The sequence below is a fragment of the Schistocerca gregaria genome, chromosome 2 (assembly GCF_023897955.1).
Source record: "Schistocerca gregaria isolate iqSchGreg1 chromosome 2, iqSchGreg1.2, whole genome shotgun sequence".
Lineage (NCBI taxonomy): Eukaryota > Metazoa > Arthropoda > Insecta > Orthoptera > Acrididae > Schistocerca > Schistocerca gregaria.
The window spans coordinates 409,449,216-409,737,573 of NC_064921.1; the positions used below are offsets into that span (position 1 = coordinate 409,449,216).

The 288,358-nt window shown below is 42.7% G+C and overlaps 4 protein-coding genes across 5 annotated transcripts in view; all 4 read left to right on the top strand.

Moving 5' to 3' along the window:
* Positions 1-16,394: 16,394 nt before the first annotated feature.
* LOC126322885 (uncharacterized) lies at positions 16,395-138,077 on the top strand. Its single transcript, XM_049994592.1, has 5 exons — positions 16,395-16,715; positions 111,010-111,200; positions 116,770-117,159; positions 127,789-128,163; positions 137,736-138,077. The coding sequence occupies exons 2-5, from the start codon at positions 111,024-111,026 to the stop codon at positions 137,913-137,915; spliced, it is 1,122 nt and encodes a 373-aa protein (XP_049850549.1). The 5' UTR covers positions 16,395-16,715; positions 111,010-111,023; the 3' UTR covers positions 137,916-138,077.
* Positions 138,078-189,170: 51,093 nt separating this feature from the next.
* Positions 189,171-221,837, top strand: LOC126322901 (uncharacterized). Its single transcript, XM_049994593.1, has 2 exons — positions 189,171-189,231; positions 217,901-221,837. The coding sequence occupies exon 2, from the start codon at positions 217,901-217,903 to the stop codon at positions 218,900-218,902; it is 1,002 nt and encodes a 333-aa protein (XP_049850550.1). The 5' UTR covers positions 189,171-189,231; the 3' UTR covers positions 218,903-221,837.
* A 2,802-nt stretch (positions 221,838-224,639) lies between these two features.
* Positions 224,640-225,667, top strand: LOC126322917 (uncharacterized). The gene has a single exon (XM_049994594.1). It carries the CDS (start codon positions 224,640-224,642, stop codon positions 225,621-225,623), a length of 984 nt encoding a protein of 327 aa, XP_049850551.1. The 3' UTR covers positions 225,624-225,667.
* Positions 225,668-275,973: 50,306 nt separating this feature from the next.
* Positions 275,974-288,358, top strand: part of LOC126322933 (uncharacterized) — a 13,379-nt gene continuing 994 nt past the window's right edge. Inside the window, exons 1-2 of one of the 2 annotated variants that reach the window (XM_049994596.1) lie at positions 275,974-276,270; positions 288,302-288,358. The exon at positions 288,302-288,358 is cut by the window's right edge and continues 994 nt beyond it. In XM_049994596.1, the coding sequence (XP_049850553.1) occupies positions 288,311-288,358 (48 nt within the window). In that variant the 5' untranslated portion in view covers positions 275,974-276,270; positions 288,302-288,310. Of the gene's footprint in view, positions 276,271-276,666; positions 276,768-288,301 lie in introns of those variants that run through there. The other variant, XM_049994595.1, reaches the window with a different exon arrangement.

The window sequence follows — 288,358 nt, forward strand, 5'->3', positions numbered from 1 at the left end:
CTTATGGTAACGCAGGACCAATAGCGGCTCAGGAACACAGGGTCGCCAATCCCGTACCCAGCAACCAAGTGCTGAGCTCCTGGGGGCGAAATTGCGTGACATGAGGTGCAATGTCTAAGTTGAAATATCCCTAAAAATAAAATAACGCTCTACTCAGAGGAAAAAATGACTCTCTGAGATTGCTTGCGCTATTCACTGTAAATTAATCTGCTTGCTTAACACAACACCTGATAATTGACTATGAACAGCTTCTTCGTAAGAATGCAAAGTGAGATCTGCCCTGAAATAAAAATAACTTACCTCAAGTTCGGAATGTTGTCTTGTGTCTGGTGTGCTTCTCGAAAGCAAATAGAAATTTGCAGACGCAGCAGCTAAAGACAGATAAACTACCGGCTACAATTTTTTTTTTCGCTTGCCAGAAACAATCTGTGACTTTGCGTGGAGTAAGGGCCAGTGCATATGTGGCAAAATATTCAGAAGTTTACTAAGATTGATGGAGGAGAGTTTTACTTTAAAGAAAGTCGTTCTTGAAAAATTGAACTCTGAATGTTGTCCAAAAAGACTGTACAATGTAAGAAGACACTAACAACTACAAAATTCTCTCAATACAAAACTTACAGATATTCCAAAAAGTTGCGTTTTGTGACTTAAGGAAAACAAAGAGATCAAATTAAGACTCATCGTGAATATTATTAGCTATCTGAGGGACAAAGATTTCCTTCAATTGACAGTTATGACAAGCAAACATTTCATTCTTGCGCTTGCATTGGTTACCTTGAAAAATTTCTCCAAAAACTCTTCTCCTCAATATACTCAATGACATATGTTTACAAGCAAGTTTTCATTTCTATAGTAAAGTATTCTAGATAATTTCTCTCATATTCACAAATATCAAATCACCTTCTCTAAACACTCATCTGTTCGCTGCTCTACGTCAAATTAGTGTTCCCCAAGCACTGCACAACCGACTGGCGACCAAGCGCACCGCAGATTACGTCCAGCATATAGTCAATGATATTATTCACTACTTGTGCAGCGCGCTCGTTCAGCTTCGTCCCAGTACAGTAAATGGGAATTATTTACAATGGCAGAAAAATATGAAAACCTTACAAACCAAATGTGGACATGTTTATTTCCGTGGCAGGGCGAAAAAGTCTGCCATAAAGTGACGGCGACAAAGAACTGCGGCACTGAGTATGTACTGAGGATCACAAGAGGAGTGCTGTTACAGGGTACACGTCTTGGTCACGCGTGTTCAGATGGCGGCTTACGACGCGAGCAGATAGTGGCTTGCAGCGCTAACTGTGCGTTGTCTTTGGAGTCATGGCCAGATGTTAAATCTGGCGTAGCCTTGATCGCAACGAAGGCCACTTACAGCGCTGTGATATAATGTTTTCTCTTTTTATCTTAATGCGACGTTATGACGAAACACTTCTCATAGATTTCTATAAAAAATTTCCTCAAACTTAATTTATCCAATTCACAAGCTTCCAACCATTACTACGCCCAGGTTTGAAAATATAGACCTGCGTATCCAGCTTTCTTTCTACAGTGGGCAATCTGGCTTAAAGCATATCCGGAATTTAGTTCTACCCTTATTGTGAAGCAAGTTTTAGTTGTAGCTTTGGTACGTCATTTACAATGATGTTTTTATGATTACTACTTAATGACCCGAAAACTTACAAATAAGAGAGAAACACACCTTCTTACAACTTATCAACTCATCTGTTTATGTCTAATAGAAAACGAAACATACTGCTTTAAATTATTAATTTCTTTGAGTTAATGCTCGTCTTTGACAACCTACCTAAAATTTATTAGTATAACGAGGAAGTAATGTTGGCGCAATAGAACCCTTCCTGCTTCAACCACCGCTCTCCCATGGTTATAGTCGGCGCACGAGCGATGGGTCACAGCATCTCCGAGGCAATGATGGAGTGGGGATTTTCCCGTACGACTATTTTTACGAGTGGGCTGTGCATATCAGGAATCCGGTAAAACATCAAATCTCCGAAATCTCTGCTGCCGGAGAAAGGTCCTGCAAGATCAACGACGACTGAAGAGAATCGTTCAACGTGAGAGAAGCGCAACCGTTCCCAAGCTGCTGCAGATTTCAATGCTGGGTCATCAACAAGTGAGCGTGCGCATCATTCAATGAAACATAATCGATATGGGATTATGGAGCCGGAGGCTCACTCGTGTACCCTTGATGACCGATCGACACAAAGCCTTACGCTTCGTCTGGGCCCGTCAGCACCGACACTGGACTGTTGATGACTGGAAACATGTTGCATGGTCAGACGAGTCTAGTTTCAAAGTGTATCGAGCGGATGGGCGTGTACGGGTATGGCAACAACCTCATGAATCCATGGACACTGCATGTTAGCAGGGGAATGTTCAAGCTTTACAATGGTGTGGTGCGTGTGTAGTTGGAGTGATATGCGACACCTGACACGTGACAGGTGACACGAACGTGAGCATCCTGTATGACCACCTGCATCCATTCATGTCCATTGTGCATTCCGACGGATTTGCGCAATTCCAGCAAGACAAGGCGACACCATACAAGTCCAAAATTACTACAGTCTGCCTCCAAGGAGACTCTTCTGAGTTTAAACACTTCCTCTGGCTACCAAACTCCCCAGACATGAACATTATTGAGCATATGTGGGATGCCTTGCAACGTGCTCTTCAGAAGAGATCTCCACCCCATCGTACTCTTACGGATTTATTGACAAACCTGCAGGATTCATGGTGTCAGTTCCCTCCAGCACTACGTCAGACATTAGTAGAGTCCATGGCACGTTGTGTTGCAGCACTTCTGCGTGATCACGGGGGCCCTACACGATATTAGGCACGTGTACCAGTTTCTTGGCTCTTCATTGTATAATTTCTGCAGAATATGATGGTCAGATCTCCAGAATTTGCAGTAGTATGTGTAGATTTTTTCTTGGACGACGTCATTATTCAATCACTTAGTGAATTTATTTTATGCTAGATCACTCTCATGGTTTTGTAATGTGATAACAGTCAAGGGAAATCATCACAATTACCGTGCTGAGCTGCAAGCTGAGCATATTACACTTCGTAGTTTTGAGAGGCTTTTGAGAGTCTTTTACAGAGTTTGATAAGTTGTACAAGCTACGCATATCAATTTTTCGTTGCGTAGAATTGCTGTTAAGTGTGTGCTACTGTGTTCACTTCTTTTGGCTAATTCGCAGTTAGGTAGTGCTCCAAAGTTGGTTATTGGGTCATGAATATTGATATAACAGAGGATACCTTCAATCAGCCACGGCTTAATCTAACCAGTCATGGATAGCAGACTAATCACAGCATAGTTCACAACATAGTAGTGCACTTTTATAAAATATGTGTAGGTAGATATATGCATTTAGATTGATTTAGATAACAATAGTAAGTAATAGTTGAGGCACCGAAAGAAATTGATTACTTATGAACTACATCTATGTTTAATCGAAGAAGCATTACGGAATTTTTGTCCAAAAATTAAAAAGCAGTGTCAAGAAAAGGTAAAGGTAAAAGCGCCATAGTAGGGGAAAGGATGAAACGTGCGCTCTGTGTGTGTTCTGGGAGATACTGTCCGCCAGGTGGCACAGACCATCACGACAGAAATCTAAAGCGCCCATGACCACTAGGCGCAGGTCTTTCTCCCCTCCCCTGGCTTCTGAAACTGCTCCTGGTTCTTTCCGGAGATTGGTAGAAGCGGCGGAAGCAGCCGGCCTCTTCATCGTGTCGGAGTGGCTGTCGATTTGCAACACCGTCCTACGACAGGTCGTTGTTACTTAGTCTGGAGCCGAGTAGTGTGTCTAGAGTCTGTGGCGGTTCGGCTGTAAGATCCTCAACATACTTTGCAAAGTTGGAGAGTCACCCTGGATAGACCAGGCGAGCACTTTACAGAGTCTGTATTTGCCTCGGTGCAGTGTACATAGGTTCTCTAATTTCGTCCCAGCCCTCTGATATGATGATGGTATTTTGCCACAGATACTGGAAATTGTTTTTCTGTTTATGCAGTTAAGACGGAAAAAATAAAATGTTCAAAGAACTGTTCTAGAATAGTGTCGGAAGTTAAGAGTAATCAGGGTAAAAGGAAAAGAAAAAAAATGCAGAAGTGAAGAACAAACCTGAGTTATGCTTTACGTGTATCATAGGAATACTCCGAAAAGGCGTGTAAGTCAAAGATAATGAAAAGGAATGTATTATCGCCTAATGGACAAGAGTCTCTTGGTGAATACAACACCAAGTGTCATTTCAAAGTATTGAATGGATTGATGGATGGATGGATTTAAAGTTTCTGACTGTTAAACAGCGAGATCATCAGCGCCGTTTCTCAAGATCGTGATACCGTTACATGAGTTATGTGATCGTTAAAACGAAAAGCGAAGGTCATAATATAACTACAGCCACAGCAAAAAAAAAAGGTCATACACATCTTCCAATATATCTCTTCATACTCATATCGTCAATCCCGCGTCCGGCCATCCTGATTTACGTTTTCCGTGATTTACCTGAATCGCTCCAGGCAAATTCCGAGATGGTTCCTTTGAAAGGGCACGGCCGACTTGCTTCCCCGTCGTTCCCTAATCCGATGAGACCGATGACCTCGCTGTTTGGTCTCTTCCCCCAAACAACCCAACCCCAACCCATACTCATATCATAAACTGATACTAGTATCAGGTTGGCACATGGGTTGGTAGTGGTTTTCCGTAAGTTTAATAACAACAGATACGTATAACAGAGACTTTAGTCATGAATAATACATTCTCCTTCACTGATTACAACAGTCTGCCAACGCTGGGATAACTTTTAGATTCCGCGACTGTAGAAATCACATGGTTTTTGAGACGAAGAACTCCTCGATCCATGCTCGGAGCGCATTTTCATCCGGAAAGGAAGTTCCTTGAAGATTGTTCGATAGAGAGCCGAAAAGGTGAAAGTCTGAGCGCGCAATATCAGACGAATGGTGAGAGTGCCGAATGACTTCCCAACACAACACCTATACAATGTTTTCTGTCTGTCTAACAGAAACAGGGCGCTCGTTATCGTAAAGTAGCATCACTTCACGCAGTCTTCCTGGTCATCGCTGTTGGATTGCGTCTCCAAGACATCTCAGTTACTGACAAAAAATGTTATACACCACACCAGCCTGTACTACCAGATGCATAACACTATCTTTTATGGATGCGTGCGGGTCTTGCTACGGGGAGTTGCTGCTTTGTTTGGGCTGAATATATATATATATATATATATATATATATATATATATATATATATATATATATATATATATATCAGTCTACTGACTGGTTTGATGCGGCCCGCCACGAATTCCTTTCCTGTGCTAACCTCTTCATCTCAGAGTAGCACTTACAACCTAAGTCCTCAATTATTTGCTAGACGTACTCCAATCTCTGTCTTCCTCTACAGTTTTTGCCCTCTACAGCTCCCTCTAGTACCGTGGAAGTCATTCCCTCATGTCTTAGCAGATGTCCTATCATCCTGTCCCTTCTCCTTATCAGTGTTTTCCACATATTCCTTTCCTCTCCGATTCTGCGTAGAACCTCCTCATTCCTTACCTTATCAGTCCACCTAATTTTCAACATTCGTCTATAGCACCACATCTCAAATGCTTCGATTCTCTTCTGTTCCGGTTTTCCCACAGTCCATGTTTCACTACCATACAATGCTGTACTCCAGACGTACATCCTCAGAAATTTCTTCCTCAAATGAAGGCCGGTATTTGATATTAGTAGACTTCTCTTGGCCAGAAATGCCTTTTTTGCCATAGCGAGCCTGCTTTTGATGTCCTCCTAGCTCCGTCCGTCATTGGTTATTTTACTGCCTAGGTAGCACAATTCCTTAACTTCATTGACTTCGTGACCATCAATCCTGATGTTAAGTTTCTCGCTGTTCTCATTTCTACTACTTCTCATTACCTTCGTCTTTCTCCGATTTACTCTGAAACCATACTGTGTACTCATTAGACTGTTAATTCCGTTCAGCAGATCATTTAATTCTTCTTCACTTTCACTCAGGATACCAATGTCATCAGCGAATCGTATCATTGATATCCTTGTATTATAATTCCACTCCTGAACCTTTCTTTTATTTCCATCATTGCTTTCTCGATGTACAGATTGAAGAGTAGGGACGAAAGGCTACAGTCTTGTCTTACACCCTTCTTAATACAAGCACTTCGTTCTTGATCGTCCACTCTTATTATTCCCTCTTGGTTGTTGTACATATTGTATATGACCTGTCTCTCTCTATAGCTTACCCCAACTTTTAACAGTATCTCGAACAGCTTGCACCATTTTATATTGTCGAACGCTTTTTCGAGGTCGACAAATCCTATGAACGTATCTTGATTTTTCTTTAGCCTTGCTTCCATTATTAGCCGCAACGTCAGAATTGCCTCTCTCTTGCCTTTACTTTTCCTAAAGCCAAACTGATCGTCACCTAGCGCATTCTCAATTTTCTTTTCCATTCTTATTCTTGTAAGCAGCTTCGATGCATGAGCTGTTAAGCTGATTGTGCGATAATTCTCGCACTTGTCAGCTCTTGCCGTCTTCGGAATTGTGTGGATGATGCTTTTCCGAAAGTCAGATGGTATGTCGCCAGACTCATATATTCTATACACCAACGTGAATAGTCGTTTTGTTGCCAAAATTCTGATGGAATGTTATCTATCCCTTCTGCCTTATTTGACCGTAAGTCCTCCAAAGCTCTTTTAAATTCCGATTCTAATACTGGATCCCCTATCTCTTCTAAATCGACTCCTGTTTCTTCTCCTATCACAGCAGACAAATCTTCACCCTCATAGAGGCTTTCAATGTATTCTTTCCACCTATCTGCTCTCTCCTCTGCATTTAACAGTGGAATTCCCGTTGCACTCTTAATGTTACCACCGTTGCTTTTAATGTCACCAAATGTTATTTTGACTTTCCTGTATGCTGAGTCTGTTCTTCTGACAATCATATCTTTTTCGATGTCTTCACATTTTTCCTGCAGCCATTTAGTCTTAGCTTCCCTAGACTTCCTATTTATTTCATTCCTCAGCGACTTATATTTCTGTATTCCTGATTTTCCCGGAACATGTTTGTACTTCCTCCTTTCATCAATCAACTGAAGTATTTCTTCTGTTACCCATGGTTTCTTCGCAGCTTCCTTCTTTGTACCTATGTTTTCCTTCCCAACTTCTGTGATGGCCCTTTTTAGAGATGTCCATTCCTCTTCAACTGTACTGCCTACTGCGCTATTCCTTAGTGCTGTATCTATAGAGTTAGAGAACTTCAAACGTATCTCGTCATTCCTTAGAACTTCCGTATCCCATTTCTTTGCGTATTGATTCTTCCTGACTAATGTCTTGAACTTCAGCCTACTCTTCATTAATACTATATTGTGATCTGAGTCTATATCTGCTCCTGGGTACGCCTTACAATCCAATATCTGATTTCGGAATCTCTGTATGACCATGATGTAATCTAATTGAAATCTTCACGTATCTCACGGCCTTTTCCAAGTACACCTCCTCCTCTTGTGATTCTTGAACAGGGTATTCGCTATTACTAGCTGAAACTTGTTACAGAACTCAATTAGTCTTTCTCCTCTTTCATTCCTTGTCCCAAGCCCATATTCTTCTGTAACGTTTTCTTCTACTCCTTCCTCTACAACTGCATTCCAGTCGCCCATGACTATTAGATTTTTGTCCCCCTTTACATACTGCATTACCCTTTCAATATCCTCATACACTTTCTCTATGTGTTCATCTTCAGCTTGCGACGTCGGCATGTATACCTGAACTATAGTTGTCGGTGTTGGTCTGCTGTCGATTCTGATTAGAACAACCCGGTCACTGAACTGTTCACAGTAACACACCCTCTGCCCTACCTTCCTATTCATAACGAATCCTACACCTGTTATACCATTTTCTGCTACTGTTGATACTCATCTGACCAGAAATCCTTGTCTTCCTTCCACTTCACTTCACTGACCCCTACTATATCTAGTTGAGCCTTTGCATTTCCCTGATCAGATTTTCTAGTTTCCCTACCACGTTCAAGCTTCTGACATTTCACGCCCCGACTCGTAGAACATTATCCTTTCGTTTATTATTCAATATTTTTCTCATGGTAACCTCCCCCTTGGCAGTCCCCTCCCGGAGATCCGAATGGGGGACTATTCCGGAATCTTTTGGCAACGGAGAGATCATCATGACACTTCTTCAATTACAGGCCACATGTCCTGTGGATACACGTTACGTGTCTTTAATGCAGTGGTTTCCATTGCCTTCTGCATCCTCATGTCGTTGATCATTGCTGATTCTTCCGACGTTAGGGGCAATTTCCCACCCCTAAGACAAGAGAGTGCCCTGAACTTATATCCGCTCCTTCGCCCTCTTTGACAAGGCCGTTGGCAGAATGAGGCTAACTTCTTATGCCGGAAGTCGTCGGTCGCCAATGTTAACTATTTATCAAAATTTAGGAAGTGGCAGGGATCGGACCTGGGACCGAAGACGCTTGTGATCATGAATCAAAGACGCTACCCCTAGACCACGGGTGCATCTTTTTCTTATGTTGTCACAAAGACATCATTTCCCGTCGCCAGTAAAGATACAGAATGGGTATGGTCGCTGTTATTCACGTGCTAATTGACGACGAGCAACCAGAGCTGCACATATGGCCACCCACTGACCTTTGTGATTTTGGCTTAGAGCTACGATGCCCACATACCCTTTCCCATCGCATGCAAATATTGCACGATAGTGGAATGATCAGAGTTCATCACAACTGCCAGCTCTCGAGTGCGCTGACAGGGATCATTGTGGATTAATGCTTTTAAGCGATCTTCATAAAACTCCGAAGAGTCACTAATCTGCCAGGAAGTTTCCTATCACCAAACACTCCGCTGCAGAGAAAAAATTTCACTATGGTAACACCCCCCCAGGCTATGGCTAAGCCATGTCTCCGCAATATCATTTCTTCCAGGAGTGCTAGTCTTGCAAATTTCGCGGGACAGTTGGATAGTCCTCTGAAGCTTGGGTGGGACACGGGGTGCTGGCGGAAGTAAAGCTGTGACAACGGGTTGTGAGTCGTTCATAGGTATCTCACTCGGCAGAGCACTTTTCCGCAAAAAGCAAACGGCCCGAGTTCGAGTCTCGGCCTGGCACACAGTTTTAATTTACCAGGAAGTTTCACCTATGTTAGATCATGGAGATATTAATCTCCGGTCAAAGATGAGGCCCAAGAATCGCACTGAGTTCTTAAAATGCAAGCTGTTGCCCCCCCCCGGAATTCTGGTAATTTGACTCGAAAAACTAAAATACACACAAACACTAATTTTCTGCAGAGAAATACTGGTCCAATACTCCAGTCTCTTAAGGGTCAGCTGTAGACACTACTACTCGTGAGACTGGAAGAAGAACGGAATACTACAAATTCATCCACAAGTAAGGAATGTTTGACTAGGTTCTATATCGTGGAAGAGATACTATAGACTGCTGTGGAAAAGAGGGTGACACACGAAACGCTACCCTAAGTAACACCATTGTTTTACGGGATTGGTCTGAGAATGTAGCGCCAAGTCGATACCTGAAGTATTGTTCAGCGAAGAAGAACCCCAGCAACAAGGGGATATGCCCAAGACATCGCTATTCATGCATGTGCTATCATATTTTTCCTCCAGATCCAAGATTCCGTTTCCGTAGGAATGACTTTAGTATAGCACTTTTGAGTTGGAGGAGGTTGTCAAGCATGGACTGGTCAGAATGGAAACGGTTGATTAATTTTCTGATTTCGATAGTCCACAAGAGGCGCCGGTTTCTCATCCGCTGAAGAATCATTCCTATATAGCTAGTGAGCACAACATTCCTGTAGCTATCCAGAGTTAACCTGGAAGGGACAACTGCTACGACATCCAGGTATAATTAACTTGGAAGAAGAAGTGTAGGAGAAACGTTGCAGAGGTATAGGAAGATTTGAATGTGCTAAATACATTATCAGCGATGTAGAAATTACGTAGATATGTAAAGACGATGATGATGATAATGATGATGGTCATGATATTGATAGGATTGTGGGGACGAACGATGACGAAACTTTAGTGCCAGTACTATAATATTATGAGACGAATGTGACTGAACAGGAAGAAAAAAGAAGAAACTATTCTGAAATAAATTACAGAGTTTCTAGAAACTCCTTTGGTTCAGATTTACGCACACGCAAGCACACACACACACACACACACATATATATATATATATATATATATATATATATATATATATATATATATATATATATATAGGGTGATTCAAAAAGAATACCACAACTTCAGGAATTTAAAACTCTGCAACGACAAAAGGCAGAGCTAAGCACTGTCGGCGAATTAAGGGAGCTATAAAGTTTCATTTAGTTGTACATTTGTTCGCTTGAGGCGCTGTTGACTAGGCGTTAGCGTCAGTTGATGCTAAGATGGCGACCGCTCAACAGAAAGCTTTTTGTGTTATTGAGTACTGCAGAAGTGAATCGACGACAGTTGTTCAGCGTGCATTTCGAACGAAGTATGGTGTTAAACCTCCTGATAGGTGGTGTATTAAACGTTGGTATAAACAGTTTACAGAGAATGGGTGTTTGTGCAAAGGGAAAAGTTCTGGGCGGCCGAGAACGAGTGATGAAAATGTAGCACGCATCCAGCAAGCATTTGTTTGCAGCCCAGGAAAATCGACTCGCAGAGCTAGCAGAGAGCTGCAAATTCCACAATCAACTGTATGGAGAGCCCTACGAAAAAGGTTAGTTATGAAACCTTATCGTCTTAAATTGGTTCAAGCTCTGTCTGCAGTTGATAAGATTAAAGGAATCGATTTCTGTGATTTTATCCTTGCTCAAATGGAAACAGATGAATCTTTCGTTTCAAAGATTGTGTTTAATGATGAAGCAACTTTCCACACTAACGGAAAAGCCAACCGTCACAATGTCTGTATATGGGGCACTGAGAATCCGCGGGAAACAACTCAGTATGAACGTTACTCGCCTAAGGTGAACGTTTTCTGTGCCATTTCAGCCAATAAAGTTTTTGGTCCCTTTTTCTTCGAAGGTGCTACTGTAACTGGACTACAGTATCTGGAGATGTTAGAGAATTGGCTGTTCCCTCAGCCCGAACAAGAAGCACAACAATTCATATTTCAGCAGGATGGAGCGCCACCACATTGGCACTTATCTCTCCGTAACTACGTGAACGTCAACTACCCGAGGCGATGGATCGGCCGCCAGGCAGCCCATGACAGAGCACTTCATCAGTGGCCTCCAAGAAGCCCTGATCTTACCCCCTGCGATTTTTTCTTATGGGGGTATGTTAAGGATATGGTGTTTCGGCCACCTCTCCCAGCCACCATTGATGATTTTAAACGAGAAATAACAGCAGCTTTCCAAACTGTTACGCCTGATATGCTACAGAGAGTGTGAAACGAGTTGGATTATCGGGTTGATATTGCTCGAGTGTCTGGAGGGGGCCATATTGAACATCTCTGAACTTGTTTTTGAGTGAAAGAAACCTTTTCAAATACTCTTTGTAATTATGTATAACAGAAGGTTATATTATGTTTCTTTCATTAAATACACATTTTTAAAGTTGTGGTATTCTTTTTGAATCACCCTCTTTCATCTCTGCCAGTTTCGAAAACGTTAGCTGAAAACAGAGGGATATAATAAAAAAGCACATAAAAGATTATGTATATGATACGACTGCTATCGGCCTTGACATGTTCCATATACCTGTTCTCCTTGATCACCAAAGATAAGGAACCTCGGCCCCAGTTATTACTTGGATGGATGACCGCCTAGAAACAATGGGTGCCCGTTGGCTCAGGGTCACTATCATGAGGTTGGCTAACTCATAAAAAATAAAAAGCACTGGAATCGCCGGTTAAGACCCATTGTTGTAGTCTAGACAGTGCACAAAACTTTATAAGCTTTGTAACACCCACCTCATCAGCTAAACAGATGGAAAGGTTAGAATAAGATAGGAAAGATGTGGTAGATAAACGATCACAAATTTTTCCGACATTTTAATTGTGGCCAAACAAGTTGAATACAATGGTCCATTGCAGAAGCATTATCTCTGTCTTTGGAGGGCAAGACTCAATTCAGATATTAGCCTTAGAACCGAGGTAATCTCTTGAAAACATTGGTCGGAACCAGAAAATCCGATTTATTCTAATTTATTGCTGCATTAATATGCATATCTACGTATCTATTTGTGTGTCGAGTTTTTGAAGCACGGACAACTTTTCTGTCGGTGCAAAAAGAGATTCTGCGACACCTGATCTTGTGAAGCTCTGCTTGGATAATTCTTTCAAGAGATCGAGAGTGCTGTAGGAATCAGAGCTCAGTTTCATGATAATTTCTGGGAACACTTGGATGTAAAAAAAGATTAAGGTTTAAAGTCCCGTTGACGACTGATACTAAGAAACAGAGAAGAATCTCGGAATGGAGAAAGTTCTCGGCTGTGGCCTTTCGAAGGAACCATCTCAGCTCCTGCATTGACACTAAATCTGGATGAGCACACGGATGTTTGAGCAGCCGACATCCCGGAAGCGTGTCCAGTGTTTCACCTCGCTCGCTTCTTCGATCTACTTCTGTGCCGTAACCTAATAAACAAAATATGTTTTTACCAAATTTCATAGATGGTATACGACTGGACCAAAGACTTTGTAGCAAACAGAAGACAACAGGAACACCGACAACGGTTCTCAGTGTTCCTCAAGGAAATGTGATATAGCAGTTGCTGTTCGCAATGCACACAGCTGGAAGAAATGCAGCATCCTCAAGGACTGTGTTCAGTGGCAGTGGGTTATAATATGTGCGTACTGAAAGACTGTAGTTTTACTGATTCGTTTGTCACAGTTATCGGTGATCAGATGACGCTCAGGAGACCTGCCTGTGCTCCCTCTGTTTTGACTCCGCAAGCAATAACTGTCCTGAGTTTAGAAGTGAACAGTGGTAACAACATGCGTTCTAGGCTACAACCATGCCTCGTCAACAAGTACATAGTCATTTGGAACAGCTTCAGCCATTTTAACACTATCGTATTTTGGGCCTGCAGGAAGCTGGATGGCTGTATTGAAGGACTACTGCACGTGTCCAGCGCAGTGTGTCGGTGGTTTGCTGCTGGATTCAGCAGTCGTCTGTGGAACATTTCCACACCCATAAACCAGGTCCTGGACGTCCCTGTAGTACATCACGTACGTCAAGATCGACGCGTTGTGTGAGCAGCGGTGCCCGATCGAACACCATCCACAGACGAAATCTGTCACCTACCGTGTCACAAAGGAGCACTGGGGAGCGCCTGCTTGCAGTAGAACTGAGATCACGTGTGCGCTGGCCAGGCTACCACTGATACCTCCAAGCACGACTAGTCTGATTTCATGAAAGACTCAACTGGGGAGTGGAATAACACTCTGTTGGTTTCAGTGATGAATATGAGCTTCGATACACATTCTTCAGAAATCGCATGAAAGTCACAGAAAACCTGAAGTTCTTGAACTTTTAAAGGTCGCAAATCTCAGTGTGCCTTAAACGTTAGTTTGACGAGCTATGAATACTGCCAGCGTCAACTTACAGAAATGGAACACAGGCATTAGGTATACAAACGGTTCAAACATCGAGGGCTGTCCAAGGGGCAGTAGAAAGATTCCTTTTGAGCATAAAATAAGTGACAGGAGACCAAATGGATGGTAAAGAGATTAGAAAGGACGTAGAGATTCTATATAATTATTATTTTTCCATAAGGGACAGTCAAATGAAAGCGAGGCAGCTGGTTCATTATGTCAAAAATATTCGCCATAACTGTTAAACATTTATCTCAGTGTGAGAAAGATTGCTAACTGCCTTCACGCAAAAATGTTTTCCGATGCCTACGAGACCGTGACTGTATCCAGGCGTGCACCTCTTTGTCGGAACAAAATCAACAGCCACGAATGTCGTTCTTCAAAGCCACCAAAAATATGAACTCGTCCTCATGTTGCCAATGTTGTAACGATAACGATCAGAAGTTTCGCTGGGAAGCCCTTACACAGCCTCCGCACAGATGCGATCTCTCCCCATGCAACTTGGAGCCCCGAAGAAAGACATTCGTGACTGACACAGAGCTTTATGCCTCGCTTGGGCCAGTCAACACTAACATTGGGTTGATGACCGGAAATATGTTGCCTGGTTGGGAGAGTGTCTTTTCGAAGTGTATGGGCGTGTACAGATATGGAGTCAACCTCACGAATCCATGAAGCCTTCATGTCAGCAGCGGACTAATCAAGCTGATGGAGGCTCTGTAATGGTGTGGGGCGTCTGCAGCTGGAGTGATATGGAACCCCTGATACGCCCAGATACGACTCAGACACGTGACACGTACGAAATCATCCTGTCCGATCACCTGCATCCATTCTTGTCCATTGTGCATTCCGACTGAATTGGGCAATTCCAGGAGGATGATGTGACACCCCACAGGTCCAGAATTGCTATAGAGTGGCTTCAGGAACACTCTTCTGTGGCCGGCCAGAGTGGCCGTGCGGTTCTGGGCGCTACAGTCTGGAACCGAGCGACCGCTACGGTCGCACGTTCGAATACTGCCTCGGGCATGGATGTGTGTGATGTCCTTAGGTTAGTTAGGTTTAATTAGTTCAAAGTTCTAGGCAACTGATGACCTCAGAAGTTAAGTCGCATAGTGCTCAGAGCAATTTGAACCAACTCTTCTGTGTTTCAACACTTCTAGTGGCCACTAAACTCCCAAGACAAGAACATTATTGAGCATATGTGGGGTATCTTGCAACGTGCTGTTCAGAACAGATCTCCACCCCGTCGCACTCTTATGGATTTATGGACAGGCCTGGAGGATTCATGGTGGAAATCCCCTAGTCCACTACTTCAGACGCCGGCCGCTGTGGCCGAGCAGCTCTAGGGGCTTCAGTCCGGAACTGCCCTCCTGCTACAGTCGCAGTTTCGAATACTGCCTCGGGCATGGATGTGTGTGACATTCTTAGGTTAGCTAGGTGTAAGTAATTCTAAGTCTAGGGACCTGATGACCTCAGATGATAAGTCCCATGGTGCTTAGAGTCATTTGAACCATTTGAACGAGTTTGTGCAAGCAAAAAAAGGTTCGAATGGCTCTGAGAACTATGGGACTTAGCTGCTGTGGTCATTAGTCCCCTAGAACTTAGAACTACTTAAACCTAAGTAACCTAAGGACATCACACACATCCGTGCCCGAGGCAGGGTTCGAACCTGCGACCGTTCCAGACTGTAGCACCTAGAACCGCTCGGCCACTCCGGCCGGCAACCATTTGAATGTGAACTGCTTCAGACATTAGTCGAGTGCATGCCACGTTGTGTTGCGGCACTTCTGCGTCCTCGTGGGAGCCGCGAGATTAGGCAGGTGTACCAGTTTCCTTGGATCTTCTGTGTAGATCAACAATTTATAAAATGGTTTGACCCGTTTGTATTTTACTAGCAATCTTCTTCAGAGGATTAAATATCATCACAGAGTGTGCGGCGTTACATGTTGTTGGTATGAGATGATTAGTACAACATATGACATTTACAACTGCCCTGGCCAGCAGGATCACGAGATTTTTCGCTAATTGATAACGTATGGGATATGATAAAGTGGAAATTTAATCGTTCTCCAAGGCCTGCAATGACCATTGTCGAATTGTGATAAGAGGCGCACGATAGTTGGGACAGTCTATCGCAGAATGACATTCGATGCCTTTACGATCGTTTTCATGCGACTTGATGCCTGTGTTGCGCCAGAAGGGGATACATTGCTTATTGACACGTCTGTTTGGGCAGTTATTAATGTAGTGCGTAAATCTGAATTTGTTATCGTATACTCCTACAGTGGTGAATTCAAATGGTTCAAATGGCTCTTAGTACTATGGGACTTAACTGCTGAGGTCATCAGTCCCCTAGAACTTAGAACTGCTTAAACCTAAATAACCTAAGGACGTCACACACATCCATGCCCGAGGCAGGATTGAACCTGCGACCGTAGTGGTCGCGGAGACCTCGAACTGCTCGGCCATTCGGGCCGGCTACAGTGGTGAATTACCTGTCACCTCACGTAACAGTATAATGACCTCGTCCTGGAATGTGTTGCATTTTTTTTTTCGGCATTGTATATTAAGACAATGCAGCCAATGTCTTACCCTACGTGTAGTATAGTTATCTCAGTCGTTCCATTGTGAAACAGATTGAAAGAGAGGCTTAGAAAAACGAAAACTCTCATCTGCAAGGACTTCCAATAGGAGAAAGCCGTTGCAGATGCACTCCCTGCCGGTCGCAATGTCTCGGCGGCGGAGAAAGCTGAGCGAAGCCTTGCTGTGGCCCCTGTGTCTGGAGACCAGCGCGCATGCGCGGAGCCGCCCGGGGCGTCGGCCGGCGCCGCTCCTGACAGCGCACCGTGTCGGCACTCCGCGCAAAGTAGTGTGGGGGAGCGCGCGCCGGCTCCACTCTTTATCTCGCCCCTACCCGACGGCGGCTGGCCAGCTTCCTGCCGCTTCCCGCCACCAGGAAGCCACGCCGCAGCACACCACAACACAACACAGCACAGCACGACACGGCACGGACCGCAGACAGTCGCAGCAGCTCCGTCCACACCACACCACGCTGTCTAGAGTGACAGCAGCATCACTCCAGCACCTCCAACAGGTACAAACCAGCGCCATTTCTCTCGTAGTAAACATGTCGGCAGCAAGCGTCGACAAACAATATACAGGTAATATACCTGCAGGAGCTGGTGCCCCACAGCTCCTGGATATTTGAAAAATGTCAAAAATGTCATCCACCGCCTTGAGCTGCTCGTAAATACTTTATTTATACAACCAGTTTCAGTCGCCTGACCGTCATCAGGCTCGTAAAGGTACTCACAGCATCATGCTGTCCGAAAAATAAAATTGTTACCGTCAAGTGATAAAATCATGAACGATATACTGTCATCATATCGTGTTCACGGCGTTAACGCCGATTACAGTGTTAACATAAATGTGTACACTCCACAGCGTAATTTATACTACCGTATGATGACAGTGTATTGTTCATGGTTTTACCACTTGATGATAACGATTTCATATTTCACCTGACATGATGCTGTGAGTACCTTTATGTACCTGATGACGGTCAGATGACTGAAACTGCTTGTACAAATAAAGTATTTTACCAACGGCCCAAGACGCTAGTACAACTTTTTCAATACAAAGTTTCTTCCTAATTACAGAATGTGTTGTATAAGTAAAGCAGCAACCAGCCGCAATGCCGTTTTAGTTTACTTTGTTGAAAGAGCACCGTCACTGGTTCCGGATTTACACGTTCGCCGTCTGACGCCATCCATGTCTTTATTGCAGCATTTAAATGTACGTATACATGTTGTATCATAATTACCTCTTATAATCCTCAGTATTGACTGGAAAACCATTGAAATTCTGAATTTATCAGGCATAAAATACAGAGAGTGAAGTGTTGTCTATAGCTTGTACGGAAACCAGGAAACCAGACTGTGGTTATGAAAGTCAGAAATGAGCGGTAGACACCAAATGAGACAAACTGAAAGAAGGTTGTAGCCTATCCGCAGTGTAATACGATCTGTACACAGAACAAGATGTGAAGGAAACCAAGGGGTGGTCTGGAAAAGAAATTGACGGACAACAAACACATAATCTAAGGTTTGTTGATGACACTGTAATTCTTCCTGAGAAAAGTCCGCAGTGTTGCTCAGTCCGAATACAGAGAACGATGTTAAGGAAATCCAAGGGGAAATTTGGGAAAGGAATTCTGGGAGAATAAATAATTACTTCAGGGTTTGTCGATGACTCTATTTCTGCCAGAGACGACAAGTGATCTGTAAAGTCAGTAAGTATACTGTATTAAAAAGAGGTTATAAGAAGCGTGAAACATGTACAAGAAAGATGATGGGGCCTAACAACTTCCAAGATGTTATTTTCATGGTTATCACATGTAAGAAATGGCCAGTCCACAAGCCTGTGGCCGGTCTATTGGCAACACTGTTTACAACCTTTCTTCGGCGCAGCACTTGGAGGTGAAGGATGGCTGGCACTCCAGCCGCCGTTAACCTCCGTGAAAGGTCTGTCGTACTCGTTTGATAGCAGGCTGAGTGGTCCCGGCGTCTTACTGGAAGGACTGAGACGAGGAAAATTCCCCGATGGCATCAGGGAATGAAGCTTCGTGGCCATAACCACTCACTAGATAAGCACGGCCACTGTCAGATTGCCAAAGCAAGAAAAGAGTAATGGACTGTAGTCGAACTAAATCGGATGATGCTTAGAGTCTTTAGTTACTAAACGAAATTCTGTAAGTAGAAGACGACTTCTGCTATTTTTCCAGCGAAATAACTAATTATGACCCATGGAATGAGGATATTAAATGAGGACTTGCAACAGCAAGTAAAGCTTTTCTGAAAATGAAAAATAAGTTAGCGTATATGTTAAGTATTAGGTAAACTTTCCATCAATATTTACTGTGAGTACAGCGTTATATGAAATTGGAACGACAAGGAGAGAATTTTCTAAAGTGAGGTATTGGAGAATGCGTAGATCGGACAATTATTGAAGATATGATAAATCTAATGTCACCAATTGACTAAAAGAAGCGATAAGTTGATACAACAAATTCCGAGATGTCAATCAGTAATTAACTGGCAGTGGTGGAAAGTATTGAGGGTAAAATGAATGATCATAACAACCAACCTCAACGCAAGAGAAAATATCAGTCATATGACATCCACTTCTGGATAAATACCCCTACACTTTTCACGCATTATCGTCTTAAGCGAAACACATCCAAGTTTACTGCTGTCATCTACCAGACTTCGGGCCTTTTCTTCTCTTAGAATCCAGGATACAATTCCATGCTCCCTCTACCATCCATTCGTATGGATACGTGTTCCTTCCATTTGACTTAATTATCGTTGCTTTTTCAGAACGTCTTATGTCCACCATAGGCTGCTTAATTTTTTGAACAAACTGTTTTAATTCAACATTTGTTTTACATTACATGTGTAGCGCAGTATATGCTCATACGTATTCTGATGGTCATCGTGTTTGTGTTCAAGGAAATCTTACATGTAAGTGGTAACAAATTCTTGTCCACATACGATAAAAATTGCTTTTAAATATAGTACACACACACACATATATATATATATTGTGTGTGCTATATTTAAAAGCATATCATGTGTGAACAAGAATTTGTTACCATTTACAAGTAAGATTTCCTTAAATACAAACACGATGACCATCAGAATACGTATGAGCATATATATATATATATATATATATATATATATATATATATATATATATATATATATATATATATAATGAGCGTGCTACCTCAGATCGTTTTTATCGAGATTGGTGACAAATAGAGACCTCTAACCAAGCCTAGAGAAAACTTCAATACCTTAGCAACATATTATGTAATACACACCAAACTCAAAATTATAGGGACCCCTATTTTTCATTGCAAACTTTTCGAATTTCGCGTAGTGTCTTACTTAAATGCAAATATCACAGTAACTATAACCATTAACCAAATGGTGGGAACGTCATCATGAAGCTAACATGTAAAGCTATAAGCAGCACCAAATTCAAATTTTGCTATCCAATATTTTCTGTAAAATCGTTTATGAAAGAGTGCAAGGGGTGCGCCTTGATTCTGTCATCGCAGTGTGTCAATGACCGGGTGAAAGCGGGCAACGTGAGCCTCCCCTACACAACAAGCGAATGAACTCGCCCAGCACTTTGGACGAAAAGTGGTCACTGCGGATCAGCCACCGTATCCCAAACACTGATGTGCATCTCCGAAACATAAGAAGAATACGACCTCTCCCAAGGTCACTGCAATACTCGCCGATGATCATTTGGGGTACTATAGAACTGCAGTTCATGAAGGGGCACAATATGAAATTTTTAGTCTGCATTCCGTGGTTCAGCGGTTCTAAGCGCTACAGTCTGGAACCGCGCGACCGCTGCGGTCGCAGGTTCGAATCCTGCCTCGGGCATGGATGTGTGTGATGTCCTTAGATTAGTTAGGTTTAAGTAGTTCTAAGTTCTAGGGGATTGATGACCTTAGAAGTTAAGTCCCAAAGTGCTCAGAGCCATTTGAACCATGCCGTGGTTCCTATCACAGCACCACTCCAAACGCAGACGTTTGTGCTCTAATGTTAACGGCAACCTAAGCATGAGACGGTAATTCCCCTCTCTGGCTGCAGCTAACGTCCGACCAATGGTAGAGGATGACAGAGGATGTTGCAGATCGTTCTCGGGTGGCGGGCGCAAATGTATGAGTCACAATATGCAAGGTCCACACTACAGCGATCGTCACTTGTGATGGAAAGACCTGGTACGCGGGTCGAATAGACTTGCCGTCATATTCCCATGCAGTCCAGCATCAGGCCGCTGTCAGTTCCGAATGCCCCACAAAACTGGAAATTGCATGAATCGGTCAGCCACCCAAACCGAGTCCCAGAGTGAGGTCCCTTTCAAAGTCTGTCAGATGCTGATAACGTTGTCTCACAGGAGTACGCAGTACTCCGTGTCATTCATAGTGATTACTCAACATCTAACTCTATTCGTGACATTTATGCACGCTACCAGATCTGGTAACAACACTAATCACGAAAAACACTAAGGCACTGTGCTACTGTTCTATCGGTCACAGAGAACTGCAACTCTAATCTTTAACATACTCGCCGAAGCTTCGTACGTTTACTCAGTTACACTGCATTCTTCTGGACGTTTCACTTGTTCATGTCACGTGTTATATGACAAACAGTTTATTTTTTCTTGTGGCTAGAACATTTCTCATTTACCACTTGATTTTGTACTTGATTTTGTAGTTCATACAAAAATAACATTAATTCCTATTATTTCTTTCATTGTAAATAAATTTATAAATAAAATCATAAAATTACATATAAAAACAATCAATAAGTTTTTTTCATATCTTTCGTAAAGGCCTCGTCGCTACTGCTGTGGAGGCCGAGTTGCCACGTCACGGTAAGCCGAGTTTGTGAGTTTGTGAAACGGTTTCTGGTGCAGTACACTGCTAAGACAATTTCTCCCTGCCGCAATCTACATCTGTGCCCCAAGGTCAGAAAACAGGATATGAGAACGAAAGTTCTACAACACTCCAACAAATTAGTAACGAAGTCAAAGAAATGAGTTGAAAGGTTTACTTCTCTTTGTGACTCGTTGAATGTTGAAGTCTGCAGCACTGCATGCACTATAACACAAAAAGGACACTCAGTGGCTAAGTGCAAATAATTGTAGGTAAACATCACAGTACATTTCCAATGCAATTTGCAACAACTGTCTGTTCACTTCCAAGAGTTCGCTGTCTAAGGTAGCTCTGGACGACGACCTCTAACCAAGTGGGCGAGAGATGCTCTTCTGTCTTCCGAGGAGGCTTCTGTTCGTTGTCGTCCGGTCATTGACGTATTGTACTCAGCTGGCAATTGGCCGAGGCGAAGTCCATATCTTCATCCTCAGCGCCGGCCGTGATTCTGGTGGAACTCACGCAAGTGGCGAGTCTCTATGGCACTGTCAACCAGCTCGCATCTTTGCGTCTGTCGTGCTTTTGCTCTGAATGTGTCTTGTTCGGACGACACAGCAGTATCACGTGCCACAACCGCAGACACAAATTTACTAAAGAAAAATGGCTCCGAGCACTATGCGATTTAACTTCTGAGGTCATCAGTCGCCTAGAACTTAGAACTACTTAAACCTTACTAACCTAAGGACATCACATACATCCATGCCCGAGGCAAAATTCGAACCTGCGACCGTAGCGGTCCCTCGGCTCCAGACTGTAGCGCCTAGAACCGCACGGCCACTCCGGCCGGCTATTAAAGAAATCAATACCTTATTATACTACATGAAATGTATTCGTGGCTGCGAAAACGAACAGTCATCAGCTGGATAATGGAATAACGACAATGAAAAGTTGTGCCTGACCAGGTCTCGAACCTACTTTGGCTTTCCGGACACGACTCACGGTTAGATCCAACTTCTACATGTCATCGTTCCTGAACCGCAGCCTGTGTTCGTTCACACATTGTGTAATTCCCGTACAGGGGAGGACATTTCAATTGAAAGTCGTTGCCTGTATAGGCGAATAAATACGATACTGCAGTGGCTGTGTTTTAAAAAGAACGATGCAATGGTCCATCGGACATACATGCTTGTCCGAAGGTTCATTGCAATATCGTACATTCTATATCGTACCTTATGATCTTCTCGGTACTAATATTATCGATGTATCCATTTAGTTTTTTGTATCGGTATCGATACCAAATATCGAACCCAGTCAGATTAGGGAACATCCCAAATTCCTTGATGCAGCTGTTTTGTTTCCTGTTTGGCCGAGCAATTTCTGACTTGTTTCTGTGAAAGGTCCTTGCTTGTTCGTGCTCGCTATGTGTCTCGTTCTGTGCTTAGCACTTGCGACAAACTGTCATTTTGATGCCTTAGGGGACTTTAATTACATGTATCACACGCTCTATGTATTTGTATTATAGGGTGCACAACGGATAACACGAATTTGTGAGCCGGCAGATGTCGCCGAGCGGTTCTAGTTGCTTCAGTCCGGAACCACGCTGCTGCTAAGGTCGCAGTTCCGAATCCTGCCTCGGGCATGGATGTGTGTGATGTCCTTAGGTTAGTTAGGTTTAGGTAGTTCTAAGTTCAAGGGGACTCATGACCTCAGATGTTAAGTCCCATAGTGCTTAGACTCATTTGAATCTTTTCAACGAATTTGTGCAAGCATGAATTTCGAATATCATGCTACAGACAGAAGTAGATATTTAGAGAATAGGGCTTACTGTTAATTAACATTCTTTTCTCACTACCAGAGTCTTCTTAGACTGTTACTTACAAGTGAGCATAAATGCCATGGAACGGATTAGAAGCTGGTGTGGCATTGCAATTCAAAAAAGGGTTTCTGTAATTATGGCCCTATTACAACGATTTTGTAACATATTCACACAGAAACACACAAATAATATGTTATTAAAAACACAAAGAAAAATGTGACCAATCAAGTGATCCCATCTCGTGAGAAATATTTATGCGAATGATCCATAAATACAAAAGAATTAACACACACTAATTTGCTTTGGCGCTTGCGACTAGGAATAGCATAGCAAGGCGAGAGAATGGTTGGAGGACAAGTGAAACAGTAAAAGGGCGGACACAAAAGAATGCACACTCCGCTGCCGAGTGAGAATCTCATTCTGGAAACAAAAGAATGACTCACGCACTTACTCATCCTCACAATAAGAGAAAATCAATCTTCTCCGCTACCCTGAGCAACTACTTGTCTTTAATGAACTGAGCACAGATAGTGAAACCTCATTTCCTGGACAGGCACGAAATGATATAGGCATTCACTCGGCTTGGAGAGCCGCGTACTGTTCACTAATTTAACTGATTCACTCACTAGCAACATGGGAACACGTGCACACTCTCATGTCGATTCCATACATTGAATAGACTAATCAATATTTAGCACAAATACTCGTTAACTCTATATAGATTTCGTACTACGGAATGTGAACATTCCAGATCACAGTGTCAAATTAAAAACGAGTTTGAAGACTCCTCGTTGTAGACATGAGGATGAAACAAAGTTCGTCAATTACAGTATATCTTCAACAAATTCACGCGTTGTTGGATAAGTGCTGAAGGGGCTAGCATCTCACATTTATTGGAAAAGCGAAAAAAATGACACACTACCCAACACGTGCGAATTTTATGAACAAAGTCATAAGTCTCTAAGATGTCACAAATCGGTTCACACTGTATGAAGGCAAAACGCATTTAATATCGCGTAAATCACTGCAAATCGCGATTAATTTAGCTATCCACAAGTTCATGAAAGGAATGGTGACATTGCTTTACCAATTCACATGACGGTAGTTCAAACCAGAACAAAGCGTCTTCATGGAAACCGAAATTATTTTCAAACGAGGGAACAATTACAGGAAAAGCGACTACTCTTAAAATTACGATCACAGGGCTATAAGGAAAGTGTCAAGCACTGTGACAATGCAAAGATGAGACCCTCGAATACCGGAACCCTTTACCAAGGTGGATCATTCAAGAGAACCCAACCGTCTACAATAAACTCTGACGACAGAGGGGCAATTACTCGATCGCCCCAGAGCGATCTACATTCATAACGGTAGCTGGTAATGACAAAGAGAAACCGCATGACCTCCGGTCCAGCTAACCCTCAGAATGTAAAAACAAGCATTCCTATCGATGTCACAAACTCTCTGACCAGTTCCAGCCCCTCGCAAGTTGACAGAACTACCATACCGGTCTAGAGGTCCTAGTTAGCCGCGAAAGTTCCCATTTCAACTCAAACACACAACTATCCACTCTGGATCTCATTCACAGGTACACCAAAACACAAGCACAACTGGTCGTTTCTCTTCCAGGGGCTTAGTATCATCTCTGACAGGAATCTTGTGGCATCGATCTCTGACAATACTTACATCGAGAGCTTTACCAAACGGGACCGATCTGATTGACCCATTTCATGTGTCCACAGCCCGTTGAGCAGCCGTCAGCTTTCGAATCGTTTCGCACTGTACGTTAATGTGTCATTTCCATCTGCTAATACCCACGATTGTAAGCTATCCTTTTCAGACGCAATGTAAGTTTTTTTTTTTTTTATGATCAGTCTGCTGACTGGTTTGTGGTTTGATGCGGCCCGCCACGAACACGAATTCCTTTCCTGTGCTAACCTCTTCATCTCAGAGTAGCACTTGCAACCTACGTCCTCAATTATTTACTTGACGTATTCCAATCTCTGTCTTCCTCTACAGTTTTTGCCCTCTACAGCTCCCTCTAGTACCATGGAAGTCATTCCCTCATGTCTTAGCAGATGTCCTATCATCCTGTCCCTTCTCCTTATCAATGTTTTCCACATATTCCTTTCCTCTCCGATTCTGCGTAGAACCTCCTCATTCCTTACCTTATCAGTCCACCTAATTTTCAACATTCGTCTATAGCACCACATCTCAAATTCTTTGATTCTCTTCTGTTCCGGCTTTCCCACAGCCCATGTTTCACTACCATACAATGCTGTACTCCAGACGTACATCCTCAGAAATTTCTTCCTCAAATTAAGGCCGGTATTTGATATTAGTAGACTTCTCTTGGCCAGAAATGCCTTTTTTGCCATAGCGTGTCTGCTTTTGATGTCTTCCTTGCTCCGTCCGTCATTGGTTATTTTACTGCCTAGGTAGCAGAATTCCTTAACTTCATTCACTTCGTGACCATCAATCCTGATTTTAAGTTTCTCGCTATTCTCATTTCTACTACTTCTCATTACCTTCGTCTTTCTCCGATTTACTCTCAAACCATACTGTGTACTCATTAGACTGTTCATTCCGTTCAGCAGATCATTTAATTCTTCTTCACTTTCACTCAAGATAGCAATGTCATCAGCGAATCGTATCATTGATATCCTTTCACCTTGTATTTTAATTCCACTCCTGAACCTTTCTTTTATTTCCATCATTGCTTCCTCGATGTACAGATTGAAGAGTAGGGGCGAAAGGCTACAGCCTTTTCTTACTCCCTTCTTAATACGAGCACTTCGTTCTTTTTCGTCCACTCTTATTATTCCCTCTTGGTTGTTGTACATATTGTATATGACCCGTCTCTCCCTATAGCTTACCCCTACTTTTTTTCAGAATCTTGATCAGCTTGCACCATTTTATATTGTCGAACGCTTTTTCGAGGTCGACAAATCCTGTGAACGTGTCTTGATTTTTCTTTAGCCTTGCTTCCATTATTAGCCGTAACGTCAGAATTGCCTCTCTCGTGCCTTTACTTTTCCTAAAGCCAACTGATCGTCACCCAGCGCATTCTCAATTTTCTTTTCCATTCTTCTGTATATTATTCTTGTAAGCAGCTTCGATGCATGAGCTGTTAGGCTGATTGTGCGATAATTCTCTCAGTTGTCAGCTCTTGCCGTCTTCGGAATTGTGTAGATGTTGCTTTTCCGAAAGTCAGATGGTATGTCGCCAGACTCATATATTCTACACACCAACGTGAATAGTTGCACTCTTAATGTTACCACCGTTGCTTTTAATGTCACCAAATGTTGTTTTGACTTTTCTGTATGCTGAATCTGTCCTTCCGACAATAATATCTTTTCGATGTCTTCACATTTAAATTTGAAAACCATATTCAGTAAAATGAAAAAATTAATGAATATATCAAGCCATTCCTTCTGCTGCCTGCATGTATTAGGCATTTGTCTATTACGCCCTCTTGGTTAAAATAATCGATCTTTCCACCTTTTCACGATATTCCTAGAGATCATCTGCCGACTGGATTCTTACGGAATTCTGCAGGCTTTCATTTTTGTCACGTGGTCCTTCCAGTCATTCCTGTGATCCTTAATCAGGTCATTTAAGCTTTCCACTCCCAGTACTTCTCTGATTTTAGACTGCTGCTCCTGTCGGGTGTTGTGTAACCAGCTTTTTAGGACTGGTATCTCTTATAGATTTTTCGTTCATTACGTTTTGTAACAGTCCGCGACTCACTTCCATATTTCATGGTTCGTAGCGGTACAGTGTTCGATCTGAAGAATTAAAGAGAGTATCCTTTCTTACTTTAGTGGTGCGGGTTCTGGAGATTGATTTCTTCGGTTACTTCACGCATTTTTGCTTGTATATTGGCACTGACAACTCTATGCAAACGCCGCTGCTCTCGGTCGTTAAGCGAAGGCCGTCAGCCACTGCGCTAACCGTGGCGAAAGGTAATGCCTGAAATGTGGTATTCTCGGCATACTCTTGGCACTGTGGGTCTCTTCGAATATTCAATTTGCTAACAATTTCCGAGAAGGAATGTCCCATGTGTCTAGCTGCAACTATTATTCACCGTTAATTCCCGTCGTGCGGCCATCATCACGTCGGAAACCGCTTCACATGAGTCACCTGAGTCCAAATGACAACTCCGCCAATGCACTACTCTTTTATACCTTGCGTACGCGATACTACCAGCATATGTATATGTGCATATCGCTATCTCATGAATACTACCTACAGATTCTAAATTTGCAATAACAATAAACAAGGCTCAAGGTCAGAGAGGGGGAGGAAGAGGAGATGGAGGGGGCGGGGGACACGTGCGTCAAATAAAGCGGAAATAAGGACACAGACGAAGGGAGGGGCACGAGGAGATGGAGACAGAGGGTGAGAGAGAGGGAACAGGACGAGGTGGAGAGAAGGGCGAGGAGAAAGTGGACAGAGACAGGGGGGAGAAGAAGGACGTTCAGCCTCTTTCCATAAGTATTAAAAAGTGTTCTTTTTCTTTTTTTCTTTTCCATTAATCCACATAACTATAGCAAAGCGCGGCTGGGAATAGCTGGTGTTTAAATATATTTATTAGCCAACTTCAGCAATACCAGGAGATGCGCAATATGAGACAAAGAAGGTATTGAGCATTCAACCAAACGCAGAATGTAATATCTAACACAACTGATCTGCCGCTCTGAATTTCACTAAATTTACAATAAAGCTGGTAAGAAGTAGTCACCAAAAATAATTTCACAAGCGAAAAAGGGAAACAAAACACACATAATAATCAGTCTTAATCCAAAATACCAAACCCTAAAATATATCCAACCAGAACCGACATTAACACTAAGCAAGCAATCAATTCGATAACGAAAGTCAGTGATGGAACATACCAGCCCAAGTTACTCTTTGCGGGGCGCAATAAACAGTAAACAGAGATCAAATTACTAAGCCTGTACTAACTTTAGAGAATTATGCGTTTCTTTGGACATAGCAACTGATACATTCCGTTACGGAGGTAGGAAGAGCAGATAAATGCGAGAACTATCGCACAATCAGTTTTGTAGCTCATGCATGTGTAAAAACTGTAGAGAAAGACAAAGATTGGAATACATCCAAGAAAAATTGGAGACGTAGCGTGGATGTGCCACTCTGAGATGAGGAGGTTGGCACAGGAGAGGAATTCGTGGCGGGTCGCACCATGCCAGTCAAAAAATTGAAGACTGTAGATGAAAAGCAGGCGAGAGAGATACAAAAGCGACGAACATCAAGCATACAGTTGGGACAGCGTGATGATTACTCTCTGTTAGTAATTCCGCAATAGTTACCAAGTCAGAGGGAGTGCCTGTTACGTCAGTTAGTTGGAATAATTAAAGTATGAAGGGAGCAGACGCCGACTGGTATGGCGAGGATTAGTCGGAAAACCCGCCAGCTACTTTATGCAGGGGCCTTATGAGCGTCCAAATAATTTATTACTTGCTCTGAAGGGAGTAAGACTGAGCACCACTGTACGAATCACCGTTTTCAAACACACAGGCTTACCGGAGAGAGCCACGCCGTGTTTGTCACACAAGGAACACCCTTCCCTGCATCCCCGAAAACGGGAGCTAATAGCGAAATGCATTCGAACGATCCAAGCACGAGATCTCCGTGCGAATCAGTGAGTACAGTTGTCGAAGTCTGAACGAACCAGGCACAACTAGAGTGGACGCTGGTATTACCCTGTAGAAGAAGGAAGGAAGAGAAGGTTTTAACGTTCTGTCGCTATCGAGGACGCAGGAAACAAAGCACAAGATAGGAATATTTCAAGGATGCGGATGGAAATCGGCAGTGCCGTGCAAAAGAACCATCTCGACATTTGGCTCGAGCGATTCACGGAAATCACGGATAACCTAAACGGCTGGACGCGGATTTGTACCGTTGTCCTGCCAAATGCGAGTCCAACGTGCTAACCAATGAGCCACCCTTCCTGGTCGACCTCGTACCGGCACAAGAGCATCCCAGTCTCGCTCGCTTTGTGTAGAACCAACGAAGGGAGCAGACATTTGCAAGTTCTCACCGGTGCTATAGTAAGCGGTTTGTAAGATGTGAGACAGGATTGTTGTAGAGTCTAATTGATTGCTAGCTCACTGCTTGCAGTCAGGAAAACAGTGATTCCATCAGTTCACCGTAGACCAGCGGTAGTCAACGGGGTCTCTGCCGGCCACTACTTGGCGTTTCAGCTTTCATGGTGGACCGTAGACTGCAAGGGTTTTAAAAACATTTCCTCTGGGTTTACATAAAATTTTGACTTACTGTTTTTGGTACCTATTATATGTGTTAACTCGCTATAACCCTGTTTCATAATATTTGTGTTTTCTTACTACATAAATCACCATTACTGAGAAAGCTTTGGGCGGTTAGAAAATGTTGCTGCTAACAAACATGCAAATATTGGTGGGAGGTAAAAAAGATTAATTTTGTAAACTCTCGTCGCCAGTTTTGTAAAGGCTCCTTCGCTATTGCTGGGGATGCCGAATTGCCACTGTTGTTACAATAGGCGGAGTTTGTTAGTTCGTGAAACGGATTCTAGTGCAGTACACCACTGAGACAATTTTTCCCTGCCATTATCCACAGCTGTGTCCCAGGGACATGTAAGAGGATAAGAGAACGAACGTTCTAAAACACTCCAACAAATTAGTAACAAAGCCACACAAGTGAGTTAAAAGGTTTACCTATCTTCGTGACTAGATGCATATTAAAGTCAGCAACCCTGCATATAATATAACACAAAAAAGATACTAAGTGCAAATAATCGTAAGTAAACTTCACAGTATATAGCTAATGCAATTTACAATGACTGTCTGCTCACTTCCAAGAGTTCGCTGTCTAAGGTAGCTCTGGACGACGACCTCTAACCAAGTGGGCGAGAGCTGCTCTTCTGTCTTCCGAGTAGGCTTCAGTCCGTTGTCGTCCGGTCATTGACGTATTGTACTCGGCTGGCAATTGGCCGAGGCGAAGTCCATATCTGCATCCTTAGCGCCGCTCGTGGCGCTAGTGAAACTCGCCCGAGTGGCGAGTCTCTAAGGCACTGCACCACCTCGCATCTTTGGGCTTGTGGTGCTTTTGCCCTGGCTGTGTCTTGTTCGGACGACACAGCAGTTAATTGCCCGAGACTTCGGCTAATTGAACTTGGTTTGTTTTGGATGTATCGCATGCTTGGAATGATGCCTGTTATTTCTTAGCCTGATGGAATAAACCCACAGTTGAAATCATAAATTTTCGGTCTACGCTTTTGATGGTCTCTATCTACCGGTCAATATCAGTTACAACAATGTCGACGATCCTCTACAGTTCACAAGTTTTAATGTGTTTGGTTTTCAGAAACTTGCTTTCGGCTCAGTCCGTTGCGCCACAGAAAAAAGGAAAAAAAACTGATGGGTTCTACGAGCAAGTACATGAGGTGGCACACCTGGTGCCACATTCGCCAAAACGTGAACGAATCTCCCCAACCGTGATCATACTGGTATGAGATTTAAATGTTGTTATCAGTGTGGCTGATGAGAGATATACAACAAATCAGAAGTGCGAATCCTGCTGTAATTATAATGAGGTTCACGTAAATATTTGGAGGAGTCTACATGTTGGCAGCTGTAGATTTATGGCGAGGACTTTTCAGGCGCCAGTCTCCGGCGCAGCGTACTGCAGTGGGATAAAGTGGAGAGATGCGCTGGGCCGCTGGTAGGAGCCGGCCTGTGACCCGGACAATGCGGGAGCAAGTGTCTGAGTGGGCTGCCGCCTACCGAGGCTCCGACACGCCGCTCCCTGACCTTGCCCGCGACCGGAAGTCTGCTTATACAGCCGGCCAGATGTACAGCGGCGGTGCGTGATAACAGGCCGCCACGGCTCCACAGGCAGCGGGGCGCCTGCACGTCCCACAGCGTCACTAATGTTCCACTCACAGCTCAAAACGAAGAAGTGGAATGGTTCAAATGGCTCTGAGCACTATCGGACTTAACTTATGAGGTCATCAGTCCTTTAGAACTTACAACTACTTAAACCTAACTAACCTAAGGACATCACACACATCCATGCCCGAGGAAGAATTCGAACCTGCGACAGTAGCGGGCACACGGTTCCAGACTGAAGCACGTAGAACCACTCGGCCACTCTGGCCGGCGTAAATCAAAGTACCTTAGTTCTCTGATGGCGGATTCAGATCTTACTCCAGTCACTCTCATAGAGATTCTTCGCAGCTCCCGTAACGCAGCATTTAGATGTTGCCATTCGCACGCAGTCCATTATATGGCTCCTTTACAGATATGGCATTGTAAAGTAAAATTGATGACCTCAGAAGTTAAGTCCCATAGTGCTCAGAGCCATTTGAACCCTTTTTTTTTTTTTTTTTTTGTAGCGCCTAGAACCGCACGGCCACTCAGGCCGCCAGGAAAAAGTCCATAGAGCCTGTGAGGGATCCACTTCTATGTGAAGCACGATTTTCTAATATATTTCACGAAAAATGACATGAAATAATTATCACATTTAGAAAAGATCGTATCTTTGCCACCAGTGAACCAAAGACGTTGCCTGAGTGACAGAATCGATTGTAAGTAGGGGCGCGCAGAGCACAGTAGCACCTGCACTCTGTTAAAGGTAGAATGAAAGACTTAAAGCTAAGTGGCTAGCTGTGAGAATTTAGCTGTTGGCCTATGGACGCAGCATAGTACAGATTTCTAAGCTAATGAAATTTTGTATATTTAGTTTTAAGTATGTAGCAGCGCAATGTAGATTTGCTAATTCTAGCAGGCCACTGTGGCCGAGCGCTTCTAGGCGCTTCAGTCCGGAACCGCGCAACTGCTACGGGTCCAGGTTCGAATCCTGCCTCGGGCATGGATTTGTGTGATGTCCTTAGGTTAGCTAGGTTTAGGTAGTTCTAAGTTCTAAAGGACTGATGACCTCAGATGTTATGTCCCATAGTGCTGAGAGCCATTTTGCTAATTCTAAAAGTGTCGTCCCTTGAATGTAGGAACCAGGTATTTGCCATCACGTTTAATATATGGGTTGATCAGGTGTACCCGGTTTGTAATTTTGTGTTATTTTTTAATCCTGACACAGACAAGTTAAATTTTGGAATCTTTGGTCAAACTATGTCATGCAACAATCCAAGTGTCTTTAATTACGTCAATAAGTAAGAACTGTAAACCAATTAAGAAGTTCACTGACTTTTAAGTTAACTTAAAGTGTTTCGTATCAGATTTTGTGACGGACAAACTTTATTTTGAATACAATTTTTGAACTAAAGGCCGGCCGGAGTGGCCGAGCAGTTCTAGGCGCTACTGTCTGGAACCGCGCGACCGCTACGGTCGCACGTTCGAATCCTGCCTCGGGAATGGATGTGTGTGAAGTCCTTAGGTTAGTTAGGTTTAAGTAGTTCTAGGGGACTGATGACCTCAGCAATTAAGTCCCATAGTGCTCAGAGCCATTTGAGCCATTTTGAACTAAAGAATTCGATCTTGGCATATCCCCTTAACAGTACCCCATTCTCTTCCACATCGTGTTCATTTAAATCCAATGAATATTTTTTAAAAGAAATGATTTTTCAATCAGAGTAAAAAAGATTAATGTGCAAGAACCAGAAAAGTATTAATGTTTGCAATAGTTTCAATGCGGGCAGCATTACACAGCGCTGAGCCTATATCCAAAATTATCACTGAACATTTGCAAGGTTATTAATTTTTCAACTAATCTACTGACATTATTTGTATGAAGCTATTTTACGGCCGATATTGCATTTCGCTGAACCAAGACTGAATATTTTGTATGCCTACTGTGGAGAGGACAGAATACCAAGGTTACATCCGTTGTGACTCCAGAGCTAATGAAAATGTATTTCACTGTTTATTTGTATAGGGAATTTTATCAGTTTCCTGCACAGGGCCATAGAACTCGGTGCTCACGAGAGTGAGTAAACTTCAGAGGGACTGATTTCATTACGGGCGTTACATATTCGTTTTCCAGATTAAAGGGTTTAATTTTCCTTTGGATTACAATAAAACCGGTTAAGCACAGCATTTGCAGAACAACACATCGCGCAGTATATCTGGATAACACAAAGTCACATATTTTTAAAGGAAGTTATACGCCAGTGAGAAATTGTTGAGTGTAGAAATGTTCGTCGACAGAAATAATATTGCCAAAGAAACTTACTGGCACATCAAAACGCTGTGTCGGACTACGACGCGAGCACGAAATGCCTTTACCCGCTAACCTAATATCAACACGTTTATTATGAGAAATATAAACGGGTTTCTATAGAGGAAGATCGACAGTAGAGGCAATATTTGTAATGAAAGAGATTTTAAAAAAAGCAATCCACAGAGTTAATACAGAACAATTGGTGCATAATGAAAAAGGGGGTTTCCATTCCATCCAACGAACTCCCTAGAAACATATAAGAATACACAGAATGACAGGACATGTGTTAACACACCAGGAAATAGCTTCCATGGCACCAGAGAGAACAGTAGAATGTAAAAACTGCTGGCGATGAGAGAGATTGGAATACATTCGACAGTTTACTGAGGATCAAGGATGCAAGTACAACTCTGAGATGAAGCTGGCACAGGAGAAGAGTTCGTAGCGGGGCGCATTAAAACAATCACAAGACAGATAACTCAAGAAACAATCACTTTTGATACGAGTATAAATGGAGAGGAGGTCAGACAAGCGTGAAGCGTTTCGTCAGCTCTTTTTTTAGTGTACTGCGTTCTATATGCAGGCGATCTCAATTTTTTAAAAAGAAAAAAAAGTTACCTGCAAAAATGAATGTGCGTTTTAAGCAAAACAGCCCAAAATGTGACTATATCCACAAAGAAAACCGAAAGAATGGCTTTTCTAGGATGTGATCCCAAAAGTACAAAAATAATGGTGTACAATACAGTAGTAGCGCAGGTCAGTTACTTTGATACTAGTATGACAGACATAGACAAGAAAGCAAAATTTGGAAAACATATGAGGAACAGTAAATAGGTAGGAAAAAACACACAGAAAAACACGAATATAGTTTTATGAAGTAAGTGTGTCTCAAGCACAAGAGGAGATAAAGTATATCAGGATACTGAGCGGGTAATTCAGTTTGTAAAGGAAAATGAAAATCTAATAATAATGGGGGATTGAAAAGCGGTTGTAGGAGAAAGTATAAATGAATGGGTTACGCGAGTATATAGACTTGGCAGTAGGAATGAAGAGGAAAACAACTAATTCAGTTCTGCAATAAATTTCAGACGGTAATAGCGAGTAGGCTTTTCAGGAATCACAAGAGTAGGAAGTATACTTGAAAACGACCTGGAGATATTGGAGATTCCAGCCGGATTACATCATAGTCAGACAGAGATTCCGATGTCAGATATTGCGTTGTAAGCCGTATCCAGGTACAGGCACTGATTCACGCAAAACTTTAGTAACGATTAAGAGTAGGCTGAAGTTTAAGAGAACCGTCAGGAAGAATCATTGTGGGAGGAAATGGTATACTCAAGTACTGAGGAATGATGAAAGGCGTTCGCTAAGGATTTGGATATTGCGATACAGAATTCCAGATTAGAGAGGAGTGTGAGAGGAGTGAACGTCTCCAAAAAGGGCAACCAGGGATGTGGGATGGACAAACACAGGTACAAGGAAGGTAACTGCGCGGAAGCCTTACGTAACAGAAGAAATATTTCAATTGCTCGACGAATGAAAGAACAAAATGTTCAGGGCAAGACAGGAATACAGCAGTGAAATAAATGGGAAGTGCAGGACAGCCAAGACGATATCGCTACAGAAAATATGAGGAGAAATCGAAGAAAAAATGACCCGCCGGGAGGACCGATTTCGTTTGCCCACATCTCGTGGTCGTGCGGTAGCGTTCTCGCTTCCCACGCACGGGTTCCCGGGTTCGATTCCCGGAGAAGTCAGGGATTTTCTCTGCCTCGTGATGGCTGGGTGTTGTGTGATGTCCTTAGGTTAGTTAGGTTTAAGTAGTTCTGAGTTCTAGGGGACTGATGACCATAGATGTTAAGTCCCATAGTGCTCAGAGCCATTTGAACCGATTTCGTATACGGAAAACACAAAGCAACTTTCGATGAAATTTAAAGCGAGTTTGGTGATATTAACAGAACAATGGGAAACAGCACTCAAAAGCAGAGGAGGGAGCGGATGGGTCGAAAGAGTAAAGAAGGCCTCTATAAGGGAAAGCCCTTGTTCGATGACGTGACAGAAGAAGAAACTGGAGTCGGTTGGAAGACGTACGGGATCCAGTACTAGAGTCAGAATTTAAAAGAGCTCTGGAAGACTTGAGATTAAATGAGGCAGAACGGACAGATAACTTTCCATCAAAATTTCTAAAACCATGGGGAAAGTTATTTAATATTTTAGTCGTTCCTACACTTGATGGATTCTGATACATTAGAGCTGCGGTCTATTTTCTGGAATAAAAAACAGCTTGTCGAGAAGGTCCTGTATAATCTGCGAGAGTGGTGACGTACATCGCACATTCAGGTTAACAGCTCATGCATCGAAGCCACTTACAATGTATAGAAGAATGGAAAAGACAATTTTGCATCTGTTAGACGACGATCAATTCGGCTTTAGAAAAGCTAAAGGCACGAGAGAGGCATTTCTGACGTTGCGCTTGATGCTGGAAGCAAAACTGAAGAAGTAATAAGACAAGTCTATGGGATTTGTCGACCTAGAAAGAACGTTCGACAGTGTAAAATGGTGCAATATGATTAAATTTCTGAGAAGAATAGCAGTAAACTACAGGAAAGTAAGGGTAATAAAGTATGTGTACAAGAACAAAGAGGGAAGTGTTCAGACTAAAAAGGATGCAAGTAGTCTGAGAGGGGAAGATATTAGTGAAGAAGACGTACAGGGCTGCCCGCAGACGATGGAATTATGTTCAAGGGGTTGGCACTGAAACTTGTTACGAAAAGCAGAGAGACGTTCAGATGATCATTATCTGGTACAAAAGATTGACATTCACTATTAAGTTAGTAAACACTGTTGACATGTTAGGGCGAAGCTGATGAGGAAAGTGAATTGAGGACAATTACGAAAGTGAATTTCAACGAAGTGGTATTTTTAAGCCCGTACCAGGCTGAATGGTCCTACGAATAACTGCTCGAAGAGTTTGAATGTAGCGCCAGTTGCTTATCAATTGCGCGTAGCGACTGCAGCACAAATTAGGAATACATTGCATCCAGAGAGTCAGTTCGGGACATCCGAAACCACTTGCTAGTAGCACGGCTACCATTTAGCTTCTTCTCACATCAGTCTGCAACTCGCCTCCTATGATGTAGTCACTGGAGGGATGAAGCGAACAACTTTGTACTTACCGGTTTTCAAAGATTCCGTGTCGTCTGCAACTCGGAAATTTGTTTATTTTCTGTACCGTACCATTTTCAAGTACCTCCAAACATTCAATGACTGCGTGGCGTGTCAGAAATCTAGGATGCCAAATATGGCCACACTGTTGTATTTAATGATGAGCCGGCCGCGGTGGTCTCGCGGTTCTAGGCGCGCAGTCCGGAACCGTGCGACTGCTACGGTCGCAGGTTCGAATCCTGCCTCGGGCATGGATGTGTGTGATGTCCTTAGGTTAGTTAGGTTTAAGTAGTTCTAAGTTCTAGGGGACTAATGACCACAGCAGTTGAGTCCCATAGTGCTCAGAGCCATTTGAACCATTTAATGATGAGAACAGATTTTGACAGCGGTGGTAGTCATGTGCAGCATTTGTGCCGATCTACAGGATCGACACGGGATTTAATCCTTGTTAACTAGAAATAAAGCGGAACACGTCATGGGAATTGATTTCTACCTGCTTATGAAAGCCACATAATCTTGTTCTATTTCTTTTCTTATCGAAAATATAAGATTCCTAAGGGACCAAACTGCTGAGGTCATCTGTCCCTAGACTCACACACTACTTAAACTGACTTATGCTAAGAACTACACAGACACCCATGCCCGAGGGAGGACTCGAACCTCCGGCGGGAGGGGCCGAGCAATCCGTGACATGGAGCCTCAAACAGCACAGCCACTGCGCTCGGCTTTTCTTATCCAAAATATATTTCGGCACATACGTTCCATCATCAGTGGAGTCTAATTTTATTGAGATCTTAATTACGAACAGGTTATGTGTTGCAGGATCTTCGTTATGTGGTCGGTTAGATTAGCACATGTTTCAAGCGGTCATGGTCTTCCCCTGCGCTTCCATCTACAAGAGAAGAACATGTGCCTCATTACGAAGATAACGATATAAAACGTGACAAGTTATGTGACCAGCTAATGAAGGTTCTGCAAAACGCAGCCAATTAGTAATTAAGGCTTCAGTAAAATACGACCCTACTGATGTTGGCACAAATGTGACAATACATGTGTGGCAAGAAAAGTAATAAATGACTTTTTGATTTACGTAAACAGGCGAACCCAAATCTCACGTGTTCTGCAAACATAGCTGCTTTTACGGCATCGAAAACCCAAGGATGATTATAACAAAGAATAGTTTCTCAAGACGAGAATTGATATTCTGATTGTACCTGTGCGCACAACTGCAGGACTCCTTTAACTAGAAGAGACTTCATAAAAGCTACGGGAATTTGTACGACCGTGATTTATTCAGTTATGCAGTGTACAAATTGTATAATATTCGCGTTGGACAGTTGCCTCAGCAATTTTTAATTTTGTACTCATGCATTTGTCATGATGCGCTAAAGTGCTATTGTCTTGGATGTGGCCATTTAATTAAATAAATACAAATTAATGCATCACAATATAATTGATTAACTTGTTAGTCAGAAGGGTAAAAACACATAAACCTTGGGCGATGAGAACGGTTACATTCAGATACAGAAGCGAAGGATGGTAACATATGGCAAATGAAATTATCCATAAAACTGCGTTTCAGAATGATGAGTTAACAAGACTGTCTTTATCGACACAATATTTGTCGTGTCCTGGACGTTATTCGAAGCATTCTATTTCGGTATCTAGAATACGATATGTCTTTAGTGGTGCGTAAGATACGGTTGTATATTTTCGAACACGACGGACGGTAGTTGCGCGATTACTGGAGAATTTGTTTACAGAGTTTGCCATGTTGTTCTGAGTGTCTAGAAGGAGAAACCACAAACGCGTTGAGGCTTCCGTGTACCAAAGTAAGACGATACACCAATGTAAGACGGCACAACCGAAGTGAGTAAGTGATCGTCACCCCAAATTTGTCAACTAGGAAACGAGTAGTAGAACTACAGCGTCCTAGATCCACCTCTTGTGGGGAAACACGATCTTACTTCAACGTTTTTGTAACTGGTACGATCATGTAGAAAACGTCGGACGGCTTAAAAGATGGTGCTGTAATTTTTTTGTTAGCACTACTGGTATTAGAGAAAAATAAAGTGCTCTAGTCAGTCATTTGCCATAATACGTACAGCAGTAGAGTTACTTCACATACACGGAACGTCTAGAGAAGCTAGTTCTCCGAATTGTATAACTTTGTTATATTTACAAAAGACCCATTTGTGTTGATTTTTTTACTCTTTTGTCTTGGTTGTATATAGGAACATCACTTTTATAAAAAGCTATTTTTTATTCAAGAAAATAGAACGTAGCCCCAATGTATTAGAATCCATCAAGTTTGGGAACCACTAGAATACTGAAGGAACCACAGGTCGTTTTATAAACTATCCATCTTGTTCAGTGTAACAGAGCGAGAGAATATTACATTATACTGCTGACGAAGTGTCGTGTAACGGTGTTTTGTGCACGCTTTGTATGCACATCCTTAGCCACGTGTTCGCCCAGCTGCGGGAACGAATGCTCCATACAAACACAAGTTTATTTTATTTCCATTCGGAGTGTTTGCAGCGCAGCAGCCACGCGTGGCGTGTGTCGTAACAGGAGCAAGCAGTGAGCAGTGCAGATCAAAGTCCAGAGACGCGCCTCGCGCGCTTCAGATGTTTGCAAGTTGAAGGCCGTCCACACGCGGCCCCTGTTTATGGACACTTGCTAACAAGCATGTGCGCCATCCAGTTAGCTTTTTTTCTGGTTTCTCCGTGGATAGTGAGAGCCATGGGCCCTACGATGAAAGCATCTAATTGCAAGCTTCAGTGTTTTTGCAGTTCTTATCCAAGATTTCATTACAAAGAAAAGGGGGCCAAAATGAACCCCAAGTAATAAATACAACTTCTTGGAGCTGTTATTTGCCGTTCTATTAGTTCTCAAACCTCTTTGGAACAAGAAACTTGCGCAATGGTTACGTCTGTCACAGCAAGCATGTCGTATGGGGTAAATTTTGATACGTCTCGATGAATATTCAAAAAAATGTATTGTCTTCTAGAAAATGTCATGTGCACTTTTTGCTTATGTTTCCACTGAAATTTTGAAATTTCACCTCTGTTAGAAAGTCACCCAAACAACAATTTTTCCCATGTGCCATGCAGCGTCAAGTGTCAACAGAAAAACCTCTTTCTGTTCTCATAAATAAATGTTGCTTAATACGTTATTTGGTATTCGTAGACGCGTCAATTTGTTCTTACTGTGAAGATCAGATCCCATTCAGTTGCTGTTGAAGGAGCTAATCTTTTTTGTTCTTTGCAATCATTTCATTAAATATGTTTGTTTTGTATATCGCACTAAACGACTTGTGATAGTACTGTCGATTGAGCGCAAAGAATTCCGCTGTAAACATTTTATTAGCTCTGAAAAACAATAAAATATTTTCCGTTATTGCTGGAAGTCGCGTGAAACAACGGATGGGCAACTTTTGCACGGCTTGACTCCATCCACACATAACAAAAACGAAACGAAAAGGATCTTCAGATATAGCAGAAAATGGCGACTGACGACTATAAGAAATTGCAACGATGCTCTCTGCCGACAACGGTTATTTTTAACATAGTCATTTATGCTTACTGTTTTACACATTTATTCTATATTTTATTTATATTCATATTCGTATTATATAATTAAAAAATAAAATAATTTTTGTCATGTATAAGCAGAAGCGACCATGTTTAGGCCCATTACGAGATGATCGTGCTGCCATCTTACCAAATTACTGGTGGCTATTTTCTTCAGACTAAGGAAACTGCTTTCATCATCCCTCTAAAAGGAAAACAGATGTCTTCTCGAGGCACTTCTCGACACTCCATAGAATTTGCTTCTCCCTGCATTTCACTCGTTCACTCAGTAGGAGGGTGGGGGGTGGGGTGGGGGGAAATCTCTTGCCTGTCTTCTGCTACAATAGCTAACTTACATCCTCAACATCGGTTTTCTGCAGAAATCTTGAACATATTCTGAGTTCAAATTTAAGAAACTTGCTTGAGGCAGAAAAGTTTCTATCCACAGATCATCATGGGTATAGAAAGCATTGCTCGTTCGAAACATAGCTTGTTTTGTTCTCACTTATTATTCTGCGAACCACAGATGAAGGGAAACAGACAGATTTAATATTCCTAGATTTCCAAAAAGCATTTGAGACGGTATCCTACTGCAGACTTTTAATCATGGTCTGAGTATACGGATTAGCTTCTCAAATATATGACTGGCTCGAATACTTCTCAAGCGATAGGACGCAGCACGTCTTCCTCGACGTCTAGTGTTCATCAGAGATGGGCATTATCTAGTATTCTCCAGGGAAGTCTGGTAGGATTGCTCATTTCTGTCCCTGTATAAATGATCTGACTAATAGTGTAAAGATCAATCTGCGATTGTTCGCTGATGACGCTGTATTTTATGGTAAAGTGTTGTCGTCGAGTGGCTGTAGAAGTGTAGAGGCTGCCTTGGACAGAATTTCTATTTGGCGTGATGAATGACAGCTTGCTATAATGCAGAGAAGTAGAAAAAAGTGTCCTGTAATGCTCAGATACAGTACTATAGGGCTTAGGAAGTCTTTGCAAGAGTATTCCTTCTAGCCTTTCCGGCCCGTTGGTTGTGTAGCAGGTGGCTTCGCCCCGTGAAGCGAAAGCTTGGTGGATTGTTACACAGCTGGAGGAGGAGACGGCGATGCTACCATGGCACTGGACGATTTCACGACCATAATGCTGAATTTGAGGTCTCATATCTGCGTGGCTACATCTTTCGTGGAACGACATGTAACAAGAACAATACTGTAAGTGCCAGATGGTAGAATGCAGGGTTTCCCACTAGCCAACAACTTATGAGCGACCAGGTAAGTCACTTTTTCCTGCAGTGGATCTCCTGGACAGCTCGCTCATCGAGATACATGGGACAAGCTCGGGAGGAGGCGGCATGGTCCCCATTGCAGTTGGTACAGCGGGGAGGAGGAGATGTAGAGCAATCTCTCTTGTGAGCATCCCTAAGACAGGTTACATATTTGGCCGGATGTCGACAGGACATTCGAGTGTGGTAGCAGCAGTCTTTCGGGTTTGGAATGTACGGTCAGGCTGTTATAACTTCATAGCCTGCTTTGATCTTTGACGGAAGGACCACTCTATCAAAAGTGAAAAAAGGTTATTTGTGTACAATAAGGAGGAATCTACCTTTTTCACCACCCAGTGGACTGCAATGTCACCCTGATCAGAGAGGTACGTTTGGACTTCTGCCTCAGTCAGACCATAAAGCAGCCTAGTGTAAATAACACCACGTGAAGAATTCAGCGTTCGATGAACCTCGACACAAACAGGGTAGTTGTGGAGAAGCGAAGCTGCAAGCAGTTGTTGTGCTTAAGAATCAGAAGTAGACTCCAAAAGCAAAGTGCCGTTTCGTAAAGGAGATGAGAATTTCAAAGGCCAGCAGTTGGCTCAAATGGTTCAGATGGCTCTAAGTACTATGGAACTTAACTTCTGAGGTCATCAGTCCCCTTGACTTAGGATTACTTAAACCTAACTAACCTAAGGACATCACAGACTTCCATGCCCGAGGCAGGATTCGAACCTGCGTCCGTAGTAGCAGCGTTGTTCCGGACTGAAGCATCAAGAACCGCTCGGCCACAGCGCCTGGCGAGCCAGCAATTGCATCAACATCTTTTTGAATAATAAACGGATTTACGTAGCAAACGACTGACCGTGTTCAGAACGTAAAACCATGAGGACTCGTGGTGCAGCTGGGAGGAGCTTTGATATTTTAGCCTCATTCTGTTTACGTTTTGTAGACGTTGACTGTGAAGATGATAATTGGCTCATTGCGAGAAAATCCGCCATGATTGCCAGTGTCTCCGATGGCGCGCTCATTCCAACAGGACCCCCCCCCCCCCCCTCGGAAGGGGGCACACACGCCTTAGGTGACTGTTCCCACTTCAGGTCACACGTCCCGAAAACCTGACAGAGGGACCAATCGGCAATTTGGGAAGATAGCTCAGGCAATCACCCATTCCTGGGCCTGGCCAGTACCAGGGGTACGTGCGAACACTACTTGTCAACCCAGTCACCTGTTCTGCGTCAGGGGCTTGGGCTGGCCTTTAGGAACACACAGGGAGGAAGAAGAAGAAGAAGAAGAGGAATCTCAAACGCCGAAGGGGAGGAAGGATAGGAGAAGGGGAACGAAGGAAGAAAAAAGGAACGAAAAAACAGTGGGGAGACTGTGCTGATATCAGCAACTGAATACGCAGAACGCATTTCCACAACATCCCAGACATGTTCTCCAAAGAACAGCAAGAGGATGGAGATACAGCACGGAAGGGAAACGATGCTGCAAAGGCTGGGGGCACCGCGTTAGCCAAGCAAGAACCCGTCAAAGAGCAGCGAGCCCTCTGGGGAGAAATCGTTTAGTATTCTCATTTTCAAATACTGGATAAATATACTCTGAGTAATTTACGCGCCGCAAGTTACGCTGACTCACAGTTTCTAACTTCAGTTTTTATCTTATTGTGTTACATCTTTCACGTAAAATTACACCGCTCAATGAGCAGATTACGACACCATTTTATATTTCTAAATTCAATATACAATTATGTGGAAAGCTTAAAATCAAATTTATGATGTCCTCTTTGTTTTTCGGCATCTTTTTTTCCGCAGTTGCACGTACTCAATCTGTACAGGTTGACTTAGCAACTATAATAAAAATCTTATTTACACCACACACGTATTGCTTTATTTTAAAGCGTCTTCAATGGTCAGTGAATCAACATGTTTTTTCTTTTACAATTGTGTTTGTTATGATTATCAACAGTTCGCATACTTTACTTATTACTATAGACAGATTTTTAGTCCTTTCTTTAATCATGGCTCAAGGTTTTTTTTTAAAAAAAATTGCATTCTTCTTCGTCTTCCACGTATTGAGTTCTTAGTCACAGCACTTTCACTGCACTATATGTACTCCCATTTCTGCCTTGGGAATTGTCACTGTCCTCGCGTCATTTAGCGCGTTTTGCTTTGTTATTGCGGGATGTGTTCATCTATCGCTCTTTGAATGTTTATATTTTTCGACTAGAGAGTGAGAGAGTGAGTGAGAGAGAGAGAGAGAGAGAGAATGGTACAGTGGAATGATATTATTTTGCGGTGTCTGTTGTTTTTTCTCAACAAATTGCTTTATTAATTTAAATAGCATTTCGTTGCTAATGTTTGTCTTGTCCTGATTATTTTCATGTTTTTTGCTATTGTGGTAAGAGGCTAGTTTTCTTACCGGAGGTGTTCTGCAAATATTTAATGACTGGTTCCATATTTCCATGCCCTAGGTACAGACTATCACAGCTGTTACACTGCAGTTGGTAAATACCAGATTTTTGGTAGATGTCAGATTCATCCTTCTTTTGTATACTTTTGTATAACGTTGCTGCTCTGGTATTCTTCTTTTTTTTTTCTTTTAAGGTGTTCCGATTCCTGTGTCAGTTTGTTCCAGTACGCGAGCGTGTACCAGCTTGCCTGTTGAGTTTCTGTGATGTTCGATTGTTGTGTAGTGGTGAGGATATTGGTGTGTGTGTGTTTTATTTTTATGTTTTTCTGGAGTTTTTGTTCAGTTTTATTACCAGGGATAATTGGTATCCATTATTTATTGCTGTCTGAATAATTCCGTCCAACTCCTTACTATCGTTACGTTTGTCACTTGGTACAGTGTTTAATCTGTGAGTCAAATCTGTGAGGGAAAATTCTGTTTCGCAGTGAGTGGATAAATGATTAATGTACTACTGTGTCTGTTGTGTTTTTCCTGCGAATGCTTAGTGGATGATGGTTATCACTAGTAAATTTATTTGGCCTGTTTGTTGTGCTTCTATCGTGGACTTTATGTTTTTGGGTAATGTGTTTATCTCTGCACATAGTTGTTCTATTTAATTTTCTGGTTCATCTATCAAGCAGAGGATGTCATCCATGTATGTCCACAATACAGTGTATTGTATTTTCTTGGTACTATTTTCGGGAAAAATCATTCTTCTGTTTTGTTCATGTGGATATTTGCTAACTTTCCTGAGATTGGGATTCCCATTGGTAATCCTTCTTCTTGTAGGTAGAATTCTTTGTTGAATTCAATTTTGGTCAGTAATGAGATGTAGAAGTGTGCTTATCCCTGTAATCTGTCCTTGTAGTAATTGATTGTAAGTATCTAGGTTCTGTTCTATTATCTTGATTATTTCTGTGACTGGGATTGTGGAGTAGATGCTCTCCACATCAAATGAGACGATAATAGCTGTATCTGGAATATATAAATCTTATATGTGGTTTATTAGTTATTCTGTGTTTTTCACTATTCTATCATTTTGGGTTTTGTACTCTTGTGTATGTTTAGCATATGTCTGTCGAGTGTATACGAGAGTGCTTTTGTGTAGACTAGTTTGTGATAGTCCTCACAGGAGTATTTTCTTTATGAAGCTTTGATTGGCTCTAAAATTTTGAGGCATTAAGTTTCATATGTGTGACATGAGCTTTTTATCTGTCATACAGCATGTGTTCAGTTGTCGTCATTACATTTTTGATTTTTGTGTGGAACCTGTTTGTTGGTTCTGTCTTCAATTTTGTGATTTTATTCTATGAAATCAATTCTTGTTGTGGCATTCTTTTTTATCCATGACGAGAACCGTATTCTCTGTGTCTGCTTTCATTATGATTATAGTGCCTCTGTGTAGCTTTTCTCTGAAAGTTTTCAGAGTTTTAGCTTCTCTCGTTATCGCTTGTTGTAAGAGAAATAAATCATGTTGTTACAGGGACCACTGAAGGCGCTTTAAAATGAAGCGAGCCGGCCGCGGTGGTCTAGCGGTTCTAGGCGCTCAGTCCGGAATTGCGCGACTGCTACGGTCGCAGGTTCGAATCCTGCCTCGGGCAAAGATGTGTGTAATGTCCTTAGGTTAGTTAGGTTTAAGTAGTTCTAAGTTCTAGGGGACTGATGACCACAGATGTTAAGTCCCATAGTGCTCAGAGCCATTTGAAACATTTGAAAATGAAGCGAAACGCATTTAGTCTTACCGTTGCTAAAGACGGTAATTAACGTGTGCAACTTTTAAATGTGCAGCTGCAGGAAAAATAGGCCGAAAAACAAAGAAGGCAACAAGTGTATGATGCCCAGTCAAACGTTTTCTGGAGGCCTTCGCTTGAAGTACCAAAATATCCATCACAAGCTTAACCAGACAATTCAACATACCACTTTTAACTCGTAAATATTGTAAATTTAATAGCCTTATACCTAAGAATGTTGATGTAACGATCAGAAACAGTTCCCATGAAGCTAGAGATCAAAGTCATTTGCCCAAAAAAGTTGTCTTTTCACTGAAATTAGAGCTAGATACATACAAAAAAAGAAAGAAAAAACGCGAACGGTATCATAAATTGTATAAAGCAAACTTACACGTAGCTTACACTGAAATTAAGAACACCCGTTCTGCTGTATATTGGACGAAGTTGAGGAACACAACTGTAATGCCATAGAACAGCTAAAGCGAAGACAGAATAAGTAAGTAAATACACCTATCCACAACCAAACGTTCCAAACAGACAAGGACACATACGTTCATTCTACCCACGTCTCATGAACCTCACGGGCACTAACTTAAAGATGAAAACACACAGTTAATACATAAATGTTTCAAACACAATGTAAAAACAAAAATAAATGAACTTTCATAGAAAATCTGATCATAGAGTCGGGGAACATACTGTCTCAAGAACAGAGGAAAGACACAAGCACCATGAACAAAGGCCTAACAAGACAATTAATAGGCAAAGAAATTAGGCAGAGAAATGAAATTGATATGACCATCAAACAAACAAAAGACGAACGCATCCCGCAGCAGCAAAATGAAACACACGAAATGGTGAGAGGGCAATGATACTTCCCAACACAGAAGTGGGAATATGTTAAGTGCAACTAAAGCGCTTTGTGCAAAAACTCAACACATACGTGTGGAAGATGAAGACTGCATTAAAAAGAAAGAAAAAAGAAACGTGAGTAACTAAAAGAATAAAAACTGTTTATAGTGATAAGTGGAGAATGCGAACTGCTGATGAAGATAAAACAAAAGTGTATCACGAAAAGCAGTGTTGTTACAGTTACCAATGAAGATGCATTAAAATAAAGCAAACGTGTCCCCGTCTGGGGAAGTTGTCCACCGAGTTGCAAGTCTTTTCAGTTGACGCCACATTGGGCGACTTGCGTGTCGATTATGATGAAATCTTTATGTGCTGTAACTGTTGGTATGCACAGTTATGACAAGTTTTTAAAATTTTCGGAAATACCATTTTGATTATGTTACGATGATTTGAAATTGGGTCCCGGCCCCAAATACAAAAGTGAAATTTGCAACATCGCCTGGTTTTTCGTGGTAGTGAGTTACGATTGCAGAGGCACGGGACAATCGGGATTCGACAGTCGATCAATGGAAACGTGTCGGCTCTTCGGGTGAATCACATTTTGGCTATACCAGATCTATAGTCGTATCCACAAACGCCGTCGTCAATGTGAACGGGAGCTCGAAACGAACAGCGTACCATGGGCACGGGCTGATGTGCGTACTATTATTCTATGGGATACATTCTCCTGTGCTTGCATGGGACATGTGGCAGCAATCGAAAACACGCTGACAGCTTGATGCCTTCCTCAACGACGATGTCACCTTTCAGCAATACAGTTGTCCGTATCTCGGAGCCACAGCCATGAGGAGCATTATATTAAACTCACTTTGATGTCTCGGCGACCAGATACTCTTGATGTAAATCGTATGGGATCCACGTGGGTCCCTATCGGACCAAAAAAAAAAAAAAAAATGTTTCAAATGGCTCTAAGCGCTATGGGACTTAACTTCTGAGGTCATCAATCCCCTAGAACTTAGAACTACTTAAACCTAACTAACCTAAGGACATCACACACATCCATGCCCGAGGCAGGATTCGAACCTGCAACCGTAGCGGTCGCGCGGTTCCAGACTGTAGCGCCTGGAACCGCTCGGTTACTCCGGCCGGCAGTCCCTATCGGACACCGTCACTGCGTGTGCAAATCAGCGGCCCGTTATTTACACGAATTACGTGACGTGTGCGTAGAAATCTAACGCCACATATCTCCACAAACCCACCAACGAACTGTCGGATACATAATTCGCAGAGTGATGTATTTCGTTCCGAAGACGGACAAACAAGCTATTAAGCAGGCAGTCATAATTTTTGGGCCACAGTGGTGAAACAACAACCCACCTGCATCTCTCACGATGACGATGATCATTATTATTATTATAATTATTATTGTAATATGAGAGAAATTTCAACCTACCTGGAAACGTACCGGCTGTTTTTCGTCACATTTATCGTTCATGAATCAACTAGAAAAGAGGCGATTTATACTGACGCACTATGTACTCTCCAAGAAACAAAGGGCGGTGGCTCATGGTTTGCAAGTGTAGTTCAAGGAAACAAGTTCGCAATAGGCTGTCCACACTGCCGTATGAGATCTGTTCGTTGTGATACTGTATTGCAGCTACTTATTTCAAACACAGTAAATGGTACGAGCCCTGAAAACTGAGCCCCATGAACGACTCAGGTGTGCAGCCATTTGCGATTTCTATCTGAACTGTAATCTGTTGTCCACTATATTGTGTTCTTTAAGTCAAATTTTCAAAATGAGCAGTACCTACTGGTATTTATGTGGAACGCGACACACACACACACACACACACACACACACACACACGCACCACCACCACCACCACCATCACCATTAACAGGGTGGGAAATCTCCGCAGCAGATAAGATAGCACTATCGACTACAAGAAACGGTATCTCTACTGAAATTCACAGGCGAAACTCTCCATACGTACACCGCCGTCGTAAATGATTGTGACTCTGGCTATGGCTCGAACCTCAGCAGGAAAGCCGTCTTTGATCACCCTGTCGATCTAAGTGCTCTTTAAATGCGTTATTTCGACACTCATTAAATATCAAAATCATGTAAATGAACAAATTTGAGTGAAAATACAGTTAATGAGACTACAGAAAGGCAGTAATAAATCGCCTGGAAAGGAATGTAGCATTCCTGTGACAGTGTTCTCGTTCATCATCTGTTAAAAAGCTTTATTAGTTCATATAGATTAATTTTTGTATTTAAATTAGTTACCCACAGTATAGAGGTTATTACGGGTCGTGTTTCGCAGAAAGTTCGTACAATATGATCACATAATTTTCTCTGATTAAGTGAAATGCACTTTTGATGTCTATCAATAACTATTGCTACCATTGCAACTAAATTCTTCTACTATAACTTAACTTTTTTTTAAATCAGAGACAGAGAGAGAGAATGAGGATATAATTATATCTGCATATGTTATTTCAATTACTCTCTAAATCTATTTGCACCTATTCCTATCATTAGGATTACTATCTTTTAAGGTAAGCATATTTTTGTAAAAAAATAGATGGGAGGAAAATTAATAGTAACATCACAGATTTTGTCACAGCATGATTTTTATCTAAATCTACACTCTCGTGACCGTTTCCACATTGCATTGTGTTCCTTACTCGGTCTTAGATTTAAGTTTTATTATAAGTCAGTGAAGGATTACTAGTCATTTTAATACGGACGCAAGTTCGAGTTTCCAAGTGTTTTGTACATATTCATACCTAAATTTTTGCACTTTAGTTTGAGTCTAGTGCCTTGTTCCCTACACTCACACCGAGCGAGGTGGCGCAGTGGCTAGCACACTGGACTCGCATTCGGGAGGACGACGGTTCAATCCCGCGTCCGGCCGCCCTGATTTAGGTTTTCCGTGATTTCCCTAAATCGCTCCAGGCAAATGCCGGGATGGTTCCTATGAAAGGGCACTGCTGACTTCCTTTCCCATCCTTCCCGAATCCATTGAGATCGATGACCTCGCTGTCTGGTCTTCTCCCCTAAGCAAACCAACCCCCCTACACTCACATGTTGCGTGTTCAGTAATCTGTATGAAATCACAGTGATCCTTCTCTTGTTTTGGTTTAAATCTTTGTAGGTACGTAAAGGGGATAAGATCCGTAGAAAGCTGTTCCTGCCATTAATGATGTTAATGTGTCGGTAGGTATTCTGACCTCCTTTCTACAGATTTCCTGTAAAATGAACTGTATTCTGCACAAATTACCACTTCGAAGACGAGAACGTAGTCTTACGTAATAGCTTATGGTACGGCAACTTAACAGCAAAAATAGTCTCAATTTATCACGCTGCTCACTATCTCGTAAGGAGACTGCCAGCATTACTCATTGATAATGCTGCGCGAACTCATGCTTATTGGCGTGATCATAGCTTGCTGTGTCAACTGTAGGATCACTATGTATATCAGATAGAATATTATTGTATTCATTTGATTTTGCTCTTAGTCAATGTAATGAGGATTTACGAAGGAAACGAAAGCATTGAAGATTCCAGTACCAGTAACCAAAAACTCGTACACCTAGATAAGGGTACGTACATACCAGCAATGGTACGAAGTGGAATTCTATACAATTTCATTCCATACGTAGCCAAGTGCAGTGCTTAGTAACATCAGGAACGACGCAGAGAAGAGTACTGTTCCCACCCTAGTGAGCTAACCGAGCCGAAATACTCCAGCAATATTCGGATCGAGTGATGTTAGAAGGGAAATGGTCCGAATAGTATTATAAACTTTCACAACACACTGACACTTAGTATTGTTGTACTGGCATCTTGAAATACTGTCTCATTGTGTGGAACAATACCTTTACATGCACTGTGGTTGTATTAATCGTTGTGAACATACAAATGTTCTATTGGGACATCTGCTAAAACTGGACTTCCCTCTGTAGTCTTCAATCAAATCGTTATTGTCAGAGAAGAACTAGAAGTAAATGTTTCTACATGATTTTTCTCATAACATTCAATATGAATCTACTAGTGAAGCGTATAAAACATTATGTGAAGCTGGTAACTACTATTTACTTAACTTGTGTAATTAATTATCAGTGTAATAGCGCTGGCTCTAAGAGACTTCCACAACTGCTTGAAAAAAGGTCAGACTGAAAACTGTAGATCCACATCTTCAGATCACGCTCAGACTCCAGTCTCGTGTTACAGAAAGCACACAGAAACATTGTTCACAGGAAATTTCTCTGTCTGTCTGTCTGTGTCCCTTCCCAAACTGCTGTGACCTAAACGAAAATTAATTGATTCGCATGTAACATTCCGATAACTGTCTTACACATCGATTTCACTACCGAACATGAATGTCAAAGCCCCAAAAACACTGCGACGAATGGATACGATGGTCGTGTGTTGTTCATAGGAATAAGAGAACGCGTGTACTACACTCCTGGAAATGGAAAAAAGAACACATTGACACCGGTGTGTCAGATCCACCATACTTGCTCCGGACACTGCGAGAGGGCTGTGCAAGCAATGATCACACGCACGGCACAGCGGACACACCAGGAACCGCGGTGTTGGCCGTCGAATGGCGCTAGCTGCGCAGCGTTTGTGCACCGCCGCCGTCAGTGTCAGCCAGTTTGCCGTGGCATACGGAGCTCCATCGCAGTCTTTAACACTGGTAGCATGCCGCGACAGCGTGGACGTGAACTGTATGTGCAGTTGACGGACTTTGAGCGAGGGCGTATAGTGGGCATGCGGGAGGCCGGGTGGACGTACCGCCGAATTGCTCAACACGTGGGGCGTGAGGTCTCCGCAGTATATCGATGTTGTCGCCAGTGGTCGGCGGAAGGTGCACGTGCCCGTCGACCTGGGACCGGACCGCAGCGACGCACGGATGCACGCCAAGACCGTAGGATCCTACGCAGTGCCGTAGGGGACCGCACCGCCACTTCCCAGCAAATTAGGGACACTGTTGCTCCTGGGGTATCGGCGAGGACCATTCGCAACCGTCTCCATGAAGCTGGGCTACGGTCCCGCACACCGTTAGGCCGTCTTCCGCTCACGCCGCAACATCGTGCAGCCCGCCTCCAGTGGTGTCGCGACAGGCGTGAATGGAGGGACGAATGGAGACGTGTTGTCTTCAGCGATGAGAGTCGCTTCTGCCTTGGTGCCAATGATGGTCGTATGCGTGTTTGGCGCCGTGCAGGTGAGCGCCACAATCAGGACTGCATACGACCGAGGCACACAGGGCCAACACCCGGCATCATGGTGTGGGGAGCGATCTCCTATGCTGGCCGTACACCTCTGGTGATCGTCGAGGGGACACTGAATAGTGCACGGTACATCCATACCGTCATCGAACCCATCGTTCTACCATTCCTAGACCGGTAAGGAAACTTGCTGTTCCAACAGGACAATGCACATCCGCATGTATCCCGTGCCACCCAACGTGCTCGAGAAGGTGTAAGTCAACTACCCTGGCCAGCAAAATCTCCGGATCTGTCCCCCATTGAGCATGTTTGGGACTGGATGAAGCGTCGTCTCACGCGGTCTGCACGTCCAGCACGAACGCTGGTCCAACTGAGGCGCCAGGTGGAAATGGCATGGCAAGCCGTTCCACAGGACTACATCCAGCATCTCTACGATCGTCTCCATGGGAGAATAGCAGCCTGCATTGCTGCGAAAGGTGGATATACACTGTACTAGTGCCGACATTGTGCATGCTCTGTTGCCTGTGTCTTTGTGCCTGTGGTTCTGTCAGTGTGATCATGTGATGTATCTGACCCCAGGAATGTGTCAATAAAGTTTCCCCTTCCTGGGACAATGAATTCACGGTGTTCTTATTTCAATTTCCCGGAGTGTATATACACATTCCAGTACTGAATACCATCATCAGAAAATGGTGCTTGAGTAGGAAGTAACACAAGCAATTGAGCTGCTGACCCCTGTGATCTCTTCCTGCATTTTCGTGCCTAAAGAATCCTTGTTTACCACTACTACATGTACAGTTGTAGCGGGAGTAATTTGGAAACATTTGGTAAGTTCCTATGGGACCAAACTACTGAGGCCATCGGTCCCTAGGCTTACGCACTACTTAATCCAACTTAAACTAACTTACGCTAAGGACAACACACACACCCATGCCCACGGGAGGACTCGAACCTCCGACGGAGGAAAGCCGCGCGAGCCGTGGCAAGGTGCCAGGACCGCGCGGCTACACCGCACGGCTAAAGGAAGTTAATGGTCACTTTCGAAGACAGGTCTTGAGACAAATTTTTCATAAACGGACGGTTCTTTATCATTTGTGTGAATATGGACGCAATTATAATGAGAAAGTAAATTGTGTTTATAGCGAGTGCTAGAACGAATCAACTATTAGTTCGACAGTGGGGAACCGAAATCACAAAACGTTAATTAGTTATTCGTTAAACATTTTGCTTTTATAGTATTTCTGTGTGGTTTAATTGTCCGTTATACCAAAAAGCATTATTTATTTCCTTCATGCCCAACAGACAACTAAAGATATTCTTAGTTAGTCTTTTGTGTATGAGCTACACGTACATGTGACTAAAATTTGTGTATGGCCGCCCGCAACATTCACCGATATGTAGCTGAAGCATACTGCTTGTTAAAAGGAGAAATCAGCATTCATCAGATATTTTTCACTGACACCCCCCCCCCCCCCCGCCCCTCAATCTCTCTCTCTCCTCCACTTATCCAGTCATCAAATCTCTCTCTCTCTCTCTCTCTCTCTCTCTCTCGCTCTCTCTCTCTCTCTCTCTCTCGCGCGCGCGCGCTTGCACTCAACTACGCGACTGTAAGATAATAAAAGAGCTTCCACAAACCTGTGTTGACAGACATAGCTCACCACATTATCTCTTTATTGATGTGCGTAATCGGAGCTTGACTCATAAAGTAAACTTTCTGCAAGTGGCTGACACATTTCTTGTGTGAGTCATGACACAGTCTGGCGTTGCTCGGCGCTCATGGCCGATGCTCTACGCAGATTACGCTTTAGTTTTCGGCCTCTGATGTAATCCTTACTCTCATATCTAATCGCACTTTGCAGATCGTGTATGTACATCTCTCTTATTATCACCCCGACAGTGCCCTGCTCAACTACGAACAGTACGCGTCTGTCTGTATTGTTTCTTGTTCGCGTGCTGCAAGACAAGGTAAACTACAGTTCGTCACTGTATATTTGTAGACTTGTTTAACAAAGGATTTAAATCCTAAAACTATCCAATATGGATTAATCAGTCTGAAAGCATTTACGGTACAATGGAAAAAGTTTGTAGATGATTTCGTTGGATAGTTCTCAATAGACATGCTTTGTGTAAGCAGTTCGGAAAGTAAGTTCCCTTGATGAACCCCGTTTACAATACAGTGTGTCTGCGTCATCTATAAGGTTGGTATGCGGCTGTTTTATTCAGTTGCGTCAGGAACGAATGGAGAGGGGTACTTATATTCGCTATCAACACCAGGAACAAAAAATATCAATGAAATACGTTTTATTTTAGAATTTAAATACTTAATAACATGGAGCTTATTACCATTACGAAACAGGGCACAATCTGTGATCTTAAGAATTCAAAATGATTTCAAACAATAAAAAGTGGACCTGCATATAATCCTGGGTATCTCTCTGAACGTAGTTTGTATTAGAGCTCGCAATGAAAGAAAGACCATCTACGTAACCTTTTTATTCTGTTTTGTGTTCATACTTTCGTTATATCATCCTCATAGCATACGCTGCAAGAGATACGTGTTCTAAGAAGAGCTAGAGAACATATTACTTTCTCCGACATACGTCTCGGTGTGATGACGATGTACGATCAGACGAATTAGACCTCGTACGTAGGCTTACCGGCTGTCATCCTATCCGAAGTCGTTCGTCAATGGTACAGGAAAGGAGACAAAAGCATATTGTTACCAGAAGCGCCCTCCATCACACACCGTGACCGTAAGCGGGCGCCAGGCCTAGTGATATAGTCGTAAAATGCGTGACTGGAAACTGAAACGTAAACGAACCATTTCCCCAACGGGATTACTAATGTATGTTATTGACACGCAAGTCGCCATCTGAGGGAATCATTCCCCTAGACTACTTAAACCTAACTAACCTAAGGACATCACACACATCCATATGTGGAATTCTGCCTCGGGCATCGATGTGTGTGATGTGCTTAGGTTAGTTAGGTTTAAGTAGTTCTAAGTTCTAGGGGAGTGATGACCTGAGAAGTTAAGTCCCATAGTGCTCAGAGCCATTTGAACCATTTTGGTTAGTTGTATGAAAACATAAAATTATAATTTTTTCATTTCGTTGGGTCTCGAAGGGTTAAGCAGATGGTCATGTTCTTTTGGCTCATCATGTCTATCTACTATGGAAACGTGAGAAAAGTTTAAAGAAACAGCAATCTTGATCATGTTGAGTACCTCAGCTGACACTAATTTTAATGATGAATAAAAACCACCTCAGCTATATTATTAAACAATATGAAGATCTTAGAAGAACTAAATCGCTCGTAGCATATTAAATGTGTAATAATACAACTGAGATGGTTTTCATTAACCATTAAAAACAGTGTTATTATAAAAATTAAGTTTTTGAAATTAGAAAATTGTGAGTTGCTTGCTTTACGACCAATGAAAAACTTCCATTCCTATTACCGCCAGAATTATAGATTCAAATACTGACGGAGAGATAGGGATATTGATTCTATTTTAGATTCATGCGGGTGTAAAGCTGTCCTCCTCACTCGGAACTAGCTTCGTTGTTTTTGTGATTTTTACTTTTTTCTCTTACTCGATAATATAGGACAGGAGGTGGGCTTATCCCCCGTCCCATTTGGGCCGGCAGTTGAGGCGATGCGGAAATAGCGCCGTTGATTACGGCTTCAGGGGGGCATCGGAAGGCTAAGCGGAGATAGCATTACAGGAGATTAGGGCGACGGCTGCGCGAGTGCGCGTCGCGATAGGCGCCGACCTGTGCCCATTGCTGTACAAACACGGGAAGCCGTACCGTGCCTAGAAACAGGACACCTGCGCTGGACTGACTGCCTGACTGCCGGGCACCGAAGCTGCACAAACGGCTGCAGAGGCACGTGCCCATTCTGATACCGCCTCTGTATATCTGCGCACTGTGACCGGTACAGACAAATTTCATTCACATCAACACAGAGAATAGTAACAAGGATGGCCTGGCACGTGTGCAGGGCAAAATAACGTACAAATCTCGTCTGGCCCTAAAAAGAAAACACAAAAATGAGATACACCTGTGCGCAAGTAAGATCAATTGACCTGAAATTTTAAGAAGTACCACAGAAAAAATTATTACTTGCTGTCGTGGTCAGAGCGTAACTGAAGACAATGTAACAAACCTTCTCACGAATGCTGCCACTTCAAGTAGCGGACGGAGTTACAGTTCACAATTCGGCAGGCTAGGAGACACCTAAAAATCGTAAATAGTTCCTAATCAGGAGTGTGTGCACGATGTAGTAGCTGGAACCCCAGAATAAGACTAAGTTCTAATGACGAACCAAGAAAATAACATATTCAACTTTTCGTCAGGTGAGGGAGTTCTGCATGCCGATGGCCGTGGTGATTTTCAAGAGGAATGAGGCATGCTTTTGTACTGGGCGATGACCATTACGGAAAAAATAAAAATACAAAGTTTAACGTACATTTTTCTAAGCGTTGGAGACTGGTTGTCGGGCGAGTAACCACCAGAGATCAGAAACCGGTTCTGTATACTCGTTTTAAGCCGGCCGTTGTGGCCTAGCAGTTTTGGCGATTCAGTCTGGAACCACGCGACCGCTACGGTCGCAGGTTCGAATCCTGCCTCGGGCATGGATGTGTGTGATGTCCTTAGGTTAGTTAGGTTCCAAGGGACTGATGACCTCAGATGTTAAGCCCAATAGTGATCAGAGGCATTTGAACCATACTCGCTTTAAACTCGCCGGCTGGTCCTATGACCTCATCTCCGAACTCACTGTCTCCGCGTACTTGAAGACTCGCCTCGCGAGACTGAACCGCTGCTCATTTACCAGAATAATCATCACTTGAGTCTGTTATCGGCTATAAGTGGACTGTACAAGCATAGAAAGGAGAGACAGTACACGAGTTAGCAAGTACAATAGAGAACTCGCGGCTTACGCATCCGTTAGGAATAACGATTATATCAGTATTTATGGGTTACCGGTGAATACACTTCTGTTTGCACACACACACACACACACACACACACACACACACACACACACACAAATACACACGCTTGTGCGCACACACACCCATGTACACAAAGAAACTGGTACACGTGCCTTGTATCGTGTAGGCCCCTGCGAGCACGTGGAAGTGCCGCAGAACGACGTGACATGGACTTGACTAATGTCTGATGTGGTGTTGGAGGGAACTGACACCACGAATCCTTCAGAACTGCCCATAAATCCGTAACAGTATGAGGTGGTGGAGATCTCTTCTGAACAGCACGTTGCAAGGCACCCAAGATATGCTCAACAATGTTTATGTCAGGGGTGTTTGGTGGCCAGCGGAAGTGTTAAAACTTAGAGGAGTGTTCTTGGAGCCACTATATAGCACTTCTGGAGTGTGGGGTGTCGCATTGTCCTGCTAGAATTGCCCAAATCCGTCGGAATGCACAATGGACATGAACCGATGCAGGTGATCAGTCAGCATGCAAACTTACGTGTCACCAGCCAGAGTCTTATCTAGATGTATCAAGGGTCCTATATCACTCCAACTGTATACGCCCCACACCACTATAGAGCCTTCACGAGCTTTATTAATCCCCTGCTAACATGCAGAGTCCTTGGATTCAAGAGGTTGTCTCCATAGCCGTACACGTTCATCCGCTCGATACAATTTGAAACCAGACTCCTCAGAACAGTCAACGCGTTTCCCGTCATCAACAGTCGAATGTCGGTGTTGACGGGCCCAGGCCAGGCGTAATGCTTTGTATCGCGCAGTCATTAAGGGTACATGAGTGGGCCTTCGGCTCCGAAAGCCCATATCGATTAGGTTTCTTTGAACGGTTCGCACGTTCACACTTGTTGACGGCCCATCATTGAAATCTGGATCAATGTGAGGAAGGGTTACACTCCTGTCACATTGAGCGCTTCTCTTCAGTCGTCGTTGGTCCCGTTCTTGCAGCATCTTCTTCGGCCCCAGAGATGTCGGAGATTTGATGATTTACCGGTTCCTGATATTCACGGTACACTCGTGAAGTGGTCGTATGGGAAAATCCCAATTTATCGCTAACTAGGAGATTCTGTGCCCCATCGCTCATGCGCCGACTATAAGCGCAATTGACACTTGTTGACGGCCCATCATTGAAATCTGGATCAATGTGAGGAAGGGTTACACTCCTGTCACATTGAGCGCTTCTCTTCAGTCGTCGTTGGTCCCGTTCTTGCAGCATCTTCTTCGGCCCCAGAGATGTCGGAGATTTGATGATTTACCGGTTCCTGATATTCACGGTACACTCGTGAAGTGGTCGTACGGGAAAATCCCAATTTATCGCTAACTATGAGATTCTGTGCCCCATCGCTCATGCGCCGACTATAAGCGCAATTGACACTTGTTGACGGCCCATCATTGAAATCTGGATCAATGTGAGGAAGGGTTACACTCCTGTCACATTGAGCGCTTCTCTTCAGTCGTCGTTGGTCCCGTTCTTGCAGCATCTTCTTCGGCCCCAGAGATGTCGGAGATTTGATGATTTACCGGTTCCTGATATTCACGGTACACTCGTGAAGTGGTCGTACGGGAAAATCCCAATTTATCGCTAACTAGGAGATTCTGTGCCCCATCGCTCATGCGCCGACTATAAGCGCAATTGACACTTGTTGACGGCCCATCATTGAAATCTGGATCAATGTGAGGAAGGGTTACACTCCTGTCACATTGAGCGCTTCTCTTCAGTCGTCGTTGGTCCCGTTCTTGCAGCATCTTCTTCGGCCCCAGAGATGTCGGAGATTTGATGATTTACCGGTTCCTGATATTCACGGTACACTCGTGAAGTGGTCGTACGGGAAAATCCCAATTTATCGCTAACTATGAGATTCTGTGCCCCATCGCTCATGCGCCGACTATAAGCGCAATTGACACTTGTTGACGGCCCATCATTGAAATCTGGATCAATGTGAGGAAGGTTTACACTCCTGTCACATTGAGCGCTTCTCTTCAGTCGTCGTTGGTCCCGTTCTTGCAGCATCTTCTTCGGCCCCAGAGATGTCGGAGATTTGATGATTTACAGGTTCCTGATATTCACGGTACACTCGTGAAGTGGTCGTACGGGAAAATCCCAATTTATCGCTAACTAGGAGATTCTGTGCCCCATCGCTCATGCGCCGACTATAAGCGCAATTGACACTTGTTGACGGCCCATCATTGAAATCTGCATCAATGTGAGGAAGGGTTACACTCCTGTCACATTGAGCGCTTCTCTTCAGTCGTCGTTGGTCCCGTTCTTGCAGCATCTTCTTCGGCCCCAGAGATGTCGGAGATTTGATGATTTACCGGTTCCTGATATTCACGGTACACTCGTGAAGTGGTCGTACGGGAAAATCCCAATTTATCGCTAACTATGAGATTCTGTGCCCCATCGCTCATGCGCCGACTATAAGCGCAATTGACACTTGTTGACGGCCCATCATTGAAATCTGGATCAATGTGAGGAAGGGTTACACTCCTGTCACATTGAGCGCTTCTCTTCAGTCGTCGTTGGTCCCGTTCTTGCAGCATCTTCTTCGGCCCCAGAGATGTCGGAGATTTGATGATTTACCGGTTCCTGATATTCACGGTACACTCGTGAAGTGGTCGTACGGGAAAATCCCAATTTATCGCTAACTATGAGATTCTGTGCCCCATCGCTCATGCGCCGACTATAAGCGCAATTGACACTTGTTGACGGCCCATCATTGAAATCTGGATCAATGTGAGGAAGGGTTACACTCCTGTCACATTGAGCGCTTCTCTTCAGTCGTCGTTGGTCCCGTTCTTGCAGCATCTTCTTCGGCCCCAGAGATGTCGGAGATTTGATGATTTACCGGTTCCTGATATTCACGGTACACTCGTGAAGTGGTCGTACGGGAAAATCCCAATTTATCGCTAACTAGGAGATTCTGTGCCCCATCGCTCATGCGCCGACTATAAGCGCAATTGACACTTGTTGACGGCCCATCATTGAAATCTGCATCAATGTGAGGAAGGGTTACACTAGTGTCACATTGAGCGCTTCTCTTCAGTCGTCGTTGGTCCCGTTCTTGCAGCATCTTCTTCGGCCCCAGAGATGTCGGAGATTTGGTGATTTACCGGTTCCTGATATTCACGGTACACTCGTGAAGTGGTCGTACGGGAAAATCCCAATTTATCGCTAACTAGGAGATTCTGTGCCCCATCGCTCATGCGCCGACTATAAGCGCAATTGACACTTGTTGACGGCCCATCATTGAAATCTGGATCAATGTGAGGAAGGGTTACACTCCTGTCACATTGAGCGCTTCTCTTCAGTCGTCGTTGGTCCCGTTCTTGCAGCATCTTCTTCGGCCCCAGAGATGTCGGAGATTTGATGATTTACCGGTTCCTGATATTCACGGTACACTCGTGAAGTGGTCGTACGGGAAAATCCCAATTTATCGCTAACTAGGAGATTCTGTGCCCCATCGCTCATGCGCCGACTATAAGCGCAATTGACACTTGTTGACGGCCCATCATTGAAATCTGCATCAATGTGAGGAAGGGTTACACTCCTGTCACATTGAGCGCTTCTCTTCAGTCGTCGTTGGTCCCGTTCTTGCAGCATCTTCTTCGGCCCCAGAGATGTCGGAGATTTGATGATTTACCGGTTCCTGATATTCACGGTACACTCGTGAAGTGGTCGTACGGGAAAATCCCAATTTATCGCTAACTAGGAGATTCTGTGCCCCATCGCTCATGCGCCGACTATAAGCGCAATTGACACTTGTTGACGGCCCATCATTGAAATCTGCATCAATGTGAGGAAGGGTTACACTCCTGTCACATTGAGCGCTTCTCTTCAGTCGTCGTTGGTCCCGTTCTTGCAGCATCTTCTTCGGCCCCAGAGATGTCGGAGATTTGATGATTTACCGGTTCCTGATATTCACGGTATACTCGTGAAGTGGTCGTACGGGAAAATCCCAATTTATCGCTAACTAGGAGATTCTGTGCCCCATCGCTCATGCGCCGACTATAAGCGCAATTGACACTTGTTGACGGCCCATCATTGAAATCTGGATCAATGTGAGGAAGGGTTACACTCCTGTCACATTGAGCGCTTCTCTTCAGTCGTCGTTGGTCCCGTTCTTGCAGCATCTTCTTCGGCCCCAGAGATGTCGGAGATTTGATGATTTACCGGTTCCTGATATTCACGGTACACTCGTGAAGTGGTCGTACGGGAAAATCCCAATTTATCGCTAACTAGGAGATTCTGTGCCCCATCGCTCATGCGCCGACTATAAGCGAAATTGACACTTGTTGACGGCCCATCATTGAAATCTGCATCAATGTGAGGAAGGGTTACACTCCTGTCACATTGAGCGCTTCTCTTCAGTCGTCGTTGGTCCCGTTCTTGCAGCATCTTCTTCGGCCCCAGAGATGTCGGAGATTTGATGATTTACAGGTTCCTGATATTCACGGTACACTCGTGAAGTGGTCGTACGGGAAAATCCCAATTTATCGCTAACTAGGAGATTCTGTGCCCCATCGCTCATGCGCCGACTATAAGCGCAATTGACACTTGTTGACGGCCCATCATTGAAATCTGCATCAATGTGAGGAAGGGTTACACTCCTGTCACATTGAGCGCTTCTCTTCAGTCGTCGTTGGTCCCGTTCTTGCAGCATCTTCTTCGGCCCCAGAGATGTCGGAGATTTGATGATTTACCGGTTCCTGATATTCACGGTACACTCGTGAAGTGGTCGTACGGGAAAATCCCAATTTATCGCTAACTAGGAGATTCTGTGCCCCATCGCTCATGCGCCGACTATAAGCGCAATTGACACTTGTTGACAGCCCATCATTGAAATCTGGATCAATGTGAGGAAGGTTTACACTCCTGTCACATTGAGCGCTTCTCTTCAGTCGTCGTTGGTCCCGTTCTTGCAGCATCTTCTTCGGCCCCAGAGATGTCGGAGATTTGATGATTTACCGGTTCCTGATATTCACGGTACACTCGTGAAGTGGTCGTACGGGAAAATCCCAATTTATCGCTAACTAGGAGATTCTGTGCCCCATCGCTCATGCGCCGACTATAAGCGCAATTGACACTTGTTGACGGCCCATCATTGAAATCTGGATCAATGTGAGGAAGGGTTACACTCCTGTCACATTGAGCGCTTCTCTTCAGTCGTCGTTGGTCCCGTTCTTGCAGCATCTTCTTCGGCCCCAGAGATGTCGGAGATTTGATGATTTACCGGTTCCTGATATTCACGGTACACTCGTGAAGTGGTCGTACGGGAAAATCCCAATTTATCGCTAACTAGGAGATTCTGTGCCCCATCGCTCATGCGCCGACTATAAGCGCAATTGACACTTGTTGACGGCCCATCATTGAAATCTGCATCAATGTGAGGAAGGGTTACACTCCTGTCACATTGAGCGCTTCTCTTCAGTCGTCGTTGGTCCCGTTCTTGCAGCATCTTCTTCGGCCCCAGAGATGTCGGAGATTTGATGATTTACAGGTTCCTGATATTCACGGTACACTCGTGAAGTGGTCGTACGGGAAAATCCCAATGTATCGCTAACTAGGAGATTCTGTGCCCCATCGCTCATGCGCCGACTATAAGCGCAATTGACACTTGTTGACGGCCCATCATTGAAATCTGGATCAATGTGAGGAAGGTTTACACTCCTGTCACATTGAGCGCTTCTCTTCAGTCGTCGTTGGTCCCGTTCTTGCAGCATCTTCTTCGGCCCCAGAGATGTCGGAGATTTGATGATTTACCGGTTCCTGATATTCACGGTACACTCGTGAAGTGGTAGTACGGGAAAATCCCAATTTATCGCTAACTAGGAGATTCTGTGCCCCATCGCTCGTGCGCTGACTATAAGCGCAATTGACACTTGTTGACGGCCCATCATTGAAATCTGCATCAATGTGAGGAAGGGTTACACTCCTGTCACATTGAGCGCTTCTCTTCAGTCGTCGTTGGTCCCGTTCTTGCAGCATCTTCTTCGGCCCCAGAGATGTCGGAGATTTGATGATTTACCGGTTCCTGATATTCACGGTACACTCGTGAAGTGGTCGTACGGGAAAATCCCAATTTATCGCTAACTAGGAGATTCTGTGCCCCATCGCTCATGCGCCGACTATAAGCGCAATTGACACTTGTTGACGGCCCATCATTGAAATCTGCATCAATGTGAGGAAGGGTTACACTCCTGTCACATTGAGCGCTTCTCTTCAGTCGTCGTTGGTCCCGTTCTTGCAGCATCTTCTTCGGCCCCAGAGATGTCGGAGATTTGATGATTTACCGGTTCCTGATATTCACGGTACACTCGTGAAGTGGTCGTACGGGAAAATCCCAATTTATCGCTAACTAGGAGATTCTGTGCCCCATCGCTCATGAGCCGACTATAAGCGCAATTGACACTTGTTGACGGCCCATCATTGAAATCTGGATCAATGTGAGGAAGGGTTACACTCCTGTCACATTGAGCGCTTCTCTTCAGTCGTCGTTGGTCCCGTTCTTGCAGCATCTTCTTCGGCCCCAGAGATGTCGGAGATTTGATGATTTACCGGTTCCTGATATTCACGGTACACTCGTGATGTGGTCGTACGGGAAAATCCCAATTTATCGCTAACTAGGAGATTCTGTGCCCCATCGCTCATGCGCCGACTATAAGCGCAATTGACACTTGTTGACGGCCCATCATTGAAATCTGCATCAATGTGAGGAAGGGTTACACTCCTGTCACATTGAGCGCTTCTCTTCAGTCGTCGTTGGTCCCGTTCTTGCAGCATCTTCTTCGGCCCCAGAGATGTCGGAGATTTGATGATTTACCGGTTCCTGATATTCACGGTACACTCGTGAAGTGGTCGTACGGGAAAATCCCAATTTATCGCTAACTAGGAGATTCTGTGCCCCATCGCTCATGCGCCGACTATAAGCGCAATTGACACTTGTTGACGGCCCATCATTGAAATCTGCATCAATGTGAGGAAGGGTTACACTCCTGTCACATTGAGCGCTTCTCTTCAGTCGTCGTTGGTCCCGTTCTTGCAGCATCTTCTTCGGCCCCAGAGATGTCGGAGATTTGGTGATTTACCGGTTCCTGATATTCACGGTACACTCGTGAAGTGGTCGTACGGGAAAATCCCAATTTATCGCTAACTAGGAGATTCTGTGCCCCATCGCTCATACGCCGACTATAAGCGCAATTGACACTTGTTGACGGCCCATCATTGAAATCTGGATCAATGTAAGGAAGGGTTACACTCCTGTCACATTGAGCGCTTCTCTTCAGTCGTCGTTGGTCCCGTTCTTGCAGCATCTTCTTCGGCCCCAGAGATGTCGGAGATTTGATGATTTACAGGTTCCTGATATTCACGGTACACTCGTGAAGTGGTCGTACGGGAAAATCCCAATTTATCGCTAACTAGGAGATTCTGTGCCCCATCGCTCATGCGCCGACTATAAGCGCAATTGACACTTGTTGATGGCCCATCATTGAAATCTGCATCAATGTGAGGAAGGGTTACACTCCTGTCACATTGAGCGCTTCTCTTCAGTCGTCGTTGGTCCCGTTCTTGCAGCATCTTCTTCGGCCCCAGAGATGTTGAAGATTTGATGATTTACCGGTTCCTGATATTCACGGTACACTCGTGAAGTGGTCGTACGGGAAAATCCCAATTTATCGCTAACTAGGAGATTCTGTGCCCCATCGCTCATGCGCCGACTATAAGCGCAATTGACACTTGTTGACGGCCCATCATTGAAATCTGCATCAATGTGAGGAAGGGTTACACTCCTGTCACATTGAGCGCTTCTCTTCAGTCGTCGTTGGTCCCGTTCTAGCAGCATCTTCTTCGGCCCCAGAGATGTCGGAGATTTGATGATTTACCGGTTCCTGATATTCACGGTACACTCGTGAAGTGGTCGTACGGGAAAATCCCAATTTATCGCTAACTAGGAGATTCTGTGCCCCATCGCTCATGCGCCGACTATAAGCGCAATTGACACTTGTTGACGGCCCATCATTGAAATCTGGATCAATGTGAGGAAGGGTTACACTCCTGTCACATTGAGCGCTTCTCTTCAGTCGTCGTTGGTCCCGTTCTTGCAGCATCTTCTTCGGCCCCAGAGATGTCGGAGATTTGGTGATTTACCGGTTCCTGATATTCACGGTACACTCGTGAAGTGGTCGTACGGGAAAATCCCAATTTATCGCTAACTAGGAGATTCTGTGCCCCATCGCTCATGCGCCGACTATAAGCGCAATTGACACTTGTTGACGGCCCATCATTGAAATCTGCATCAATGTGAGGAAGGGTTACACTCCTGTCACATTGAGCGCTTCTCTTCAGTCGTCGTTGGTCCCGTTCTTGCAGCATCTTCTTCGGCCCCAGAGATGTCGGAGATTTGATGATTTACCGGTTCCTGATATTCACGGTACACTCGTGAAGTGGTCGTATGGGAAAATCCCAATTTATCGCTAACTAGGAGATTCTGTGCCCCATCGCTCATGCGCCGACTATAAGCGCAATTGACACTTGTTGACGGCCCATCATTGAAATCTGGATCAATGTGAGGAAGGGTTACACTCCTGTCACATTGAGCGCTTCTCTTCAGTCGTCGTTGGTCCCGTTCTTGCAGCATCTTCTTCGGCCCCAGAGATGTCGGAGATTTGATGATTTACCGGTTCCTGATATTCACGGTACACTCGTGAAGTGGTCGTACGGGAAAATCCCAATTTATCGCTAACTATGAGATTCTGTGCCCCATCGCTCATGCGCCGACTATAAGCGCAATTGACACTTGTTGACGGCCCATCATTGAAATCTGGATCAATGTGAGGAAGGGTTACACTCCTGTCACATTGAGCGCTTCTCTTCAGTCGTCGTTGGTCCCGTTCTTGCAGCATCTTCTTCGGCCCCAGAGATGTCGGAGATTTGATGATTTACCGGTTCCTGATATTCACGGTACACTCGTGAAGTGGTCGTACGGGAAAATCCCAATTTATCGCTAACTAGGAGATTCTGTGCCCCATCGCTCATGCGCCGACTATAAGCGCAATTGACACTTGTTGACGGCCCATCATTGAAATCTGGATCAATGTGAGGAAGGGTTACACTCCTGTCACATTGAGCGCTTCTCTTCAGTCGTCGTTGGTCCCGTTCTTGCAGCATCTTCTTCGGCCCCAGAGATGTCGGAGATTTGATGATTTACCGGTTCCTGATATTCACGGTACACTCGTGAAGTGGTCGTACGGGAAAATCCCAATTTATCGCTAACTATGAGATTCTGTGCCCCATCGCTCATGCGCCGACTATAAGCGCAATTGACACTTGTTGACGGCCCATCATTGAAATCTGGATCAATGTGAGGAAGGTTTACACTCCTGTCACATTGAGCGCTTCTCTTCAGTCGTCGTTGGTCCCGTTCTTGCAGCATCTTCTTCGGCCCCAGAGATGTCGGAGATTTGATGATTTACAGGTTCCTGATATTCACGGTACACTCGTGAAGTGGTCGTACGGGAAAATCCCAATTTATCGCTAACTAGGAGATTCTGTGCCCCATCGCTCATGCGCCGACTATAAGCGCAATTGACACTTGTTGACGGCCCATCATTGAAATCTGCATCAATGTGAGGAAGGGTTACACTCCTGTCACATTGAGCGCTTCTCTTCAGTCGTCGTTGGTCCCGTTCTTGCAGCATCTTCTTCGGCCCCAGAGATGTCGGAGATTTGATGATTTACCGGTTCCTGATATTCACGGTACACTCGTGAAGTGGTCGTACGGGAAAATCCCAATTTATCGCTAACTATGAGATTCTGTGCCCCATCGCTCATGCGCCGACTATAAGCGCAATTGACACTTGTTGACGGCCCATCATTGAAATCTGGATCAATGTGAGGAAGGGTTACACTCCTGTCACATTGAGCGCTTCTCTTCAGTCGTCGTTGGTCCCGTTCTTGCAGCATCTTCTTCGGCCCCAGAGATGTCGGAGATTTGATGATTTACCGGTTCCTGATATTCACGGTACACTCGTGAAGTGGTCGTACGGGAAAATCCCAATTTATCGCTAACTATGAGATTCTGTGCCCCATCGCTCATGCGCCGACTATAAGCGCAATTGACACTTGTTGACGGCCCATCATTGAAATCTGGATCAATGTGAGGAAGGGTTACACTCCTGTCACATTGAGCGCTTCTCTTCAGTCGTCGTTGGTCCCGTTCTTGCAGCATCTTCTTCGGCCCCAGAGATGTCGGAGATTTGATGATTTACCGGTTCCTGATATTCACGGTACACTCGTGAAGTGGTCGTACGGGAAAATCCCAATTTATCGCTAACTAGGAGATTCTGTGCCCCATCGCTCATGCGCCGACTATAAGCGCAATTGACACTTGTTGACGGCCCATCATTGAAATCTGCATCAATGTGAGGAAGGGTTACACTAGTGTCACATTGAGCGCTTCTCTTCAGTCGTCGTTGGTCCCGTTCTTGCAGCATCTTCTTCGGCCCCAGAGATGTCGGAGATTTGGTGATTTACCGGTTCCTGATATTCACGGTACACTCGTGAAGTGGTCGTACGGGAAAATCCCAATTTATCGCTAACTAGGAGATTCTGTGCCCCATCGCTCATGCGCCGACTATAAGCGCAATTGACACTTGTTGACGGCCCATCATTGAAATCTGGATCAATGTGAGGAAGGGTTACACTCCTGTCACATTGAGCGCTTCTCTTCAGTCGTCGTTGGTCCCGTTCTTGCAGCATCTTCTTCGGCCCCAGAGATGTCGGAGATTTGATGATTTACCGGTTCCTGATATTCACGGTACACTCGTGAAGTGGTCGTACGGGAAAATCCCAATTTATCGCTAACTAGGAGATTCTGTGCCCCATCGCTCATGCGCCGACTATAAGCGCAATTGACACTTGTTGACGGCCCATCATTGAAATCTGCATCAATGTGAGGAAGGGTTACACTCCTGTCACATTGAGCGCTTCTCTTCAGTCGTCGTTGGTCCCGTTCTTGCAGCATCTTCTTCGGCCCCAGAGATGTCGGAGATTTGATGATTTACCGGTTCCTGATATTCACGGTACACTCGTGAAGTGGTCGTACGGGAAAATCCCAATTTATCGCTAACTAGGAGATTCTGTGCCCCATCGCTCATGCGCCGACTATAAGCGCAATTGACACTTGTTGACGGCCCATCATTGAAATCTGCATCAATGTGAGGAAGGGTTACACTCCTGTCACATTGAGCGCTTCTCTTCAGTCGTCGTTGGTCCCGTTCTTGCAGCATCTTCTTCGGCCCCAGAGATGTCGGAGATTTGATGATTTACCGGTTCCTGATATTCACGGTATACTCGTGAAGTGGTCGTACGGGAAAATCCCAATTTATCGCTAACTAGGAGATTCTGTGCCCCATCGCTCATGCGCCGACTATAAGCGCAATTGACACTTGTTGACGGCCCATCATTGAAATCTGGATCAATGTGAGGAAGGGTTACACTCCTGTCACATTGAGCGCTTCTCTTCAGTCGTCGTTGGTCCCGTTCTTGCAGCATCTTCTTCGGCCCCAGAGATGTCGGAGATTTGATGATTTACCGGTTCCTGATATTCACGGTACACTCGTGAAGTGGTCGTACGGGAAAATCCCAATTTATCGCTAACTAGGAGATTCTGTGCCCCATCGCTCATGCGCCGACTATAAGCGAAATTGACACTTGTTGACGGCCCATCATTGAAATCTGCATCAATGTGAGGAAGGGTTACACTCCTGTCACATTGAGCGCTTCTCTTCAGTCGTCGTTGGTCCCGTTCTTGCAGCATCTTCTTCGGCCCCAGAGATGTCGGAGATTTGATGATTTACAGGTTCCTGATATTCACGGTACACTCGTGAAGTGGTCGTACGGGAAAATCCCAATTTATCGCTAACTAGGAGATTCTGTGCCCCATCGCTCATGCGCCGACTATAAGCGCAATTGACACTTGTTGACGGCCCATCATTGAAATCTGCATCAATGTGAGGAAGGGTTACACTCCTGTCACATTGAGCGCTTCTCTTCAGTCGTCGTTGGTCCCGTTCTTGCAGCATCTTCTTCGGCCCCAGAGATGTCGGAGATTTGATGATTTACCGGTTCCTGATATTCACGGTACACTCGTGAAGTGGTCGTACGGGAAAATCCCAATTTATCGCTAACTAGGAGATTCTGTGCCCCATCGCTCATGCGCCGACTATAAGCGCAATTGACACTTGTTGACGGCCCATCATTGAAATCTGGATCAATGTGAGGAAGGTTTACACTCCTGTCACATTGAGCGCTTCTCTTCAGTCGTCGTTGGTCCCGTTCTTGCAGCATCTTCTTCGGCCCCAGAGATGTCGGAGATTTGATGATTTACCGGTTCCTGATATTCACGGTACACTCGTGAAGTGGTCGTACGGGAAAATCCCAATTTATCGCTAACTAGGAGATTCTGTGCCCCATCGCTCATGCGCCGACTATAAGCGCAATTGACACTTGTTGACGGCCCATCATTGAAATCTGGATCAATGTGAGGAAGGGTTACACTCCTGTCACATTGAGCGCTTCTCTTCAGTCGTCGTTGGTCCCGTTCTTGCAGCATCTTCTTCGGCCCCAGAGATGTCGGAGATTTGATGATTTACCGGTTCCTGATATTCACGGTACACTCGTGAAGTGGTCGTACGGGAAAATCCCAATTTATCGCTAACTAGGAGATTCTGTGCCCCATCGCTCATGCGCCGACTATAAGCGCAATTGACACTTGTTGACGGCCCATCATTGAAATCTGCATCAATGTGAGGAAGGGTTACACTCCTGTCACATTGAGCGCTTCTCTTCAGTCGTCGTTGGTCCCGTTCTTGCAGCATCTTCTTCGGCCCCAGAGATGTCGGAGATTTGATGATTTACAGGTTCCTGATATTCACGGTACACTCGTGAAGTGGTCGTACGGGAAAATCCCAATTTATCGCTAACTAGGAGATTCTGTGCCCCATCGCTCATGCGCCGACTATAAGCGCAATTGACACTTGTTGACGGCCCATCATTGAAATCTGGATCAATGTGAGGAAGGTTTACACTCCTGTCACATTGAGCGCTTCTCTTCAGTCGTCGTTGGTCCCGTTCTTGCAGCATCTTCTTCGGCCCCAGAGATGTCGGAGATTTGATGATTTACCGGTTCCTGATATTCACGGTACACTCGTGAAGTGGTAGTACGGGAAAATCCCAATTTATCGCTAACTAGGAGATTCTGTGCCCCATCGCTCGTGCGCTGACTATAAGCGCAATTGACACTTGTTGACGGCCCATCATTGAAATCTGCATCAATGTGAGGAAGGGTTACACTCCTGTCACATTGAGCGCTTCTCTTCAGTCGTCGTTGGTCCCGTTCTTGCAGCATCTTCTTCGGCCCCAGAGATGTCGGAGATTTGATGATTTACCGGTTCCTGATATTCACGGTACACTCGTGAAGTGGTCGTACGGGAAAATCCCAATTTATCGCTAACTAGGAGATTCTGTGCCCCATCGCTCATGCGCCGACTATAAGCGCAATTGACACTTGTTGACGGCCCATCATTGAAATCTGCATCAATGTGAGGAAGGGTTACACTCCTGTCACATTGAGCGCTTCTCTTCAGTCGTCGTTGGTCCCGTTCTTGCAGCATCTTCTTCGGCCCCAGAGATGTCGGAGATTTGATGATTTACCGGTTCCTGATATTCACGGTACACTCGTGAAGTGGTCGTACGGGAAAATCCCAATTTATCGCTAACTAGGAGATTCTGTGCCCCATCGCTCATGAGCCGACTATAAGCGCAATTGACACTTGTTGACGGCCCATCATTGAAATCTGGATCAATGTGAGGAAGGGTTACACTCCTGTCACATTGAGCGCTTCTCTTCAGTCGTCGTTGGTCCCGTTCTTGCAGCATCTTCTTCGGCCCCAGAGATGTCGGAGATTTGATGATTTACCGGTTCCTGATATTCACGGTACACTCGTGATGTGGTCGTACGGGAAAATCCCAATTTATCGCTAACTAGGAGATTCTGTGCCCCATCGCTCATGCGCCGACTATAAGCGCAATTGACACTTGTTGACGGCCCATCATTGAAATCTGCATCAATGTGAGGAAGGGTTACACTCCTGTCACATTGAGCGCTTCTCTTCAGTCGTCGTTGGTCCCGTTCTTGCAGCATCTTCTTCGGCCCCAGAGATGTCGGAGATTTGATGATTTACCGGTTCCTGATATTCACGGTACACTCGTGAAGTGGTCGTACGGGAAAATCCCAATTTATCGCTAACTAGGAGATTCTGTGCCCCATCGCTCATGCGCCGACTATAAGCGCAATTGACACTTGTTGACGGCCCATCATTGAAATCTGCATCAATGTGAGGAAGGGTTACACTCCTGTCACATTGAGCGCTTCTCTTCAGTCGTCGTTGGTCCCGTTCTTGCAGCATCTTCTTCGGCCCCAGAGATGTCGGAGATTTGGTGATTTACCGGTTCCTGATATTCACGGTACACTCGTGAAGTGGTCGTACGGGAAAATCCCAATTTATCGCTAACTAGGAGATTCTGTGCCCCATCGCTCATACGCCGACTATAAGCGCAATTGACACTTGTTGACGGCCCATCATTGAAATCTGGATCAATGTAAGGAAGGGTTACACTCCTGTCACATTGAGCGCTTCTCTTCAGTCGTCGTTGGTCCCGTTCTTGCAGCATCTTCTTCGGCCCCAGAGATGTCGGAGATTTGATGATTTACAGGTTCCTGATATTCACGGTACACTCGTGAAGTGGTCGTACGGGAAAATCCCAATTTATCGCTAACTAGGAGATTCTGTGCCCCATCGCTCATGCGCCGACTATAAGCGCAATTGACACTTGTTGATGGCCCATCATTGAAATCTGCATCAATGTGAGGAAGGGTTACACTCCTGTCACATTGAGCGCTTCTCTTCAGTCGTCGTTGGTCCCGTTCTTGCAGCATCTTCTTCGGCCCCAGAGATGTTGAAGATTTGATGATTTACCGGTTCCTGATATTCACGGTACACTCGTGAAGTGGTCGTACGGGAAAATCCCAATTTATCGCTAACTAGGAGATTCTGTGCCCCATCGCTCATGCGCCGACTATAAGCGCAATTGACACTTGTTGACGGCCCATCATTGAAATCTGCATCAATGTGAGGAAGGGTTACACTCCTGTCACATTGAGCGCTTCTCTTCAGTCGTCGTTGGTCCCGTTCTAGCAGCATCTTCTTCGGCCCCAGAGATGTCGGAGATTTGATGATTTACCGGTTCCTGATATTCACGGTACACTCGTGAAGTGGTCGTACGGGAAAATCCCAATTTATCGCTAACTAGGAGATTCTGTGCCCCATCGCTCATGCGCCGACTATAAGCGCAATTGACACTTGTTGACGGCCCATCATTGAAATCTGGATCAATGTGAGGAAGGGTTACACTCCTGTCACATTGAGCGCTTCTCTTCAGTCGTCGTTGGTCCCGTTCTTGCAGCATCTTCTTCGGCCCCAGAGATGTCGGAGATTTGGTGATTTACCGGTTCCTGATATTCACGGTACACTCGTGAAGTGGTCGTACGGGAAAATCCCAATTTATCGCTAACTAGGAGATTCTGTGCCCCATCGCTCATGCGCCGACTATAAGCGCAATTGACACTTGTTGACGGCCCATCATTGAAATCTGCATCAATGTGAGGAAGGGTTACACTCCTGTCACATTGAGCGCTTCTCTTCAGTCGTCGTTGGTCCCGTTCTTGCAGCATCTTCTTCGGCCCCAGAGATGTCGGAGATTTGATGATTTACCGGTTCCTGATATTCACGGTACACTCGTGAAGTGGTCGTACGGGAAAATCCCAATTTATCGCTAACTAGGAGATTCTGTGCCCCATCGCTCATGCGCCGACTATAAGCGCAATTGACACTTGTTGACGGCCCATCATTGAAATCTGCATCAATGTGAGGAAGGGTTACACTCCTGTCACATTGAGCGCTTCTCTTCAGTCGTCGTTGGTCCCGTTCTTGCAGCATCTTCTTCGGCCCCAGAGATGTCGGAGATTTGATGATTTACCGGTTCCTGATATTCACGGTACACTCGTGAAGTGGTCGTACGGGAAAATCCCAATTTATCGCTAACTAGGAGATTCTGTGCCCCATCGCTCATGCGCCGACTATAAGCGCAATTGACACTTGTTGACGGCCCATCATTGAAATCTGCATCAATGTGAGGAAGGGTTACACTCCTGTCACATTGAGCGCTTCTCTTCAGTCGTCGTTGGTCCCGTTCTTGCAGCATCTTCTTCGGCCCCAGAGATGTCGGAGATTTGATGATTTACCGGTTCCTGATATTCACGGTACACTCGTGAAGTGGTCGTACGGGAAAATCCCAATTTATCGCTAACTAGGAGATTCTGTGCCCCATCGCTCATGCGCCGACTATAAGCGCAATTGACACTTGTTGACGGCCCATCATTGAAATCTGCATCAATGTGAGGAAGGGTTACACTCCTGTCACATTGAGCGCTTCTCTTCAGTCGTCGTTGGTCCCGTTCTTGCAGCATCTTCTTCGGCCCCAGAGATGTCGGAGATTTGATGATTTACCGGTTCCTGATATTCACGGTACACTCGTGAAGTGGTCGTACGGGAAAATCCCAATTTATCGCTAACTAGGAGATTCTGTGCCCCATCGCTCATGCGCCGACTATAAGCGCAATTGACACTTGTTGACGGCCCATCATTGAAATCTGCATCAATGTGAGGAAGGGTTACACTCCTGTCACATTGAGCGCTTCTCTTCAGTCGTCGTTGGTCCCGTTCTTGCAGCATCTTCTTCGGCCCCAGAGATGTCGGAGATTTGATGATTTACAGGTTCCTGATATTCACGGTACACTCGTGAAGTGGTCGTACGGGAAAATCCCAATTTATCGCTAACTAGGAGATTCTGTGCCCCATCGCTCATGCGCCGACTATAAGCGCAATTGACACTTGTTGACGGCCCATCATTGAAATCTGGATCAATGTGAGGAAGGGTTACACTCCTGTCACATTGAGCGCTTCTCTTCAGTCGTCGTTGGTCCCGTTCTTGCAGCATCTTCTTCGGCCCCAGAGATGTCGGAGATTTGATGATTTACCGGTTCCTGATATTCACGGTACACTCGTGAAGTGGTCGTACGGGAAAATCCCAATTTATCGCTAACTAGGAGATTCTGTGCCCCATCGCTCATGCGCCGACTATAAGCGCAATTGACACTTGTTGACGGCCCATCATTGAAATCTGCATCAATGTGAGGAAGGGTTACACTCCTGTCACATTGAGCGCTTCTCTTCAGTCGTCGTTGGTCCCGTTCTTGCAGCATCTTCTTCGGCCCCAGAGATGTCGGAGATTTGATGATTTACAGGTTCCTGATATTCACGGTACACTCGTGAAGTGGTCGTACGGGAAAATCCCAATTTATCGCTAACTAGGAGATTCTGTGCCCCATCCCTCATGCACCGACTATAAGCGCAATTGACACTTGTTGACGGCCCATCATTGAAATCTGCATCAATGTGAGGAAGGGTTACACTCCTGTCACATTGAGCGCTTCTCTTCAGTCGTCGTTGGTCCCGTTCTTGCAGCATCTTCTTCGGCCCCAGAGATGTCGGAGATTTGATGATTTACCGGTTCCTGATATTCACGGTACACTCGTGAAGTGGTCGTACGGGAAAATCCCAATTTATCGCTAACTAGGAGATTCTGTGCCCCATCGCTCATGCGCCGACTATAAGCGCAATTGACACTTGTTGACGGACCATCATTGAAATCTGCATCAATGTGAGGAAGGGTTACACTCCTGTCACATTGAGCGCTTCTCTTCAGTCGTCGTTGGTCCCGTTCTTGCAGCATCTTCTTCGGCCCCAGAGATGTCGGAGATTTGATGATTTACCGGTTCCTGATATTCACGGTACACTCGTGAAGTGGTCGTACGGGAAAATCCCAATTTATCGCTAACTAGGAGATTCTGTGCCCCATCGCTCATGCGCCGACTATAAGCGCAATTGACACTTGTTGACGGCCCATCATTGAAATCTGGATCAATGTGAGGAAGGTTTACACTCCTGTCACATTGAGCGCTTCTCTTCAGTCGTCGTTGGTCCCGTTCTTGCAGCATCTTCTTCGGCCCCAGAGATGTCGGAGATTTGATGATTTACCGGTTCCTGATATTCACGGTACACTCGTGAAGTGGTCGTACGGGAAAATCCCAATTTATCGCTAACTAGGAGATTCTGTGCCCCATCGCTCATGCGCCGACTATAAGCGCAATTGACACTTGTTAACGGCCCATCATTGAAATCTGGATCAATGTGAGGAAGGTTTACACTCCTGTCACATTGAGCGCTTCTCTTCAGTCGTCGTTGGTCCCGTTCTTGCAGCATCTTCTTCGGCCCCAGAGATGTCGGAGATTTGATGATTTACCGGTTCCTGATATTCACGGTACACTCGTGAAGTGGTCGTACGGGAAAATCCCAATTTATCGCTAACTAGGAGATTCTGTGCCCCATCGCTCATGCGCCGACTATAAGCGCAATTGACACTTGTTGACGGCCCATCATTGAAATCTGCATCAATGTGAGGAAGGGTTACACTCCTGTCACATTGAGCGCTTCTCTTCAGTCGTCGTTGGTCCCGTTCTTGCAGCATCTTCTTCGGCCCCAGAGATGTCGGAGATTTGATGATTTACAGGTTCCTGATATTCACGGTACACTCGTGAAGTGGTCGTACGGGAAAATCCCAATTTATCGCTAACTAGGAGATTCTATGCCCCATCGCTCATGCGCCGACTATAAGCGCAATTGACACTTGTTGACGGCCCATCATTGAAATCTGGATCAATGTGAGGAAGGTTTACACTCCTGTCACATTGAGCGCTTCTCTTCAGTCGTCGTTGGTCCCGTTCTTGCAGCATCTTCTTCGGCCCCAGAGATGTCGGAGATTTGATGATTTACCGGTTCCTGATATTCACGGTACACTCGTGAAGTGGTCGTACGGGAAAATCCCAATTTATCGCTAACTAGGAGATTCTGTGCCCCATCGCTCATGCGCCGACTATAAGCGCAATTGACACTTGTTGACGGCCCATCATTGAAATCTGCAGCAATGTGAGGAAGGGTTACACTCCTGTCACATTGAGCGCTTCTCTTCAGTCGTCGTTGGTCCCGTTCTTGCAGCATCTTCTTCGGCCCCAGAGATGTCGGAGATTTGATGATTTCCCGGTTCCTGATATTCACGGTACACTCGTGAAGTGGTCGTACGGGAAAATCCCAATTTATCGCTAACTAGGAGATTCTGTGCCCCATCGCTCATGCGCCGACTATAAGCGCAATTGACACTTGTTGACGGCCCATCATTGAAATCTGCATCAATGTGAGGAAGGGTTACACTCCTGTCACATTGAGCGCTTCTCTTCAGTCGTCGTTGGTCCCGTTCTTGCAGCATCTTCTTCGGCCCCAGAGATGTCGGAGATTTGATGATTTACCGGTTCCTGATATTCACGGTACACTCGTGAAGTGGTCGTACGGGAAAATCCCAATTTATCGCTAACTAGGAGATTCTGTGCCCCATCGCTCATGCGCCGACTATAAGCGCAATTGACACTTGTTGACGGCCCATCATTGAAATCTGCATCAATGTGAGGAAGGGTTACACTCCTGTCACATTGAGCGCTTCTCTTCAGTCGTCGTTGGTCCCGTTCTTGCAGCATCTTCTTCGGCCCCAGAGATGTCGGAGATTTGATGATTTACCGGTTCCTGATATTCACGGTACACTCGTGAAGTGGTCGTACGGGAAAATCCCAATTTATCGCTAACTAGGAGATTCTGTGCCCCATCGCTCATGCGCCGACTATAAGCGCAATTGACACTTGTTGACGGCCCATCATTGAAATCTGCATCAATGTGAGGAAGGGTTACACTCCTGTCACATTGAGCGCTTCTCTTCAGTCGTCGTTGGTCCCGTTCTTGCAGCATCTTCTTCGGCCCCAGAGATGTCGGAGATTTGGTGATTTACCGGTTCCTGATATTCACGGTACACTCGTGAAGTGGTCGTACGGGAAAATCCCAATTTATCGCTAACTAGGAGATTCTGTGCCCCATCGCTCATGCGCCGACTATAAGCGCAATTGACACTTGTTGACAGCCCATCATTGAAATCTGCATCAATGTGAGGAAGGGTTACACTCCTGTCACATTGAGCGCTTCTCTTCAGTCGTCGTTGGTCCCGTTCTTGCAGCATCTTCTTCGGCCCCAGAGATGTCGGAGATTTGATGATTTACCGGTTCCTGATATTCACGGTACACTCGTGAAGTGGTCGTACGGGAAAATCCCAATTTATCGCTAACTAGGAGATTCTGTGCCCCATCGCTCATGCGCCGACTATAAGCGCAATTGACACTTGTTGACGGTTCATCATTGAAATCTGCATCAATGTGAGGAAGGGTTACACTCCTGTCACATTGAGCGCTTCTCTTCAGTCGTCGTTGGTCCCGTTCTTGCAGCATCTTCTTCGGCCCCAGAGATGTCGGAGATTTGATGATTTACCGGTTCCTGATATTCACGGTACACTCGTGAAGTGGTCGTACGGGAAAATCCCAATTTATCGCTAACTAGGAGATTCTGTGCCCCATCGCTCATGCGCCGACTATAAGCGCAATTGACACTTGTTGACGGCCCATCATTGAAATCTGCATCAATGTGAGGAAGGGTTACACTCCTGTCACATTGAGCGCTTCTCTTCAGTCGTCGTTGGTCCCGTTCTTGCAGCATCTTCTTCGGCCCCAGAGATGTCGGAGATTTGATGATTTACCGGTTCCTGATATTCACGGTACACTCGTGAAGTGGTCGTACGGGAAAATCCCAATTTATCGCTAACTAGGAGATTCTGTGCCCCATCGCTCATGCGCCGACTATAAGCGCAATTGACACTTGTTGACGGCCCATCATTGAAATCTGCATCAATGTGAGGAAGGGTTACACTCCTGTCACATTGAGCGCTTCTCTTCAGTCGTCGTTGGTCCCGTTCTTGCAGCATCTTCTTCGGCCCCAGAGATGTCGGAGATTTGATGATTTACCGGTTCCTGATATTCACGGTACACTCGTGAAGTGGTCGTACGGGAAAATCCCAATTTATCGCTAACTAGGAGATTCTGTGCCCCATCGCTCATGCGCCGACTATAAGCGCAATTGACACTTGTTGACGGCCCATCATTGAAATCTGCATCAATGTGAGGAAGGGTTACACTCCTGTCACATTGAGCGCTTCTCTTCAGTCGTCGTTGGTCCCGTTCTTGCAGCATCTTCTTCGGCCCCAGAGATGTCGGAGATTTGATGATTTACCGGTTCCTGATATTCACGGTACACTCGTGAAGTGGTCGTACGGGAAATTCCCAATTTATCGCTAACTAGGAGATTCTGTGCCCCATCGTTCATGCGCCGACTATAAGCGCAATTGACACTTGTTGACGGCCCATCATTGAAATCTGGATCAATGTGAGGAAGGTTTACACTCCTGTCACATTGAGCGCTTCTCTTCAGTCGTCGTTGGTCCCGTTCTTGCAGCATCTTCTTCGGCCCCAGAGATGTCGGAGATTTGATGATTTACCGGTTCCTGATATTCACGGTACACTCGTGAAGTGGTCGTACGGGAAAATCCCAATTTATCGCTAACTAGGAGATTCTGTGCCCCATCGCTCATGCGCCGACTATAAGCGCAATTGACACTTGTTAACGGCCCATCATTGAAATCTGGATCAATGTGAGGAAGGTTTACACTCCTGTCACATTGAGCGCTTCTCTTCAGTCGTCGTTGGTCCCGTTCTTGCAGCATCTTCTTCGGCCCCAGAGATGTCGGAGATTTGATGATTTACCGGTTCCTGATATTCACGGTACACTCGTGAAGTGGTCGTACGGGAAAATCCCAATTTATCGCTAACTAGGAGATTCTGTGCCCCATCGCTCATGCGCCGACTATAAGCGCAATTGACACTTGTTGACGGCCCATCATTGAAATCTGCATCAATGTGAGGAAGGGTTACACTCCTGTCACATTGAGCGCTTCTCTTCAGTCGTCGTTGGTCCCGTTCTTGCAGCATCTTCTTCGGCCCCAGAGATGTCGGAGATTTGATGATTTACCGGTTCCTGATATTCACGGTACACTCGTGAAGTGGTCGTACGGGAAAATCCCAATTTATCGCTAACTAGGAGATTCTATGCCCCATCGCTCATGCGCCGACTATAAGCGCAATTGACACTTGTTGACGGCCCATCATTGAAATCTGGATCAATGTGAGGAAGGGTTACACTCCTGTCACATTGAGCGCTTCTCTTCAGTCGTCGTTGGTCCCGTTCTTGCAGCATCTTCTTCGGCCCCAGAGATGTCGGAGATTTCATGATTTACCGGTTCCTGATATTCACGGTACACTCGTGAAGTGGTCGTACGGGAAAATCCCAATTTATCGCTAACTAGGAGATTCTGTGCCCCATCGCTCATGCGCCGACTATAAGCGCAATTGACACTTGTTGACGGCCCATCATTGAAATCTGCAGCAATGTGAGGAAGGGTTACACTCCTGTCACATTAGGCGCTTCTCTTCAGTCGTCGTTGGTCCCGTTCTTGCAGCATCTTCTTCGGCCCCAGAGATGTCGGAGATTTGATGATTTCCCGGTTCCTGATATTCACGGTACACTCGTGAAGTGGTCGTACGGGAAAATCCCAATTTATCGCTAACTAGGAGATTCTGTGCCCCATCGCTCATGCGCCGACTATAAGCGCAATTGACACTTGTTGACGGCCCATCATTGAAATCTGCATCAATGTGAGGAAGGGTTACACTCCTGTCACATTGAGCGCTTCTCTTCAGTCGTCGTTGGTCCCGTTCTTGCAGCATCTTCTTCGGCCCCAGAGATGTCGGAGATTTGATGATTTACCGGTTCCTGATATTCACGGTACACTCGTGAAGTGGTCGTACGGGAAAATCCCAATTTATCGCTAACTAGGAGATTCTGTGCCCCATCGCTCATGCGCCGACTATAAGCGCAATTGACACTTGTTGACGGCCCATCATTGAAATCTGCATCAATGTGAGGAAGGGTTACACTCCTGTCACATTGAGCGCTTCTCTTCAGTCGTCGTTGGTCCCGTTCTTGCAGCATCTTCTTCGGCCCCAGAGATGTCGGAGATTTGATGATTTACCGGTTCCTGATATTCACGGTACACTCGTGAAGTGGTCGTACGGGAAAATCCCAATTTATCGCTAACTAGGAGATTCTGTGCCCCATCGCTCATGCGCCGACTATAAGCGCAATTGACACTTGTTGACGGCCCATCATTGAAATCTGCATCAATGTGAGGAAGGGTTACACTCCTGTCACATTGAGCGCTTCTCTTCAGTCGTCGTTGGTCCCGTTCTTGCAGCATCTTCTTCGGCCCCAGAGATGTCGGAGATTTGGTGATTTACCGGTTCCTGATATTCACGGTACACTCGTGAAGTGGTCGTACGGGAAAATCCCAATTTATCGCTAACTAGGAGATTCTGTGCCCCATCGCTCATGCGCCGACTATAAGCGCAATTGACACTTGTTGACAGCCCATCATTGAAATCTGCATCAATGTGAGGAAGGGTTACACTCCTGTCACATTGAGCGCTTCTCTTCAGTCGTCGTTGGTCCCGTTCTTGCAGCATCTTCTTCGGCCCCAGAGATGTCGGAGATTTGATGATTTACCGGTTCCTGATATTCACGGTACACTCGTGAAGTGGTCGTACGGGAAAATCCCAATTTATCGCTAACTAGGAGATTCTGTGCCCCATCGCTCATGCGCCGACTATAAGCGCAATTGACACTTGTTGACGGTTCATCATTGAAATCTGCATCAATGTGAGGAAGGGTTACACTCCTGTCACATTGAGCGCTTCTCTTCAGTCGTCGTTGGTCCCGTTCTTGCAGCATCTTCTTCGGCCCCAGAGATGTCGGAGATTTGATGATTTACCGGTTCCTGATATTCACGGTACACTCGTGAAGTGGTCGTACGGGAAAATCCCAATTTATCGCTAACTAGGAGATTCTGTGCCCCATCGCTCATGCGCCGACTATAAGCGCAATTGACACTTGTTGACGGCCCATCATTGAAATCTGCATCAATGTGAGGAAGGGTTACACTCCTGTCACATTGAGCGCTTCTCTTCAGTCGTCGTTGGTCCCGTTCTTGCAGCATCTTCTTCGGCCCCAGAGATGTCGGAGATTTGATGATTTACCGGTTCCTGATATTCACGGTACACTCGTGAAGTGGTCGTACGGGAAAATCCCAATTTATCGCTAACTAGGAGATTCTGTGCCCCATCGCTCATGCGCCGACTATAAGCGCAATTGACACTTGTTGACGGCCCATCATTGAAATCTGCATCAATGTGAGGAAGGGTTACACTCCTGTCACATTGAGCGCTTCTCTTCAGTCGTCGTTGGTCCCGTTCTTGCAGCATCTTCTTCGGCCCCAGAGATGTCGGAGATTTGATGATTTACCGGTTCCTGATATTCACGGTACACTCGTGAAGTGGTCGTACGGGAAAATCCCAATTTATCGCTAACTAGGAGATTCTGTGCCCCATCGCTCATGCGCCGACTATAAGCGCAATTGACACTTGTTGACGGCCCATCATTGAAATCTGCATCAATGTGAGGAAGGGTTACACTCCTGTCACATTGAGCGCTTCTCTTCAGTCGTCGTTGGTCCCGTTCTTGCAGCATCTTCTTCGGCCCCAGAGATGTCGGAGATTTGATGATTTACCGGTTCCTGATATTCACGGTACACTCGTGAAGTGGTCGTACGGGAAAATCCCAATTTATCGCTAACTAGGAGATTCTGTGCCCCATCGTTCATGCGCCGACTATAAGCGCAATTGACACTTGTTGACGGCCCATCATTGAAATCTGGATCAATGTGAGGAAGGTTTACACTCCTGTCACATTGAGCGCTTCTCTTCAGTCGTCGTTGGTCCCGTTCTTGCAGCATCTTCTTCGGCCCCAGAGATGTCGGAGATTTGATGATTTACCGGTTCCTGATATTCACGGTACACTCGTGAAGTGGTCGTACGGGAAAATCCCAATTTATCGCTAACTAGGAGATTCTGTGCCCCATCGCTCATGCGCCGACTATAAGCGCAATTGACACTTGTTAACGGCCCATCATTGAAATCTGGATCAATGTGAGGAAGGTTTACACTCCTGTCACATTGAGCGCTTCTCTTCAGTCGTCGTTGGTCCCGTTCTTGCAGCATCTTCTTCGGCCCCAGAGATGTCGGAGATTTGATGATTTACCGGTTCCTGATATTCACGGTACACTCGTGAAGTGGTCGTACGGGAAAATCCCAATTTATCGCTAACTAGGAGATTCTGTGCCCCATCGCTCATGCGCCGACTATAAGCGCAATTGACACTTGTTGACGGCCCATCATTGAAATCTGCATCAATGTGAGGAAGGGTTACACTCCTGTCACATTGAGCGCTTCTCTTCAGTCGTCGTTGGTCCCGTTCTTGCAGCATCTTCTTCGGCCCCAGAGATGTCGGAGATTTGATGATTTACAGGTTCCTGATATTCACGGTACACTCGTGAAGTGGTCGTACGGGAAAATCCCAATTTATCGCTAACTAGGAGATTCTATGCCCCATCGCTCATGCGCCGACTATAAGCGCAATTGACACTTGTTGACGGACCATCATTGAAATCTGGATCAATGTGAGGAAGGGTTACACTCCTGTCACATTGAGCGCTTCTCTTCAGTCGTCGTTGGTCCCGTTCTTGCAGCATCTTCTTCGGCCCCAGAGATGTCGGAGATTTCATGATTTACCGGTTCCTGATATTCACGGTACACTCGTGAAGTGGTCGTACGGGAAAATCCCAATTTATCGCTAACTAGGAGATTCTGTGCCCCATCGCTCATGCGCCGACTATAAGCGCAATTGACACTTGTTGACGGCCCATCATTGAAATCTGCAGCAATGTGAGGAAGGGTTACACTCCTGTCACATTAGGCGCTTCTCTTCAGTCGTCGTTGGTCCCGTTCTTGCAGCATCTTCTTCGGCCCCAGAGATGTCGGAGATTTGATGATTTCCCGGTTCCTGATATTCACGGTACACTCGTGAAGTGGTCGTACGGGAAAATCCCAATTTATCGCTAACTAGGAGATTCTGTGCCCCATCGCTCATGCGCCGACTATAAGCGCAATTGACACTTGTTGACGGCCCATCATTGAAATCTGCATCAATGTGAGGAAGGGTTACACTCCTGTCACATTGAGCGCTTCTCTTCAGTCGTCGTTGGTCCCGTTCTTGCAGCATCTTCTTCGGCCCCAGAGATGTCGGAGATTTGATGATTTACCGGTTCCTGATATTCACGGTACACTCGTGAAGTGGTCGTACGGGAAAATCCCAATTTATCGCTAACTAGGAGATTCTGTGCCCCATCGCTCATGCGCCGACTATAAGCGCAATTGACACTTGTTGACGGCCCATCATTGAAATCTGCATCAATGTGAGGAAGGGTTACACTCCTGTCACATTGAGCGCTTCTCTTCAGTCGTCGTTGGTCCCGTTCTTGCAGCATCTTCTTCGGCCCCAGAGATGTCGGAGATTTGATGATTTACCGGTTCCTGATATTCACGGTACACTCGTGAAGTGGTCGTACGGGAAAATCCCAATTTATCGCTAACTAGGAGATTCTGTGCCCCATCGCTCATGCGCCGACTATAAGCGCAATTGACACTTGTTGACGGCCCATCATTGAAATCTGCATCAATGTGAGGAAGGGTTACACTCCTGTCACATTGAGCGCTTCTCTTCAGTCGTCGTTGGTCCCGTTCTTGCAGCATCTTCTTCGGCCCCAGAGATGTCGGAGATTTGGTGATTTACCGGTTCCTGATATTCACGGTACACTCGTGAAGTGGTCGTACGGGAAAATCCCAATTTATCGCTAACTAGGAGATTCTGTGCCCCATCGCTCATGCGCCGACTATAAGCGCAATTGACACTTGTTGACAGCCCATCATTGAAATCTGCATCAATGTGAGGAAGGGTTACACTCCTGTCACATTGAGCGCTTCTCTTCAGTCGTCGTTGGTCCCGTTCTTGCAGCATCTTCTTAGGCCCCAGAGATGTCGGAGATTTGATGATTTACCGGTTCCTGATATTCACGGTACACTCGTGAAGTGGTCGTACGGGAAAATCCCAATTTATCGCTAACTAGGAGATTCTGTGCCCCATCGCTCATGCGCCGACTATAAGCGCAATTGACACTTGTTGACGGTTCATCATTGAAATCTGCATCAATGTGAGGAAGGGTTACACTCCTGTCACATTGAGCGCTTCTCTTCAGTCGTCGTTGGTCCCGTTCTTGCAGCATCTTCTTCGGCCCCAGAGATGTCGGAGATTTGATGATTTACCGGTTCCTGATATTCACGGTACACTCGTGAAGTGGTCGTACGGGAAAATCCCAATTTATCGCTAACTAGGAGATTCTGTGCCCCATCGCTCATGCGCCGACTATAAGCGCAATTGACACTTGTTGACGGCCCATCATTGAAATCTGCATCAATGTGAGGAAGGGTTACACTCCTGTCACATTGAGCGCTTCTCTTCAGTCGTCGTTGGTCCCGTTCTTGCAGCATCTTCTTCGGCCCCAGAGATGTCGGAGATTTGATGATTTACCGGTTCCTGATATTCACGGTACACTCGTGAAGTGGTCGTACGGGAAAATCCCAATTTATCGCTAACTAGGAGATTCTGTGCCCCATCGCTCATGCGCCGACTATAAGCGCAATTGACACTTGTTGACGGCCCATCATTGAAATCTGGATCAATGTGAGGAAGGTTTACACTCCTGTCACATTGAGCGCTTCTCTTCAGTCGTCGTTGGTCCCGTTCTTGCAGCATCTTCTTCGGCCCCAGAGATGTCGGAGATTTGATGATTTACCGGTTCCTGATATTCACGGTACACTCGTGAAGTGGTCGTACGGGAAAATCCCAATTTATCGCTAACTAGGAGATTCTGTGCCCCATCGCTCATGCGCCGACTATAAGCGCAATTGACACTTGTTGACGGCCCATCATTGAAATCTGGATCAATGTGAGGAAGGTTTACACTCCTGTCACATTGAGCGCTTCTCTTCAGTCGTCGTTGGTCCCGTTCTTGCAGCATCTTCTTCGGCCCCAGAGATGTCGGAGATTTGATGATTTACCGGTTCCTGATATTCACGGTACACTCGTGAAGTGGTCGTACGGGAAAATCACAATTTATCGCTAACTAGGAGATTCTGTGCCCCATCGCTCATGCGCCGACTATAAGCGCAATTGACACTTGTTGACGGCCCATCATTGAAATCTGGATCAATGTGAGGAAGGTTTACACTCCTGTCACATTGAGCGCTTCTCTTCAGTCGTCGTTGGTCCCGTTCTTGCAGCATCTTCTTCGGCCCCAGAGATGTCGGAGATTTGATGTTTTACCGGTTCCTGATATTCACGGTACACTCGTGAAGTGGTCGTACGGGAAAATCCCAATTTATCGCTAACTAGGAGATTCTGTGCCCCATCGCTCATGCGCCGACTATAAGCGCAATTGACACTTGTTGACGGCCCATCATTGAAATCTGCATCAATGTGAGGAAGGGTTACACTCCTGTTACATTGAGCGCTTCTCTTCAGTCGTCGTTGGTCCCGTTCTTGCAGCATCTTCTTCGGCCCCAGAGATGTCGGAGATTTGATGATTTACAGGTTCCTGATATTCACGGTACACTCGTGAAGTGGTCGTACGGGAAAATCCCAATTTATCGCTAACTAGGAGATTCTGTGCCCCATCGCTCATGCGCCGACTATAAGCGCAATTGACACTTGTTGACGGCCCATCATTGAAATCTGGATCAATGTGAGGAAGGTTTACACTCCTGTCACATTGAGCGCTTCTCTTCAGTCGTCGTTGGTCCCGTTCTTGCAGCATCTTCTTCGGCCCCAGAGATGTCGGAGATTTGATGATTTACCGGTTCCTGATATTCACGGTACACTCGTGAAGTGGTCGTACGGGAAAATCCCAATTTATCGCTAAGTAGGAGATTCTGTGCCCCATCGCTCATGCGCCGACTATAAGCGCAATTGACACTTGTTGACGGCCCATCATTGAAATCTGCATCAATGTGAGGAAGGGTTACACTCCTGTCACATTGAGCGCTTCTCTTCAGTCGTCGTTGGTCCCGTTCTTGCAGCATCTTCTTCGGCCCCAGAGATGTCGGAGATTTGATGATATACCGGTTCCTGATATTCACGGTACACTCGTGAAGTGGTCGTACGGGAAAATCCCAATTTATCGCTAACTAGGAGATTCTGTGCCCCATCGCTCATGCGCCGACTATAAGCGCAATTGACACTTGTTGACGGCCCATCATTGAAATCTGCAGCAATGTGAGGAAGGGTTACACTCCTGTCACATTAGGCGCTTCTCTTCAGTCGTCGTTGGTCCCGTTCTTGCAGCATCTTCTTCGGCCCCAGAGATGTCGGAGATTTGATGATTTCCCGGTTCCTGATATTCACGGTACACTCGTGAAGTGGTCGTACGGGAAAATCCCAATTTATCGCTAACTAGGAGATTCTGTGCCCCATCGCTCATGCGCCGACTATAAGCGCAATTGACACTTGTTGACGGCCCATCATTGAAATCTGCATCAATGTGAGGAAGGGTTACACTCCTGTCACATTGAGCGCTTCTCTTCAGTCGTCGTTGGTCCCGTTCTTGCAGCATCTTCTTCGGCCCCAGAGATGTCGGAGATTTGATGATTTACCGGTTCCTGATATTCACGGTACACTCGTGAAGTGGTCGTACGGGAAAATCCCAATTTATCGCTAACTAGGAGATTCTGTGCCCCATCGCTCATGCGCCGACTATAAGCGCAATTGACACTTGTTGACGGCCCATCATTGAAATCTGCATCAATGTGAGGAAGGGTTACACTCCTGTCACATTGAGCGCTTCTCTTCAGTCGTCGTTGGTCCCGTTCTTGCAGCATCTTCTTCGGCCCCAGAGATGTCGGAGATTTGATGATTTACCGGTTCCTGATATTCACGGTACACTCGTGAAGTGGTCGTACGGGAAAATCCCAATTTATCGCTAACTAGGAGATTCTGTGCCCCATCGCTCATGCGCCGACTATAAGCGCAATTGACACTTGTTGACGGCCCATCATTGAAATCTGCATCAATGTGAGGAAGGGTTACACTCCTGTCACATTGAGCGCTTCTCTTCAGTCGTCGTTGGTCCCGTTCTTGCAGCATCTTCTTCGGCCCCAGAGATGTCGGAGATTTGGTGATTTACCGGTTCCTGATATTCACGGTACACTCGTGAAGTGGTCGTACGGGAAAATCCCAATTTATCGCTAACTAGGAGATTCTGTGCCCCATCGCTCATGCGCCGACTATAAGCGCAATTGACACTTGTTGACAGCCCATCATTGAAATCTGCATCAATGTGAGGAAGGGTTACACTCCTGTCACATTGAGCGCTTCTCTTCAGTCGTCGTTGGTCCCGTTCTTGCAGCATCTTCTTCGGCCCCAGAGATGTCGGAGATTTGATGATTTACCGGTTCCTGATATTCACGGTACACTCGTGAAGTGGTCGTACGGGAAAATCCCAATTTATCGCTAACTAGGAGATTCTGTGCCCCATCGCTCATGCGCCGACTATAAGCGCAATTGACACTTGTTGACGGTTCATCATTGAAATCTGCATCAATGTGAGGAAGGGTTACACTCCTGTCACATTGAGCGCTTCTCTTCAGTCGTCGTTGGTCCCGTTCTTGCAGCATCTTCTTCGGCCCCAGAGATGTCGGAGATTTGATGATTTACCGGTTCCTGATATTCACGGTACACTCGTGAAGTGGTCGTACGGGAAAATCCCAATTTATCGCTAACTAGGAGATTCTGTGCCCCATCGCTCATGCGCCGACTATAAGCGCAATTGACACTTGTTGACGGCCCATCATTGAAATCTGCATCAATGTGAGGAAGGGTTACACTCCTGTCACATTGAGCGCTTCTCTTCAGTCGTCGTTGGTCCCGTTCTTGCAGCATCTTCTTCGGCCCCAGAGATGTCGGAGATTTGATGATTTACCGGTTCCTGATATTCACGGTACACTCGTGAAGTGGTCGTACGGGAAAATCCCAATTTATCGCTAACTAGGAGATTCTGTGCCCCATCGCTCATGCGCCGACTATAAGCGCAATTGACACTTGTTGACGGCCCATCATTGAAATCTGGATCAATGTGAGGAAGGTTTACACTCCTGTCACATTGAGCGCTTCTCTTCAGTCGTCGTTGGTCCCGTTCTTGCAGCATCTTCTTCGGCCCCAGAGATGTCGGAGATTTGATGATTTACCGGTTCCTGATATTCACGGTACACTCGTGAAGTGGTCGTACGGGAAAATCCCAATTTATCGCTAACTAGGAGATTCTGTGCCCCATCGCTCATGCGCCGACTATAAGCGCAATTGACACTTGTTGACGGCCCATCATTGAAATCTGGATCAATGTGAGGAAGGTTTACACTCCTGTCACATTGAGCGCTTCTCTTCAGTCGTCGTTGGTCCCGTTCTTGCAGCATCTTCTTCGGCCCCAGAGATGTCGGAGATTTGATGATTTACCGGTTCCTGATATTCACGGTACACTCGTGAAGTGGTCGTACGGGAAAATCCCAATTTATCGCTAACTAGGAGATTCTGTGCCCCATCGCTCATGCGCCGACTATAAGCGCAATTGACACTTGTTGACGGCCCATCATTGAAATCTGGATCAATGTGAGGAAGGTTTACACTCCTGTCACATTGAGCGCTTCTCTTCAGTCGTCGTTGGTCCCGTTCTTGCAGCATCTTCTTCGGCCCCAGAGATGTCGGAGATTTGATGTTTTACCGGTTCCTGATATTCACGGTACACTCGTGAAGTGGTCGTACGGGAAAATCCCAATTTATCGCTAACTAGGAGATTCTGTGCCCCATCGCTCATGCGCCGACTATAAGCGCAATTGACACTTGTTGACGGCCCATCATTGAAATCTGCATCAATGTGAGGAAGGGTTACACTCCTGTTACATTGAGCGCTTCTCTTCAGTCGTCGTTGGTCCCGTTCTTGCAGCATCTTCTTCGGCCCCAGAGATGTCGGAGATTTGATGATTTACAGGTTCCTGATATTCACGGTACACTCGTGAAGTGGTCGTACGGGAAAATCCCAATTTATCGCTAACTAGGAGATTCTGTGCCCCATCGCTCATGCGCCGACTATAAGCGCAATTGACACTTGTTGACGGCCCATCATTGAAATCTGGATCAATGTGAGGAAGGTTTACACTCCTGTCACATTGAGCGCTTCTCTTCAGTCGTCGTTGGTCCCGTTCTTGCAGCATCTTCTTCGGCCCCAGAGATGTCGGAGATTTGATGATTTACCGGTTCCTGATATTCACGGTACACTCGTGAAGTGGTCGTACGGGAAAATCCCAATTTATCGCTAACTAGGAGATTCTGTGCCCCATCGCTCATGCGCCGACTATAAGCGCAATTGACACTTGTTGACGGCCCATCATTGAAATCTGCATCAATGTGAGGAAGGGTTACACTCCTGTCACATTGAGCGCTTCTCTTCAGTCGTCGTTGGTCCCGTTCTTGCAGCATCTTCTTCGGCCCCAGAGATGTCGGAGATTTGATGATATACCGGTTCCTGATATTCACGGTACACTCGTGAAGTGGTCGTACGGGAAAATCCCAATTTATCGCTAACTAGGAGATTCTGTGCCCCATCGCTCATGCGCCGACTATAAGCGCAATTGACACTTGTTGACGGCCCATCATTGAAATCTGCATCAATATGAGGAAGGGTTACACTCCTGTCACATTGAGCGTTTCTCTTCAGTCGTCGTTGGTCCCGTTCTTGCAGCATCTTCTTCGGCCCCAGAGATGTCGGAGATTTGATGATTTACAGGTTCCTGATATTCACGGTACACTCGTGAAGTGGTCGTACGGGAAAATCCCAATTTATCGCTAACTAGGAGATTCTGTGCCCCATCGCTCATGCGCCGACTATAAGCGCAATTGACACTTGTTGACGGCCCATCATTGAAATCTGCATCAATGTGAGGAAGGGTTACACTCCTGTCACATTGAGCGCTTCTCTTCAGTCGTCGTTGGTCCCGTTCTTGCAGCATCTTCTTCGGCCCCAGAGATGTCGGAGATTTGATGATTTACCGGTTCCTGATATTCACGGTACACTCGTGAAGTGGTCGTACGGGAAAATCCCAATTTATCGCTAACTAGGAGATTCTGTGCCCCATCGCTCATGCGCCGACTATAAGCGCAATTGACACTTGTTGACGGCCCATCATTGAAATCTGCATCAATGTGAGGAAGGGTTACACTCCTGTCACATTGAGCGCTTCTCTTCAGTCGTCGTTGGTCCCGTTCTTGCAGCATCTTCTTCGGCCCCAGAGATGTCAGAGATTTGATGATTTACCGGTTCCTGATATTCACGGTACACTCATGAAGTGGTCGTACGGGAAAATCCCAATTTATCGCTAACTAGGAGATTCTGTGCCCCATCGCTCATGCGCCGACTATAAGCGCAATTGACACTTGTTGACGGCCCATCATTGAAATCTGGATCAATGTGAGGAAGGGTTACACTCCTGTCACATTGAGCGCTTCTCTTCAGTCGTCGTTGGTCCCGTTCTTGCAGCATCTTCTTCGGCCCCAGAGATGTCGGAGATTTGATGATTTACCGGTTCCTGATATTCACGGTACACTCGTGAAGTGGTCGTACGGGAAAATCCCAATTTATCGCTAACTAGGAGATTCTGTGCCCCATCGCTCATGCGCCGACTATAAGCGCAATTGACACTTGTTGACGGCCCATCATTGAAATCTGCATCAATGTGAGGAAGGGTTACACTCCTGTCACATTGAGCGCTTCTCTTCAGTCGTCGTTGGTCCCGTTCTTGCAGCATCTTCTTCGGCCCCAGAGATGTCGGAGATTTGATGATTTACCGGTTCCTGATATTCACGGTACACTCGTGAAGTGGTCGTACGGGAAAATCCCAATTTATCGCTAACTAGGAGATTCTGTGCCCCATCGCTCATGCGCCGACTATAAGCGCAATTGGCACTTGTTGACGGCCCATCATTGAAATCTGGATCAATGTGAGGAAGGTTTACACTCCTGTCACCTTGAGCGCTTCTCTTCAGTCGTCGTTGGTCCCGTTCTTGCAGCATCTTCTTCGGCCCCAGAGATGTCGGAGATTTGATGATTTACCGGTTCCTGATATTCACGGTACACTCGTGAAGTGGTCGTACGGGAAAATCCCAATTTATCGCTAACTAGGAGATTCTGTGCCCCATCGCTCATGCGCCGACTATAAGCGCAATTGACACTTGTTGACGGCCCACCATTGAAATCTGCATCAATGTGAGGAAGGGTTACACTCCTGTCACATTGAGCGCTTCTCTTCAGTCGTCGTTGGTCCCGTTCTTGCAGCATCTTCTTCGGCCCCAGAGATGTCGGAGATTTGATGATTTACAGGTTCCTGATATTCACGGTACACTCGTGAAGTGGTCGTACGGGAAAATCCCAATTTATCGCTAACTAGGAGATTCTGTGCCCCATCGCTCATGCGCCGACTATAAGCGCAATTGACACTTGTTGACGGCCCATCATTGAAATCTGCATCAATGTGAGGAAGGGTTACACTCCTGTCACATTGAGCGCTTCTCTTCAGTCGTCGTTGGTCCCGTTCTTGCAGCATCTTCTTCGGCCCCAGAGATGTCGGAGATTTGATGATTTACCGGTTCCTGATATTCACGGTACACTCGTGAAGTGGTCGTACGGGAAAATCCCAATTTATCGCTAACTAGGAGATTCTGTGCCCCATCGCTCATGCGCCGACTATAAGCGCAATTGACACTTGTTGACGGCCCATCATTGAAATCTGCATCAATGTGAGGAAGGGTTACACTCCTGTCACATTGAGCGCTTCTCTTCAGTCGTCGTTGGTCCCGTTCTTGCAGCATCTTCTTCGGCCCCAGAGATGTCGGAGATTTGATGATTTACCGGTTCCTGATATTCACGGTACACTCGTGAAGTGGTCGTACGGGAAAATCCCAATTTATCGCTAACTAGGAGATTCTGTGCCCCATCGCTCATGCGCCGACTATAAGCGCAATTGACACGTGTTGACGGCCCATCATTGAAATCTGCATCAATGTGAGGAAGGGTTACACTCCTGTCACATTGAGCGCTTCTCTTCAGTCGTCGTTGGTCCCGTTCTTGCAGCATCTTCTTCGGCCCCAGAGATGTCGGAGATTTGATGATTTACCGGTTCCTGATATTCACGGTACACTCGTGAAGTGGTCGTACGGGAAAATCCCAATTTATCGCTAACTAGGAGATTCTGTGCCCCATCGCTCATGCGCCGACTATAAGCGCAATTGACACTTGTTGACGGCCCATCATTGAAATCTGCATCAATGTGAGGAAGGGTTACACTCCTGTCACATTGAGCGCTTCTCTTCAGTCGTCGTTGGTCCCGTTCTTGCAGCATCTTCTTCGGCCCCAGAGATGTCGGAGATTTGATGATTTACCGGTTCCTGATATTCACGGTACACTCGTGAAGTGGTCGTACGGGAAAATCCCAATTTATCGCTAACTAGGAGATTCTGTGCCCCATCGCTCATGCGCCGACTATAAGCGCAATTGGCACTTGTTGACGGCCCATCATTGAAATCTGGATCAATGTGAGGAAGGGTTACACTCCTGTCACATTGAGCGCTTCTCTTCAGTCGTCGTTGGTCCCGTTCTTGCAGCATCTTCTTCGGCCCCAGAGATGTCGGAGATTTGATGATTTACCGGTTCCTGATATTCACGGTACACTCGTGAAGTGGTCGTACGGGAAAATCCCAATTTATCGCTAACTAGGAGATTCTGTGCCCCATCGCTCATGCGCCGACTATAAGCGCAATTGACACTTGTTGACGGCCCATCATTGAAATCTGCATCAATGTGAGGAAGGGTTACACTCCTGTCACATTGAGCGCTTCTCTTCAGTCGTCGTTGGTCCCGTTCTTGCAGCATCTTCTTCGGCCCCAGAGATGTCGGAGATTTGATGATTTACCGGTTCCTGATATTCACGGTATACTCGTGAAGTGGTCGTACGGGAAAATCCCAATTTATCGCTAACTAGGAGATTCTGTGCCCCATCGCTCATGCGCCGACTATAAGCGCAATTGACACTTGTTGACGGCCCATCATTGAAATCTGCATCAATGTGAGGAAGGGTTACACTCCTGTCACATTGAGCGCTTCTCTTCAGTCGTCGTTGGTCCCGTTCTTGCAGCATCTTCTTCGGCCCCAGAGATGTCGGAGATTTGATGATTTACAGGTTCCTGATATTCACGGTACACTCGTGAAGTGGTCGTACGGGAAAATCCCAATTTATCGCTAACTAGGAGATTCTGTGCCCCATCGCTCATGCGCCGACTATAAGCGCAATTGACACTTGTTGACGGCCCATCATTGAAATCTGCATCAATGTGAGGAAGGGTTACACTCCTGTCACATTGAGCGCTTCTCTTCAGTCGTCGTTGGTCCCGTTCTTGCAGCATCTTCTTCGGCCCCAGAGATGTCGGAGATTTGATGATTTACCGGTTCCTGATATTCACGGTACACTCGTGAAGTGGTCGTACGGGAAAATCCCAATTTATCGCTAACTAGGAGATTCTGTGCCCCATCGCTCATGCGCCGACTATAAGCGCAATTGACACTTGTTGACGGCCCATCATTGAAATCTGCATCAATGTGAGGAAGGGTTACACTCCTGTCACATTGAGCGCTTCTCTTCAGTCGTCGTTGGTCCCGTTCTTGCAGCATCTTCTTCGGCCCCAGAGATGTCGGAGATTTGATGATTTACCGGTTCCTGATATTCACGGTACACTCGTGAAGTGGTCGTACGGGAAAATCCCAATTTATCGCTAACTAGGAGATTCTGTGCCCCATCGCTCATGCGCCGACTATAAGCGCAATTGACACTTGTTGACGGCCCATCATTGAAATCTGCATCAATGTGAGGAAGGGTTACACTCCTGTCACATTGAGCGCTTCTCTTCAGTCGTCGTTGGTCCCGTTCTTGCAACATCTTCTTCGGCCCCAGAGATGTCGGAGATTTGATGATTTACCGGTTCCTGATATTCACGGTACACTCGTGAAGTGGTCGTACGGGAAAATCCCAATTTATCGCTAACTAGGAGATTCTGTGCCCCATCGCTCATGCGCCGACTATAAGCGCAATTGACACTTGTTGACGGCCCATCATTGAAATCTGGATCAATGTGAGGAAGGTTTACACTCCTGTCACATTGAGCGCTTCTCTTCAGTCGTCGTTGGTCCCGTTCTTGCAGCATCTTCTTCGGCCCCAGAGATGTCGGAGATTTGATGATTTACAGGTTCCTGGTATTCACGGTACACTCGTGAAGTGGTCGTACGGGAAAATCCCAATTTATCGCTAACTAGGAGATTCTGTGCCCCATCGCTCATGCGCCGACTATAAGCGCAATTGACACTTGTTGACGGCCCATCATTGAAATCTGCATCAATGTGAGGAAGGGTTACACTCCTGTCACATTGAGCGCTTCTCTTCAGTCGTCGTTGGTCCCGTTCTTGCAGCATCTTCTTCGGCCCCAGAGATGTCGGAGATTTGATGATTTACCGGTTCCTGATATTCACGGTACACTCGTGAAGTGGTCGTACGGGAAAATCCCAATTTATCGCTAACTAGGAGATTCTGTGCCCCATCGCTCATGCGCCGACTATAAGCGCAATTGACACTTGTTGACGGCCCATCATTGAAATCTGGATCAATGTGAGGAAGGTTTACACTCCTGTCACATTGAGCGCTTCTCTTCAGTCGTCGTTGGTCCCGTTCTTGCAGCATCTTCTTCGGCCCCAGAGATGTCGGAGATTTGATGATTTACCGGTTCCTGATATTCACGGTACACTCGTGAAGTGGTCGTACGGGAAAATCCCAATTTATCGCTAACTAGGAGATTCTGTGCCCCATCGCTCATGCGCCGACTATAAGCGCAATTGACACTTGTTGACGGCCCATCATTGAAATCTGGATCAATGTGAGGAAGGGTTACACTCCTGTCACATTGAGCGCTTCTCTTCAGTCGTCGTTGGTCCCGTTCTTGCAGCATCTTCTTCGGCCCCAGAGATGTCGGAGATTTGATGATTTACCGGTTCCTGATATTCACGGTACACTCGTGAAGTGGTCGTACGGGAAAATCCCAATTTATCGCTAACTAGGAGATTCTGTGCCCCATCGCTCATGCGCCGACTATAAGCGCAATTGGAACTCATTTTGAGAGATTCGTCCAGTAAAACTAATGCTTTGATCTACACTGAAGAGCCAGAGAAACTGGTACACCTGTTTAATATCGTGTAGAGCCCCCGCGAGCACCCAGGAGCGCTGCAACACGACGTGACGTGGACTCGACTAATATCTGAAGTAGCGCTAGAGCGAACTGACACCATGAATCCCGCAGGGCTGTCCGTAAATCCGTAAGAGTACTTGGCGGTGGAGATCTCTTCTGAAAAGCACGTCCCATGGCATCCCAGATATGCTCAATAATGTTCATGTCATGGGAGTTTGGTGGCCAGCGGAATTGTTCCTGGAGTCACTTTGTGGCAATCCTGGACGTGTGGGATATCTCATTGTCCTACTGAATTTGCCCAAGTTCGTCGCAATGCTAACAGGACATGAATGGATGCAGGTGATCAGACAGGATGCTTACGTACGTGTCACCGGTCAGAGACATATCTAGGCGTATCAGGGGTCCAACATCACTCCAAATGCACACGCCCCACACCATTACAGAGCCTCCACATAGCTTGCCCTTGCCGACATGCAGGGTTCGTGGATTCATGAGGCTGTCTCCATACCCGTACACCGCAACATCTTTCCAGTCATCAACAGTCCCGTGTCGGTGTTCACATGCTCAGGCGATGCGCGAAGTCATCGAGGGCACAAAAGTGGGCCTTCGGCTCCGAAAGCCCATATCGATGATGTTTCGTTGAACAGTTCACACGCTGACACTTGCCGATGGTCCATCAAAGACATCTGCACCAATTTACGGAAGGGTTGCATTCTGTCACTTTGAACGATTCTCTTCATTCGTCGTTAGTCCCGTTCTTGCAGGATTTTTTTCCGGCTTCAGCGATGTCGGAGATTTGATGTTTTACCGGATTCCTGATATTCACGGCACGTTAGCGAAATGGTCATACGGGAAAAATCTCCACTTCATCACTAACTAGGAAATGCTTTGTCCCAGCGCTCGTGCGCCGACTGTAACACCACGTTCAAACTCACTTAAATCTTGATAACCTGTCATTGTAGGAGCAGTAACTGATCTAATAAGTTCACCAGACACTCGTTGTATATAGGTGTTGCAGACTATAGCGGCGTATTCTACCTGTATCTTTGGTGCTTCAGTATATCTAGTGGCGTATTCTACCCGTATCTTTGGTGCTTCAATATATCTAGCCGATAACAGACTCGGTTCCGAGTGACGCAAGTGACGACCATTTGAGTAAATGAGCAGCGGTTCAGCGGTTCAGTCTCGTGAAGTTAGTCTTCGTGCACACGGAGGCAGTTAGTTCGGAGATGACGTCATAGGACTGGCTGGCAAGTTTAAAACGAGTATACAGAACCGGTTTCTGATATATATATATATATATATATATATATATATATATATATATATATAGAGAGAGAGAGAGAGAGAGAGAGAGAGGTCAAAAACATTCTGAACATAAGGGTGTTGCAGGATGGCTTGAGCTGAACGTAGCATCCTTACGATTTACTTAGCATTGAAGTCAGCCGATTAGGCCGAGGTGCTCGCAAATTCAAGTAGCCCACACAGATATAATTAGTGGTAGTTGCTGTCACAGCCTTTGGCACGGGTTCGACGTTTGATATCGTCCTAATTTTTGTACCTCTCTCATGTTCGGGTTCAAGAAACGGAAGAATATGTTTAGCGGCACCGTCTGTAGAGGGCCGCTTACTTTGCTCGCCTAACGGCCTGATTGCCTAACTTCAGTGCTAATTAATGTGCAAGAGTACAGCGTATCGAATTTTTCTCTCAACAATGATTTGTCAGCACAACCTACCCGGCAACACCCTTACAAGCTTTTCAGACCGTTTCCGACCACCCTTCGTAAATATACGCAGGGTGTTCGTCCTAAGATTCATCTGGTGCAGTTTCTCGGACTCTTCGTCAGATATTTGTAATTCCATTTACGGAAAGTGAAGCTAGAATCAGCGTAAGCAAATACTGCTTATCTTTCATGCGACGCCCAGGGCTAAAGCGTCGGTTTGTTTCCCCTTATAAATAAAATAATTTTTAAAGTGAAATTTTATGTACACATTCGACAGAGCAGCCCCAGATTAGACTAGTATGATATTTGGTTTATCGATATGTATCAATTCATCACTGAACGTGAAGGTCGGAAGCTGTAAAGCACGACAGGTGACGATCTGTGGCAGATCTGACGACAGAGTACAATGCTGATGCAGGTACAACTGTCTCGCAGCAAACTGTGTCACGAATGTTACTGAAAATGAGGCTCCGCAACAGACAATCCCTACGTGTTCTTACGTTCACTCAACGTCATCATCAATGACGGTTGCAGTGGGCTCGGGATCTTCGATATTTGAGTGTGGATCATTGGAAATGTGTCGTCTGGTATGATGAATTATTACGTCAAGTCGAGAGTCGTGTTCATACACGCCGCCATCGGCTGCTCCAAGTATGCACTATGACTTGGGGGTGGACCAATGGCGGGCAGTATTATGTTAAGGGGTGCATTCGGTTGGACTTTCGTGGGCCCCGTGACACTGACAGCGACAGATGTGGACTACGTGAACGTTATTGTGGCCTACTCGCATTGCTTCCACATCTACATAATTAGTCTGCAATTCACAATTAAGTGAATGGCAGAGGGTTCATTTTAACCACCTTGAAGCTATTTCTCTACTGTTCCATTCTCCAACAGCGCACGGGAAGACAAACACACAGGGCCCTCCGTGCGAGCTATGATTTATTTTATTGTGACCACCATTTCTCTCTATGCAGGTGGGCTCCAACAAAATATTTTCGCCCTCTTAGGAGAAAGTTGGTGATTGAAACTTCATAAGGAGTTTCTGCTGCAGCGAAAAACGCTTTTGTATTAATCACTGCCATCCCAATTTGTGTACCATATCCGTTGAATTCTCTCTACTATTTCGCGATATTTGAACTTTTTCGATGTCCTCCGTCAATCCTGTCTGATGCAGATCCCAAAAGCACAACAGTACTCTAGAACAGGGAGGACAAGCGTAGTAGCAGTCTCTTTAGTACACCTGTTATATTTTCCAAGTGTTCTACCAAAAAATCGCAACCTTTGGTTTACTGCTTTCCAATGTGAGTTATTCGTAGCTGTAATCCCTAAGGATTTAGCTGAGCTTACAGCCTTTGGATATTTGTGATTTATCAAGTAAACGAAATTTAGCGGATTCCTTTTATTACCCGTGTGGATGACTTCATACCTTACATTACCTAGTCAACTGCCACTTGCCCAAATCATGTGACAATTCGTTTTGATCGTCTGAGGATAGCATCATCTCCAAACAATCTAAGAGGGCTGCTCAGATTGTCTCCTACATCGTTTATGTAGATCACGAACAACAGAGGGACTGTGCAACGCCAAACAGTACTTATGGTTTACTCGATGACTTTCCGTCAGTCATCACGGTGAGTTTTCTGACAGGAAATCACGAATACAGTCACATAACTGAGGCGATTCTTCATAGGCACGAAATTTGATTAGAAGTCGCTTGTCAGGAACGGTGTCAAAAGCCTTTTGGAAATCTAAAAATGTGGAACCAATTTGACGTTCGCCGTCGACAGCACCCATTACTTCGCGAGAATAAAGAGTTAGTTGTATTTCGAACGATATTTTCTGAATCCACTTTGGATATTCGTCAATAAAAAATCTTCTTCGAGGTAATTCATGATGTTCGAACACAGAATATCTTCCAAACTCCTACTGCATATCGACGTTAGTGAGGCGATTCATCATGTGGTGTGACTTGTGCTGCTTTCGAGTTTTGGGCGTGGATATTCCTACGAGCGAGCCGTTTTATATGATTGCTAAGTATGGAGCTACTGTTTCAACATATTCCAAAAGGAACTTTCTGGTACACTATCTGGACTGGTGGCCTTGCTTTCATTAGTTTTTTTAAGCTCCTTCACTACAGGGAGGATATCTGCTTCTAAGTTTCTCATATTGGTACTTGTTCTTGATTCGAATTCAACGCTATTTACTTCGCCTTCCTGTAAATTTCGAAAACCAATGGTTAGTAACTCTGCTTTAGTGGCACTGACGTCAACAACATTACCATTGTTATCGTGCAGTGAAGGATTGATTGCATCTTTCCGCTGGTGTACTTTACATACGGCTAGAATCTCTTTAGGCTTTCTGCCAGATTTCAAGAGAGTTTCAATATGGAAACTATCAAAATCATCTCGCGCTGAAGTTGGTGCTAAAATTCGAGCTTCTGTGAAACTTTGCCAATTTTGAGGATTTTGCTTGTTTAACATTTGGCATGCGTTTTTCGTTGCTTCAGTAACAATGTTCTGACCTGTTTTGGGTACTATGAGAGACCAGTGCCATCTCTTATTAAATTATTTGGTACATACTTCTAAATTGCCGTCGATACTGTTTCTGTGAATTTGCACTACATCTGGTCTACGCTTACACAGGTAGACTAGAAGAAGTGGAGATTGTCTCTTAGGAAGGCGTCAAGTGAACGTTTACTGCCTGTTTTAAATAGATGTATTTTTCGTTTATTTTTGGTGGGTTTTGATTTTATAGTATTTAGTATAGATAAACAACATTGTAAACACTAATACCTATATCTGTCATGATGCTCCCTATTTGGTCAGGATTATTTGTTGCTAAGAGGTAAAACAATGTTTCCGCAGCCATTTACACCCCGACTTGGCTTCTGAACTCGCTGTTGAAGATAATTTTCTGAGAAAGCATTCAGTACTATTTCGGAAAATGTTTTATGCCTACTACCGACTTTAAACATGTATTTTCGCCAACGTATCGGGGGTAGAGTTTAGTCACCACCAACTATCACTGTTTCAGTGGATTACTTATTTGAAATGAGACTCAAGTTTCCTTTAAACTGTTCAGGGAACTGTATCACCTGAGTGAACCAGTTGTCAAGTTTGACCTTTGCCCATACTAACTCGTAGGAACTATCTACATCAATTTCATTAGAAGGTAAACTATTTGTGACAGCAATAAACACTCCACCACCAACTGCATTTAATCCATCTTTTCTGAACACGGTCAGTTCCTTTGAAACAAATTTTGGCTGTACTTATTTCTGACTTAAGCCACATTTCCTTGCCTATAACAATTTCAGATTCAGTGCTTTCTATTAGCGCTTGGAGCTCTGCTTCTTTCCCAACACAGCTATGACAAAATGAAATTCATGTCTCTGCAATATCCTTTCTTCCAGAAGTGCTAGTTCTGCAAGTTTTGCAGGAGAGCTTCTGTGATGTTTGGGAGGTAGGACACGAGGTACTGGTGGAATTGAAGCTGTGAGGAATGGTCATGAGTCATGCTTGGGTAGCTCAGTTGGTAGAGACCTTGCCCGCGAAAGGCAAAGGTCCCGAGTTCGAGTCTCGGTCCTGGGCCAGTTTTAATCTGCCGGGGTCCGCAGCTCGTGGTTGTGCGGAAGCGTTCTCGCTTCCCACGCCCGGGTTCCCGGGTTCGATTCCCGGCGGGGTCAGGGATTTTCTCTGGCTAGTGATGACTGGGTGTTGTATGCTGTCCTTAGGTTAGTTAGGTTTAAATAATTCTAAGTTCTATGGGACTGATGACCATAGATGTTAAGTACCATAGTGCTCAGAGCCATTTTAATCTGCCGGGAAATTTCATAACAGCTATGGCAGTTTACAGCTACAAAATTATGTGGCGATACTGATGGACCAGTGTAGAGATAAGAATTAATCTACTTTGCTTATTTTCTTTCAGTTATGTAGTATGGTATAATATTTTGGGGTAACTCTACCCACTTTAGAAGGATATTTTTGCTTCAGAAACGGGCTCTTCGGGAAATAAGTTCTCGAACCTCTTGTAGACTCCTGTTCAAAAAAGTGTTTCGAATGGCTCTAAGCACTATGGGACTAAACATCTGAGGCCATCAGTCCCCTAGACTTAGAACTACTTAAACCTAACTAATCTAAGGACATCACACACATCCATGCCCGAGGCAGGATTCGAACCTGCGACCGTAGCAGCAGCGGGGTTCCGGGCTGAAGCGCCTAGAACCGCTTGGTCACAGCGGCCGGGTCCCTGTTCACAAGTCTGGGTATTTTGACCCTGGCCTCTCAATATGTATATTCTTTATGTTAATAGTATCAGGTTATTCCCTAGCATAAGCAGCTTTCACTCAGTTAATACTCGGCAGATGTCCAAAATTCATTTGACCCGGACTTACTTAACTTTACTGCAGAAAGGTGTGCAGTATAAGGCTGCATCCATTTTCAATAAGCTACTACAAGAATTCAGAAATCTTAGCAGTAATCCACGCGGTTTCAAATCGAAACTGAAGAGTTTCCTCATGGGTCACTCCTTCTATTCTCTTGAGAAGTTCTTGATTCTTATGCTATTTTGTTCACTGCGTTTACTTAAACTCATGGCTTGACTTTTTGGATACATAAACTTTTATTTTTATGTGTTATTACTTTTATGTTGTAATTTCATGTACTGGCACGTTTCATGACCTTGGAGAATTACTCCTCAATTTGGTCCTACGGAACTTGATGTATAAATAAATAAATAAATAAATATTGTAGATTGACATCCTCTCGACAACGAGTTCATTATTTAGGAGAGACAACGTCGAAATGACCAAGGATAGGCCTGGAAATCGATCATGTTCTTCTAAAAGAATCATCTCGGCGTCCGTTTCAAATAATTTAGGAAACCACATAAAACATAAAAATTTGAGTGACGAAATGGGGAGTCGAATTCTACTCCTTCTGAATGCGAGTGCAGCGTCTTAACCTCCGTGGCGTCTAGCTCAATGTAGTTGTAATGTCATTGGAGGACACTGTCTCAGTCACGGGCGTCAGCGCTTAGGTGAACCTGTGATTTCTTCAATAAGCTTGCTGTCGTTCAAAGATCCGGTCCAAAGGGAATTAAAACTACATTTCATATTGCTAACCTCTCAAACAACAAAAAGAAGTTTGCTGGTAATGTATCAGTGAAAAAGAATGGAAATTCATAAAACGACTGATGTTGGGATATCGATCCTTCTTTTCGTTCTCTTACTTTTCCTTACCCTTATCTTCCTCTCTTACTAGCATATTGCCTTTCCTTCCATCTTATATGTTTGTGCTACTACAAATAGTACATAATAGCCTTAATTGCTCCCTAAACTGAAAAATTGATGACAAGCTTAAGAAAGGGTTAGGATGGATAACAGGACAATTTTTTGATTACATATGCGGAGATGAATTAATCCGGAAAAAGATGAAGCCAGAGCGACTGCACTAGGACTTTGCACGAAATAATGAACAGACGCATCTATATGCCTTTTGTATGCTCGGATATCGGCTGACCGACCTTATTTTTTAAAATTTTCTTTGTGCTATTAACAAAAGTCCTACTAAACGTTTGGAAGGAGTGAGCTGCTAATTAATTTATTTCTTTGCTATTCCAATTAACTGACAATCGATGGATGGGAAATGTTGCTTCCCCTCCTCTTTTTTAAAATTTGTTAACAGTACTCTGTCTCACATATATCGTCATTATGCAAGTATAAAAATCAATCCTGCTTTTACTTTAGTCTTTCCCTGTTTACAGCCTTGCTTTCGGACTATTGCGGACGAGATTTAATGAAAGTACTGTCTGACACTGCACTTACCACGAGTCGGTACATATGGTTAACAGCTCAATTTAACTATAATAATTATGTGTTTCATGATCTAGGAACGAAATGAAACTCATCAGCAATCTGTCAGTACATTCTGTGCACTTACTGAGCCCGGTCCATAATAATAGCGTGATATTCAGAAATGTTTCGCCAACGCAGCTCAGAACAATGCATTTCGCCAGTCGCACGCATAATGAAATATAATGGATGTTCACAAAAAAAATTGTGTTCGCATTCTCTTTCACCACATTAGTACTGAACAGGAAATAAATAAATAAGAATAAACAAAAACGCTTGTATGATTAATAGAAGACTCGATTCTGAATTTCTTTATCAAGAAGAAGAAGAAGAAGTAGTAGTAGTAAAAGGAACACGCTGCCTTGTGGAATGCAACTGGATATATCATAGACATTTTGACCGAACCAAGATAATAGAGACCATGTAAATTACTCTATTACATACTCTTTGAACGTTATCAACATGACTCCTTTCAGTAACTGCCCCACTAGAGGAACGTATGTGGCGGAAAACCGTGGCTTACTTTGCAGTAGGGATACACACACAGTATATCAACTGAATTAAATTCTTTGAACCGATATGAATGGAATCAATGCCCTTCCGCCATTTCCGTTCCTGTGTAGGCGCCATTCCTGCATGAGAAAGTCTTTTATTTGTTCGAAACAAATATGAGAAAAGTGTAAGTGACCCCGAATTTTGGGTCGGTACTGCAGGCGAACTCGGATGCACAGATTATTCAAGACGACTGCTAACGATAAGCAGATCCGGATTTGAGTCACGGTCTGGCACACATACTCATTTTCCATGAAATACTGTCATGTACAGTTCGTAAAAAAGAGGCATTTACATCAGCAGCGTCGTCAATAAGAACTCCCACTTCACAATTGAAGCACCTTCATTGAGGTCACAAGAAGAAACTGCCAACCTCAGCAGCGTGTGTTACAGTTTATACATACATAGAATGTTCTAGAAAATTAAACTGTACGACAAATAAGTTCCAGAACTTTCCATAAATTGCATATCTTAAATGATAAATGATAAATAACTGTAAGATACAGGAATCGAGAACATGACCCCAATGTTGCTACCGAGCGACTATAAGCGCTACAACAATTTATTCCTGTGTCATTTTATTTGCTTCGCCTAGACCACTATTTCCTACTCTTCTTCTTCCTCTCTTTTTCTTTGTCATAGTTATTTTCTTCCTCTTACTACTAAAATTCTTTTTCGAAAAACTGCAACTCAAATTAGAAACAATTACAACTCTTTTTAGAAAAATTATAGCTCTTCGTGAAAACCAAGGCTCTTCTTAGAAGTAATTGAAACAGTTTTTCAGAAAAGTAACCTTCTTCCGTAAAAGCTAAACTGTTCCTCAGATGCAACGAAAACCGTTCTGTCGAAAAAAAAGTCTTCTTTGGGAACAAATAATATCTCTTCTTTGGGAAAAACAAAAATTCTTCATCGGAAAAAGTAAAAAAATTAGAGATACTAATACTGCTCTTCGAAAAGCACTATTAGCTCTTCTCTAAACGAAGAAATCCTTGAAAGCGTTCCCTAAAAATGTCGCCTGCCTATTGTACACTAACCATTGTTAGCAAGAGAGAGTTATTCTTTCCATTTTCTGCGTATTGCATTTTCTGCTTGTAAAGCGTAACCTACGAGGTGTCCAGGAATCGGAGGGTATGCATTAGTTTTCCTCCGTGGGAAGAACTTCCAACTCTACGTAAGAAATGTTTCGAGCTTCATATACCCGCATTTTTGCCTCGTAGAATTCCAAATGCGATATTGCTCATCACAAACGAATAAATGCTGCATCTAAGTATCAGCTTCTTTTATTTTAAAACATTTTTCCTAAGTGCTTATTGCGTCTGTTACCAACTCATACCATATGCTTCGTACGTTCATGAGAAAAATGGATCTTCAATTTTCCGCAAACAGTTGACACCCTACAACACCCACCAATAGTCATTACTCTACCACTCTAAGCCACGGAATTAGAAAAGACACAAATGATGTTTATCATAATAGCGAAAATACAAAAGAATAATAGTGTATATAGCACATATGATATTATTACATCACATAATTATAGAACATGAGTTCACTCAGTCACGAGAAAAATACATGTACCGTCATAAGATTTAAAAAAGAAAAAAATAAAAACAATTCTCATGAATTCCCATTCAAGTTCTCGAATGAAGAAGTCGACTGAAATAAAATTAACAAACTGGCACACACATGTGAATCGTGGATCTGATTCAAAGTGGAATCTCACCTAGCTCTTTTACTACTATTGTTTTTAAATTACAATACATGGCATGCTCCCCTGGTTTGTAACAGAAAAACAAAAAATATTATTTAGATATTTATGTCGTATGTGATGACCGAAGTTGTCATCAGACAGTACCACGCGAACGACACACCTTTCACTGAATGTACATCAACTTGTACGAGAATATGCCACCACCAAGAGGACATACACATGATAGATCTGTGTAAGAAGGGAAAAATATTCGTTTTACGAGTAAAAGTTTACGGTAGGCAACAAATTGTTACTTGTACAAATTCAGCCAATAATTACTGAGGCAGAATTATTCGGCAGATGCTTTCAGTACATACCATGGATGGTAAAGTTTTTAGCGCAATGATATCCATATCCAAAAAATTCAGTTTTTTTCTAATAAGATTGTTATCAAATCTATCACGTAGCTATTGCTAGCATTATACACACCGTATGTGCTTTGTGAGCTTTTTTCCTTTTGATTTGCTATTACTAGCTTAGTCTCAAAGGTTGCAACATACAGGTTGGGAAAATGGAACTGGCCCGGAAAATATTTCATACGCCTTAAGATAAGGATCTCAACTGAGGTCATATGCCCCTGATGTTCGTGATGTAAGTTAGGTTGCGTATCTTAACCTGCATTAAAGACTTTCCGGGTCAATTTCATTTTGCCCACGATGTACTTATTTCCTCACAGTAGCCAAGGAAAGAAAAAGAAAACAGCCCGTTGCGTCAACATCTCGGATTTTTTTCTGGAACTGCTCATGACCAACTAAGATGTCGATAAAAGAAATCAGTAAGATACAACAAATCTCTAAGCATACACAGATAGCTGAGCACAGTCAAGAGGATGAACGGTTTACAAGTCTGAGTTTCCTGATAAAACGATATTTGTTTCACGTTGGTACACATTCCCTCCCTTTAAGTTACGTGGCCTGTGTCTTCATCAACATGGCTTAATATACACTCCTGGAAATGGAAAAAAGAACACATTGACACCGGTTTGTCAGACCCACCATACTTGCTCCGGACACTGCAAGAGGGCTGTACAAGCAATGATCACACGCACGGCACAGCGGACACACCAGGAACCGCGGTGTTGGCCGTCGAATGGCGCTAGCTGCGCAGCATTTGTGCACCGCCGCCGTCAGTATCAGCCAGTTTGCCGTGGCATACGGAGCTCCATCGCAGTCTTTAACACTGGTAGCATGCCGCGACAGCGTGGACGTGAACCGTATGTGCAGTTGACGGACTTTGAGCGAGGGCGTATAGTGGGCATGCGGGAGGCCGGGTGGACGTACCGCCGAATTGCTCAACACGTGGGGCGTGAGGTCTCAACAGTACATCGATGTTGTCGCCAGTGGTCGGCGGAAGGTGTACGTGCCCGTCGACCTGGGACCGGACCGCAGCGACGCACGGATGCACGCCAAGACCGTAGGATCCTACGCAGTGCTGTAGGGGACCGCACCGCCACTTCCCAGCAAATTAGGGACACTGTTGCTCCTGGGGTATCGGCGAGGACCATTCGCAACCGTCTCCATGAAGCTGGGCTACGGTCCCGCACACCGTTAGGCCGTCTTCCGCTCACGCCCCATCATCGTGCAGCCCGCCTCCAGTGGTGTCGCGACAGCCGTCAATGGAGGGACGAATGGAGACGTGTCGTCTTCAGCGATGAGAGTCGCTTCTGCCTTGGTGCCAATGATGGTCGTATGCGTGTTTGGCGCCGTGCAGGTAAGCGCCACAATCAGGACTGCATACGACCGAGGCACACAGGGCCAACACCCGGCATCATGGTGTGGGGAGCGATCTCCTACACTGGCCGTACACCTCTGGTGATCGTCAAGGGGACACTGAATAGTGCACGGTACATCCAAACCGTCATCGAACCCATCGTTCTACCATTCCTAGACCGGCAAGGGAACTTGCTGTTCCAACAGGACAATGCACGTCCGCATGTATCCCGTGCCACCCAACGTGCTCTAGAAGGTGTAAGTCAACTACCCTGGCCAGCAAGATCTCCGGATCTGTCCCCCATTGAGCATGTTTGGGACTGGATGGAGCGTCGTCTCACGCGGTCTGCACGTCCAGCACGAACGCTGGTCCAACTGAGGCGCCAGGTGGAAATGGCATGGCAAGCCGTTCTACAGGACTACATCCAGCATCTCTACGATAGTCTCCATGAGAGAATAGCAGCCTGCATTGCTGCGAAAGGTGGATATACACTGTACTAGTGCCGACATTGTGCATGCTCTGTTGCCTGTATCTATGTGCCTGTGGTTCTGTCAGTGTGATCATGTGATGTATCTGACCCCAGGAATGAGTCAATAAAGTTTCCCCTTCCTGGGACAATGAATTCACGGTGTTCTTATTTCAATTTCCAGGAGTGTATTTGAAATCTAGTAAGATAAGGCAGCTGTTTCCAAAAAAAAGCCATAACACGCAACCTGCGAGAAAATTTGTGTGAACATGTTCATTTTAGAAAAATCAGACTATCCTAGGTACCACATGGAACGTGGAGTCCAGTATACTTGAGTGTTTCACTAGGGTCTTTTGAATTCCGCCCCCTAAGACGAACCTGTGATGCGTATGGGGATTTTAACTGACCGTACTTCATATAATTAGGAGAGATAGAGGCTCTTCTGTTATAGGAGGACCTGCCCACCATATTTTGCAATAATAAAAGTAATTGGAACGCTTGCATTCTGTGAGCCCACATTCGTAAAACAATAGAATGAAAAACTATCGAATTTAGGAAGAAATGGAAATCGGAATATACAGCAGAGGAATGTTGCGGGTTCAGATTATATCTACCTACCTCTCAAGAACAAATTGAATTAAATTTTATCCGAAACAATATGATTTTGACGATCGAAATGTCCAACCAAAAGATAGAAAAACATTTTAAATCTCTGACGTAATGGGAAGTGATAGGGTTGGGTTGAGCTATGCGCGATCGCAATTTTTAAAGTTTGCCAAATAACATACCAAGATATTTAAAATTACAATCAACCTCAAAACTTAGAGAAAAAAATACCAATACCGTATAAAAATCCAATATTAAATGGAAGGCTAACAAAAAGCTAGAAAGGTTGGACTGCATTACAGTTTTCCGCGGTGTAACAATTTCGGATAATAGAATTCGGTATTTTAGCTTTCTCTCTGTTCTCTTTCGTTTCGGTGCCTATATGGTCACTGAGTGACTGAACAGATGATTTCGACCAGCTTGCCGTTTTTGTGTAAGATCTCTTATCGTTCTTTAGTCAGATCAGGTAACAAAATTTTTAACTTTCAAAGTCATTGAACGCGTTTCTCATTTACCTCCTTATACTTATTTTCGGTTCGTTCAGTTGTGTTTGTCTGTTACGTTTTGACTTTTCTCGAATCTGTGATGAAGCTCTCTTTGTTTATGTAGCAGTTCTCAAACACGGTTATTAAACCACGGTAGTGAGACGTAGCGCCGTATACCGATCCTGCCTTGGAGGCGGTTAAGTGGGAGATGTGTCTCAGAGCTGGATAGTGACAGATGGTGACGCGAGACTGGACGCGCACGAAGTTTATGTATCAGCCGATAGAAGACAATCTTGGATAGGGGAACTGTGACTTTAGTTTCGATTGCGCCCATTAGAGTGCACTAAAGTAATAGAATGTTTTTCATAAACTGTTCTAGTATGTTCATAAAGTGGTATTATGTCTTTTTGTGTAGGTAAAGAGCTATAAATGTGTTTTAGCAGTATGAATGATGCGTGAGTGTGGTTTAAGGTTAATATGAAGTTAATTGTTTAACGAGTTATGTAGTGGGATTTAGTGTGGGAACATTTCGAAGAAGTATGGATGTGGACAAAGGGGATTATTGTAGAACAGATTTGTAACGTAAGTTTATGGTAAAGGAAAAGTTAATTCAGATATAAATAACAATAGAAAATAACTTTATGCATAAACAAAACTTCAACATATTAGATAATTACATAGGTAAAAAAAAGTGCAGTAATTAGGTTTACTATTTTGCGATTGGTTATTGATGAAAAGCGCGGACTGACGCGGGAGAATGTTGTTTTGCTCTAGGCTGTTGAGTAAACTGACCAGTGGTAAAGCAGTATTCTTCACGCGCCTTTCTCTGCTGGTAGAGAAGACTTAGAGTATTCTATAGAAGAGTGGGAGCCTAGCCATGAAACAGTTCGGACGTGTGTAGTAGTAGTTCGATGGAAACAATAAGTTGCCCGATCTAGCAGTGTTTCATACATCAAAAGTGTGGTAAAGTGACGGCATAATTATTCCGATGAGCGTGTAGAAATTTCGGAATTTTTAAGTGAATTTTGTGACGAGAAAAGACATATATTCCGCGTGGCATATTGAGCAGGTTGGTGGCTAAAACCTTTGACTTCATTTGATGCCGACAGACTTAATATTTCGCGAGCATTCTTAATCAAAAACAATCAGTATTTTTGTAGCTTTTACGTTTTCGGGAAATGCAACACCATAAACTTGCTAACGTGAGGGAAAGGGATTGTGAGTGACTGTGTTAAGACTAGCACGGGCTTGGCAGTGATACTTGTTCACCTAAGTTTCAGAATATATTAATTGTGGACAACATTTGCAATCTTTCATTTCGTGTGAAAACTTTCTCCCGAAACGTAGATTAGTGATTTCAATTGCAGCCTGGTTCACATCGAAGTACAGTAGGTTTCGCTCGGCCTCCCTACTGATGATATGCTGAGAGAATGTTCACAGGTAGGTGCTGGTTCGTCGTAAAGGGACTGAAAGAAAGGCGCCGCCGCAGTGGGTCTTAAGATCTTGCTGGGAACGTATGTCTGTGGCATTTCGAACTTTTTCTTTTTTGCTCCTCATCTTCGTCCTCAGCACTAAATATCTGATGCTGAGTACCGAGATCTACATGTACGTTATTACTTTGCAATTCACATTTAAGTGCTTGGCAGAGGGTTCATCGAACCACAATCATACTATCTCTCTACCATTCCACTCCCGAACAGCGCGCGGGAAAAACGAACACCTAAACCTTTCTGTTCGAGCTCTGATTTCTCTTATTTTATTTTGATGATCATTCCTACCTATGTAGGTTGGGCTCAACAAAATATTTTCGCATTCGGAAGAGAAAGTTGGTGACTGAAATTTCGTAAATAGATCTCACCACGACGAAAAATGTTTTTGCTTTAATGACTTCCATCCCAACTTTCGTATCATATCTGCCACACTTTCTCCCCTATTACGCGATAATACAAAACAAGCTGCCCTTTTTTGCACCCTTTCGGTGTCCTCGGTCAGTCCCACCTGGTAAGGATCCCACATCGCGCAGCAATATTCTAACAGAGGACGAACGAGTGTAGTGTAAGCTGTCTCTTTAGTGGGCTTGTTGCATCATCTAAGTGTCCTGCCAGCGAAACGCAACCTTTGGCTCGCCTTCCCCACATGTGGTCTTTCCAACTGAAGTTGTTCGTAATTTTAACACCCAGGTGCTTAGTTGAATTGACAGCCGTGAGAATTGTACTATTTATCGAGTAATCGAATTCCAGCGGATTTCTTTTGGAACTCATGTGGATCACCTCACACTTATCGTTATTTAGCGTCAACTGCCACCTGCCACACCATACAGCAATCTTTTCTAAATCGCTTTGCAACTGATAGTGGTCTTCGGATGACCTTACTAGACGGTAAATTACAGCATCATCTGCGAACAACCTAAGAGAACTGCTCACATTGTCACTCAGGTCATTTATATAGATCAGGAACAGCAGAGGTCCCAGGACGCTTCCCTGGGGAACACCTGATATCACTTCTGTTTTCCTTGGTGATTTGCCGTCTGTTACTACGAACTGCGACCTTCCTGATAGGAAATCACGAATCCAGTCGCACAACTGAGACGATACCCCATAGCTCCGCAGCTTGATTAGAAGTCGCTTGTGAGGAACGGTGTCAAAAGCTTTCCGGAAATCTAGAAATACGGAATCAACTTGAGATCCCCTGCCGATAACGGCCGTTACTTGTGCGTTGCGCAAGAGCGATGTTTTCTGAAAGCATGCTGATTACGTATCAATAGATCGTTCCCTTCGAGATACTCTGCAAATCTGTATCCTGCACACGGGCAAACAGGTGCTAGGACAGGCAGTGAGTGTAGGAATTGGGATGTGGAACTGAGTTGATGAGTCTTGGCACTGTTTGACGTATGTTACGTTGATCAGACTTGGCACTGTGTGATGTATTTTACCGCTTGCTCTGCAGGCCCCTTGGACGGCATGAAGACGGCGACGCCTCTGGCTGTGCTCCTGGCGGCGTGCGTGGCGCGGTGCGGCGCCGGCATGTGGCCGCAGCCGCAGCCGCAGCCCATGTTCGGCAGCGCGCCGCCACTCGTCAACCGCAAGGTGCACGCCAGCTACATCAACAGCTCCGCGGGGCCCATCCGAGTTGTTCAGGCAAGTCTCACACCGAGGCAGCACCGCTAGCTTTGCAAATCAACGCCTGGGTGTTCATCTGGCATAGCGCAGTACTGTAGAAAGTCGCCTCTCATTTCCTCAACGTACACTACTGGCCACTAAAATTGCTACACCAAGAAGAAATGCAGATGATAAACGGGTATTCATTGGACAAATATATTATACTAGAACTGACATGTGATTACACTTTCACACAATTTGGGTGCGTAGATCCTGAGAAATCAGTACCCAGAACAACCACCTCTGGCCGTAATAACGGCCTTGATACGCCTGGGCATTGAGTCAAACAGATCTTGGATGGCGTGTACAGGTACAGCTGCCCATGCACCTTCAACACAATACCGTAGTTCATCAAGAGTACTAGAGTATTGTGACGAGCCAGTTGCTCGGCCACCATTGACCAGACGTTTTCAATTGGTGGGAGATCTGGAGAATGTGCTGGCCATGACAGCAGTCGAACATTTTCTGTATCCAGAAAGGCCCGTACAGGACCTGCAACATACGGTCGTGCATTATCCTGCTGAAATGTAGGGTTTCGCAGGGATCGAATGAAGGATAGAGCCACGGGTCGTAACACATCTGAAATGTAACGTCCACTGTTCAAAGTGCCGTCAATGCGAACAAGAGGTGACCTAGACGTGTAACCAATGGCATCCCATACCATCTCGCAGGGTGATAACGCCAGTATGGCGATGACGAATACACGCTTCCAATGTGCGTTCACTGCGATGTCGCCAAACACGGATGCGACCATCATGACGCTGTAAACAGAACCTGAATTCATCCGAAAACATGATGTTTTGCCATTCATGCACCCAGGTTCGTCGTTGAGTACACCATCGCAGGCGCTTCTGTCTGTGATGCAGCGTCAAGAGTAACCGCTGCCATGGTCTCCGAGCTGATATTCCATGCTGCTGCAAACGGCGTCGAACTGCAGATGGTTGTTGTCTTGCAAACGTCCCCATCTGTTGACTCAGGGATCGAGACGGCGCTGCACGATCCGTTACAGTCATGCGGATAAGATGCCTGTCATCTCGACTGCCAGTGATACGAGGCCGTTGGGATCCTGTACGGCGTTCCGTATTACCCTCCTGAACCCACCGATTCCATATTCTGCCAAAAGACGTTGGATCTCGACCAACGCGAGCAGCAATGTCGCGATACGATAAACCGCTATCGCGATAGGCTACAATCCTTTTATCAAAGTCGGAAATGTGATGGTACGCATTTCTTCTCCTTCCACGGGGCATCACAACAACGTTTCACCAGGCAACGCCGGTCAACTGTTATTTGTGTATGAGAAATCGGTTGGAAACTTTTCTCATGTCAGCACGTTGTAGGTGTCGCCTTGTGTGAATGCTCTGAAAAGCTATTCATTTGCATATCACAGCATCTTCTTCCTGTCGGTTAAATTTCGCGTCTGTAGCACGTCATGTTCGTGTGTATCAATTTTAATGGCCAGTAGTGTATGTTATTAAACTTTCCTTGTTTGAAGCCACATTCCAGCTCCATACATAAATATGTTATACAGCACATTGTGAAATATTCTTTACCTAGTCTCCAGTCGAATATTTGTTATTTAATTTTGTCCTATGCAAAACTTCAGTAGATCTGTTCCCCATTGCTATTCTGGAACTAATATTCTTAAATTTAATAAAAACAGTCTCTATGTCACAGTCTTTTATTAAAAAATATAACCGGTTTCGGCCTCTAGTAGTAGACTACAGTCTGAGCTGACCAAGGCAGTCTTGTACAGGCATTCCAAGTGTTATCATCGTCAGCCGGATACTATATTATGTGAAGACGCCTACTACTAGAGGCCGAAACCGGTCATATTTTTCATATAAGAATGTGCGATCGAGACTGTTTTTTACTAATTTTGCTTAACTGACAGTTGGCTGTTTCCCAGTAATGAAATCAACAATTAATGATATCCTTGCTACACGTACAGTAATTACTTTGTATTGTTGCCAAATATTTGTACCTTCTACAGGATTTTATTTCCCCTTCATATGCGTCAGTTTTCACCAAATATTATCCAATACACATACACTGACACTTGTCCAGATTTGTCCCAAACCCATTTTCCTTTGCTCTACTTTAATCTTTCTTAGCGTGTATACTATATCCTCCTCCTCTTGAGAGAATATTACCTGGCCATCTGCAAATAAAAGGCAATGAAGAGTATCGCTACCCATACCTGAACATTTCTTGAATCAGCCGTTCAGCGCCTGTTACAAATAAATGTTAAAGTAGTCAAACAATGGAAAATTCAGGATGGAATGTAACTATATAATACCTTGTTGGGGAGAAAATTACAATAATGGAAATGGGCAGTATGAGAAGATATGTAAGTCTGCAGGCTTTCGTGGCCGTTGTCACTAAAGTTAAAATATTTATATAATATACAGGGTGTTTCACTAAATGTGCTTGCCTCTGTAAGTTACGAACTAATAGGCGACGGAAATATTTATTGCAGTAGACCATCATAAGAAACGTTACAATGTCTGCTGAGCTATGAACATAGTTTATTGTGTTATTATCCAAAGAATTACAGCAAAAAGATACAATTTTTTAAATGGAACAATAGTTTTTTTCTATCACGCAGTAGAATCAGTAACACCAGCGGTGTATACATCAATTTAAATTACATTCCTATCACTTTTAGTTTGGAAGCTACACCCTTCAAAGTTTCAGAGGAAGATACCACACGCAGTACATAATACATGGCTGTGTGGTGGGTGACGGATGTTCTGGCGGTGGGAAGTTGATTTAAATGAGATGTTCAAATTTTTGTCCATGTTCCTGAATGCACAATGCAATTCGTCTTCTAAAGGATCTGCAGACGAGGTGTAACATCGCCGCTGTCACGGAGCAAAATGCGTCCTCGATGCGCCGTTTTAGATCATCTGGGGATGTGGACTCAGTGACATAAACACGATCCTTTAGATATCACCACAAAAAGAAATCTAATGGTGTTCAATCGAGCAACCTTGCGGGCCATGTATTTTAGGACCATGGCGCCCGAACCCCCTTCCTGCAAACCTGTTGTTTAGTTCTTCCACAACAGCACCCGCAGAGCCCGCATCTCGTGGTCGTGCGGTAGCAATCTCGCTTCCCACGCCCGGGTTCCCGGGTTCGATTCCCGGCGGGGTCAGGGATTTTCTCTGCCTCGTATGGCTGGGTGTTGTGTGATGTCCTTAGGTTAGTTAGGTTTAAGTAGTTGTAAGTTCTAGGGGACTGATGACCATAGATGTTAAGTCCCATAGTGCTCAGAGCCATTTGAACCATTTGAAGCACACGCAGAATGGGTTGGGTGACCATCGTGCTGCATCCACATATGGACTCTCGTGTGTAGACACACTTGTTCAAGGAGACCACCCAAATTGTCGACTATAAACGCGCGATATAACTAGCCTGTCGCCTGTCATTCACCTGTCACTGGGCCGCGCGGGATTAACCGAGCGGTCTGAAGCGCTGCAGTCATAGACTGTGCGGCTGGTCCCGGCGGAGGTTCGAGTCCTCCCTCGGGCATGGGTGTGTGTGTTTGTCCTTAGGATAATTTAGGTTAAGTAGTGTGTAAGCTTAAGGACTGATGACCTTAGCACTTACGTCCCATAAGATTTCACACACATCTGAACATTTCACTGTACCTGGGAAGTAGTATGGACCGATGATTTCATCCCCAAGGATTCCCTACTATACATCAATAGACCACCTACGGTGAGGGTCGACAGGTCTTACCCACCGAGGTTTGTGTGCGGCTCAGTAGTGCATGTTATGGTGATTCACCGCAACATAATTTGTGAACATGGACTCATCAGAGAACGTAACACCTTGTAAAGACTCCAGTTTGAAATTACGCATGGCTCATTCACAGAATGTAACTCTCGCAAGGAAATCGTTCCCATGCAGCTCCTGATTCAGTGACAGGTCGTACGGGTGAAACCTGTGTCCGTGTAGCATACGACACACAGATGTGAGACTGACACGGGCGACTGCAGCAACGGCTCGTAAGCTGACATGAGGATCGTTGTATACTGCAACTAAAACAAACACCTCCGTCTCCTCGCTTCTTGCAGTTCTTCGCCTGTTACTGCGGCGCATGACCAAGCTGCCTGTTTCCCAAAGTCGTTGGTCAGCACGTAAGAACGTAATGGCTGCCGGAGCTCTTCGCCAAGGTATCTCACGGCGTACGCCATGGCTGCTTCAGTGGCATCGTGTCGGCGCTCGCCGAGCATCAGCAACATGTCAACGTACTCGTTGTTCATGTATGCCATCTTTATCTGATTTCAGTAACTGTGTCATATTGGGCCCCGTTTGCTTGTGCGGCTCGAACTGTCGGCTATACGGCCGTGGGTGGTGAGAGGCGGCAGTCTCACAGCGCATCCAGGAAGCTTCTCGCTCCGTGACACCGGCGACGTTACGACTCTGCCACACCACACTTAGAAAGCCCATTGCGTTATGCACGCCGTGTGTGGTATCTGCCCCAGAAACTTTGAAGGGTTGTAGCTCCCAAACTAAAAGTGTCAGGAACGTAATTTAAACTATACACAGCTAGTGTTACTGATTCCAGTGCATGATAGAAACAACTACTGTTCCATTTAAAAAAATTGTATATTTTTGCTGTAACTCTTTGGATAATAACACAATAACCTATGTTAATAGCTCCGCAGACAGTGTAATGTTTCCAGAATGAGATTTTCACTCTGCAGCGGAGTGTGCGCTGATATGAAACTTCCTGGCAGATTAAAACTGTATGCCGGACCGAGACTCGAGCTCGGGACCTTTGCCTTTCGCGGGCAAGTGCTCCACCAACTGAGCTACCCAAGCAAGACTCACGCCCCGTCCTCACAGCTTTACTTCTGCCACTACCTCGACTGCTACCTTCCAAACTTTACAGAAGTTTCTAGAAACATCCCCCAGGCTGTGGCTAAGCCATGTCTCCGGAATATCATTTCTTTCAGAAGTGCTAGTTCTGCATGGTTCGCAGGAGAGCTTCTGTAAAGTCTGGAAGGTAAGAGACGAGATACTGGCTGAAGTAAAGCCGCGAGCACGGGGCGTGAGTCGTGCTTGGCTAGCTCAGTTGGTAGAGCACTTGCCCGCGAAAGGCAAAGGTCCCGAGTTCGAGTTTCGGTCCGGCACACAGTTTTAATCTGCCAGGAAGTTTCAGTGTAACGTTTCATATGGTGACCTACCTCAATAAATATTTCCGTCGCCTATTACTTCGTAACTTACAGAGGCAAACACATTTAGTGAAACACCCTGTATATTGTTAAACAAAGTAGTTGACTTCCCACAACCTTGTTTTGGACCAGTGTCAGCGAAAATGCGTCGGGTACCCTGTTTCTCATTTTAATAATTACTTTTGTATTCTTGTATACCTTTTAAACAAGTTAATCCATTTTTCTTTCACACTAACCGTTTTCAAGACTTCCCGTACTTTTGCTGTAGGGATATGATCATTTCTGTAGGCTCACAGAGGTCACGTATACAGTTATATTTGTATGTCTTGACTGTGCAATCACTGAAGTAACGTCACGCCCAGGTGGTGAACGTGAACGTGCTGCCGGTGCGCGTGTCGCCGCCGCAGGGCCGCGACGTCGAGGCGGTGGAGGAGCACGACAACAGCATCCCGGCCTTCGGCAGCGACGACCGCCGCACGCAGGTCGACGTCTTCGTCAACGACCCGCCCCCGCAGCTGCCGCTGCCGCCCCCGCCGCCCCCGCAGCCGGGCCGCCGGCCGCCGCCGCTGCGCCTCACCGACTACGTGCCCTTCCTGGACTCGAACCGCGTGCCGCAGCAGCCGGCCGCCAGGGACGGCCACTTCCTGCTGCCGCTAGCCGCCTACAGCCACGACGCCGAGCTGCACGATGACTACCTCGACCAGATCGTAGACTTTGCGCTGGAGATCATCTGCAGGGGGATCCACGCTAAGGTGCGGCTTTTGTTTCCACTGTCACCTCTCATGAACATTTTTGTTTTTTTTTGCTTGAAATCTCCTGTCGTTTACATGACTCAGTAATAGTTATTTTGGAAGAAAGTGGAAACGGAATTTGTGACTGTTATAAGCAATGCAGGTACGTCCAAACTTTCAGGAAACATTCCTCACACACAAAGAAAGAAAATATGTTATGTGGACATGCGTCCGGAAACGCTTACTTTCCATGATAGAGCTCATTTTATTACTTCTCTTCAAATCACATTAATCATGGAATGGAAACACACAGCAACAGAACGTACCAACGTGACTTCAAACACTTTGTTACAGGAAATGTTCAAAATGTCCTCCGTTAGCGAGGATACATGCATCCACCTTTAGTCGCATGGAATCCCTGATGCGCTGATGCAGCCCTGGAGAATGGCGTATTGTATCACAGCCGTCCACAATACGAGCACGAAGAGTCTCCACATTTGGTTCCGGGGTTGCGTAGACAAGAGCTTTCAAATGCCCCCATAAATGAAAGTCAAGAGGGTTGAGATCAGGAGAGCGTGGAGGCTATGGAATTGGTCCGCCTCTACCAATCCATCGGTCACCGAATCTGTTGTTGAGAAGCGTACGAACACTGAAATGTGTAGGAGCTCCATCGTTCATGAACCACATGTTGTGTCGTTCTTGTAAAGGCACATGTTCCAGCAGCACAGGTCCCGTATGAAATCATGATAACGTGTTCCATTGAGCAGTACATACTGACGAAACTAAAATGAACTCTAACATGGAAATTATGCGTTTCCGGACATATGTCCACATAACATCTTTTCTTTATTTGTGTGTGAGGAATGTTTCCTGAAAGTTTGGCCGTACCTTTTGTAACACCCTGTAGATGATGGATACATGCTGAACAAAAGGAGAGTCAGTGATGAATGAACATGATGCTGATTGTGTTTTTTTTCATTAAGCTAAATCGTCTAACAACCAAATGAGCATGGTGTCAAACACACAAAAGAGGCAGGAGGCCCCTACCACCAGGTAATTGCTGTTGTGCAATAAGGTGACCTGCTAGCACGCAACAAGTGTACAGAGTCGTCACACAGCCCAAATAGGGTTAGGCAACAGCTGTGACAAAAATACAGGGTGCCCAGCAAAGGACTCCCTGATTTTGAAATTAAATAACATTAAAGCAAAGATCGATAGAAAACGCAACAAGTTGTACGCTTATTTTGAACGCTGTAAAAATTTTATACAGTACTTTCGAAGTTGTCGTTACAAAAGCTTCTAACACGTGGCGCTGTAATCGCAATACCTAGTGCTTATAGATAGTACTCCGAAGCCTTGAGCAATCATTTTCATCGCTGAAGCATGTAAGGAAGTTAGCGTGCGGAAGAAAGAGGTTGAAATCAATCATTCTACTGAACAACGTGTGTTTCCAGATTCCAGCACTGTTTACAGTGCAGTTTTGAAACATGATTTAATGATCCAAAAGATCCTGATGCGAAAATCAATCGCAACCAATTCGCCAATTCGAAGAGGCAAGCTCTGTGGCTGCTGATCTACTTGCGGCTGTTGGCCACGGGCCAACTGTAGTTACTCCCAACAATGTCACCACAATTTCTTGGTCTATTCAACAACGTCCGAAGAAATCTGCCCAAAGAGATGCAGCTGAGACTGCTTTGAAGCGTTCCAGCACGCACACGATACTAGAAACAGTCTACACATAATTCCCTTCAAATCCAAAGTCTCCAGATACGGTGCAATATTTTTGCACTATTTCCAAATATTGCTTCGAAACTGTCGTATAAAATTCTTAAAGCCACCACAGTAATACCGTTTGTTGCGTTATTCTATAGACTTTTGTTTCCCGGTGTGCAGTGGTTTATTGATACGAATTTTACAATCCTTAACTGGAGCATGAAGATTAGTGGCAATACAGATCAATGTTCACTTGCACCTACCTGTCGTATAACCCTAAACATACAGAATGATGATTAATATCACATGCAGAATGTCCAGCACCGATCTTCTTGGTGGCAACTGTACGTTAACCCTGAGACACTCGCAGTAACACCATTCTGAGACACTATCCGACTGCAGAGTGGTTACGTGTGTCCCCTTATACTCATGTTTGGTGGAGGGATGTCTATTTGTTGAAGTACAGGTCAAGTTACATTAACGTGGCCAACTGCTAAAAGCTTGAGTAACCACCTTTTGCATCGTGGACGCGCTGAAATAGAGCGACGTTCTGGAAGTTACCGACAGGAAAATGGAGCCATATCGACTCCAGTATCGTGTCCAGCTTTGCTAGGTTTCTCGGTTCAGAATCTGAAGCGAACAGCTCGATCGATGTAGTCCCACAGATTCTCTATTGGGTTTAAATCCGAGGAGTCCCGTAGACAGAGGAGTACAGTAAACTCATCCTAGTGCTCGTCAAACAACGTATGTACAGTACAAGTGAGCTGTGTGACACGTTGCATTGTCCTGTTGGTAGGTGTCATCATGCCCAAGAAAAGAAAACTGCTTGTAGGGGTGGACATGGTCTGCAAGGACAGATAATATTTGTGTTGATTCACTGTGCTTTCCAGAATGCCACAAAAATTTCTCCTTAACCATAACGCTCCCTCCTCCGCCCTGAATCATACCGACGTTTGCTACGGGTCTATACACGCCAGTGACTATCTTTCCAACGGAGCATAAAACGTGCTTCATCTGAAAAGGCCACCTGTCGCTACTCGGTGGACTTCCATTTACCGTAATTTCGTGCAACTTCCAGCCTTCGTCGCAGGATGAACAACATTCAGGATGGATGCCTGAGTGAGACCCCTGCTCTGGAGGCTCATATGCGACGTTCGCTGGACAGTCGTTGAGGAGACGGTATTCATACACCTTGGTCCATCTGGGCAGTCAGTTGCTCAACAATTGATAGCCCCTATAAATGAGTTGATAGTCCTTGGAAACGAGTTGAAAGCCCCTAGAAACGAGTTGACAGCTCCTTGGTTCGTCTCGGCAGGCAGTTGGTCACCAGTTCCACGCCTGTTCGCCTGTACACATCATCGGAGCTGTCGTTCATCCCTCTCATCTATGGCCTGTGGTGCACCACCGATGCCTTAGTTTTGGATACTGCCATTTTCCAGACACAGTATACTTTAACCACGGAGGCACGCAAACAGTTTACAAACATAGCCCTTTCAGATGGCCCAAAAGTCAATGAGGATACACTTTTGAAAGTCAAATAAATCGCTCCGTTTCCGCATTACGACAAAGACTGAACTGCTTCTCACATCCCTGAGACGATTTATATACCATCCACTAGCTGGTGCTGCCATCTGCCATTTGTGAGTGGTTATTGCACGTTTACGTCGGTATTTGTGTGGCATAAGGCGTTTGCATTACTTAATTCTTGTCGTGAACTCTCTGGTGTCTGACCGTCACTATTTAGCGCCTGAGTGGTAGGCAACTTGGCACTCTTCTGTGTAGGCTCAGTCCCTATCTTGTGAGAGACGATGCAGTAACAATATACATTCGGAAGAGCCTTCGAAAGGCACTTCTATGACATAACATGTGTGGAACTTGATGAAATAATAAAACAACAGTGCCTTAAGAGATTGCAATCCATCATGGAAAAATATCCCACGAACGTCTTGTAGACTGAAATTGGTAACACAATAAAGAGATTACCCTAGCAGCTTGAAGTTGTTTCAAAAATTCCTTTCATAAAATACATTACTGCTGTGGAGCACTGCCTATCGAGTGAGATGGAATGTGAACAGTGCGACCATTTCCGTATCGGTAGGACAGGCAGAAAGCTGAAACTTATTTTATGTATTATGTGATTCATTCATTTATTCTCTTCGATCATACACCCCTTTTGACTTTTTGCAAGAGTATTTCAGTCTTATGTTATGTTTATCTGTGATGATCGGTCTTCAGAAGCAATTTCTCATTACTATCACACTCTATTACTTCTTATACGACATAACAGTGATTACTGCATGCTTATTTATACAGGCTGTTAAATAAGCAACTATTAAACGTCATGGAAGTTACAAGAGTTGGTGGAAGTGATCCCCTTGAACTTGAAGACACAGTTGCACAAGTTTCTGCATTTTATGGAAGACATTGTGCAAAAAAAATGGTTCAAATGGCGCTGAGCACTATGGGACTTAACATCTCAGGTCATCAGTCCCCTAGAACTTAGAACTTCTTAAACCTAACTAACCTAAGGACATCACACACATCCATGCCCGAGGCAGGATTCGAACCTGCGACCGTACCAGTCGCGCGGTTCCGCACTGAAGCGCCTACAACCGCTAGATCACCGCGGCCGGCAGACATTGTGCAGAACATTGGGAATGACGTTCCGCATGTGACGCGTCGGTGTAAGTTGGAGTTCTTGTATGGTGTGCGCATTGCCTTCGCAGGCCTTTCCCTTCAGCGTACCCCGTAGAAAGTAATCCGGTGGAGCCACGTCGGGTGAAAGCGGAGGCCAGAGTCCTAGAGAGATGATGCGATCACCGAAGATGTCATCGGCTCGTGGGCGGTATGTGCAGTCGTCCCATCCTGTTGGAACCAGACATTTTCAACTCCGTCCTCATTCTGTTCACCTAGGAAGGGCTTCAGAATGCAAGTGCAGTACCGTTCTGCATTTATGGTGTCCTGAAATATGATAGGCCCAATGACGCGTTTACGAGTCAGGGCGCACCAAACAGCAACCTTTTGATCATGCAGTGGCGACACCTTAAATTCATGCCGAGTCTCCGTAGTTCACAAACGACTACTCTGGCTATTCAAGTAACCGGAGAGGTGAAACCATGCCTCTTCCGTGAAAAACGTTGTGTCAAGAACCCCCTCATCATTACCCTGCAGGAAAGACAGAAACGAGTCGCAAAAGTTCACACGCACCGGGCGATCGGCGTGTCTCAGTTCACGCACGACCGAAATTTTGGACGTATAAGTGGACAGTGACTTCCGGAGAGTCTTGTGAGCGGAACCCACGGACACGTGTGCCTGCTGAGACAGTCGTCTAACCGATTTGTTTTGTACTTCGCAGCATCATGCCTTGCACCTTCGCCACCTGCTCTTCGAATGTGGATGTGGACGGCCTGCCTGATTTTGGAGCATTGTGAACGCTTCTGGCTTTCGAAACTTGGTGATGAGGTTCCGTACAGAATAGCGATTAGGCATCTTCACTCCTGGGAACTCTGCTGCAAATGCAGCTTCTACTGCTGAGGTAAACGTGTCTCCACCGCGGAACACATGCTCCACAAGAAACACTCTTTGTTTATTCGTCGGCATGATGACATGGATCACAGTGATGTCTCACAAGACGTTGGCTTGGCTCTGAGCACTATGCGACTTAACTTCTGTGGTCATCAGTCGCCTATAACTTAGAACTAATTAAACCTAACTAACCTAAGGACATCACACACATCCATGCCCGGGGCAGGATTCGAACCTACGACTGTAGCGTCGGTCTGTTCCAGACTGTAACGCCTAGAACCGCACGGCTACACCGGCCGGCACATAAGACGTTGATCTTCAATCAAACCGTACCTGAGAAGAAATACAAATACCTTGTTAAATATGGTTCAAATGAGTTAAACAATGGAAAATGTTGTATTAATAACTGAGAATCATATCAGTCATTACTTAGCACATCACAACATGGCACTGTATAGTTACTTTCTGAGCACCCGGTATTATACTTTTTAAACTTTTACATCATTAATTCTGGTACGTCACCAATGATCTTTGTGACAGTGGACTCTTATAAAACTGATTTATACTTTTACAGTATATAATTAAGTTTTTTGTTGCATTGTTAGTACGTTTCTTTACTGACTGCACCATCGGTTCTTTTGTTTCTTGTTCATGACTCACTCGCTTCAGTTGTTTAAAATTAGCTGATGATCGGTTACAACTGTACTTCGACATCTGACACTTCGGCTCCTGAAGACGAATAAATTTTTGCCCTTTTGATCAGCAGTTCTGATGGGGTGCTAATAACATTAACATATAAATACGAGATGACGTGATACGTAAATATGAACTTTCTTTGGTATTATGTTACCTTCCAATTTCATAACTGATCGTACACCATTCATTCCAGATTGCTTCCTGTTTTTGGTTTTTGTGCTGTATACAGATACTGTGATGGTGGTTAGTAACAAACCTGCTAATGATTACAAATGTCATATAGATAACTACATGTCACGCTTTTCATAAAGCTTAACTGCTGTTGGTTATCGCCTTAAAAATGTTGAACATATTTACACATTATCTGACCAATAGTATCTGGACACAACTGGGTAATGCGTAACGGACCACTAGATGCGGCGAGAGGCGGATTTGCCACTATAAAAGGAGGTGAGGAGTGTAGTGTTCTTTACTAGAGAAGTAGTGACAGCAGAATGGGTGTCTGGAGAGCTTAGTTACTTTGAACGTGGACTAGTCGTGGAATAGTCATTTGATGTGAACTAACAAAATCTACCAGGTAAATTTCAACCGTTCCAAAGCTGTCCATTTCAACTGGTGGTAATGTAATTGTGGAGTGGACACGCGAACGAACAATCACAGCTAAACCAAGGTTAGGAAAATCATATTTAGTGATGGACAGCGACCATCGACCATTGTGGAATGTGGTTTTAGAAACGTAGCATCAGATCAGCGGAAGGAATTACTCGTGAGTTCCAAAATGGTACCAGGAATTTAACTAGCACAATGACTTTACCTAGAGAGTTGAAAAGAATGGGGTACAATAGTCGAGCAGCGAGTCATGAGGCACACATTCCTGTAGTTAATGATAAACCTAGCTCGAGGTGGTGTATAGAGCGACCCAGTTAGATAGTGCGTGACTGGAAACGAATCGTTTGGGATGACGGCAATCCGATGGAAGGGTTCGGGTTTGGCGAGTAATTGAAAGACTGTCAGCCATCATGTGTAGTGCCGACAGTGTGGCACGGAGGAAGCTGCGTTATGGCATGGGGTGTTTTTCGTAGTTAGGGTGTGGTCCATTGTCCTGCTGGAATTGCCCAAGTCCGTCGGAATGCACAGTGGACCCGGATGGATGCAGGTGATCAGACAGGATGCTTACGTACGTGTCACCCGTCAGAGTCGTACCTTGGCGTATCAGAGATCCCATATCACTCCAACAGCACACGTCCCACGCCATTACAGAGCCTCCACCGGCTTGAACAGTCCCCTGCTGCATGCAGGTACCAGGGATTCATGGGATGTCTCCATCCCACGCACGTCCATCCACTCGATAACATTTGAAACGAGACTCGTCCGACCAGGCGACATGTTTCCAGTCAACAGTCCAACGTCGGTGTTGTGTCGTGCAGTCATCAAAGGTACATTTTACAGCTTTGTGTACTGCATAGAGTAGAGTAATAGTCTGCAGACGGTAATTGTTTGAATCAATTGTCATAAAGCAGAATCTGTGAGCAATGTTTTGTGGGCAAAAAACATTTCTGGACCGAACGGCCTGCCGAGAGTCTCGACCTAAATCCAATGTAACATTTTTCGGATGAGTTAGAACATCGGCTTCGATGCAGACTACAGCGTGAAACATTGCTATTGATACGTAGTTCTTACTGGAATTGAGGAAAGCGTGGAAGAGAGGACCCACCAATTAATTTTCTTTTCACACAACCTGTTTATTTAACAATATATAAACTTTGTTTTACATATAATCGAAGGATTTAACCACAAAATTTTCTTTAACAAAAGGAACAAATTTGCAGATTTCTTTTAACCTTAAACCTTAAACCTTAAGTTGCAAAAGAAATGTGTAGTGCTGTATCGCAAAACAGCAAATAATATGACAATAATTACAAGACGGCCGGACTTGCAGCCCGCCCCCTATCGGGCGAAACAGCGGTGTTTACTACCGCGCTGGACACAGTCTGTCTTATTACATGCCCTTTGGTAACACATGAAAACTATGTAGGTACCATTGATGACAAGAGTGATTCAATTACTCAAAAAAATGACTAACTTTTAACTTAAAAGCTGTATGTCGAAAGGTTCGGGGTTAAGATGCGTACCTGTGCTTAAAGTTAAAACATATTAGGAAACAATATGAGAATGATAAGGCTTACTTCAAAACAACCAAGCTCTTAATTTCAGTCGGCAACCAAGGTGTGACAGCACCCCGGCCCCTCTCTTCTGACAACTGACTAAAGTCTTGTGCGGCAGTTGGTTGTTAATACTTTCAAGGTTAAACTGATTGTCAGTTATTAAGACCGCTCTGAAGAAACGTCTTAAAACATCACTAGTGATCACTTATTACAAGAGAACTCACTCGACGAAATCACGAGATGCAGCTGAAATAAACCAATAATGACCTGGTCTTTCAAACACGGAAACGAACAGCTTAGTGCAACAGGTTGTTGTGAACTGTACCAGGGACTCACATGCGTTGAGAATAGAAAATAGAGCACTGAGAATGGATAGCAACTAACTGGAATCTGGTTTTCGTAGTAAAATCTAAAAAGAACGACTGATTGCTGCACTGTATAATTTATAAGTCCCTTATCAGTGGCTGAGTGCAGCCACTTTCCGAATGGAAGATAATCTCACGTTTGTTCACATTATAACTAATAAAAGAATTGAACCGGTTAACAGCTACATCTAACCACAAGGTCCCTCTTTTGTTTAATGGCGAACGGTGAACTGTGCCTTAGTACAATTGTTCCGGCTGTATTTACGACCAAGAGCTGATTATTTAGAACATTAATATAATAATAGAACATTAATATAATATAATAATAATATAATATATAATAATAGAACATTAATATAATAATATAATAGCGGGACAAATTTTCAAACGACGACTAGTGTCTTAGTGCAATACTACTACCTATATTTACGACCAAAGAGCTGACCGAGTAGAATTCTGAGGGTCAGGTACAAACCAGAAAATAATAAGGGCAGGTAGACAAAGAAACAAATCATCACGAGGGTTACAGTATGTTACTCCCCTTTATCAGCAAGCAGCTCCATGATCCACGGGGCGACGCAGCGTTTACTGAGAGGGGCCGATGAAAGCCACGTAGAAGAGGGCAGAGGGCAGCCAGGACACGAGAAGTTGTCCAGCACGAATGTTGCCAACCAACCAATGGGGCGTCGGCCTGGTGCTCGTAGTCGACGCTGACCCCGGTGAAATTCAAAATGGTTCAAATGGCTCTGAGCACTATGGGACTTAACTGCTAAGGTCATCAGTCCCCTAGAACTTAGAACTACTTAAACCTAACTAACCTAAGTTCATCACAAACATCCATGCTCGAGGCAGGATTCGAACCTGCGACCGTAGCGGTCGCGCCGTTCCAGGCTGTAGCACCTAGAACTGCTCGGCCACACCGGCCGGCCCCGGTGAAGTACTCTGGTATCTTCGCTCTGCGCACGCCCTCCTTGCGCAGCTTGTGGCTTCGGCCGCTCGGACCTCGTGATCACCTCTTGTTGCGACGCTACCGCCAATCCCCAAACTTCTAGAGCCAGCGATCTCCGCATATATATCGGCAAGCAAAGGCCTTCTAAGGACACAACCCACATATACCAACTCTTCCTCATAGATATTGGCCACGGGGACGCAAGAGGGATATACTGCACCTGAGCCAGTGGCGCCAGACAGGATAGTATACTAACTCAATGGCACCACGGCTCTGCTAACTTCTCTGGTTTCGGCTCTTGAGGAAGAATTAGCTGCCACTCCTCCACGGACACTCAGAAACATTGCTAAAAGCGTCCTCAGCAGAGTGCAAGCCGTCGAATCTACAACTACATCTACATCCATACTCCGCAGGCAACCTGACTGTGTGTGGTGGAGGGTACTTTGAGTACCTCTATCGGTTCTCCCTTCTATTCCAGTCTTGTATTGTTCGTGGAAAGAAAGATCGTCGGTATGCCTCTGTGTGGGCTCTATTTTTTTCTGATTTTATCCTCATGCCATGCCCGGGTTCCCGGGTTCGATTCCCAGCGGGGTCAGGGGTTTTCTCTGCCTCGTGATGACTGGGTGTTGTGTGATGTGCTTAGGTTAGTTAGGTTTAAGTAGTTCTAAGTTCTAGGGGACTGATGACCATAGATGTTAAGTCCCATAGTTCTCAGAGCCAGTTTTTTATCCTCATGGTCTCTTCGCGAGAGGGAGCAATTTACTGCTTGACTCCTCGGTGAAGGTATGTTCTCGAAACTTCAACAAAAGCCCGTACCGAGCTACTGAGCGTCTCTCGAGTCTTCTACTGGAGTTTATCTATCATCTCCCTAACGCTTTCGCTATTACTAAATGATCCTGTAACGAAGCGCGCTGCTCTCCGGGTGGATACACCACGTATTAATATCCACAAATTGATGTCTGGAGGCCGGCCGCGGTGGTCTCGCGGTTCTAGGCGCTCAGTCCGGAACCGCGCGGCTGCTACGGTCGCAGGTTCGAATCCTGCCTAGGGCATGGAAGTGTGTGATGTCCTTAGGTTAGTTAGGTTTAATTAGTTCTAAGTTCTAGGCGACTGATGACCACAGATGTTAAGTCGCATAGTGCTCAGAGCCATTTGAACCATTTTTTTGATGTCTGGATACTTTTGATCAGATAGTCTGTGAAAGTGTATGAAGCTGCAGGTATAAATGATCCAACAGGGCAAGGACGAAGTGACGGCGCCCGACCTGCACCGGGAGTTCGTGCGCAAGCTGGGCCCGCTGCAGCTGAAGGGCAGCTTCGACGCGACGGGCGGGCTGGCGCGCAACCTGTCGACGCTGCGGCGCACAGAGCCGACGACGGTGAGCCGGCAGGGCGAGACGCTGCAGCTGCGCGCCGGCCTGGGGCTGACCACGCTGGCCGCGCGCTACGACCACTACGAGGCGCGCCTCGGCTCCCTGCAGGCGCAGGGCCAGCTGGCCGCCACCGTCGCCTCAGACTCCATCGCCGTCACCGTCAACGTCTCCCTGGGGCAGGCCAACTGCCTGGCGCTGCAAGAGCTGCGCATCGACCAGCTGGGAGACATAGACGTCAAGGTCAGTACCGGCGAGATCAGCTTACATCTACATCATACGGTGTGTGGCGGAGGGCACTTTACGTGCCACTGTCATTACCTCCCTTTTCTGTTCCAGTCGCGTATGGTTCGCGGGAAGAACGACTGTCTGAAAGCCTCCGTGCGCGCTCGAATCTCTCTAATTTTACATTCGTGATCTCCTCGGGAGGTATAAGTAGGAGGAAGCAGTATATTCGATACCTCATCCAGAGACGCACCCTCTCGAAACCTGGCGAGCAAGCTACACCGCGATGCAGAGCGCCTCTCTTGCAGAGTCTGCCACTTGAGTTTGCTAAACATCTCCATAACGCTATCACGGTTACCGAATAACCCTGTGACGAAACGCGCCGCTCTTCTTTGGATCTTCTCTATCTCCTCCGTCAACCCGATCTGGTACGGATCAAACACCAATGAGCAATACTCAAGTGTAGGTCGAACGAGTGTTTTGTAATCCACCTCCTTTGTTGATGGACTACATTTTCCAAGGACTCTCCCAATTAATCTTAACCTGCTACCCGCCTTACCAACAATTAATTTTATATGATCATTCCATTTTAAATCGTTCCGCAAGCATACTCTCATATATTTAACAGAAGTAACTGCTACCAGTGTTTGTTCCGCTATCATATGATCATACAATTAAGGGTCCTTCTTTCTATGTATTCGCAATACATTACATTTGTCTATGTTAAGGGTCAGTTCCCACTCCCTGCACCAAGTGCCTATCCGCTGCAGATCTTCCTGCATTTCGCTACAGTTTTCTAATGCTGCAACTTCTCTGTATACTACAGCATCATCCGCGAAAAGCCGCATGGAACTTCCGACACTATGTACTAGGTCATTTATATATATTGTGAAAAGCAATTGTCCCATAATACTCCCCTGTGGCACGCCAGAGGTTACTTTAACGTCTGTAGACGTCTCTCCATTGATAACAAATTGCTGTGTTCTCTTTGCTAAAAACTCTTCAATCCAGCCACACAGCTGGTCTGATATTCCGTAGGCTCTTACTTTGTTTATCAGGCGACAGTGCGGAACTGTATCGAACTCCTTCCGGAAGTCTAGGAAAATAGCATCTACCTGGGAGCCTGCTTACTTTTATCCATAGCAAACTGAAAGCCAAAGGAACTAGTACACTTGCCTAATATCGTGTAGGGCCCCGCGAGCAGGGAAAAGTGCCGTAACACAAGGTGCCATGGACTTAACTACCATCTCAAGTAGTCCTAGAGAGAACTTCCTGGCAGATTAAAATTGTGAGCCAGACCGAGAAAGGAGAGCTTCTGTAAAGTTTGGAAGGTAGGAGACGAGGTACTGGCAGAAGTAAAGCTGTGGCGACCGGGCGTGAGTCGTGCTTGGGTAGCTCAGTTGGTAGAGCACTTGCCCGCGAAAGGCAAAGGTCCCGAGTTCTAGTCTCGGTCCGGCACACAGTTTTAATCTGCCAGGCAGTTTCATATCAGCGCACACTCCGCTGAAGACTTATAATCTCGTTCTGGAGTCCTAGAGGGAATTGTCTCCATGAATGCTGCAGGGCTGTCCTTAAATACCCAAGAGTACAAGTAGATAGAGATCTCTTAAACAGCACTCTGCAAGATATTCCAGATACGCTCAATAACGTTCATGTCTGGGGAGATTGGTGGCCAGCGGAAGTGTTTAAACTGGTGCGACACTAGGTATTGTGGATCTGTGGGGTTTCACATTGTCCTGCTTGAATAAGCACAAATCCGTCGCAATGAACAATGGACATGAATGGGTGCAGGTTATCAGATAGGACACTGACGGACGTGTCACATGTCAGAGTCGCGTCTAGACGTACCAGGGGCCCCATATCACTCCAACTGCGCACGCCCCAAACCATCACAGTGCCTCCACCAGCTTGAACAGTCCCCTGCTGACATGCAAGGACCATGGATTCATGAGGTTGTCTCCATCCCGTACGCATCCATCCGCTCGATACAATTGGAAACGAGACTCGTTCCTGCCGGGAAACATGTTTCCAGACATCAACTGTCCAGTATCGGTATTGTACAGTCATCAAGGGTACACGAGCTGGACTTCGGCTCCGAAAGCCCATATCGATGATGTTTCGTTGAGTAGTTCGCACGCTGACACTTCTTTGTGGCCCAGCATTCAAATCCGCAGCAATTTGCGGAAGGGTTGCCCTTCTGTCACGTTGAACGATTCTCTTCAGTCCTCGCTGGTCCCCTTCTTGCAGCATCTTTTTCCGGCCGCATCGATGTCGGAGATTTGATTTTTGACCGGATTCCTGATATTCACGGTACACTCATGAAATGGTTGTACGGGAAAATTCCCACCTTATCGCTACCTCAGAGATGCTGTGTCACGTCGCTCGTGCGCCGACTATAACACGACGTTCAGATGCTCTGGAATCTTGATAACCTGCCATTGTAGTAGCAATAACCGATCATACAACTGCCTCACACACTTGTTGTCCTACATAATCGTTGCCGACTACAGCGCCACATTATGACTGTTTACGTACCTTTGTATTCGAATACAATTGTCTTTGCCAGTTTCTTTGACGCTCCAGTGTAGAACACAGCACACTATCGTACTTTGTTCTGCTAATTAAATCTTACAAAGTCGATGCACTGCCACTTGGGGCTAACACGAGACTAGTGCCTCGAAACTAGTAATGTAACCTTTTAACAATTTTATTGGTTTATGTGATTGTGGCTTCACGACCAGTTGTAGTGTCAAATAAACATTTTAACATGTGTTCAATTCCTTTGCTACCATAAATACAGCTGTTATAATGTAATCCAAACAAATATTCACAGAATTGTTAAGACAAGGCAAATAATTAAGCTCGAAGTTGATTTTCATAAATTCCACCTTGACCTCAATTCACATTCGAATTCTCTTGATATCACCACGTGTAGCTCTTCTAATGTCTTCTTGGCGTTTTTTGTGGACTGAGAACTATTTACTGTCCGAAAAATCACACTGTCTCTTCAATTTATTTTTTCTTTGCAGACTTCGTTCACGCATCCTAGCGGGCAAAAACTAAAAGGGATAAGTCCAGGGAAATTGGTGGCCAAAAACCAAGACCGTTTTAGCCGCTCCATCTTCCGGGTCATGTTAGGTTTAGATGATTTGTCACCCGAGCATTAGAACCTACGATGGCCACGTGACGCAGGAAGAACATTTACGTTCCTGTACACGAAGGAACCTCTTTCAATAGCACTGTAAACTCGTTTCCTAGAATAGATAACGGCGCCCTGTAAGGAGGTGCAGCAACATAACAGTTCCAATCAACTGATTGTTTACCATACTGCATCATACATTGGCACAGAATCGTCCTCGAAAATGTGTTTCCACAAAGACGCATAACTTCTCATCGCATCACCGCTGTGAGTAATGAATGTTGTTGCTATTGTCACTACTGAAAACGGCTTCACCAGTGAATAATATAACTGGGATCACTTGGCGATATACAATTAGCAAACTACAAAATTCCCATCGCCTGTCTTCATATGCTTGTGAAAGGTACTGAATCTGCTGTAAATGAAAAGGATACTAGCCGTGAACACCCAATGTCCGCCATATTCCAGTACCAGAATGAAAATGCCACTATCACAGCACAAAAAAGGCGGATATGTCCTGGGCTGATTTCGGGATGTAAGTGAAGGGAAGTAACTTATCTGACAGCGTCGAATACATTTAAATCAAAACATCGTAACATATTCGCACCTTTTTCCTTGTTAGTGTTAGCATCTATGACATGTAACACGAGGCATCGTGTCAAACAAAGTAACATCATACATTATGTCATCCCTCCAGAAAAAAATCCACCCCCAAAAATTTTATCCTAATACAAAAACGTTTCTAGTTATTATATATATGCCCTTCAGCCATATATAATCATATATTGTTTACTATGGCTTACAGATATCATAGATTTTGGACACAGAATTAAGGAATTTAGCCTATAATTTGAAAGCTGCAGCTGTACCAACACACTGCAATTAAGAGAGCTCAATGCGATTGGGAAGTAGGGTTACCTCCTGAAAAAACGCGAATATGTCGAGCTGTTTTGATTTAAATATCTCTGAACCTGCCAGTTAAGTCAAAAACCTAATTTCCTTCTTTACTCTGCCCATGACATATTAGCTTTTTTTGTGCTATGGTCAGAGCATATTTTTTGATGCTTCCCAATTGTTATTCTACCATAACTTTGACATTAGACCGTCATAGCTTAGTAATTAATGTAGATTTCTGTTGACTCGTGCGATGACTAATCCGGTTTAGTGTTTTTATTCTTTCGAACCACGTTTCCCATATCACGGCAAACAACAGGGCGGTATAGAATGAAATTTTCACTCTACAGCGGAGTGTGCGCTGATATGAAACTTCCCGGCAGATTAAAACTGTGTGCCGGACCGAGATTCGAACTCGGGATCTTTGCCTTTCGCGAGCAAGTGCTCTACTAACAGAGCTACCCAAGCACGACTCACGCCCCGTCCTCACAGCGAGACGAGGTACTGGCAGAAGTAAAGCTGTGAGGACAGGGCGTGAGTCGTGCTTGGGTAGCTCAGTTGGTAGAGTACTTGCTCGCGAAAGGCAAAGGTCCCGAGTTCGAGTATCGGTCCGGCACACAGTTTTAATCTGCCAAGAAGTTTCAACAGGGTGATCATTAACTGCATGTATTTGTCTATTTTTTTTTACCAAATTTCAACCGATTCGCGCTAGTTTGAATCACAGAAGTGATTTTATAATACTTTATCTGTATTACTAAGGCACGCAAGCCTTTCCTCAGTGAAAAGGTCTGTGGTTCACGGTGTGGAATTGAAACCCCCATCCCGTTATCCTGAGTTAGGTTCTCCGATAATGCCACGTCATGTTAAGGCAGGCATGTTTTGTTTGAAAAGGCACTGCTGATTCCCATTGCCACCCTTAAGCAAAGCGAGAGATGGCTCCGTATGCAATACTCTTGTCTTCCGTAGAACGTGAAAATGTAATCTTCATTTTATTCTGAAGGAGTGGTAGCGGCTTCGGTTTCTAAAGTCATCAATGACCGCTAGGACAGTGATATCCAACGATGCAACAGTCTACATCGCATAATTCACGGGGTTTGGTCGTGGAATTAGCTTCGGTAATGAGATGTATTTAACATAGGAAAATACACAATAAACTGTGGGGACACTGGCTTGTTTTGCACATTTTCAAGCGTAACAGCATTCAGATTTCAGGCACATAAACAAAAAAGGCGTCGTCGTGCAAATCCCAATTCAGTTCCAGCAGATTAGCTGTGCTTCCCGTTGTTAAAAGAGCCCAGTCGATGGAAGACGTCAAGGACGGCCTCTATACCCATATGACAGGCCTCATTTCTCCACCATGAATCGCGACTTGCAGCATTCAGCACACATCACCTTCAGCAACTGACAGCAGAGTCCTCCATATGCTCTTCCTTACCCTGAGAGGCTCTATCTCCTGCGTAACATTTAAGCTCCCAGTAGGAATAGCGCCTCCCTGCGTGCGACTGCGATCCTAATATACAGATAAACCTCAGTCGTTACAGATGATGCGGCTCGTACTGGCCCATGTTAGATGTCTTATCGATAACAGTCGATTTATTAAGTCCGCTTTTAAAGAGTACACTAGCAGAGTACCCACATTCGCTTTCCGCTCTGGGATCCGGAACCTCGCCTTTGCCTCCTTTCAACCTTCGCGTGGCGACGTTCTGACAAGGTCGGGCTCATACGAAGGCGCAACGCGACAAAGGTCTCAGCCGACGCCAGCGTCACAAAAGACCGACGCTGCCGTAGGCGCAGAGGCTTAAGCGCCGCAGCAGCTTAGGGTAGCTGACTGCAGCCTGTCGACCTTCCGACGCAGCTTATCGACTTCGGACTGCAGATTACTCTTCAAGCGAACAAACGTAAATCTGTATCTAGGAATCTTCCACTGTCTAACCATTGTTCGTTAATTGACGTCGCTAACGCAAGCCTGTTTGGTGGCGACAGTTAAAATACTGGTGGTGGAAGAAGTTTTCGCAGAAATATTTGGCCACCGAGGGGAAGGTGTAAGAATTTAAGGCGTGTCAGTGTCGTGGATTATATTTTTAATCTCTACACAGTGTCTGAGGGAACGACACAGTTTGTGGTGTTCAGTTGGACGAGGACATTAAGCTTGGCAGTCCCTTGGTACCATTCCAGGGCAGTAGGCAGCCTGCCGGCACAGAATTTCAGCCTTTTTCTTCTGCCACCAACTTAAAAAAGAAACACATCCATTACACTGGTCTACAGCGAGACAATTAAGGCAGAGCGGTTTTAGAGCTGCGTGGCACAGTAGCATTGCCTAACTACAGTGTACTTCGCAATATGCACTCACATTTACAGTGTTGTTATTTTATTTCCATATAATATGTGAAATTAAGGCCTAATAGAACTTTATTTCGTTAATTTGAACACTAACAAATTCTATTAAATCTGACTTTTGAACTATTATCTCTGTAAAATAATCAACATTACGCCTCCCGAAGACACACTGTTTATGAATGTAATGTTTCTCCATTATAAAACTTAAATAATTTTTTTACGCTACTGCGCTTTTATGAATTTTGTGCACCGAAGCTAACCAAGTGACCAGGGTGCTCTTACCTTTGTTTCCAGCAATTGAGGAATTTAGGGAAACAACTGTCCAAGATTTTTATCATAACTTGAACTACTAGAAAGCAGAACTGAGAGTCACCAAACGTTACAGACACCGGCTTGTGCAGATAGAGTGTACTAAGATTATTTATCTACGTTAATGCAATATGCTAAGATTTTTTATCTAATTAACGGAATTTGCTGTTGACCGTATTAATTGTATTCTAATATTGGCGGGAGCTTCAGTGACGCAGGAGTGCGTTTTTATTTTATTTTCCAGTGGCACTGTAAAACGTTAACGTACAGATTGATGTACGTAAGTACCGGCTGATAGTCGGATGTTCGACACTTGTTGTCTCACCAGCAGATTCTTAAATATGCCTTCCCTGAAATATTCACGAATTGTGGTGCACTGAGGAAGTGAATACATTGTTTGGATATTTCGTTACGAAGAGTACTGTAGAGCTTAATAAAGTGTTTTAATAATTATTAAAACATTAATGGCTTTTTGAGTCATCTCAATCTACATCTATGTCTCTTCTGAATAAATAGTAATGTTATTTGCTAACAGGACGAAAAAGGGAACATATAAAGAACGGCTACAAGCTTTTCGTCGCATATCGTTTTACCCTCAATATATTTGCGTGAACCAGTCTGGCTTTGAACTCACCCCTTATGGGAACGGTCTCAACAAATTCGGCTCATAGTTTCATGGTGCAGAATATGGTTCCTTTGGTCCCTTATTGTCTGGAAATTCGTGGTCCACCCCAGACGACTTGGGTATAGCGCAGATTCTTCTTCTGTCTCCACAGTTGAAGTAGCACTGTGGTAAAGAATCGGTGCTCCCCGCCTGACAGAAGGGGTGTTACGACCGTCGTGAAGAGGTGACACTCAGAGACATCCTTCTCAAAAATCAAAGGTCTTTTTATCTTGAGTTTAATATGTAGCTGGCGTAGCGGTAATAAATTGTATACATGGATGTTTATCGTGAATCATTCTATTAGTAAACACTGTATCAAAAATCCTTACAGTAGTTCCTAGTAACAGATTTTACATAGACATCCTTTTTTAGGAGTCTGAGCCTCAGTCGTTATAAACGGAACCATTACAGGATCACTTTGTTATCCGGCTGCCTGCCTGCCTGCCTATCCGTCTGTCCGACTGTTAAAGACCCCGCTTTCTCAACAACGGGTTGACGTATCAAATTGAAACTTTGACGGTATGCCACATAGTTTTTATACTCTCAAACTCACACATCAAAACTTATAGGGTACTTCCCGTTAACATATATCATGAAATTTGGCAAGAAGTAAACTTTCACAGTAAAAATAAAGAAAAAATCCTAAAATTGTTACATTATAATTATATCACATAAATAATGTTTTTGTCATTACAAACTTACATTGGGATCATAATCTGATAAAAAAAACTCAGTGATTCATGAGGTACATTTGTGTGTACAATTTGCAAATAGCCGGCGTGGAAACGAATACTTTGCCATCTACAGTGAAGATGTCAAACCACAGAGCTGACAGTCTATGCCTACGAAAGGTACAACATCTCCGGTTTAACAAAGGAAAGTAATACTATAACTGCCACAGGATTGCACTTTCAGTGTCTGCGATCAGGTTCTGATATCCCACAAAATGTCTTTTGAAGTGTTCCACAATGTAATCTACCCCCTCCTTCCTACTTCCGTCTGTTGTCCACATTAAAGTCTTTTATGAAGATTTGAGAGGAGCGAAGACCACAATAAACTTTGTATTTTACTTAGCGTGCCATGTTGAGGTGGCTCCAGTTCTTCTTCTCTAGTCGTTTTATTCTTGAAGCTGAAAATCTCACATTTTAATGCCTCGCCGTTGGATTGAACTACATGAATTTGAAGATTTTGTTGCAGATTTCTTGTTTTTACCTAAATATAATCTCTCACGTTTTATTATATTTACAGAGTTTTGATTTTTCACATTAACAAAGCGTAAATTTCATTGTTTGCACAAAAATACATCCGATCAGATCAGAGGCAATATTCCAAAGGGTTTACAATTTTTATTAAGAAATGATTTTCTACTAGTTTCTGTTACATTATTAATTTCGATTATTATTTCATAAATGAATCCAGAAATAAATAAAGTAAACAGTATGGATTGCAGAATTAATAATAGAAATTTTAAGTGTACCAATAATTCATAATTTCAAATGTTTCTAAACAAGTTATTTTAACTGTACATTCAGAACCAGTACTTATCGATTGCAACATCGAAACCAAAACAGTTTATATAGTAACTCCCTTTCATAAATTAAAGCCTGAAAGATAACATACTGTGTATAAGTCTTCAGAAAAGCAACTGAAATAATATTGACCTATCCAAAATTCGAAAACTAGTACTGGTATCGACAACTACTGTCGAGGAAAAGTAATGCTAGAGGAGGACGTTCGGTTACAACAGAACAAATCAACATTCGCATAACAACACTAGCCCTAATGCAGGCTGTACCCTTTTGTTCTGTGGAGATTTCCGTTAAATCTTACCAGTACTCGCAACAGGGACGGGAGTAGAGGAAGTCAACGCATCTGCAATTGCCAGTTAGCATAAAACGCAAGTATGGCTCCACAATAAGCAAAAAATTGCGATAGCAAATGTGAAATTACAGAAAAAAAATTCACCTTAATCAGGCTCGAATGTCTTCGAATTCCTGGGACTGATATCACGCCAGTAACGATATCGATAACAGGCAAAAATCGTCCAGTCGAGTCTCGTGATGGATGGTTTATTTATATACGTAATTTAGTTTGTATGGAACACTCGTTGCGCGATTCCTACTCGCCGGTTACCCTGATTTTCCTCTTCCTCCCGTGACTCAAAACTTGTTTCACTTAAAGCCTGTAGTAAACTCCCGCCGCACAGTTGGTAGCCCTGGTCTGCACTCTATACTTACGATGTTCCAGTTGACCGGCCTTGGCGAGCTCAGCTGGCTGACGTCAAAGATCGTGTCGTGGCTGAGCGACCACTTCAAGACGGAGGTGTCGGCATCCGTGGAGCAGCAGCTGAGAGACGGCGTCTCGCAGGTGCTGGGTCGCGTCAAGTGCGACGTGCAGCAGTTCCTCTCGCTCAGTCTGAGCCCCTAGCCGTTCACCACTCTCCCTCTCTCTGCCGCTCTCTTCTCATCCACTGTCTTCTCATCCTCCACAATGTGCCACACTGTTTGTACGCCACTTTTGTACGGTCTTTGCTATGTAAAGAGAACTGTATGATAATAAATGTGTGAATGTCCTTTTCCATTTATAAAACTTGGCTCCTGGAAATTAATAGCTCCATTTTTCAGAATGACTACAACAATAATACTTGCGAGGTAAGTCTCACTGTTACAATTTATTTACATCTAGAACATATACATCCGAAAAGAACACTAATCGGTAGAGGGGATGTACATGTACAGATAAAAAAAAGATTGGCGCTTAAGAAAAATTGGATGATTTATTCAGGAAAAAGAGCTTCACATATTGAGCAACTCAACAACGCGTTGATCCACCTCTGGCCCTTGTTCAAGCAATTATTCGACTTGGCATTGACAGAGTTGCTGGATGTCCTCCTGAGTGATATGGTGCCAAATTCTGTCCAATTGGCGCGCTGGTTAGAGAGCCCTGCCCCTAATGCTCCAAACGTTCTCAATTGATCTTCGTTGATCCATTATGGATCGTGGGACGACGGGTGGCATGAACTTCTTGATGCAATAATTTACCAACAGCCGTATGATTTGTAGAAGTTTATTTTATTTTATGAACTTGTATGTGTTACCAGTTTCGGCATTACATTGATGCCGTCTTCAGGCCCTATACAGTGAGTAGAAGAAATGTACTAAAATAAAAAAAATTATAAAAAATATAAAACATCCGTTAACAATTTATAGGTATCATGTTAACTATGTAAGTAGCTCAAACAGATATATTGTATATCATTAAAGCTATATGTAACATTAGGGTACATATGCTTCTACCTATGTCATGCTGTTGTTAATAGTTTTCCTTGTTTTACTCAAATAACGCATGATGTATGAACATATGTGAACGCTGTTATTCATAAAACCGCAACACGTAGTTGTAATAGGACATGCAACACTTCAGATGTACTGCATACATTCGTATGTCCAGTGGAACAGTGTAAGAATTGTTTTTAATAAAAATTAACTAATATAAATAACAATAAAATAAATTAAAATACAGGAAAATGAGACAACGATGTCATAATACATAGTTACTTATGTGTGGTCTAGGTTGTGCACATAGATGCTCATAAAATAAAATAAACTTCTACAAATCATATGGCTGTTGGTAAATTATTGCATCAAGAAGTTCTCAATTGAGAAGGGATCTGGCGACCCTGCTGGTCAAGGTAGGGTATGGTAAACACGAAGATAAGCAGTAGCAACTCTTGCCGTGCGTTGGCACACATTATCTTGCTGAAATGTAACGCCCAGGACAACTTGTCATGAAGGGCAACAAAACGGGACGTAGAAAATCGTCAACGTACAGCTGTCCGCCCCCGGTAGCTGAGTGGTCAGCGCGATGGACTCTCAATCCTAAGGGCCCCGGTTCGATTCCCGGCTGGGTCTGAGATTTTCTCCTCTCAAGGACTGGGCGATGTGTTGACCTAATCATCATCGTTTCAAGTCGCCGAAGTGGCGTAAAATCGAAAGACTTGCACCAGGCGAGCGGTCTACCCGACGGGAGGCCCTCGTCATACGACATTATTTTATTAACGTACAGCTATGCTATAAGGGTGCCGCAGGTGACAACCAAAACCGGCCTTCTATGGTTTGACACTCCTGACCATCACTCCTGCTTGTCGGGCCGCATGGCTGGCGAAAGTCATGTTGGTATACCAGAGCAGTACGGGGCGTCTCCAGATTCGTCCTCGGCCTGGAATCTTATTGACTAGAGTAGAATTGTCTTCACCGATGAGTACCACTTCTAAATGAGCCCTGATGACCAACAAAGACACCTCTGGAGACGCCCCAGGTGTCTTGGTTCAGAATTCTGACTGTCGACTGCCATACAGCCCGACGACCAGGAGTGATGATCTTGGGTACCATTTCTTTCCGTAGCAGATACCCTTACAGCACAGCGGCACGTCGACAATATTCTACGTTCTGTTCTCTTGAGCTTCAAGGCCAGCCATCCTGGGCCTATATTTCAGTAAGATAGTGCCCTTCCCCAATGGAGAGTTTCTACTACTTATATTCGTGCTTACCAAACCCTGTCTTGGCCAACAAGATCGTCGCATCTTCCCCAATTGAAAACATTAGTAGCATTATGAGCAGGGTCCTCCAACCATCTCGGGGTTTTATCTAACTCGCCAAGTGGACAGAATTTGGCACAATATCACCTAGGACGACTTCCAGCAGCTCTTTAGATCAATGTCAAGCCGAATAATTGCTTGCATAAGGGCCAGAGGTGCACCAACGCGTTATTGACTCTTTCCTTTTGGGAAGATCTTTCTCTCGAATACATCATAAGTTTTTTCTGGAATTGTAATGTGTTTGTCTGTACATGTAAACAACATCTACCAATTACCGTCCCATTCGGTCAAAATATCTCACTCTACTATTAACGTAGTTAAGTCTGTAAGCCAGTAATACTGCAAAAATTATTTAATATTGACTACGTCTGAAAACCTACTCTCCACTACATCCAAGGTGCCTGACTACAGTTGGTGACGAGCTCGTATCACTTTTCTGCTTCGGAATTGTCATTACAGACTTTTCTGTACTCCAGTCTGGTACAACTAGCTGTACATGCTACCATCTTTGCACACCATTTCGATGTTTATTATCGATGGCTACTCGCGGAATATAAGATACTGCGAGCATTTTCGGGGTCCAGTATTTAAAAAAGTTCAACATTAATCAATGGTTCCTTTAAAAATATTTCACCTACTATATGTTCGCACACAGTTCATTTTAAACGGTTGCATAACTCGGCCGTTTTACCATATCACTTCAAACAAAGGTAGCCAAAATTCTCATCAGCCAGTTATACGAGGGTCACTCCAAAAGAAATGCACACTATTTTTGTAAAAATACAGTTTTCATTCTGCATGTGTGAAAGTTTTACAGTGTGTAAATACATCTTTCCCGCTTGTTTTCAAACTTAGTTCAACCTGTTCCCGTGAGTGGTGCCATCACAGCATGTCTCCAAGATGGCCGCTACGCTTGACGTTCGTCAGAAGCAACGTGCTGTCATAGAATTCCTGTGCTGTGAAAACGAGACGGTGGGAAACATCCACAAGAGGTTGAAAAAGGTGTATGGAGAGGCTGCTGTCGATCGCAATACAGTCAGTCGGTGGGCAATCAGGTTACGTGATGAAAGCGGGCACGGCAATATTCACGATTGTCCTCGCAGCGGCAGGCTTCGTACTGCACACACTCTAGACAATGTGCAGAGAGTTAACGAATTGGTGACTGCTGACAGACGCATCACAGTGAACGAATTGTCACGCTACGTTGGCATAGGGGAAAGAAGTGTTTTCAGAATACTGAAAGTGTTGCCGTTAAGAAAAGTTTGTGCCAGATGGGTTCCCAGGATGTTGACAGTGGCTCATAAAGAAACAAGAAAAACGGTATGCAGCGAACTTTTGGAATAGTACTAGAATGGTGGAGATTAATTTCTTGGAAGAACTGTGACAGGTGATGAAACATGGCTCCATCATTTTTTCACCAGAGACTAAGAGGCAATCAATGGAGTGCAATTATGCAAATTCACCCAAGAAAAGAAAATTCAAAACCACACCTACTGCTGGAAAAGTTATGGCTACGGTATTTTTCGATTCCAAACAACTCTTGCTTGTGACATCATGCCAAGTGGAACTACCATACATTCTGATGCATATGTGACGAATCTGAAGAAACTTCATCGTCGACTGAGTCGTGTTCGACTGAATCGTGTTCGACCACATCGGCAAAAGCAGGATGTTTTGCTGATGCACGACAATGCACCGCCACATGCCAGTCAAAAAACCATGGAAGCGATCACAAACCTCGGATGGACAACACTGAAACACCGGTCTTACAGTCCTGACCTGGCTCCATGTGAATGTCATCTCTTTGGGAAACTGAAAGACTCTCTTCGTGGAAGAAGGTTTGAAGATGATGACTCCCTAGTGCATGCTGCCACCAGTGGCTCCAACAGAATTTTACCGTTCAGGTACCGAGGCGCTGGTTCCAAGATGGCGTAAGGCAGTTGAGAGGGATAGAAATTATGAGGAGAAATGAAAATATTGTTCCTAAAGGATGTATCTACACACTGTAAAACTTTCTAACATGTAGAAAAATAGATGAATTTAAAAAAATAATAGTGTGCATTTCTTTTGGAGTGACTCTCGTAACCTCCATATTGACAACTTGCCAGCATTCTTATAGCATCACCACATATTTCTACCTCTACATACATTTCCCCACATACATAAAATAAATATTTTAAACATACATAAATCAACATAAATTATAATACCAACTCTTGTAAGTAACAACAGCGGTCGATATATTCTTAGTTGTACAAAGTACGTTAAAACCCTTTACATATATGAAGTTTTGTGTAGGTTCGAGCACTTTCGTCACGCTATGGCATGCATATCTTTTTCTCTATCAGCAACTGAACAAACAGTTTAATGATAAGAAGAGAATCCATACATCTACATATACGTCAACAGATATTAGAGAAAAATATGTAAAAACGAGAAATGCATGCTTGAACATAAACGCTGATGCTTCCCAAGCCTGCAGGTTGCGCTGTTGTATTTGACCACGAACGACACCTGTGCAACGTCATCTGTAAGTTGGAAGTTTCCGTCATGGTCAGAAGAGCGTTCTATGTAGTTGTCAGTGGATTACGCCGGAGGTAAGAGAATTCGAGTATAGGTGGGAAAATTGTTGGTGCTTATATTACGTACGTTTCCGTAATCAAGGTAGCTGCAGTGTTTGGTGTTTCAAGAGGCACTGAATCGAAGACTTATATCGCATACAGAGAAACTGGAAAAATTATCCGCCAAGTCACAACACGGGCGAAAGTGTAAACTGAGTGATTATGACAGGTCACTGAAGAAGATTGAGACGAAAACATGGGGACGACAGCTGCAAAAGTCACTGAAGAAATGAATGTCACACTCGCGATCCCCATCAGCACTAAAACAACACGAAGCGTGCTCCACAAGCAGGTTATTGCAGGGCGAGCAGGAATTTCAAAATCCTTCATCAGTGATGCAAATGCCTGTAACAGGAGAACGTGGCGCTGGAACCATAAAACCTTGACTATGGAGCAACAGACGAAAGTCATTTGGTGGGATGAGTCTTGGCGCACACTGTTTCCAACTTCTGGCCGCGTCTGCTTCCAAACACTAATATATGGGGTGATTCAGCTACCCCTGCTTATGAATTTCATTCAACCCACTATACATTCGGAAACTATGAGCAAGCTTTTGGCATTCTCTCTCTCGCTTCGCACGAACTACACTACTGGCCATTAAAACTGCTACACCAAGAAGAAATGCAGATGATAAACGGGTATTCATTGGACAAATATATTAGACTAGAACTGACGTGTGATTACATTTTCGCCCAATTTGGCTGCATAGATCCTGAGAAATCAGCACCCAGAACAAACCACCTCAGGCCGTAATAACGGACTTGATATTCCTGGACATTGAGTCAAACAGAGCTTGGATGGGGTGTACAGGTACAGCTGAATATGCAGTTTCAACACGATACCACAGTTCATCAATAGTAGCGACTGGCGAATTGTGGCGAGCCAGTTGCTGGTCCACCATTGACCAGACGTTTTCAATTGGTGAGAGATCTGGAGAATGTGCTGGCCAAGGCAGCAGTCGAACATTTTCTGGATCCATAAAGGCCCGTACAGACCTGCAACATGCAGTCGTGCATTATCCTGCTGAAACGTAGGGTTTCGCAGGGATCGAATGAATGGTAGAGCCCATCTGTTGACTTAGGGATCGAAACGTGGCTGCACGATCCGTTACAGCCATGCGGATCAGATACCCTGTCATCTCGACTGCTAGTGATACGAGGCCGTTGGGATAGAGCACGGTGTTCCGTATTACCCTCCTGAACCCACCAATTCCATATTGCGCTAACAGTCATTGGATCTCGACCAACGCGAGCAGCAAAGGCGCGGTACGATAAACCGCAGTGGCGATAGGCTACAATCCGACCTTTATCAAAGTCGGAAACGTGATGGTATGCCTTTCTCCTCCTTACACGAGGCATCACAACAACGTTTCACCATGCAACGCCGGTCAACTGCTGTTTGTGTATGAGAAATCGGTTGGAAACTTCTTTTATGTCAGCACGTTGTAGGTGTCGCCACCGGCGCCAACCTTATGTGAATGCTCTAAAAAGCTAATCATTCGCATATAACAGCATCTTCTTCCTGTCGGTTAAATTTCGCGTCTGTAGCACGTCATCTTCGTGGTGTAGCAATTTGAATGGCCAATAGTCTATTAGTCCTACAGGAAATTGACAGGACCTTTTTTTGTTGGGAATCTAATGCAGTTAAATTTTGTTTTGAGACACGCCTTCGGCAGATGCCGTAGTTTTCGCTTTATTCAAGAAAACGTACAAAAGTACATTTTTCTTAAGTAAGTCGAAAACCGTGGCGTTCAACGAAAACGTACCCCAGTATAAATTTTAACTACATTAAATTCTTCACAAGTGTGTCCTGTTCACCTTTTTCTGGGACTGATGGTTTCCGTGTAGCGAGCAAGACAATACGATAATCTCATGCGTAGGCTTTGAAGTTGTTGCAGGTTGCATAATGTTACGACGTAAAGTAAAGCGCCGGAACCTCAGTCAGTAACGAGAGAGCAGAGACAGCTGTGAAGAAGACGTCAGCCAATTACACGCTGACCGATCCCTCTCCGGACGACAACGAGACAGCAGCGGGCTTTATTGAAAGAACACAAGCGCCGCTCCAGACAGGTCGCGGTCCACTTCTGCAGCAGCGTCAACAATAGGCACTTGAAGAGCGGCGAGTTAGGAATTGTATACACTGAAGAGATTTCCTACCTGGCCGATTAAGGGATCTGACATTCCACGCTCCGATCCGTAGAACGCCAGTTTTCTTTCTCCTGATATCGACGTCCTCTTGAGTAGTCCTCGCCCGGAGATCCGAATGGGGGACTATTTTACCTCCGGAATATTTTACCCAAGAGGACGCCATCATCATTTAATTATACAGTAAAGCTGCATGCCTTCGGGAAAAATTACGGCTGTAGTTTCCCCTTGCTTTCAGCCGTTCGCAGTACCAGCACAGCAAGGCCGTTTTGGTTAGTGTTACAAGGCCAGGTCAGTCAATCATCCAGACTGTTGCCCCTGCAACTACTGAAAAGGCTGCTGCCCCTCTTTAGGAACCACACGTTTGTCTGGCCTCTCAACAGATATCCCTCCGTTGTGGCTACACCTACGGTACGGCTATCTGTATCGTTGAGGCACGCAAGCCTCCCCACCAACGCCACGATGAACATCAATAAAAGCAAAACAAGGATAATGGAACGTAGTCGAATTAAGTCGGGTGATGCTGAGGGAATTAGATGAGGAAATGAGACACTTAAAGTAGTAAAGGAGTTTTGCTATTTGGGGAGCAAAATAACTGACGAAGATCGAAGTAGAGAGGATATAAAATGTAGACTGGCAATGGCAAGGAAAGCGTTTCTGAAGAAGAGGAATTTAGTAACATCGAGTATAGATTTAAGTGTCAGGAAGTCGTTTCTGAAAGTATTTGTATGGAGTGTAGCCATGTATGGAAGTGAAACATGAACGATAAATAGTTTAAACAAGAAGAGAATAGAAGCTTTAGAAATGTGGTGCTACAGAAGAATGCTGAAGATTAGATGGGTAGATCACATAACTAATGAAGAGGTATTGAATAGAATTGGGGAGAAGAGGAGTTTGTGGCACACCTTGACCAGAAGAAGGGATCGGTTGTTAGGACGTGTTCTGAGGCACCAAGGAATCACTAATTTGGTATTGGAGGGCAGCGTGGAGGGTAAAAATCGTAGAGGGAGACCAAGAGATGAACACACTAAGCAGATTCAGAAGGATGTAGGTTGCAGTAGGTACTGGGAGATGAAGAAGCTTGCACAGGATAGAGTAGCAGAGAGAGCTGCATAAACCAGTCTCAGGACTGAAGACCACAACAATAACAACGAAGAGATTTCTTATTTGCATGTCGGTCTTTGCTTGCGTCACTTCCGCGTTGTTGTCAATGTTAAGTACCGTCATTGTTCATTTCGTAATAAAACTCATTAATATGATTTATCTGAATGTTGCCTAGCGATCCGAAAAGGCAGGCTTCCTAGACCACAAATGTTTGACGACAAGGCAGGAATCAACACATAAAATCCATAGTTAAGTGCAGGTGAGTCACCGCGTGTATTACTGAGCCAGTGTGGTCTACTTTTGACAGAAGGTGTGTGATCACTGTCCACCTTCACTGAACTTGTCAATATTTTGTAGAAACAATAGTGGTGGCAGACTGCGGTTCGTTGGTAGAATACTAGGGAAATGGATATCTGTCTACAAAGGAGACTGCTTACAAAACACCTGTGAAACCCATCCTAGAATATTGCTCTAGTATGTGGGAACCGCACCGAATAGAACTGAAAGGGGAAGTTGGACGAATGAAAAGAAGGGCAGTACCATTGGTCATAGGTTTTTTTGACCCATAGGGGAGTGTTATGAAGATGATGAAAGTACTGGAATGGTAGACGCTTGAAGATAGCCGCAGACTATACCGTGAAAACCTGAACAGAAAGTTTTTGAACAAACTTTGAATGATGAATCTAGAAATATATTACAAGCCTCTCCATATCACTCCAAAAGGGATCGCGATGACAAGCTTAGACTAATTACAGCACGCAGAGACACTTAAAGCAGTCATTACTTCTGCACTCCATGTGTGAATGGGACGGGTAAAGCTCAATTAACTAGTACAACGGGATATACCCTCCGTCTTGCAGTTCACAGTGGTTTCCAGAGTACACTATGTGTAGTAGTACAGGAGGTGGACAAAAAGTATGGAAATACCAAAAACAGCTTCCACTCTTCTCAGGATGTATGAAGAAAGGTCATGTGCCTCAGATTCAGCCTATGTGATCGTTCCATTTTATATCCATACAAATTATTACACAGTTACTTGTACGAGCTGACAGATTTCAACTGTATCACACTGATATTATAGTCATAGGATTCTACGCTTGTTTGTTTTGAGAAGAGCACAATTTTACATTTCTGAAAATATAACTTTTTCTGTGTTCTGCCTTACGGCAGGTCTTGTCATGGGGAAGCCCCGTCAGAGAGGTCCACCGCATGAGCGTCTAGGGAAGTGATTCCAATGGTGGTTTTCCGTTGCCTTCCAATGATGATGATGAAATGATAACGAGGACGACACGACACCCACTCTCTGGGCGGAGGAAATCTCCGACCCAGCTGGGAATCGAACCCGCGTCCCTTAACTTGACAGACCGCCGCGCAGACCACTCAGCTATCGTGGCGGACTCTGAAAATATAAGCACGTTGTCAATGTTTGCATCACTTCTAAATCTTTGCACACTTATAGTAGGCCTTTGTGGCACCAGGAGACAAATGCTCGGTGATCTCCTCACTCAATCGGCTACGGACTTGCAGTCCAGCTCTTGACGTGACAAATCGCTTTGACGCATGGAAAAACAACTCTTCAGCTCCTTCCTCCAGTTGAAGCGGCAGAATGACGATCAGCAGGACATGGGAAAAGGTACCTGTCTACAAGCACAGAGATGAGGACTGTCACATGATGTGTCACATACTTACTGTCGGTAAGATATTTCATTTCCTTTTCTTTCAAATTTAGATTTAAGGACCAAAACAGAAAATTTGAAGAAGAAATGGAAACAGAGCTGCAACCCTCTCCTATGCTTATGATACTTGTGTAGCCCTCACAGTCTCATGAAATGAATTAGTAATAATTAATGTCTGCCGGCCGCGGTGGTCTCGCGGTTCTAGGCGCGCAGTCCGGAACCGTGTGACTGCTACGGTCGCAGGTTCGAATCCTGCCTCGGGCATGGATGTGTGCGATGTCCTTAGGTTAGTTAGGTTTAAGTAGTTCGAAGTTCTAGGGGACTAATGACCACAGCAGTTGAGTCCCATAGTGCTCAGAGCCATTTTTATTAATGTCTGGCGTAGCCTGCGTCCCTATTTAATTAGGTTATTAAAGACATCAAAACTGTATACAGTTTCACAAAGTACATAAAGAAGTAAGCTGCATTTATTATTCTATTCTTTTACAATATTACGTGTATCTAAATACTATTTAGTGCTTCTATATATTTTATGATTCAGTCGCTCGTAGAGAACACAAGATTTGAGGCACACTGCTTTCTTTTGTAGTTGGCTACAAAAAAGTTATTGCTGACATTGATGCCTTACTGCAGTATCATCATGTACCCAGTTATTATTTTTGAGTTAATTTTACAATATGCAAAGTACATTATTACAGTGCATAAAAATAGTAATAATAAGAGGTATGACAAAAAATACATTGTATTTCAAAAGTCTCAGTCTAATTAACCTTGTGTTAAGTAATTTCCACGTTACGTTCTTCTCAGTTGACAAAATGACATATAAGAGAAAAGTGTAGCAGCAGTACAGAAGGAATCAGATCTGGAAAGAAGTTAGGATGTCCAGAGAACAGCGACAAACAATAAGGTACATATGGTCATTCACACGAGTGCTAAAAGGTTACACGATAAATCAGTCAAATCTAAAGCCGCAAATTTAAATAAATACCAAGGAATTATAATTACGAACAACTTAAATTGGAAGGGACACACAGAAAATGTTGTGGGAAAGGTCAACCAAAGACTGCGTTTTATTGGCAGGACATTTAGAAAATGTAACAGATCTACTAAAGAGACTGTCTACACTACGCTAGTCCGTCCTCATTTAGAATACAGCTGCGCGGTGTGAGATCCTTACCAGAGTGGATTTGACGGAGTACATCAAAAAAGTTCAAAGAAGGGCAGCATGTTTTGTATTATCGCGAAACAGGGGAGAGAGTGTCACTGAACTGGTACAGGATTTGGGATGGACATCATTAAAACAAAGGCGTTTTCCGCTGCGTCGCAATCTTCTCACGAAATTCCAATCACCATCTTTCTCCTCCGAATGAGAAAATATTTTGTTGACACCGACCTACATGGGGAGAAATGATCACCACGATAAAATAAGGGAAATCAAAGATCGTACGGAAAGATATAGGTGTTCCATCTTTCCGCGCGCTATACGAGATTGGAATAATAGAGAATTGTGAAGGTGGTTCCCCACTGCCTGGCACTTAAATGTGATTTGCAGATTATCCATGTAGATGTAGATGCAGAAAACAGAAACAGATGGGAATGAGGAAAACATGGATAGTCTTAATAGTACAATAGAAATACCGGTTCGCTGTTGCACGGGATGATAACAATTGGGCTTTTCCGACAGGGAAGCTGCGTCAGTGATAACACGTAAATCTTTAATATCTTCTTGAAAATGTAGTGGTTTTGTTCATGTCTGATACGGACGCAGCAGCGCTGGGGCTGTGGAGTGGAGGAATGGGAATTTGTGGGTGTAATGTTAAGTAGATTAAAACTGTAGATTAAAACTGAAAAAGTTGCAACTGAGAATTTAAGGAGATGGTACCTGGATAAACTGGTTGAACCAGAGGTTGTACAGAGTTTCAGGGAGAGCATAAGGGAACAATTGATAGGAATGGAGGAAAGAAATACTGCAGAAGAAGAATGGGTAGCTTTGATGGATGAAGAAGTGAAGGCAGCAGAGGATCAAGTACGTAAAAAGACAAGGGCTAGTAGAAATCCTTGGGTAACTAACTAACGAGGAGGTATTGAATAGAATTGGTGAGAAGAGGAGTTTGTGGCACAACTTGACAAGAAGAAGGTACCGTTTGGTACGACATGTTCTGAGGCATCTAGGGATCACAAATTTAGCATTGGAGGGCAGCGTGTAGGGTAAAAATCGTAGAGGGAGACCAAGAGATGAATACACTAAGCAGATTCAGAAGAATGTAAGTTGCAGTAAGTACTGGGAGATGAAGAAGCTTGCACAGGATAGAGTAGCATGGAGAGCTGCATCAAACCAGTCTCATGACTGAAGACCACAACACAAACAACAACAACAATGTTAAGTTAATCATCAACATCAATTTATTATTAATAACAGAACTAGTTCCTCAACGTTCTTACCTACACGTAATTTGCCAGCCAATTAGATAAATAAAACAACAATAAATACAAACATTCTCAAAGTTAAAAATCCAGGCACCTAATAAGAGGGGTTACAAACATGGGCATGCAATCAATGTTATATTTCCTCAGAAGATATGTAAGTTGGCATATCACGATCATATAATTAAAAATGCACTAACAAATGGAAACAGGGAATATGGTCCACAAGAACCAAGTAACGAAATATACATCCAACTACTGTCGACTATAATGATCAGTTAAGTCAGTGTAACGTTGGAGAAACAAGGAGTTACAAAACAGCAATACCGGCGGGAAGACAAGATCCGCTTGGAGAATACACTGTCTAGTCATATTAATGTGACCATCTGTGAAAAGCCTGAATGATCACCTACTTACCATTTATTACTATAGCGCTCGCCGGTCAAGACAGGATAAGGATAGACTGCCTCAGCGCGAACCGCTGGGAAATTTAAAAGCTGTACATACATTCAGAAAGTCATAGAAGTCGCACCCGCGTACTTTCAGGATTATGGCCCAAAATTGTTGGGGCTGACAAATTTTTTTTCTCCTTAAAATACGAGGTAGAGTTGGTTATACTTCCTTGTAAGAGAAAAAAGTGCCTAGTAAGGAAAATAATGTATTGAAAAGAGAGAACGAGTGGACACATACAGTAGATGATCAAAAGTATCGGGTGACTTACTACTAAACATTAATACTAGTTGTGCCCACCTTCTGCTTTTCAGTTATGCGTCTGAATTTTTGCGGAGAAATGGAAGAACGTTCTTCTTCAAAGGTGAATCCAGAGAAAGTATCGATGTTGGACACTGAGGCTTGCAGCGAAGTCGACGTTCTAACTCATCCCAAAAGTATTCCAATGCGTTCAGGTCGGGACTCTGAACAGACCAGCCCATTTCAGGATTGTTATTGTTCACAAACCAAACCAAGTTGCTGCCTTATGAGAGGGTACACCATCATGTTGATACAATAATTGTATCCTTACTATTTCTGTACTGTATGTAGTACACAACGCTCTATAATGTGTTAACATCCTTCCGTGTTTATCGTTTTCTGAAGTGCAGTACAGGGCCCATAAGCTAACCATGGGTAACATCGCACCAACAAATATCACCTCCACTGTATTTTACTGTTGGCACTACACATGATGGCAGGTCACGTTTTCTCCAGTGATTCAGCAAATCCAAATTCTTCCGTTGGATAGCCACAGAGTATGTGTTATTCTTCACTCCAAATCTCTCGTTTCCATTCATCCACTGTCCAGGGGCGTAACCCTTTACAACACCGCAAGTGTCGCTAAGCACTGACTGCAAAAATGTGCCGTTTCTGAGGAGCTACTTGATCATTTTAGCCCATCCCTTTCAATTTCCTACGCACAGTCATTGTCCTAGCTGGACTAACATACATATTCGACACATCTATTCGTACGAAAAGAATACGTGGCAATTGAGAATTGTTTTAAACCAATCTCGACGTTAATACCGACTGCGAGCAATAATCTACTGTACTATTAATTAAGAATGAGTGAGAGACCAAACTCTCAGGAGGACTATAAAACAATGATCTCTTCCATTAAAGTCTTCCCACAGTGCTAGTGTATTTTGATTACAGCTACCTTTATCATACTAAGTTGGTAGTAGTAGGGTAGTGTAGTCGTCACTCCATTTTTGACGTCGGATTTGTATGCACATTAAAGAAACTGATCAATTAATCACCATGACCACGTCCACCCCCGCCCCCGACCACACCTAATTCCACCCCCGGATGACTTCGTCTGTTTTTCTCAACCTGCACGTAGACCTCAGCCCCCTTCCCTCTCTCCCCTCTCCAGCCTCCCTCTCCTCCAACCTACCCTATTGGCGGAAATTTCGAATCTTGGTGGGAATTTCTTTGTCCCAGAGCTGTAGTGACGTCCCCCCCCTCCACCACCACCACCACCACCACCACCCACCAGGCAACTGGCGGGACGTTACAATTGGCGGTGCCCTTTTCGGGACTCGAACCCTGGTCATCCTGTCAGGAGTGCTCAAGTGCACCCCCCTAACACAATTATACCGCTAGAGGCGCTTGAAATTGGTAGTAGCCAATGAGAACGCAGCATCCGATCAGAACGGGGATTTAAGTCAGGCCCAGCAGATCCGCAGCCTCAGTTGCAGTCAGCCACTCGGAATGGAGCGCCAGTCGAGATCGCCCAGCCCCGTCCAGCCACAGCACCAACTGAACACGAAGAAGTGGCCGAAGAGTAAGTACCCTCAACTTAATGTCTGTGTTTACTGCCGTGTGAGGGTCTGTGTGCTTCTATCATCAAGTGTCTCTCCTCTTTGCTCATCAGCGGATACGACGTCCTCCAGCCTGTTTGGGGTCTGCAGCAGCGACATGTCCCAGCCCGTCGGGACCTGCAGCAGCAGCGGCAGCATCCTGGGATCCTGTCGCACATCTGGTCAGCTTGATGGAGCAGGACAATCAGCTGTTATTGTCGGTTGAAGACACCCAGCCAGGCCCTGACTCGCTGAAGTGCACCGCGGGTCATAATCAGCACGACGCAGGTCAGTACTGGCCTCCATCATACGCGCCATCGCAGAATATTCCAGTGATACTGCATGGACGGAGTGAGGATGTAGTGGATGACAAGATACCAATTAATCCCCCCGTGCACCAGTACTCTTCCGTGAATAATTTAATCGCTAGTGGTTCGAAATGTTTACATATTGGCATCGAAGCAACCACAGGCAGAGAGTGGCGTCTCGTGATAGAGATCGAGGATGCAGCTTAAAGTATTAAAGTGCGGTTTACGGAGGTAGAATGGGATGAACTCTGTCGTGCAAAAGCGTATATCATGTCGCAATTTACCGCCGAGTATCGCCCGAGCCATCCTCCTCCGGACATTTACTGTGCAGCTCTATGTCTATTCATTACAACAGTGTACAATGACTGTGCACTCCGTGTGAAATCAGGTGACACATTCGTTTATCTACAGCACTCCACCTGGAATTCCATGGGTGCCCTGCTATCCATAAGTTCACGAAGAAGAAGATGGGTGAAAATAGTATTGTGTCCGCTTATGAAAATGTAAAATTGTTTTTAAACTGGATTAATGAAAATAAATGAATTTTTTTATCTCATGTTCTAGGTTTTTCTTTCTTTGAACCTAGCCTCTACATAGATACTACGTAGCTTTGACCAGATCCTTTGTCTGTGGCTTTGTTCAAGCACAGGCGATATAATTTCAGCCATGTTTGTATAAGTCTTTGGAAGCGGACACAATCGCGCGCTGCCTGTTCCCATGCGATCGTTACACATATTTTGTTTTCCTCCATCTTAAACGTCATGTCCCTCATGCTTTAAATTAATACATTGTGCATCTTGCACAACCTTTATATACATTTGTAAGGGTAGGGATTTGTGAAATAATTACAAAGACGTATGGTAACGAATAACAGTTTTTTTATTCAGACATAAATATTCATAGCAGTAATACAGCTTTACATCCACAAATCTTGTTGTTTTTACAATAAACGAAGTAATACTTCTTTTAAATTCACAGTTCTTGTAACTGTTTAAAACTTTGTTATTTACAGTTCATAGTTTTAAAAATAATACTACTGATTAATTTTTTTGTACCTTACATTGCGGTAATGTTTACAACTATTTCAGAGGTATAGTTTCTCTTACACTAATACTATTACTAGTGAAATTCTACCCAAACTGAAGACTTAATTTATATTTTGAACTGGTTTCCACCTCAAATAATTTAATAATACAATGAAGCGGATGGTCCTAAAATGTTCATTCCAAACAGGTGCACTAAAATGAACTGGTTGGAACTCACATTTAAAACTAGAATGACTAGGATACCCAGCGATAGGTGAAACTTAAAAAACTAGTCTATTTACACATGAGCTCAAACAATCACACAAGCACATGAAGTGCAAAAGCAAGAAATATGGTAAACTATATTCTCCTTCATTTACAATTTTTTTAATTTTTTTGATGATTTTGGCTCAATTTTTTTAATTTTTAATTAAATACATTGCACGTTTTAAGTTTTTTTAACAATTTTTATAATTTTCCCCAGCACATACAGCCTATACAGGGTGTTACAAAAAGGTACGGCCAAATTTTCAGGAAACATTCCTCACACACAAAGAAATAAAATATGTTATGTGGACACGTGTCCGGAAACGCTTACTTTCAATTTTACAGCTCATTTTATTACTTCTCTTCAAATCACATAAATCATGGAATGGAAACACACAGCAACAGAACGTACCAGTGTGACTTCAAACACTTTGTTACAGGAAATGTTCAAAATGTCCTCCGTTAGCGAGGATACATGCATCCACTCTCCGCCGCATGGAATCCCTGATGCGCTGATGCAGCCCTGGAGAATGGCGTATTGTGACACAGTCGTCCACAATACGAGCACGAAGAGTCTCTACATTTGGTACCGGGGTTGCGTAGACAAGAGCTTTCAAATGCCCCCATAAATGAAAGTCAAGAGGGTTGAGGTCAGGAGAGCGTGGAGGCCATGGAATTGGTCCGCCTCTACCAATCCATCGGTCACCGAATCTGTTGTTGAGAAGCGTACGAACACTTCGACTGAAATGTGCAGGAGCTCCATCGTGCATAAACCACATGTTGTGTCCTACTTGTAACGGCACATGTTCTAGCAGCACAGGTAGAGTATCCCGTATGAAATCATGATAACGTGCTCCATTCAGCGTGGGTGGAAGAACATGGGGCCCAATCAAGACATCACCAACAATGCCTGCCCAAACGTTCACAGAAAATCCGTGTTGATGAAGTGATTGCACAATTGCGTGCGGAATCTCGTCAGCCCACACATGTTAATTGTGAAAATTTATAATTTGATCACGTCGGAATGAAGCCTCATCCGTAAAGAGAACATTTGCCTTGAAATGAGGATTGACACATTGTTGGATGAACCATTCGCAGAAGTGTACCCGTGGAGGCCAATCAGCTGCTGATAGTGCCTGCACATGCTGTACATGGTACGGAAACAACTGGTTCTCCCGTAGCACTCTCGACACAGTGACGTGGTCAACGTTACCTTGTACAGCAGCAATTCCTCTGACGCTGACATTATCGTCAACTGCACGAAGAATTGCCTCGTCCACCGCAGGTGTTCTCGTCGTTCTAGGTCTTCCCCAGTCACGAGTCATAGGCTGGAATGTTCCGTGCTCCCTAAGACGGCGAACAATTGCTTCGAACGTCTTCCTGTCGGGACACCTTCGTTCTGGAAATTTGTCTCGATACAAACGTACCGCACCACGGCTATTGCTCCGTGCTAATCCACACATCAAATGGGCATCTTCCAATTCCGCATTTGTAAACATTTCACTGACTGAAAACCACGTTCGTGATCAACACTAACCTGTTGATGCTACGTACTGACGTGCTTGAAGCTAGTACTGTAGAGCAATGAGACACATGTCAACACAAGCACCAAAGTCAACATTACCTTTCTTCAATTGGGCCAACTGGCGGTGAATCGAGGAAGTACAGCACAAACTGACGAAACTGAAATGAGCTCTAACATGGAAATTAAGCGTTTCCGGACACACGTCCACATAACATCTTTTCTTTATTTGTGTGTGAGGAATGTTTCCTGAAAGTTTGGCAGTACCTTTATGTAACACCCTGTATAGTCATGCCTAGATATTATGTTACTTAGGAAAAAAAGATAATGTATTAATACACAGGCATACATATTTACACAGACCTCCAGACTCAAAAGCACTCACAAGCATACACACTGACACACATAAGCACTCACACATGCAGGCTTGCCATACATCACACATACAATATTTGAACAATGATAAAAGAGTCATACTGTCAGGTGCAAGCTCTCACTCAGCCACTCACTCACCCACTCACTCTCTCTCATTCACACCGTCGGAGTCCCCCACCCCCTCTCGCACTTCAAGTAAATATTGTGGGTACGGGAGGGTTTCGATCCCGTCATCAGAAATGGCTCTTTTATCGGTATCAATCCGATTTCAGATTACAGCACTGTGTACACCTTGTGACACAAGTTTGCTGTTCCAAATGCAGAGGTTTTGGTGGAGCACCGCGAACGCTACTGTACAGGCACTGCAAGTAGTCATCGACCGTGAGGACACATGATGCCGCACGTTGCACGCCCTTAGCCCGCCTCTGGGTGGCTCCATCTATTGTACGATATGCAAATTTTTTGGAACTTAGACCCACAAACTCCACAATCGGCAATCCATCAACCTCGTCTTTCATTAAGCCGATATCCTCCTTGTTCTGAGCAACAATACCGTAAGGATTATTGGCTGCATATCTTGATGCTCAATTTCATTACCATGATACCTAATGACTTCATATGGATCGCAGTTTTACAGCCAATAGATGAAGTTATCTGTATCCACATAAAGTAATTTTGGCTCCACGAAATGAATGTTAGCAAACTCATAGTGGAAGTGCTACAAGTGGAGTTTGGAGATGTCCAGTATATATGTATCCAACTAGATTGTTTTCGTAAATTCTACTGAAACCTTCAACATCTCCACAGCAACAAAGTTCTCATTGAAAATAGCAACCCGCTCAAAATTTGGTCTGGCGATGCAGTTTCTTACGCCTCAATGCCCATCCCATTCGGTTCTAATCAAAATATTACGTTCATTTCTTACATTCTGCATGGTTGTACCGAAAATGGAATTATTCATCAATTTGTAAAAGTCTTTTCCGAAATCAATAGTTGCACCCGCCCTCTTTTCAGTACTTAATTCAATATACTGCTTCAAGAGGGGTACTAATTGAAAGCGACAGCCTGGGTGATTCTACCTACCTGCTTCCTTAAGTTGAGACACTGCTGGATATTACGATAATGAATTACATACCTGTGCTTGTGTCCACCAGTGGTCATCAGCTTAGGGACCGTGCTTCCTCGTGGAACTTGTCGCTCTGGACGTAACGGCAAGTCACTTGTCATTTCATGCACACTAACAGGATATATGAGGTCTGCGTCCACCACATACCCTACTTCAGAATCAGCCGTCAGACCCAATATTTTTCCACCTTATCCCTTTAATTCGTTTTAGGGCACCCATAGCAGTGGTTGCATCACGCCATGCCCATGTAATGAATAATCACATCCAAATATAGAATATAACTTGAACCGAGGGATGCGTTAAACCCTGCACCCATAAATGGATTATTTTCCTTGGAATGTCTATGGATGCACTGGCAAAGTCTTCCACAGATCCTGTACTCAAAGAAAACAAGCATATCGGCATTAGTAAAAGTTCGATGCTGCGCCTCGTTTTTTTGAGCCCTGTGTCCCAAGACAACCCAGATGCCATATAATACAAGGCAGCGTCCAGAGAGTACACGGCCATACATACACTCGGGCACTTCTCAGAATCATCCGCAAGCAAGTGCATGTCAGTGTCCATGTATGGTCTTGCGTATTTATCCAAACTTGGAATGTTGAATTCCTGCCAGATATTCACGGCATGCTCATTATCCGCAGGAGTTGTGGCAACGCCTGTGAGAGTACTGGTAAATGCAGATATGTCGGGTAGCTTGGTTTCGTCGAGTTTCGACTTACTATCCAGATATTCCCCCCAAGAACCATGGACCTTGCCGTTGGTGGGGAGGCTTGCGTGCCTCAACGATAGAGGTGGCCGTAACGTAGGTGCTACCGCAACGGAGGGGTATCTGTTGAAAGGCCAGACAAACGTGTGGTTCCTGAAGAGGGGCAGCAGCCTTTTCAGTAGTTGCAGGGCCAACAGTCTGGAAGATTGACTGATCTGGTCTTGTAACACTAACCAAAACGGCCTTGCTGTGCTGGTACTGCGAACAGCTGAAAGCAAGGGGAAACTACAGCCGTAATTTTTCCCGAGGGCATGCAGCTTTACTGTATGGTTAAATTATGATGGCGCCCTCTTGGGTAAAATATTACGGAGGTAAAATAGTCCCCCATTCGGATCTCCGGGCGGGGACTACTCAGGAGGACGTCGTTATCAGGAGAAAGAAAACTGGCGTTCTACGGATCCGATCGTGGAATGTCAGATCCCTTAATGGGGCAGGTAGGTTAGCAATTTTAAAAAGGGAAATGGATAGGTTAAGAATTAGTGAAGTTCGGTGGCAGGAGGAACAAGACTTTTGGTCAGGTGAATACAGGGTTATAAATACACAATCATATAGGGGTAATGCAAGAGTCGGTTTAATAATGAATAAAAATAGGAGTACGGGTAAACTACAGCAAACAGTATAGTGAACGCATTATTGTGGCCAAGATAGACACGAAGCCCACACCTGCTACAATAGTATAAGTTTATATGCCAACTAGCTCTGCAGATGACGAAGAAACTGAAGAAATGTATGATGAAATAAAAGAAATTGTTCAGATAGTGAAGGGAGACGAAAATTTAATAGTCATGCGTGACTGGAATTCGGTAGCAGGAAAAGTGAGAGAAAGAAACGTAGTAGGTGATTATGGATTGGGGCTAACAAATGAAAGAGGAAGATGCCTGGTACAATTTTGCACAGAGCACAACTTAATCATAGCTAACACTTCGTTCAAGAATCATAAGAGAAGGTTGTATACATGGAAAAAGCCTGGAGATACTGACAGGTTTCAGATAGATTATATAATGGTAAGACAGAGATTTGGGAACCAGGTTTTAAATTGTAAGACATTTCCAGGGGCAGACGTGGACTCTAAACTATAATCTATTGGTTATGAACTGTAGATTAAAACTGAAGAAACTGCAAAAAGGTGGTAATTTAAGAAGTTGGGACCTAGATAAACTGACTAAATCAGAGGTTGTACACAGTTTCAGGGAGAGAATATGGGAACAATTGACAGGAATGGGGGAAGGGGGAGGGGGGGGAATGCAGTAGAAGAAGAATGGATAGCTCTGAGGGATGAAGTAGTGAAGGCAGCAGACGATCAAGTAGGTAAAAAGATGACAGCTAATAGAAATCCTTGAGTAACAGAAGAAATATTGAATTTAATTGATGAAAGGAGAAAATATAAAAATACCCTAAATGAAGCAGGCAAAAAGGAATACAAACATCTCAAAAATGAGATCGACAGAAAGCGCAAAATGGCTAAGCAGGGATAACTGAAGGACAAGGTGGAAGGAGTATATAGAGTGTCTATACAAGGGCGATGTACCTGACGACAATATTGTGGAAATGGAAAAGGATGTAGATGAAGATGAAATGAGAGATACGATACTGCGTGAAGAGTTTGATAGAGCACTGAAATACCTGAGTCGAAACAAGGCCCCCGGGAGTAGACAAGATTCCATCAGAACTACTGATGGCCTTCGGAGAGCCAGTCCTGACAAAACTCTACCATCTGGTGAGCAAGATGTATGAGACAGGCGAAATACCCTCAGACTTCAAGAGGAATATAATAATTCCAATCCCAAAGAAAGCAGGTGCTGACAGATGGAAAAACTGGTAGAAGTCGACCTCGGGGAAGATCAGTTTGGATTTCGTAGAAATATTGGAACACGTGAGGCAATACTGACCGTACGACTTATCTTAGAAGCTAAATTAAGGAAAGGGAAACATACGTTTCTAGCATTGGTAGACTTAGAGAAAGCTTTTGACAATGTTGACAAGAATACTCTCTTTCAAATTCTGAAGGTGGCAGGGGTGAAATACAGGGAGAGAAAGGTTATTTACAATTTGTACAGAAAGCAGGTGGCAGTTATAAGAGTCGAGGGACATGAAAGAAAATCAGTTGTTGGGAAGGGAGTGAGACAGGGTTGTAGCCTCTCCCCAATGTTATTCTGTCTGTATATTGAGCAAGCAGTAAAGGAAACAAAAGAAAAATTCGGAGTAGGAATTAAAATCCATGGAGAAGAAATAAAAACTTTGAAGTTCGCCGACGACATTGTAATTCTGTCAAAGACAGCAAAGGACTTAGAAGAGCAGTTGTACGGGATGGATAGTGTCTTGAAAGGAGGATGTAAGATCAACAAAAGCAAAACAAGGATAATGGAATGTAATCGGATTAAGTCGGGTGATGCTGAAAAAATTAGATTAGGAAATGAGACACTTACAGTAGTAAAGGAGTTTTGCTATTTGGGGAGCAAAATAACTGATGATGGTCGAAGTAGAGAGGATATAAAATGTAGACTGGCAATCGTTTCTGAAGAGGAGAAATTTATTAACATCGAGTATAGATTTAAGTGTCAGGAAGTCGTTTCTGAAAGTATTTGTATGGAGTGTAGCCATGTATGGACGATGAATAGTTTAGACAAGAAGAGAATAGAAACTTTAGAAATGTGGTGCTAAAGAAGAATGCTGAAGATTAGATGGTTAGATCACATAACTAATGAACAGGTATTGAATAGAATTGGGGAGAAGAGGAGTTTGTGGCACACCTTGACCAGAAGAAGGGATCGGTTGGTAGGATATATTCTGAGGCATCAAGGGATCACCAATTTAGTACTGGAGGGCAGCGTGGAGGATAAAAATCGTAGAGGGGGACCAAGAGATGAATACACTAAGCAGATTCAGAAGGATGTACGCTACAGTAGGTACTGGGAGATGAACAAGCTTGCACAGGATAGAGTAGCATGGAGAGCTGCATCAAACCAGTCTCAGGAGTGAAGACCAGAACAACAACAACGTCCAGGCATTCATAAGGGAAAACTCCTTTCCGAGTCACAAGCTGAAACTTTTCCTCGTTGGGGTAAGCAAATCGTGTGATACGCATATCCTCCCGAGGTAGAGTTTCAACGAGTTTCTGGAGTAGTGCATTCAGAAAACGTAGTGCGTCACGGAAGCGGAGAGTAATTTTCGGCGTCATTCGTTGGGAGAATGAAACATACTTGGACAAACCGAAATTAACGAACTGCTCAACTAGAAAGTGAGAGTCATACCCACTTAAATTATGGAAGAAAAAGGGTATGTGTCGTGGTAACTGATACTTCAAATTGTATGGGTGGTGATCTGCACCAGGGATCTCCCTCGTAAGATGACTATGACCTCTATGCGGACATTCAGCTTTTCTATCTAATGGCAGTCAACAAATGTGGCAGTTAACTGCGTCATTGTATAATTTCTTATCCTCCGATTCGGTCATGGGGATGTTGGTGCTGTAAACCCTATCAACATCCCATGAGAGTTTTTCAAGCTCAGTGAGCAACCAAACCGCAGGATTATCCCCGACATAAGACTTGAATCATATGAACATGCAATTTGGTACACCGGCGCGTACGGTACGTGTTTTTGCGTGAAGGTGTATGTGAAGCTAAGGGTTTCGATTCACAGCGGGTGATTGGGGCATGGAGACATTCGAAGTCTGTGTACACAACAAATGGACATCGTTCCTGGTGGTGAGCATTCACGAATTTAATGAACTTGTTTTCTTCTGTAGGCATAACAACACGCACCGGTTCCTTGGATTCACAGTCCTCCAGATGCCTTTTTATTTAGACACCTGAAGCAAATGTGCTTTTTATGTTTATGTTTCGACAACCAGCTGCAAAGGAGGCGGGACATGTCTATGATCCATACATAATGCTGATTACCACCTTCAGATGAGAGCAGCATGTTTACACGAGATCAGACTCACCTGTGTATTTCGAAAAACGGAGTGGTCCAACTACAGTATGCTTGTCCTGATCATCTGGCTTGCTTTCCTGCTCCTTCTTCAGGCCATAAACGTGACCGATATTTCTGGACTTTGCGCCACAAATTTTGGTATGTCCTGAATCTTTATGGAGAACTGGATATCATCAAACCTATTAACATCCACGAATGTTATGACCTATTCCGTATCGAGATGTGCGCTCTGGATGCTGTTTAATTTTTATTTCACAAACCAGGATTGACCATACTACATTAATGCAAGCCCGCTTCTCCTTGATATCCTCAGGGAGTTTCATATAACTGGGCACTCCCTTTAATGGATCATAGACATGAATATGTATGTCGAGACACGGTATCCTTGTCCTACTAAATGCTGAGTATGTCATTCTCATAGCACAAATCTCCAATTTCCCGTCCTCTGAATTATATTCTTTCCCGATTTCTACCACCTATCCCCTTTTTATAAACAATTTCCATCAATAATTTCCATTAATATTATGTATGCTGAACTGACAATTGATTTGTACAGTGAAAATTCGGGATTCCCGCCAAAATTCGAAATTCCCGCCAATATTCAAAATTTGCACCAATAGGGTGGGCTGGGGGCGTGGGAGGCCGGGGGGAGAGAGGGCTGGAGCCCACGTGCAGGCTGAGAAAAACATCCAAGGTGGGGGCGGGAGTGGCTGGGCACGGGGGTGGGAGTGGTCAGTGGGTGATAATTGATCAATTTAATTAATTTGCATATCAATGTGACATCAAAAGTGGAGTGACGACCCCACTACCCTACTACTATCGGTAAGTGTTCTCGTCGGCTCGAATTGCTGAGAGAGTACAAATGTTTCTTTCAGTTAATTGATGACCACACGTTTCGTCAGTTTAGCTCTATTTTCAGTTGACGGGCGCGGAATTCAGATACCACTGCTAAGTTTTGAAATCGATGTAGCCCTTGTGGCTGGATCGAAGTAGACCTACACCTGTTTCACCCTTTCCACAGCCAGTGAGATATCTGCGTCCAACGATAGGTTACCAGAGAATCAGTGGGAATTTTCTGCTTGTTATTGTCGTCTACCACGTGCCAAATTGCTCTGTTTAGGCGATCTTCTGTCTTGTCTTCACACGTCGAATATTCATGGTTCACACGAAATAACTTGGAGTGGTGCCATACAGTGTTGCAGACTAGTTGTTGTCGTAGCCCACTGTCAGCAATAGGCTTTAGTAAATCCTGGTACTAGTGTCACAACTAAAATCGGAATCCTCGCAAAACGTGTACATTTTCTTCCTTCGCGACGTAATCCTATAATTGTGAACTCCGTATCTGACGAGTCCTTGCTCATTATGAATCTGGCATTCACATGTGCTGCCATATGTCCTTGCAGGTGTTTTAGGTACAAGAAAGAATATTTCTAATTCCACGTAGTTAATATTCTGTTTAGGGTTTTTTGTGATTCTGTATTTAACAGTTTTGCATGCTGTGTTAGAAAAATTATGCAGGTATCACAATCCACTAAAATATGAGGTGAACCACCTAAAATTCATATATATGAGTGAATTAGAACGATAGTCATAAATCCAGTGCTCAGATGCAACACCGTCCTATTTGACCCCGTCTCGTAAACAAGCGGGCTGGACGTAACACTGCGCGAGCACTTCGTACAAAAGGTATATGTTCACTGACTGTGAAATTCAACTCTGATATAAGAACTTCTAATAGCTATTGAAAGCAAAGCTGAATCAACATACTTCCAGAGAAACATACTTCCAAAGAAACATAGTCCCGAATCTAGCTATCCTAATAATGTACAAGATTTATATACATTGAAAATCATTTGGATAGGGAGCAAATTGGGTTTAACCTGTTATGCTGCTGAATAATTCTTTTTTTTTATTTTACATTTTGTTAGTTTTTGTTCTTGTAGTGCCAGTTACGCATGTTTCTCTGTTTACGTGTAAAACCCTCTGTTGTCTTCTGTTGCCATTTCTTCTACAAATCCGTGCTTTTATGAAAACAAACGTCGATATCTTTCTTAATTGATGACCACACGTTTCGTCAGTTTAGCTCTATTTTCAGTTGACAAGCGCGAAATTCAGATACCACTGCTAAGTTTTGCAATCGATGTAGCCCTTGTGGCTGGATCGAAGTATACTTACACCTATTTAACCCTTCCACAGCCAGTGAGATATCTGCGTGCAACGATAGGTTACCAGAGAATCAGTGGGAATTTTCTGCATGTTACTGTCATCTACCACGTGCCAAATTGCTCTGTACAAGAACTGTTCCACACCGTACCAGCCGGCCGCAGTGGCCGAGCGGTTCTAGGCGCTTCAGTCCGGAACCGCGCTGCTGCTACGGTCACAGGTTCGAATCCTACCTCGGGCATGGATGTGTGTGATGTCCTTAGGTTAGTTAGGTTTAAGTAGTTCTAAGTCTAAGGGACTGATGACGTCAGATATTAAGTCCCATAGTGCTCAGAGCCATTTGAACCATTTGAACACCGTACCACAAGCAGGAGGATCGATTTCATTATCAGATGAGACTCTCGAATTTGCATCTGTTGATACAACAGCTTGTCAGTTTGAATAATCTATGCAAAGGTCAAATATTTGTAATCATTAATTGGAGCGAGGGCTTTTACGAAAATATGTATAACGTATGATAATACAGATTACCATTCATTTCATTACTACAGGGACATATAGGTCTCACGTCATAATACCAATGAGACACAAGTGTCCCACCTCTCCTAGCGTTGGAAAACGAAGCTACGGAAATATTTTTTTTCGTATTGTCACTTCTGACGACAGCATTAACTAAAACAACCTACATTAAATTTTATCATTCCGAAAAAAAATGGTGGTGATGCGGCTAAAGGGATGGACTGCATACGTAACATGGAAAATGGCTTAATGATAAAACATGCAAAGTCGGAAGCGATGAGGAACAGAAAAACATGAATAACGACTTCTTTAAGGTTAAAATATGGAGCGCCGCAGTAGTGGAGGAAGTGAAAGAATACCACAGTCTAGCGGGCGAGACTAAACAGCGTGGACAAAGCAAAGCAGGTGTTGGAAGTGCTGTAGACTGTCACGGGCGCGAAGAATATTTTCTGCAAAAAAAGAGCTCTATCCATAATAAATACGAGGGAAATTCAAAAAGTTACACATTATTACGGCAGTTTAAATAACTTTTATTGAGAGCTGCACTACACGTCAGAGTGACACAGATACATGACGCTATATTTCCACAAAATTGGGACGTTCTACCAATCGTTCAGTTCATCGACAGCAGAAATCCGCTTTTTGGTCATGGGGCCATTCTAGAAGCGCTGTGTGTCAGTTCTCACCATGGGAAAATATCGGACTGCTGACAATCAGTTCCTCGACTGCCTGAACCATGTCTTCTGTGGTCGGTGTCGATGGACTTCCCTCCCCATCAGCATCACATATACGCTTGCGGTCTTGGTCAAATTGTTGCACCATTTCACTACGGTTGGATGGGACACTGCATTTGGTCCATAAACCACAATAATTTCGCGGTGAATCTGTGTGCAATTGAGGCGTCTTGCCCACAAGAATCGTACAGTTGCGCCTACGTCAGCTTTGTGTCAAGTTTCTAGCTGCCGCGTCATTTCACTCAAACACTGTGATACATCTGTTAACCGCACCACAGCGGAACTGCATATGCAGGAAACGCAAAAATATGTGCTTTCTTCTGATCGATCTGTATCATAGCATTCTAAAACGCTAGTCGTCGGATGTCCAGAGAAAAAATCTGAAGTGTGATGCTATAGAAGAATGATAAAATGAAGCGACAGGTGAAGTACAAAATGAAGGAGTACTAATAGGAACATATGAGGAAAGAAGTCTACGGAAGGCTCTTGCTAGAAAGGAGGACTATTAAGTGGGTCATCTGCAACGGTGTTCGGGAATAGCGAACCAGTGGAGGGAAAAATAGTAGAGCCAAATAATGGCAAAAACAAAGCAGCTTATAGTATAGCGAGTATGGAAGATTCGTTTAGATGAAAAGATTCGCTAAGAATGAGAAAAGCAGTCAAATGACAGACGATAATTAAAAACAGAAAGTGTTTCATGTCGTAACAGTATCGTTCTTTAGCAAGGGAAATTTGTGCTTTCGGACATCTGTCACGGAGTTTTTATGCTTTTACGTGTCAGCCACCACCAGGATATTGTCACTGGTCCAGTAGGCCTGTAAAATACCTCGCGTGGAGGTCAAATACTGGAGGCCATGAACGTGTGTGTGATGTGGGCTACAGTAATGGTGCACAGCTATTGCAAATGGCAAGCAGCTGAAAATTTCGTCCAAAATAGACCAGGTAGTGGGGAAAGAAATAGGTGTTATGTGATTAGTGTAGTTGTAAATTTGATTATCGTAGGCATAGGATGCAGACTGCTATCATAAATTACCCAAACTATGTTCTGCTAGTTGAGAAAATAAAGTAGTAGTATCGTTCTAGGGTGTAAAAGCCAGCCTCTACAAGCTGAACAACAGAGCGCCACAATGCGAGGTCAACGAACTTTTCGGGTCACTAGGGGTTAATTCAAGCAGCATTCCATCGCCAGCCGGCCATTGAAGGAGGGCAGATTTGAATCAAGACGTATGGGTATCAAGCTCGGAGATCAGTTTAGTCGTAGCTTGGAACGACATGATCTTTGCTCTGCAAGCTACTAACACAGCCGTGCAAAAAAATGTGTGAAATTAGATTTATTTCGTTCCTTACGTTGGCAGAACAAGACACGATCTTTCATTGCTTTATATTCAGTTAGATTTTCCATTTAATTCAACGAGCATTTCTTGTGTAGTGAACAGTCCTATGTGCCTGGAAAAGATCGTATTCCACCAACACAGATTCACGGAAAGTCGTGTGTGTGAAATACCGTTTGTTTTATTCTTATATAAGATCGCAGCAACGGCGGAAGACTGTATGGGCTTTCCGGGAGACGCGCATCAGCATAGATTCAAGGACAGTCATGTGTGTAAAATACGGTTTGAATTATTCTTATGTACAAGATCGTAGCAACGGCGGAAGACTGTATGGGCTTTCCGAAGACGCACAGAGGATTATTTACCGGTGCAATAATTGGCAATAAAGTAAACAAATGTAACTTGTTGAGCATAAATAGGCGAAGTACGCTATTAGTGTTCGATCACTCTATTGGCGACATTACACTGGAAATACACTCCTGGAAATGGAAAAAAGAACACATTGACACCGGTGTGTCAGACCCACCATACTTGCTCCGGACACTGCGAGAGGGCTGTACAAGCAATGATCACACGCACGGCACAGCGGACACACCAGGAACCGCGGTGTTGGCCGTCGAATGGCGCTAGCTGCGCAGCATTTGTGCACCGCCGCCGTCAGTGTCAGCCAGTTTGCCGTGGCATACGGAGCTCCATCGCAGTCTTTAACACTGGTAGCATGCCGCGACAGCGTGGACGTGAACCGTATGTGCAGTTGACGGACTTTGAGCGAGGGCGTATAGTGGGCATGCGGGAGGCCGGGTGGACGTACCGCCGAATTGCTCAACACGTGGGGCGTGAGGTCTCCACAGTACATCGATGTTGTCGCCAGTGGTCGGCGGAAGGTGCACGTGCCCGTCGACCTGGGACCGGACCGCAGCGACGCACGGATGCACGCCAAGACCGTAGGATCCTACGCAGTGCCGTAGGGGACCGCACCGCCACTTCACAGCAAATTAGGGACACTGTTGCTCCTGGGGTATCGGCGAGTACCATTCGCAACCGTCTCCATGAAGCTGGGCTACGGTCCCGCACACCGTTAGGCCGTCTTCCGCTCACGCCCCAACATCGTGCAGCCCGCCTCCAGTGGTGTCGCGACAGGCGTGAATGGATGGACGAATGGAGACGTGTCGTCTTCAGCGATGAGAGTCGCTTCTGCCTTGGTGCCAATGATGGCCGTATGCGTGTTTGGCGCCGTGCAGGTGAGCGCCACAATCAGGACCGCATACGACTGAGGCACACAGGGCCAACACCCGGCATCATGGTGTGGGGAGCGATCTCCTACACTGGCCGTACTCCTCTAGTGATCGTCTAGGGGACACTGAATAGTGCACGGTGCATCCAAACCCTCATCAAACCCATCGTTCTACCATTCCTAGACCGGCAAGGGAACTTGCTGTTCCAACAGGACAATGCACGTCCGCATGTATCCCATGCCACCCAACGTGCTCTAGAAGGTGTAAGTCAACTACCCTGGCCAGCAAGATCTCCGGATCTGTCCCCCATTGAGCATGTTTGTGACTGGATGAAGCATCGTCTCACGCGGTCTGCACGTCCAGCACGAACGCTGGTCCAACTGAGGTGCCAGGTGGAAATGGCATGGCAAGCCGTTCCACAGGACTACATCCAGCATCTCTACGATCGTCTCCATGGGAGAATAGCAGCCTGCATTGCTGCGAAAGGTGGATATACACTGTACTAGTGCCGACATTGTGCATGCTCTGTTGCCTGTGTCTATGTGCCTGTGGTTCTGTCAGTGTGATCATGTGATGTATCTGACCCCAGGAATGTGTCAATAAAGTTTCCCCTTCCTGGGACAATGAATTCACGGTGTTCTTATTTCAATTTCCAGGAGTGTAGTATCTATCGGTTCACGTTTATGGCCCGAAGAAGAAGCAGGAAAGCAAGCCAGATGAGCAGAACAAGCATACAATAGTTGGACCACTACATTTTTCGAAATACACAGGTGAGCGTGATCTCATGTAAACATGCTGCTCTTCTCTGAAGGTGGAAATCAGCATTACGCATGGATCATAGACATGTCCCGCCTCCTTTGCAGCTAGTAGTCAAAACATGAGCATAAAAAGCACATTTGCTTCAGGTGTCTAAATAACTTTTCAGAAGAAAAGTATTTAAAAAGGCATGTGGAGGACTTTGAATCCGGAGTCACAATGCGCCAGACGACAACACTAATGTAGTCTACAATTATTCGTCGGATGTGCTCTCCACATCACACTTGAAGGGTGGTATTTGTCATACAGACATGGAAAACGTAAACTGAAGCTTCATGCAAATACTTCATTCAAATACACGTGTTTTTTTCATTATATTACCTCTCAAACGTCATATGAATTAAATAATATGACCAGCGATGAACAAAAACAAGAGATTTATAATTAAGTTTGATCAGTAATCTAACCGTCGCCACATAAACATACGGCCTTCAGTCCTCTGACCGAACACGGTGAGCTACAGTGCCGGCTGATCACTTGACCATCATGAACTCTAACGAACAGCACCTACGAAACCTCCGAACTCACATACGCCACATCATACACGTAAAACTTCTGTTGCTATTTTCTCGGAATTGCCAGAGTAGTTCACATTATGTTGTTTTGACGGCCTACTAAAGGTGTCCAGAATTTGAAATAAAACTGTGATCCCAACGTCGTGGCCTCCCCTTGCAGGTTTAGAGTTGAACGATGAGTCTGACCTGGTGTCGCGCGCAGTCGAGGAATCTTCGAGTCGCAGAGCGAGGTGCTGGACCAGATCTTGGTTGAAATGAGGTAGCGTGGGATAACATGGAGGAAAATGTTTCATAGATGTTCGCTTTGAAGGGATTAACGAGCAAGTAGTAGAAACCGATTTTTCGCAAGAGACACAGAATCCAAAGAATGATAGGTTCCAGCAAGGATACACGAAACAAATTAAATACTGCAGGAATACTGCGAGTGCGGAGCTGCCTTCAAAACGGAATCAGGGAGATCAGTTAGCACACGAGTAGCAAAACATGAACGCTAAGTGCGATTAGCACAGCATATTAAGGGCTGATAACGGAACATCACCGTGTCTGTGAACAGCCTACCTTGTTCCAGGAAGCCCACGCGCTGGCAAAAGAGTCGTGGACGCGGCAGCGCAAAAATAGAGAGGCGATTGAAGTTACTAAGCAGCCTGACATCCGTAGAGAGGACGGCTACAAACTTCCGGCGTCCTTCGCTCCAGCTATCCCAGGTCAACGGATCGCGAGCAGTAGCGGTGCAGTAGCCTCACCGGGCAGGGTCGCGACAGCATAAACAAACAGTCAATTTATTTTCGAGGGCCCCCGCAAGATAACTTGCTCACCAACCGAGCGCTCATTTTCAGACCATCGCCAATCACTGAGAAGCCGGCTAGCACACCAATAGCTTCTTTCCTACCCTCCCCTTTCCATCACAACTAGTCTATTATACACTAGGGCCACTGGAGTTTAAAAAAGAAACAGACGTATTGACACCAATGGTCTGCAACTAACAGAGCCACATTTTATCTCCAAAACTAATCTTGTCTCGAGGAAGGCCGTTGATTTTAAGTTTATAATTAAAATATTTTATACAATGACGTGGTACAACAACCAGAAGAATTTTAATAACCTAGTAGTACATGTCGCTTGTGAAACTAAAGAGCAAGAAACTAAGCTTGAAGCACTGGACAAATGGGTGGGAGAGTCCAAAAAGTGGTTCAAATGGTTCTGAGCACTATGGGACTTAACTTCTGAGGTCATCAGTCCCAGCGAACTTAGAACTACTTAAACCTAACTAACCTAAGAAAATCACACACATCCATGCCCGAGGCAGGATTCGAACCTGCGACCGTAGCGGTCGTGTGGTTCCAGACTGCAGCGCCTAGAACCGCTCGGTCACTCCGGCCGGGTGGGAGAGTCTAGTACGTTCATTTTTGATCATACAGAAATGTTCAGTACTCTGGAATCCTGGTTTCCTGGTTTGAGTCAGTTTATATGAGCTCTTATTATATTATTTTTTGTACAGATTGACTGAGGATGCACTGGTAAGTGCTGCGAAACCGGTCGCATATTTAATAAAAATCATTGATACAGCCAGTGCGGAATTTTCTGCGGAAAAATGTCGATGTTTGGCCGTGGTTTCCCGCCCTACAAAACAACATGTTACAGACTGCCTAGCACAGCTAATCGGGCCTTTTACAGATATTTTAATTTAAGGATATGTGGTAATATCCAGTTTAACAGACAGTGTTTAGCAGCAAAGGACATTCCAAATTATGTCTGGTGTTTGTTTCGAAAAAATGCTCATAGCACTGGAAAATACTTAAGAAATATTATGTTATTCTGCCTGCGCAGTGGGATTAGTTCCTTGCATATTAAGAAAGCCTCAGTGAATAAGGAGCTAGATATGGCTCCTGTATGTTAAGCTGGCATGTTAAAGGGACAACAATTCCAATGGGTTTCGGATCACGTCAGTGTGTACCTGGATTCGTATAAGCAAATTCTCACTTAAAATCAAGATAAAAAATTGCAAAAGCTTCAAAATTTGAAGTCACCGAATGCGATTTTAATTTTTTTCCAAAGACGTGTAACTTAACCGACATTGTCTTCGATCGGAAAGAGAAACAGTTATTGGATAAGGGTTTATCCTATAATGCATCACACAAAATACCGCAGCAGCAACTGGATCGGTTGGTCTCCCATACTGTTTCTGCTTTGGATGGAAAACTGATAACGACAGCTCAGCATAATGAAGTGGCTATAGGGGTAAACAAAACAGTAGAGAATTACTCTACCAGCTTAGGTCATCCTAGTTGTAATTCTCTTTTAGGGTCTGAGGAGAATATTACAGTACGTACAATGAATGAAAAGCTCCGTAATAATGGTGCGATTATAGAGCAAGCTGATAAGTCTAAATCCGTAGTAGTTATTTCGGAGGAACAGTACGTTTAAAAGATTGAGCATTTCACTGGCACCAACCACATCGAGAAAAGTAGGCATGACCTAACTGCTAAATACGTAGCGAGTATTAAAAAGCCGACTAGGAATACAAGTATCTTTCTCAGACGTTTTAATAAGAGGTCAATTATTCCAATGAATCAATCGGCTCCTAGACTTCGTGATGTAATAAAGCTCCATGAGGAAGGTTTGCCTATCCGACCTATCATTAACTCCAGGAATGGCCCAGGTGTTCAACTTGAGAAACATTTGGCTGATCATTTGGATAGGAACTACAAGCATCCGGTAAATTTCAGTATCTCAAATAGAGAGGAATTGATTAGCAAACTTTTAGCCTCGACAATCCCAAAGGGTACTTCCCTGGTTTCATTTGGTGTAAAAAATATGCATGCAAGCATCCCAACCCATCAGCTCTACGGAATAATTAGTGACAATTTAAAGAAAAATAGTGGCAGACCATTAGAAGAGATAGAAGAGGTATTGCAGTTTCTCAAATTGCTATTAGATTTTAACAATTTTAAATTTGGGAATAGCACATGTATCCAAAAACAGCAATGGGATCTCCACTGTCTTATTGCCTTGCCTACATTTTTATGACGTTTTTTGAGCACAATGTGATAGTCGACTTAAGCAGGTACTCTGAAAGGTTAATTTTTTGGGCTAGATATGTGGATGACATAATTTTGCTGTATAACGGTTCTTTCCAGGACTGTAACGCTTTCGTAGGTGAACTAAACAAAATAAATGAGAGGATCCAATTTGCTATGGAACAGAGCATTAATGGCTCCCTTCCTTTCTTGGCCCTACTGGTCAAAATCAGTGGAAACTCGGTTAATTTTGATATTTTCAGAAAGCCCACCACTTCTGGCGTCGTGATACATGGATCGTCTAATCATCCTTTGCAATTCACAAAGGCCTCATTCAGGGCCTTACTACACAGGATGCATACGGTCCCATTATCTCAAGAAGCCGGGGATCGGGACTTTAAAGTAATACAGTTTATCGCCTTTTCGAATGGATACGACGTGGATTTTGTTGGAAAGATTAACAGTGATGTATTACGGAAGATAAACATGAAGCATAACACAGCTCGCACCCCACTCACACCTGGAACATTCACTTCACTACAGCCAGCAAGTAGCGTATTAGCTATTGGGCGTAAAATCCACGGGATACCTTTTTATGATAACATTTCAAGCAGAATCGGCAAATGCTCAAGTTGTAAGGGAATAAATCCGGCTTTTTATATTCCTAAAATCAATGGATAGAAGTTCAGGCACAAGGAGGCTGCAACATGGAATAGTTCCAAGCCGACTTGGGTATATAGCACCGCCTGTGATGATAGAGATACAGAGTACATAGGCCAGACAGGAAGAAGTTTTGAAATCCGTTATAAGGAGCACATCAGTGACCCAGGCTCAAAATCGGCTGTAGGTGCGCATTTGCGGGAAACGGGTCACCATATCACCGGTATCCAGAACAACATGTGGGTGTTACACTTGGAAAATAATGGCAACAGCCTTAATGTTATGGAAGAGGTTTAGATCTCCAGAGTTCTGAAGAAATCCCCGATATGAGGCACAAGAGCCTTCTACAAAATTTTCATTACTTAAACAGTAGCCTTACCCCTGCAGCTTACTTGTTCGTAGGTTCCGTCCTACATATTTTTATGCGTACTCCGGGCCTTATATACTCAGAACCACCACATTTACACTACTAGCCATTAAAATTGCTACACCAAGAAGAAATGCAGATGATAAACGGGTATTCATTGGACAAATATATTATACTAAAACTGACATGTGATTACTTTTTCACGCAATTTGGGTGCATAGATCCTGAGAAATCTGTACCCAGAACAACCACCTCTGGCCGTAATAACGGCCTTGATACGTCTGGGCATTGAGTCAAACACAGCTTGGATGGCATGTACGGATACAGCTGCCCATGCAGCTTCAACACGATACCACAGGTCATCAAGAGTAGTGACTGGCGTATTGTGACGAGCCAGTTGCTCGGCCACCATTGAACAGACGGCTGTATCCACAATGGCCCGTACAGGACCTGGAACATGCGGTCGTGCGTTATCCTGCTGAAATGAAGGGTTTCGCAGGGATTGAATGAAGGGTAGAGCCACGGGTCGTAACACATCTGAAATGTAACGTCCACGGTTCAAAGTGCCGTCAATGCGAACAAGAGATGAACAAGACGTGTAACCAATGGCAGCCCATACCATAACGCCAGGTGATACGCCAGTATGGCGATGACGACTACACGCTTCCAATGTGCAATCACCGCGATGTCGCCAAATACGGATGCGAACATCATGATGCTGTAAACAGAACCTGGATTCATCCGAAAAAAATGACGTTTCGCGATTCGTGCACCCAGGTTCGTCGTTGGGTACAACATCGCAGACGCTCCTGTCTGTGATGCAGCGTCAAGGGTAACCGCAGCCAAGGTCTCCGAGCTGATAGTCCATGATGCTGCAAACGTCGTCGAACTGTTCGTGCAGATGGTTGTTGTCTTGCAAGTGTCCCCATCTGTTGACTCAGGGATCGAGACGTGGCTGCACGATCCGTCACAGCCATGCGGATAAGACGCCTGTCATCTCGACTGCTAGTGATACTGCAGCCCGGCGTTCCGTATTACCCTCCTGAACCCACCGATTCCATATTCTGTCATTGGATCTCGACCAACGCGAGCAGCAATGTCGCGATTCAATACACCGGAATCGCGATAGGCTACAATCCGACATTTATCAAAGTCGGAAACGTAATGGTACGCATTTCTCCTCCTTACACGAGGCATCACAACAACGTTTCACCAGGCAACGCCGGTCAACTGCTGTTTGTGTATGAGAAATCGGTTGGAAACTTTCCTCGTGTCAGCACGTTGTAGGTGTCGCTACAGCGCCAACCTTGTGTGAATGCTCTGAAAAGCTAATCATTTGCATATCACAGCATCTTCTTCCTGTCGGTTAAATTTCCCGTCTGTAGCACGTCATCTACATGGTGTAGTAATTTTAATGGCCAGTAGTGTATTATTCTTAGGGTCTTAACTAAGTGCCATGTTTCATGGTATTAGACTTGTTAAAACATAGGCATAAGGAATTGTTTATGAAATGTTCAGCATCCCCCGCTCTTCACACCTTGTACGCGTCATCCGGCCTCTGGCGATCCTCGCGTCACTGCGTGAGCGCTTTCCGTGTTTCGGCCAGTCAGCCAGGTCGTGTCCGCTGCCGCTCCTCTCAGCTTGCACGGGTAGTTCTGATATGTTTACATGGCCCTAATTCCGCTGTTTGTTCATGCTAGTGTTTGCACTCTTAATCGTTCGTGTTTAGGGGAGTTTTATCAGCATCGTATTTTATTTTTATTTTCTAGGTCATTGCCGCACCCATCATTTAAGAAATTTTTTTTAAAAGATTTTTAAATTTTAACTACCAGTTTCACTAGATGACGGTATATTGGTCGTGAATGGTGGGGAGTGGCTACAGGGCAATGTTTTCACGTTACCATGCTATAAGTAGCGTATGTGAGTAATTTTTTGTCTCATTCAAAAAACTGGTTGTTTAAAAGTTCAGTTTATACCTCAGAACTGGCGGATCGAATAGTTTATATTAGCTCTTATTATACTATTTTTTGTACAGATTGCCTGAGGATGCACCGATAGTTGTGCGAAAGCGGTCGCATATTTAATAAAAATCATTGATACAGCCAGTGCGGAATTTTCTTTGGTGGAAAAAAAAATCGGGAGAGTTTGGAACAAGGATTATAAACAAGACACTGTGTAATACGCGGAATTCGAGTTAAAATCAGTCTACAATGGCTGATAAGACTGCCATTCCAGTGCCTGCCTGAGACGAGACAGCTGTTTTCCCACGAAGCGCAGGGGAGGGGAAAGTTACGAGGTCGCTCCGAGCGCGCATTATCACATAGAAGTGCATCCTGCCCGTCTCACACGGAACAGGGTTCTCAGCAAGTTTGCTAGATGGCGCGCACGGCTGCCGGCTATCAGGTGAGGTTGATGACTGTCTCCCACGCTGAGCCTCTCACCCCACACTGTCAGCAGCGGCAGCTATGTAAGAGCGCAGGCCACGTGACACCATAACTTTTGACACCTTGCGTATTTATTGGTTACTTTTCTTTGAATACTGTTAAACGTGACACAGAGGTGTTGAAATACACGACCCACTGCGCTACTTTGCTACTCCGCTAGTCTCTGTGAAACTAGCTATCATGGCAGCGAGCACATCCTCAGTTATGCACGTTTTAAGGAGCTTTCGCACATGCGAAACTGGCGTAACGTAATTGCCTTACAAATCAAATACACACAGATTTAATAAAGAATGTGCACGGTTCACAGCATTCACAGCTAGTCGCTACCGCAACTACCAGTTTACAACAACGCCACTAGGTGGCAGTACAGTGCAGCAATTTACTATCCCCATTCACTTGGCATAAACCCCGTGAGGCGGTAGCATATTTCTCTGATATGCCAATTCACCCACTACAAGATAAAATTAGCTCGGACAGCAGTATATGTTAGAGTTATACTGATAGACAAACTTATTTTTTGGGTTTGTGAAAGAATTATTGTATATTACGTTTTGGATTTTATCAGTGACTCAATTGTGGCGCTGAGAACCATATGGGCGTAAAGCACATCATCGTTGATTGTGAAACTGTAGCATTTATTCGTGCTTCGGACATCTGTTGATCTTATGGTGAGTCAGATTTATCGGTGCTGTAGGGCCACACTGTGTACACAAGTGCGAACATTCACGAAAAACTTTCTCAGTTTCTCTTACATTCATTTAAATATGGCACGACGACAGTTTGCTTTAGGCTCTTATAGTTCTACAGGTGTTAGGGATCTTGTGCATTGGTCCGAAAAAATTAAAAAAAAGGGTGACAATTGCCACTTACAAAATAATCCGAAATGGAGAGTAGCGAAAGCTTACACATTATTTCGTTCTTGCCCTAAACTGTACTTCATTGTGTACAAAACAACAAAATTCCACAAAAGTAATTCTTTATATTGTCAGACAATAATACATCTTATGATGATTATTATTACTATGAGTATTATTGTTATTGACAGAGGATGTAGTTGTATGAATTTGTTCACAAGCATAACTGTTATACAGCAGACGATATTAATTCCACGCTCTCAGATTCATCTTGAATCTAAAAATTGGTGAACACCTAAAATCCATACTCATGGGCCGAGACTGCAGACGGTGTATTATTTTTCGTATCTCGTAAACGGTTTCAGATATCTTAACAAGATTCTGACAAATGATAGTATAAACAGAGCAGAGTATTTCTCCTTATGAATAATAGTCGAAACTTCCATATCCACCTCGATATTCAGGCGTCTACAGATTTTTTAAAAATGTAATGATGCAATATTTAAGCACCATCGATAGCTGGTGAAATGAGAATTGCTGTGGTTTTAGAACAATATATGTGATCTGAGAGATATGAAAACATTTAGATTGGAAAACTCCAGCCAACTACCTATCAAGGTGTAAACAGATTACCAACATATTTGACAAACTAAAACACGTTTGTGGTAAAGAGGAAAATTTCTCATTCAGCATCGGGGTAGGAAAAGAATGAGATGCTATGTGCTGTTAACTGTTTCCATGCTTCTTAGATTATTGAGGAATAGTTTCAATCCAAATCAGTTGTTATTAAAAATACACGGGTACAGGATTTCTCCGAAATTTCAACCGAAGTAGCGATTTATTTTCCCCAGACTAATCATCACTTTTATTTTTCTTCAGAGAAACGTTATCAGTGACGAGTTTTGAGTAGTACGTAGGACTCCTTGTTGCCATATTAATCGGTTTCTTTCGCCAAACTGCAGCTGAGTTTATAAATGTTCATCTCACTGACACTCTAACGCAATTGAAATTGCGACAGAACCATAAAAATGCAACCGATGTAAAGACATACCAATAGTTTATAAAAAGGCATTTTTTGCACTGAAAATAAACTGACTTCTTTACGTATAATGTTCCAAACCCATTGTAATTCTCGTTTCGCCAGCTGTCGATGGCGCTTAGTTATTAAATAATTTCAATGAAAACATCTGTAGTCGCTTAATATTACGATAGATATGGAAATTTCATACATTAATGATATGGCGAAATACTCTTCTCTTTGGATACTGACATTTGCCAAAAACTTGCTCATGTATTTGAAACCACTTATGAGATATGAGGAATTTTGTGAATATTTCATTCCAGCTTTTTCGCTGGAGCACGAGCTCCGGACGAAGTGGTTTACATACGATCTATTTTCTTGAGTTTGGTAATAAATAGCAATATCCTTCAAAGTTTAAGAAAAAATTCAATATGTTAGCTACATTTCACATGCAGCAACATGACGTAACATGCCCCAAGCGAAAATTTATAGCAAACTCTACTATTCACTGCAAACTTGCTGAAATTCTTGCAAAACTTCATTTAATCTAGCCGGCGAGGTAGCTCAGCGCGCTCGGCCAGAAGGTTAGAGGCCCTCTCCAATAAAAATAAAAAATAAAAAAAACCTGAGAGAATGGACAAACGAAGAACTTTAACGGACGTCATAGAACAAACTATAACGAACAAAATGAGATCAACTAAAAAGAGCCCTAAAATATCCCAGTAAATGTGACATTTAACGTAATGACAGGCAATTCGTCATGAAACTGACGAATGAAGCTATAAGGTGTGAGAAACAAACTTTTTGCCGAATAGTTTCTTTACAATCGATTGAGAAAGATCGTAAGTCGGCCGGCGAGTGCGTGACGTTCTGCCTGGTCTCGAGGTTTGACTGCCGTTGTCTCAAGAGTTCCCGCCCTGTAGACTGAGACTTCAGTTGGCAAATAGGATTCCTGATTGGCCAGCACGGGTAGCATGCAGGAAATCTGACTAGGCCTCACAAGGAAAATATCACTGGACATATCACAGGAAACATGCCGCATGGACAGGCGCACTTCGGTTTGTACCAGTGGCTTTGCCGTTAGGGATGGCTTCTGCGGCAGATCGATTGGTTGGTTGGTTTGGGGGGAGGGGACCAACAACGAGGTCATCGGTCCCATCGGATTAGGGAAGGATGGGGAAGGAAATCGGTCGTGCGACTTCAAAGGAACCACCCCCGGCATTTGCCTGGAGTGCTTTAGTGAAATCACGGAAAACTTAAACCAGGATGGCCGGACGCGGGTCTGAAATGTCGTTCTCGGGAATATGAGTCCAGTGTGCTAGCCGCTGCGCCACGTCGCTCGGTGGGCAGATCGATGAAATAACGCTAGATCTATAACTTCCACTGCTCTGGTGAGAACGAGGAGTTATTTACCTTAACACACTGTACGAGTGCCGGGCGCTCGAAAGTTGAAGCAGCATCACAGAGACCACAGATCTGATTAAATAGTATTTGTAGCCAAGAAAAGATTAATATCGTATGTGTATTTTGTGCTAGCTATAAGACGTTAAACTATGATGCCTGAAGACTACGGGAGGACGTTTTACAAATGGGCCACCATAGCTTGTCTGTGGCCTGCTACTCCCTCAGAGAACGCCGAAAACGCCAAGTCCCCGGCGTGTTTAAGCTATTAACCGGATGGCTTATTACAAAGCGGCAACAGCTGGCAGCTAGCGCAAGCCTCTCAAGGTTGCGGGCCAGTAGCTAACTTCGGGTTGAAGCATTGGACTGGTGTTTCAGAGGCATCAACAAAAGGCTGCCGCTACTGTCGTTGGGCGTGGTCAGTGCAGCCGCGAAGAACTGGGCCAGTTAAAGAGCTGACCTACCCGCTCGCCGACTGTCTCCTCCCGCCAGACGCTGCCTGAGTCAACAGCTGGAAGCGAACTCCGTTTACCTGACCGAGTTTTGTTACTGACAGTGTTTAGTGTCAAATTAAAGCGCAATTGGAACTCATATTCAGTGATTCGTCCAGTAAAACTAATGCTTTAATCTACACTGAAGAGCCAAAGAAACTGGTACACCTGTCTAAAATCGCGTGGACCCCCGCGAGCACCCAGAAGCGCCGTAACACGACGTGGCATGGACTCGACTAATATCTGAAGTAGAGCTAGAGCGAAATGACACCATGAATCTCACAGGGCCGTCCATAAATCCGTAAGAGTACGAGGCGGTGGAGATCTCTTCTGAAAAGCACGTCCCATGGCATCCCAGATATGCTCAATAATGTTCATGTCTTGGGAGTCTGGTGTCCAGCGGAAGTGATTAATCTCAGAAAAGTGTTCTTGGAGCCACTCTATAGCAATCCTGGACGTGTGGGATGTCTCACTGCCCTACTGAAATTGCCCATGTCCGTCGCAATACAAAATGGATATGAATGGATGCAGGTGATCAGTCAGGATGCTTACGTACGTGTCACCTGTCAGAGTCGTATCTAGACGTATCAGGGGTCCCATATCACTCCAACCGCACAGGCCTCACACCATTACAGAGCCTCCACAGACAGTGCCCTTGCCGACATGCAGGGTCCATAGATTGTCTCCATACGCGTACAAGTCCATCCGCTCGATACAATTTGAAACTAGTCCGGCCATGCAACATCATTCCAGTCATCAACAGTCCAGTTCCGGTGTTGACGGAGTCGGGGGGGGGGGGGGGGGGGAGGGGGGGGGGACGGATGAGCCTTCGGCTCCGAAAGCCAGTATCGATGATGATTCGTTGAGTTCAGACGCTGACACTTGTTGATGGCCCAGCATTGAAATCTGCCGCAATTTGCGAAAGGGTTACACTTCTGTCACTTTGAACGATTCTCTTCACTCGTCGTTAGTCCCGTTCTTGCAGATTTTTTTCCGGTCTCAGCGATGTCGGAGATTTGATGTTTTACCGGATTCCTGATATTCATTGTACGTTAGTGAAATGGTCATACGGGAAAATCCCCCACTTCATCGCTACCTCGTAGATGCTGTGTCCCACCACTCGTTCGCCGACTACAACACCACGTTCAAAGTCACTTAAATCTTGATAACCTGCCATTGTAGCAGCAGTAACCGATCTAACAACTGCGCCAGACACTTGATGTCTTACATAGGCGTTGCCGACCGCAGCACCGTATTCTGCTTGTAATACGCATGGCTATACCAGTTTGTTTGGCGCTTCAGTGTAGTATAGTGATCTGAGCCGAGATAATGACAGCCGTTATAGCGCTAATAATTACTGGTTATGGGAAGGATCCGTCTTTGGTCACGCTGTGCTCCCTCTGTCAATGAAATTAAAATCTGAAAAAATTATATTTAGGCTAAGGAATTGTTTTATAGAATTTTTCGTATAGAAGTAGTCCTGCTAGATATTACACATTTAAAAATTAATTCTATGAATCAGTGGTATTTTTTCAAGTTCTTGCCGGACTCTGTTTCTTTTTTTGAGGACAGATGTTTCCCAAGTCAGATCCTTGAGGGGGCAGTTGTAACGCAGTGACTTTGAGCAGAAAATGAACATGGCAAGGCCACAAAATCCGTTCAGACCAGTCTTCACCACAGTAGAAGAGCGAGTAATAACATTTATCGTTTAATTTTGATCACAGATTCTAGCTCTAAATAAAATTCCGAGTTGACTGATAACTAACTCAGACTAGTCGATTAATTAATTAACAATACATAAAACTTCGTTACCCAATTGATACTACTAAATTAATTTCCCCAAGTTCACAAGCACTACCGAGGTATTGTCTACATAGATGATCATCAGTTGCAGATTGCAGGACAACTTTAACATTACCCATTTAGTTACTATAGAAAACGTCCAAGATGGCAAAACCTAACTTGGTTTCTGTTCGTTATTTCGAATCGCTGTTGAAGCCACACGGTGGCGGAGGAACACACATTTTTCCCACATTCTGAAAACACGAGCCAGTTCGTGTCACCCTACTCGCGGGACAGAACCCGGCCAATCCTGTTGCGTTGGCTACAAGAACCTATCCGTGTAGCACGGAGGTGCACCGCAGCTCATCGTCCGAGTCTTTAAATAACCTAGTGAGTAGCTCTCCAACCCACCCTGTTGCTGTTTCTGGAGGTTCCGTGTCCTGCAGTTAGCGCCGCCCTGTGGCTGGTACTTCCCGTTACTTTGCGAGCAGCCTAGGTTAGTGATCCGCGGATCACTCGAGATGTTTACAGTTACTAAGCACATCGCCATTACAGTGGTTGCGATTGTACTGCCGCTACGTCTCCGCCTTAAGATACTGACGCTGCAGATATCCACATGCAGCCTGGTAAGCTGTTTCGGCCGACCCCTGTTACTGTCATCTTTAGCGTAACCCGTAGTTAGTTCTTTTTTTTACAATGATACCCGTTATTTCATGTCTATGCTCGCTCTAGGGACTGGTCTTTATTCTGAAGAAGGCTTATTGTGTGAACTTGGGTTTTTTTCAACTTGCCCTACAAACAAGTCTATTGTTCGCCAGTGGCTACATTCTGTGACTGACAATTTATAGAAAGTTCTCTCATTTATATGTTCATTTTTAAATACCGGTATATGTTTCTCCATATTATTCCAACTTTCAATGTCTCCAGGTTCCCTACTGCTCCTTTTGTAGATCAATTCCCAACTAAGCGATGAAACATCTCCTGTAAGGAGAAAAGTCCGACGCCTGGGTCGGTGCTTCTTTGGTAATCTGTACAGCTATATCCACCAACACCTAAAGGCTACAACATGAATGTAAAACGTAAAATAACAATATAAAACGAATGTAAGTAAATTAAATAATTAGATTAGTAACGATTGTTTAGATATTTTAATTAGGTATGTTGGAATACTCCGACAGCACATTGTGTACAGCTTATCTGCCAAAAATGGTATTCTAGAATCCAGCTGTATCATACACGAATGTATGTGTAATTTATATAGCGTGTAAATTACGTTACAACAACAGTTTTAATTTTTCAGAGTTATTTAATGGTGGTGAGGTATTTTGCAAATTTTCAAATTATTATAAAAGTTTATACAGTTTTCAAGAACATGAATTACATATCATCTTTTATGGGAAAACATTCTTTTATATATTATCGTTTCGAAGGTATTCACTTTAAATCTACAATGCCAAATTATCTATCGGGGTGTGTTTTACACCTTACAAATGAAATTTGGCATAAATAAAAAAAAAGTATTACACTATTTTGCCCTTTCTACACACCCGCGCGTGACCAATTTCTGAAGGATGTTGGAATACTCCGACAGCACATTGTGTACAGCTTATCTGCCAAAAATGGTATTCTAGAATCCAGCTGTATCATACACGAATGTATGTGTAATTTATGTAGCGTGTAAATTACGTTACAACAACAGTTTCAATTTTTCAGAGTTAATTAATGGTGGTGAGGTATTTTGCAAATTTTCAAATTATTATAAAAGTTTATACAGTTTTCAAGAACATGAATTACACATCATCTTTGATAGTAAAACATTCTTGTATATATCATCGTCTCGAAGGTATTCACTTTAAATGTACAATGACAAATTATCTATCGGGGTGTGTTTTACACCTTACAAATGAAATTTGGCATCAAGAAAAAAAAGTATTACACTATTTTGCCCTTTCTACACACCCGCGCGTGACCAATTTCTGAAGGAGGCTTCTTTTGAAGCGAAGGACATTGAGCCGGTACGGCTCGCTGTTTAATTTCTTTTTTTCTTTTTTTTCTTTGTTAAATCACCAGCTTTCTCAGTATTCGCAGCGGTTTCAGTATCGAGATTGGTTTAGAGTCTCTGGTCTCCACATATCTGTGGCGATTTGGCTTTACGCGCCCCGCGAGGCGACAGAACGGGGAAGAAGGGGGTTGATGGGAGTTAACTCTGGATGGTGCGTGAGAAGCGACGTCGGTGTGGGAGGGCAAGGCCGCTTGGTCGGTGGGGGACGGAACGCTGTGAGCTCGAAGATCCTAGTGTGGAGGGCCGATGTTGTCCCGATGGCGATTATCGTGTGGTCATTCAAGGGCTAAGAAGTGATTTCTTGTGTCTGCCCTTGGATTCTGACGAAGAATTACGGCAAGTTTTGTGTGTGAGGTGAACATAAGAATTCTAAAACGGTGCACGTTGGTGGCGCCTGTATCAGACTTTAGTGGTGTAAGCTTTGCTCCGGGTCTACAGTCTCCAGTTAGAGCGCTGCTTGGGAGGAGAGTGTTGATATCAGCATTGTCATCTATTTAGCTGCTTTAAGGTAAACGACTGTTTTGGATCGAAGGTGGATCTAAATGAGGAACCGAATCATTGCTTGTCTTATTAAGAAACCTAAGTCGGCCCCCAGTTTGTTAAACTGTTATCTACAGTTATAACGAGAAATCTGACACTCTGGCAATGACCTCGAGTGAACTTTGGAGGTACTCTTAAGTGTTTGTAGTAAGGAAAAGACTGACTGTGGAGCTTTTCAGTCGGACGATTATGAATCGTGATAATTGCAGTTCATATCTTATGGTATTTTACGGTTCTACTTGTCGTGCCGAAATCGCCGATAGTATTTTCATAATTTAGATTGTGACGTCATTCTGTGGTTTGGTCTGGTCCTCCCATGAGTTTAAAGCCACAAATAGTTTCCTACTGCCTTTGCTGGAGTTGCCTTGCAACAGTTGTTGATGTCTCTTGACTACCCCACCGTGCTGCTGTTTGGTGCGGTGCGGTATAGTCGAACTGTTTACTAGTACCGCCTCTACTCCCTCGTCCGTTTTAAGATCTGCGAGCCGCTTCCACATCTACGTATAATCCCAGTTGCGCCCTGTTAATGTTTTGTACATCGTGGAAAATCTTTCCCGTGCCGCAAGTGATCCTGAAGGAGAGCACTGTGCACAACAACGCATGACCAAGACGAAGTCAAAAGATGTGTATTGTACATTTTTTTTAACAGATATAACCACTGAGATTGAGAGTTGAGTGTTTTTTGATTTATTTTGAAAAGAAAAGATTTACATACCTTAATTATTTGTCATAATTCTCTGCGTGTAGTATGCGTCAAGGTAGGGTGGATTATGGTGTAAAGTGTTTAAAAGTAAGGAAAATATTTTGTGATACGGAGCGCATCGTATAGGCTATGGGGTTTGAGTGTACGTTGATAGTAATCAGATTTTATTGTATTTAAGATGTTTTAATTAAAATTTTCTGATCAATATTTTATTGCCTTTAGTGATCACAGGTGATATATAGGAAAATTTTGGTATTACCATGTGGAGTTAGAATCTTTTATTTAACCTTGCATTATGCAATTTGTATTTTTTCCTTTGCTTAAAAAAGGATTTGAGTTTTAAACGTTGCAAATTGATTCTGGGAGCTGTTCTTTCATCTATTAAAATAATACTTCAGGAACTTTCATTAAGAAACTATATTCATGATCTTACTGTACATGATAACGTATGTTCACTTACTATTTTAAAGCCAAGTTAATAAAGTTGTAAAATTTGAAAGATAAAAAAGTCTGTTATTAGAGAGACGGTGCCTGCCCCTGCTCCCCAGAACTTCTACGTATTCAAAGTATTGGCCCTCGGGCGTTGTCTGATGTTTTCCCCGGGACCTATACTAGCTAACGCCCTCGTGTCATGTCAGACATAAGGAGTGGTTCGTAACTGTTTTTATGATAATCTAGCAATTAACGATATGAGCTTCACAGTGTAGCTTTTTTGCTCAGTATCCCACAGAAATATTTACAGACACTGGTATTTTAAGATGTGCTTAATTTCAAGTGACGTTGGTGATTTCAGCCGTGAGATCGGCAGAGTTGGGCGCTTACCTCAGGGGCAGAGGGGTAAGTACTGAGTGGCCACAGCGGAGTTAAAAGATGTGGAAGGAGGAATATTTTATTATCATCCAGTATTGACCACTCGACAGGCATATGTGACTCTTACTGCTACTGTATAAATTTCGAGCGAAAGTAACGTGCATTCGTGAAGGCGCATTATAGAGACGGTCAAATGCAATAGGCCTACATATTTATATCAAGGAATATCAAATTACATTACAGCTGCTTAATACAGGAGCAACCTAATGAATAGCAGAAAATGATATTCAAAACACTTAGTAGGCTTTTGTGATGAAGTCTAATATTGCATAATGCATTTAAATAGAAGTAAAATTACAGTTATTAATCAATCATCCGCTCACACAACAACAGTAAAACACTTCAAGCAATTGGAGTATTACACCTTTGGGGATGCTGAGGACGGGAGCAATCTAAGAGAATATTCTACACTAAGTGTTCCGAATGGTTAATACAGTTAACGATCACTAGTTGGGGGTTCGGCGGCAAACTTACTGCGCCCTTAATATAGCTTGTGCATTGAGGTCATAACATACTAATTTATGTGGGTTGCCAGTTAGTAAGATCGGTCAGTATGCGGCCGACGTCAATACTGGCTCTTGAGCAAAGACGTCTGACGACCACCGATCTAACCAATAGCTTGTGAGGCATAGGTTCGTCCCAATGTAGTCCGAGCAGCAAAGTGTCTTCAAACAGAATATATACTACAGTGCATACCGGAGTTACTAATCCCAGATGGTCATAAAGCCCGGCTGTTGGTCGCAGTAACTTTTTTTTTTTTTTTTGCAAATGTCTCTCAACATTTTTCAAAGACCCGTTGGTGACTCATTCAGAATGTCTTCTTCAGAGTTCCACGTCATTCCTAGAATCGTGACTTTCGTTTTGTTCTCCCTTCTTTCCACATTACAAATTGTGGATAATTGTTGCAAATTAGGTGCCCACATCGACAATTTAAATTTTATATTCTTCATTAGCGAAGACAATTCGAAATACAGCGGTAGTATGCTACTTTGCGATTTAGTTCGTGCATCAAAGTCATCCACGTACATGTTCCCATCCAGTAACACAGCTGCTGGAGTGAACTGGCACTGATTGCTATTTCACATATGGTTGCTGAAAGCAAAAACAGGCTGCATCAAGGCCAAAGGGAAGACGCGAGAATCGGCAAATTGTCCGGTAATTTTCAAGATCCCTTGCTACCGACACATATCGAGCACGCGACCGTCATGGCGCGAGATACAGATTCTGTTTAAACACTGACAAGAACAGCGATCGAGTGCACGGCTGTGATTGCGCCAGATATCCATTTTGTATACAGCATTGTCAACAAGAACAAAAGATGTACCGAAAAGCTGATGGTAATTTAACTTACCTTAGTGGTGATCCATACCTTCATCATCGACAATTTTGCGTTTTGTGTACGCAGACGGGAGTCAACCTGTTTTTCCGTTCTCGGGGTACATTTTCGCTATATCTTTCACCTAGTTTCTCACATGTCTCCCCACGAGAATCCACGCAATTCCTAAAATAGTGAAGTCTAATCACGTTCCACCGTAGACAATCTCGAAATTAACTCCCGCCAGGTAAGAATAGTGCACATCAATACTGCGTTGGCTCAACTCACCTCAGGAATGCTACTGATATTAGGAAACGTGTTGTCAACAGCGCTGTAAACAGTCGATACCTCGTGCCATGACACTCGCGCCGTCTGTATCGCTTGCAACAGGACTTGGAAATTACGAACTGCCCTTTGTCTTCATTGTGACCTTCAATCTTGTTGTTGTTGGTCTTGCACTAGAAGAATCTAGTAATATCGTTATCTTCAGGATGTAGAGGAAGCTGCAGAAAAGCTTGAACAATGTCGGCAATGACAAGGCATCGCAGACGGACCTCATAAGCACGTCAATCACTTCGGTTAAGCCCTATTTCTTAAGTGCATTAGGAGAAGGTACACTTTCTTCGTGAGAGCAACCATCAAACGTCATTCCACGTTTTGTGCTCTTCTGTCTCTCTCACTTGACCACTTGATGAGACAATTAAAATGAATTTGCAGATTTTTCTGGAGGAACTAGCTCTATTTGGTTGTTTTTAATGTATTCTGACACTAAGTTGTCGTAAACATGTCTTAGATCATCACTTCTGCATAGACTTTTCCGTAAGGCAGCAAAACACCCCACGGCATCGTGAAAGTTGTTAGGTAGAACGGCAGCGGATTTTCGAGGGAGGCTAACTACTCGCCGCTGGTTCATACAGCCATTTATTTGGGCAGCGGCCATTACATTTCGGATTTGGCTGCGTCCCATCCAGTCTCCACGACGTTACTTTTTCAAAAAGATAACGCAAGACCGCATATTGCCCGTGCTGTCTGAAACTATCTCAATACAGACGATGTTTGACCGCTGACCTGGCCAGCATGTTTTCGAGCTCTCTCGTCCATTAAATGCATCTGGTTATGGTTTACGGTCGCTGTCAGAACACCTCTCGCCATCCACTATGAACGAAGAACTCTGGCGAATACTTGAAGATGCATGCAGTGATGTACACGCATCTGTCGTCCAAACCCAGATCAACTAGATGTCTAGATGTCCCGCCAGTGTCGCTGTCAGAGGAGGCAGCTCCGTGTACTAAATTTCGTGCTCTGTACATGCCCTATACCGCCTACAAATTTGATCACATGGTTTTTCTACTACACCGTATACGTACAACAATTAAAATTTCGTTATTAGCTGTCCTTTCTGGCCTTAAGGCGTGTGTCCACTAGCAGGTAAACCTCTGAAAGTCGCTTGCTGAAGCTACTCCTTCGAGTTATTTGACATGCAAACACCCTCAACAAGTCGACTTCCGCAAGTTTCATCCACTTGCAGAAGCAGCTACCGCGCGTTAGTGGAAACGGTTTCTTGCACCCTGCTGCAAAAACTTGCCGAAAATGCCAGTTGCTGGAAGTTTTTCTCAAACTTGCAGAAGTTTTGTATGCTCAATACCGGTACGACCATGTCAATGTCTAAAAGGAGGCACAGAGACGGATGAACAGAAACAAATATACCATGGCAATTCATAAACGGACGTGCGAAAAATTAACCGATTACTTCGTTTCACGTTTGAGATTACTTTTAATCTTAGCGTAAATATAAATGCTTTACGTTTGTGATAACGTTTATGCAAAAATCGAAGAGTAGTTAAAAGGTGAACGCTTGGAGACACAGACTGCAACATTTTTGTATCCTGGTTTCGAATATTTTATTTTACAACAGACAAGAGATTTTCGAAAATTGCATATGACATTCTCATAAAGTTTTTAATCTGGGCGAAGTCCTGATTTTAACTCATTCAGTATTGTTTCTTGATACACTTCCACATCCATTTCTTCGCCCAAACATTTTTCTTTCATAACTATTTAATTTTCGCCACGATTTATCTTCAATAAATAATGCAGCAACGATGGCGGCTGCTCTGGTTTTTAGCACGACAATGTAAACATCCATTTACCCGTCACACGATGCGTCTCTAGTGGAACCACTTCCGCAAGTACTTGCAGCAGATTGCCGAAATTAACTTGTCCAAGCGAGTTGCAGAAGTAAACGTGCACAAGTTTTTGGTCAAAGTAAAAACCTGAGCAAGTGCCTTTAGAAGTTAATTGTGTGTTGACACGCACCTCTACTGTTTTATTGGCCACCAATGCAGTGTACTGGAAATATTGATTGTAGTCTCAAAACATTCTCAGCGTATTCTATATTTAGCGCTTTTAGCCTTTTTCTTTATGCCCATCGATTATAACAGCTCTCATCTTCTGTTTTAGATTTAAACGTGCCATTGTTTATCCAGTCGGTTGCACATGCACACTTTAATTCTCGTTTCTGTAGTTGCTTATGTCTTGGTAAAAAAAATCTCCTTAAATGTGTTGTCGTACGACTGTCATCCAGCAAGCTAGACAGTGGGGGGAACCGCAAGGGATGGAGATAAGAGGAGGAAAACTCAAGGTTCAGCGTGAGCAGCAGGCGTGCCACCATCACAGCTGTCACACGTTCTGTTGAAGGCCGTTGTGGAAGACGCACAGGTAAGCTTTCACTAACTACGTACTCTTGTGATGTTGCTAGGAGTGAGCAAGCATTCGTATTACTTTCAACGTGGGCATCATATACTGAATCCTCCCCAAAAGAATACGCTTGTGGCATCTTGTTAATGGCTTATGGTTTAAATCAGGGACGACTTTAAATTAGTAGACAGCTAAATTTCAGGCTGAAATCCAAAATTTTTAAATAACTGTTTTCTCTGAGCGCTTACATTGCCATTTTTTTAATATTTTGATCAGTACTTAATAAAAGCATTACTGTTATGGTCTTCAAGCAGCAGCGACGTTGGAGCCCCATCAGCTTAAGTTTCCTATAGGCCAACGAAAACTACAAGGTACGTTTTAGAGCTGCTATGCACTAATTAAAAGTAGGTCGCGTAGATTGTCTATTCAGTTTCAACAACTGATGCCGGTACTTAGTTCTCATAAGCTTACCTAGGTAGTCTGAAAACCGTTGTGATGCTTCCCGTTCCAGGCACGTATGGAGAGCGGATAGTATGACCCCCTAAATGACACCGTGCGCACTTAATTGGTCTAGTATTGTCTTGGTGGTCCCTGCCGGAGCGACCATGAGAAGGGGGGGGGGGGGGGGGGGGGGAGAGGATGAAGGCGAATTAGGAATTGTGTGTTTATTGTCAGCGCCGGCGTCGGCGAATGAGTGGTTAATGCAGCGTCGTCTTCTATGCATATTCATACGCTCATGCATATTCATTCGCTCAAATGCACCTGAGGTCGGTGATTTTTAACTACTTGTCATGGTGTGTGCCGTAAAAATACAGCTTTTAAAAGAATTTTGTAATATCTCTGGGTATCCTAAGATTGCTGCTGGTGGCGTGGAAGTAAAAACTGACGGGAATGGGGCCGCTAAACTTTCACACGGTACCATACAGCCAACCAATAATATTATAATCGTTTGCTGCCTTGCTTTCAGTCTGACATTTAGTTAATTTGCAATTGCTCGGCTGTTCTTGTTTTTCATAATTGAATCTCGTGAAGTTAACCAACTTCTGGTGCGTTGTAGTTGTTACATCGCACGTCTTAACAAAGTGAGACTGCATTCTGAATTTTTTTGTGGTAAAATGCAGCACAATACTTGGAGTCGGAAATAGTGATGCTGATGTGTGTCCTACTGAAGGATGATTCGTTTCTGTACCTTACCGTCAGGACGTTTCTAAACACAGTTAAGTAGCTCGCAATAGAAAATATGTAGTATTTCACGTCCTGTCGACATCGATGTCATTATTGCTCAGGCTGGTCAATTACAGTACGGTGAAGGAAATCGTTCGCGACTTTGTTTGAGGAACCATACCATCATTCGCCTCAAGTGATTTAAGGAACCAAAGGAAAACATTAATCAGGAGGAATGGACGAGGATTTTATCTTCACTCATCCCTCTTGAATTAGATTCCTCCGTCTCAACCATTGTGCCACCTGATGTGGAACTGATTAATGTTTCCTTTGCTTGTATTGTACCGGTACCTCAAGGAACAGACCGCAAAATACAGCATATTATGTATTCTTGTATTTGTATAACTCAGCCTTGTCACGCCATGCTTTACTGCGTCTGCTGTGATTGAGGCAACAACTAGCTTTCTATGACTACCCATAATTTACCGAACACCTCTGCTTCGGCTTCGGTTCGAGTAAGGAACTTTTACATCTTCTCACATATCCTACCTGACAGACTAGGAGAAATTTCGGAACTCGCACACGCTTAAAATTCGTGCTATTTTGAATAATTATAATAATGCATATTATTTGTTACGAAACATACAGCCACTTGAAACACAGTGATCTTGCCTGTTTCATTCTACAGTAGGCAAGTTTCTGACTTCGACTAAAGTCTGAAAGCTACTTTTTAATTACTGTAATTAAAAATTGTTTCTAGACTCACTTTTGCACGCTATGGTCCATTAGCAAATATTTTAAAGCTCATTACTGCATGCATGACGACAAATGTAATTTTGGTTCCTGAATTTAGGACGAATTCCGGTTGTACAAACAAATTAGGGAATAGGGCACTGTCGATTGCCTAGAATTATTGTGAAATTACGGTACTGATTGCTCAATGTTTGCGGTTTTTGTCAGTGGCATAGAGGGAAGCCCTAAAATGAAAAAAATTGATCTGTTAAGTGAAAGAGCTTTGCGAAGCCGGAAAAAGTGAAACGAAGCGTTTGAGATTTGGTATTACTGAAGTATAAATGCATTCGCAATACCACTTGTCCGAGGGAATAACTAGAACGCAGATTTTCCGCTTTGCGCGAGCAGTCGCCTTAACCACTTTTGCCATCCATGCACGACACACGACAGCATTCAGAATTCCATATGTCGTCGTTCCTGCATCACAACTTGTTCTCGTACACACATTATGTAATTCCCGTACAGGAGAGGACGTTTTAATTGAAAATCGCTCTCCGGTATCGGCGGATAAAAACGATATTCCAGTACCTGTGTTGTTAAGAATGAGCAATGTTTCTTCGGAGATGTATGCTTGTCCGAAGGGACATTGCATCGCTCTCATAACAACGCGGGCACTGTCATATCGTATTTATCTGCCTATGCCAGGCAGCGGCATTCAATTAAAATGTCCTCCCCTGTACGGGAATTGCATAATGTTTGTACGAGAACCAGTTGTGATGGAGGAACGACGACATATGGAAAGTTGGATGTGGCCGGGCATGGATACGTAGCCAAGCGACGGCTCGCGTGAAGTGGGAAATCCGGGTTCGAGTCACACTCCGGCACAAATTTCATTCACGTCATTCCCTTATATAGGTGATGGTTGTTAGTATTCTTGACTGTGAATATATTTCATAACGACTGTACTCACTGCAGTGCCCGTTCCTTGTGATACATGTCTGAAGGAATACTGCATCTTTGATAACATACAGCATTCTGGAACCTGCAGTTGTACATACACTTGATGAACTGAAATAACTCCTGACGCGGGCTGCAATTGGGCACTGAAATGAATTCAATGGTGACAATTGAAAATGCGTGCCAGATGGTGTCTCGAACCTGGATTTTCCACTTAATGAGAGCGCTCACATTAGGTGCTTCGAGTATCCAAGCACATTTACTGCCCCACTCAGATTCTCAACTTGTCGCACAATACGTACGTAGTACCCCCTGTCAACATTGGGTAAAGTGGGAAATCCACGTTTGAGTCCCGTTCTGCCATGAATTTTCACTTGTCGGCACTGTTTCGTTTCAATGCCCAACTGCAGCCTGTCAGAATTTTTCATTTCATTATAGAAGTACGCTGAAATTTAAGTGGGCTGGTAACACAAGAAATAAGGGAATGTTCTCCAGAATCTACAAGGAGAGCAAATTTAGAAGGCAGTAGGCCTACCTTAATGGTAGCTAGGACATGAGATAGGATGTTAATACATGTTTAAAAGAATGCTAATATCCACACTTTTCTTTCTGTTCCTCAATCCCTGCTTTTAAGCGTATAGGTTAACAGTACACTTTTCCCACTATACAAAACCAACATGTGCATGTTAATTCCATGTTTGTGATATGATATACTGCAGCTGATTACGTGATAAGCCATTCAAAGTGGTTGCAGAATATAAATGTAGATGTAGATTTAGTCATCCACAAGGGAGGAGGAGGGCAAGAGTGGTCAACTGCTACCTTCCTCCCCTTCTGGGAATCAGGATTATGGAACTTTTATTTATACTTTCAAACTAATAAAAAGTATCTGGACACCACTGTGTAATTTGGAACTGATACCGAGACACCAACCCGCCAGCATAATGAGAGGCAGGCTATATAGTGTTGTTAATTGAGCTCAGAGACTTCGAATGTGGACTAACCATTCAGCAACAAATCCATTAGTCACACTTCATCCCTTCTAAAGCTGTCCAAGTCCACTCTTGGTGATGTGATTGTGAAGTGAAGACATAAAGCAACAATGACAGCTAAGTCAAGACAAGGCAGGCCTCATTTACTAACGGACAGGAGCCACTGTGGAGGGTGGCTGTAAAAAATTGCTTGAAATCAGTGGAAGGGATCACAGGTGAGTTCAAGGGGGCCACCAGCAGTTCAGCTTGCATAGGGACTGTGTGTAAAGACTTAAAAAGAATGGGGTACAACTGTCGAACAGCTCCTCATAACTCACATGTTTCTGTGGTCAGTGTTAAGTGATACTTCCAATGGACAGAGGATGAATGGAAACAAATGATTTGGAGTGATGAACAAAGCTATATTCCATGGTAATCCAATGGAAGCATTTTGATTTGGTGAATATTTCGAAAATGTTAGTTGTTGGATTTGGTGAATGTTTCGAAAATGCTAGTTGCCATCATCTGTCGTGCCGACAGTGAAGCTTGGAGGAAGCATGGGAATGTTTTCGTGATGATAGTGTGGCCCCATTATTATACCTCCAAAAATGCTAACTGTGAAGGGATATCTACACATTTTTGAGCATTGTGTAGTACACATTGTAGAGACACTTCAGAGACCATGACTGTTTGTATCAACATGACAGTGCACCCCGTCATAAAGCACTACGTGTGAGGTAATGGTTTAGGGGCAATAACATAACTGAAATGGTCTGGTCTGCCCAGAGTCCTGACCTGAAACCAATGGCATGCCTTTGAGATGAGTTAGAACCTCGTTGTAACTCCATACCCCAGCACCAGACATCACTTTCTATTCTGGTTTCAGCCCTTAACAAACAATGAGCTGCCATTCCTCATTTTATCCTAACTAGCAAGTTGTGGTCTTATACCCCAGGCTCCTGGGCATCCCTCCTCCCCCTCTCCCCCTAACCCCACATAATATACCTCAGATATGTTTTACAAACACCCATAATTCATGTATCAATTTCACTGTATTTACAGGGTAACAATTATTGAACTATAGGAAAAAAATCTAAATTAGTCACAAACTACAGCATGCACAAATTTTATTCAACATGTAAACATCACTGCAGATATTAAGATTTATGTTAAGACATGTTTGATATGCCTTCCTTCGTTGGTAATGATGTGCCACAGATGAATAGCGAAATTCTGCATGACCGCCTGAAATTTTGGAATATCAGTGCTGTTGATGATCTCCTGAATGGATGTTTTCAGCACAGAAATGGTTTTGGCATTATTGCTGTATATTCTTTCTTTAATATAGCCCAACAAAAAGGATTCACATGTGTTCAGATCCAGAGAATATGGCAGCCAATCAAGACCCATGCCAGTGTCCTCTGGGTACCATAGAGCCAGAATACGGTCCAAGAAGTGCTCCTCCAGGACATCAAACACTCTCCTGCTTCGATTAGGTCGAGCTCCATCCTGCATGAACCACATCTTGTCAAAATCAGGGTCACTTTGGATAAGGGGGATGAAATCGTCTTCCAGAACCTTCAAGTAGCATTTCGTAGTCACTGTAGCATAAAGGAATACCACACTGATTATCCAATGACTGGACATTGCATGTCACACCATAACCCATTGGGGGTGAAGAGAATTCTTGATCATGAAATGCAGAGTCTCAGTCCCCTAAATGTACCAATTTTGCTTATTGATGAGCCCATACAAATGAAAGCAGGCTTCGTAGCTAAACCAAACCATGCATGTGCATAGTAATTCCCATCACGCTCCACAGCCAACCACACAGTTTGAATGTCCTAATGCAAACTGTTCAGAACTTGTGATGATTTTCTTTCATATAGTTCAATAATTGTCCCTCTCTACAGAGGCATATATATGAACCATCAAAGATTTCCTATGTGTTGTGTAGTGTAGTGTAGTGTAGTATAGGCCCACTGTATTGTATACATTTAGCATCTAGATCATGATGTGATTGTTATATTATTTCATAAGGTTTTCAGAAATTACTGCAACCAGTCGCCTTTTATGTAGATGTATTTTATTTAACCATGACCGGTTTCGAGCTGCCTAGCAACTCATCATCAGATGGTATATACATTTAGTGCTTTTTTGTACCCATTGTGTGGGTGGTTGAGTATCTGTGGAGATAAATCTTTCTGCAGGTATATATATCTCTTTTAGGACGTATTTTTGAAACCATTGTGTCTTGTTTTTCACAATTTCACAAGTTAAAACTTTCACTAGATGTATATTACTTTTATGAGGCACTGTTGGAAACATATATCTTGTTTTTCGTAAACATCGCTGAACACACTTAGCCACAGATACGAATACAGGATTTACACATTATAAACAAGCCAAAGATAAAAGTCATATTATTTCATAGACATTTCACCTAAAATTAAACTGACAGTAACTTCTGCACTTAACAGTCTGTGGATATTACAGTCCAGAAATGAACAATGATGTTCATATTAACAATGAATGCTACACAAGTATTAGTTAATAGTCCTATGCACATACAGAGTTAATAGAGAAGACATAATTTATGCAATATGTGGAATATGTACACAGTGAAATTTTAGTATATTCCATAGTTCATTGTAAGTCATTGCCATAGACCTACATCATCCCATATTATCATTTTTAATCATACCCAAATCTTGCCAGATATTTTATTACTGATAACAGTATCAGGTCCATTGCAATTGTTTGTATAATCTCTCAAATTATTTCTTGCTGTCTGATGGAATCTGTCAACAACCAAAGAAGAGTTGTGATGAGGTGAAAAACTTTCTATCTCACTAATTCACACATTCAAAGATTATTAAGCTATAATAACACTGATCACACAAATACTTCCACACTCTTTCACAACATTTTATATCCTGAAGCAGAGATCAAAACAATGAGTTCCTTCATTGACTGTAACTTAAGGATAACCAATTTGCAAGAATATTAGTTCTCTATCTGTCAGTTGGTGTTCTTCTCACCCTAATCTCCTTCTCCTTTATGAGTTAATGAATTTACTGAAACTGTCTTGATGTGTTTATGATCCTGATCCATCAATAAATCTGCTGGTACTTTGATTACCTAATCTGAAATTAGAAACTGAAGACTGTAATTTCTTTCGACAGCTGATAAAAGTACTTCACCATAAACTTTCAATTTTGTAGCAAAATCCCACCAATTTTGAAACAACTTGTTTATTTTACCAGTTTTAACTATTCAATATTTCATTTTTCTTCAGAAAATTTACTTCTTTTTCCATAGCTTTTCCTCAGTTTTCAGAGTTTTTGAACTACCTCACTCCTGTATAATTCCTTGGTGCCTTATGTTGAAGCACCATTCTTTGTTTATGTGCTGAATGTTCACTGCAATGTAATGACTTCTTCAAGCTTTATCACTCATGTAATTTGTGGGTTCCTTTGCTTCATTCCTTACTATTACATTGTTCTCATACTGTTCTTTATTGCCACTCAAATGGCTAGTAAAACAGGTATTGGACACATATAGGTTGACAGAATCCTATTGACTAATATGTTCAAAACTAATAATTTCATAGCCATTATCTGCAAACTCATTTTCTTCTTCTGTGTCTGATGTATCAACAGCCCTTCCAGAAAAATGATTCAGTAGCTTATGCAATTGTTTGGGTTTAAATTTTATTTGTCTCCATATTATTTTTATGATCAAAACTTCCTTTTACATCTACATCTATATTCTGCAAATGACCATGAGGTGCACTGCAGTGGGTATGTCCCACTGTACAAGTTGTTAGGGTTTCTTCCCATTCCATTCTTGTATGGAGCATGGGAATAATGATTGTTTGAATTCCTCTGTGCATGCAGTATTTATTCTAATCCTACCCTCATGATCCCTATGTGAGCAACGTGTAGGAGATTGTGGTATATTCCTAGAGTCGTCATTTAAAGCCAGTTCATGAAACTATGTTAATAGTCTTTCTCGGGATACTTTACATCTACCTTCAAGAGTTTTCCAGTTCAGTTCCTTCAGTATCTCTGTGACACTCTTCCATGCATTAAACAAACCTGTGACCATTCATGCTGCCCTTCTCTGTATATGTTCCATATCTGCTGTTAGTCCTATTTGGAATGGGTTCAACACAATTGAGCAATATTCTAGAACCAGTCACACGAGTGATTTGTAAGCAGTCTCCTTTGTAGTCTGATTGCATTTCCTCAGTAGTCTATCAATAAACCAAACTCTACTAGCTGCTTAACCCATGACTGGACTGTGTGAGGATTCCATTTCATATCCCTACAAAGAGTTACACCCAGATATTTGCAAGAGTTGGCCAATTCCAGTATTGCCTCATTGACGTTATAGTCATAGAACACTTCAGTTTTTCACTTTGTGAAGTGCACAGTTTTACATTTCTTAACATTTAAAGCAAGTTGCTAATCTTTGCACCACTTTGAAGTATTATCAAGATCTGACTGAATATTTATGCAGCTACGTTCAAATTGTACTTCATTACAGGTAACTGCATCATCTGAGGTTACTTTTCATATTGTCTGCAAGGTCATTAATATACAATATGAACAGCAAGGGTCCCAACACACTCCATCCAAGATAACATGCTGCATCCTCCCTACCAAAAAGTCCTCAATCCAGTCACAAATTTCACATGATGCCCCATACAATCATACTTTTGACAATAAGCAAAGGTGTGGTACTGAGTCAAATGTTTTTCAGAAATCAAGAAATACTGCATCTATCTGACTGCCTTGATCCAAAGCTTTCAGTATATTATGTGAGAAAAGTGCGAGTTAGTTTCACATGTTCTTTGTTTTGGGAATCTGTGCTGGTTGACATTGAGGAGGTTATTCCGTTCAAGATATATCATTACATTTTCCTGCTTCTTTGTAGTATGCCATCAGTTTCATCAACAATACAGGCCTTTGCTTGATGAACAGCTTCCACAGATAAATGATCAAGCTCATTTTCATCATTGGACAGCAACATCAGTTCCAGCTTTATTCTTAAACAATACCCACACTTAACTATCATTTTCAACTATTTTCTTGATTCATTTTGCCCAAATTTCAAGGCAGAAAATAAGTTGTGAACTCCAACTGGAATAAATCAAATATCTTCAAAATATTATACTGTCTATCTCTTTCTCTTAAATATTACATCAATTTTATCCATGCCAAATACTTCAATTACATTGATTGTAATATGATGTTATGCACTACTATCAATGTATTTTTCATCACAGTGTAGTTTATATCTAATAACAAATTATAGGTATCATTAAAAACTTTCCTTTCACTTTTGTACACTTTTTTATTGTTTCTTGAACTTTCTATACACTTTTCACAAACTAACAGCATTGCACAACAATTTGTTTTATTAAGACTAGGAATCTCATTTGACCAATGACTTACTCCCTTGTATTCATAGCAAATCAACAAGTTTGACAACTCTTTGATAGATTACCTAGTTAGCCATATTAAAGGCACTTCCTACTTTTGTTCTTTTTAAAATTTAAAATTTTTGGTTGATCATCCTAAGCCATAGCTTGATTGAGCCTTTGTAGCTGTTCAGTCTGAGTACATAAAATGTTGATTTTTTGAAACCACTGCTGGAGCACCAACAGTAGCATCAAGATCTATTGTTCACATTTTAAACATTGTTTCTGTAATTTATTGCATGTTTTATCATCATGGGTAAGGTGTGACATGTATCATAAACACATTTAACTTTTTGGGCTAAAATTGCAATAATTGTGCAGAAAGGTCATCACATCAATTGGCTTTTTTAACAAAGAAAGCTTCATATGTATTTAACTGAATTTCTATAAATGATCTTGCATACCATCAGATGTTTTCCATGTGATAGTATGAAACAGTTGAGGGCATGTGACTCCCCTCCAATACCAGCTCAAATATAGAAAACCTCTAAACCCAGTTGTTTGTTGTCATTAGATCTAATATACTTCCATTATAAGTGGCCTTCTGAAGTATTTGTTCCATGTAGTTTTCAGAGAAAGCATTTAGTACTATTTTGCAGAATGTCGTGACACCCTCTCCACTTACAAAACTGTAATCATCCCAACTGATTTTTGAATGATGAAAGTCTTCTCCAATAATGTTGATATGATTGGGGGACATGTACAAGAAGTTGGAGGTTCCTCTAAAGTTTATGATTACATCTGACAATGAGTTTGGTGGTCAGCAGAAGGACAAAATTATAAGTTTATCCTCACTCAGTGGAAAACATTTGTCTACTTCAACAACTGGTATCCAAAAAAATCTAACAACCAGCTTCTATCCCGGTCTCACAATTGATTTCAGTTTCTTGTACTATTGCAACAAACATTCCACTTCCATTTCCCATTGACCTATCCTTTTAATACACACTTAGATTTACTGAAAAATATCACTGCTGTCAAATTTAGGTTTTATACAGATTTCTTTCCTAGCATTATACACAGATAAGCCAAAACATTTTGAGCGATGCCCACCATGACATTGGATGCCACCTGGTGACATTGTGGGCATGTGATGTTGTAATAAAAACATGTAAGCAGAGCAGACACAGACAGGGGATCACACTAGCAATGATACGGGCTGCAAATGGAGATATTCATTGACATAAGCAACTTTGACAAAGGATGGATTATTATTACACAGAACCTATGAATAAGTATCTAAAAAATACAGAAGCTGGTTGAATGCTCACCAGTTACTTTCATGAGAATCTATGGAAAGCGCTAGGACGACAGCCATGGCTCTTCGTAGAACATGGGGTTTAGAGGTTTGTTTTCTCTGTAAAGTATGGTGATCTGTGGCATCTCTGCCAAAAGGGCACAATGCTGGTGCATGCACAAGTGTTTCAGAGCACATTGTTCGTCATACATTGTTGAACATGTAGCTCTGTGGCAGACCATCCATAAGTATCCACATGTTGTCCTGATGATATCACTACTTATGATTGCAGTGGGCATGCAACCATTGGGATTTGACAGTTGGTCAATGGAAATATTTCAGCACTTGGTGTGAATAACATTTTTGCTACACTATGTCAATGGTAATCTCTGCAAATGCCGTCATCAAGGTGAACGGCAGCTTGAAACATCCAGTACACAATGGACACAGGCTGATGCGAGCAGCTTTTTGCTATGGGAGATATTCTTCTATACTTGCATGGGACTGTGGTAGTAATCAGAGACATGCTGACAGCTACAAACTACCTTTTCCTTACAAACTAGATGTCTTCCATGACAGCAATGTCATTTTTCAGAATTACAACTGTCCATTTCTTAGAGCCAGAACTGTGCTACAGTGGATTGAGGAGTATTGTAATGAACTCATGTTAACATCTTGGCACCCAAATTAACCTGATGTAAATCCTATAGAATCCATCTTTATAGCTGTTGGGTGCCAATACTGCATACGCAAATCAGCAGCCCATTATTTATGTGAATTACATGCCCTGCGCATAGACATCTAATACCACATACCTCCACAAACCTACCAACAAACAGTTGGATCCTTGATACACAGAATCAGTTATGTATTTCATTCCAAAGATGGAGAAACAAGCTATTAAGCAGGTGTCATAAAGTTTTGGCTCAGCAGTGTATGAACTCCACTACTTTTTAGGACTATATGAAACTCTGAAATTTTGTTGCAGATGGTTTAGCAGCTGATCACTAGAATTATAATCACTGCACTTAAGGGGCACTTCTTTGTGTCTTTCACTTCAAATTCTTACAACTATCATTATGTGGAAATGGATGGAATCACCAAAGCACTTTATAAGTGATTTGCAAGAAGCAGCTTTGCATTCACCATCTCCTTACATGTGGATAGTGGCTGCAAAAATCAATGGCCTATGTTACCAAAGTGGTCAGCTATGAAAGGCACCTGTTCCCATATTAGGTGGTCTGTTAAAACCCATCTGGCAGTTTGACCACAGGCAACTTTTCATAAAGCAGTTAACATCTCTTCCTAATTTACATTCAGCCCAGGTATGAAAGTAACACTGGACAGAAAAGATAAAAGTACTCCAGGTTGTAATCAAACCTTCATCACTGGAAACAGTGACACAACGTCTTGCATAAGTTCTAAGAAAAAAACATTTGCTAGGCACATTGAACATCAACACTTTAGTTAATACCTGGAAACTTAAACAATTGATGAATGTGTTACACACACATAGTATACTCATAATGTTGTTGTTGTTGTCTTCAGTCCTGAGACTGGTTTGATGCAGCTCTCCATGCTACTCTATCCTGTGCAAGCTGCTTCATCTCCCAGTACCTACTGCAACCTACATCCATCTGAATCTGCTTAGTGTACTCATCTCTCGGTCTCCCTCTACGATTTTTACCCTCCACGCTGCCCTCCAATGCTAAATTTGTGATCCCTTGATGCCTCAAAACATGTCCTACCAACCGATCCCTTCTTCTAGTCAAGTTGTGCCACAAACTTCTCTTCTCCCCAATCCTATTCAATACCTTCTCATTAGTTACGTGATCTATCCACCTTATCTTCAGTATTCTTCTGTAGCACCACATTTCGAAAGCTTCTATTCTCTTCTTGTCCAAACTAGTTATCGTCCATGTTTCACTTCCATACATGGCTACACTCCAAACAAATACTTTCAGAAACGACTTCCTGACACTTAAATCTATACTCGATGTTACTAAATTCCTCTTCTTCAGAAACGCTTTCCTTCCCATTGCCAGTCTACATTTTATATCCTCTCTACTTCGACCATCATAAGTTATTTTACTTCCTAAATAGCAAAACTCCTTTACTACTTTAAGTGTCTCATTTCCTAATCTAATTCCCTCAGCATCACCCGATTTAATTTGACTACATTCAATTATCCTCGTTTTGCTTTTGTTAATGTTCATCTTATATCCTCCTTTCAAGACACTGTCCATTCCATTCAACTGCTCTTCCAAGTCCTTTGCCGTCTCTGACAGAATTACAATGTCATCGGCGAACCTCAAAGTTTTTACTTCGTCTCCATGAATTTTAATACCTACTCCATATTTTTCTTTTGTTTCCTTTACTGCTTGCTCAATATACAGATTGAATAACATCGGGGAGAGGCTACAACCCTGTCTCACTCCTTTCCCAACCACTGCTTCCCTTTCATGCCCCTCGACTCTTATTACTGCCATCTGGTTTCTGTACAAATTATAAATAGCCTTTCGCTCCCTGTATTTTACCCCTGCCACCTTTAGAATTTTAAAAAGAGTATTCCAGTCAACATTGTCAAAAGCTTTCTCTAAGTCTACAAATGCTAGAAACGTAGGTTTGCCTTTTCTTAATCTTTCTTCTAAGATAAGTCGTAAGGTCAGTATTGCCTCACGTGTTCCAACATTTCTACGGAATCCAAACTGATCCTCCCCGAGGTCTGCATCTACCAGTATTTCCATTCGTCTGTAAAGAATTCGCGTTAGTATTTTGCAGCCGTGGCTTATTAAACTGATAGTTCGGTAATTTTCACATCTGTCAGCACCTGCTTTCTTTGGGATTGGAATTATTATATTCTTCTTGAAGTCTGAGGGTATTTCGCCTGTCTCATACATCTTGCTCACCAGCTGGTAGAGTTTTGTCATGACTGGCTCTCCCAAGGCCGTCAGTAGTTCTAATGGAATGTTGTCTACTCCGGGGGCCTTGTTTCGACTCAGGTCTTTCAGTGCTCTGTCAAACTCTTCACGCAGTATCGTATCTCCCATTTCGTCTTCATCTACATCCTCTTCTATTTCCATAATATTGTCCTCAAGTACATCGCCCTTGTATAAGCCTTCTATATACTCCTTCCACCTTTCTGCCTTCCCTTCTTTGCTTAGAACTGGGCTGCCATCTGAGCTCTTGATATTCATACACGTGGTTCTCTTCTCTCCAAAGGTCTCTTTAATTTTCCTGTAGGCAGTATCTATCTTACCCCTAGTGACATAAGCCTCTACATCCTTACATTTATCCTCTAGCCATCCCTGTTTAGCCATTTTGCACTTCCTGTCGATCTCATTTTTGAGACGTTTGTATTCCTTTTTGCCTGCTTCATTTACTGCATTTTTATATTTTCTCCTTTCATCAATTAAATTCAATATTTCTTCTGTTACCCAAGGATTTCTAGCAGCCCTCGTCTTTGTACCTACTTTATCCTCTGCTGCCTTCACTACTACATCCCTCAGAGCTACCCATTCTTCTTCTACTGTATTTCTTTCCCCTATTCCTGTCAATTGTTCCCTTATGCTCTCTCTGAAACTCTGTACAACCTCTGGTTCTTTCAGTTTATCCAGGTCCCATCTCCTTAATTTCTCACATTTTTGCAGTTTCTTCAGTTTTAATCTACAGGTCATAACCAATAGATTGTGGTCAGAGTCCACATCTGCCCCTGGAAATGTCTTACAACTGAAAACCTGGTTCCTAAATCTCTGTCTTACCATTATATAATCTATCTGATACCTTTTAGTATCTCCAGGGTTCTTCCACGTATACAACCTTCTTTCATGATTCTTAAACCAAGTGTTAGCTATGATTAAGTTGTGCTCTGTGCAAAATTCTACTAGGCGGCTTCCTCTTTCATTTCTTAGCCCCAATCCATATTCACCTACTATGTTTCCTTCTCTCCCTTTTCCTACACTCGAATTCCAGTCACCCATTACTATTAAATTTTCGTCTCCCTTCACTATCTGAATAATTTCTTTTATTTCATCATACATTTGTTCAATTTCTTCATCATCTGCAGAGCTAGTTGGCATATAAACTTGTACTACTGTAGTAGGTGTGGGCTTCGTATCTATCTTGGCCACAATAATGCGTTCACTATGCTGTTTGTAGTAGCTTACCCGCATTCCTATTTTCCTATTCATTATTAAACCTACTCCTGCATTACCCATATTTGATTTTGTGTTTATAACCCTGTAGTCACCTGACCAGAAGTCTTGTTCCTCCTGCCACCGAACCTCACTAATTCCCACTATATCTAACTTTAACCTATCCATTTCCCTTTTTAAATTTTCTAACCTACCTGCCCGATTAAGGGATCTGACATTCCACGCTCCGATCCGTAGAATGCCAGTTTTCTTTCTCCTGATAACGACATCCTCCTGAGTAGTCCCCGCCCGGAGATCCGAATGGGGGACTATTTTACCTCCGGAATATTTTACCCAAGAGGATGCCATCATCATTTAATCATACAGTAAAGCTGCATGTCCTCGGGAAAAATTACGGCTGTAGTTTCCCCTTGCTTTCAGCCGTTCGCAGTACCAGCACAGCGAGGCCGTTTTGGTTAATGTTGCAAGGCCAGATCAGTCAATCATCCAGACTGTTGCCCCTGCAACTACTGAAAAGGCTGCTGCCCCTCTTCAGGAACCACATGTTTGTCTGGCCTCTCAACAGATACCCCTCCGTTGTGGTTGCACCTACGGTACGGCCATCTGTATCGCTGAGGCACGCAAGCCTCCCCACCAACGGCAAGGTCCATGGTTCGCACTTCAGAAAACCAAATAAGAGGATGATAATGCATCTAAATGAGAGATCCACAGGATTCATAAGGGAAACTGGGCATAAAAAAAAAAATAGAAAGTCACTGTGCTTGGAACATCTTTCATGGCCTAACAGAATCCAAAATGTATCTTACATCTTCATCAGAGTAAATACAACTTCTCACATTCAGATCAGCAATTACAAGCTATGCCATCATAAATGCATGACACTTGCAAACAAGAACAATTGAAAATAAAGTCAAACAATATTGGGAAAAATTAGAAAACAAGACATCAAAAACACTGAAGCATCACATAAAATTACTCAAAGGAGATGTCCACATACAGATCAGCAGAGAACAGAAATATAAGGCAGTAGCATGAAATTTACATCTGCAAGAACAGAGAAGGGCTTACGAACTTCTGCAGACAATTCAACTTAAAACTGTCAATAAAATATGGGGTTTTAGTCTTCGATCGCTATTCTTTATTTTCAATCAATCATTATGACAGTGAACCATGTGTTCTGTATGGACAAGTTACTCTGTAACTACAACATATGATCTGAAGATGGGCAGCTAGCCCGAAACTGGTAATTGATTGAAAATAAAGAATAGCGATCGAAGACTGAAACGCCATATTTTATTTAATGAATGATCACGAAACTCTCAAATAAGACAATCATGTCTAGTTTTGTTAAAACTGTCAAACTGTCTCAGAAAATTACCAAGGAGAAAGAAAATGTTGTTTTCTTGTAATACACATTAGGCTCATGTTGTGTCACACATAAATAACCAAACTAAACCATAGTGAAATTATGAATGGACTGGTCAGAAGATGGCTAGTCACAAACTCAATCATTTTTAACAGAAATAAAGGAAAATTTCAACACAAAAGACCAAACCCCAAAATTAAAAAAGTCCGTAGACTGGCACTTAATTTTTGGCAACAGGGACAAATTTGTTAAAAAGCTTCACATGAAGAAGATAGGACATTGGGATGAGACCAGTGAAGCAATGATAGAAAGGGTGAAAGAACTAGAATGACAATCAAGACAACAAAATCATAAAAGATGGCACAAGGTATATGATGAAGCAATGGAGTGTAGAATAACAGCTTCCAAAAGGAGAGAGACTGGAACATGTCCACTGAGATCAGCAGACAGACGTCAAACATTACTAGAGGAGAGAAACAGAAATATGAGGAAAGTAATTAGAAGAAATAGATATAAATTTCAGGCAGAGAAACCCTATGGATATGTACAATGTTTTCAGATAGTAAATAATAAGGTGCAAGACAGTGAGCCTTCACTTCAGAGATTCAGTAAGCAAACTGATTACAAACAACAAAGATAACTGCAAGTCACTAGCAAAAAACACATCAAAAAAAGTTTTGCAGCACCTCTGTTTAGATAGTTCTGGAACCTGTACAGAAAATTGGAATAGAGATCAACATAGACATTTCTGCCCTCTTTCTTGCTCATGAAAAACGTAAGTTGCTTGTTGGACCACCATACAGGGAGACCTTTAGAGCTGGTGGTCCAGATTGCTGTACACACTGGTAACTCTAATACCCAATAGCACATCTTCTTGCATTGATGCATGCCTGTATTCATTGTGGCATACTATCCACAAGTTCATCAAGGCACTGTTGGTCCAGACTGTCTCACTCCTCAGTGGTGATTTGGCATAGATCCCTCACAGTGGTTGGTGGGCAATGTTGACCACAAACAGCCCTTTTAAATCTATCCTAGGCATGTTCAATAGGGTTCATGTCTGTAGAACACGCTGGCCACTCTAGTCGAGTGATGTCATTATTTTGAAGCAAATCATTCACAAGATGTGCACAAAAGGGGGCGCGAATTGTCGTCCATGTCAGACAAATGCCTCTCCAATATGCTGCCGATATGGTTGCACTGTCGGTCAGAGGATAGCATTCACATATCGTACAGCCGTTATGGTGCCTTCCAAGACCACCATCGGCATATGTCAACCCCACATAATGCCATCCAAAACAGCAGGGAACCTCCACCATGCTGCACTCACTGGGCCACGTGTTTAAGGTGTTCAGCCTGACCATGTTGCCTCCAAACACATCTCTGATGATTGTCTGGTTGAAGGCATATGTGACACTCACCTGTGAAGAACACATGATGCCAATTATCAGCAGTCCATTAGGCATGTTGTTGGGACCATCTGTACTGCACTGCATGGTGTCGTGTTTCCAAAGATGCACCACACCATGGACATTGGGAGTGAAGTTTTGCATTATACAGCGGGTTGCGCACTGTTTGAGTCATAACATGACATCCTGTGGCTGCACGAAAAGCATTATTCAACATGGTGGCATTGCTGTCAGGGTTCCTCTGAGCCATAATATGTGGTTAGCAATCATCCACTGCAGTAGTAGCCCTTGGGTGGCCTGAACGAGGCATGTCATCGACAGTTCCTGTCACTCTGCATTGTAATGATTCATGTGAATGTTACTCAACTTCTGCCTGGTCCACTGATTGAATCGATGTGAAATTTTCATCTTCACAAAATTTATTCACATTAATTGACATCCGAACTGCACACTCATCATGTAAACAAAACACGCACAGACTTCACTGATATCTTTGACTTCCAAAAAGTAACTTCAAAACTGACTTGTCGCAGCATCATTGCATTGCTTTATATAGAATTTTAACAATAACTTTCAAAATAAAGAATTATTAATTTTGTGCAATTTTGATGTTACAATTAAAATTTACAAAATGTAATGAAACCGATTATACAGCCAAATAAGGTTAAAATACAATATTGAATGACAATCTTTTATAGTAATATCTTTAGTTTTCCATAATAAAATCATTCTGAACTTTAATTACAATAATTTCTCTTATATTATTACACAGCTCTTGCTTTATCCGATTACATACATAAAATGCACAAATAAGGCCTCAAATTCTGGAAATTGAAAAACTGTGGCATGTAAACAATTGGAGAGTTAATTAGAAATGTAATTACAAAGTATATTAATTGCAGAGGAAGACATAAAAATAAATAACAAATGAAAATACATTGCTTGATAATAGCTTTTAAGGTGTTTCTCAAGATAGTAAGGTCTTCTGTTAAGGGATTTTTAGATTATAATTTTGTTTATTAGAAGCATTGATTTTTCATGCTAACATCTCTGCAGTCTCTAGTTATTTATTTCTAATGACTTATCACTTCAATTTCTTGATTAGTTACTTAATTTAGTATATTTACATAATTTTATGAATGACAACACTCTATCAATAATTATGGCAATGCACGTCCTTCTAGAACATTCCATGTGCTTTCGCAATGAATATCCAGTTTTTCATCAAATGGGACAGAATGATATATATAAAGACACATGTACAAGGCCTTAGGAAGCACTGAACTGTCCGATAACTATCCGGATGCATATAAAAGTATCTCCTCCATCTCCAAACAACATCGCTTTGGTTCACTCCAAGTTGGGTGGGTTTAGTGACACACTGAACAGTCAAAGGGACTGTGTCTGTGATACAATATCCACAGTCAATGTCTATCTTCAGAAGTTCTGGGAACCACAGTGATGCAAAACTTTTTTTTATGTGTGTACTTTAAGAATCTCCTAAACTGCAAGAAACTGATGTGATGACTAATTTTCAGACAACCTCAAAATGAAAGCCCATCTTTAGCACCATTACAATTGCGTCAAATTGAACAATACATTGGCCATCTGAAAAAAAATACAGTGTGATATGGAGATGGGATATTAGTTGAGATGTGGAAACTTAGAAAGAAGTAGATACCTGAAACCATTTATGAGGTTATTAAAGATTTCTGGGACTAAGGAAGAACACCAGACGATTGGAAACAAGCCATAACCCATTCACTGTATAAGAAAAGAAGTAGGAAAGAAACCAACAATTAGCCAGGCATACCTCTATGTCCAGTTACTGACAAAATTATATACTAAGTTTTACAGAGAAATATAGAAGCCCAAGCAGAATACACACCTGGTGAGTACCATGATTGTGCCATAGCAATTTTTGAACTAGAAAATATTCCTCATGATCAGAAAAATGTGGAACTTCAACACAGTTGTCACTTTCATTGATTTCAAAAGAGCCTATGATCACATAGATGGACAGTATTCCTACTACTGGAAGAAGCAAGCATTGACAAAACCACCAGACAGTTAGTTGAACAGACAGTGTCAGACACAGTTTCAACAGATAAATGTCTAGGAAAAGTATATGAACTTTTCAGAATTAACACAGAAATTCAGAAGGGTGGTGAATTCTCATCCACTCTCTTAGGAGGAACTAAGGTAAAGACCTACAAGAGAAAAACATCAAAGAAATTCACCTGGGACAAGGAAGGGGAAGGCTTGAAGTGAACTGTCTCACTTCTGCTGATAATGTTAAATTAGTTCTAAGAACTAATCAAATGCAAAGATACTGACAGAAACATGTAAAAAAAATTGCAGCTAAAACCAGATTACAAATATTGCTTGAGAAAATGGAATAAATTAAACATAATAACAACAGAGAAAATATCAAAAGAGTTGACAAGTTTAAGTATTTGGGAGAATATAGCCTATACAATAAAGTGGATTAGATAACACTACAAGTAAAGAAAAAACTAAATAAAATGGATTTAGCATAAAAACCAAACCAAAACCAATATAATAAAAGATCACTAATGATCCATTGCAACAACAATTAAATCATAAGCACTGCATAGATCTGAGTGCCATACACTGAATTTATTTATTTAATTTTATTTAATCGTATGACTAGGGCCACCCCTCAGGCAGACCATTTGCTGGGTGCCGGTCTTTCAATTTGGCGCACTTCGGTAACCTCCAGTTGATGAGGATGATAGGAGGATGACAGCACAACACCCAATCCCTGGATGGACAAAATTCCCCAACCCAGCTGGGAACTGAACCCAGGCCCAGAGGATTGACGATCCATCACACTGACCAATCAGCTACTAGAGGCAGACTCATGCTGAATAAATGAGATGAAAAAGAAGAAATGGAAAAGAAAGAAAGGAATTTATGCAAATAATTTTAGCGCTACAAAAGAACAAAGATAACAGCTGGATGAAGAGGAGAAATGAGATTCATACACACACATAGAAACCATCACAGACACAATAAGAAAGAGGAGATTAAAGCTCCATAGCTCCATCCACAGAATGAATTACAGCAGGCTAATCAAGAAAATTTTGGATTTAAGTTCCAAATTAACAAACTCATGGGGATGGCTGGAAGATACAGGAAGTGATTTGAGAAGAAACCATACAAGGCATTAGGCTACCAATCAGTATAGCAAAATTTACTATCCAACAACAAAAACCACACCCTATCTAGTGATGTCAAAATGAGCAGAGCTGGACAAGCAGCCAATACATTAAAGAGTTCTGCAAAGATAATAAGAAAAATACTGCACCATATTTTATGGTTCCAAGCAGTCTAGAATTGGCCAAACTCTGTAACAACAACAATAAATGCAAACATAATGTGTGCTCCACACGCAGGCAGCTACCTAGAGAGCAGCCCCTCAGGTTAGTGCACCCTTGACCTATTTAATGGAACACTGCAGCTCTCTGCCTAATGCCACAAGTACAGGAATTCATGTTATAGCTTGTCAGAGAAACTTCAAAGTTTCTGGTTCAGCCTTCTCTTCAGCTCAAGACCCAAGGCCTCCTTAATTTTGGAGACAATGGTGCAGATCTTGAACTTTGTTGAAGCTTAATGCGCAACATTCTCTGCCTGCCACTTGTACGAATGAAGTATGACCTTGGAGACTAGACAACAAACATCATTTGTGCCACAATCTGCAGCTTGTAGTACCCTGTTCCCCCAAACAGCCTATTTAGCCCTTAACTTGTGAGGTTAGGTCTCCCTAACTTATTCAAAATTCTAAAGTTGTATGTTTGCACCTTGTTTTGCACTTCTGGGTAGTTACAACTGCCATATGCTCTAATGTCCTTGAACATTATTGAGGTTAGTTTCTCCCCAGCTGTTACTGAGTGAGAATTGCAGTTTTATTATTAGGGCATGCCCTCTGAGTGACATGCCTCACAACAAGGCTTCAATTCTGTAATATGATAATGGTTAAATGATGCAAGTGATGTTGACAAGTGTGAGGACGACTTATGCATGGAGGCATGTGAAGATAATTCAGATTCTGGAATGCCTGGTGATGAAAGGGAAGATTCATAAGGTTCATTAGGGAAAGAAATAGGTTCAGGTGGTGTTGTAACCTTTTTATCACAAGGAGGAGGCTATAAATTGTCAAACATGTACACTAGGAAATACAGCTTTACAAAACACTGCTGTTGTCCATCTTTGGTAACAAATACTTGCAATACTGTTAACATCTGAAAACCTTACTACATCATATGTCTAGCTTTTAATGGTTCAGTTGCACCTGTTTATCTCTAAATGTGTGACCAGTTACTTAATGTTTTTTACTAATCCACTTAATACAAAGGTTATAATCTATGTGATTAAAACAAGTTGTATAAAGCATACATACACTGACTTTGTCAACATGCAGTATTTTATTGGTTGCTGATAGTTACTAAATACTATTCTGTACAGACAGGATATCAGATTTCTTAAATCAGAAGGACAGATGAAGCAAAGTGGTCTGGATAGACCTCATCTCATATCTCAACATAAGTACTTCACATGTTAAGGGTTAACATGTTGAATGAGACTTTCTGGTGCACACACAGAATATATAATGTATCCTGCACATCTCTTGCTGACATTTCTCTAAGACATATTATTATTCCCTGCATGTTTGAGAGGCCAATGATTAACACACATCTATCCTTTCTCACTTACTTCCCCTTGATACAGAGTACAGCAAGCTTCCAAAGACATGAATACATTATTTCTGCTGTTCACAACTTTTCATTTCATTCAACAGTAATGTTTGCACTAATAGCAGATGAAATCAGATTTGCCTCCCAGAGAAAAATAACTATTGAAAACTCATTGGAGTGTACCAAGAGTAGCAAAGGATTAATGAAACTGATGTTTACAATACCCTTCCTAAATTCTTCCCACACTAATGAGATGGCAGCTATAGGTTGCTTGAAAAGTGTATATGATGATGTTCTGTTTCTTCTCTTGAGCAAGAGGTGAAGAATTCCTGTTCTTTATTATTAATCTCTAACAGGACTTTTAGATAGTCAAGACAAACAAAAAACAAAGCTCCACATTCTGGAACATATGAACCAATCAGGGCTGACTGACAGTCAGGTCATCATCTGCCAATGACGTCATTTGGATGTGGTCTGGAGAGGCCTGAGATGAGCACACAACTCTCCTGACTGTTGACAGCTTTCTAGACCTTAGAGCTGCTACTTGTCATTCAAGTAACCCATCAGTTGGCATCACAAGGCTGAATGTACTCCATTACATGATCCCTGTCATTAATGAAACACACATGGGGTAATATCAGGAACTGAATCTGGGTCCTTCACATTGTAACCAGACATACTGAGTAATGCCTATGGCGGTGGACTTTAAGGTAATGACTTTAGTGGGCTGTCCTTCAGTGCATCAAATATGGAATGTAAAATGTGTAAAATGTGATTTATTAGTCTCATTACGTACATTGTACAGATCATATGATCTGTTATACAGGGGACACATCAAGTTTAGCAGAAATATAATGTATAATGATTTGCAGGAATTCTTTCCACACTATTTTAAGAGTAATGCCAATAAATACAACACTACAATATTTACTAGAAGTTAAAGGTTAACCAGTTTCCTTTATTGTACACAGACAACACTGCAACATTAGCTACAGATTTCTATTGTTCATAGTCTTCCATGAATTCTTCAATGGTGTAGTAACATTTCTCTACTAAAATATTTCGGAGTATTCCAGCAAACCAAGGTGCATTGTTAATATGTTGCTTCCTTTTAATTTGTTATATATTTTTAACCCCATGTACAGTGGTGTCTGAGCATAAAGATTTTAGTGATATGAAAGGAAATTTGAAGTTTTCCTTGTGATGAGTACCATAGCTACACTTAAAATGGAACTTTTCAAGATTATTCTGATTATTATATACAAAAATCAAAATTTTGAAAATGTACAATGAAGCTATTGCTAGTATTTTTCATTTCTTGAACAAACATCAGAAATTATGTTTTCCAGTACACAGTTTATTTGTGTAAATCTCAGACATGATGCTGGCATATTCATTATTCCACACAATAAATTTCCCCCTTCTCTCCCAACTCCAATGCACCTCAGGTCATAGGTGAACCTAATATTAGCTTCATAGTACCAGTTTTTACATGTAGAAGTTTTGAATGAGCTATCAACATTGCATTTTTTGCACACAGTATGCAGATTGGCTGCCAAGCATACTCCCTTACCATCATCTATAATCTGAATGTTATCTCCAAACGTCTTACAAAGACAAGAAAATTTCACTGCTGCAGTCAATAATTCAAGGTCAATTAATCTAAATCCAGTGTACCAAGATTCATCACTGTAGTACACACAATTCATCTCACCAATTTTTCGGTTGGAGTTGCTAGGAGACAAGTTCACATTTTCAGCAGATGGTCTTACTTCAGACGTAGCCTCATTGCTGGTTTGTCATTGTTTCTCATGTCTTCCATTCACTAACTTATTCAAATGCAGTTTATCTATTTTTACACACTCTTTGTGATAGTGTCATAACATAATGTAGAAATAATTGAACACTTGTATAAATCTCCGTCATTATCACAAGGCCAAAAAAGAATTTCTTCATCATAAATAATGCAGCTAGTTTGTTATTGTTTATGAGATACAGAACAGAGTCAAAGATTATCTATAAAACCAAAGAGTATGTATCACGGCCTTCTAGATGTATCCCACACACGTTTGGTTGAAAGTAATACAGAGAATCGCCGTTCACTGAGCTGGTACTGAAGTGCTGCTTCAAAACATGGGCATGGCAAGGAGGCCACGTCATACTTTTAATTAATTTTCAGGCACTTCGGATGCAATTTCAACAATTAAACTTTGGGAACTTATTGTCCATGAATTGCACTAACAAATAAAAAATAAATTGAAAATTTTTGGTCAATTTCATCAACGTCCCCCCTTAATGTACTGCAGTATAATGACCAAATGACTTTTGCACACAATGTGTTTTTTCATCTGCCTGAACAGAAATAAAAGTGGCAGCATTAATGTCTTTAATCAGTTCTTCAATGTAAAATTGATACATACAGTCTAAAAGTTCATTTTGTATAAAGTGTGAATATATTTAGAGATGGAAGTACTAGAGCTATCAAAGTTGTCATCCAAAACATTGGCAAGATTTACTTGAAGAGACAAGAAATCTAAAAAAAATGCCACAGTTAGCTGAATCTTTAGTGTTAACTAATGTTAAGCACTCTGCTGCTTCATGTAATACGTGTCTGTCCTCCATACTTAACTCATGATGTTTCTGAATTGACATGTCACATGCTTAATGAGTCTGAGGAGCAATGTTAATGGTGTCAAACGTTTTGCATTTACAATCATTTTCTAAATGCACTTCACTTTACTCACATGTCTTAAACTATTCACTTAAATACTTTAAATCCTAACAGAAAAACGTTGCTCATAATCCTTCACTGCCAAAATAACTTTTCTTTCTCTTCTCTCACTGTTAACAGCTACTTATTGCAGAACCATGTATTGCAGAAAGCTGTGTTCTTCCTTACATCAGGTTGAGACACTAACAAACTTTTTGGTTGGTGTGCATGTGACAGCTTGATTTATAGCTTCTTTCATATTTAATAAATTATTTTTTTTACCAAACAATTTACTTTATTAATTTTGAAATCACTGTAAGAATACTTCAGTTTCAGCCTCCAGAATAAGGAACACTACTCAGAGATGGCTACTTCTGCTGTTAACAACATTCCCCATTGGCCTAGAAACGTGTGTACAGTGATGTCGGTTAAAATTTGGGTTACATGTCCAAGCTGGCTGGCCCAGACACTGTGTATAGTTGCAGCAGGGTTTGATGGGTGTGAGAAAGAGGAGTATGCATGAGCCTGTCCATCCACTGGGCCGACCCGATTTGGCCCCAAGCTATGCCATGCCAATGGGCAAGCTGAAGCAAGGGAAATGGTTTGGTTAAGTTACTACAACTGCAGTTTACTGACTCTGGGGTGTGGAGGGAATAAGGATGTCGAGGTGCTGGCCCTCAGCTGAATGGAGCAGGGAAAGGGAAACATATCCATCACCATGGGATGATGGGCTGAGGGAAAGGATGAGAGAGAAGTAGTGGAAGACATGACCATGCTACGGGCAGCTCAGAGTAATATGAGTAACATCATATATTTCTGCAACAGAGCAGGGGAAACTGTTCCTCATTACCTCTGGTCTCTTGTCATCTGTACTACACTACAATCATGTCATACTCAAACTGTTCAATATAATACTGAAAAAATATGCAGAATAAAACTATATCACAAAATTCTGGTGAGGCCTGACCACTCTGGCCATTAAAAATGAACCACTCTTTTGAATTACTGATATTTCATATATAAAACAGAGAACATTATATATAACAAGTCCTTCATCTTATTCACCCCCCCCCCCCCCCCCCCCCGCCCTCCCTCCCTCTCTCTCTCTCTATCGCCACTGTTCTTTCCCACTTTTTTGCTACCTTGTGCATATGTAATGGAATGATTGGCCAGTAAGTCACCATTTCCAGTGTATTCCCAAGTGGTGTAAGTTTTGCACTTGTTGAATCAGCTCCTTCTGGAATGCTGCTGGAAATATTATTACTTCCATGCGAATTTTTATTTTTTAGTGAGTTGACAATTTTCTCACTTCATAGGGGAATGGGGAGAGAGTTAAACCTCATTATGTCTTCAAGATGTTGCATAAATGTACTACTTTATCATTGTGTGTGCTGGACCACATAAAAAATTACCTCATACACTTCTAAAAGGTAGATATTAAAACTATCTGCTACAGACCTCTGACATTTAGAGTGTCATGGTTTTCCTCGCTAGAAACATTTTTGTCTTTTGTTATTGCCTTGCCTGACATTCTATCACTGTCAGAGATTGTAGTTTCCTATTTATGACACAAAAGTACTTTATGGTCTTCCTTGTTCTAGCAATGTATTTATTTAAAAAAAACTGTTCTCTGACCAGATTCTTCTAAGTCTCCTTTCTTGATTTCGTACTAAAATTTTTAATCAGAAGTGTTTTTTTACTTACATACTCATTTTTGTCCATGATATATTTCATCTTAGCTAAGTGTTATGATAGGGTCATGTGTCCTGCGTACCTCTCTGTCTTGATTAAAGAACTTCTTCCAATCCATGGTGGTCTGATAAAGCAACCAATGGTAACAATATGAAAGAACAAACAGCCTTGGATGCAAAACTGGACTTTTCATTCTATTTAGCCTCCACCTTAATTGTAAAACTGAATATTTTATTTTATTTGTCATTCAATAGAAGATAAATAAAAAGAATCCAGTTTTGCTACCAAGATTATTTGCTCTTTCATATCTCTTGATTAAGCTTCTCTTTTCTGGCAATGGAGCTTATAACAAGTTTACAACAGATGTCAAACTTGAAATGAAAAATGCTAAAGAATGCTCAAATAAATTAGCATAATTTATGTACTGTTTTCCTCTCTAAATTACATAAATATGTGGCTTGAGAGACTACAAATTGCTGTTATAACTGCAAGGAATACATGCACTACAAAAGTTCTGTCCAATCTTCTAGTGGACATATAATCAACTATATTTTTTGTCAGTACCATCACACATACATAACAGTGATCATGCTCCAACCTTACAGTGTTCCTCCAAAGAGGATAATCTTGTGTACTAGTTCTCACAGACACTCAGCTGCTCAAGGTCCTTCTGCAGGTCATCCTCCCATCACTTCCTTGGTTGTCCAGCTGGACAATTTCCATTCGGTTTCCCCTTAAGCTCAACTTTGGACTGGCACATGTCTGGCCTGCTGGTAATGTGATCTGCTAGGCTTTGCTCCATACTTTCAGTTTCTGCACAATGTTCCATTGCTTCACCAGATCACACAATCCCTGTTTCATTCTATGTCTCTAGGTGTTCTCTTCACAGACTTGTCTGAGGGTCTTTCTTATGATTTTTGATTCAAAGATCTACAGGTTCTCCTAATCTTTTTTGTGGTGCTCCTGTGCATTGGTTCCAAAAAAGATATATAAGGTATAGTTACTTCCAAAGATGTCCCTACCATCAATTTGTAGGAAACACCAGTGACAGGGTGGATTACATGGCAGTAGGCAGATGTATGGTATAGCTCTTCCACCTGATTCATCTACACAGTTATGTCCATGGGGAAGCTGGGTGATAGTACCAATGACAAAGGGTGATAATGAATATTGTGGATATAAGTTGATCAGAGGAATGCCACTATAAAATAAATGAGAAATATTTGGATAAGATTTTTCTAATTTCCAGTATTTTGGAGATATGTAAAGACCTGGTTCAGAATATAATTTAGTTGTTCTATTCATGGATAATAACATATGAGAGATGAAAGTGATGCTCCTTTGTTACTAAATAGAAGGTGTAAGGGAACCCAAGGAGATTTGAGGATAAGTATGAGATATCTGCTTCTAGATGAGGTTTACAGAGACTTTGACAATATCACCATACTGGGAGAGGAATTGGATGCCATTATAAATGTGGCAACTGCCAATAATTATGGAAGGTTACAAGGAGTGGGAGGATATAGGAAAGAAATGTGTGGTGCAAGACTGAAGATTTAAAAATTCCCAGAAAGTCATCAGAAGATAGGTGGAAATGGATAAGTCTCATTGTTTACTTGCAATAGCAGCTGAGTTAAGTGGTTCAGTGTTGGCTTTGTGATTCTTCTGGTCTGTTGAAAAGGTGGTAAAAACGTGTTTCCTACATTTTCCTCATTATATTCCTGATCATACAATGAAAAACTCAGCATGATTCATTTGACTGTAATATGAGAGGTTCCTTTGCAATTTTTTGGCATTTTGGACTCAGTATTATGTTTAATGATCCAATTGCTGAAAACATTTCGTGCCTCTCTTGCTTTAATGCAGTAGCCTCATTCTCATTCAAAACAATAAACAACTGAATATGCAGCAGCCACTTCTTCTTGTGCACAGTATAAATTGTTATAATGGTTAATAATAGCTAAAATTGTGACTTTTGTCTAAATTCTAGTGATTTATAAGGTTCACATTCCTCAAGCTTCATTTGATATCCATACACACATGGTCTACCTTGTAATTAATATCTTATACACAACATTTGTGTTTGTTTCAGATGCGTGGAAGGATGTGCAAACTGCTGTACCAGACTTTGTTACTGTTTCTGTTATGCTTCCATTGTGGTGCTAATGATTTTTTTCATAAATGGCATTTCCAAAGCCATACACACTCAGAAATAAAGGATACAGTAAATTCTAAGCATGCAAGCAATTGTGTACATCTGCAAACAGAGACAAGTAATAAACAAACACAAGCAGAATTAACAGTTTTGGGAAACCATGAGTCTTGGTCTAACATTCCAACAATTCAGACAAATGAAGCCCAAAACAGTTATGGCACAAAACATAATAGAGACTTATTATACATAGATAAGGAAAAAATGTATCAAAGGAAGAAAATTGATGATTTTTCTTCTAAAATCTCAAATTCGGTGCTGTATGGTGATACAAATAAATTGAAATTATTCGAGGAATCATCACTAGAAACACTTGTAGATTTTGCAATAGATATGCTTAATCAGGAGATTAAAAGAGAGGGAAATAGTAAAATAAAAATACCTGATGTCAATGAAACATTTCATGAACAGGTTGGTCCTTTGAAAGTTAAAGGAGAATTCAGTGCCAGAAAGGGTTGGTTCCACTCATTGTCTTCCTTATACCGCACTGATCAAATCTATGTATCACGAGGAGGAAATGTTCTTACTGTGCTTATTAGTGTTGGTTTAAGGGAAATGATCATTGATTATGATGACTACAAGTTTAAGTTTATGGAAGTAGGTCCTACAGGGAAAATTGAAGCTCAAGTTGTAAATAACTCCATTGAAATGATTTTAACTGTTGATATTAGTGGTTCAAGATGCAAAATAAAACTCTCTGATATCAAAATTACAACATTCAGTGGCCTCAAAATGCATGTAACTGGTCTTGGCAAATTAAGTTTTTTTGTATCTAAAGTAACAACTTGGATTATTGAACTATTTCATGAAGAAATTAAAGAAAAAGCTGAAAGAATACTGGCAAGAGCTTTAGAAGGTGTTCTGGATAATATAAAATGTTAAAGTTGTGAAATTTCTAGGCTTTTGTTTTCTATACATGTTACCACAGAATTTCTTTAACAATAAAATTTTAAAGTATGGAGTACATTTCCTATTAATCATTTTGTTATTCTTTCTCTTTCACTGTGCATGCAACCATCTTGTATCATATGTAGGGACTTCAGAAAATAAGTAAAAAATAAGTTACACATACTGCCCCATGTGCAGACCATTGCAAAACAATGGCTGGGCATTGTCATAAGGGAGTACATATTTCTAGTTCCCTGCAGACAGTTTTGCTGCAATATGGGTAGCAGACACAGTGACTAACATTGTGCAGCAACTGGAAATAGACTCCAGCATGTAATTATATGGGGCAGTATGATTCTTGAGGGCAAAAGATCTAAATTGCTCACAGATTCACCATGAAATTTTGCAGATAAATGGATCAAATGCAGTGTCACATTCATCCATAGTGAAATGGTGCCACCAATTAAGACCAAGGCTGCACAGATATGTTTGACATAATCAGGAAAGAAGGCCATTGACATACACCAAAGGTAATCATTTTGGCAAGCTGAAAGGATATCTGTGTGAAAGAGATTTTCCAATAATGAGGGTGTTCACACAATGGTTCTCGAATGGCTTCATGACCAAGAAGCACATTTCTAACATTGAGGAATTCAACAATAAGTAGAACTTCCCAACTGATGTTTACAGAGACGGCAATTTTGTTGAAAAATAGTGTCGTGCACTGAAGTATATTGCAGTACTCAATAAAATTTAGTTGCCCTGCACAATAATGTGTAACTTATTTTTTGAGATCCCTTTATACAAAACATGACAAAAACTTCAGATTATTCAAGGAGTAAAAGTAGTCAGTAGAGACTAGAAATGAAGTTTGTGTACTTGCTAAAAACCTGCCAGCAGCTTGAGGTTGCTTGTAAATAAGTACCAAAGTTTGGATGTGCTCCACATACAGTGAAAATGATATACTGCAGTCTATGTTTTGTTATTCACTATGCCGTATAGTATGGACAGACTTGAAAACATAAATCCAGAGCTCTATATAAAATGCGAAGGATGGCAAATAACTGAAAGTGATGAAGATAATAGTGTGTAAGCTACATTCGGCTTTGTTGTCTGGAATTTTTAAATGCTCTCTTACATCATCAGGTTTACACAACTAAATCTAATGCTTCAAGATGGCTGGGTGGCTACAAGTATAAAATTTCAATCTTTTGTTACCCTATATTCTTCAAGTTGCATTGTGTTTCCCAGACAGAGTTCCATGTGGCTTTTGTGTATTAATGGTCTTTGGTGTCTCTTACATCAAGAAAATAGCATTATGCTATTAGACATCTTGATTTATTCACTGGTAGGTAATTAGCTACCCATTATGTACAGTACATCACGTCCACTGGTGTCATGCAATAGTTAAATTTACAGAGCAACTTTGACATACATCTAACCTCTAGCACGTACACATTCCAGGTTACGTTTACCTCAGAAAAATTTGAGGTCTTTGGAAAATTTCTATAGTCATATAATTTCTTACAGTATTACTTCAATATATAAATGTTTATCAAAAGCCAATACTGGTGTTATAATTAGAACAGGTATTAAAGGTTATTTTACATCAATTAAATGTTGTAATTCTCACACTTAAATATAGTAATGATTTTACAGTTTTGTTTGTTAATAGTACATGTTAGTAGTACAGACAGCAATGACTAAACATGAAACAGAAAGTCATTGTTCACAATGGGATACTCAAGAAACTGATTGGCAACAGCTGAGGAGCCAACCCACACCTCCTAATGACTTCTGCACTTCCACTTTTTGTATCAGCCACAAAGTACACTGCTCCTGTATGCAGTGCTTCAGTTCATGCTAAGCAAGTCGATATTTCAGTCAACGATACTGCAAGGATCATCTCAGGATGCTTGAAGCTGACACCAGTGCAGAAATTGTATCCGACTGTTGAAACAGCCCCACCCAACATCTGGAGGACCACTGCTGCAGACAATGAGAGAACAAAGCAGGAGAAAGACCACCAACATCTTATGTATGGTCATCAGGGAGCAAGATCTCACCTTAAATCCCACAAGAGCTTCCTTGCTAGGACTGCACCACTGGAGGAGCACCAGACATGACTCATCTTGTAACATGGAAGAGCTCACTGCCCGTAGATGTATCACCAAAAGAAGAACTAGCTCCTGGCGCAAAACCTACAATACCTTTATGGAGGTCCCTCAAACACCTAAGAGTGGGAAACCCCGATGCAAGACCAACCTGAAGAAATGGGGAATCCTTCCAGCAAGCACAGATAATATGCGCAGACAGTCTGTGACTGGGGCGCTAAAGATGATCCAACCCACCTACTTGTATGCCTCTCCTGGACAACCTGATCACAATACAAGATGTTTATGATGAAATTGACAAAGCTATAGCAGCTAATATTTTTTGGAAATGCTAACTGGACATGGAAATGATGAATGCATGTAATTTGAACAAAGGGTGAAATTTGGTGCTAGCTTATCAATATCATAATTTAAACTTATTTTCTTTAAAGATGTGACTTTTTTTAGTGGTTTGATTTATTTAACAGTATTAATTATAACTGGAATTTTGGTGTTGACACTGAGACTAATCAGCTGTACTTTGAAAAGATGTTATTTACAATGCAATGTAATTTTTCTTATTTCAAATAATCCTCAGTCTACCAAATTTGAGGGAAAGTGGATGTTTTCTGGATTCTCTTGTCACCTCAGCTTTCAAACGGGACATAAATTTCAAAAAGGGAAATAGTTTTTGTATTATGAAATTTTGTAAATGATTTGTTTCTTGAATTTCAATGTTAATTTCATATTCTGGTAAATTTGAATGTTGATTATGAGTTGTGGCTAGCAACAAAGATGTTTGAGAATCATTGTTAATTAAAGTGTTTTACAATGCTGTTCATTAATATTATTTTATTACATAGTTTCAGTCATAGTCAGAACTGTGGTTTTTCAACAGCCATCGGTAAGTGGTAGAGATTAATTCACCTATTATGTTAGTAAGTACATGTCATCATCATGGATCGCATACAGAGTTACTACTCCACTTACGAGTATTAGTCTTTCACTCATAGTGAAAAAATAACAATAAAACTTGTTGATTCCTAGGCTGATGAGTTTTATTACTTGGATACTGATCTGATTGCAAAGTGAAATGTTTGATACCTTCAAACATTATTACAAGTGTTACCAAAGAATTTCATTCTAGAGAAATCTTTGATCTCATATGGTGTATTAATGATCCAGAACATCCATTAACATTAGAGCAACTTAACATTGTAGAACTCAACACCATCTTGATGGAGAATACCAAGAACAAAGTGGATGTGCAGTTCACTGCAACTATTTCATACTGCAGTATGACAACAATCACAGGACTTCCCGTAATGCTTCAAATGTTGTATGCATTAACTCCTAGGCTCAAAGTCAGTTTAGAGATTGGACCTGGTACCACTCCCAGAGCTATGATATTTCTGAACGGGGATGAAAACTTGATAGTAGCACTCTCCCCCCCCCCCCCTCCTCCCCTCCTTCCCCAACCTGTCGATCATTTGGGATAGGAAGTAAAAAAATCAGATCTTCAAAAACATGTTCATTTTGTAGCACACATCTTTCTGAATAGTTTGGTATATAATATATATGCTCTTTCTCTTTCTTTTTACCTTTAAATATGTCTGCTTGTGCCTGTATATGTATGGGTGTGTGTGTGTGTGTGTGTGTGTGTGTGTGTGTGTGTGCGCGCGCGCGCGCGCGCGCGCGCGCGCGAGTATATACCTATCATTTTTTCCCCCTAAGGTAAGTCTTTTCACTCCCAGGATTGGAATGACTCCTTACCCTCTCCATTAAAACCCACATCCTTTCTTCTTTCCTTCTCCTTCCCTCTTTCCTGACGAAGCAACCGCCGATTGCGAAAGCTCATAATTTTGTGTGTGTGTTTGTGTGTTATTTTATTGTGCCTGTCTACCGGTGCTTTCCCGCTTGGTAAGTCTTGGAATCTTTGTTTTTAATATATAAAGAAACATTCCACATGGGAAAAATATATTAAAAACAAAGATTACTAGACTTACCAAGCGGGAAAGCGCCGGTGGATAGGCACAATAAAAAAAACAAACACACACAAAATTTCAAGCTTTCGCAACCTGGGTTTTAAGGGAGAGGGTAAGGAGTCATTCCGATCCCGGGAGTGGAAAGTCTTACCTTAGGGGGAAAAAAGGATAGGTATATACTCGCACACACACACACACACACACACACACACACACACACACACACACACACACACACACACACACACACAATCCATACATATACAGACACAAGTAGACATATTTAAAGGCAAAGAGTTTGGGCAGAGATGTTCGTCGAGGCGGATGTGCAGAGGCAAAGATGATGTTGAATGACAGGTGAGGTATGAGTGGTGGCAACTTGAAATTAGCGGAGATCCAGGCCTGGTGGATAACGAGAAGAGAGGATATATTGAAGGGCAAGTTCCCATCTCCGGAGTTCGGATAGGTTGGTGTTAGTGGGAAGTATCCAGATAACCTGGACGGTGTAACACTGTGCCAAGATGTGCTGGCCGTGCACCAAGGCATGTTTAGCCACAGGGTGATCCTCATTACCAACAAACACTGTCTGCCTGTGTCCATTCATGCGAATGGACAGTTTGTTGCTGGTCATTCCCACATAGAAAGCGTCACAGTGTAGGCAGGTCAGTTGGTAAATCACGTGGGTGCTTTCACACTTGGCTCTGCCTTTGATCGTGTACACCTTCCGGGTTACAGGACTGGAGTAGGTGGTGGTGGGAGGGTGCATGGGACAGGTTTTACACCGGGGGCGGTTACAAGGGTAGGAGCCAGAGGCTAGGGAAGTTGGTTTGGGGATTTCATAGGGATGAACCCCTTTCATCTTTCCTTCTCCTCGAAATATATATATACAGATTTCCACAGGGGAAAAATATATTAAAAACAAAGATTCCAAGACTTACCAAGAGGGAAAGCGCCGGTAGACAGGCACAATAAAATAACATAACACACAAACACACACACAAAATTTCTAAGTGTGTGTGTGTTTGTGTGTTATTTTATTGTGCCTGTCTACCGGCGCTTTCCCGCTTGGTAAGTCTTGGAATCTTTGGGAAGAAATTTAAGACATGTCATTTGGTCTTAAGCATGTCAAAGTGCTGAGCCACACCTCTTCAGACAGCATTATTATATTACGTGTCACTGTACTTCGCTCTGTGGAATTCAAACTGTATGTTTTGTAATAGAAGCCATTATACAATGGCGCCGGGTAAACCCTCCTCGTGTAATGATGTCTCAATTTCCATAAAAAGTGATAGTGATATGTGCAAAATTTGTGTAAAAAAGGTTAAGCGTGGTATCCTGTGTATCGAGTGCAAGTCGTGGTACCACGATAAATGCGTAAAAGTGAATCTGAAGTATATAAAAGACGATCATGATTGGACATGCCGTCAGTGCCTTACGAGTGACGCGAAAAACGAAACACTGTACACACTAAAATCAAAAGAAACAATAATAAGGGTTCTATCAGACGATTTAGTGACAATAACAACGAAATACCAAGAACTCCAGAAGAAATATCAAGAACTGGAAATAAAATACCAAGGATTGGAGCAAAATCATCGCCTAGCACAAGATGCCGTAAAAGATCTTTCTACGCAAAAAAAGTGGCGAGTGCCGATGCCGACTAAAGCATGTAAACAAACAGTAAGTACAGCTTCGGTGATACCGCTATCAAATAAATACTTGGTTCTAGACGAAGACTGTAATAAAACAGCAAATAGGGATGAACCAGAATCAGTGAGTAAACGTCCAATAAAGTGCACAGTCAGGAAAATTTTTACAACTAATAAAACAAGGAACTACAAAAAACGAGTTCTTGTGCTTGGAGATAGTCACGCCAAGAGAATCGCCGAGAAAATGAATGAATACAGTTCATCATTTACGGCCGCAGGAATAACTAAGCCAAGCGCGCCTTTGACCGAGATAACGAAAAACAGTAATTCACTAAATGAGTTATCTAAGAATGACACGGTCATAATCATGGGTGGAAGCAACGATGTATACCGAAACGAGGGTAAATTTGCCACACAATGTCTAAAAACAACACTACTGAACCTCAAAGTGCCGAATATCGTACTCACAAGCATGCCTCATAGAAACGACCTGCAGGACAACTCAATCGTAAATTTGGAGCTTACAAAAATAAATAGACAATTTCGTAAAATATGCAAGTATTATCAAAACGTAACATTCTTTGAGCTTCCCAATTCAAGAGAACTGTTCACGAAACATGGTCAACACTATAACAGCGCTGGGAAGTCGTGCATTAGCAAAATGCTGACAAAACTAATACAAAAAGACGACCACGCTGTAAGAAATACAATTGCAATACAGCCAGTTTCTATGAAGGAAATACGAAAACACCTTAACAGCTGCATAACTAGTAAGTCAGTCGCAGCCACAGCATCAGTGCAGCCAGGATCATCACTTGAACAAGAAGAGGCAGCGCCAGAATCATCTTCAACAAAAACAGCGAGAAAATGTGAGGATCCAACGGAAGAAACAGTGGCCAGTCCATCAATCAGTAGGATAACCATAACACCCCATCACCAAAAGGATTTTTTAGACCAAGGCAAGAGAAACGTAAAGACTAGAAGGTAAGCAGTGCTCAGTGCTTCTCAGTCTTCCACCAAAATATGCAATGCATAAGAAACAAAGTGCAACAATTAGAAGTGGAACTGCAGTCTATTGACAGCTCACTTGTTTGCTTAACAGAACATTGGTGTAACGGTTCAGAATTATCAAATGTAGCACTACATTCATACATTCTAGCCTGTCATTACAGTAGAAACACTATGAAATGTGGTGGATCATGCATATACGTGAAAGAGGGGATTATGTATAAAATTAGGAATGACGTCATGGCATTAAGTGAAGATAAACACATAGAAATATCTGCTTTAGATATAAAAAACCTAGATGTATTCCAAAGACTAACGGTACTATGTATTTATCGTGCTCCCAGTGGTGACAAGGACACATTCACTACAAAGTTAACCCAAGCATTAGATATGGTCTCCAGCCCCAAAGGCAAAATTATCATTTGTGGAGATCTAAACATTAACATGATGAACCTAGATATGTTGTACAATAATTTTCTGAACATTATGTATGCCTATGGTGTATCACCATTAATTAACACTGCCACTAGGATAACCAGACATTCAGCTTCAAGTATTGACCATATGCTAACAGACATAGAGAAAGATAGATGTGACGTTGTCATAGATGACCTTGGCATCGCAGACCATTCCAGTCAGTTATTAAAATTGGGTATAGAATTAGATAATAACACTAAAATACACAAGTACAGTAGGGTTTTCTCTAAGTCAAAAAGAGCTCTATTTGCTGCACTACTTAACAGTGAAACATGGGAGGAAGTGTACAGAGAACCTACTATAAATGGGAAGTTTTCAAAGTTTCTGTCAGTATTTAAATTCAGGTTTGAAGAAGTGTTCCCTAAAGTTCTAAGAATCACTAAATCATGCAACAACAACAGCTGGGTAACCAATGGGATAAGGAAATCTGCTGAAACGCTCAAGCACCTCAGCTCAATGAAAAACTACCGTAATGATTCAGCATTTCATAACTATTATCATAGATACAGAAAGATCTATAGAAAAGTATTGTTAGTGGCTAAAAGGTACCAAAATGCCAAATTTATAGAAAAAGCCAGTAATAAAATCAAAGCAGCATGGAAAATCGCCAAACAAGAAACTAATAGGAAAAACTTAAAGCCAGTAAACATACAGTTTCAGCATAATGATACCAAAATAAATGATCCCAAAAACTAGCAAACTTTGCCAATCAATATTTCAGTAACATAGCTACCAGACTGCAACAGAAGTTCAACAAAACAAAGCAATCACAAACTCTAAACAAAATAGGACACACAATGATGCTACGACCAACCACAGCAGAAGTATCCAATGTTGTGAGTAACCTAAAATGTAAAAATTCAGCAGGCATAGATGAAATACCTGTGTGCTTACTGAAGGACTGCATAGACAACATCAAAGACCCATTAGTGCACATCATCAATGAATCCTTCTCCATGGGTTGCTTCCCAGAGATACTAAAGCATGCAAAAATCCTACCTATATATAAGAAAGGTGACCCAGAAATCATAGAAAACTACAGACCAATCTCATTACTGTCATCCTTTTCAAAAGTCATAGAGACCATAATGAAAAACAGGCTCATGGGGTACTTAACAAAGTTCAATCTTCTGAGTAAAGAGCAATTTGGTTTCCGGGCTGGCAAAAGCACAAATTCAGCTGTAGCTCACTTCTCAAATGTTATCCTCGAAGCACTAGACAAAGGAGACCACATAACAGGGATCTTCCTTGATTTGACCAAAGCATTTGACACGGTAGACCACACAATTTTGCTAAACAAACTAAATGCACTAGGAGTAAGAGGAGTAACAAACATGTGGTTTCATTCATACCTGCAAAACAGGGTCCAACAGGTGGAGATCACTCAAACCAACTCCAATCACACCTTTCAAACCCAGAATACATCAACATAGGAGTCCCCCAAGGAAGTGTGCTGGGCCCAATCCTCTTTTTAATATACATAAACGATTTTCCACAAAGTGTCAAACATGGTGAATCAGTACTGTTTGCTGATGACAGTAACATCCTAATCAAAGCTGAGTCGCCAAGTGCACTCAATGAAAAAGCTGAGGAAACACTTAAGCATGTATGCCAATGGATAGAGACTAATAAATTAACCCTAAATGTAAAAAAAAACCAACAGTATTAGCTTCCACTTAAACAGAAAACCGAACAGTAGCAAGCTAAAAGTTAATGACGAGCACATAGAATGTGTACCATCAACAAAATTTTTAGGCATGCATGTCGACTCTCAACTAAATTGGACCAAGCACACTGCAGTACTTGGAAAGCGAATAGCTTCAGCATGCTATGCACTTAGGATTATAAATTCAGTGTGTAGTAGCCAGTGTACTAGACCTGCATATTTTGCGTATGTCCACTCTATAATTAGTTATGGCATAACCTTCTGGGGATCAACAGAGCAGAAAAGACAGTTGCAAAAACGGGCCGTACGAATCATAACAAAAAGTAGCAGTAGATCCCATTGCACAGAGTTATTTAAATCTTTGGGTATATTGACAGTTCCGTGTGAATACATTTTGCAGACAGTAATATACATAAAAAGACACATTGACCAGTTCCCGATAAACAGTTCCATACATGCACATGACACCAGACACAGACAACACTTACACCTCTATAGGAAAAACAAATCAAAAACTCAAAATAGCATGTTATATAATGGAATTAAATTATACAATAAACTTCCACAAGGGATCAAAGACATAAGCAAAATAGATAACCTGAGGAAATCGCTAAAAAAATATCTCTCGGAAAAGTGCTTTTATACTGTCAATGATTACTTGAGATGATGTGAATGCATAGAAATATGTAAAAATTAGCAACTGTGTCATTAAGTGGTTTAAAAATGCATCTTGTTATAATATTCATGAAATCCGATTGTGACAATTATAAATTTGTGTACCTATTGTATATACTCAAAACAAAGATTCCAAGACTTACCAAGCGGGAAAGCGCCGGCAGACAGGCACATGAACAAAACACACAAACACACACACAGAATTGCTAGCTTTCGCAACCGATGGTTGCTTCTTCAGAAAGGAGAGGGAAAGACGAAAGGATGTGGGTTTTAAGGGGGAGGGTAAGGAGTCATTCCAATCCCGGGAGCGGAAAGACTTCCCTTAGGGGAAAAAAAGGACAGATGTACACTCGCATACACACACACACACACACACACACACACACACACACACACACACACATATCCATCCGCACATACACAGACACAAGCAGACATATTTAAAGGCTTTTAAATATGTCTGCTTGTGTCTGTGTATGTGCGGATGGATATGTGTGTGTGTGTCTGTGCGAGTGTACATCTGTCCTTTTTTTCCCCTAAGGGAAGTCTTTCCGCTCCCGGGATTGGAATGACTCCTTACCCTCCCCCTTAAAACCCACATCCTTTCGTCTTTCCCTCTCCTTTCTGAAGAAGCAACCATCGGTTGCGAAAGCTAGCAATTCTGTGTGTGTGTTTGTGTGTTTTGTTCATGTGCCTGTCTGCCGGCGCTTTCCCGCTTGGTAAGTCTTGGAATCTTTGTTTTTAATATATTTTTCCCATGTGGAAGTTTCTTTCTATTTTATTGTATATACTCATGTTGACAACATCCATACAATCCTGATTGTCTACGGATGGATAAATAAATAAATAAATAATATATATATATATATATATATATATATATATATATATATATATATATATATTTAGGGTGATGGTAACTAAAATGTGCTGTGGTGCCTCCCTTCACTCTTTATTACCTATTAGCTAATAACTGTCTCTTTCGTGTGTCATAAATTAACTACAGTAAACACAAAACCAGTAAAGACAAGAAACAAGAAAGACTGTACATATTTCTACAATCCTTAGGTCCCAGCATATTTTCTCTCTAATCTTGCTACAGTTTTACATGGCATGATTTTCTTTCTGCAAAGGAATCTATTGCCTCATCAGAGTTGGTCAATCGTTTTGTTACATGAGAAATCAAAATATCCTCATCTAATACTGGAAAAGCTGTTACTATGAATAGTACCTGAGACTACTATTTCGTCACTGCTACATCGAATGAAATAGGTGTTTTTAATATTTCATCAGTTGTAACACACACTAAATAAGCCAGATTGTTTTGGCACAAATGGTCATTTGCATGTACCTCGACAAAATATAATTCACGACTTAACCAATATCAAATGCCTATTAGGCCTACTATAAGCAAAAATTTTATGTTAGGAAATAGTTCCACATTTTATTCATATGCTACAGTTTCTCAAGCATGAAATCAAAAATTAGTAGTACAAATTTTTTTATGTAAATTTATATTCTTCCATATAATTTGTGTTGTGATCCCATTTATTCTTCTTCCTCATTCTAACAAATAATCTTGTCATCTCTAATTTTGTAACTTATCCTACCATTGTCAAACCGTGTTCTCTGTTTAACTTCACTAATCCTGTCAGAATCACTGGTTTGATTATCCTGCCTTTATTCTCTGGTTAGGCCTTATTACGTGTTCATACAACATGTTTTCTTTGCTGTTCCAAGAATACAACTTAAGTGGCTGCTAACTGGGGGCTGTACAACTGCCCCTTACTAGTGTATCATTCTGGCAAAAAATTACTGTCAAAATTTCATTTTCATGGGTACACCAACAAGATAATATGTAATCTTTCTTACCTGTTATTTGTGTTAGTCGTTTACTTCCACTCTGGTAGTCTGAATCTATGGATTTTGCTAATAATTATAACAATGCTCATCATTTGATCACAAAATCAGCCACATAAATAAACAGCAATTGGCATTCACCCTTCCAGTTTATTTGGCTCAGTTTGCCTAGGATGGACCCCTTTTGTCTGCGGGAAAGTATCTATTTCTAGATGCAATGGAGATTCCACTGCCAGAGACATCATGTACATTATACATGCATTCAAAAATGAATGTATGATTCTTTCAGAAATCAACTTAGAATGTATTCTAAAATGTTCAAAAACAAACTGGGATGTGTTTCAAAAGCATATGAGTAATCAAAAGACCAATGTGTGCTGAATGCTAGGCACTTTATGAAACAAAGTTTACTTCTGCAAGAATATGAATTTGGTGTCCCATGAAATCATCATATCATCACATGGGGCAGACACCAAGATTCCCCTCCCCACCCCACCCCATATCTAGGTGTGCCTGGTACACATGCTTCAGAATCAACTCTTTAGAAACAGCTAACCAACAAGGGAAGAATTGTGACTTCACTAAAGAAATCACACCTGATTGAAGTCATTAACCAGTACATCATTACTTATTAAGAAGATGGGTGCTGTAGGGTGCTTGATGAGAAGAATAACTTGCTTTTATAAAACCTTTGTCACTATTGTGTCCCACTGTGGGTCTGGGGGCCCAAATAGGCCCGAGGTAGTCCTGCCTGTCATAATAGGTGGCTAAATGGAGTCTCACACATTTTGGCCTTTATGTCATGGTCCCCTGTGGACTTTGACCTCCATTTTTCAAAATTTTCCCAAAGAGCGAGTCAATTGGGGAAGGGCATCTTACATGGTGCATCATGTCCATCATGCATTGAGATCCTTAGCCCACTTTCACATCATCACATTGCAGTCCCAATCTCTTGGGTGAGGACACCCTCCTGAATGCATTTTCCATCATGCACAATGATGTGTCTCTTTCTGTGCCGACGATGTCCATGGACTTCTTTGCACCACATATCCAGCACAGTAGGCAGTCTGTTGTAGTGGGGCCACCATGTAACCTGTTGATTGTAGCCCCACGACAACACAGGGATCACTCTTATGATGCCTGCACTGTTAACTCCCCACTTCTGTCAAGGAGTAGATGCCTGTCACCCTGAGGCATCAAGACTCACGGCAATGGCCACCCTGCCAGGTGGCCTTTGCTGCAGGTGGGTGGCACCCAAAGGGAGGGCCGCTTGTTGGAGTGGGTTCCATCAGGGCAGATGACTCACCATGAAGTGTAGTACGTTATCTCTTGCTGGCGGTCCACTGCCAGCAGTCTCTAAGCAGGCAAAGTCTAACTTCAGTGCTAAGAAATATGACCCCAAGTTGTTCCCCTCCCTAGCCACAACATGGGAGGAACACCAGGCTAAGGATGGTAGTGAAGCTTATTCACCCTAGTACCTCATATGTATGAGAGTTGATGGGGAATGTTTCATGTCCATGAAGCCTCAGTTTTTTGTGGAGCATTTGGAGGACAAGTTTGGGGAGGTGGAGGGCTTGTCCAAAATGCACTCTGGGTCAGTTTTGATAAAAACAGCATCCTCTGCCCACTCATGGGCACTACTTGCTTGTGGCAAGTTGGGGAATGTTTCTGTTGCCATCATGCCTCATAAGAGCTTGAATATGGTACAGGGTATTATATTCCACAGGGACCTTCTTTTGCAATCTGATGATGAGCTGCACGCCGAGTTAAAGTGGTGAGGTGTTCGTTTCATCCAGTGCATCCATCGAAGTCCAAGGGATAACCAGGTTGCCACCGGTGCCTTCATCTTGGCCTTTGAGGGTGACACATTGGCCGAGAAGTTCAAGGTGATGGTCTACCACTGTGATGTCAAGTCACATATCCATCGCCCAATGCAGTGCTTTAAGGGCTCAAAGTTCAGCCATATGTCTTCCTACTGTATTCCAGCCCCACCTGTTGAGACTGTGGACATCCATCGCATCCCAATACTCCATGTGCCCTGCCTCCCATCTGTGTCATTATTCACCTTGCTTGCCAGACTGCAGGATTTTACAGAAAGAGAGGAAACTCATGGAATAAAAGACCTTGGACTGACCTACACTGAGGCTAACAGGAAATTTGAGCATCTACACCTTGTGGCTATGACCTCCTCATACGCTGCCCTACAAGAACAGTTGTTATTATACCTACTTCTGGAGCAACATCCTCCCCCCCTCCCCCACCTTCCCACCCCCAACCATTGGCGATTTCAGTCCCCACTTCTGAGCCAGATATGCGTAAGGCTTCTTCGGCTCCTCTCGCTAGGATGGGGTTCCTTGGGTCACTCCCTTCCCAGGTTTCTGCTAGTGCGAAAGATGACCCCCACCAGTGGCTGAAGAGCCCAAAAGCAGATGGTCATAGTGCTTCATGCTCATCCTCGGTCCCAGAGACTGATTCAGTGAAGTCCTCCCAGCCAGAGAAACTCAAGGAACAGCGCAAGAAATCGAAAAAGAAGACCCCCTAGAACAAGGAACTTGCAGTGGCACCCACAACATCGGTACCTACAAGCTCTGCGTCTGAGTATGGCGTGGAGATTCTGGCATCTGCTGAGGACTGGATCTCGCCAGACCCTCAGACACAATGGATATAGACGTATCAGGCAAAATGTTGGTGGGAGCAGGTGACTCTGAGGCGTAAAAATCCTCATTGAATGTTCCATGCCTTCCCAGTCTCATGATGATGTCATCCTCCAGTGGAATGGTGGCCATTTTTTCCACCTCTTGGCTGTGCTACAGCAAATGTTAAGCTTTATACCCGTTTTCTGTATTGCCCTCCATGAAACCTAGTTCAAACGGTTCAGAGCGCCATGGGACTTAACTTCTGAAGTCATCAGTCCCCTAGAACTTAGAACTACTTAAACCTAACTAACCTAAGGACATCATACACATCCATGCCCGAGGCAGGATTCGAACCTGCGACCGTAGCAGTTGCCCGGTTCCAGACTGATGTGCCTAGAACCACTTGGCCACTCCGGCCAGCTCAGGAAACCTGGTTCCCGACTATGCAGACCCCTGCCCTCCACGGCTATAAGGGATATTACAGGAACCATAGTGACTATAATCGAGTGTCAGGTGGTGTTTGCGTTTACGTCCTAAACTCAGTTTGTAGAGAAACTGAGCCTTTCCATAACCCCTCTTGAAGCCGTGGCTGTCAGGATACAGATGATTCAGAAGATAACTGTCTGCAATGTATATCTTCCTCCAGATGGTTCAGCACCCCTGAATGTATTAGCTGCACTGATTGATCAACTCCCTAAACCTTACCTACTTCTGGGAGATTTTAACACCCACAACCCCTTGTGGGGTGACACCATGCTTACTGGATTGAGGCAGAGATTTCGAAACTTTAATGTGTCAGTTCGGCCTCTGCCTCTGAAATACTGGGGCTGCCACACATTTCAGTGTGGCTCGACGTAGTTACTTGGCCACTGATTTATCAATTTGCAACCCAGGACTTCTCCCGTCTATCCACTGGAGAGGACATGACGACCTGTGTGGAAGTGACCACTTCCCCATCTTCCTGTCACTGCCCCGGCATCAGGCCCACGGACGTTTGCCCAGATGGGCTTTAAACAAGGTGGTTCACCTTTGATGTCACTGTTGACTCCACCACATGGTAACATCGATGTGATGGTTGAGCAAGTGATTACCACAATCGTTTCTGCGGCAGAAAACGCTATCCCTTGTTCTTTAGGGTGCCCCCAACGAAAGACAGTCCCTTGGTGGTCGCCAGAAGTCGCTGAGGCAATTACAGAGCGTCGACGAGCTCTAGAGCAACAAAGCGGCACCCTTCAATAGAGCATCTGATAGCCTTTAAGTGGCTCCGTGCCCATAATGCCAGCTTATAAAATGACGGAAACAGGAGTGTGGGGAGAGGTACGTGTCGACCTTTGGGTGCCATGCATCACCTTCCCAAGTCCGGACAAAAATCAGACATCTTTTTGGGTACCAGGTGTCCCTGGCGTTACCATCAATGTACCAACAGAAACGCGACTGCCGAGCATTTTGCTGAGCACTATGCTCGAGCTTCTGTATCGGAGAACTAACCCCCCCCCCCCCCCAGCCCTCAAACGGCGGATGGAAAGGGAAGTCCTCTTGTTCACTACACACCACAGTGAACCCTATAACCCCCCATTTATGGTGAGGGAGCTCCTCAGCACACTTGCCGCAACACAGCTGCTGGGCAGGATCGAATCCACATACAGATGATTAAACATCTCTCGTCTGACTACGAACACCATCTCCTCATCATCTTCAACCGGATCTGGTGCTATGGTGTCTTTCCATCGCAATGGTGGGAGAGCATCATCGTTCCAGTGCTCAAACCTGGTAAAAACCCACTTCATGTAGATAGCTATCAGCCCATCAGCCTCACCAGTGTTCTTTGTAAGCTGCTGGAATGTATGGTGTGTTGGCGGTTGGGTTGAGTTCTGGAGTCACGTGGCCTACTGGCTCTACATCAGGGCGGCTTCCACCAGGGTCATTCTACCACTGATAATCTTGTGTCCCTCAAGTCTGTCATCTGAACAGCCTTTTCCAGATGCCAACACCTTGTTGCCAATTTCTTCTATCTATGCAAAATGTATGACACCACCTGGCGACATCATATACTTGCCACATTATAAATGTGTGGTCTCCGAGGCCTGCTCCCGATTTTTATCCAGAATTTCCTGTTGCTCCATACTTTCATGTCCAAGTTGCTGCCTCCCATAGTTCCCCTCATATCCAGGAGAATGAGGTATTGAGTGTATCACTATTTTTAGTGGCCATTGACAGTCTAGCAGCAGCTGTAGGGCCATCCGTCTCACCCTCTCTGTATGCAGACGTATTCTGCATTTCATACTGCTCCACCAGTACTGGCCTTGCTGAGCTGCGCCTACAAGGAGCCATCCACAAGGCGCCGTCACGGACTCTCGCCCACGGCTTTCAGTTTTCGGCTGCTAAGTCGTGTGTCATGCACTTCTGTCAGTGTCGTACTGTTCATCCAAAACCAGAACTTTACCTTCATGACGATCGACTCACTGTAGTGGAGACATATTTATTCTTAGGACTGGTTTTTGACACCTCATTGACTTGGCTACCTCACCTTCATCAGCTTAAGTGGAAGTGCTGGCAGCACCTCAATGCCTTCCGCTGCCTGAGCAACACCAATTGAGGTGCAGATCGATCAACACTGCTGCAGCTCTACAAAGCCCTTGTTCAATCCCGCCTTGACTATGTCAGTCTGGTTTATGGTTCAGCAGCGGCCTCAGTGTTGTGTGTACTCAACACAGGGCACCACTGTGGCGTTTGCCTAGTGACAAGTCTGGTGATCAGTGTCCTGGTGGACGCCAGAGGCCCTACAATGCAAATCTGACGAGCACAACTGCTTGCCAGTTATGTTGCACACATTCGTAGTTCTCCTGGGCATCCAAATTATCATCTCCTTTTTTCCACACATGGTAGTTCATCTCCTGCATTGGTGCCCCAGATCAGGGCTAACGATTGCAGTTTGCGTGCAACCCATTCTGTCTGAATTGGAGTCCTTCCCTTCACACCTCCCATCCAAGTCCATTCGCATACACCTTCATGGTGTAGACCTAGGCTGCAGATTTGTCTGGACCTTTCATATGACCCTAAGGACTCCATTCACCCCACCTCTCTCTGCTGTCACTTCCTCTCGATTCTTGATGGGTTACGGGGCTCTGTAGTGGTTTACAAAAAATGGTTCAAATGGCTCTGAGCACTATGGGACTTAACATCTATGGTCATCAGTCCCCTAGAACTTAGAACTACTCAAACCTAACTAACATAAGGACATCACACAACACCCAGTCATCACTGGCCCAGTGGTCACAGGTTCCTTTCACTTTGTAACACATTACATGTTATTGTCATATTTTGTGTAAACAAAGATGGCATCTGGTGATAGAGGTTTAAACCTTTGAAGCATTCTGTGGAGATAAATAAACAGTGCCTGGTAACATGAAACTTGTTTTATTTTATGTCAATAACAGACGCAGTAAAGCCTAACCTAAAATGTCTGCATTTAAAGAACAAAAGCACTGGATCTACCAAATGGAAAAAAATGAATATTGTCGGTAAAGGAATAACAGCTTTCCTGATGAATAAAATTTATGGATAAGTATAAATATGACTATCACTGACACTACAAATGTGAACACTGGAAGTACGAATGGTATTGTGATTTAGTTATAAAGACTGTTTGCACAAAATAATATAGAAGAACTACAGTTTATTCGCTGTGAACACCATGTTATTGACCATGTGCTTCACATGATAATGGCAAACTTGGTGGAAACAACATGTCACCCAATACTGAGAATACATTTATATGACTGGGGTGTTGTGAGATGTCCTTAGGTTAGTTAGGTTTAAGTAGTTCTAAGTTCTAGGGGACTGATGATCATAGATGTTAAGTCCCATAGTGCTCAGAGCCATTTGAAACATTTTTTTACATTTATATGAAAATCTGATTTCCTTTAACTCAAGTTTCCTGCATTTTTGAAGAAATTGAAAGGTTTCCTAAAGTGAAGTTTTGGAAAACAACTAACTTAAATAATGTATGATGGGACACCTGAGCAATACTAGCTATTTTGGCATTTATTTTTATACCAGAGAGAATAGACTCACTACTGCAAATTTATAGATTCATCCCACATAGATGGGCTGGCCATTGGTTTACTGACCAAATATACAAAGCACATTATCATCAGAGGTTTATAGCTTCATAAAAAGCATTAAACTGTATGTAAAAGTTTTGGGATAGAGAACCACTGAGAGCTATAAATTTCCAGAATAAGACAGTGTGTGGAATGGACCACCTGGTGTCTTCAGGGTCTTAAAACCTATTGTTAAGTGAAGGAGAAATGTCAGCTAACATTTATTTTATTTAACCAGACATAAGACGGATTTGTGACACTACATTTATGGCAGTTTTACTTATAAGTTTTGTATTTATTTGTAATTTGTATGTAACAATAAAGTGTGAAGTTCTGTGAGAATTGGTTTTTTTCTGGTTGATAGTTATCTTAAATAAGACATGATATATGTCTGCTTGTGTCTGTGTATGTGTGTGTGTGTGTGTGTGTGTGTGTGTGTGTGTGTGTGTGTGTGCACGCGCGCACGAGTATATACCTATCCTTTTTTCCCCCTAAGGTAAGTCTTTCCGCTCCCAGGATTGGAATGACTCCTTACCCTCTCCCTTAAAACCCACATCATTTCATCTTTCCTTTTCTTTCCCTCTTTCCTGACGAAGCAGCCGCCAGTTGCGAAAGCTCGAAATTCTGTGTGTGTGTTTGTGTGTTTTATTCATTGTGCCTATCTACAGGCACTTTCCCGCTTGGTAAGTCTTGGAATCTTTGTTTTTAATATATTTTTCCCATGTGGAAGTTTCTTTCTTTCTTTCTATATATATATATATATATATATATATATATATATATATATATATATATATATATATATATGAGGGAGCAATATACTGCTTGACTGACTCCTCGGTGAAGGTATATCCTCGAAACTTCAACAAAAGCCCGTACCAAGCTACTGAGCATTTCTCTTGCAGAGTCTTTCACTGGAGTTTATCTATTATCTCCCTAATGCTTTTGTGATTACTAAATGATCCGGTAATGAAGTGCACTGCTCTCCTTTGAATCTTCTCTATCTCTTCTATCAACCCTATCTGGTACAGATCCCACACCAGTGATCAGTATTCAAGCAGTGGGCGAACAATGGTACTGTAACCTACTTCCTTTATTTTTGGACTGCATTTCCTTAGGATTCTTCCAATGAATCTCAGTCTGGCATCTGCTTTACCGATGATTAATTTTATATGGTTATTCAATTTTAAATCACTCGTAATACCTACTCCCAGATAATTTATGGAATTAACTACTTCCAGTTGCTGACCTGCTATATTGTAGCTAAATGATAAAGGATCTTTCTTTCTTTGTATTTGCAACACATTACACTTGTCTACATTGAGATTAAATTGCGATTCTCTGTGCCATGTGTCAATTCGTTGCAGATCCTCCTTCATTTCAGTACAATTTTCCATTGTTACAACCTCTCGATATACTACAGCATCATCCGCAAAAAGCCTCAGTGAACTTCCAATGTTATCCACAAGGTCATTTATGTATATTGTGAATAGCAATAGTTCTACGACACTCCCCTGTGGCACACCTGAAATCATTCTTACTTTGGAAGACTTCTCTCCATTGAGAATGACATGCTGATTTCTGTTATCTAGGTACTCTTGACTCCAATCACACAATCGGTCTGATAGTCCATATTCCTTTAATTTTTTCATTAAATGACTGTGGGGCACTGTATCAAACGCCTTGCAGAAGTAAAGAAACACAACATCTACCTGGGAACCCATGTCTTTGGCCCTCTGAGTCACATGGACAAATAGCAAGAGATGGGTTTCACACGAAACTTCTTCAGAAATGCTTTCCTTGCCATTGCCAGTCTACATTTTATATCGTCTTTACTTCGACCATCATCAGTTATTTGACTTCCTAAATAGCAATACTCCTTTACTACTTTAAGTGTCTCATTTCCTGATCTAATTCCCTCAGCATCACCCGATTTAATTTGACTACATTCCATTATCCTCATTTTGCTTTTGTTGATATTCATCTTATATCCTCCTTTCAAGACACTATCCATTCCGTTCAACTGCTCTTCCATATCCTTTGCCGTCTCTGACAGCATTACAATGTCATCGGCGAACCTCAAAGTTTTTACTTCTTCTCCATGAATTTTAATACCTACTCCAAATTTTTCTTTTGTTTCCTTTACTGCTTGCTCAATATACAGATTGAATAACATCGGGGAGAGGCTACAACCCTGTCTCACTACTTTGCCAACCACTGCTTCCCTTTCATGCCCCTCGACTCTAATAACTGCCATCTGGTTTCTGTACAAATTGTAAATAGCCTTTCGCTCCCTGTATTTTACCCCTGCCACCTTTAGAATTTGAAAGAGAGTATTCCAGTCAACATTATCAAAAGCTTTCTCTAGGTCTACAAATGCTAGAAACGTAGGGTTGCCTTTTCTTAATCTTTCTTCTAAGATAAGTCGTAAGGTCAGTATTGCCTCACGTGTTCCAACATTTCTACGGAATCCAAACTGATCCTCCCCGAGGTCCGCATCTACCAGTTCTTTCATTCGTCTGTAAAGAAATCGCGTTAGTATTTTGCAGCTGTGACTTATTAAACTGATAGTTCGGTAATTTTCACATCTGTCAGCACCTGCTTTCTTTGGGATTGGAATTATTATATTCTTCTTGAAGTCTGAGGGTATTTCACCTGTCTCATACATCTTGCTCACCAGCTGGTAGAGTTTTGTCATGACTGGCTCTCCCAAGGCCGTCAGTAGCTCTAATGGAATGTTGTCTACTCTGAGGGCCTTGTTTCGACTCAGGTCTTTCAGTGCTCTGTCAAACTCTTCACGTAGTATCTTACCTCCCATTTCGTCTTCATCTACATCCTCTTCCATTTCCATAATATTGTCCTCAAGTACATCGCCCTTGTATAAACCTTCTATATACTCCTTCCACCTTTCTGCCTTCCCTTCTTTGCTTAGAACTGGGTTGCCGTCTGAGCTCTTGATATTCATACACGTGGTTCTCTTCTCTCCAAAGGTCTCTCTAATTTTCCTGTAGGCAGTATCTGTCTTACCCCTAGTGAGATAAGCTTCTACATCCTTACATTTGTCCTCTAGCCATCCCTGCTTAGCCATTTTGCACTTCCTGTCGATCTCATTTTTGAGACGTTTGTATTCCTTTTTGCCTGCTTCATTTACTGCATTTTTATATTTTCTCCTTTCATCAATTAAATTCAATATTTCTTCTGTTGCCCAAGGATTTCTAGCAGCCCTCGTCTTTTTACCTACTTGATCCTCTGCTGCCTTCACTACTTCATCCCTCAGAGCTACCCATTCTTCTTCTACTGTGTTTCTTTCCCCCATTGCTGTCAATTGTTCCCTTATGCTCTCCTTGAAACTCTGTACAACCTCTGGTTCTTTCAGCTTATCCAGATCCCATGTCCTTAAATTCCCACCTTTTTACAGTTTCTTCAGTTTTAACCTACAGGTCATAACCAATAGATTGTGGTCAGAGTCCACATCTGCCCCTGGAAATGTCCTACAATTTAAAACCTGATTCCTAAATCTCTGTCTTACCATTATATAATCTATCTGATACCTTTTAGTATCTCCAGGATTCTTCCATGTGTACAACCTTCTTTTATGATTCTTGAACCAAGTGTTAGCTATGATTAAGTTATGCTCTGTGCAAAATTCTACCAGACGGCTTCCTCTTTCACTTGTTAGCCCCAATCCATAATCACCTACTATGTTTCCTTCTCTCCCTTTTCCTACTGACGAATTCCAGTCACCCATGACTATTAAATTTTCGTCTCCCTTCACTACCTGAATAATTTCTTTTATCTCATCATACATTTCATCAATTTCTTCATCATCCGCAGAGATAGTTGGCATATAAACTTGTACTACTGTAGTAGGCATGGGCTTTGTGTCTATCTTGGCCACAATAATGTGTTCAATATGCTGTTTGTAGTAGCTTACCCACACTCCTATTTTTTATTCATTATTAAACCTACTCCTGCATTACCCCTATTTGATTTTGTATTTATAACCCTGTATTCACCTGACCAAAAGTCTTGTTCCTCCTGCCACCGAACTTCACTAATTCCCACTATATCTAACTTTAACCTATCCATTTCCCTTTTTAAATTTTCTAACCTACCTGCCCGATTAAGGGATCTGACATTCCACGCTCCGATCCGTAGAACGCCAGTTTTCTTTCTCCTGATAATGACATCCTCCTGAGTAGTCCCCGCCCGGAGATCCGAATGGAGGACTATTTTACCTCCGGAATATTTTACCCAAGAGGACGTCATCATCATTTAATCATACAGTAAAGCTGCATGTCCTCAGGAAAAATTACGGCTGTAGTTTCCCCCTTGCTTTCAGCCGTTCGCAGTACCAGCACAGCGAGGCCGTTTTGGTTAATGTTGCAAGGCCGATCAGTCAATCATCCAGACTGTTGCCCCTGCAACTACTGAAAAGGCTGCTGCCCCTCCGTTGTGGTTGCACCTACGGTACGGCCATCTGTATCACTGAGGCACGCAAGCCTCCCCACCAACGGCAAGGTCCATGGTTCATGGTTTTTTTTTATTGAATAGCTATAGTAATTTAACTGCTGCATGACTGTGCGAGTTCCATTGGACAGTCACGTGATATATCTTTTAAGAAGATTTTATAAACCAAATCAGCTATGAAATGGTGTAAGTGCTAGTTGATAAAACAGTGACATACAACATAATTAGCCATGTATTTAATCATGCCTTTTGTGAAGACATGTTTTGATAATAAGCAAATACTTATGGCAGTAAATTTTAGGACCTTGTCAATGACCACTTTATGCATCATTAAGTTGACCTTAATTGTAAGTTTGAAAGTACATCATATAGACAATGCATAATATATAAAATGTGCCATCTATATTGTAACAGGAACATGTACAATAATGTTCTGTCTTAAACAACAATTGGTCAGCTAAGAATTCAAAAACTTGACCAACATAATTATTATCTGTATGGAAGTGTGTGAATGGCATTGAAATACACTTACAAATTTCCATGACTTTGACATTAAAATGGAGAGTGAAACTGAAAATAGCAGAAGCCCAAAGTATATACAAAAAATGAGCGCTATTAAGGGAAGAAATAGACAAGAACTGCAGCACTAGAAATTGAAAACTGAAGGAAGCTCCACATAGTTTGGGGGCCTTATGTTTGCCAAGTACATGACATACAAGTGCTTATGTCCTCCTGAAGGAAACTATCTTGACAGTGTAATACTCCCATTCACAATATGGCTGAGAATTAAGTCAAAATTTAAGTTCAAAAAACAATTATTAATTGCAGCATCCACATTTTAATATCAGGGTTCTTTTCAAAATGATAAATTGAGTCTTGAAACAGGAAAATATTACAAAAATATTGTGTTACTTACCTGGTTGAACTGGAGGTACTGAAAATTGTTGGACATATACTGCCTGACAAGAAAAGAGTGAAGCACCCAGAAAGGCAAGAGGAAATGACAGGAAACTTCATGAACTGAGGGAGTATGTGATGTTATTTCAGTGATTACAAAACTGAGTCATGTTTACAAAGAACTTGGCAGTATGAACCCACTTATTGATAAGACATTGTGCCTGGATTCATGCACTGATTTGGTTGGGAAGGGTGTCATAAAGCAGTTGTAAGCCACTCCAAAGCTGTTGTAACTGGTCCTTTATATCCCAGATACTGGTGCTATGATGTAGTAGATGTCTGAGAAGGTTCCACACATGTTCTATGGGAGACAAATTTGGGGCTCTAGCTGACCACGGGAGTACCTCAATGTCATGCAGGCAGTTTACACAGCCAAATACCATGTATGAATGGTCACTGTTCTTTTGAAAAATAGTATCACAATAGTGTTGTATGAGTAGTAATACTTGAGAATACAGGATGTCCATGATCTACCATTGTACTGTCAGAATTCCCTCAATCACTACCAGCTGTGACCTGACATCATACTTGATGGCTTCCCATACCATGACGCCAGAAATAACAATGTTGTGTCTCTTCAAAATAATAAGAGAATGAGACCTCTCCTCATACTTGCTGACAATAGTCATCCAAGTTAGTGTAGTACTGTTACAGTGCTGACACAGTATTGTGTTCAGTGGTGAACACAATGTGATGGTAATTCACTAGTCTAGCTGTTGTGGTCTCTGACCACTGCTGTGTAATGACACAGAATGTTGCAGGGAGGCCATACTTGTCCTCTCATGACAGGTGAAGTGTGAAGGGTTTCCAATGTGCTTGGCACACAATACAGACATTCTCCCTGGAGAATGACACCTTGACAGTGAGTATAAATGTCCTCATGTTTCCATGTAGCCCAACATCAGATCACTGTCAACTCTGGGTGCTCAACAAATCAGCACACTGCACAATTCAACCAGCTGACCAAATGGAGGCTCTCAATGAGGCCCCTTCGATACTCTGTCAGGCGCTGATAATACTGTCTCACACATGTACTTGGCATATCCTCCATGTCCTTCAGAGTGATTACTCAGCGTCTGATGCAGTGCATGCCCCTTATATATCCTATCAGCTAGGTAACGAAGCTAAACATGAATAGCACTAATGCCCTGTGATGGCCATTCTACCTTTCACAGAGAATTGGAACTCTCCTTATTACACACACCACACACACACACACACACCACACATACACACACATACACACACACACACGTAAGAAGCTACACTGGCAACTGACTATGTCTTACGAGTGTTTCACTTTTTTGTCAAGCACTGTGTATTAATATTATTTATGATCACTGCAGAAGTCCTGAGGTGACACTTTGAACTCTACTTTATTCACTTAATGAAAAGCCTTAATGACTCATTTCTTTTTTAAAAGAACTCACAAAGCAAACTGAAATCAACAGAAGTTCTACTGACTCACAGACTCCCTTACTGAGTCACACTACTACTCACATGATTACTTGATTACAGTTTCAGCTGCCCTCACTTACATAATGTTAAACAACCTTAGATATTATTAAAAACATCATTATAAGCAATTTACAAAGAGATAAACCTGTGTGAAATCACTTAAATCTAATTGGATGCTTAGCAATTCATATTAGTATTTTAGGATACCAAGTGGCAAGTCATCAGTGCATGCATAAAAGCAAACATAAAGTTATTTTTCATAAATAGTTTCATTAAATATATTCAGTGTGAAATGTTACATAACATCATGCCACAGGTATGTCTGGAGATCTTTTTATGGCTATTATCTGTTGGTCAAAAAGTTCTACTAAGTAAGCTGGAAACATTATGAATATGAGGAGTAGCTAATGACTGGTTCCAATCATATGTAGCAGATGGGGTACAAAGAATGCAGATAACATGTACTAAAATAAGGATAACCTTTTAGTGAAACACTTATCTCAACCAAAATACTACATCAACACTGGTGTTTCTGAGGATAGCATGTTAAGACCAATACTGTTCCTAATATACATCAATGGCTTTTCAGACAGTGTTAGACACAGGGATAATATTTTCTCTTTTCTAATGACTTTAATATTATAGTCTCTGAGAAAACAAGAGATTCTTGCAAACAGAATGTAATCAGCATTTATGCCCTTAGAGTACCGTCATTGGTGTGTAACAGCCAGAGTCACACACTACTCATGTGTACACTTAGTTCTTAGGTTTGGACTTTTTTTGCAGAGAACAAATTTACAAATTATGAACACAGTTTTAAACTACAGGGAAGGTACATAAGAATAATTATCACAGAATAAAAGTCAAGCTCATTGTAAAGATCTGTTCAAAACATTGGGGATTTTAACTACACCATGTGCGTATATTTAGCTATCAGTTGTGCTTGTTAAATATAACACTGATAATTACTGCACAAATAGTCTGTCCATGACCATGGAACAAAACCTAGAGCACACTTACATATAATCGTAAAATAAAATACCCAAGGAGATAAAGAAACTACTAAAATAAGCTTATTTGAAAAGGTAATTAGAAAGTAGCTGTTAAACAGGAAATTCTATGCACTGATGGATTACCTAGGTAACACAAATTAAAAGAAAGTAACACAAATAAATAATAATAATGATAATAAAACACCAATCATTTCACATAGCACTTTCATACCATGTTTTTTCTTCTTTCTGTCTTTTTCGTCTATTTTCTGGAAAACTTACTTTCAAATCTTTGCAATGTATACTTTGCCTTCTTTCTGAGCTCAGTGTCTTGCTCATTGTAGAAAGATGCTGACTTTGTTATTTTGGCTAGCAAATGCGAAGTTGTGATACACAAAACGGAAACCAAACAGCACTACTTTCATCATGATGTGAACTGATGTGTGCAGTGCTAGAATATGAAACAGTGTGTGCAGTTTGTGTAGTGTGCTCAGCGACAGAGTAAAAACTGAATGAAAAATGTTGCAGTAACCTTTTACACTGTTAAATTGTGTTTCATTACCTGACAAGATTAGATTAGATTAGACTAGTACTTGTTCCATAGATCATGAATATGACACTCCGTATTGATGTGAATGTATCAGGTTAATAAAAGGTGTCTATACAAGATATTACATTAGACAAAATATTATATGACACTCTTTTTTTTGTGGGGTTGGGAAATTACCCACTTACTACATCCAAAAATTCATCTAATGAGTAGAAGGAGATGCCATTAAGAAATTCTTTTAATTTCCTTTTAAATGCAACATGGCTATCTGTCAGACTTTTGATGCTATTAGGCAAGTGACCAAAGACTTTTGTGGCAACATAATTACCCTCTTCTGAGCCAAAGTTAGATTTAACCTTGAGTAGTGAAGATCACCCTTTCTGCTAGTGTTGTAGCCATGTACACTGCTATTACTTTTGAATTCATTCGTATTGTTAATAACAAATTTCATAAGTGAATATATATATATATATATATATATATATATATATATATATATAGAGAGAGAGAGAGAGAGAGAGAGAGAGAGAGAGAGAGAGAGAGAGAGGCAACAGTGAAGATTTAAATAAGTGTCTGCAGGATGATCTTGGGTGAGCTCCAGCAATTATTCTGATCACTAGCTTTGGTGCAATGAACACTCTTTTACTCAATGATGAGTTACCACAGAATATGATGCCATATGAAAGCAGGGAATGAAAATAACTGTAGTAAGCTAATTTACTCAGGTAATTTACTGGATAAGACTTGCACTTGGCTTGAAAAAGTTTGTGACTGGTACCTGTCACCTAATTTTTCCTGCAAAATCTGGCCCATACCTCTTCCATGGCTGCCACCTAGCAACAGAACTTTCCTCTTACTTTCTACTTTTTTTTGAAACAGTTGGTTTCCTAGTGAGATTCTGTTGCATCTTAACTACATCTACTTCTACTGGAGCCCCTTCCTTACTTAACTGTGGTAGCAAGGCAAATCTATTGGTTGTGCCGATTGTGAAACTGTCAGACACTGTCCTCTTTCTGTGGCCCCTGTTCCCAGCTACCACTTCCCACCGCTGTTTGGCCTCCTCCCCCCTGTAACCTATTCAGTCCCTCCCTCGCTCTGTCCAAATCAGCCTGAAGGGCTCTAATTTTCTCCTCCTGTTTAGCTATAATCCCATCTCTTGAGCAAACCCTGAATAGTCTCGTTTGCTTCACCAATTCCCACGTCGCTACAATTTCCCCAATGAAACCACCTGTCACAACAGCTGCACAAAATCCCTGAACTAGCTTTCCTACTGCAGCTCACACACTTAGTATCCATGGTAGTTTGGAAATTAGTTAAGAGATTTACTAAGTGATAACGATAATATATTAAATACAGATGCAAAATGACACTAAATATGTTTTGGAAACTAAATATGTAAGTAAATTATTACCAAATGCACTTAAATTTGTGGTATAACGCTAAATATGCACGATCAAAAATTAGGCCTAAACAGCCGAATGTAACCAAAACGAACTTTTTGCGATAAGTGGAAGAATACGCAAATAAAAGAGAAACCTTTAATGGCAAGTTTGAAGAGCACACTAATGAATGTATTTAATTAGTTAATCTATACCAAATGCACTTAAGATTGCGGTATAACTCCAAGTAGGCACACTCGGAAAGTAAGGCAAAGCCGCGAAATATAAACAAAACGAACTTTTCGCGATTACTGGAACAATACGCAAATAAAAGAAAAACCTTTAATGGCGAGCTTGAAAGGCACCCTAATGAACGCATTTAATCAGTTAAACCACAGCAATTGCACTTCCAATTGCAGTATAGCGCTAAATATGCACACTCGAAAAATTAGGCCTAAGCAGCATTAAGTAAACAAACGAACTTTTCTCGATTACTACAACACTACGCAAATAAGAGAAAAACTTTAAAGATGGCTTTAGGCATTCCAACATTCATGAAATAATTTATTATAATTTTTGAAATGCCATTCTAACTAGGTGCTTTCATAATTGGGTACACTTCTACAAAAGTTGAAACTAAATCTACCAAAATAGATATGTAACAGAAACTAGTATATGGTAACATTTCATACATATATACCTCTACTAAATACATTCATTTCTTTTGTATTATTTTTTGTGAGAACACTTTGCAAGTTTGATGTTTCACATTAACTCTGTGACACAAATGAGAAGATGCAGGTTTCTTCCTTTCTCTTCTGGAAATATTAGAGAAACTCACATTTTCCTGTCTCTTTTGAATCCATTTTAAAGCCCCACAATGATCAAACGTCTCATGTACATATTTACTTTATACTTCTATAAACAACAAAGACCATATAATTTCCAGTAATTAGCTGTTCTCAAAATAATTCCCTATTCACTTAATAGTGTCATTTAAACTTTTCCTGTCCTTTCTTTTATATAGAACTTTTCAATAATTTTCAGTTTTGGTCATGCTTCTGATTTCTCTTTATATTAATGCAAATATTTTTAATTTTCTACTCTTCTTTAACATCTTCCAAGTACATAATTTTGAATTCTTTTCCACAATCCCACTGTTATTTTCCAATTCATCCCTCACTGGTGATCTAGACAAAGCATTTGAAATTCGTTTTTCCTTCATCCTTTATGTATCTAAAAGTGTATCCTAATTAATGAAGGATTAATAGTCATGTAGTATGCCTATTATAACACAATTTACACTCTTGAAGGTAGCTCAGTGCTTTGTTATCTGAGTAATCTATGACTTTTTGACCAAATAAATAATTCTTAAATTCAAGGAAATGCACTATGTTGCTAGAAGTCTTTTTCCCCCTGTGAGAGTGTACACTTTTTCATTTCTACTGGCAAATGCAATGGATCTTTGTTTTAGTCTTCCCATCAATCACTTTTTCCTGAAATATATGTGCTCCCACACCTGTATCACTGCTGTATGTAACAAGGCAACAAAGCATTGATAAATGAAGTCAGTATAAAATTACACTTTCGCAAACCTGTTTCTTGATCTCTTTGAAAGAATCCTTGCAGCAACTATTTCTAATCAACATAGTATTCTTCTTTAACAAATCACTCAAAGACAGTTCATTTAAAGCCGGAGTACATATTAATTTTCTATAGAATCCACAGAGTCCAAAGAATGAGTCTAATTGCTTTTTTGTTTTACGGATTGGAAAGTTTGCAGCACTTTTAATTTTTTCTTTGTCAGGTAAAACCCTATTCTTTGAAATGCTTTATTCTTGAAATTTAAGCTCTACACAGTAAATTTATATTTTTTCAAGTTTTAAAGACATAAATCCTCCCCTTTATTTTTCATGAACTTCTCTTAACAAACCAAAATGTTCCTCCAATTTCTCACTGTAATTAAAATATAAACAACATATATAACTAACTTATCAAGCAAATATTTTCTAAAAACATTGGGTAAAGTGTGAATAAATTCAGAAACAAATATCTATAAGTCTACGAAGTTTTTCGCACCAGAGTCCTTGCATAAAAAGTTCTCAGTTTACTTGCCGTGTCAGATTTGGGTAAAATCCCGAGCTTTTGATGACTACCTCTGTCATCTTCATCAGGGGTGAAAGTGAGTGCCGTGGACTGGTGAGGCTTCCACTTTTATAAGCAATGGACGGCTGCTTATAAAAGTGGAAGCCTCACCGGTCCAAATTTTAGTTAGATGTCGAATGGTTAAAGCTGCAGTTACTTTTGCAAGTAAACTGCGAAAAGGCATCCACTACAACATGAATATACTGATTTACATTTCTAGTACAGGACAGAGATTCGACATACATGAGAAGGTATTCATGAGTGGAATGCAAAAATCCTCGCTGAGATTGGGGTTATGTTTGGCTATTTTATATTTTTCGTACTCCTCTTAGCAAGGGTTTTGTAAATCCCAAATGCCCCCTACTACAGAGTTGTAAAAATAATGAAATATGGCAGGTATTTAACCTCTACGAAGAGAAATTTTTATCCCACAACCCTGACCATCATTGTGGCAAACAAGCCCATTGCTAAAAGTATAATCATTGAGTTCTTCACCCCATTGTAAACAACACTTAATGGAGCCAATGGCTGAGTCTTCATCCTGCTTATGTTTTAAATCAAAAAAATAAGTCTGGGCTCTAGTTGACACTGCAGCTGTACACCCCACTAGTGGAAGAACAGCCTCTTCTCAGAATTGGTCATCCTCTTGGAACATTCAATGGAGCACATCAGCAACTTGGTTGTGAACACTTTTAACTAGCCTGACAGCAAACTTAAATGCAAATACACAGATGTCCCAACAACCAATTTTTCCTGTTTTCTTGTAGTGCCCTAAAACCCATCTCAAAGCTTGAGTGTCCCTATTAAGCTGAAACTTTCTATGCTCCAAAAAAGTTTGAACTTTCCTAATGCAAAGAGCATAGCAAGGGATTCCCACTCACACACAGAATGCTTTAGTTCAGCAGGAGGCAACCCCTTCAAGACACAGGCAATAGGACATCTTTGACTATAAAACTCTTGCAGAAAAATGGAAATAATTCCTGAGTTGGGGGTGTTGACTTAGACAACAAATGGGAGTTCAAAATTAATGATTCCCAAAATGGGAGGGTTAGCTAGTGCTTCCTTAAGAGCTTCAATGTTCACTTGTATGCTCGTACTCCACTTAAAGGACTCCCCTTTTTATACAAGTTATTATAGGAGCTGCTAACTGTGGAACATTTGCCATGAATTCACAGAAAAAGCTTTCCATACCATTAAACCTGGTCAATTTGATTCTGACAAAACCTGTTAACCACCTCCGATAGCTGCAGATCATAGAAATACAACACTTGGTACTCTGTACATTTCTGTAATAACTGAACTCTTCACTGTTTCTCATCTGTGGCTGTGGTCTGCCATCTCCTTCTGGACACTGAGACATAAGTTCTTTTTCAAGTGGATCATATTTTATTTCTTGACAGGTAAAATGATACAAGCTCATTGCAATTTGGATTCAATAAAAATAAACAGTTCAGATGGGCTTTAAAACTCAGGTCTGGTATTTAACTTCTTGTCATTCAGTACCCTGAAATTCTTCACAGGACCAAGCTTTGGATGTATATCTATTCTGCATGCTAAGTAAATCCAGGAAAAGATACACCAATAAAAGTTTTATGACATTGTATTACCCAGAGTGACGTGGTGGTTTGTCTCGAATATCAATCAACTGTGAACCATGAACTTCCCAACTCATGTCCTTATATACACTTTCAAACAATTGCTTCATTGTCTACATTACAATTTTTAGATATTATAATTTAAAAAAATCATCAAGTTAATTTGAGATATTTGCAGAAATGTTACAATTGCTGTTATTCATTTCACTTAAACGAATCAGCCAAAAAACAATTTTATCAATTGAATTTGCATCAAATGCACTGAATTAACAATGAACTTAACAATTTCATTAATTACACAATAACAACATTAAGCACAGTCTTTTACCATGTTTTTGACATACATTTGATTTGAGCTTTTGGCCAGTATAACAGTAATTTTGTATCTTTCACAGAAAGGATCTTTTGATTATTTGTGTAGATGTACTGGGTTTCATTATTTTGCAAAGACTCATAATTATTTTGAAAATTAGTAAATTTTGATACATATAGTAGTTACAAAGATAGATAATTGTAGTTCTCATGTTATGCACAAGTTGTTTCAAGTAGTTTGGTTGATAAAACAAATATGAGCAATATGTGTAACATGATTTCATTATATGTTAATTAAAACAGAATATGACAACCAACTGACCAAGTTTCATAGGTTTGATATGTTGGCATATCGTAAAAATTTACATATTACATCATTCACAAGGTAGAGATTACTGATTCTGGCATAATTATCTTGTTAATTAGGATGTCAGTGATGACCTGCTCTCAATGAACGGAGAGTGGTGATACCAATCTCTTCATTATGCTTTACTAACTGGTCTGTTATATTTGAACACCACAAAAAGCTATTGTTCACTCTACAAGAAGATGATGACAACATATTGCCTGGCCATATCTCACACTTACCACTATAACGCTCCATATACTGCCTGGCCCCAAGGCAAACCAGACTGATGTGTCTTTAACTTTCTGTCATATTGATGACATAAATGAATTTTTCCTCCTCCTAAATGCAGGCTGTGGTGACTACCTGGGTCAAAAATGACAAAACTCTATCTCAATGCAGCCCAGTACTGTCCCACGAATGTCAGTCCCTGGACACCTTGGTCTCCAGTGGTGACTCAAGTTCATGGTGCCACATATGAGCCATACAGGTGACTGGAACATTCTTGGCCTGCCCTTTGACAGACAAACCTGGCCATCATGCCAATGTTTGGCTCCAAGTGACACACCATGAGTTTGTCTGCTGCTTCACAGTAGCCACAGCATCGACCTCTGGATGATGATGGTATTTCTCTGTAAAGCAAACTACCCTTCCATTCTGTCATACCAATGCAGAAAACCTCACAATTGCACTGCTACAGACTGCACACTGGCAAATGTGCCCCCATGAGCCAGAAGAGCTGCTCACACATGCACCTGTGCCCCTGTCAGGCCAATGGGAAGAGAACAGTTTTGTGAAATTTCAGTTTTGCTGTGCAAATTCCCCTCTTTTGCCCACACCAAAAAATCTGGTTATCACCACAACCTCCCAAGATCACCCTTAGAGATACACTACAATATAATAAAACACATTAAAACCTTGACAAGAACTGAAGCCGTGCATGCCATGCCAATGCCACTTCCTTGTCATATAGGCCAGTGACTGGCCAAAAAGCTCAGTCACACACCTACAACATAAACAAACACGACCTGTGATCCACAATGCAAACACAACTGTCCGAAAGAAACACACTACATTAGCACATTTATACATCCTGAATGAAATAGTAGGAATGAAAACCGAACAACTCGGCATCCAACAGTCTACCTTCCAGCCCTGGGGCCCTAACTTGCTGCACTAAATTAAATCATCTCTTAATACAATAATCAATCTATCCTGATACCCTGTGACTGTGATGCCAACAATAACACACACAAAAGAACACCGGCCCACATTGCCCTATCTTTTAATGCTTCCATTCCTTCTCCCTCCTTCACTAAAAGTAACAAATGTTTTACCCTGTTTACATAATGCATAGCCCTAACCTGTAATTTATACAGTTGCACATGTGAAGGTCTCACTTCCAAAAAACTTAATAATCAGCTCTGTCTCTGCAAGGGTCAAATGAATGTTGAGGTCCTTACTCCTGCACATCCACTTCTCTGTTATCGATTGTAGTGGCTCACCCATCTTTCATAGAAGTTGTTGTGACAACTTGGCCACAGTGCTTTTGGGAGTCTAACATTGAATGCACACCTCATAAACCACTCTTCCTTCTGCAGCCCTGTGGTGCTTGGCACATCCCCAGCAGCCATATCTGCAACATGACTAAGTGCAAGACACAAGTGAAACTTGAGTTTCTCCTGGTAAGTAAAATATTCAAATAATTTATGGAAATGAAGGGTAATGCCAGTACAATTTTGCTGGCATATTAATTACAAAATGATATAATCAACACAGAGGAGTTTGACTTTAATTATTTATTACAACACTTAAATAATGACAGAGATATGCACAAGTTTATGTCACACAGACAGTTCCACAACTGCCACACTCTCTTTTCTTCAGCCACCTGCTTGATATAAGATATTAACAATACAATGCGTACACTTCTTTATTGCAAACATATTTTTATAACTTTACAACCAATGATTTTTAAGTTTGTGACAATCAAACAAATATCAATCAATAAAATTCCAAATCTAATTCTTTATGTGAAACTACATTTGTTAATATCTAGTTACAGTAATTCAAAAAATGTTGCTAATTTACAATTAGAGCTCTTCCTGTCTTGTCTCTGTTGTGTACTAAGTCTAGATTAATAGCCTTCTTACCCATGTTCCACAATGGAACTAAATAAAATTTGGTCCCCTCTGTCTTGTAATTCTTCTCTAGACCAGCCAATCTGTTTGAAGTGCTGTGTTATATCAAACTTCTTCTCTTGGCAGTTTGGCTACACTCTAAAACTAAAAGAAAAATCCTTTTATCTTCTGCAACCAACTAAATTATCAAAGCCTTTCTTCAGTTAACTATCCATATATTTTCTTTTCTTCTTACATGGGTATATCTTATTCCTTACTATACATACCAAGTGAGCATTGGCTTTCTTTCCAACCATGAACGCTAACTGCCTAAGGGGCTCCATAAGGCACCTAACACTGAAGCTCCCAATAACCATTAAACCCTTCCCCTGATGTGCCTGGTTGGGCCCTGATGATGGAGTGGCCACCTATCCACTCACAGGATGAATGGGTGTGGCCAGGCAGCCAGTCTCCACATTGGTCCTCAGCATCGAGCAATGCAAATGTGTTACCGTCCATCATTTACCCTACTGTGAGGGCAGATCCACCACATTTTGTGCACTAGGAGGTGCCTTGGAAGCCGAGCCCATGGGAAAAACAAATGATGCATGACTCTCCATCATGCCGCACAGTGAGGCAGCAGCCTGAAGTTGACTGACCATAGCCAACAGCACGTTTAGCTGTTCACAAAATGTGACCAGCTCCTCCTATGTTCACAAACAGCATGCACACATCCTACCCATCCTAGAAAGACTAGTTGAAGAAGTGAGCTATGAAAGCAGACAATCGCTAGATATGTGACTTACTACCCTCGTGACATGTCGCAATGTACACCGATGCATTAATGAGCTATGTAGCTGGCTGTTTAGGGAGCAACTATTGCTCAAGACTGAGTGAATTTAAACTTACAAAAATGTGAGATTAAGCCTCTTAAACAGAGAAACATACATGAAATTTAATAAATATACTGTGTGGAAATCAAAGAAGAGGATAAAAACTTAACTTGCCTCTCTGTAGATGCACTAGTACCACAGCCGAGAGCCTGAGCCCGAGTGATGGCTGTGCACAGATTTGTTGAGTTTGCACTTAGAAGTAACTGAAGATTGTAAGCTTATAAGTGATAATAGTCAATGCATTATTATCATATAATGAGAAAAGTAAGTATAAGTGATAATAGTCGATGTGCCATTATCATATAATGAGAAAAGTAATGAGCCCAGTACTGATCCTTGTGATAATCCTCATACTACTTTCTCCAATTGTGACCTCTTTGTTCTAATCATTACCCACTGTTGGTGGGCTGTAACATATGACTGGAACCATTGTAGAGCATTTGAAGAAACGTTTTGACTTTTGAGTTTAGCAAGTAGAATATCAAAGACAACAGTGCCAAATGCTTTGCTGATATCCAAAAAGCACTGAATAGTCACTTCTTTTTTGTCTGTAGCTTATTTGAGATCATCAGTCATCTTTATAAGAGCAGTTGTTGTGCTGTGATTTTTTCCAGAAATCAGATTGGTATGCATCCAGAAGGTTATCTGATGTTAAGTAATCAGTAAGTTGACAAGCAGACATATTTAAAGGCAAAGACTCTTTGCCTTTAAATATGTCTGCTTGTGTCTGTGTATGTGCGGATGGATATGTGTGTGTGTGTGTGTCCCGGGAGCGGAAAGACTTCCCTTAGGGGAAAAAAAGGACAGGTGTACACTCGCACACACATACACACACACACACACACACACATATCCATCCGCACATACACAGACACAAGCAGACACATTTAAAGGCAAAGTATTTTACTAAATGTTTAGATCTATTTGAAGTATGTGTTATCTCTACTCTTTGTACCCTATCTGTTAGGTATGATCGAAACCAGTCATTAGCTACCCCTCTTATTCCTAATGCTTCTAATTTATTTAATAGAATCTTGTGGTCGACTGTATCAAAAGCCTTAGAAAGATCCAAAAATATGCCTGTGACACACTCATCTTTATCAAGAGCATTAAGTACAACTTTTGTGAATTCTACTATGGCTGACTCCGTATTTTCGCCACTTCGAAAACCAAACTGTGATTTGCTTAAAAGATTGTATTTATTCAGATAATTCATTAATCTGTCTTTCATAATTGCTTCTATTATTTTTGAGAATGCTGACAGCAGGGAAATGGGCCGGTAATTTTCTATGTCTTCTGCATTACCTTTCTTAAGCAAAGGTACAACTCTTGCCTGTTTTAGCTGCTCTGGAAATGTCCCTGATGTGAAGGATTCATTTATTATATTTGTTAATGGGCCTTGTATAATCCCTATGCATTGTTTCAGTACACACATTGGTACATCATCTAAGCCTTCTGACTTTTTATTTTTTAGCTTTTGAACAGTTTTATTGACTTCATGTTCACCGCTTTTGCAAAGCACTAATCCAGTTCTACATCGATACTCCGCAAACCACCTTACGGTCTGTGGTAGATGGTACCCCTTACGACTACTAGCAATTTCCTCTCCTGTTCCACTCGTAAACAGAACATATGCCTCCGATGAGCACTAATTTCTCGTATCTTATTTTAGTGGTCCATACACGCAATGTATGATGGAGGCAATAGAATCGTTCTGCAATCGGCCGATTTTCTAAATTTTCGCAATGCTATTCTTCGAAAAGAACTTCGCCTTCCCTCCAGGAATTCACATTTGAGTTCCTGAAGCGTCTCCGTAAAACTTGCGTGTTGTCCGAACCTACCACTAGTGAATCTAGCAGCGCGTCTCTGAATTTCTTAGATGTCCTCCTTTAATTCGAGCTGTTACGGATCCCAAACACTCGAACAGTATTCAAGAATAGGTCGCACCAGCGTCCTATATGCGGTCTCCTTTACAAGTGAACCACTCTTTCCTAAAATCCTCCCAGTAAACTGAAGTCAACCAGTTGACTTCCCTACCACACTTTTCACATACTTGTGCCACCTCATATCACTTTGCAATGTTACACCCAGCTATTTAAATGATTTGACTGTGTCAAATTGGACACTATTAGTACTGTATCTGAACATTACAGGTTTGTTCTCCATACTCATCTATATTAACTTACATTTCTCCACATTTAGGGCTAGCTGCCATTCACCACACCAACTGGAAATTTTGTCTAAGTCGTCTTGTATCTTCCTACAGCCACTCACCTTCGACACCTTACCGTACACCATGGCATCATCAGCAAACAACCGCAGACTGTTGCCCACCCTGTCCGCCAAATCATTTACGTATATAGAGAACAATAACAGTCCTATCACACTTCCCTGGAGCACTCCTGACAATACACTTATCTCTGATGAACTCTTGCTGTTGAGGACATCATACTGGGCTCTATTATTTAAGAAGTTTCCGAGCCATTCACATATCTGTGAACTTATTCCATATGCTCTTACCTTCAGTAACAGCCTGCAGTGGGGCACCATGTCAAATGCTTTCCAGAAATCTAGAAACATGGAATCTGTATGTTGCCCTTCAACCATAGTTCGCAGTAGCGATGTTTCTAATACCAAGATGATTTGTGGAGATAAGCTCCTTGGTCTCAATAAAATGTATTATATTTGAACTGAGAACAAGTATTCTGCAGAAAACTGATGTTAGGGATAATGGTCTGTAATTCTGAGGTTCTGTTCTTTCGCCCTTCTTATAGACGTCACCTGCGCTTTTTTCCAGTTAGTGTTCTATGGTTAGCTACAGTATCCCCAAATAGTGGCACCTGTAGCACAGCAGAAGCTGTGCCTTTTCGAGCTCCACACAACAGCCATTCGCGCCTCTTCGCCTCTTTCACGTCTCAGTTGACGTCATCGTGTCTACAAACGTCCTCCCGGATCGTGCCTGGCTCAACCTGAAATACAGCCCCGCGCCACTGCAAGAAGCTGTGCGCTGCAAATCACTTCGCGGTATGTCGTCTTCTGGCAGTTCGCTCCCGGAACTACAAAGTTAGAAGTAAGAGTAAATAAGCAGTTTCGCTGTATTCAGACGCGTTTGTTAACTCAGTGCTTTTGACGACATTAGACCGAAATTTTCCTTCCACATGCTCACACAATCATTTGAACGCTGTCGTCATGACCTTGGCTTGGAACTGTAAACTAAAAATAAGGAATCATGTTCTTTATGTGATTGATTATTGCATACATGAATCAGATGGTGAATTACTTATATCATTTGCCACAAATTGTCAATGACCTTTCCAGATATCCAGATAGTTTCCCAAGAAGTGTGATGCATACCGTAGGAGAAGCAGAGTGCTTAGAAGTGCGATCCCAGTTTACGTGAAACCTAATACCTTCGTCCGGTTTCCGATGGAACGCGCTGTAATTCACCCATAACTCAACAAAACTTCTTATGTTAAATTCTGAAGACCAGATAGTGAATAGAACAACGCGTAAACAGTTCTTGCAGCTGGTGCATTTTAGTGCAGACGTGTTCATCTGTGCGTCCACTTACACTGTATTGTTTCCAACGCTGATCATAAGAGCAGAACATACAATGAATAGAACAATGCATAAATAGTCCTTCCGACTGTTCGATTTGCAGAGACGAATGATTGTGCGGACATGTCCTTCTGTGTCAGACGTGCACTGTATTGTTACCAACTTTTATCATAAGAGAGATTAAAGGTTTGCCATCCTTTCTTATTACGTAACATATTGATTAAATTCAGACTTAACTTACCTCCGTGGAAGACGCTGAAAAGTGGTGGTGGACAAGCTAGTTCGAATGGCAGAGTCTTGCTTGGAAGGTGGCGGCGTGTAGATCTTGATCAGCAGATTGTGTGTCGCCGTTCTGGATTACCTTTCAGACCTCTTTATCCTTCGACATGGAAGTTTTCTGGGTGTGGTGCCGCGTCATAATGTAAAAAAACTACTGCTGCTGGAGAAAAACCAACGTTTCGGCCATGGTTGCAGCGGCCTTCTTCTGGGTCTTTATCCTTTTCGCTGGAGTGATTCGTACATCACAAATCTTCCAGATTTCTTGATGCTGTTCTAGAGGGATACGTTATGCTTCCAACTGTGCCTCAACTTTTTAGTTATTTCCAGTGTATCGTCCAGTACATTAGGATCAAAAATACCAGTTCGCAATCATTCTTTATCGTCAACCATATTACTCGTATGCATATCATACATTCAGCACGAGAAAGTAATGACTAATAACTCTGCTAGAATTTTTTCACTGGAAAAATGTGGGAATTCTTGAGGTCATTGCTAAAAATTTCTTTCGATAATTTGTTGCTTACCAGTGTACATTAAAGCAAGCTATGTAGCTTTTCACACTTCTAACTAATGATGAACGAATACACAGGACGCGGAAGGTTCCATGTTCCTTCAGAATTCAACTTCCTTCCAGGGAGTTAATAAGCTGCCCGAAATCAGGTGATGATCAAAGTGTTGGGGTGGGCTGGGGGGCGGGGGGGGGGGGGCGGGGGGGGGGAGGCGGGGGCGTAAGGGGGGCTGAATTGATGGGAGTCATGGGCTCCACCAAAAAAATATTTTAGAAAAAATGTTTATATATTAGCATAAATATATGTACAAATGTTTGCACTAACTTTCTGAGAATAAACTAGCACGGAAACTGAGAGTCTTGCAAATAGTAAGATAGTTTTAGTTGCTTGCGGACATGGATGGGCTTTTGTCTTGGCCTCTGCGGGAATCACTGCAGCTAGGTAATGGCGCCCATTCACTGGCTCACCATACGAGTATTTCTTAATCAGGATCAAATTTGTCGCTTTCAAAGTAGCCTAATCCCCGCACGGATATAATACGCTTGTGCCACAGCCTTTTCCAATCTTGGAAGCACATCTGGAATTCAATTTTCGTTATAGCGTTCAGCTCCTTCACCAATTCTGTTTCTATCTCATCAGCGGTGGCAAAACAACGTACTTTCTTGCTTCTCTTCAGTCTCGGGAATAGGGAGAAGTCACAGGGGACCATGTCCAACCAATACGGTGGCTAAGGCAACACTGAGGTGTGAGAGGGAAAGTTATCATGATGAAATTTCCACGAACGGTTTTCCCACAATTCTGGTCGTTTTCTTAGGAATGCTTCGGGCAAACGGCGCCTGACTTCTATATGGTATTCCTAATTGGCCATATGACCTTAAGGCAGGAACTCGTGATGCACTAGTCGAAGAAAACAGTGAGAAGAAGCTTCATGTGTGATCGAATTTGTGGAATGTTTTTCGGTCTTTGGTCTTCAGACAGTTTCCACTGGGACGACGGGGCCTCGGTTTCGATGTCATTCCCGAACACCCATGTTTTTTCACCTGTTATAACGTTCTTTAGAAGTTCTCGATCGTTGTCGAATTCATTCAGCAGTTCCTGAGCCATGTCTAAGACATGTCGTTTTCGGCTGAAATTCAACAATTTCAGAAGAAACTTTTGCTGCTACACGTTACATGCCCAAAACACCGAAAAAATTGCTTCGAACGAGCCAGTCGATATTCCGAAATCATCAGTAACGTCTCTGACTGCGATTCTGCGAATTTCCAGAACCATTTTCCTTGTTTCTTCCAGTCGGTAGTAATTGATGTGCTGGAGCGCCTAGGGTGCTCGTCGTCTTCAACCTCTACTCTACCATCTCTGAAACGTTTATTCCTCTCGTAAACTATTGTCTTACTCATAGCAGATTCACCAAGAGGCACAGTCAACGATTCGAATGCGGTGCTGAACTTCTTTTTTTCAAGCAAAATTTAATGCAGATTCTTTGATCCATCTTCTTCGAAAGCAAAAATTCTCTAAGCACTCGAAAACATTTATAACCCTTTTGACAGTCAACAATGAACTAAATATTCAAAACAGCTGAAAATGCAATCATGCATAAGGTATATGTGTACCAATAAGGCAAAAAAATTGAAAATCGAATCTAACAAAGCCCGCGAAATTTTAAAAAAAATCCCGTTATTGTTTGAACACACTTCGTACCGGCTACAGGCATCGAAACGGAGAAACAGAAAGGAAAGGACCTTCAGCTAAGAAATTGGTAACAGGAAGGTTGACTTCTTGTACGTAGGCGGAAATCTCTGACAAAAACAGCATTCTCTTCATTTATGCGCTCGCATACCCCTAATCTATAGACATGTGTTCACCATCTTAGTGCTCAATGAAATACTGATTTGGGTGAATGCACATTTCGATTTTATACTTTGTACATTTTGATATTGTCAAAATTGTGAAAGTTAGTTGTCATTACAGTCAGGGTCGGCTCGAGAACGTTTTTCCACATAAGCTACTTTCCGCCCTCCCCCCCCCCCCCCCCCCCCTTCTTCTCTCTCAGATATTAATTGTTTTTCCTTGGCCTTTTAGTCATATTTCAAATGTAGTTTTACTCCTGTCATACTTTAAAAAATCCCCCATTGTAGCTAAATGGTAACATTCAGTTTATCACGCTGTGGATCTGGGATCGACTACTGGAGACGGGACCAATTTTAACTGCCAAGTTCGTTACTGAAATGGTCTGATATGGAAACGTTTGCACCAAGCTGTAGCCACAATGGATTTAATATTTATTTATCTATAAACTTCATAAAAAATTAATTTATTTTACAGGGTGTTTCAAAATTACACTGACAAAGTTCGAGGTGATGCAGAAGGTGTCTTGAGGAACCCCTGTCCAACGACGCTACAGAGTGTCGAAGATACAGGCGCTGGCGTGTTTATATATATGTAAACGCAACGAGATTCCTAGACGATGATACAAACTCTCGGTGATGATCGAGAAGGGTAAAACCATCAGTTTCAGACAAGAGACCCTGGTCCGGAACGAACGAGTCAGAAGTTATAGAAACTCGTACTGATACTTCTGTCACTGGAATGCATGTCACATGTACGTTGTTGCTATGGCTGTAGGGCAGGCAGCTTTCAGTGGTGGTAGTGTGGACCAAAACAATACAAACGTCTGGTAAACAAGGACTAAATTGTTCAGTGAGGAGATTTTTTACAGCCCGTGTTTACTAGGCATTTCTTTTCTCCATACTGCCACCTCTGAAAGTTGCCTACCCTGCAATCTTAGCAACAGCGGTACCGATGCATTTATTCCACTGTCAAAGGTATCAGAATAGTTTTCGCTTATAACTTTCGACTCGTTCGTTTCGGGACCACGGTCCCTTGCCTCAAATCGATACATTTATCCTTCTCCACTATCCCTGAAAGTTTGCCACATCATCTCGGAATTATCCTGTATATACGAAGGTTGGAACTTGAATAGTGGCAATTATTTATTTACAGCTCGTAGAAAATAGATATGTGTTTCAAAGTTTTACTGACCTTCAAAGTAGTCACCAGCACTGTGTGTAACCCGTTGCCAGCGATGTGGAAGTAGTCGCATACTCTTAGCAGTGCCAGTTGTGTTGACAGTTCGAGCGCCGCGGTCTATCGCTCGACGAATTTGTAGCCGTTCTGATGCGAATGGCGTGATGTATTTCCATCAGTTTAGAAATGGAGTTGAACTCACGAGGGCTTAAGTCAGGGGAATGCAGTAGGGAGTATAGCACTTAGCAGCCCCATCAGTCAAACAAATCAGTAACAGCTTGCACTGTAGGTGCTTGAGCATTGTCCTGCAAAATGATGGTCAGGTCTTGCAGAAAGTGGCGTCACTCTTGTCTCTATGCTGTTCATTCTTGCAACACAACCTACGTCCAGAAGAAATTATAAGAGGAGAGTAGGAAGAACAATTTCCTTTCAAATGTAGAAGCTAACTGGCTGGCCTTTGTGGTAGAGCGGTTCTAGGCACTTCAGTGTGGAATCGCGCGACCGCTACGGTCGCAGGTTCGAATCCTCCCTCGGGCATGGATGTGTGTGATGTCCCTAGTTTAATTAGGTTTAAGTAGTTCTAAGACTGATGACCTCAGATGTTAAGTCCCACAGTGCTTAGAGACATCTGAACCATTTTTGTAGAAACTGAGTGATCCCCGGAGGCCATAAGTTTAACAACTGACATTTTATTGTAATTAATTTACAACAAATTATAAAAATTTTCTACAATTTAAATCAATATTCGCGTTAACCACAAGCGGGTACCATAAGACCCGTAAACATGACACCCACAGCGGCCGCTCCTCGAGAAAGTAACGCTGGAATAACCTTAAAATGGCAATTAGCCTAAAACAGAAACAAGATACCATTTAAATTCTTTCATATACCAATTTTTTCAGGACATCAGTTACTTAAATGAGGTTAACGCACGAGTGAACTTTATTAATTTATTTCATTTTACCAACTGACCCAAAAATTAGAAAAAAGCATAGGAAGAAACTTCCTTAGCCAGCATTTATTAAAAAAAGAAAAGCAATTAACTAAAATAAAGTAAAAAAGGGACAACTGCACTATTCTGAAAAACACATATGAAATTGCATAGCTGTACATTACAGCCCTTTTGTTTTAAGGCAGTTTACAAGAACAAAGAAAACTCTTCCTTAAGTAAAGCATTCGAATTCAAGAACTCAGTTGTCGCTCTTTAACCAACGGGTGCTCCAGGCGCCACTGAAAGTTACTAGTAAACAGGCCTCACTCATTCCCCTCCCATGAGATTACAAGAACCGATGCTCACGATAAAATCCAATTATGTAAGAACTCCTTGGTTTTGGCTCCCATACACCTCGAAGCCAGGTGGAAATTTCAAACATAGGTCAGCACCTTCTTCCGCGCGGCGGCGACCGTGTGGTTCCGACAGCATAGTACTTTACCTAGTCGCACCCATCCGTCTGGAATCTAGTGTTTCAATCTGCCCAAGCTCTGAGGGACACTTCGAGCCAAGGCATAAGTCTAGTGCGAAGAGCACACTGCAGCAAGGACACACGGTTTCACCAGCATGACTATTACATTGCGAGTAATATCGCGAGCTTTTCTTACAAAGTGAACTGACAATGAAATAGTCGACTGCGGTCGCAGTCCCCGCAACCCCACACAGGCGAACCAGGAGCCAACTGTTGCAAGACGGACTCTTCTATCGCTCTTGAAGGATTCGCGCAGCCCCTCCCGCCACCTGGGGGAGAGGCAAAATACGCGCCAACAGAGGTAACCTCTCTGAAATCCGGAGAGACCGTCTCGAGAGGCATGGCCGATTTCTTTCCCCATCCTTCGTAATACGAGCTTGCAGCATTCCGTCTGTGATGACAGCGCTATCGAAGGGTCGTTAAACTCTTATCTACCTTTCACTCCCCCCCCCCCCTTTCTCTGGCCGCCGCTGGCGCCACTCAGCTTGGTGCCTGGATCTGCCAATTGTGTCACCTGGGACTCAAACCAGGCTTTGATCACAGTTCTTAAATCAACTGCATGACACATGTACTTTGCAAATTCTCGAAGGAAATTCTTCAGATATTGTATTTCTCTTAATTGCAGTGTCTTGGAAGTAATACTAAAGCAATGAGCTAAACAGTTATACATTCTAATTATTACTATAACACGATATTTTATACTTTGAAAGGCCAAAAAAACTGATACGCCTGCCTAATACCGTTCAGGACCCCGCGAGTACGCAGAAGTGCCGCAACAAGACGTAGCACGTCTGAAGTAGTGCTGGAGGGAACTGACACAATGAATCCTACAGGGCTGTTCATAAATCCGTAAGAGAATGAAGGGGGCGGGCGTGGAGAGATCTCTTCTGAACAGCACTTTGAAACCGTCCCAGATATTTTCAATAATTTTCATGCCTGGGGAGTTTAGTGGCCAGCGGAAGTGTATAAACTCAGAAGAGTGTTCCTGAAGACACTCTGTAGCAATTATGGACGTGTGTAGTGTCGCATTGTCCTGCTGGAACTGTCCAAGTTCGTCGGAATCCACAATGAACACTAATCGATGCAGGTGATCAGACAGGATGTTTATGTACGCCTCACCTGCCAGAGTCGTATCGTCCCATTGCACTTCAACTGCACATGCCCCACACCATTACAGAGCCTCCACCAGCTTGAACAGCCGCTGTTGACATGCAGGGTCCATGGATTCGTAAGGTAGTCTCCATACCCGTACACGTCCATCCGCTTGATACAATTTGAAACGAGACTCGTTCGACCAGGTGATATGTTTCCAGTCATCAACAATCCAATGTTGTTGTTTAAGGGCCAAGGCGAGGCATAAAGCTTTGTGTCATGCAGTCGTCAAGGGTAGAGGACTCCGAAAGCCCTACTAGGCGGAGGCATGCTTTGTCACAGAAAATGAGTGAACCAGACCCACAACAGTTGATGACGCTTTCTTAGGATTTTTCTGCCTAACGGCGCTTCAAAATGGCCTCCACCACGACGATTTTATGGCACGAGACATAGGGACTTGAAATCTAACGGTTGTCTCGTGCACTAGTCTGACGTTCGACACCAGAATTTCCATACTTCCAGGCTTTTCCAGAATGTCGTGTTTGGTTTCACAAAGAATGGCCTCCTAATGTTTCCCAATTCTGCGAGAAGGTGTACACTCCCGGGTACCAGTCTCAATGTGGACCTCTAAAAGTTGATATGTTTTTATTAGTGTTACATTTCTCAATAAGATTTTACCTTCTGTAATCAGTCGTTACAATAAGGCACACGTGCTGAGTCAGAGGCAGAAGAGACGCAGTACAGCTCAGCATTCTTCCAGTGATCAGTCAGAAAACGTGGAAATGCGGTCATGTGGCAGCCAACTGCGTCTCTTGCAATTAGATTTTGCTGTAAGGGCAAATGATTTAGGTTATCTGTCTGAAACTGTCTTATATTCTTCTGCTCTAAACATGAAACTCAAAACAGCATTGTCTACCAAGGAATAAAACTGTACTATAAATAACCAAAAGAGATTAAAGAAATTCCAAAAATATACTTATTTAAAAATGGAGCTAAAAATTACCTGTTATGCAATACGTTTTATACATTGTAGGATTACTTAGATAAAACAGAGTAGGGGTTTGGTAAAAAAAATTATATAAATAAATAATAATGATTATAAAACATCCAACATTCCACTTAACACATCCACACTACGTTTCTTCATTCTTTTTTCCTTTTCTAGAAAAACTTACCTCCAATCTATGCATAGCACAATACTAACACCTGTTCCTCTTTTGAGCTCGACATTTCACTCATTATATAGGGATGCTGACTCAGTTTTTCAGGATAGCAAATGGGAAGTAGCGGTACAGAGAATGGCCCAGAGATCGCCAGTGTGTGTGTGTATATGTGTGTGTGTGTGTGTGTGTGTGTGTGTGTGTAGTGAGTGAAGTGTTATGAAACAATGTATGTATCGTGTGTACAGTGACTGATAGTGAGATATGAGTGAACAGTGTGGCATTACATTATTTAACAACTTATTTGTAAAAAAATATTTTATACCAGGAGTAAATCTAATGATTGTCTCTAACTACAAGTCTGTAAACGTATGTGTATACGAATTAGCTTATTTTAAATTGGTCTAAATTTGTAAATAGTAAGAGATCTGCTGACGAATAAAGCTATTACAACAACTACTACTGCTACTACAACTATTAGACGACTATAGACGGTCTGTCTCAGTTCTCGTCGCGGTTTGCATTGTTTCGTTCTTCTACGGTGTTGCAGCCACCGACCAAAATGCGTGTGAATTCCTAAGGGACCAAACTGCCTAGGTCCTCGGTCCCTAGAGTTACAGACTTCTAAAACTAACTTAAAGTAACTTATACTAAGAACAACACACACGCCCATGCCCGAGGGAGGACTCGAACTTCCGGTGGAAGTGACCGCGCAGTCCATGACTCGGCGCCTCAAACCGAGCGGCCACTCCTCGCGGCACCACAGATCACACAAGCTGTCTACCATTGTTCTCTGTAACTGTTACTTGACCTTAAAAATCTCGCTATTTCTTTTGAATATCTTAAAGTTTTGTTATTCACCACTGTTGCCCATGAAAGTGGCATTAAAGATAAATCCATATTTCCCGAAGTGTCTCAGTGTAAATCGTATCACTTTAACAAATTTAGTTTCTTCGAGACATACATATACGGGAGGAAGTTATATATTGTTGCCTCTTCTAGGAAAGTTCGCTCTCGGAACTTTAACAATAAACCACGTCGTGGTGCACAACGCCCCTCTTATATTGTCTTTCAGTGGAGTGGGATTAATGCCTTCTTGACACATTCGCGCTTTGTGAAGGAACGTCTGACGAAACGTGCTGCCATTCTTAGGATCCTCTTTATTTCCTCTTTTTGTCATATTTGTTTCGGATGGCAACTGACGAGCAGTATTCAGGCACTGGTCGAACGAGGGTTTTATAACCTGCCTCCTTAGAGGATGGACTTCCTTCCAATGAATCTCGTTCTGACGTCTGCCTTACCTGCGATTAGTTTTATGTGAGGGCTGTACTTTAAACCTTCCCTTACACATACTCCCTGAACTGTTGTGACTGCTCTACCAATCATTTTTTGCAATATTATAATGCAGTAAGTGACATTTCATTACATTGAGGCGACAAAAGTCATGGGATGCCTCCTAATATCGTATTGGACCTCCTTTTGCAATAAGTAGTTCAGCAAGAAGACGTGGAATGGACTCAACAATTCGTTGGAAGTCCTCTGCAGAAATACTGGGCAATGCTGCTTCTATAGCTGTCCATAATTCCGAAAGTGTTGCCAGTATAGGATTTTATGCACGAATTGTCCTCCCGATTACGTTCCATAAATGTTCGATGTGATTCAGTCGGGCGATCTGGGTGGCCAAAACATTTTCTCGAATGGTCCAGAATGTTCTTCAAACCAATCGCGAAAGGCACTTGCGTCAGTCGTCTGCTGCCATAGCCCATTAACGCCAGATTTCGCCGCCCTGACCTTACCGATACGTTCGTCGTACGTCCCACGTTGACTTCTGCGGTTATTGCAAGCAGTGTGTGCTGCCTGTCTGCTAGCTCTGACAACTCTGCAAACGCCAGCCACTGCGTTCTCCGTGATGAGAGGTAATGCCTGAAATTTGGTACTCTCGTCACACTCGTTACATTGTGGATCTCGGAATACTGAATTCCCTAACGATTTCCCAGATGGAATGTCCGATACGTTTAGCTCCCACTACCGTTCTGCGTTCGAAGTCTGTTAATTCCCGGCGCGCGGTCATAATCACGTCGGGAACATTTTCATATGAATCACCTGAGCACATAACATAAGGCCTACAATCGAGCGTATGCGATACCAAGGCCATCTGTATATGTACATAAGGCTACCCCATGACTTTTGTCACCTCACTATATTTTTGCACAAAGCGACGATGTATCCGTGCATTTCGCTACAATTTTGTAGCCTCTTCTGTATATGATGGAAGCTCTTCTGTTCAAGGTAAAGCCGGACAAAAAAGCGTCGTATGTAGTCATCAGCAAAAATAACTTCGTCCGTTTTTTCATTTCGTCCGTTGCAGCTTTCATTTTTGTTTCACAAACTTTTAGAAGCATGAGAGGAATCTAAATACTCACCCCCTACTCCAGTTCATAGTCTAGTGTTTCCACTTGTGTGTGAGGGTGTGTGTGTGTTGTTTGTTTGTCTAAGTGGTGCGATCTCTATACTATCTACGAGGTCCCACAAATTTAAGTAGGCCTAACTACATTAAGGGGAACTACGGACAGCGTGTAATATAATGCTCTGCCACTGGTGTAAAACCTCATATGAGATTTGCTTAGTCAGGGACAACTGAGAGACTGCACACAATTAAATGAAACTGATAATATTTTAATGATATTATCGCCGGCTTTAATTGATAAAATCATCATTTTAAGGTCCACTGCTGCAAATATGATCTTTTAAACATTTTTAACTTGAGTATAACGAAACTTCGAATACCGACTTTGCATACAGATTCCTGTCATTTAACTTACATAACACCATGCACATGGCAGTTATAAAGCGACATAGTACTCACATTTCGACTTTCAGCATACGCACTTAAAAAAAATGCAGTCATGTATATCTATCATCACATGGTGCATCACTATTGGATGGGTATGTAACGTAAACAACGCATCTACATTAAGCGAGAACTAGACTATCGACATTTATTTCTTTTTATTATGAACGTAGTCTCATTCTCGCTTAATGTACATATATTATATTTCAATTACATATTTCGTCTTGATAAACAGGAAGAAGTTCAAAAACGTTAGAATATCTTTCTGGGAACTTATTGAATGCACTGGAGAAGGCACGACAATTAAAGATTGACTCGTACTGTTATTTCACAACCATGTTAAATTCCGTCGCTTCGCTTGCACTGATTCACCGTCTAATCTGTGTACATACGTTTCATCTAAAGAAATCTACAGCTGTTTCGGCTCCGGTGTTTCATTTTATTTTAAAAATCCAGTTTTGTTGCGCAGTCATTCCGTTCGCACTTTGCAGTTCGTTTATCCTGGGGTCTTTCAATACAGAATCGCACTAACAAAATAATTTTTTAAATTTTTCCCTATTTTTAAAGTTAGACTCTGTCCAAAAGTATAAAGTCCCTAAGAAGTTATTGTTTTCCCCTGATGTCTCCTTTGTTGGAAAACAGCTGCCTTACAGATCATTTGATCAACTAAAATTTTTGCATTGCCTATTTCCTTTATGGAGAATTCACTGTGCCGCCAAAGAAACTGGTATAGGACTGTGTCTACAAATACGGAGATACGTAAAAGGCTGTCGGCAACGCCTATATAAGACAAAAGTGACTGGTGCAGTTGTTAGATTAGTTACTGCTGATACAATGACAGGTTATCAAGATTTAAGTGAGTTTGAATGTAGTGTTATAGTCGGGGCACGGGCGATGGGACACAGAATCTTATAGCTGGGATTTTCCTATACTACCATTTCACGAGTGTACCGTGTATCAGGATTCCGGTAAAACATGAAATCTCTGACATCGCTGAGGCCGGAAAAAGATGTTGCAAGAACGAGACCAACGACGACGGAAGAGAATCGTTCAACCTGATGGAATTGCGATCCTTCCGCAAATTGCTGCAGATTTCAGTGCTGGGTCATCAAGTGTCAGCGTGCGAACCATTCAACGAAATATGATCGATATGGGCTTTCGGAGCCGAAGGCTTACTCGTTTACCCTTGATGACTGCATGACACTAAGCTTTACGCCTCGCCTCAGTCCGCCAACACCGATGTTGGACTGTTGCTGACTGGAAAGATGTTGCCTGGTCGGACGAGTCTCGTTTCAAATTGTTTCGAGCTGATGCACGTGTCCGTTTACGAATCGACTGGGGACTGTTGAAGCTGGTGGAGGCTCTGCAATGGTGTGGGGCGTACGCAGTTGTAATGATATGGGGCCCCTGATACGACTCTGATAGGTGACATGTACGTAAGCATCCTGTCTGATCACCTTCATCCATTCATGACGGACTTGAGCAATTCCAGCAGGACAATGCGACATGTCACATGTTCAAAATTGCTACAGAGTTTCTCCAGAAACACTCTTCTGAGTTTAAATACTTATGGTGGCCACCAAACTCCGCAGGCATGAACATTATTAGGCATATCTGGGATGCCTTGCAACGTGCTGTTCAGAAGAGAGCTCCAACCACTCGTACTCTCACGGATATATGGATACCCTGCACGATTCATGGTGTCAGTTCCTTCCAGCATTACTTCAGACATTAGTTGAGTCAATGTAAATGGAAATGCCGTGTGGCTAGGGCCTCCCGTCGGGTAGACCGTTCTCCTGGTGCAAGTCTTTTGAGTTGACCCCACGTCGGTGACTTGCGCTTCGGTGGAGATGAAATGATGATGATAAGGACAACACAACGCCCAGTCCCTGATCGGAGAAAATCTTCTACCCAGCCAGGAATCGAACCTGGTATGTTAGGTATTACCTTCCGTCGCGCTGACCACTCAGGTACCAGGGGGCGAACAGTCGGGTCAATGCCACATCGTGTTACGGCAATTCTGTGTACTCGCAAGGGCACTACACGCTATTAGGCAGGTGTACTAGTTTCTTTGGCTCTTCAGTGCATATATCCTAATTCCACTCATCATACTTGACATTCCCTCTCACACAATTATCTCACAATATTTCAGTTTCTCAATGTCTGTCACTTCTCATCGGACCTTTGTGGTTTCTGTTATTCTGGACGTCAAGTGAGTTCATCTACATCTACACTCTTCAGTGTTTCGGTTTTTAGAATTTATTTCGAAACTCATTGAGAATTAAATACAAAAATCAAAATACAGACAGATTAGAGATTAGGTTTTAGATCCGTTGCCTATCGAAAGTAAAACCTAAGAGCCGAAATATAGACAGTCAACAGGCATTTACTCACAAAATGTACTTGTTTCATTTACTGGGCTAAATCTAAACCTTCTGATATGAAGAGCAAAATGTGATATTTTTTTATAGTTCTAAAAGTTACCAAGTCCTTCATTTATTATATATATGTTGTACTGATTAGATCTGTATGCCACCAGCATTTTTAGTCTTTATTGAAATGATAACTAAATCGACATCCTAGCTGCAAACAGGTGTTGATATACCTCATTGGGGACATGTTGAAAATGTGTACTTTGACTGTGACCCGAACCCAAGTTCTCCTACTTGCATGCCAAACACTCTATCCATCAGAGCCACCGAGGTCACAGAGGACAGTGCGCCTGCAGGGACTTATCCCTTGCACACTCCCTGTGAGACCCACACTCCCAACATGTCCACTCCACTACTTTCGTAGTACGGCTAATAGATGTTTGCCCATCACACTCATTACTCGTGGCAGATTAATCTACCAAGTCCCATAGAAGTTGGGGATAGCGTGTGCATTCGCACAAGAAGTTCAATGGCCAGGTAGCCATATTTTAACTATGTATGAAGGTAGTACCTTTTCCAGAAAGAACAGGTACCATTGATGACCGTGCAGCTTCTCTAGAATGAAATGATAACTAAAACGACAGGCATTGATATACATCAGCGAGGACATGTTGAGAATGTATGCCCCGACCGGGACTCGAACCCGGGATCTCCTGCTTACGTGGCAGATGCCCTATCCATCTGTCTTTGAACTTCCTCTGCTACGAGTGTGAATCCTTTTTTTCTTTTATTATTATTTTTTCAATCTCATTTCGTTCGTTGTATCTACTCGGGGCGGACGTCGAAAGACACCCATTTCAGTTCGTTGTTGATCCATTAACTCAGTTTTCTTATTACAAAGGGCAGCTAGCCTTCTGAATCCATCTGAGCCACCGAGGGTACAGACGATAGTGCGCCTGCAGAGACTTATCCCTTGCACGCTCCCATGAGACCCACATTCCCAACATGTCCACTCCACTAGATTCGGTGTGTACCTAGTAGATGTTTTCCCATCACACTCATTACTCGTGGCAGATTAATCTACCAAGTCCCATGGAGTGGACATGTTGGGAATGTGGGCCTTATGGGGAGCGTGCAAGGGATAAGTCCCTGCAGGCGCACAATCCTTTGTGCCCTTGGTGGTTCAGATGGGTAGAGCGTCTGCCATGTAAGCAGGAGATCCCGGTACGAGTCCCGGTCAGGGCACACATTTTCAACATGTCCCCAATGATGTATATCAACGCCTGTTTGCAGCAAAGGTGTCGATTTAGTTATCATTTCATTCTAGAGAACTGCATGGCCATCAATGGTATGAGGCATGTTTTTCAAGTAAGGTCTATTTGTACATCAGTACAAAACAAAAGGTTATTTCAGAAAAGTAAATTTATATTCAGAAAGTACATACTTCACTCTATTTTTCGACATAGTTGCCAAGTTTGTTGAAACACGTATCATACCTCTCAACCAATTTTAAAACATCCTCTTCATAAAAACTTGCCGCCTGCTTCGATAACCGTTTTCACGTCGTCATCACTATAACGGTTGCCACTGAGGTGTTGTTTGAGGTGGAGGAACAGATGATAATTACTCGGCGCAAGATCAGGACTGTAGAGTGGGTGGTCTAAAACTTCCCAGCCAAAACCGTCCAGTAAATCGTGGGTCTGACCTGCAGTGTGAGGTCTTGCATTGCCATGGATAAGGACAATTCGCTTCGTCAGCATACCGTGTCTTTTGTTTTGAATCGCTCTGCGTAGCTTTCTCAGGGTTTGGCAGTATGCTTTTGCATTGATAGTGGTTCCTCGTTGCATGAAGTCGACCGACAAAACATCATGCCTGTCCCAAAACACTGACGCCATGATTTTGCACTGGCACAGCGTCTGTTTGGCCTTCACCTTTATAGGAGAATGTGTGTGTCCCCATTTCATTCTCTGTTGTTACGATTCGGGTGTGATATGTGAAACCCATGTTTCGTCTCCAGTTACGATTTGACTCAAGAAGCCGACACATTCTTCATGATAACGAGTTAAGATGTTCATCGTACACTCACACCTCTGCTTTTTGTGGTCTGCTGTTAGGGGTTTCGGCCGGCCGATGTGGCCGAGCGGTACTAGGCGCTTCAGTCTGGAACCGCGCGACTGCTACGGTCGCAGGTTCGAATCCTACCTCGGGCATGGAAGTGTGTGATGTCCTTAGGTTAGTTAGGTTTAAGTAGTTTTAAGTTCTAGGGGACTGATGATCTCAGCTGTTACGTCCCATAGTGCTCAGAGCCATTTGAACCATTTTGTTAGGAGTTTCGAGACCAAACGGGAGCACAGTTTCCCAAACTTTTGATGTTCAGAAACAATGTTGTAAAGCACTCATCTCGACACGTCAGGAAATTTGTTTGAGAGACTTGTTATTGTGAAGCGACTGTTCTCACGAATCCTCACTTCAACGGAAGCCACCAGATCTTCTGTGATCAAAGAAGGGCGACTGGAGCGGACCTCATCACGGGCGGTGTCACGGCCATCTTTGAATTCTCGTACTCACTTACGCATTTTGCTTTCATTCATAACAGTGTCATCGTACACTTCGCAAATCTGTAGATGAATTTCTGCAGCAGACAGGTTCCTTGCTGACAAAAACCATATTACTGAGCGAACCTCATTCGCGGCTGGCGAGTTGATAGTCTTAAACATTTTAAAGCACAGAACAAAACCGTACAGGTTAGCTACAGAGCTGAAACTGAGCACAGTTGTTCCCGAGGCATGCCGGTACACGACGTACACGCTCGTTGCGGTATGCGCGTGAACTACTAGTGTCTACAACAAAACAGACCTTACTTGAAAAACACGCCACGTATCTGTTATTTCTGGAGCAGATACTACCTTCATATATTTTTAGTCTTTCTTCTTCTCATTTGAAGTGAGTCTCTTAAACTAACAGGGGCATCTTTTATGCTATATACGTAAATAAATGAATAAAGCTTACATGAACATGTTTTATTTATTTTGCTTCATGTGGCGTCGAATATAATAAAACCTGCATCAAAGCGGCCGGACCTGCCCTGCAGGGGGCCTCCCGGCCAATGAGGCCAAACGCTCATTTCCATTTTGCCAAGATGTGTTTCCTCAGGCCTCTGTAAATCACGTTATAAGTTTCAGGCATCAGTTTAGATAATAATTGTGGGGATACAACAGCACTGAATTTGAGGTCTTCTTAACTTCTGCCAGTGGCTTGGCACCGTAATGTAGCTAACAGCCTCTCCTTGCACATTATAGCCGCTCTCATGGCTGACTCCTTTTTTTTTTTTTTGTTGAGATTCCTCAGAAGCTCCTAAAAGCGTGTTTCATCTGTTCTTCCATAGTTACGAAAATCATCGGCCCCACCTCCTTAAGTGACAAAGCCATTGGCTGGCCAGCCGTTGTGGCCGAGCAATTCTAGGCGCTTCAGTCGGGAACCGCGCTGCTGCTACGGTCGCAGGCTCGAATCCTGCCTCGGGCATGGATGTGTGTGATGTACTTAGGTTAGTTAGGTTTAAGTAGTTCTAAGTTCTAGGGGACTGATGACCTCAGATGTTAAGTCCCATAATGCTCAGAGCCATTTGAACCTTTTTTTTTTTTTTGTTAGCCATTTCTTTGCCCACAGTTTCTCTTGGCTTTTTTTTACCCGTAAAACAGCCAACGTAAACCCTATTTTTTTCTGTGTAAGAACAAAGGGGGGTCTCGTAAAACAAACTCAATGAACTTCAGATAAACACATCACAAAAAATGGTGGCGCTGTAATCGTTGAGTACAGTCGGTCGGGACATGGGTCAGCCGCCACGAAAACGGTCGGTCGAGAAATTGACGCCTGTGTAGTGGCCTTAATACGGTTCCTCACAGCCCAACTCTCTTACGTGGAAATAAAGTATTGTGGAAAAGGACGCGAAGCAAGGTGAAGATCACTTTTGACATGACAAGGGCAGTTTTCTCCTGGATGGCAATATCTAGGAAGTAGGCCTACGTGGGTGCTAGTTATCAACTCTCTCTCTCTCTCTCTCTCTCTCTCTCTCTCTCTCTCTCTCTCTCTCTCACACACACACACACACACACACACACACACACCGCTCCATTGAGACACGGACGAAGGCCTCCTACACACGCACCAGTTTATCGACCGACTGACCGACCGACCAACCAATGTTGTGGCAGCCTACACATGTACCGATCAACTGCACTTTGCGTCTTGATGTTATGATTTGCTTATATTAGGTCATTGGATATATGTTCTACGAGATCCCGCTTGGCTTCACCCAGGAACAAAAAATTGAGGTTTGCCTTGGCTCTTTTAGAGGCAATAAAACCGTAAAAGGGCGAGAGAATTTTGCAGGCAAAGAAGTGGCTAATTTAAGGAAAGAAATTTACCCACGTTCTGTTACTTAAGTAGCTGAGAGCCAATTAGTTTCGTAATCATCGAAGAATGGATGCATCGTACATTTCGGAGCTGCTGGACATTATCAAATCATTCTTTACAAAAAAAAAAATTAAAAAAAATACAGTCATGTGGGAGGCTGTAAGCTGCGAGGAGAGGCTGTTAGGTCCATTACGATTTCCAGCCAATGGCAGAGGTTTATATTTACAAATTAATTTACGATGTAAATGTAAAATGACTTGTTCCATAACACTGCGATTTATCATGAAAGATTATCATTGGAACACGAAACTAACTATGAGAACCTCATTCTCAGTGCTGTTGTATCCCCAGAATTATTAACAAAAATGATTCGCGAAACTTGCAGTGTGATTTATAGCTCACTAAGCAAATACATAACGATAAAGCGAAGTAAATAAAACAAGATACGTTCATGTAAACATTATTAATTAATTTATGTGTGTAGCATAAAAGGTGACCTGTAAGTTTAAGAAACTCATTTCAGATTCAAAGAAAGAAGGTGGCACATGTCATCTAAGAAATACAACAGCATTTAGAAATTGTTAGAATGGAAAGAAAAGGAATTCCACACTTCGCTTTTCAAAGTAGAGGGCTTGGATATAGGATCGAATTTCTTAACACTCGAAGTAACGAAACAAATGTTTCATGAATTAACGTCCGTTGAATGTCGATATTTCGGTTCTTGATTTCATTTCCGCTAAGCATCGGAAGTAAAATCTGAATACATACAGAAGTTCGAAGGATTTTTATTCTTTCTGCGTGACATCCGCAGTCTTTAAATTTTTCCAGAAACTCTGTCGTTGAAGTTTCGTCCTCCACTCATGTACATTAGAACAGCATTAATTACGTGTGTAGTGACAGAAGACGAACTTCTGTCGGGCGGTTGGTACAACAGCGCCACACGCGGGACAATTTGTTAGGTGGAGGGGGCATAGTTCTTCGGTCGGTCGGTCAAAACGCCTACACACGTCCAATTTGGGGGTCGGTCGGTGCTTTTGTGAGGCGTTTAAATGAGGCGCAACGGCACGCGGCCTTGGCCTTCAAATGGGACCGCTGCGCCACAGCTGTATAATAAGGCGCTCCTCTCCGGCACATGACGTGTGATGTGTTAAGCTGCTAGCGTTGACGAAGCGCAGAAGCTAGCGCACCAGTTAGTTCAGTCTCGCGTCTCACTGCGGTTGTACTCTGGTAGCTGCCAACATCTACAGCAGTCTTCGAAGTTATAAAATACTCGTACGTATTTTCACTGATATTTAAAAGCGTCCTTACGTTTTCAGTTATTCTTGAACTAAGGCGACTAAAATCTATTGCTGCTGTTCAATTTGCTTCGTATTGCGGTAGTGAAATACATCTTATCACTTTCTTCTTTAATTCAAATGTTGTTGTGGTTTCATTTGGCAAGTTTTGGTTTGTGTGTGTGTGTGTGTGTGTGTGTGTGTGTGTGTGTGTGTGTGTGTCGATGATTTTTCCCTTGATTCATTCTACTTACTCTTCTCCTTTAATTTTATAGTTGCCAGTTTAATACTCTTCCTGCTACTCGATTGAGAAATTACCGTTCAGTGAATGAAACTGGTATAGATGTTTTCATGTTTTAGGAAAATTTACGACGGAAAGGTGTGATGCTGCGTCCGTAGATAAAGTTGTGTTAGCAGCTTTTAAGCTGCTACTAGTGGTGGTGGTGAAAATAATAACGGGATTCAAAGGTCATCAAAGTTTCATTTTGTGAAGCTGTAAGTAGACTGAAATTGCTGACACTTCCATTTCTGAACAGCTCGTGTCGTAGTGGGTACGTCAGGATATGTACCGCTGAACACCTGTATGATCTGCTAAGCGTGTACTCGTGTTTATTTTTCGGCACTGTGTCCGTTTCGTTTGTTAACGCAAAGGCATTATTTATTTTCTGATAGTCCATTCAACGTTCTACATACTAGGAGTGGAGAGGGGGATTCACAGTTCTGAAGATGTACTGCTCAGGAAGAGGATAAATTATGTTACCAACAAAATCTGAGAAACCCAGTGCTATTAGCTGTGTGAAGTTAAATTTGCAAATAAATCAGACATTTTGTTTCGAGCAACTCTTTACGTACACCAGAGAGACGTTTACTGACGCACTTTTTTTACTGCAAAAGTATTACAGCTGTTACAAAACAATACTTCTGTTAATTTGTTTGTAATTGGTCAGTGTGCAACCACGTTCAGATGCAAATTAACTTTGACCCATTAATTGGCTGGATCCATTTCGTTACTATACGTCGTGTAATCGACCCATGAATTTTTGAATAACAGTATTCTATGTTTCTCGATATTTTCTACGAGCATTTATATTTAAATTGCTTTACTACCGTTTTGACTGATACGGACCGCAAAAATTTCCTCTCCTGTTCCAACCTTTGCATCTTGGGAAGTAATCTCATCGCATTGAATTATTTGTCGGATAAATTCAAATATCTGTCCACCTCTAAAATTTGTGCTCTCTACGGTTCTGTCTAGCTTCGTGGAGGTTATTCCCTGTTGTCTCAAACCATGTCCTATCATCCTGATACGATTGTATTCCTCATGCCGCGCGGGATTAGCCGAGCGGTCTCGGGCGCTGCAGTCATGGACTGTGCGGCTGGTCCCGGCGGAGGTTCTAGTCCTCCCTCGGGCATTGGTGTGTTTGTCCTCAGGATAACTGAAGTAGTGTGTAAGCTTAGGGACTGCTGACCTAAGGAGTAAACTGCCACAAGATTTCACACACATTTGACATTTTTTGTTTTCGTCATACTTTTTTGCTGGTCGATTCTAAGGAGAACCTTCTCATTAACGACCAATTACATCACTGATTTCTATAAATTACGCAGAATATTTAGTGAGATCATTAAGAAGTAGTCTCTTAATGAATCATGTAACACAATTATAAATTCGAGTGACCCTAAATATGAGTGATAAAATTCGCGTAAGGTATTGACAACTTGGCAAGAGGTACGACGCTGTGGAAAGTATTACCGGAAGAAGGCGACCTGTACATTTATTCTAGCCCCGGCGTTGGGCTGGTGTAGGAATAAGGAGTCATTCATTATATGGATAGAAGATGCGGACGAGACGTGAACCAGACACTTCGCCTGAAGATGGAAGTAAGAAACTTGCTGAAACGTTGCCAGAGAACGACCCAATGAATCTATCAAGCCGAGGAGATTTTATCATCTGGATAGAACGTTAAAGTGCAGTAATAATTGACGACAGCCTCCTCGAAACAAGTCATGACACTCAGCACCAATGGAGAAAGTGTACTGACAGGGCGATCATTCAGTACTGTTGTCATATGAGCTAGTTTTTTTTGTTCATTGATAGGAAATCAGTTAATTCCCAAAAGCAGCTGATTTCAAAATGATTTGTCTGTTGTGGAATATTACTGGAATGTTCTGATACATTACTGAGCTAACGTAGGATTCAAGTCTCTACAGTCATTGGCTTTAAGCTTCGTTAAAGATGCAAAACTGTGCTAGATATGTTAGAGGGCAATTAATTCCTACATAAAGAACGGTATGATGAGGCCCACTAGCGATACTTAAACAATAATTCTCTGCATCAGTCATTTATTGTACCATTAGACAGTTCAGTGGTTCACGTCATCTTCAGGAGGAAAAATTACATAGCAACACTACCAGTAGCGAGGGGGAAACACCTTTATAATCCTTACTGAAACCAGATATCTAATTGCGTAGCTTTCCACCCGAATGAAATGCCTTATGGTGTAATAAGTATTTTGTCATTGTATAGTACACTGTTCAGACAAAACATTTATTGCGAAACTGATAATTTACTATTCTGGTACATTTAAAAGTTAGTCTAATAGATTATTTCGTCTAAATGGTTTACTGATTCAATCATAGCATCCAGACAGCATTTAACAGGTCTTATTCGCCGCCTATACAGATTATTACTACATAAGACTAACAAAAATTGTCTGCAGTAGCATACTCTCGATGAGACAGCTAATGATGTCGTAAAATTTATGGTGATATTATGCCCACAGTGACGAACACTGGAATATCGAGAGGCTTCCTCCATGTGCACAGTAATAGTGGAGTAGAACATACACAGTAGTATAGGGATGTGCCATGGCAGCACTAAGACGCTTTAAATGAATCAGCCATACGTCCACAGCGATTTGTAGTGAGTGAAAACACAGCTAAACCGAACGTCTATAGCTACAGACTAGCAAAGATAAGGGAATGTTTCCCGCAACCACATCCTCGACCGCGAGGCTGAGCACTTGATCAACAAACGCGGCTGTCAAAATTACGTAAATCACTTCACCCGCTCGGCGTGCCGAAGCTCTGACGGTGAGATTGCGCTCGGCTCGAATTACTTTTTACTAAGTCCGTACACTTAGCTATGACGGTTATCAATGGCGAACGTATCTAAAACCCAATAGCATCAAATTACTTAATTCTTTTGAGTGTATAAGTGAACAGTTTTGCTGTAAGCGCTTTTACGTGATGAGAATTTGCGCTATTTTGCGGACAGATATCGTGATTATTCTGTAAAATAACGTAGAGGTTGATCATTGTAGAGTTGTACTGCCAGTTTATGGTATCGCACATGTCGATTAAATGTATTAAAGTAAAAGGAAATCGTATTGCATTGACATTCTTAACTCCCTACCTCAAAAGAATCATTACTGAAGACACCTGCAATATTTCTGAATGAATTGGAAATTTCGACAGTATGTTCAATTTGACATTTCGTAACTATATATGCCTATTGTGGTTACATCCAGTTGCATGTACTGTCTGTCTTCCATTACTCTAATTACCAGTGAAATAGCGGGTGACCTTGTCAGTGTTATCCTTTACGCTTTGTTGAAATTGTCCACAAGACAAGGCAGAGTAAGATATGTATGAACAAAAGCAGAGGTGTACGATGCAGCAGATCGTGAGGACAGTGGAGATGGGTCAAAACGTACTGCATTTCACAGGTTAAATAAATCAGCTAGAAACATCATTTTATATGTAGAAACACTGAAACATGGAGCTACACGTTAATTCTATGAAAGATCTTTTCTTTGCCTCCAAGATGTGGTAGTTCTGGAAAGGAATATCAAAGTATGAAATACATGGCTCAAGCAAAAATTTGTGTTCTCCACATTGTACCATAATACTTAAGGGAAAATTTTAGTTAACGGAATGTTACTTCTACAAATGTAGATAAATATCCGACACGCACGAGTGACGTCGTAGGGATTCTAGTGCTAAGCACGTGTTGGTAACGTTGTTAGTCAACCTGAGAACACCTTAACAATGCTTTCTTGTGGTATCAAATAAGGATAGTTTCGGTATGAGAAATAATTAATTTGTATTTGAGGACTCCACTAGTTACCTACTTTCTGGTGGCTATTTAGAACGATAAAGGTAGCAAGAAACACAGTAGTACATGCTAAAAACGTTGCTAACGTTTTGAGACGTAAAATTAAGATTGGCGATCTTTTACAGGAGCTCGAAATTTAGCGCAGACTTCAATGCGAGATACCTATAACAATTTCCACAACGAAACTGTCTCGGAACCTGGCAGAAAATCCAAAGCAATTCTGGTCGTATGTGAAGTACGTTAGCGGCAAGAAACAATCAATGCCCTCTCTGCGCGGTAGCAATGGAGATACTATTGCTGCCAAAGCAGTTACTAAACACAGCCTTCCGAAGTAAATATTCCAGAATTCGAATCGAGAACAGCTGCCAACATGAGTAACGTAGAAGTAAACATCCTCGGAGTAGTGAAGCAACCTAAACCACTTAATAAAACAGTCTTCTAGTCCAGAATGTACACCAGTTAGGTTATTTCGGAGTATGCTGATGCATTAGGTCCATACTTACCATATACAAGCGTTCGCTCGACGAAAGATCCGCACCCAAATACTGGAAGGTTGCACACGTCACACCAATAGTCAAAAAAGAGGTGTAATCCAATAAATTACAGGCCCATATCGATAACGTTGATATGCAGCAGGATTTTAGAACATACATTGTGTTCAAACATTATGAATTACCTCGAAGAAAACTATTGACACACAGTCAACATGGGTTTAGAAAACATCGTTCCTGTGAAACACAACTAGCTCTTTATTCCCATGGAGTGTTCAGTGCTATTGAGAAGGGATTTCAGTTCGATTCCGTATCTCACGATTTCCGGAAGGCTTTTGACACTGTACCACACATGCGGCTTGTAGTGAAATTGCGTGCTTATGGAATATCGTCTGTTATGTTGCTGGATTATTGAGTTCCTGTCAGAGGTCACAGTTCGTAATAACTGACGGAAAGTCATCGAGTAAAGCAGAAGTGCTTTCTGGCGTTCCCCAAGGTAGTGCTACTATAGGCCTTTTGCTGTTCCTGATCTATATAAACGATTTTGGAGACAATCTGAGCAGCCCTCTTCGGTTGTTTGCAGATGACGCTGTTGTTTATAGACTAATAGTCATCAGAAGATCAAAACAAACTGCGAAAAGATTTAGGAAAGATATCTGAATGGTGCAAAAAGTGCTAGTTGACCCTAAATAACGAAAAGTGAGGTCATCCACATGGGTGCTAAAAGGAACTCGTTAAACTTCGGTTACACGATAAATGTCTAACCTAAAAGCCGTAAATTTAAGTAAATACCTAGTTCTTACAATTACGAACAACTTAAATTGAAAGGTACACACAGGAAATGTTATGAAGTCCAACCAAAAACTGCGTTTTATTGGCTGGACACTTAGAAAATGTAACAGACGTACTAAGGAGACTGCCTAAACTGCGCTTGTCCATGCTCTTTTAGAATACCGCTGCGCGTTATGGGTTCCTTAGCAGATAGTACTGACGTAGTACACCGAAAAATTTCAAAGAAAGGCAGCACGTTTTGTATTATCGCGAAATATGGGAGAGAGTGTCACAGAAATGATACAGGATTTGGGCTGGACATCATTAAAAGAAAGTTTTTCGTTGCGACGGAATCTTCTCACGAAATTCCAATCACCAAATTTCTCCTCAGAATGCGAAAATATTCTGTTCACACCGGCCTACATAGGGAGGAACGATCACCACGATAAAATAAGGGAAATCAGAGCTTGTACGGAAAGATGTGTTCATTCTTTCCGCGCGCTATACCAGATTGGAATAATAGAGAATTGTGAAGGTAGTTCGATGAGCCCTCTGCCAGGCACTTAAATGTGTTTGCATAGTAGCCATGTAGATGTAGAAAGTATATTCATGCGTTGTGAAGAGCGTGGTTTGCACTTCTGACTGCTTCGTCGCCTTCAAGCGACCCACGGAAGTGCAGAGTATCCTAACAGATAACAGAAATAGGACCTGACAGCTAAATCATGGCTAATCAGTTAGTTAACAATTATAGGCTCAGCTCAACGATACATATTCTGTGGAGTGTAAGCGTAAAATGTACTACTCTCACGACAGCTGCTTCGTGCGACAGTCTTACTACATCGCTGTAAATTACAGAAACCGTTTGAAGCGTTTATCTTTCTCCTCTAGTGGCCTTCTGCTGCAACTGGGCGGTGTTCTCAGACATACAAGCAGTATATCATTGACTCCTGATACAGCAGCTTCCTGTTTAAAGTTGCGTGTCAAAGGACCTTAGTCTTGCTCAAATTTCTGTTGTTGGAAACGTACGTTCGTCGTAGATGTATGGTGCAGAAATCCCATATAGACTTTTAAAGAAATTTTGACAGTGATGAATCTAACATACGAAGGGCAGCGACGTTATAAGGTACTTCCCACAAGTCACTTTGAAACATCGAACTACTCGTACTTACGGCAGCCTGCTGAGTTCATCCAATGTGTCACCAGAAACCTCGAAAAAATGATTTCCGCGGTAAACAGACAAAAGTACTGTCAATAAACAGTACAGGGAAGAAAAGCTTTTGGAATGTTGATACAAAAGAATACTTAAGATTAGCTGCGTGTAGCGGAAAACCAATGAAGTTACTGAATCGAATAGTATAGAACAAAACTTTTGGCTCGACTAGAATAAGGGATGTACTGATAAGACATATCCGATATTACATGTGTAAGATTTTGCTATTCGTTCTTCTTGTAGCTTTTACAAAGTTTTGAACCTGAATGTTTTAATGTGCACAACATCAGTTGTAATGATAGTTCCACTTCAAAGCAGCACGAACTGAAACTTTAATTTAGATTCTCAAGGGTGGCTGAATGCCAGGGAAACAGCATGGAGCGCACGTAAATCACTGTCCCACCCCCCCTAACTCAGATATGATCATTAGACGTTAAGGGTTAAAAATACGTACTTCGCAAAAGAACCAGCTGATTATCAGCCACGAAGGCAGGCAATAAATAAGTTTCATTAGTCGGTAACAACCTGTACCAGACAGCCGGCCGCTGTGGCCGAGAGGTTCTAGGCGCTTCAGACCAGAACCGCGCGCCTGCTACGGTCGCAGGTTCGAATGCTGCCTCCGGCATGGATGTGTGTGATGTCCTTAGGTTAGTTAGGTTTAAGTAGTTCTAAGTTATAGGCGACTGATGACCTCAGATGTTAAGACCCATAGTGCTCAGAGCCATTTGAACCATTTGTGCCAGACACTATGTAAAAACATTTATTACTTGATCGTCTTTGAAAAGTTCTCGGTCCATATCTGTATTAAAGCTTCGTTATGGCAAGAGATCTTGTTACTGGAACGTGAAGCATTTCGTTATCTACCATTAAGTTTGGAAGACCACAGGTGCCCTTTACGACTCACTTCTTTTTTGACCATTTTTAGACCCCAGAATACAGTTGGAAAATTGTCACTGACTAAATACACCTGTCTTAGGTATCTACGCAGTCGTCTCTTTACTGCAAAGCAACACATCTCCAATAATTTCGGTTTCCATATGGAGTATACACCTAAGTATTTACGCACTGGGCCACATCCAATCTTTTCTGCAATAGGTAACAACACGAAATGCTACAACGGATCTATTGTCAATGCGGCGCAGTTCACATTTTATAACTTCGTTTTTGCAGGGTAAATTATAGCAGTAGTGGCATTTGGCTGACATCTTTGTAGCAATGGAAACTTAACATTTCCCAGCTAAAGTCCAGGACGACATTGTCTCCTGCAACATAGATTTATTAAAGATGCATGGTGCCCTAAACATTAAGGGTAACTATCTGGTGAAGTTAGGGTTTGGCGAGCTCGAAGACAAGCAGTGGAAATTCTAGCCGTCTGCGGGTGGACTTTATCTTGCAGAAATGTAATGTGATTTAGGGCAACAATACACTGAGCGAGCGAGTGCAGTTATCTTTACATAACATCAAATATTATAAAATATACTATTAATGAATGAGGTCTCAACCCATGAAGTATGCAGCTCGTGGTCTCGCCGTCGCGTTCTCGCTTCCCGAGCACGGGGTCCCGGGTTCGATTCCCGGCGGTATCACGGATCTTCACCTTCGTCGAAATGACTGGGTGTTTGTGTTGGCCTCATTATTTCATCATTATTCATGAAAGTGGCGAGTTTGAACTGAGGAAAGGTTGGAAATTTGTACGGGCGATGATAACCGCGCGGTTGAGCGCGCCAAAAACCAAACATCGTCAACCCATCAAAGCGCAAAAGTGAATAGACTTTGGGTGTATTAAGAAACGAACCTATGACACATCGCACATCAGTTTGTAACTGTGCATCTCTCTTCCTTAGGCTACAATGAACTTCCATAACGTGTTACCTTGACATGCATGTTACCATCTTCGGAAGGCTAAAAACGCAGTGACGATTATAACGAATCGTAGCAATAAAAATATTTTTGATGGGTCTTCAATGTGCCTTAGAATTGAAATGGCGTACTTTCATAACATGTAGGTTACAATCCGAAAATTAAACATTAATAAGTCTGGCGTCATTTTATGACAAATCGTACCAATAAACGAAGGGTTTTCGAGAGATCAATTTACTGGTGCATCGACATGGCATGTAATTCTAGGAAGTAAGTTGTAATTCCAACCCATCAGATACGGGCGTCTATTGAAGGCCTATATGTTTTCAGACTCTGTAATAAAAAGATGACATGCATATGACGTAGATGGCGTTCCTCCATCTCATGGGTATACGCTGATATTGTTCTAAATTTTCGGAAACATGCCCCAACATTTTTTCCCTTTATGAATTCAGAAACTAGGCACGCTCAATGTTGACGTTCGAATACACGGTCCGTGTGCCGATGGCTTGTGGGAGGGAAGCCGTAAAAGTGTTAGCTTTGTGTGTACGAGATCGTGTTGTAACTTTCCGTGTATCATACATGGAGGTGCAAAATAGGGCCCAGCCCAGCATTTGCCTGAACGTGCTTGGGAAACCGACTACAGCAGACTCGGAGGATGGCCGATGTACCAGCCAGTCGCTGTTCCGCCACTTGGCTTCCATCTTCGTCTGGCATACCTTCCTGTCACGCAAGCTAGCGCGTTCCGTTTAGACTACCAGCAGGTCACAAGTTGTTAGACAGTAAAAACATATCCATTTTCCTTCATTCGTTCCTGGTCAAAGTCTTGGTTTAAGCTCCCTTATAAAATGTGTAACTTTGAAAATGAAGGTATTCTAGAGCTAATTTATTAAATTTACAATCTCAGAGCAACAACTGAACCCATCTGTTCATGACCTCACAATTGCTGTTGTTGGTTGGACGTTCCATTGGTCACTTTGTTTCGTAATGATGTGGAATGTCATTTTACTGAATGTTAATGCAACTGACCTTTAAATGTGGTAGCATACTGACCATTTACAGATATCATGAAACAAAAAATACTTGCCTTAAGAACATTTTTGCAGTAAATAAGACAACTTCCTGAATAGAAACTCATCTGAGCCCAAGAAGAGCTGTCCAGGAGGTGGCCTGCGACCAGCAACATTTTAATAGTGACTACAGCGCTGTTGTTACACTATAATATGTAACCAGAACGTTTAAACATATCTACACAATTCAATGCTGGCTAACAATTTAAAAATATAGAAGTCAAGGAATTCTGCTACCTAGGCAGAAAAATAACTATTAAGGGACGGAGCAAGGACACCAAAAGCAGACTAGCACTGGCAAAAAAAGGCATTCTTTGAGAAGTCTACTGGTGACAAAGGTTTCAATTTGAGGAAGGAATTTCTGAGAATGTACGTTTGGAGGACATTCTATGGTAGTGAAACATGGACCGTGGGGGAAAAGCGGAACAGAAAAGAAACGAGCATTTGAGATGTGGTGCTACAGACCAATGTTGAAAATTAGGTGGACTGATAGGGTAAGGAATGAGGTGGTTCTGCCCAGAATAGAAGATAGAAATATGTGGAAAACACTGACAGTGCAGAGACAGGATGATACGAAGTCTGTTAAGACATCGTGGATCAACTCCCATTGTACTAGAGGGAGCTGTAGATGGCAAAAACGGTAAAGGAAGACAGAGATTGGAATACATGCAGCAAATAATTGAGGATGTAGGTTACTGAAGAGTTCGATAAAAGAGAGGAATTCGTGCTGGGCCGCATCAAAAGTCAGAACAATGACGACTCCAAAAAAAAGTAATCTCTCTACAGGTTGCTGGTCTTGTTGGCATTCATGTTTATAGTCTACTAGAGGTGTAGCAGATAAAATTGAATTAACAATGTTTGCTGACTGTCACTAATTTATTTTTGCTGAAAGGAATTCAGTGTGTTCATCGTTAATCTGGTGTTCAATCTGTGTGAAACGTCAAACGTGGTAGTCTTTAGCTCTTGTAATCAAACAAGTACGAACAATTTATATCTCCCAAAATCTCGAAAAACTTATCTGAAATCATTAATCGGAGAATGATTCTGTCGTGGAATCTTACGTCTGGTGTAAGAACCAGGGAGTCCAGTGAGCTGTGACGAAGCTGTGCTGGATTATCGGGTATTCTATGTTGCACATTAACATGCATTTCCATTTTTTAAAAGTTTACGCGAATATCAAGGACAGCGATGCCTGATTCGACCAACCTATCAGCTTCCACGCTTCCCTGTATCCTAGATCGAGAAAGTTCCTAGTATGTGAAATAGGACTCAATCATTGTCGAGGAATTCGCTGAATGTACCTTGATTCATGTAGAGAATTGTATATTTTCAGTATTTCCACTCTTCACAATTTCAGTATAGTTTAACGTCATGAGTGGATGCTGTTGCCATATCGGACGAAATTTCATAGATTAAAACTTTTCCTTTTACTAGAAATAATCCTAAGAAAATCTCTCTAATGCTATCCCATGGAGCAAGCGTCGCTCGTCGCAGATAGCGCTAAGCTATTTCTTTCTCTGGCTGCCCTCGGCCGCGTAGGGAAAATACACATAATGTACACTTTACACACGTACCGAGAAGTCCTTAGAGCGATGGGGATAGCATGTGGTGCCGTGTGAAAAGACATTGAAATTCCATAAATTGAATCAGAACAATTTATTTTAGATGCACTATTAAAGTAGTTCCTCGTTTTTATGCAGAGCACGCTACTCGCATAGTAATTACTCAATGGCTTGATAATGTGTTAATGGCTTACTAAGAGATTAGTTGATATTTAACGCAGAATCAACGTGAAATAATTAGCTTTTTTCAGACTTTTGTGCAAGAGTTTTAAACTCCGTGTCAGGTCACGAAAACTGACAATGGCTCCGAGGGCGGTATGGTAATCCTACAATCCTACGCCCCCTCCATACTGCCTCCTATGTCGCCATTGGCGGTGGATGGTACGGTGATCGGTCGGTAGCGATGGGCATGCCAGGGTCTGTGGACCGAGTTTACGCACGTAAAATTGTTACCTTAACGTCTGTGTCATGCTTTCCTTTCCCTTTGTTTTGGCTCCCCGTCTCAAGTGAGGTGGCTCAACTTCTCTAGACCGGATGGTGCAATGCGCGCATAAAAGAAGCACCAGTTGAGATTGTTCTCTGTAAAACCACGGAGTTAGCTATGGTCGGAGCAAGGCACATTCAAATCACGTGTCTGCAAATCCGACTGAGACCACTGTAATAAACTGTATAGTCAATGTCTGTGTTGATCTTTAAGCAAAAAAATCGTCAATTTAGTCGTCAAACTGAAAGAGTGCTCAGTTATTATGAAGCCGAAGTTTTCAGGGTAATAAACTTGTTTTTTAACCTTAAACAATATCATGCCCAAATATTTAGCAAATCTTTGGTAGTTAATATACGTCCAATTTTTAATGAAATTGACATTCAGGGGACGTACAGCTAACAGGCTTTCATTGTAATTCATTATTTGATTTTTATCTCGTTAGTCACTAGTATTTTGTTCTGTTTCAGGTGGCGAAAATGAAGAGATTTCTGAGCTTTCTCACACTACTCTTCGTTGCCTGCCAA

Bases quoted from the DNA above. Each gene is read 5' to 3' on its own strand.
- LOC126322917 (XM_049994594.1), top strand. From the start codon at position 224,640: ATGCCGACTAAAGCATGTAAACAAACAGTAAGTACAGCTTCGGTGATA.
- LOC126322901 (XM_049994593.1), top strand. From the start codon at position 217,901: ATGCGTGGAAGGATGTGCAAACTGCTGTACCAGACTTTGTTACTGTTT.
- LOC126322885 (XM_049994592.1), top strand. From the start codon at position 111,024: ATGAAGACGGCGACGCCTCTGGCTGTGCTCCTGGCGGCGTGCGTGGCG. The intron at 117,160-127,788 runs GTGCGGCTTTTG...ATGATCCAACAG, and splicing joins GCAGGGGGATCCACGCTAAG to GGCAAGGACGAAGTGACGGC. The intron at 128,164-137,735 runs GTCAGTACCGGC...ACGATGTTCCAG, and splicing joins TGGGAGACATAGACGTCAAG to TTGACCGGCCTTGGCGAGCT.